At 47.6% G+C, this 288,358-nt stretch overlaps 4 protein-coding genes across 11 annotated transcripts; 2 read left to right on the forward strand and 2 right to left on the reverse strand.

Moving 5' to 3' along the window:
- Positions 1-257: 257 nt before the first annotated feature.
- Positions 258-160,340, forward strand: LOC139229270 (forkhead-associated domain-containing protein 1-like). The gene is made up of 31 exons (XM_070860929.1): positions 258-287; positions 12,775-12,885; positions 15,662-15,868; positions 19,807-20,074; positions 23,163-23,251; positions 23,690-23,923; positions 29,209-29,332; positions 30,793-30,923; positions 31,625-31,702; positions 34,881-34,985; positions 36,587-36,694; positions 38,580-38,666; positions 52,770-52,913; positions 57,909-58,101; positions 59,013-59,083; positions 60,384-60,521; positions 64,211-64,315; positions 67,560-67,649; positions 69,331-69,568; positions 70,634-70,763; positions 76,416-76,522; positions 79,708-79,867; positions 83,501-83,627; positions 109,956-110,094; positions 117,417-117,553; positions 126,317-126,412; positions 132,987-133,207; positions 138,862-139,027; positions 151,302-151,382; positions 153,620-153,760; positions 160,254-160,340. The coding sequence occupies exons 2-31, from the start codon at positions 12,790-12,792 to the stop codon at positions 160,284-160,286; spliced, it is 4,044 nt and encodes a 1,347-aa protein (XP_070717030.1). The 5' UTR covers positions 258-287; positions 12,775-12,789; the 3' UTR covers positions 160,287-160,340.
- Positions 160,341-189,601: 29,261 nt separating this feature from the next.
- efhd2 (EF-hand domain family, member D2) lies at positions 189,602-216,542 on the forward strand. Of its 2 annotated transcripts, none has more exons than XM_070860930.1 (4): positions 189,602-189,932; positions 209,647-209,794; positions 212,434-212,568; positions 214,138-216,542. In XM_070860930.1, exons 1-4 carry the CDS (start codon positions 189,646-189,648, stop codon positions 214,267-214,269), a joined length of 702 nt encoding a protein of 233 aa, XP_070717031.1. In that variant the 5' UTR covers positions 189,602-189,645; the 3' UTR covers positions 214,270-216,542. The 2 variants fall into 2 exon arrangements, with proteins under 2 accessions (XP_070717031.1, XP_070717032.1); XM_070860931.1 differs by lacking the exon at positions 189,602-189,932 and adding an exon at positions 193,460-193,583.
- Positions 216,543-222,121: 5,579 nt separating this feature from the next.
- On the reverse strand, positions 222,122-248,440 carry LOC139228818 (uncharacterized). 5 transcript variants are annotated; one of them, XM_070860224.1, is made up of 10 exons: positions 248,358-248,419; positions 246,739-246,799; positions 245,506-245,626; positions 244,885-244,985; positions 244,422-244,558; positions 236,739-236,889; positions 235,088-235,141; positions 233,157-233,296; positions 222,912-223,065; positions 222,122-222,249 (listed from the first exon to the last, which is right to left on the reverse strand). In XM_070860224.1, exons 5-10 carry the CDS (start codon positions 244,545-244,547, stop codon positions 222,224-222,226), a joined length of 651 nt encoding a protein of 216 aa, XP_070716325.1. In that variant the 5' UTR covers positions 244,548-244,558; positions 244,885-244,985; positions 245,506-245,626; positions 246,739-246,799; positions 248,358-248,419; the 3' UTR covers positions 222,122-222,223. The 5 variants fall into 5 exon arrangements, with proteins under 5 accessions (XP_070716325.1, XP_070716323.1, XP_070716324.1 ...); XM_070860222.1 differs by lacking the exon at positions 246,739-246,799 and having other exon boundaries at positions 248,358-248,434; XM_070860223.1 differs by lacking the exons at positions 246,739-246,799; positions 248,358-248,419 and adding an exon at positions 245,752-245,924.
- Positions 248,441-262,366: 13,926 nt separating this feature from the next.
- On the reverse strand, positions 262,367-279,933 carry LOC139229273 (zinc-binding protein A33-like). 3 transcript variants are annotated; one of them, XM_070860933.1, is made up of 8 exons: positions 279,866-279,895; positions 279,620-279,740; positions 278,294-278,430; positions 275,513-275,663; positions 270,597-270,650; positions 268,754-268,893; positions 264,612-264,765; positions 262,367-262,946 (listed from the first exon to the last, which is right to left on the reverse strand). In XM_070860933.1, the coding sequence occupies exons 3-8, from the start codon at positions 278,417-278,419 to the stop codon at positions 262,381-262,383; spliced, it is 1,191 nt and encodes a 396-aa protein (XP_070717034.1). In that variant the 5' UTR covers positions 278,420-278,430; positions 279,620-279,740; positions 279,866-279,895; the 3' UTR covers positions 262,367-262,380. The 3 variants fall into 3 exon arrangements, with proteins under 3 accessions (XP_070717034.1, XP_070717033.1, XP_070717035.1); XM_070860932.1 differs by lacking the exon at positions 279,620-279,740 and having other exon boundaries at positions 279,866-279,933; XM_070860934.1 differs by lacking the exons at positions 270,597-270,650; positions 279,620-279,740 and having other exon boundaries at positions 279,866-279,933.
- Between the last annotated feature and the right edge of the window lie 8,425 nt (positions 279,934-288,358).

Genomic DNA, 288,358 nt, shown 5'->3' on the forward strand with positions numbered 1-288,358 from the left:
GTGAAGAGGGGGGCTTTGCCGTGTTTGTGCCAACTTCTTGCGCAGAGCGGCGGGGTACCTGAGCGGGAGCAGACCGAGGCCCGAGAGTGAGGATAACAGACCGCAGCATACAGCCAGTGTGATCTCCTGGACTTGTTACGATCGCCTGGTTGGGTCGGAGAGGAATTTTGCCAGATATTTTTCCCTAATTGGCCTGGGTTTTTAAATCTGGTTTTTTCCCCTCTCCCAGGAGATCGCACGGCTCGGGGTGAGGAGAACTCTGCAGTGTGACATCACAGGTAAGGCAGGTAAGTGATTGTGGGCTAAGTTTTTCTTTTAAATTAACACGTAGCATATAACTAAATTCTAAAAACTAACCTTTATTTGTTTAACTCATTTAATTAAACTATATAAGGTTGATTAACGCTAAACTAATTAATTAAATAAAATAATGGGAAAACAGGAGATGTGTTGCTGCTGCAATATGTGGGAGCTTCTGGACGTTTTGGTCCAGGACGACTATATCTGCGGTAAGTCTCTGCAGCTTGACTAACTTCGGCTCCGAGTTGAGGAGCTGGAGTCCAAGCTATAGACATTGCGAGACATCAGGGAGGGAGAAAGTTACCTGGACCTTTTGCTCCAGGAGGCAGCCACACCCTCTAGATTAAATACTTTAGAATTGACACGTGGTCAGGGACAGGAGGGTGTGACTGCGAGTGAGGCAGGTACGGAGATCCAGGAGGTAGTATTGCAGGAGCCTCAGTCCCTGCACTTGTCCAATAGATTTGAGGTTTTTGCAACCCTTGTGGACAAGTGTGCAGACTGCGGGGTGGATGAGCAGACTGACCAAGGTACCGTGGTGCAGAAAGCCATTCAAGTGGGGGGAGTAAAGGGGCAGGTGGTTGTAGTAGGGGACAGTATAGTTTGGGGGATAGATAGGGTTCTCTAGATGAGAGTGTGCGTCCCAAAGTGTTGCCCACCCGGTGCCAGGGTAAAGGACATCTCCTCCAGGCTGGAGAAGAACTTGGAGTGGGAGGTGGAGGATCCAGTTGTCGTGGTACACGTAGGTACCAATGACATTGGTAGGACTAAGAAAGAGGTTCTACTGAGAGTTTGAACAGCTAGGGACTAAATTGAAAAGCAAAACCACAAAAGTAATCTCTGCATTTTTACCTGAGCCACGAGCAAATTGGCATAGGGTCAATAGAATCAGGGAGATGAATATGTGGCTCAGAGATTGGTGTGGGAGAAGTGGGTTTCAATTTGTGGGGCACTGGCACTAATACTCAGGAAAGAGAGAGCTGTTCCGTGGGGACAGACTACACCTGAACTATGCTGAGACCAGAGTTCTAGTGAATCGAATAATTAAGGAGTGAGACAGGGCTTTAAACTAAATAGTGGGGGGCGGAGAGAGGTGGGTCCCAGTGGAGAGAGAACTAGAATGCTAAAGAGAAAAGAAAAGGAAACAATGCAGGAAAGTGATTGTGATAAGGATAACCAGATTATGTCAGGAAGGGACAGAGCATACAAACAAAAGAGTGCACTAACAAATAGGGTCCAGGTAAGAAAAAATAGCGATAAGAAATAGGGCTACAGTATAAAATAATATGTCTAATAATGTTAAGACAAATTTAAAAGCACGAAGCATCTGTAATAAGGTAGATGAATTAACAGCACAAATAGATGTAAACGGATACGATATAGTTGCAATTATGGCGACATGGTTGCAGGGTGACCAGGGTTGGGAACTGAATAGCCAAGGATATTCGATATTTAGGAAGGACAAGCAAAAAGGAAGAGGAGTTGGTGTGGCGTTAGTAAAGGATGAAATCAGAGCAATAGTGAGAGGATATTGGCTCAGAAAATCAAGATGTCGAAACAGTCTGGGTGGAGCTAAGGAGCACCAAGGGACAGAAAACATTGGTAGGAGTTGTCTATAGGCTTCCAAACAGTAGTGGTAATGTAGGGGACAGCATCAAACAGGAAATTAGGGATGCATGTAGCAAGGGTACTACAGTAATCCGTATGGTGGATGTAGAGAGGATGTTTTCACTGATAGGGGAGACTAGAACTAGAGGGTATAATCTTAGAATAAGGGGCTGTCCATTTAAAACTGAGATGAGGAGAAATTTCTTTGAGGGTTGTGGATCTGTGGAATTCGCTGCCTCAGAGAGCTGTGAAAGCTGGGACATTGAATAAATTTGACAGAAATAGACAGTTTCTTAACCGAAAAGGGAATATGTGGTTATGGGGAGCGGGCAGGGAAGTGGACCTGAGTCCATGATCGGATCAGCCATGATTATATTAAATGGCAGAGCAGGCTCGAGGGGCCGTATGGCCTACTCCTGCTTCTATTTCTTATGTTCTTAAAGGATATACTTGCCATAGAGGGAGTGCAGCGAAGGTTCATCAGACTGATTCCTGGGACGGCAGGACTGTTGTATGAGGAGAGATTGGGTCGGCTAGGCCTGTATTCACTCTAGTTTAGAAGAATGAGAGGGGATCTCATTGAAACGTATAAAATTCTGACGGGGTTGGATAGACTGGATGCGGGGAGGATGTTTCCCCGGGCTGGGAGGTCTAAAACAAAGGGTCACAGTCTCAGGATATGGGGTAGGAAATTTGGGATCGAGATGAGGAGAAATTTCTTCAGAGGGTGGTGAACCTGTGGAATTCTCTGCCACAGAAGGCTGTGGAGGCCAAGTCACTGAATATATTTAAGAGGAAGATAGATAGATTTCAAGAAACAAAAGGCATCAAGGGGTATGGGGAAAAAGCGGGAATATGGTGTTGAGATAGAGGATCAGCCATGATCATATTGAATGGCGGTGCAGACTTGAATGGCCTACTACTGTTCCTATTTTCTATGTTTCTATGTTTTTGTAACTGATACAATTAGGTGCGATTGTGTGATCAGACAGTCCTGGAGAGCGGAGCTTGGGAATGTTGCAGGCACCAGGCCCAGCGATTACTGGAGATCGCTTACTCCTGGGAGGGTCGGATTGTGGAACCGTCCCACAATTTCTTCCAGTTAAATGTTGGGAAGTCTGAAGCCATTGTCTTTGGCCCACCCCCGACCACAAACTCTGTACCTGTGCCACCATTACTATCCCCTGCCCCGACCACTGTCAAGGACTGAACCAGATTATTGGCAACCTCGGTATCTTCTTTGGCCTCAAGCTGAGCTTCCGACCCCATATCGTCTCCATCACAGAGACCGTGTGTTTCCACCTCTCTAACACCACCTGGTTTCACTCTGCCTACCTGCCGCTCAAACTCTCCATACGTTTGTCACCTCCAGGCGACACATTCCAACACTCTCCTGGCCGGCCTCCCACCCTCCACAAATGTCCGCTCATCCAAAACTCTGTTCCTCCCCCCTGCCCATCAGCCTCATCCTCACTGATATGCGCTGTCCCCTGTTCCATTAACTCCTCAAATTAAAAATTCTCTCTTTTTCTATTCGTTCATGAGATATGGGTGTCGCTGGCAAGGCCAGCATTTATTGCCCTTGAGAAGATGATGGTGAGCCACCTTCTTGAACTCCTGCAGTTCATGTGGTGAAGGTACTCCCACAGTGCTGTTAGGGAGGGAGTTCCAGGATTTTGACACAGCGACGATGGAGGAACGGCGATTTGCTTACAAATCAGGATGGTGTGAGACTTGGAGGGGAATGTGGAGGTGGTGTTCCCATGTGCCTGCTGCCTTTGTCCTTCATGATGGTAGTGGTCGCGGGTTTGGGAGGTGCTGCCGAAGAAGCCTTGGTGAGTTGCTGCAGTGCATCTTGTAGCTGGTGTACACTGCAGCCACAGTACACTGGTGGTGGAGGGAGTGAATGTTTAAGGTGGTGGATGAGGTGCCAATCAAGTGGGCTGCTTTGTGTCTCGGATGGTGTTGAGCTTATTGAGAGTTGTTGGAACTGCACTCATCCAGGTAGTATTCCATCACACTCCTGGCTTGTGCCTTGTAGATGGTGGAAAGGCTTTGGGGAGTCAGGAGGTGAGACACTTGCCGCAGGATAGAAACATAGAAAATAGGTGCGGGAGTAGGCCATTCGGCCCTTCGAGCCTGCACTGCCATTCAATGAGTTCATGGCTGAACATGCAACTTCAATACCCCATTCCTGCTTTCTCGCCATACCCCTTGATCCTCCTAGTAGTAAGGACTACATCTAACTCCTTTTTGAATATATTTAGTGAATTGGCCTCAACAACTTTCTGTGATAGAGAATTCCACAGGTTCACCAATCTCTGGGTGAAAAAGTTTCTCCTCATCTCGGTCCTAAATGGCTTACCCCTTATCCTTAGACTGTGACCTCTGGTTCTGGACTTCCCCAACATTGGGAACATTCTTCCTGCATCTAACCTGTCTAAACCCGTCAGAATTTTAAACGTTTCTATGAGATCCCCTCTCATTCTTCTGAACTCGTGAATACAAGCCCAGTTGATCCAGTCTTTCTTGATATGTCAGTCCCACCATCCCGGGAATCAGTCTGGTGAACCTTCGCTGCACTCCCTCAATACCCAGCCTCTGACCTCTTGTTATCACAGTATTTATGTGGCTGGTCCAGTTAAATTTCTGGTCAATGGTGACCCCCAAGATGTTGATGATGGGGGATTCGGCGATGGTAATGCCATTGAATGTTATGGGAGTGGTTAGACTCTCGCTTGTTGGAGATAGTCATTGCCTGGCACTTGTGTGGTGTAAATGTTACTTGCCGCTTATCAGCCCAAGCCTGAATGTTGTCCAGGTCTTGCTGCATGCGGGCATGGACTGCTCCATTATCTGAGGAGTTGCGAATGGAACTGAACATTGCAGTCATCAGTGAACATCCCCACTTCTGACCTTATAATGGAAGGAAGGTCATTGATGAAGCAACTGAAGATGGTTCGGCCTAGGACACTGCCCTGAGGTACTCCTGCAGCAATGTCCTGGGGCTGTGATGATTGAACTCCAACCACCACAACCATCTTCCTTTGTGCTAAGTATGACTCCAGCCAGAGGAGAGTTTTCCCCGATTCCCATTGACTTCAGTTTTACTGGGGCTCCTTGATGCCACACTTGGTCAAATGCTGCCTTGACGTCAGTCACTCTCCCCTCTCCTCTGGAATTCAGCTCTTTTGTCTATGTTTGGACTAAGTCTGTAATTAAGTCTGGAGCCGAGTGGTCCTGGCGGAACCCAAACTGGGTATCAATGAGCAAGTTACTAGTGTGTAAATGCTGCTTGATAGTACTGTTAACACCTTCCATCACTTTGCTAATGATTTGAGAGTAGACTGATGGGGCGGTAATTGACTGGATTGGATTTGTCCTGCTCTTTGTGGACAGGACATACCTGGGCAGTTTTCCACATTGTTTGGTAGATGCCAGGATTGTAGCTGTACTCCAACAGCTTGGCTAGAGGCGCGGCTATTTCTGGTGCACAAGTCTTCAGCACAACTGCCAGAATGTTGTCGGGGTCCATAGCCTTTGCTGTATCCAATGCATTCAGCCATTTCTTTATATAACGTGGAGTGAATCGAATTGACTGAAGACTGGCTTCTGTGATGGTGGGGACCTCGGGAGGAGGCTGATATGGATCATCCACTTGGCACTTCTGGCTGAAGATGGTTGTAAACACTTCAGCCTTTTCCTTTGCACTCACGTGCTGGGCTCCACCAATGATGGAGCCGCCTCCTCCTCCTGTTAATTTTTAATGGTCCACCACTATTCATGACTGGATGTGGCAGCACTACAGAGCTTTAATCTGATCCATTGGCTGTGGGATGGCTTAGCCTTGCCTTTAGCATGCTGCTTCTGCTTTTTAGCATGCATGTAGTCCTGTGTTGCAGCTACCTGCTGCTGCTTGATGGCCCACAGTGCCTCATGGATGCCCAGTTTTGAGTTACAAGATCTATTCTGAATCTATCCCATTTAGCACGGTGGTAGTGCCACACAACACAATGGAGGGTGTCCTCAGTGTGAAGACAGAACTTTGTCGCCACAATGACTCTGCGGTGGTCACTGCTACTAGTGCCACTGGGCAGGTCACATTGCCCACATGCCCGACACGAGACTCCCAAAGCAAGCGCTCTACTCAGAACTCCTTCATGGCAAACGAGCCAAAGGTGGGCAGAGGGAACGTTACAAGGGCGCCCTCAAAGCCTCCCTGATATCGCCGAGAGCATGCAGAAATCGAGCGCAGGCAGCGGAAAGAGTGTGCGACCACCCTTGCCCTCAACGACTATTTGTCCCACCTGTGACAGGGACTGAAGTGCTTTGGGACGATTAAAGGAACTGTATAAATGCAAGGTAAGAAAAAGAAGCAAAAGGGAAGGAAAACTGATTTCTATTTTCAGGAGGAAAGGTCTCATGGTACCGGTTATATGTAAACCAGTAAATATCTTGTTTACCCACCAGAGGGTTCATCCCCACCCCTGGAGTCCCAAGGGTTCCCATAATCCCTTGGGAGCACCTGTACTTAAGGAGGTCTCACAGGTTGGAGAGGCACTCTGGAGACTTGCAATAAAAGATTAAGGTCACACTTTACTTTTGAGCTCGCCGTATCTGGTCAGACTCTTTATTCAATACTTAACAGTACCAGAGTTGCATTTTAGCACTTTCAGAAAGCCCATTCAAAAACTGGATGGCTGGGCCCAAACGGGACAGATCTGTGCACCAAAACAGGCTGCAAATCTTCACCTGACCCTCAGCTGCTGCTGCCTAGGTGAGCACTAGAGGGCAACAGAGAGCAGATTGGAATGGCATTTTCTCCTGCCCTTCGCGAAGCATTCTCTGCCTCTGCAGGGTTGATTTTAAAAATATATATATTCTCCCTTTTCCTGGAGGTGTTGACTCTTGATGGGGTTTGGGTTCCGCGAGTGAAAGCTGACCTCTGGCACCACACCCAAGTGGCCATTCTTGTGTCAGCCAAGTGAGATTCAGCGGGCTATTCAATTGTGGAGGGCATCGCAGCCAAGCCTCATCATATATTCAGCAGACCACCCGCACACTTTACAGCAGGAGTGACTGGAAGGTTGGAGGTCAATCATCTCAGCCCCAGGACATCGCTGCAGGAGTTCCTCAGGGCAGTGTCCTAGGCCCAACCATCTTCATCAATGACCAATATGGTCAGAAGTGGGGATGTTTGCTGATAATTGCACAGTGTTCAGTTCCATTTGCAACTCCTCAGATAATGAAGTAGTCCATGTCCACATGCTGCAAGACCTTATCGACAGCAGGCTTGGGCTGATACGTGGCAAGTAACATTCATGCCACACAAGTGCCAGGCAATGACTATCCCCAACAAGAGAGAGTCCCCACTGTCAACATCCTGAGGGTCACCATTGACCAGAAATTTATCTGGACCAGCCACATAAATACTGTGGCTACAAGAGAAGGTCAGAGGCTGGGTATTCTGTAGTGAGTGTCTTGTCTCCTGACTCCCCAAAGCCTTTCCACCATCTGCAAGGCACAAGTCAGGAGTGTGATGGAATACTCTCCATTTGCCTGGCTGAGTGCAGCTCCAACAACACTCAAGAAGCTCGACACCATCCAGGACAAAGCAGCCCGCTTGATTGACACCCCATCCACCACCTTAAACATTCACTCCCTTCACCACTGGCGCACTGTGGCTGCAGTGTGCACCATCTACAAGATGCACTGCAGCAACTCACTAAGGCTTCTTCGACACCTCCCAAACTCGCAACCTCTACCACCTAGAAGGACAAGGGTAGCAGACACATGGGAGTACCATCACCTCCAAGTGACACACCATCCTAACTTGGAAATATATTGCCATTCCTTCATTGTCGTTGGGTCAAAATCCTGGAACTCCCTCCCTAACAGCACTGTGGGAGTACCTTCACCACACGGACTGCAGTGGTTCAAGAAGGCGGCTCACCACCATCTTTTCAAAGGCAGTTAGGGATGGGCAATAAATGCTTGCCTTGCCAGCGACGCCCACATCCCGTGAATGAATAAAAAAAGGATAATAAATGATTAGGTAGAGTACATGGGTTGAAGGGCCTTTTCATACTCTGGGCTTTCATATGGCTCTCCATCCCTCTCCCCCCTTTTGCTCTCCCTTTATGTCTATTTCCCTCTTTCTCCCTCTTTCCCCCTACTTCGCTCCCCTCTATCTATCTAGGTCTCTCTCCATCTCGCTTTCTCTTCCCCTCCCCTCTATCCAGTTCTCTCCCTAGTTTCTATCCATTTCTCCATCTTGCCATCATCCTTTTCCCCTCTCCTTGTTATCTCCTCTCCTGCTCCCCCGCTAAATCCCTCCCCTTCCTAGTCACCCTTCCACACCTCCCCCCACCACTTCCTCACCCTTCATGCTCCTGTCACTTGGTCATCCCTACCCATTCCATTCTCCCTCTCGCTCACTCCCTCCACACCTCATCCCTCCCCAGCCTACAATCTCTCTTCCCCATCTTTCTCCCTCTCTCGCCATCCTTCCCTCCCAACTCTATTTCCCTCTTCCCACTCTCCCACTACTATTTCCCCATCCCTCCACTCCTCCACCCCTCCACCCCTTTCCTTCTATCTCCCCCTCCCCTTACTCCTATCCCTCTCTCTCTTCCCTCCCGCCCCCCATTCATCCCTCCCCCTCTCTCCACCTTCCGCTCTCCCTTCTTCTCGCTCTCCCTCCCTCCACTCTATCCCTTTTCTGCTCTCTTCCCATCCCTCCCCATTCTCTCCTCCTCCCCCCATCCCCCATCTTTTTTTATTCCTAGCGTTCCCTCCCTTTATTTCTTCCCCCTCTTTTCTTCTTCATCTCTTTCTTAGCTATGTTTCTCCTCTCCTGTCACTCCTGCCTGGGGGCGGAGCTGTTGTTTCCATGGAACCGGCGGTCCGCTGCTTCAACACACGGGAGAGACGGACAGAGCCCTGGGATCGGGCCTGCGCTAACTGAGACTCGGAAAAAGGGTGCGACAGTCGGTGGAGTGGGTCCCGCGGTCCCTAAGTGAGTGCGAGGAGGGCCCGCAGCTCTGCAACATCCCTGGTCAGTTACATTGTGTCCCACGGGTCAGTTACATTGTGTCCCGCGGGTTAGTTACATTGTGTCCCACGGGTCAGTTACATTGTGTCCCGCAGGTTAGTTACATTGTGTCCCGCGGGTTAGTTGTGCCCAGCGGCTCGGGCACTGGTTACGAGGGTCATTTACCCGGCAATCCATGTGCAGATTCCATTCTTTCTGACTCATTGACTGGGGTCAGCAAATGTAACCCCTCCCAGGGAGCCGGACACCAGGACAGCAATGGGGGATCTTTGCCTGGCCTCCGTACCTGGGTTGGAAGGGGAAGGGGAAGGGGAGGGATAGTGAATCAACCAGGGTTCTTCTGATTCTCCAGTGATTCCTGCAAGGACAGGATATAGGGCTCATCTGTGACGCCTTCAACAGTTGGATATCCTATTGAGCCTTGCATAGGACCAGTACAGACCCAATCCACGTCTGGACTGGGGTCAAACAGGGCTGCGTCATCGCCCCAACCCTCTTCTCAATCTTCCTTGCTGCCATGCTCCACCTCACAGTCAACAAGCTCCTCGCTGGAGTGGAACTAAACTACCGAACCAATGGGAACCTGTTCAACCTTCGCCATCTCCAGGCCAGGTCCAAGACCACCCCAACCTCTGTCGTCGAGCTAGAGTAGCAGACGACGCCTGCGTCTGCGCACTTAGAGGCTGAACTCCAGGACATAGTTGACATACTTACTGAGGCGTACGAAAGCATGGGCCTTACGTTAAACATCCGTAAGGCAAGGGTCCTCCACCAGCCTGTCCTCACCGCACAGCACTGCCACCCCCCCCCCCCCCCACCCCCCCGTCATCAAGATCCACGGCACAGCCCTGGACACCGTGGACCATTTCCCATAACTCGGGAGCCTCTTATCAACAAGAGCAGGCATTGACGATGAGATTCAACACCGCCTCTAGTGCGCCAGTGCAGCCTTCGGCCATCTGAGGAAAAGAGTGTTTGAAGACCAGGCCCTCAAAACTGCCATCAAGCTCATGGTCTACAGGGCTGTAGTAATACCCGCCCTCCTGTATGGCTCAGAGACATGGACCATGTACAGTAGACACCTCAAGTCGCTGGAGAGATACCACCAATGATGACTCCGCAAGTTCCTACAAATCCCCTGGGAGGACAGCAGATGCACCAACATCCCCAGCATTGAAGCACTGACCACACTTGATCAGCTCCGCTGGGCAGGCCACATTGTTCGCATGCCAGACACCCAAAGCAAGTGCTCTACTCTGAACTCCTTCACGGCAAATGAGCCAAAGATGGGCAGAGGAAACATTCCCAGGACACCCTCAAAGCCTGAGAGTGCAACATCCCCACTGACACCTAGGGCAGTCTCTGGCCAGGGACTCCTAAGTGGAGGAAGTGCATCCGGGAGGGCACTGAGCACCTCGAGTCTCATCGCCGAGAGCATGCAGAAATCAAGCGCAGGCAGCGGAAAGAGCGTGCGGCAAACCAGTCCCACCCACCCTTTCCCTCAACGACTATCTGTCCCACCTGTGACAGAGTCTGTGCTTCTTGTATTAGGCTGTTCAACCACCTAAGAACTCTTTTTTTTTAAAGAGTGGAAGCAAGTCCTCCTCTATTCCGAGGGACTGCCTATGATGATGACATAGGATATATGACACACAAACAGGCCATTTGGCCCAACCAGTCCAAGCTGAAGTTTTTGCTCCACTCGAGCCTCCTCCTGTCTTTCCTCATCTAACTCTATCAGCATAACCCTCTATTCTCTTCTCCCTCATATGCTTGTCTAGCCTCCCCTTAAATGCATCGATACTATTCACTTCAACCACTCCCTGTGGTAGTGAGTTCCACATTCTCACCACTCCCTGGGTAAAGAAGTTTCTTCTGAATTCCCGATTGGATTTCTTGGTGACGATCTTATAGTGATGGCCTCTAGTTATGCTCTTCTCCACAGGTGAAAACATTCTCTCTCTCCAGTCTATCAAAACCTTTCATTCATTTTAAAGACCTCTATTAGGCCACCCCTCAGCCTTTTTTCAAGAAAAAGGAGACCCAGCCTGTTCATCCTTTCCTGATATGTACACCCTCGCATTTCTGGTATCATCCTTGTAAATCTTCTCTGCACCCTCTCCAGTGACTCTATTTCCTTTTTATAATATGGCGACCAGAACTGTACACAGTACTCTAAGTGTGGTCTAATCAAGGTTCGATACAGGTTTAGCAAAACTTATCTACTTTTCAATTCTTTACCTCTAGAAATAAACCCTAGTGCCTGGTTTGCTTTTTTTATGGCCTTGCTAACCTGCGTCGCTACTGTTAGTGATTTGTGTATTTGTACTCTGAGATCTCTTTGTTTCTAGACTCTCACCCTCCAAGTATTAAGTGACCTCCCTATTCTTCCTACCAAAATGTAATACCTCACATTTATTTGTTGAACTTCATTTGCCAATTATATGCCCATTCTACAAGTTTATTAATGTCCTCCTGTAATTTGTTACAGTCCTCCTCAGTATTGACTATCCTCCCAACTTGGTGTCATCCGCAAATTTAGAAATTGTATTTTTGATTCCAAAGTCTAAATCATTAATATAAATTGTGAACAACAGTGGTCCCAGCACTGATCCTTGTGGAACACCACTACCCACCTTTTGCCACTGTGAACCTTTCACTCCCACTCTCTGCTTTCTGTCTTGAAGCCAGCTAGCTATCCATTCTGTTACTTGTTTCCTAACTTTGCATTCTCTGACCTTGTTCATCAGTCTATTATGGGGTACTTTTATTGAAGGCTTTTTGAAAATCTAGATAAATTACATCTACTGCATTACCATTGTCTACTCCCTCTGTTACCTCGTCAGAAAATTCAATGAGGTTGTCAAGCAGGACTTCCCCTTTTTGAAATCCATGCTGACCATTCATTTATTATTTTTGGTTTCTAGATGTTCTTCTATTTTCTCCTTTAGTAGGGATTCCATTATTTTTCCTACCACCGATGTTAAGCTGACTGGTCTATAATTCCCTGAACATGTTCTATCCCCCTTATGTATAGGTATAACGTTAGCTACCCTCTGGCACTACACTTTTTTCTAACAAATTATTAAATATGTGCAGCACTGTGATGCCTCGGCTATATCTTCTCTAGATCCTTTTAAAATGCGCGGATGCAATCCATCCGGATCAGGGGTTTTATCCTCTTTGAGTTTGATTAGTTTGTTTTAATATATCCACTCTTTTTATTTTAAATGCACGTATCTCATTACTAACCTCATCATCCAAAGTCATGTCCACCTGATTCTATCTCCTGGATAAATACTGAAGCAAAATAAAAATTTAATATTTCTGCAATCTCTCTATCGTTACCTGTGGTATTATCCTGTCTATCCCTTAATGGCCTTGCTGTCTGGGCTCCTACATGAAGACTAGGGCGAGGTACCAGTTACACCCCTCCCCCAGCACCACAAGGGGAAAACACCAAAAAGAATCTGTTGCTATTTTAATTGTACAAAAAAAACTAGAGTGTAAGGTGTACCAATCCTTTTATTTGTTTGCAGGATGTTGGTGGTTTTGACAATCACATTTATTGCCCATCCCGAAATGCCTTGAGAAGATGGTGGTTGGCCTTCATGATCAATTCGTTTTTAACAATGACTGACATGTGCTAAGCCTATTCAAAGGGCATTAAGAGTTTATTTCTGGTGCCGGCCCACTAGTTGCCATATTTGCTATGGTGGTCCCATAAGGACAACGCTACCATACCCTGCCGCCTGCTTTGGAATAGCAGCTCTTTTCAGCATTGTCAACGTTTCTGTCTGATTTATTCACAGATAGCAGGCAGCAGCATGAAGGGTTATTTAAAAAGTTCCAATGGGATCTACATACTTAAAGCCAAGACAACGTACATTGGCCGTCACGAGGAGTCCGACCTGTGTTTGCAGGTGAGGAGCGGTGGGCACTGATTCACTGTGTGAGGTCTCTGAGGGGCGAGCAGCTGGGTGGGCTCACTTTCAACACCAGGCGGCATTTTCAAAATCCAGAGGGTTAAGTGGGGAGGTGGCACGGAGCTGCGCCAGGTGACCTGCATGATGGTGGCACGGAGCTGCTCCAGGTGACCTGCGTGATGGTGGCACGGAGCTGCGCCAGGTGACCTGCGTAATGGTAGCATGGAGCTGCACCAGGTGACCTGCGTGATGGTGGGACGGAGCTATGCCAGGTGACCTGGGTGATGTCTCCTGGGACAGGATGTGAGGTTGCAAGGCTTCGTGATGTGTGTCTTAACATTGGCCAACCACACAGGAATTTTGAAGTCTCCACTATATAATCGTCTCGCTATTTGATCTTGGGCAAAACAGGGGCAGTAAAAGTGTTTTTCAGCGATTTGGGGCTGAGAGTAAGGCACTTGGGAACTCATTGTTCCATCTGATTCACAATACATGGCTCGGTGATATTGATCCATTCTGCAGCTATCTTCGGGCATCTCAATGAGTAAGGTTATGGATATGTTGTCTTTGGTACACAGAGAGTTGTGGCAACATTGACTCGGGCCCACCCTCTTTCCCAGCTTTCATGGCCCTGCCCATTCCCATGATGTCTGCCTTGGCTCCAGTACTGCTTTCTTCCCAACCCACAGTACCTCTAGGAAGAGATAATAAAAGAGAAAGGGGGAAGAGAAGAGGAGAAAGGCAGAGCCTGAGTGAACCAGAAAATAGAGCAGAGAATGAAGGAAAGGTAAACAACAACAACTTGTATTTATATAACACCTTTAATGTAATGAAACATCACAGGAGTATTATGTGATAAAAAATTGACATTGAGCCACATAAGTAGAAATTAGAGCAGGTGATCAAAAGTTTGGTCAACGAGGTAGGTTTTAAGGAGTGTATTGAAGGAGGAAAGAGAGGTAGAGAGGTTTAGGCAGGGAGTTCCAGAGCTTGGGGCCTAGGCAATAGAAGGCATGGCCACCAATGGTTGAGTGATTATAACCAGGGATGCTAAGGAGGGCAGAATTAGAGGAGCGCAGACATCTCGTGTGGGGCTGGAGGAGATTAGAGATAAGGAGGGGCGAGGGATGAAAATAAGGATGAGAAGTTTGAAATCGAGGCATGCTTAACTGGAGGCCGATGTACGTCAGCGAGCACAAGGGTAATGGGTGAGCGGGAATTGGTGCGTGTTAGGACACGGGGCAGCCGAGTTTTGGATGACCTCTAGTTTATGTATGGTTGAATGTGGGAGGCCAGCCAGAAGTGTGTTGGAATTGTCGAGTCTGGAGGCAACAAAGGCATGGATGAAGGCTTCAGCAAAGGATGAGGTTGAGGCAAGGGCGGAGACGGGCCACGTTACGAAAATGGAAATAGGCGGTTTTAGTTATGCTGCAGATATGTGGTCGAAAGCTCATTTCGGACAAATATGACACCGAGGTTGTGAAGAGAAAAAGAGTGAACCAGAAACGGGGAGCATGAAGTAGAAAAGGAGAAAGAGAGAGGAAAGGTGTAAACCAGAAATGGAGGGTGTACAGACCAGGGAAGAAGAAAAAGAGCACAAACAAAGCAGGGGAACTTGGGCAAAGGGTTATCGGCTGCTCTGTAGCTGTACGGCAGTAGGCAAGGGGATGGTGTTGGTTTTGGACAAGTCTCGACCATTTATGGATCCTCTTGCATGACCAGCGTTACAATGCTTGTCCTTTGGTGCCATCATTACTTTGCGGATTTCTTCGATCAGAAGGTTATGGGTTCAAGCCCAGCCCTGGGACTTGAGACATAATCTAGGCTGGCACTCTAACGCTGCATTGTTGTAGATGTCCATCGGATGAAACCCTCTCCCATGGTGCTATTTGAAGGAGCAGGGAGTTCTAGGGCTGGATTTTCAGCTTTGCTCATTTCGGGACGGTAATGGCAGCGGGGCGGTAAAGTTTGCGCCTGGGAATATTTTGCGCCTCAGTCAGCATAATTGGGCAGAATGGCCCTGAGTGTGGGGTGGGATGCAAAGGGAGGCGTTGCACACCTCTCTCAGGGCGCTAGGCCGGCTGAGCATGCGAAAATCCTGAGCTAGACAGTCGGCCTGGGAGTGCTCCGAGATCGGAGGAGGGAAAAAAAACCCCACCAAGAACATTCCCAATACATAGCCCATGCCACCACAACATAAACTGCAAAATAAAAAAGAAAAAACAATGACACTTCCCCGAGGTGGACATTACTTACCTCAGTGCAGCCGGTATAGGTCGGAACGCCCACTTGCACAGGCGGTCACAGCAGGGCGCGCTACGCAGTGCTACGGGTCGGGCAGGACTCAAAGATCAAGCCGGTGTCACAACCACGGGTGTTGCACATTGGCTCACCTCTTTCGGGCGCTGCTGCTCTGCGCCCCGCTGAAACCGGCCCTGAAAACCCTGGCGGGGCGCACGAAGCTAGCCGCCCGACCGCCCAGAAGAGCTCACCGCTGCCATTGCCGCTCCTCCGAGGTGTAAACCGAGACGGACAGGATCAGAAAATCCAGCCCCTAGTGCCTTGGCCAACATTCCTCCCTCAACCCATACAACTAAAATCCAATTAACTGGTCGTTCATTAAGGGATGTTGCTGTGTGCAGAGCGACTGCCCATTTTACCGGCAAAACACCAGTTACTGCGCTTCAGAGTAATTCAATGCTTTGCGATATTTTGGCATGAAAGACCCCAAATAAAGGGACTTACATTTTAACATTGAATCTCTTTCTCTCAGACTGGCGGGATTGAAGGCCGTCACGCTCTGATCGAGCTGAGCGACTCCGAGAACTGTTTTGTCCTTCAGGACCTGAACTCCTCCAACGGAACCTTTGTCAACGACTGTCGTATCCAGAATGCAGCAGTGCGGCTGGCACCGGGGGACCTGCTCCAGTTTGGGTTTGGGGGCGACACCTACGAGCTGGTGGTCGAGACCGTTCCTTCGGTGAGTGTGATGCCCAGAGAGAGAGAAGCCACCCGTGCTTATGGAATGGCAGCATGAACATTCTCCTGAAGGGGCTGACTCACCTTGGGGTGTGGGCCATGGTTCAGCTGGGTAGCACACTCGCCTCAGAAGGTTGTGAGTTCAAGTCCCACTTCGTGGACGTGAGCACAAATTCCAAGATAATTCTCCCAGTGCAGTACTGAGGGAGTGCTGCATTGTCAGAGGTGCTGCCTTTCAGTTGAGATGTCAAACCAAGGCCCCGTCTGCTCTCTCAGGTGGGCGTAAAGGGTCCAATGGCATTGTTTCAAAGAAGAGCAGGGGAGTTCTCCCCGATGTCCTGGCCAATATTTATCCTTCAACCAACATCACTGGAACAGATTATCTGGACATCCCCTTGCTGTTTTGAGGGAGCTTGCTGTGTGCAAAATAGCTGCGGCATTTCCTATATTACAACAGTGACTACACTTCTACAAAAGCACTTCATTCGCTGTAAAGCGCTTGGGACGTCCTGACATCATGTAAGACGCTGTATAAATGTGAGTTTTTCTTTCTTTTGGGATACTGTTCCTCTCCACTGTGGCCACCCTTCATGTGTGAGCCTAGACAGTAAGTGTCATCAGATATCTGACTCTGCAAGGGGGACAGCACTGCCAAGCCTGTATTTAACCACCGTTCACATGCACACGTTCCGGCCTGGGATAGTGATCAGGATCAGCAATCCTGATTCATTTTCTCCTTCTTAACCACAAATGTTGAGGCAATTGTAATTCCCTAAATGCTGCCCCAACGGAGAGATCAGCCAGCTAGCTCCGCACAGAACCGGGTTCGAACCCTGAAACCTTCCTGGGACTCAGTACCACACAGGGTGCCGCATTTATCCATCGAACCATTGTGGTGCTATGGTTGTTTTTGGTCGTTTTCATAGTCAAGCTAATATTTACAAAAATGTCTGCAGGAGCTGGGAGGGAACTGAAGACTTGCAACAAAAGTCTAAATGACCTTTTTTAAAAAAAACTTTTTTGTTTTAATATTAACGGCCAGATAATTTTTCTCTCCTTTTATCCCATCTTCTTTCACCAGCCTCCCCCTCCCTCTCTGGGGTACGCAGTTGCTGAGTGGGCAGTTCAGTTAGATCCCAAGCCATCACCGGTGCTGCTCTTGGCCTGGTCACCAGGTGGCATATGAGATTAGCCCGCTAAGGATACCCGCTCCAGTTTTTATACACACACCTCTCGCCCTGTGGAAGAGTCCAGGCACCGCTCAGCAGCTCCTCTGTCAGGCCCCGGGATTGGCATGTAGCAGAATGTGTGGTCCACCACTCCCTGGCATCATTTCTATTGGGCACCCATTCATTACTAACAGTCGTAGTAAAACTAACAATTTTTGGGAACCGCATTTAAGTCTGGAAAGGGCATCACCAAACTTGATCAAAGTAGGAGAGAAGATGAGGTAGAGCAAGAAGTAGTCATTAGATTGTGTAGAATGGGCCTATACTCTCTGGAGTTTAGAAGAATGAGAGGTGGTCTCATTGAAACATATACGGTCTGTAAAGGCTTGACTGGGTAGATTCTGGTGGGCCGTTTCCCCGGGCTGGAGAGTCTAGAACTAGGGGGCACGACCGTCTTCAGCTGCTTCATCAATGACCTTCCCTCTGTCATAACGTCACAAGTAGCGATGTTCGCTGATTACTGCACAGCGTTCAGTTCCATTCATAACTACTCAGAAAATGAAGCAGTCCATGCTCGCATGCAAAAAGACCTGGACAACATTCAGGCTTGGGCTGATAATCGGCAAGTAACATTTGCACCACACAAGTGCCAGGCAATGACCATCTCCAACAAGCGAGAGTCTAACCACCATTCCTTGACATTCAATGGCATTACCATTGCCGAATCCCCCACAATCTACAGCCTAGAGATCACCATTGACCAGACACTTAACTGGGCCAGCCAAATAAATACTGTGGCAACAAGGGCGGGTCAGAGGCTGGGTATCTGCGGTGAGGGGGGCAGCCATTTAAGGAGGAGGAGGAATTTCTTCACTCAGTGGGTTGTGAATCTTTGGAATTCTCTACCCCAGAGCACTGTGGATGATCAGTCACTGAGTATGTTCAAGGCTGCGATCACTAGATTTTTGGACTCTAAGGGAACCAAGGCATATGGCGATTGGTTGGGAAAGTAGAGTTGAGGTCAAAGATCAGCCATGATATTGAATGGCGCAGCAGGCTCGAGGGGCCATGTCACCTATTTCCTGCTCCTATTTCTTATGTTATCTTAAGTTCTTATGATGCCAATCTGAGCTTTTATAAACAGACCAGGAAGATCTCTGTTTCAATCCCTGGTCGGTGCTGTTAGCTGCTCTCAGCCAGGGCAGTGCTAGGTTTGTTACAGTTGGCCTCAGCACCTTTTTGAGGTGAGAAGTTGAAAAGTGCCCTGGGTTCCTACTCCTAATTTAAAAAATGCTGTAATGGCCCCCATGTTTGAATAGCCTGCCGCTGTTCATCATCAAAGGTTCACACATGGAGAATGGTAAGTTGGGCGAGATACCAGAGGGCTGCTGGTGCCTGTGAAACTGTATCCCATCGAGACTGAGCATCTTCAGGAGGAGGGTGGACATTTCCACAGAAATCATAGCCTTGTAGTGAAGACTGCCTGCACAGAGAGACAGTGCACTTACAATATCATTACGGATGAGGAAAGTTATTCGACCCATTTTAGTTTATCACAGAACCATGGAGGTTTACAGCACAGAAGGAGGCCATTCGGCCCGTTGTGTCTGTGCTGGCTCTTTGCTAGAGCAACCCGAGACTAATCCCACTGCCCTGCTTCAAATTTTTAATCCATGTTTTTCAATAAAAAATGCAATGCTCTCTGCCTCAACCATTCCCCATGACAAAGCATTCCATTCTCCCATTATCCTCTGCATAAAGACAATTCAATCTATTCTCCTCTTTCTTTCTTAGAGACCATTTTAAATCGACTATCCCTCGTCACTGAGACCCCAGCCAGAGGAAATAGTCTTTTCCTATTCAATCTATCATAACCCTTCATATCTTTTTAAAAACTTCACTTAAAGCTTCTCATAGCCTCCTCGGCTGCAGTAGAAATAGTCCCAGTATATTAAGTCCCTTTTCATGACTGTAGTTTCCCATCCCTAACATTATGTCCAACTGTACACAATACTCTGAGTTTTATTACTGTTTCTTTGTTCTTGTACTCTGACCCAAAATATCGTAGGCTTTTGTAAGGCTTTATCTACCTGCACCTACACTTTCAGAGATTTATGTATTTGAAGCCCGAGGTCGCTTTGTTCCTCCACACCCTTCAACGATCTTGTCTATCCCTGTACGATCAGCTTTCAGCCACCTCCTTCCAAAATGTGAAAAGCCCGAAGGTTAGCCAAGTCTTTCCTGATGATGCATGTTGTGTACGCGTAAATAACTGACAAACTGAGCCAGGAGAAATGTAACTTAACTTAACTGTGCTTTTATACATCCCAAAGTGGTGTCCCTGAACCAGCATGATTACAGCAACTGTGAATAGCTCCCGCAGGGTCCTAATGCCCATCCTGTGAGCTGCAACAAACAAATGCAAACAACACAACAATGCACACTGCTAACTCGAGGTGTGGAGTCATGTGGCTCTTCTCTGTCCTGCCTCCAACACATGAATGTCTCCTTTGTGTCTCAGTAACCACAGTGGGACACCGTACTCCCAGTGTGTTCTGACCGGGGCACTCTACTCTGATTTATACCCGACTGTTCTGTTTACACAATTCAAGTTTTAATGGCTTTGTTGATTGCTGCGCGATATTGGTTGGACAGGTCGAGGCAAGTGTTTAAAGGCTGATTAAAAAAAAAAAAAAAATGCCAACACCCCTTGTTGTTCTGATGAAAGGTTTACAAGTCCAAATGAATGTTTTCTTTGCCCCACCCTCAGGTGTTTTGCCGTCCAGTGAGTCAGCGGTGGCTGTGGCCTGGACACCTGCAGCTCATCGAGGATCCCAAGCCCTGCACCTCCCCAGCCTCCCAGCTTCCCTCGCTCTCCACGCTCAGCTCCACAAGCGCGCCCAGCGGATGGATTCAAGGCAGCAGTGCCACTGTCCCCCACCCGCCCCTGAGGAAGCGGGCGGCGAGTGCGGGCAGCAGGCGGGTGACTGGCAGCTACTCCACCGACATCAGCAGCAGCCCCCCTGCTGTGAGACGAGGTACCACGACTGATTTAAAATGGGCACTGCAGCCGCTGCAATCGGGTCATGTCGTCATCTCTTCTTGGGCAGTCCCTCGGAGTCGAGGATGACTTGCTTCCACACTAACATGAGTTCTGAGGTGACTGTTGAAACCAAAGCGGGATGTCCAGTCTCTGTCACAGGAGGGGCAGACGGGTGGGTGGGGTGCTTGATTTGTCGCACGCTGTTTGTACTTGGCTTCCGCGTGCTCCCGGCGAAGAGACTCAAAGTGTTCTGTCATCATCTATTGGGAACAAAGGTTACGTGAGCGCTGCCCTAGGGCTGCAGTGTACTCCAGGGCTCAGTGCAAGGCCCACTTTTGATCTTGGTAGCTATAGATGTTAGAAATATCCAGAGACCTGTGCAGACACTGTGTCACCAGGGCTCACGAGGCAGCAGATGTTGCATTTGCTGCAAAGCGAGTTTTTTTTTTTAGGGAGGCAGTTCCGCAGCTGTAGTACTGAATCTCTGGGCAGACCGTTTCTAACCATTCCAGAAAAACTGATCCTTCCCACTCCCCGCCCCACACTCTCCCAACAAGGCACCTTTTAATTTGGAGACTGCGTTAATGGATCATCCTCTGTTCCTGCCTTTGGTCTGAATGGATTGTTCCCGGATGATACCAGACAGCGCGTGCCAAAAATGAGAGTTGTGAACCTTGTCTTTTATGCAGCTGGATGTGCACGGGCTTCCGAGCGTGTGGTTATTTTTCTGTTCTTGCTGGAGTTGAGGAATCTGCAAGATAAAGGGGGCAGATTCAACAGCATCTGACCCCTAGCATATCATAGACCTGCCTTTTCACACAGCTATGTCCTCTGAGTGTGTTTCGCAGTCGGCTAGCAGGGATTTAACTCTGCGTTGTTAGCTGCAACTGTTCTGTATGAATACAAGAACATTAGAATTAGGAGTAGGCGTAGACCATAAGGCCCTTTTGAGCCTGCTCCACCATTCAATAAAATCCTGGCTGATCTTCGACCTCAACTCCACTTTCCCGCCCGATCCCCATATCCCTTGATTCCCCTAGAGTCTAAATATCTATCGATCTCAGCCTTGAATATACTCAACGACTCAGCATCCACAGCCCTCTGGGGTCGAGAATTCCAAAGATTCACAACCCTCCTGAGTAAAGAAATTCTTCCTCACCTCGGTCTTAAATAGCCGACCCCTTATCCTGAGTCTATGCCACCTAGTTTTAGACTCACCAGCCGGGGGAAACAACCTCTCATCATCTCTCCTGTCAATCCCCCTCAGAATCTTATGTTTCAACGAGATCACCTCTTATTCTTTTAAACTCCAGAGCGCACAGGCCCAATCTACTCAATCTCTCCTCATAGGACAACCCTCTCGTCCCGGGGATCAATCTAGTGAACCTTCGTTGCACCGCCTCTAAGGCATGTACGTCCTTTCTCAGATAAGGAATGTTTTCCTCCACTAGCTAATTTTAAGCAAAAATAAATGACATGCGAGTGTAATGCAGTGTTTGATGGGTTGGGATATTTTGCCTGTGCTTCTCCCTCAGCCAGTCAACACCACCAAGACAAATCAATTGCTCACTCATCTCTCTGAAGTTTGTGGGATCTTGCTGTGGGCAAAATGACTGCTGGGTTTGCCTACACAACAGGCACTGCGCTTAACTAAAAGAAGTCTGTAAAACATTTTGAGAGGTTTCAACAAATGTGATGAGGCGCTATGATTATTATAGAATTTACCTCTAAATATAAATCAAATATATAAATACCCTCCGAAACATAGATATTGCGGCACAGATAGAGACATTCAGCCCATCAGGCTGGTGCTAGCTCTTCAACTGGAACTCCCTAGTGCTTCACGTACAATTAATTACTTTGAACTGCAGTCACTGTTGTTATATACTAGAACACAGCAGCCATTTTGCACACAGCAGTGTCCCACCCACATGCTGCAATGAGATAAATGACCTTCCATCAACATCACCAAAACAGATGGAGAAATGTTGGTTAGGAAAGGAGAATTTCCTATTTAACATTCACAGGGCCTTAATCTAACATATCACTCATAGGATAGCAACTCTGAACAAGCAGCACTCCTCTAGTACTGCACGAGAGTGTTGGCCTTGGTTATATACTCAAATCCTGGAATAGGGCTTAAAACCAGAGGCAAGACATGCTACCAGTGAGGCAAGTGGATACTTTGATAAGCGCATTGCATCTTCCCCATTGAACTGAAACCCTCCTCTCTTCTGACATTGGAATTCTCCATGTCCCTTGCTCTCTGTACTTCTTGAACAATGACCCCCTCATTCCCTCTGATCTTGTAATGCTGGACCCCTCCTTTTCTGACGGTGTCAGCTGTGACTCAGTGGGTAGCACACTCACCTCTGAGTCAGAAGGTTGTGGGTTCAAGTCTCATTCCAGGAACTTGAGCACATAAATCTAGGCTGACAGTCCAGTGCAGTGCTGAGGGAGGTGCTGTCTTTTGGGTCAGACGTTAAATCGAGGCCCCGTCTGCCCACTCAGATGGATGTAAAAGATCCCATGGCACTATTTTGAAGAAAAGCAGGGGAGTTATCCCCGCTGTCCTGGCCAATATTTATCCCTCAATCAACATAACAAAACCAGATTATCTGGTCATTATCACATTGCTGTTTGTGGGAGCTTGCTGTGCGCAAGTTGGCTGCTGCGTTTCCCACATTACAACAGTGACTACACTCCAAAAGTACTTCATTGGCTGAGATGTCCGGTGGTCATAAAAGGCGCTATATAAATCCAAGTCTTTTTTTTCTTTATCTCTCGTTCCACCATTGTCAGCCGCTATGTCCCAGCCGTGGAAACTCTTCCTCCTCCACCAGGTCACCTTCCTCCCTGCGTTCTTACACCTTCTCAAAAGCCTCCTCTTCGAATCTGCCCTTCGTTTCCTATCAAAGCCTCTCCATTTTCGTCCCTCCCTCCCATGCTCAATGTCCACCATATCCCTTTTCCCCTTATTGTGAAGTGATGTAAGGTGTCTTTGTGCAAGTAAAGGAGCACGATAAAACTGCTGCTGCTGTTGGTGGTGGTGCTGTCGATGATGTTTTTACTCTCGTTACCAGGGGCCTGGACGAACACCCCGGGTCGATCTGTGGGGAATGGGGCCCCCATATCCTCCTCTCAAACCCTGGAACTGCTCTTACAGGAGAAGGTGAGACCTGTGCCATTCCTGCCCAAACACCAGTACTCTCCGTCCAATCTGTCTATCAAAGTGACACGGTTCATGAATCATTGGTTCAAGTTCTTCCTCCTTACTGGCTCAGTGTGTTGTTCTCCATTCTCCATTCCAATTGTTTTTCTTTCTACATTTGTTACTTTGGGATGTCCTGAGGTTGTGAAAGGCTCTCTACATCAAAGTCCTTCTTTCTGTCATTTCTCTCTCTCTCTCTCTCTCTCTCTCTCTCTCTCTCTCTCTCTCTCTCTCTCTCTCTCTCTCCTTTTCTATCTCTTTTTCTCTCTCCTATCTACCTAACTACCTCAGGACAGACCAGAGGTCAAACCTTGGATGTAACTGTTCCAGTTGACCCAGTAGTGTCAGGGCATTCCAGTGCAGTAACAGTCTGTGTTATGTGCACATTCTCAATGGCAGGACCAGCGAATACTGAGAATGGGGGATGAGATCAGCCGCCTCTGCGTTTTCGAAAGCGAGTCCAAGCACAAAGATGCCATCCTTGCCAGCCTGCGTGCTGAAATCGCTGCCTTGAAGCACCAATCCGCCCACATGGATCCCACCCAGAGCGACCTGGAAATCACGCAGCAATTACTGGCATTAGGGTGCGACATTGATGCTAAAAAGGAGCAAATTGAGATGCTGAAAGATCAGGTAGGCCATTTGGGCTGTTGACCATGAATAGCATTGGTGTGCGGTGCATTTACAGTGAATCAACGCTCCTGCAACGGGAACAAAACTACCGTCACTGGTGATTTTGAGTGGCGGGTGTCAACATTACCCAGGGGTTTGTTTTGACACCATATTTAACTTGTCCAAGTGCAGATTTTAAATTCCTGTAGTGACCTTAGATCTCTCTCTGGGGACCAGAAGCAGCACCTGGAATAAAATTCAAAGCAAGTAATAAACTGAAATGCTCATATTGAGGTTGACAAAATCTCCCCGGTCTTCACTGTCCCAGATCTAGCAGTTCGAATGTTAATAATTCACATCTGCAGCCTCCAAAGCTGCTGGATGTGTCCTTGTCCCAATTCGATATACATGCACAGACACAGCGGCCGTTGGCTGGCGCTCAGGCGCAGCTCCCCTGGTTGAATGATCTCTCCCTGGCTCAGCGCTGCTGAGGACAATTGTCTGAGCTGCTGCCCAGGGGGAAGAGCAGCATAGACCAGTGGTCGTGGCTGGTACCTCCTGGTCTGCAGGACTCATCCGTTCACTGAGGAGAATTTCTTTCACTCAGAGTGGTGAACCTGTGAAATTCTCTACCACAGAAGGCTGTGGAGGCCAAGTCACTGAATATATTTAAGAGTGATTTGGATAGTTTTCTAGAAACAAAAGGCATCATGGGGTATGGGGAGAAAGCGGGAATATGGTTATTATGCTCATAATAAAGGATGAGACTGAGTACTGTATGCAATGAGTAAGTGTGACCTTAGCTCCTTTAATTAGACTCCAGAGTGCAGGTACAGTGTGGGAGGCCTGCTTATATACAGTGTCCCAAGGGATGCTGGGATCCCTTGGGACTCCAACAGGTGGGCCCTCTGGTGATGGTGTGATACAGGTTGCCAAGGGTTAAATACATAACATCACTCCCTCGTAAAGTCAATAGTACACTTATTTACAGGGTGAGACGATCTGGGGCTTTTCGCTCCCTTGTCGATTGTCTCGGTACAAATGCAGGTGTGGGTGAGTTGGTTGGTTGGTTCTTTGCTGGGCAGCTGGCCTTGCCCGGCTGCTGGGAATGGTGAGTTCTGCTTTGTGGTCAACTGTGATGTTCGTTGTTGTGTGTGTGTTTGTGTTGGAGTGTCGAAGTTGGTGGTGTCCTCTTCGGGTTGCTTGTAGCTGTTAGTGAACCGCAATTTGGTTTGGTCCAAATGCTTTCTGCACATTAGTCCATTGGCCAATTTGACCTGAAACACCCTACTCCCTTCTTTGGCTATGACAGTGCCAGCAAGCCATTTTGGACCATATCCATAATTGAGTACAAACACAGGATCATTGACCTCAATATTGTGTGACTAGTTTGTGCGATCATGATACGTGCTTTGTTGATGCCGCCTGCCCTTGACGTGATCATGGAGGTCAGGGTGGACAAGAGAGAGCCTTGTTTTGAGCACCCTTTACATGAGCAGCTCAGCTGGGGGAACCCCGGTGAGTAAGTGGGGTCTGGTGCGGTAGCTGAGCAGGAGTCAGGTCTGCAGGGAGCCTTCCGACATGCGTTTCAAGCTTTGCTTGATAGTTTGAACTGCCCGTTCTGCCTGGCCGTTGGATGCAGGCTTGAACGGGGCAGATGTGACGTGCTTGATCCCATTGCGGGTCATGAATTCCTTGAATTCAGCGCTGGTGAAACATGGCCCATTGTCGCTGACTAGGACATCAGGCAGGCCGTGTGAGCAAACATAGCTCGTAGGCTTGCAATGGTGGTGGTGGATGTGTTTACAGACAGAACATTTTGCCAAGAAATGGGCCCGCATAGTCAACATGGATCCTGGACCACGGTTTGGAGGGCCACAACCACAAACTTAGCAGTGCCTCTCTGGGTGCATTGCTCAATTGAGAGCAAATGTTGCACTGGCGCACGCATGACTCTAAATCTGAGTTGATGTCGGGCCACCACACATGGGATCTGGCTATGGCTTTCATCATTACAATGCCTGGGTGGGTGCTGTGTAGGTCACGTATGAACATTTCTCTGCCTTGGGCAAGACCACACGATTACCCCACAAAAGACAGTCTGCGTGTAAGGACATTTCATCTTTGCGCCTGTGGAACGGCTTAATCTCTTCCTGCATCTCTGCTGGGATGCTGGACCAGCTCCCATGGAGGACACAGTTTTTTTTACCAGGGATAGTAAAGGATCCTGGCTGGTCCAGGTCCTGATCTGGCGGTTTGTAACGGGTGACTTTTTGCTTTCGAATGCATCCATCACCATGAACAAGTCTGCAGGCTGTGCCATTTCCACCCCGGTGGTGGGCAATGGTAGCCGACTGAGAGCATCAGGGCAGTTCTCTGTGCCCGGTCTGTGGCGGATTACATAGTTGTATGCTGACAGCGTGAGCTGGTGTTAATCCCTTTGCTCTCTGAGAATAATTATATGAGAGCGGCTTATGGTCAGTTTCTAGCTCAAACTTGAGACCAAACAAATACTGGTGCATTTTTTTCACCCCGTAAATGCATGCCAGAGCTTTTTCAATCATGCTGTAGGCCCTTTTGGCCTTGGACAGACTCCTGGACGCATAGGTGACCGGTTGCAAAATTCCCGATTCATTAGCCTGACACCGGACCCCATATGACGACACATTGCAAGCTAGCACTAATCATTTACATGGGTTATACAGAACAAGCAGTTTGTTTGAACATAAGAGATTTCTGGCTTTCTCCAAGGCAGCCTCTTGTGAATTCCCCCATACCCAGTCGTCTCCCTTGCACAGTAGCACATGTAGGGATTCTAGCAAGGTGCTTAACCTGGATTGGAAATTACCGAAATAGTTGAGGAGTCCCAGGAATGACCGCAGCTCCGTCACGTCCTGTGGTCTCAGCGCGTTCTTGATGGCTTCCGTCTTGACGTCGGTGGGTCTGATGCCATCTGCTGTGATTCTTCTTCCCAAGAACTCGACCTCTGGCACCAGGAAAACACATTTTGAGCGTTTCAACCTGAGTCCCACGCGATCTAACTGACTTAGAACCTCTTCCAGATTCTTCAAGTGTTCGATGGTGTCCCGACCTGTGACCAATATGACGTCCTGGAAAACCATGGTACGTGGAACCAACTTTAGCAGGCTCTCCATGTTCCATTGGAAAATTGCCGCGGCTGAACGAATCCCGAACGGGCATCTGTTCTAGATGAACAGACCTTTGTGCGTGTTGATGCAGGTGAGACCTTTCGAAGATTCCTCCAGCTCTTGCATCATGTAGGCCGAGATCAGGTCCAACTTGGTGAATGTCTTTCCTCCAGCCAGGGTCACAAATAGGTCGTCTGCCTTGGGTAGCGGGTACTGGTCCTGTATCGAAAAACTTTACTTTATAAACCCCACAAATTCTGACCGTGCTGTCACCTTTGAGTACCGGGACAATCGGACTGGGCCACTCGTTGAATTCCACCGGCGTGATGATGTCTTCTTGCTGCAGCCTGTCTAGCTCGATCTCCACTTTCTCTCGCATTATGTATTGCACCGCGCATGCCTTGTGGTGGATGGGTCGTGTACCGGGAACCAAGTGGATCTGCACTTTCGCCCCCGAGAAACTTCCAATGCTTGGCTTGAGCAATGATGGAAATCTGCTCCGAACCTGGGACACGAGACGTCGTCGATGGACGAAAGCGCTCGGATGTCGTCCCAGTTCCAGCGGATTTTTCCCAGCAAGCTTCTGCCGAACAGTGTGGGGCCATCCCCTGGCACGGTCCATAGTGGGAGTTTGTGCACAGCTCGATCATAGGAGACTTTGACTTCTGTGCTGCCAATTACAGGGATCAGCTCTTTGGTGTAAGTTCTTAGCTTGGTGTGAATGGGGCTGAACTTGGACCTGTGTGCCTTGTTGCACCACAGCCTGTCGAAGGCCTTTTTGCTCATTATGGACTGACTCGCACCCGTGTCCAGTTCCATGGATACTGGAATTCCGTTCAGTTCAACTTTTAACATAATTGGTGGACATTTTGTGGTGAAGGTGTGTACCCCGTACACTTCTGCCTCCTCGGTTCGAGTCTCTAGTTCAGCCTGATCCACCATGGATCGATCTTCCTCTGCAACATGGTGGTTTGCAGCTCGCCTGCGCATTCGCTGGAGGTGCCCCATTGTTCTGCAGCCGTTGCACGCATAGTGTTTGAAGTGGCATTGATGGGCTCGATGATCACCTCCACAACACCAACAAGGTGTTAACTGCTTCACATTAACGATTGATGGCGGACTCTGGGTCATCTGAGGTCGAGCAGCAGCCAGCATGTACGTTCTGCCATGTATATTCCTGCTCGAAAACAACATTACTTTGTGTACAGTACTAGCTGAAACCTCTTTATGCTGCGAAATTTGTTTGGTGTTATCGTTGGTGGACATAAATGCCTGGGCTATCGTTATGGCTTTGCTCAGATTCGGTGTTTCAACAGTCAATAGTTTGCGAAGGATTACCTCATGGCCAATGCCAAGCACAAAAAAGTCTCTTAGCATTTGTTCAAGTAATCCATTAAATTCGCAATGTCCTGCAAGGCGCCTTAGTTCGGCGACGTAGCTCGCCACTTCCTGGCCCTCCAACCATTGACATGTGTAGAACCGATCCCATCCTTTGGATTTAAGTGCTCCCGGACCAGCGTACACAATTCTTCATAGGATTTAGTTGTTGGTTTTACTGGAGCTAGAAGATTCTTCATGAGGCCATAGGTTGTTGCCCCACAGATGGTTCGTTTGGCAGTGTTCTTGTCCCCTTCCAGCTCGTTGGCCATGAAGTATTGGTCGAGTCGCTCCACGAAGGCCTCCCAATCGTCCCCTTCTGAGAACTTCTCCAGGATACCAACAGTTCTTTGCATTTTCGCGCAGTTGTTCGTTACCTCGTCGCCAATTATTATGTTCATAATAGAGGATGAGACTGAGTACTGTATGCAATGAGTAAGTGTGACCTTAGCTCCTTTAATTAGACTCCAGAGTGCAGGTACAGTGTGGGAGGCCTGCTTATATACAGTGCTCCGAAGGGATGCTGGGATACCTTGGGACTCCAACAGGTGGGCCCTCTGGTGGTGATGTGATACAGGTTGCCAAGGGTTACATACATAACAATGGTGTTGAGATTGAGGATCAGCCATGATCATATTGAATGGTGGTGCAGACTCGAAGAGCTGAATGGCCTACTCCTGCGCCTATATTCCATGTTTCTATGTAATCCTGAGCTGTGAGGGTGGGTGCTGACCAAGGGAGACCAATAATCACGTTCCCGCTTTGCCTCCCTTGTCAAAGATCACAAAGCTTCAGAAGGGTTCCAGTGAAGTCATGCGGCACTCGCTGACAGAGAGAGATCTGGAGATCACTAAACTGAAGAGCGAAACTGAAAAGCTGAAGAAAGACAATAATATTATCACAGGTAGGACAGCAACTTTGCCCACGGGAAAACATACTGAATCCGGTAATACACCGGGTCAGTGAGGGTCATACACCGGGTCAGCAATGAACGAGTAATAAATTACTGCCCTGATTTTAACTCTGGCCAGTTTGCAGTGGGGGAATTTTGGTGTCTTCAAAAATCACCTGCTGCTCCAGAATGTTAACTCCAGGGGGCCGAAATTGCCCCTTCGGATAACTCCTCTGGCCACCTGAAAATGGCAGCCACTGTCTCTGTGGAGGGGCCGCCATTCTGAAAATTGCCCTTCCTCGGGTTTGGAGCGGTGTCCGGGACGGCTCGGCCCGTTTTCCCACCCCGGCATGCGCGTGCCAATCCCTTACTGACTGGCGAGGATCCCTTCGCGAAGTTGCCCCTTCCCTGGAATTGCCCCGCGGGAGTGGTGCCGCCGTTGATTGGTGTCGGTACCTGTTCTGTGGTTTGGTGGCACTTAAAGGGGAGGTGTGGCTGCCGACAATGCCAACTTATTTTTTTTGTCAGCTGACTGCTAGGTTGGGCCGACAATTATGTCCCCGATTTTGGCCGGGCCGCCAACAGGCAGCCTGGCACCCCCTCTTGACTGCCAGGCTGCTGGCCCAGATGAAACCCTCCCTGGTGGCTCAGTGCTTCCAACTAAAGTGGCTGCAGAGTTCGCAGCAGCCTGCCCCTTTAACTGAAGGGGAGGGACGTTGTGACGCGCCAGCGTGATGACATCATCAGCCACAACACATCCAAAACGGTAGGTGCTCCTCGTTTCGGGCGGTGGGCAATTTCGGCCCCCAATGCTGCTGACCGATTTCCCTCCCATTCCGGCTAAGAGGTTAGCGGGAAGCAGCGGAAAAACACGGGGCCCGAAGGCCATCCAGCGACAACGGGTCAGTGGTGGGATTGGCTGCTGGGTCTTCCATCACGGGAAGCCCACAGGAGGGGGGCGTGGGGCTGGGGGGCAGGTGAGACGGTGGGGCAAGGGTGAGCTAAACTTTCCTGATAGAGCCTGATCCACTTCACCACTGGGTGGTCCCTGGCTGGAAACTCACTGCCACTTCGCCCTCGCGCCGTGGAGAAAAATGTGCCAGCGGCTCCCGCTGGTGTCATCCGGACCCGATATAAACATGTTAAGAAGCACCCCACTGGTTTTGGGCAGGCGCCTTGTCGCTGACTGAGGAGAGCGGGTGAAAGCCGGAGCCTGGCGGCTTCGGGCGGGTAAGCTACTTGGCTGAATTTTAACTGCCCACCTGCCCAGGTTCCATAGAGCGAATAGAGTTAAAACTACCCCTGGGTCAAAGACCGGTGAGCAATAGGCCAAGTCGGTGTGACAGACGGATCAGTGACAGGTGGGTACGTCGCCAGGCCTGTGACAAACGGGCGGTAGGCTGCATTAGTCGCGGCGGGCGGGAAAGTCCTCCTCCAACGTGCCCTGATGATTTTGTGCTGATCCTGGACAGGGCTGGTGAGCAGCTTGCAGCACGAGATCACTGCCAAGGAGCAACAACTGCTGCGGGCGAGCGCGGAGGGAGAGAGACTGAGGAAAGAGATGAGAGAGAAGGATAGTCAGCTGGCAGCCATGTCGGCCAAGGTAGGCACCGGGGGAGGGAGGAAAGGGGGAGACCCTGATGGATCATCGGAACAGGAGGCCATTCAGCCCCTCGAGCCTCGTCCGCCATTCAATCAGATCATGGCTGACATGCGACCCAACTCCATACACCTGCCTTTGGCCCACATCCCTCATACCTTTGGTTAACAAAAATCTATCAATCTCCAATTTAAAATTAAAACCTGAACTAGCATCAATTGGCATTTGCGGAGAGAGTTCCAAACTTCACCCACCCATTGCGTATAGAAGTGTTTCCCAACAGCACTCTTGAAAGGCCTGGCTCTAATTTTTAGACGATGCCTAGAAAAAGGGTAAAAGGTAAAAGTGGAGTTGAGGTCAAAGATTAGCCATGGTCTTTATGAATGGCGGAGCAGGCTCGAGGGGCTGAATGGCCTACTCCTGCTCCTATTTTGTATGTTATGTTGTATAAAGCACAGAGGCCAATTATAGCTTGGCTTCACTGTGATCAGCCCAGCCCCAGGACTGAATCATGGCCCATCCTGTCCTGCAAGGCTCAGCCACACTCTGGATAAATGAGTTGAAGCTTCGGGAAAGCACTGGCATCATCAGCGTTGGCCTGAACATGTGCGGCTGTCTTTTCTGGAGAACATGAGCTTGTCTTGAGCCAATCCCTTTCAGCTCTTTTGTGTTGAGTCTCTAAATCAAACCCTTTTCTGGTTCAGTTTTCTAGAATGAGAGAGAGCACGACTCACCAGGAGGAGCTGGTGAGCAAAGAGAAGGAACTGGTGACCAACAGGCATGTGAGTGAATTATCGCCATCTGATTCGAGTTATTGGGTTATTTGGTCTGCCCCTCCTGATTTTTCTGCCCTCCTGTCTTGACGATGCAGCCTCGCATTGTAACAAGCACATGCTAAAATCTTCCCTCTGCCATTTTAACATGAGCCATCGCCCAAGAACAGTGCCAATTGTAATTTGTGGATCTAATCTCTAATAATAGAGTTTTATTCCACTGGAGTACTGAATGGGCCCCGATAAGATGATCTGCTGACACCAAGCGTCACTGTTGGTCATACTGTTTTGAGGTAAGTGAAGGAAAGGCTATTCGACCAGGAAGAGAGAAGTTGAAGGAGCTGGTTGACCTGTAGTGCTCCTCGTGGCCTATTCAAATGCGAGGTTGTAGGAGAGCTGAGCACAGGTCGGCTGCCTGTGTTCTGCAGCAGGCTAGTACACGCGGGACAAATCAGACTTGGGTTTAACTTGGGCTAGAGGGAGGGAGGAACTTAATACAATCACTATCACTAAAGAAGTAGTACTTGGCAAAATAATGGGACTAAAGGTGGACAAGTCCCCTGGACCTGGTGGCTTGCATCCTAGGGTCCTAAAAGAAATGGCTGCAGAGATAGTGGATGCGTTGGTTGTAATTTACCAAAATTCCCTGGATTCTGGGGAAGTCCCAGCGGGTTGGAAAACTGCAAATAAAACGCCTCTATTTAAAAAAGGAGGCAGACAGAAAGCAGAAAACTATAGACCGGTTAGCCTAACTTCTGTCGTTGGGAAAATGCTGGAGTCCATTATTAAGGAAGCAGTAGCAGGACATTTGGAAAAGCATAATTCAATCAAGCAGAGTCAGCATGGTTTTAGGAAAGGGAAATCGTGTTTGACAAAATTGCTGAAGTTCTTTGAGGATGTAATGAGCAGGGTGGATAAGTGGAAACCAGTGGATGTGGTGTATTTGGATTTCCAGAAGGCATTCGATAAGGTGCCACATAAAAAGTTACTGCACAAGATAAAAACTCACGGGGTTGGGGGCAATTTATTAGCATGGATAGAGGATTGGCTAACTAACAGAAAACAGAGAGTCGGGATAAATAGGTCATTTTCCGGATTGGCAATCAGTAATTAGTGGGGTGACGCAGGGATCGGTGCTGGAGCCTCAACTATTTACAATCGATATTAATGACTTGGATGAAGGGACCGAGTGTAATATAGCCAAGTTTGCTGATGACACAAAGATGGGTGGGAAAGCAAATTGTGAAGAGGACACAAAAAATCTGCAGAGGGATATAGACAGGCTAAGTGAGTGGGCAAAAATTTGGCAGATGGAATACAATGTGGGAAAATATGAGGTTATCCACTTTGGCAGAAAAAATAGAAAAACAAATTATTATTTAAATGGAGAAATATTGCAAAGTGCTGCAGTACAGAGGGACCTGGGGATCCTTATGCATGAATCTCTCAAAGTTAGAATGTACAGCAAGTAATCAGGAAGGCAAATGGAATGTTGGTCTTTATTGCAAGGGGGATAGAGTATAAAAGCAGAGAAGTCTTGCTACAACTGTATAGGGTGCACCTAGAGTACTGTGTACAGTTTTGGTCTCCGTATTTAAGGAAAGATATACTTGCATTGGAGGCTGTTCAGAGAAGGTTCACTAGGTTGATTCCGGAGATGAAGGGGGGTTGACTTATGAGGATAGGTTGAGTAGGTTGGGTCTATAGGTATTGGAGTTCAGAAGAATGAGAGGTGATCTTATCAAAACATATAAGATAATGAGGGGGGCTCGACAAAGTGGATGCAGAGAGGATATTTCCACTCATAGGGGAAACTAAAACTAGGGGGCATAGTATCAGAATAAGGGGCTGCCCATTTAAAACTGAGATGAGGAAGAATTTCTACTGAGGGTTGTAAATCTATGGAATTCTCTGCCGCAGAAAGCTGTGGAGGCTGGGTCATTGAATATATTTTAAGGCGGAGATGGACAGATTTTTGAGTGATAAGGGAATAAAGGGTTATGGGAAGTGGAGCTGAATCCATGATCAGATCAGCCACGATTTTATTAATTGGCAGAGCAGGCTCGAGGGATCAAATGGCCTACTCCTGCTCCTATTTCTTATGTTCTTATTAAGGGAAACCAGTTTCTCTTCGCAAGCTCGTGCAAATGGGTCAGGCTCCCACCAGTGGCAGCTGATGTTTAGGAGGTTAGCACTTTATCAAGGAGCTGAATAACAACAACAATTACAAGTATTTATATAGCGCCTTTAATGTAGTGAAACATCCCAAGGCGCTTCATAGGAGTATTATGAGATTTTTTTAAATTTGGCACCGAGCTGCATAAGTAGAAATTAGTGCAGGTGACCAAAAGCTTGGTCAGAGAGGTATGTTTTAAGGGGTATCCTGAAGAAGGAAAGAGAGTTAGAGAGGCGTAGAGGTTTAGGCAGGGAGTTCCAGAGCTTTAACCTAGGTAACAAAGGGGACCACCACCAATGGTTGAGTGATTATAATCAGAGATGCTCAAGAGGGCAGAATTATAGGAGCGCAGACATCTCTGGGGTTGTGGGGCTGGAGGAGATTACAGAAATAGGGAGGGGCGAGACCATGGAGGGATTTGAAATTAAGGATGAGAATTTTGAAATCGAGGCATTGCTTAACTGGAAGGCAATGTAGATCAACGAGCACAGGGGTGATGGGTGAGCAGGACTTGGTGCGAGTCAGGACACGGGCAGCTGAGTTTTGGATCACTCTGCGAAGCACCTTGGGATGGTTCACTACGTTCACTAGTTTACGTAGGGTAGAATGTGGGAGAAATAGGGTAGAATCAATCTCTGGTTGGGAATGGGATCATTAGTTGTAGGTCAGATATGGACTATGGGGCTCAAATACTCCATGGGGGGAGGGGGTGGCGGGGGGGAGGGGTGCGGAAATGCTGGCTGTGGGTGGGTGAAGGGATAGCGGGGTTGAATGGTGGAGATGTGAAAATGGATGAATGTTCTCGAGCTTTCTGGAGTATTTATTACAGAACTTTCTCCTCAGGAGTTCAAATGTTTGCGGTGGAGTCCATGATAGGGAGATTGTACACCGTCTGTGGGAGGAGTGGTTTTGGCAGAGCCAAAAGACCTTTTCTCAGCCTCAGCTTTCTGATATTCTATGGAATGAAATAAGGCGGGAGAATATAACTGGAGCTTTTTGTGTTTGTGTCAGAATGTGAAAGAACTGGGGAGCCGAGTGAAGGAGCTGGAGTCTCAGATCAAGCGGTTCCGCAGTCAGGAGGAGGACATGAAGACCAGTGTGACTGAGGAGAGGCGGGTAGGCACCAAGGACTCAATGTATGCCACTCCTTTCCCAAAGGCGCTGCCTGGTGCTGGGGTACAGTTCCACAGGCGTTGGTTGCCCTCCAATATCCCCTAGCCAAATGCGCATTCTTCCCGTGTTACCCTAAACAGCAAGTGTCATCGGGATATTCGACTGTGGAAGTCATGACTCTGGAGGTCTTAGTTGGCAATCCTGATTCCACCCTTACCCAAGGTCCACACATGCACATCTGTACTTTTCAGGGAGTGTTACTGGACAGCAGTCTGGAGCAGGAATTCTGACCAATTTCCACCGCCTCAGCCCTATTTAGCCCAGGAGTGCTGAGGCCAATTGTAAAACCCCAAATGATAGTTTGGCTGAAGTCAGTTAACTCCGCACAGCCCAGGGGTCGAACCTGGGACTTTCCTGGGCCAGTTACTCAGGGATGGAAACTCAGTTGGAGGCTATTTAGGGCATCAATGGTGGTGGGGCGGTAAATTTTGCCCCGGGGAATAGTTTGCGTCTGCAGCCACAAAATTAATCAGCTGGGCCCTGAGTGTGGAGTGGAGCACGAAGGGAGGTATTGCACACCTCTCTTGGGGCGCTAGGCCGGCTGAGCAACTGAAAATCCCCAGCTAAATAGCCGGCCTCGGAGCGCCCTAAGAGAGGCTACCCATGGAAAAAAAAACACCAAAAACACCCATTCCCAGTACCTTGCTCACCCCAAATAAACATAAATCGCAAAAAGACAAACCGCCACACTTGCCTAATGTATTCATTCCTTCCCTCACAGCCGCCGGAACAGCTCAGACCGCCCGCTTTCCCAGGCGGTTCCATTAGGGGGTGCTGTAGGGCCAGCGGCAAACAAAAATCCTTGCGATGTCAAACCCGGGGGAGTTACCGACCCGACACCCCTGGGCGGTACTGGTCAGCGCTGTCGGCACTGGAACACTGAATGTGCCGAGCGGCACAAATGCCAGCGCTCGCGGCTCCAAACCCCTTTAGCTCCCCTGTTCCGACCCTTTCCAGGGGTGCCGAGCTGAGGAATTTCTACTCCATGGACTGTGAAGCCTGAAGCTCCGAACCTTGAAGAAATGCAGGGATGCAGCACAATGTGACTCACCCACAAGTGAGCCATCATCATCGATGGTAAAATATGTCACAGGTGGGTGCACAGTTGCAGAATCCGAGCTGACTATGTTGACTTTCCAATGACCTGACCTTTGGAGGTGTCGTTAAACTGAGGCCCTGTCTGCTCTCTCAGGTGGATGTAAAAGATCCCATGGCACTATTTCGAAGAAGAGCAGGGGAGTTATCCCGCTGTCCTGGCCAATATTTATCCCTCAATCAACATAACAAGAAAACAGATTATCTGGTCATTATCACATTGCTGTTTGTGGGAGCTTACTTGTGTGCAAATTGGCTGCCGCGTTTCCCACATTACAACAATGACTACACTCCAAAAGTACTTCATTGGCTGTAAACCTCGTTTGAGACGTCCGGTGGTCATGAAAGGCGCTATATAAATCCAAGTCTTTCTTACATCTTCTATTCCTGGTCCTACTTTCCTGGCTTATTTTGAACTCGGTTACTGAAGCAGGGTTGTTTTGTTTCAGGCCCAGGAGAGGCTCCAGGACGAGTTGGAGAGGACCAGGCTGCTGCTGCAGGAGATGGGCCGAAGGGAGCGGCGGGTGAGAGTGGACCTGGAGCAGGCCCAGGCTAAGGCAAGAGAGCATGCTGACGTGTTTACGCCGAGACTTACCAGCTCAGATTCACACCTGAAACACATGGAACTGGCCCAGCGCCTGGGGAAGGCTGGAGTGGGAGCAGCTTCAAGACCTGCGCCATAGGATTGACCAATGTCATCCAGGGCCAAAAGGACCCGAGTGCAGCCCATGTGCCAACTTGGCTCAGTTGGTGGTTCTGGGTCCAAAGGAGCGCTATGTCCCAAGCATGAGTTGAATGATCAGCTCGCTTGACTTACTTTCCAGTCATTTTTTACTCTATGCTCTCCTGGCCGGCTTTCCACCCTCCATAAACTTAAGCTGGTCCAAAACTCTGCTGCCCATTTCCTAACTCGCACCAAGTCCCGTCACCCATCACCCCTATGCTCGCTGACCTACATTGGCTCCCGGTCCGGCAACACTTCGATTTTAAAATTCTCATCCTTGTGTTCAAATGCCTCCATGGCCTCACCCCTCCCTACCTCTCTAACCTTCTCCAGCCCTATTACCAACAATAACAACTTGCATTTATATAGCGCCTTTGACGTAGAAAAATGTCCCAACAACCCGCCGAGATCTCTGCACGCCTCCAATTCTGGTCTCTTATGCATTCCTGATTTTAATCGCTCCACCATTGGTGGCCTTGCCTTCATCTGCCCAGGCCCCAAGCTCTAGAATTCTCTCCCTAAACCTCTCCGTATCACTCCCTCTCTCTCCTCCTTTAAGATTCTCCTGACAACCGACCTCTTTGACCAAGCTTTTGCTCACCTGTTCGAATACTTCTTTGTGGCTCGATGTCAAATTTGTCTGATAACGTTCCTGTGAAGCGTTTTGGGACATTTTTATTACGTTAAAGATGCTATATAAATGCAAATTCTTGTCATTTTTTTATACATCGGGACTTGAGCACATAATCAAGGCTGCAGCACAGTACTGAGGTGGCGTTGCATTGTTGGAGGTGGCATCTTCAAATGAGACATTAACCAAGGGGTTGTCCTCATGGTCCCTATAGGTTCCATGTCAGTCTCCCCCTTATCGGCAGATATGTATCTGCACTCAACAGGACACATGGCTGGTCTATTTGGACCTTGGCTAATGGGACAAAGTGATTGATGTGGGTCAGGGACTGTTGGGACAAAATGATTGACATGGGTCAGGGACTGGTGGGACAAAGTGATTGATGTGGGTCAGGGTCTCTTGTCACCCTATGAATGAGGTTGCCTGTCATTGGGCAGCAAACTTATGGCATGACTAGATGATGCGACCCAATGAATCACATCACTGGGAAAGAAAGAGTTTGCATTTATATAATGCGTTATTACATCTCCCAGGATGTCCCGAAGTATTTTGCATCCAATGAATTATTTTTATAGTTCAGTCCCTGTTGTTAAATGGGACAATGTGGCAGCCAGTTTGCACACAATGAGCACCATTCTGAATATTTTGGTGATGATGGTTGAAGGAGGAATGTTTGTCAGGACACCAGGACATCTCTCTGCTCCTCTTCAAATATTGTCATGTATCTTTACGTGAATCAGCATTACAGGAGATGGGGCCTCAGTTTGGTGTTTAGCTGAAGGATGGCACCTCCAACAATGCAGCACTCCCTCAGTACGTCACTGGAGTGTCAGCTTAGATTTTGAGCTCAAGTTGCGGAGTGGGGCTTGAACTTCACAATCTTCTAACTCAAGGCCACAGTGCTACCAACTGAGCGAAACTGACACTTGAAGTAGAGCTTTCAGCAGTGCAGTACTGTACTTTGTAATTTAACCTAGTGAGGAATGTGCTTGTAACATGGTGAGATCTGCTTGACAATTCAACTGTAATAATGAACTTAAGTACATCTCCCAACATCATCCTAAAACGTCCTGTTGTACTTACGCAGCTGGAGCGATTCCGAAGTCAAATCATGCAGACCACGTACTCTGCTCCCGGAGTTCGACCCCCTAAAGAGGCTGTTTCAGATCAGCAGGTGGGTCCCTGTTATAGTAACAATGAGTCCAGTAACTTGGTGCTGTACAAGGGCCGGAGGAAAGATCAAACCACAGTAAGCGTGGCGACCCAGTCCAATAATTTGAGGGACACGTATCTGTCCAACCCACCAGCGATCACTCAACACCCTGTTCACACTGAGAATCCACTCGCACTCACTCTGGTTGGTTGTGCTGAATATCCCTTGTTTATACTGAGTGGCAGATTCAACAACACCAGGCCAGCTACACACATGTAGTGACTGCAGTTATAAATACACAGAGCTGCAATGTGTCCACATCACGTTGCTGGCCTGTATTGTACTAAGCCTGCCCGAAGCCAGAGTGAAATGGTGACCCTGATAGCAAGTGCAGCCATTAGCCTTTGCCTGCAGTGGCACCTTATGTTTTACACCACTTCGTTTGTCCTGTTCCTCCAAGGGTTCGGCTGGTTAAGGGAATGAGCAGCTGAACCATACAGCCTTGGAAGCTCCCAAGTTGGATTCCTGCTCTGCGCTGAGGTGCCGGGAGGGAATGCTGTAATTTACCTCCGGTTAGGACTGGAGAAATCAGCGAGGGTTCCGGCTCCGTGGCTCGGTGGGTAGCACTCTCGCCTCTGAGTCAGAAGGTTGTGGATTCACGTCCCACTCCAGGGACTTGAGCACAAAATCTAGGCTGACGCTCCAGTGCAGTACTGAGGGAGTGCTGCACTGTCGGAGGTGCCGCCTTTCAGATAAGACATTAAACTGAGGCCCCATCTGCCCCCTCGGGTTGACGTAAAAGATCCCATGGCCCTATTGGAAGAAGAGCAGGGGAGTTATCCCCGGTGTCCTGGCCAATATTTATCCCTCAACCAACATCACTAAAACAGATTATCTGGTCATTATCTCATTGCTCTTTGTGGGAGCTTGCTGTGCACAAATTACTGCCGCGTCTCCTACATTACAATAATGACTACACTTCAAAAATACTTTATTGGCTGGATAGTGCTTTAGGGTGTCCTGAAGTTATGAAAAGTGTTATATAAATGTAAGTTTTCCTCAGTGATCATTACCCACTGACCCCCTTCTGGAAATTCTGGATGCTATCCGGCTTTGCCGTGATGCTGTGCATGGGTGAAAAGATTGCCAACACTGACTGTCCAGGTTCGAGCATGATGAGTGGTCACTTGGGTGAAGTAGTGCCCCATCAAGAGTCAACCCCTTCAGGAGAGGAGGCATGGAAATTGAAATTAAGAAAGCAAAAAAAATGAAATCAAAATACATAAAGAAATTGGAGTAAAAATACTTCCCTGAGCAGTAATTTTTCCACAAGCTGGATAATCCCCACGATTACTTTACTGAGGCAGTTTAAGGAATGTGAGACAGAGTTGTTCATTGACCAACCTGCTGATGTATGTAGCCATCACACAAGTTTAATCTTTGTTTTCTTCCAGTAAATGTCTGATTAATGATGAGTAAATTGTATTTTTGAATTAAATAACATTTGACACTTGCATACTTTGGGGATATATTTGCTTCACAATAGGCACAGTAGTGTAGTGTATCTGCTTCATGGGTTCTTTGTTTAAGAATTCACAGCTACACATTTGCTGTAAAGAACTGGTTTATTAGCAAAGGTTTAACAATCAACTGAACACGACCAGTTTATCTACCAGGCTCACAACTGCACACCTCATCGTGGAGAACCTGAACTCAATCTATTAACTGGGGTTTTATTGAGACTTGTGAACATCACATGATTGGCTAAGCCACTCTGGAACAGCTCCACAAGCCAGTGAGCATGCTCACAGGTACATACATTACACGTGGGAACTTGATCTTTCAGTGAGCCTACATAATAAAAATCACTGCACTTCAAAGTAACTCACTGTGTGTACAATGTCCTTACTATACAGTACAAATGCACACGAGCCCATACTAGAGAGAAGGTCACTCTGTGACCAGTAACCTTTGTTTGCCAGCACTGAAGTGATGAAGGTGGGTGGAGCTTCCCCTTTTATACCTAAAAGTCCAAGTTCACCACCTAGTGGTCAGTGTTCTCACAGTGTACAACTTGGGTCAGTTTATACATGGATTACAATGACATTTGAATACATGACATCACCTCCTGCTCCCCCCGCCCCCAAAGTCTTATTGGGACCACTGGTTAAGTCTCTCTCTGGTGGTTTACACTCCTCTTGTAGAGTGCCTGAGTTTGGGGCTCCGGTTGTTGGGCGCTGGCCTGAGTGTCTGCTGTTTGCGGTGCCTCAGGCCTGTCTGGACTACCCACAGTAACTGGGCTCTCCTCCACTTGGTTCCGGTTTTCGGTCACCTGTGGTGGAGTGAACTCTACATTGTGTTCTTCCTCTGCTTCTTCTGTGGGGTTGCTGAACCTCCTCTTTTTTTGATCCACGTGTTTGCGGCAGATTTGTCCATTGGTAAGTTTAACTACCAGAATCCTATTCCCCTCTTTGGCAATCACAGTGCCTGCGAGCCATTTGGGCCCTGCAGCGTAGTTGAGGACAAAGACAGGGTAATTGATATCAATACATCGCGCCCTTGCATTCCCGTCATGGTAGTCACATTGTGACCGGCGCCTGCTCTCAACAATTTCTTTCATGGTGGGGTGTATGAGGGATAACCTGGTTTTCATTAGCAGCTCTGCGGATGGAACCCCTGTGAGCGAGTGTGGTTGGGATCTATTGGCCAACAGGAGGCGTGATAAGTGGCTTTGTAGGGAACCCCCTTGGATTCTGAGCAAAACCCTGTTTGATTATCTGCACTGCTCGTTCCGCCTGGCCATTTGAGGCCGGCTTGAACGGTGCCATTCTGACGTGGTTGACACCATTTCCTGCCATGACGTCCTGGAACGCAATGCTTGTAAAACACGGGCCATTGTCACTGACCAAGATGTCCGGTCGACCATGGGTGGCGAACATTGCCCATAGACTTTCTACCGTGGCAGAGGATGTGCTTGAATTGAGAATGTCACACTCGATCCATTTGGAGAGGGCGTCTACTACTACCAAAAACATTTTTCCCATGAGAGGACCTGCATAGTCCACATGGATGCATGACCATGGCTTGGCAGGCCAGGACCAGGGGCTAAAGGGGGCTTCCCTGGGCGCATTGCCCAGCTGGGCACACGTGTTGCACCTGCGAACACAAAGTTCCAGATCTGCATCTATTCCTGGCCACCAAACGTGTGACCTGGCAATTGCCTTCATCATGGCAATGCCTGGGTGCTCATTGTGGAGTTCTCGGATGAATGCCTCTCTGCCCATCTGGGGCATGACTACTCGGTTTCCCAATAGTAGGCAATCGGCCTGAATCGAGAGTTCATCCTTGCGCCTGTGAAATGGTTTAAATTCCTCCGGGCATGTCCCATACGTGGCTGCCCAGTCCCCGTTCAGGACACATTTCTTGACTAAAGACAGTGGCGGATCTCTACATGTCCAGACTTTGATCTGACGGGCTGTCACGGGTGAACCTTCGCTTTCGGAAGCTTCAACTGGCATGACCATCTCAGCAGCATGCTCGGTTGCCCCCTCAGTGGTGGCTAGTGGGAGCCTGCTGAGTGCATCGGCGCAGTTTTCAGTGCCCGGTCTGTGCCGAATTGTATAGTCATAGGCGGCTAACGTGAGTGGACACCTCTGTATGCGGGCTGACGCATTTGCATTTATGGTCTTGGTGTTGGCCAAAAGGGACGTTAGGGGTTTGTGATCTGTCTCCAGCTCAAATTTCCTGCCAAACAGGTACTGGTGCATTTTTTTTTACAGCATATACACATGCAAGCGCTTCCTTTTCTACCATCCCGTAGCCCCTTTCTGCCTGGGACAGACTTCTGGAGGCATAAGCTACCGGCTGTAACTGACCCTTGGCATTAACATGCTGCAACACACACCCGACCCCATAGGACGATGCATCGCATGTTAAAACAAGTTTTTTACATGGGTCATATAGCGTTAACAGATTGTGTGCTCTATCAAAAGCCCTTTCCTGGCTGTCCCCCCAGACCCATTCGCGACCTTCACGTAGGAGCACGTGTAGCGGCTCTAGCAGCGTGCTCAATTTGGGAAGAAAGTTACCAAAATAGTTCAGGAGCCCCAGGAACGAACGCAGCTCCGTCGTGTTACAGGGTCTGGGTGCTCTCTGGATCGCTTCTGTTTTGGACGCAGTAGGTCTGATCCCGTCTGCTGCTACCCTCATCCCCAGGAATTCTACCTCTGGAGCTAGGAAGACGCACTTCGCCTTTTTCAGTCGCAGCCCTACCCGGTCCAGTCTGTGTAGTACCTCCTCCAGGTTGTGGAGATATTCTTCAGTATCGCAACCCGTGATGAGGATGTCGTCTTGAAAAACCACCGTCCTTGCAATCGATTTGAGGAGACTTTCCATGTTTCATTGAAAGATCGCGGCGGCCGAGCGAATCCCGAACGGACATCTGTTGTACTCAAACAACCCCTTGTGTGTCATGATGGTGGTCAGCTTCTTTGACTCACTCGCCAGCTCCTGGGTCATGTAAGCTGAGGTCAGGTCCAATTTTGAAAAAAGTTTGCCACTGGATAACGTTGCAAAGAGGTCCTCCGCTCTCGGTAGCGGGTACTGGTCTTGGCGTGACACCCGATTGATGGTGGCCTTGTAATCATCACATATCCTGACCGACCCATCCGCCTTGAGCACCGGCACAATCGGGCTCGCCCAGTCACTGAATTCGACTGGCGAGATGATGCCTTCCCTCAGCAGGCGGTCCAATTCGCCTTCTATCTTTTCCCGCATCACGTACGGCATCGCTCTGGCCTTGTGGTGTACTGGTCTGGCGTCCGGGTTTATGTGAATCACTACCTTGGTCCCCATGAAAGTGCCAATGCCGGGTTGAAATAGTGAGTCAAATTTGTCCAGGACCTGTGAGCATGATATTCGCTCCACAGAAGAAATTGCATTGACATCGCCCCATTTCCAGTTCATGACAGCAAACCAACTCCTCCCCAGCAGTGCGGGACCATCCCCCGGGACAAACCAGAGTGGCAACCTGTTCTCCGAATCTTTGTGGGTCACGACTACCGTGGCGCTGCCTAGCACAGGAATGATCTCCTTTGTATATGTCCGTAGCTGTCCGTCAATCGGCAATAATTTTGGCCTCCTGGCCTTGGACGCCCACAACTTGTTGAACTGTTTGACTGTTTGATACTCATCAGGGACTGGCTGGCCCCCGTATCTAGCTCCATTGATACTGGGATGCCATTGAGGAGCACTTTCATCATTATCGGTGGCGTCCTGGTGTATGAACTGTAGATGTGCTCCACATGAACTCGCTGAACTTCAGCTTCCAGCGATTTCCCCCAGTGTCCATTTGGCCTCGTAGGGCTTACATCGGGCCCGTCCTCCTCGCACATCAACTTGGCTGCAGGCTTCCTGCACACACACGCCAAGTTACCGCTGACGTTGCAATTTCTGCAGGTATATTGCTGACTCCTGCAAGCTCTGGCTGTGTGTTTGCCTCCACACCTCCAACATGAGCCGTTGTTGGAAACAAAAGGTCCATTACCAGTCGATCGTCTCTGACTGTCTCTGTAACTGTCCTTAAACGCACCATTGACAGATGTTGATGACCCCATTACTGGCCGCATTGTCCCTTGCGATGGCATGAATCGCCGTTCAGCTAGCCATTGTCTCTGTTGAATTCCCCCTTTGGGTTCGACTACATGCTCGGGCATGTCTGATTGCCCCTGTCTGCCTGGAGAACTGTGTGCCGCGTTAACAATGTTGACTCCCTGTCCATTTGCTGCATTTAAACCAAGATTTTTGTCAAACATCATTCTGGTCTCTTCCTCCCCTGAGATAAATGTCTGGGCCATCAAAGCCGCCGTTTCTAGGGTCAAGTCTTTGGTCTCAATCAGTTTCCTGAAAACCCCAGTGTGCCCGGTGCCCTCAATAAAAAAAAGTCTCGCAGCATCTCCGCTCTGCATGCATCTGGGAACTTACATAGGCTCGCCAGTTGCCGGAGGTCTGCCACGAAATCTGGAACGCTTTGCCCGTTTCGCCGCTGGTGTGTGTAAAACCGGTGTCTCGCCACGTGCATGCTGTTCGTCGGTTTAAAGTGTTCCCTGATCAACTTACTGAGCTCTTCGAACGTCTTGTCCGCCGGCTTCTCTGGCGCGAGAAGGTCCTTCATCAGGGAGTACGTCCTGGATCCACAAACCGTCAGGAGATGAGCCCTGCGTTTGTCGGCCGAATCCTGTCCCAACCATTCCTTAGTGACAAAACTTTGCTGTAGTCTCTCAATAAAATCGTCCCAATCATCACCAACACAGTACCTGTCGTCTGTGCTGCTAGTGGCCATGCCCGCGTGGTTTAAATCCCAGTTTCTCGTCGCCAATAATATGTCCTTACTATACAGTACAAATGCACACGAGGCCCATACTAGAGAGAAGGTCACTCTGTGACCAGTAACCTTTATTTGCCAGCATTGAAATGATGAAGGTGGGTGGAGCTTCCCCTTTTATACCTGAAAGTCCAGGTTAGGAGTGTCTCCCACAAGTTCACCACCTAGTGGTCAGTGTTCGCACGGTGTACAACTTAGGTCAGTTTATACATGGATTACAATGACAGTATGTGTGTGTAGCATTTTAAAATAAGAACATAAGAAATAGGAGCAGGTGTAGGCCATACGGCCCTTCGAGCCTGCTCTGCCATTCAATAGCATCCTGGCTGATCTTTGACCTCAACTCCACTTTCCCACCCAATCCCCATATCCCTTGATTCCCCTAGAGTCCAAAAATCTATCTATCGCAGTATTGAATATACTCAACGACTCGGCATTCACAGCCCTCTGGGGTCGAGAATTCCAAAGATTCACAACACTGAGTGAAGAAATTCCTCCTCATCTCAGTCCTAAATGGCCGACCCCTTTTCCTGAGACTGCACACCGTGGATCGTCTCCAGCCTGGGGAAGCGATCTCTCAGCATTTACCCTGTCAAGCCCCCTCAGAATCTTATCTCCTTCAATGAGGTCACCTCTCATTCTTCTAAACTCCAGAGAGTATAGGCCCAATCTACTCAATCTCGCCTCATAGGACGACCCTCTCATCCCAGGAATCAATCTAGTTTCTGAGAGAAATCATGAGGCTTTATATAAATACTTTATTTCCTCTTGCTGTCAGTAACAGGAATTGCGCCAGTAATTTCCTAAAGATCAGTTCCCAATTGTAGATATAGCAGTGTTGGTGTGTTCTGGTGTCTTTGCTTCCTCTGTTCCCGCCTTCTCTCCGTTCCTTTGTTGCTGTTCCCACTCCTGTTCCTTGCTTTGTGCTGATACCATTTCGGATTCTGAGTTTCAACACGTCCCAAAGTTAGCATGGCACTTGCCCAAAAACTGCAACGGAACCAGCGTGGGCGAGTCAGATAGAGAAGAGTTGGAACTGGTCACAAAATATCAGATGCAGGAAAAATAGCAAGATTGGAAATATCGTTCAGATTTATGAAGAAAGTATACGTCAGATTTCAACAATAAATGGCATATTTTGCTGAGGAGTTTCCGTACAGGGGCATTGTATGGCCTTTGTGAGTGGTATTCCTTTGTGTGGTGGCAGAGATGGAGGGTCCAATACTTTGTTGATGAAAGAGCTTGAATGGAGAGGGTGGTTAAACCTGCTACTTGCAATACATTTTAGCGACGGGTCAAAGGGTGCCCTCCTATTTGCGAGAGTTGCTGGAGTGTGTCGGCCACGACAGAACTCTTCCAATACAACATACAACAACAACAACTTGTATTTATATAGCGCCTTTAACTTAGTGAAACATCCCAAGGGGCTTCACAGGAGTATTATGAGATTAAAAATTTGACACCAAGCCGCACAAGTAGAAATTAGCACAGGTGACCAAAAGCTTGGTCGAAGAGATATGTTTTAAGGAGCGTCTTGAAGGAGGAAAGAGAGATGGAGAGGTTTAGGCAGGGAGTTCCAGAGCCTGGGGCCTAGGCATCAAAAGGCACGGCCACCAATGGTTGAGCAATTGTAATCGGGGATGTTCAAGAGGGCAGAATTAGAGGAGCGCAGACATCTCGGAGGGGGGAGTTGTGGGGCTGGAGGGGATTACAGAGATAGGGAAGGGCGAGGCCATGGAGGGATTTGAAAATGAGGATGGGAATTTTGAAATCGAGGCTTAACCGGGAGCCAATGTAGGTCAGCGAGCACAGGGAGTGATGGGCGAGCGGGACTTGGTGTGACTTAGGACACGGGCAGCCGAGTTCAAGAGATCAAGGCTGTCCATCCTGAAGAAGGGCCCCACACAGAGTGTCGCGGTCCATTCTGTTGCCTAGATGCCGATGGACCTGCTCTATATTTCCAGCATTTTGGTTTAACCTTTGCTTTTGATGATGTTCATTTGAAAGTGGGAGAATTCCCTTTGATCTGACTCAATTTAAAAATAAAAATCTTTCACTGCATGTATTCCCAGTTCAAGAATGCTGGCTAAAATCCGACTCGCTGTCCTTGCCAACAGAGCCTAGGCTGGCCTGAGGAGGGGGCATTAGAGTGGTTCGGGGCGGGGGGGGGGGTGGGTTAGCGGCGGGGGTCATGCGAGGGGGTAGGTTTGGAAGAGGTGTTGGGGGGGATCGGGGGTTGGGAAAGGGGTTTTGGAGGAGGGGGTCGGATTGTGGGGGGTAGTTGGAGGAGGGTTAGGGGGAGGAGGGTTGGGGGGGTGGTGGTTGGAGGGGAGGGTTGAGAGAGGAGGTTGGGGCAGGGGAGGTTGGAGGAGGGGAGGGGGGGTTGAAGGAGTGGTATTGGGGGTGGGGGGTTGGCGGAGGTGGTATGTGAAAGGGGGTTGGAGGGAGGATTGGAGAAGGGGGACAGGGGGTTAGAAGAGGTGGTTGGGGGAGGGATGGGTTGGAGGAGGGGGCTGGCGTTGGGGGTGGTTGGAGGAGGGGTTCGCTCCCTCCAATGTCCCCCCCCTCCTCTAGTATCCCACACTGTTTCAGGGGAAGTCTCTGCTCTGTTCCTGTATTGCTGGGCTGAGATTGGAAACGGACGCGTGATAGGGTTGTGTGCACAGAACCTTACCGATCGTTCGGTGGTGCGTACATTCCCGTCACTATATCCTGTGCGTCACTGGTATCGGAACACACATTTTAAAGTTAGCTGAAAAAAGATTCTGGCATGCTGTTTTTTTCTCATTTTTCTTCTGTCCCCTCCTGAAAGAACTGATTCCTTCCACAGGCACAAGCCGCCCTCGCCAAATCACCAACTGTCCACCTGTGAGTCCTTGTGAGGGGTTTAACAGCAGTATATTTAACCATGGGAGGCATCGCACCCAAGCCAGATCCTGACACGCACGCATGCACACACACACACACACATATGTAAACTTTACTAGTGGGTAAGACTTGCCACCAGGGGGCGCACCTGTTGGAGACCCAAGGGTCACCTGCACACCCCGGGCAAGCAGGTATAAAAGGCTGCTTCCTCACTTTGGAGTTCCATTAAAGAGACCAAGGTCACAATAGTTTGAGCTTACAATACACAGTCTTGTGGAGTTATTCTGAACATAACAATTGGCGACGAGTAACAGATCACGAACTTTCACGTGGTTATAGCTGTTGTTGGTATTCTTGAGAGATTTGTTGAAGGTGATGATTGGGAAGCCTTCATTGAGCATCTTGACCAGTACCTCGTGGCCAACGAGCTGGATACGGAATATACCGCAGTCAAGCGCAGAGCGATTCTCTTCACCGTTTGTGAGTCCACTATATATGGCCTCATCAAAAATCTGCTAGCACCGATGAAACCAACGGACAAGACATATGCAGAGTTGTGCATGCTGGTCCGGGAACACCTCAAACCGAAGGAGAGCATCTTAATGGCCAGTATCGCTTTTACACACACCATCGCTCCGAGGGCCAGAACGTGTCGCCAACCTAAGACACGTTGCGGGACCGTGCGTATTTGCTGGATTTTTGGGGGAAATGTTGCGGGACTTTTTCGTGCTTGGAATTGGCCATGAGGTCATTCTTCGTAAACTGCTGTCTGCTGAATCCCTAGATCTGAGCAAGGCCATCGTGATAGCCCAGCCTTTCATGTCCACGAATGATAACACTAAACAGATATCTTTGCAGCATCAAAGCTCACCGGCAAGATAACGCCTTCAGCAGGTAGAACTGTACATGACGGGGCCTGCACTCCTGCAGAGGCCAGACCTAGGATGACTCAGAGCCGGCTGTGGGGCGTGAATGCGAATCCATTAACACCACGTTGGCGCTGCAGGGGTATTCATCGGGCCCATGAATGTCGATTCAAGCACTACGGGTGCAAGGGCTGTGGAACAATGTGGCACCTCCAGCAAATGTACTGCGACTCACCACGTGGCAGAGTCGACAGAAGATGACCGATTCGGAGTGGATCACACCGAATGAATAAGAGAGGCAACTCAACCCGAGGTTGAGAGTAAGTGTATGGGATACACACCTTCACCACCAAAAGTCCTCCGATAATGTTGAAAGTCAAATTAAATGGCATTCCAGTTTCTATGGAATTGACTCAACCCCGTGTGCAGTCAATTATAAGCCAGAAGGCTTTTGCGAAACTGTGGGGCAACAAGGCACAAAGACCAAAACAAGTCCGATTCACACCAAGCTGCGCACTTGCACCAAAGAGCTCATACCAGTCATTGGCAGTGAAGGTATCGAACGATGGAGCTGTGCATGATTTACCACTATGGATTGTACCAGGTGATGGCCCAACGCTGTTCAGCAGAAGCTGGCTAGGAAAGAGCCGATGGAACTTGGACGATGTCAAAGTAATGTCTTCAGTGGATGACGCCTCGTGCACCCAGTGCTAAACAAATTCCCGTCGTTATTTGAGCCAGACATCGGCAACTTCACAGGTGCCAAAGTGCAGATCCATCTAGTTCCTGATGCACGGCCCGTTCATCACAAGGCCCGAGCGGTTCCATATATGATGCAAGAGAAAGTCGAGATCGAGCTGGACAGACTTCAACGAGAGGGAATCATATCGCCAGTATAGTTAAACGAGTGGGCCAGTCCAATTGTTCGTGTTGAAAAACGATGGGATGGTTAGAATCTGCGGGGACTACAAGGTAATGATCAACTGAGTCTTGTTGCAGGACCAGTACCCACTACCCAAAGCGGATGACCTGTTCGCAACACTAGCAGGGGTGGGGAAGTCATTCACCAAGCTGGATCTAACCTCTGCTTACATGACAGGAGCTGGCTGAACCTTCGAAAAAATTGACGTGCATCAACATGCACAAAGGACTGTTCATATACCACAAATGCCCTTTTGGGATTTGCTCAGCTGCAGCCATCTTCCAGAGGAACATGGAGAGTCTGCTGAAATCGCTTTCGCGCACCGTGGTGTTTCAAGACGACATTCTGATCACTGGTCGCAACACCACCGAACACTTGCACAACCTGGAAGAGGTTCTAAAGTGACTGGACAGAGTGAGACTCGGGCTGAAACGCTCCAAGTGTGTTTTCCTGGTGCCAGAGGTCGAATTTTTGGGGTGAAAGATTGCGGCGGACAGCATCAGACCCACGGACTCCAAGACGAGGCCATCAAGAATACACCCAGACCACAGAATGTGACGGAGCTGCGTTTGTTTCTGGGATTCCTCAACTATTTTGGTAACTTTCTACTGGGGTTGAGCACTTTGCTGGAACCTTTGCATTTTTGCTATGCAAGGGTGACGACTGGGTTTGGGGTAAATCTCAAGAGACAGCCTTTAATAAGGCCAGAAACCTGCTATGTTCTAACAAGTTACTTGTATTGTCTGACCGTGTAAACGTTTAGTACTAGCTTGTGATGCATCTTCGTAAGGGGTCAGTTGTGTGTTACAGCAAGCCAATGTATCAGGCAAACTGCAACCGGTTACATATGCGTCCAGAAGTTTATCTAAGGCTGAAAGAGCCTATAGTATGGTTGAGAAAGAAGCATTAACATGCGTATACGGGGTTAAGAAAATTCACCAATACCTATTTGGACTCCGGTTTGAGCTCGAAACCGACCACAAACCGCTCATTTCGCCATTCTCAGAAAGCAAAGGTATGTCCTGCATCCAAAGATGGGCAATAACATTATCTGCGTATGACTATGTAATCTGCCACAGACCAGGCATTGAAAACTCTGCTGATGCCCTCAGTCAGCTACCATTGCCCACCACCGGGGTGGAAATGGTGCAACCTGCAGACTTGCTCCTTGTAATGGATGTTTTTGAGAGCGAGGGCTCGCCAGATCAGGACCTGAACTAGTCAGGACCCGGTGCTATCACTAGTAAAAAGCTGCGTCCTTAATGGAAATTGGTCTGCCATTCCCAGCGAAATGCAAGACGAAATTAAGCCGTTTTACCGACGCAAGGATGAAATGTCCATCCATTTGAATTGTCTCCTATGGGGGAATCGCGTGGTTTTGCCAAAAAAAGGCAGGGAAACGTTTATACGCAATCTGCACAGTACCCACCCAGGCATAGTCATTATGAAAGCTATCGCCAGATCGCACGTTTGGTGGCCCGGCATCGACTCGGAATTGGAGTCATGCGTACACCAATGTAACACTTGCTCACAGTTGAGCAATGCACCAAGGGAGGCCCCACTGAGTCTGTGGCATGGCCCTCCAAACCGTGGTCCAGGGTCCACGTAGATTCCGCTGGCCCCTTTCTAGGAAAGATCTTCCTAGTAGCAGTGGATGCTTACTCTAAATGGATTGAATATATAATAATGTCATCATGTACATCCACTGCCACCATTGAAAGCCTCCGGGCCATGTTCGCCACCCATGGTTTGCCCGATGTCCCTGTTGGTGACAATGGACCATGTTTCACCAGCTCGGAATTCAACGAGTTCATGACCCACAATGGCATCAAGCATGTCAGGTTTGCCCCATTTAAACCCGCATCCAATGGTCAAGTGGAACAGGCAGTCCAAACTATCAGCAGAGCTTGAAACGCGTGACGGACGATTCCCTGCAAACCCGGTTATCTCGGATTCTGCTCCGCTACCGGACGTGACCCCACTCGCTTACTGGTGCTCCCCCGGCAGAATTGTTAATGAAGAGAGCACTCAAAACCAGGCTCTCCTTAGTCCACCCGGATCTCAATGATCATGTAGAAACCCGGCGTCACTGGCATAAAGTGTACCATGTGGTTGTATCACGTGACATTGAGGTTAATGACCCCGTGTTTGTTCTTAATTACGGTCATGGTCCCAAATGCATTGCTGGCACTGTTTTAGCCGAGGAGGGGAATAGAGTGTTTGTTGTCAAACTTCTGAATGGACAAACATGCAGAAAGCACTTGGATCAGACCAAACTGCAATTCACTGACAACCAAGAACAGTGTGAAGAGGACATTACCATCACTGATCCACCAACACTCACCCAACCAGCAATCGACCTCGCGGTCAACCACGAGGATGAACCCACCATGTCCGACAGTCCGATCAGACCAGCCACACCGCAGTGCAGCAATGATCCGACCGACTCACCCAGGCCAGGACTTCAACTCAGGCAATCACCCCGGGAACGCAGAACCCTGGATCACCTCAACTTGTAAATAACTTGTATCTAAGACTTTTGGGGGGAGTGATGTCATGTATGTAAACTTTACTAGCGGGTAAGACTTGCCATCAGGGGCCGCACCTGATGGAGACCCAAGGGTCACCTGCACACCCTGGGCAAGCAGGTATAAAAGACAGTCTACCATGCTGCTTCCTCACTCTGGAGTTACATTAAAGAGACCAAGGTCACAACAGTTTGAGCTTACAGTACACAGTTTTGTGGAGTTATTCTGAACACACACACACCACACACCACATACACACTTCCAGCTGTGGGTCACTGGATAGGAAACATGAGCAAGACCCCTGGATTTTCCCCCCTCCCTAACCCAGGAGTCCTGGCTGAGGTCCGATAACTTTGTGCAAAGCAAGCCTGGGACCTTCTGGTCTCTATAGCTCAGGAGCACAATCAGCAATGCAAATACACACTGAGCCAGGGAGACATGAACCCTTTGACCTTTGAATGAATGTATATATAGCCCAAGTCTTTCGCCACCCTGTACTATAGCTCCCTGACGGACAGTACCAATCAGCTCTCAATGAATCTCGTTCTCTGTCGGCAGGTAATTGAGCAGATGAAGCAGATTATTGCCGAGCGGGCAGAGTTCCAGGAGAAACTGCAGGAGGAGCGGGATTTGAAAGTCTTGGAGCAGGAGGAGCGGTGCACCAGGGCGGAGGGACTGAGGAGAGCACTGGAAGCGAGCGAGGTAACTGCGTCACAAACACCGGTGTCTGCGCCTCAATTATCCTGCAGCAAGCTGTTGACCGCTCCAAGGGGTTGCTTGATTGGGAACCACAGGATTGCAAGTCAGAAACTCCTGACCTGGATGAGCTGAGCCTTCGCACCTGAAGGAATCTTTGTACAGATTGCACAGCTTACATAAGAACTTAAAAAATAGGAACAGGAGTAGGCCACATGGCCCCTCGAGCCTGCTCCGCCATTTAATACGAACATGGCTGATCCGATCATGGACTCGGGTCCACTTCCCTGCCCGCTCCCCATAACCCCTTATTCCTATTGGTTAAGAAACTGTCTATCTCTGTCTTAAATATAGTCAATGTCCCAGCTTCCACAGCTCTCTGAGGCAGCGAATTCCACAGATTTACAACCCTCTGAGAGAAGAAATTTCTCCTCCTCAGTTTTTAATGGGCGGCCCCTTATTCTAAGATTAAGCCCCCTAGTTCTAGTCTCCCTTATCAGTGGAAACATCCTGTCTGCATCCACCTTGTCAAGCCCCCTCAAAATCTTATACGTTTCGATAAGATCACCTCTCATTCTTCTGAATTCCAATGAGTAGAGGCTCAACCTTTCCTCATAAGTCAACCCCCTCATCTCCGGAATCAACCTAGTGAACCTTCTCTGATCTGCCTCCAAAGCAAGTATATCCTTTCTTATGTATGGAAACCAAAACTGTAGCAATAAACCAAAATTGGCCTCACCAATACCCTGTATAACTGTAGCAAGACTTCCCTGCTTTTATACTCCATCCCCTTTGCAATAAAGGCCAAGATTCCATTGGCCTTCCTGATCACTTGCTGTACCTGCATTCTAACCTTTTGTGTTTCATGCACCAGGACCCCCAGGTCCCGCTGTACTGCAGCACTTTGAAATTTTTCTCCATTTAAATAATAACTTGCTCTTCAATTTTTGTTCTGCCAAAGTGCATAACCTCACACTTTCCAACATTATATTTCATCTGCCCAATTTTTGCCCGCTCACTTAGCCTGTCTATGTCCTGTTGCAGGTTTTTTATGTCCTCCTCACACATTGCTTTTCCTCCCATCTTTGTATCATCAGCAAACTTGGCTACGTTACACTCGGTCCCTTCATCCAAGTCGTTAATATAGATTGTAAATAGTTGGGGTCCCAGCACTGATCCCTGCGGTACCTTTTTATGTGGCACCTTGTCAAATGCCTTCTGGAAGTCCAAATACACCACATCCACTGGTTCCCCTTTATCCACCCTGTTCGTTATATCCTGAAAGAGCTCCAGCAAATTTGTCAAACATGACTTCCCCTTCATAACTCATGATTCTGCCTGACTGAATTATACTTTTCCAAATTTCCTGCTACTGCTTCTTTAATAATGGACTCCAATTTTTTCCCAACCACAGATGTTAGGCTAACTGGTCTATAGTTTCCTGCTTTTTGTCTGCCTCTTTTTTAAAATAGGGACATTATATTTGCAGTTTTCCAATCTGCTGGGACCTCCCCAGAATCCAGGGAATTTTGGTAAATTACAACCAATGCATCCACTATCCCTGCCGCTACTTCTCTTAAGACCCTAGGATGCAAGCCATCAGGTCCAGGGGATTTATCTGCCTTTAGTCCCATTATCTTACTGAGTACCACCTGCTTAGTGATTGTGATTGTGTTACGTTCCTCCCCACTTATAGCTCCTTGACTATCCACTGCTGGGATATTTTTAGTGTCCTCCAACGTAAAGACTGATACAAAATATTTATTCAGAGTTTCTGCCATCTCTATGTTCCCCATTACTAATTCCCCGGTCTCTTCCTCTTAAGGGACCAACTATTACTTTAGCCACTCTTTTCCTTTTTATATACCTGTAGAAACTCTTGCTATCTGTTTTTATATTTTGTGCTAGTTTACTTTCATAGTCTATTTTCCCTTAATCATTTTTCTTAGTCATTCTTTGGCTTTGATCATTGGTGCCCCTCAAAGACCCTTGTGACATTTGAGGGTGATGATTCTATGCTGGGGATCGCTCCACTAGCACTGGATGCCCTCTGAGGTCTCGCCCTTGAGTCCATTCTTCATGTGTGAGCCCTTTCAATGGGTATTGACAGGACCATCAAACGAGATGGGCATCACCATCGAGGTCCAACGTCCATACATAGGAACAGGAGGAGGCCATTCAGCCCCTCGAGCCTGTTCCGCCATTCAATTTAATCATGGCTGTCTGTATCTCAATTCAATCTACCCCCCTTGGTTCCATATCCCTTAATACCCTTACCTATCAAAAATCCATCAATCTCCGTTTTGAAATTCTCAATTAAAGCCCCAGCCCCATATCAACAGCTCTTTGAGGGGAGAGAGTTCCAGACTTCCAGTACCCTTTTTGTATGGAGAAGTGATTCCTGTCATCACCCTGGATGTGCTAGCTCTAATTTTAAGATTATGCCACACACATTCTGATTCTCCCACTCGAGGAAATAGTGGCCCAGAAATCCCGGCTTCTCCTTCCCACGGGCGTTCGAATGGATTTTAGAAAAAAGGTGTGCATCTACCTGAAGCTGCTGCGGCCATGCGAGATCCCGGTCCTGAGGCCTCTCCTGACTGCGCGTCGCAGCGTGTGCACATCGGGACGTGCGCAGCGCTGGAGCTGGAGTCACATGGCTCTGGGCAGCCAATCAGGTGTAGTATATTCTCATTCATAATAATGGGAACTCCGTAAGTTGGAGTTCCCATTATTATGAATGGGAACCCCCCCCCCCCCCCAACACTAATAACCAATAATAAAAGATAGAAAAAATGTACAACATATTTTTATTAATTTAAATTAGTTATTTATGTATTTTAAAAAATATATATATTTTTCCAATTTAAAAAAAAAAGTTTTTAAAATTAGGTTTAAAATAAACTTACCGTGGTGGGGAGGGTTTTTAACAATAATGTGTTTTAAAAATGTTATTTTACAATGTTTTTGCGTGCATTAAAACTCTTACACCTGTAACAGTATGCTATGTGCCTGCTTTTATCAGGCGCAAGAGTTTTGAGAACATTTGCTGGGCAAGATATACGTAAATTCAGCAATCTTGCCCGTGCAAATGTCCTCGCTCCCGATATGCACGAGATCTGTCAAGCCAGAAACTTGACAGATCGGAAAAGCTGGTTTTCAGCGCATGCGCGTTGTGTGCTGAAAAACAGCTTTTGCAATGCCTTCCCGGGTCCATAGATGCTCCATACGGATCCGGGGAGGCCGGGATTTTCAGGCCAGTATCTCGCTCTCAACCCTGTTCATACACGGAAGAGTGAGCAGGAGGAAGGACCTTGGCTAGGTTTCCATCCCCTCAATCAGTTTTAGCTCCTCTACTGCTGGCTTGACCGAAACCAGCTGCTTCCACACAGACCCGGGGTTGAATTCAAGGTTCTTCTGGTCTGCACGGGTTCAGTGCCGCACTGAGCCTATCGGACAGCAGTTAATAATGCTCCCCCTGTGCCTCCCATTGCCGCGCATCACCTCCAGCTGGTAGGCCGAATGGGCGGCCTACACCCAGACATCACTAAAGCTGATCTGTAATTGGCTGCTGGAAAATAGGCGTCACTTGCAACCGGGGCGGTTACTCGCGCTGAGTTTCTCTCCTCGCTGTGACAGCACAGCCCAGATCGTTAGCAACCAAACTGGGAGCGCAAAACCATCAATTGGCACTGGCGGAAGTTAGTTCCAAACTTCTACCACCCATTGTGTGCAGAAGTGTTTCTTAATTTCACTCCTGAACGGTCTAGCTCTAATTTTTAGACTATGTCCCCTAGTCCTAGAATCCCCAACCAGCGAGAATGGTTTCTCTATCTACCCTATCTTGAAAACTCCAATCAGTCACCCTTTAACCTTCTAAATTCTAGGGAATACAACCCTAGTTTGTGTAATCTCTCCTCGAAATTTGGAGTCTGGGAATCATTCTGGTAAACCGATGCTGTGCTCCCTCCAAGGCCAATGTATCCTCCCGAACGTGTGGTGCCCGGAACTGCTCACAGCGCTCCAGGTGTGTTCTAACCAGGGCTTTGTACCGCTGCAGCATAACTTCTACCCCCTTGTATTCTAATCCTCTAGATATAAAGGCCAGCATTCCATTAGCCTTTTGATTATTTTCTGTACCTATTCATGACATTTTAATGATTTATGTACCGGGACCCCCAAGTCTCTTTAGACCTCCACTGTTGTTAGCTTTTCACCATTTAGAAAGTACCATTCTCTATCCTTTTTAGGTCCAAAGTAGATGACCTCACCTTTGCCTACATTGACATCCAGTTTTGCCCATTCATTTAATCTACCAATATCCCTGTTATATATGCAGATTCTAGATATACTCTCTGTGTAGTCACTGTAAAGTGGCATAAGATGGAGACTTGTTTACCTGATGTACTATCGGTAAGTTTTACACTGTGTATATACTGTGCTGGCACCACTAGAGGGTGCAACTGGTGGAGACTGGGGTTTCCTGCCCTGGTGGCAGGGGCTGTATAAAAGGGGAGCCACCATGCGGCTGCCTCACTCTGGAGTTACGAATAAAGGACCAAGGTCACTACAGTTTGAGTACAACACATTGCCTCGTGGAGTCATTCATAAGTACATCACAGACATAATCCCTTTGTAATTTTATGCTTCCATCTCCACTGCCTACCTTTCTTCAAGCGATAGCCTCAATTCCACATGGGCTTGACCACAAGGGTTAGGTTCCGAGATTGTGACGTCACAGCCTGTGACTGAGCAGCAGCTGCTGTTGGATGAAGCGCAGACATTATTTTCTGGCGAGCATGGTTTTTTGATCGTCCCGTTAACAACATGTCTGCACTGTGCTGGTGAACAGCCTGAAACCAGTGAGTATCAGGCCGTCTGTCACAGGCATTCCGTCGTATCTCCCCACACCTTTACGCCTGAGCTGATTCTACCGGCCACAGAGGCTGGAGTTGTGTTTGCAATCTCTCTCACGTAGGCTGCGATTGTATTTATCACCAGGCTCGGCTGCAGACTGGCGCCGTGAGCTCTGTGAAGGAAGAGCTGGCGACGCTCCAAGAACTCTCCGTTGACCAGGCTCTTCTGTGGGTTCAGAAAGCCACCACTGGCATCTTAAGCAGCGTGTTGTCGTGGCAACAGCAGTCGGAGCAGAGCCTATTGGATGCTGGGATAGATGCATCGAGCTGTGAAGGAGGTGATGATGTCATTCACTAACACTGTAGGGCGGACTGGGTGGCACAGGGCATCAGACACTGGCATTTCACCCCTGGGCCTGGAGTTCAACCCCAACCCTGCTCCCAGCAGGCATGGGCGCTCAGCGCTAAAGCGCCTCTCATTCAGCACTAAATTGGCAGCCTCACTCGGAGTAGGCTGGTGCAGGAATTGGAAAAGTGTCACTCCGGTGTAATGGGGTTGCCCTTCTCTGAGGGTAGGGCTGAGATATATCGATGGGACCGTGTCGAGAGAGCTTCACTCCGCATCCAACCTGTGCTGCAGCTGACCTGGGAGTGCTTGATGGGGCAGACGGTGGAGCTAAAAGTTAAGAATAAGGGCCACTAGACTAATCCCAACCCTAAAGCAGCTTAGTTATCAAGATAGGCAGAAGTTAGAGCTGGGACTCTACCTTAGAGCAGTGTAGACAGGCAGGATCTGATTGAGGTTTATAAGATAATGAAGGGAATAGACAGTGTTCCAGCTGACCGTTTATTTCAATTAAATAGATTAGGCAGGACCAGGGGTCACAAATGTAAGTTGTATAAACCCAGATCTAGGTTAGATGTCAGGAGCTGATTCTTTTCCCAGAGAATAATAGAGCTCTGGAAATTTCAATCGCCTAGATGGGTCAGAGAGATTTCTTTTCCCCAATTGACCTGGGTTTTTAATCTGTTGTTTTGCTTCTCCCAGGAGATCACATGGTTTCGGGTTGGGTGGAGTGTATATGTTGTGATACACAAGGTATCGCAATTGTGTGGGATAGACTTGATGGACCAGATGGTCTTTGCCTGTCCGTCGTTGTTCGTACGCTCGAATGTTCGAATGAATCGGTGCTTAGAATGGGGACGGTGCGTTGACGATGATAACCCCTCTCATTCTGTTCCTGTGCAGGAATCGGTGGACACATTCAGCGGCTGCAGGAGAAACTACACACGGCAGAGGAACAGATAAAGACATTGCAGGTACAGTGAGGGGATTGTGCAAGAATAGGCCAACCCTCAGTCAGCAACTGGTAACACACCAATATTCACAACCAGGAACCAACACACACACACACCCACACAGCAACCAGGGACCAATACATGCACACACACAGGAACCAGGGACCAATACACGCACACATCGCAGTTGGGTTTATATAGGATATTGTCCTATAGGATATCCCTATTTCCCTAATAAAGTTTGAGGACAAGGAAACATTGAAACTCTGTTATTAAAGCTTTGTTAAATCAAGTCAATGAGATAATAAAACAGACCCCTTACATGCAGTGTATATGAGAGATAGGTTCCAATTATAATTCCCATACCAGGGACTCCCTTCAGGAGATGGAAAGCGTGTCATCAATACCTGACTGATGTGAGCCTCAGGTCCCCCAGGAGCCCCAGCGCCTGCACCTTTTTATCGGCATAATTACATCCTAAATGATTACCACTTTATCAACACATTCTTACTTCAACCAGCCTGCCCAACAAAATCTGTTTACTCACTAATGAGTTGCTGTGGATATCAGTTAAGGCCTTGCTATTTATCTCCTTCCAGTACATCCATAACATAAGCCGATCCATCCCATGAACGTCCATACGTAGCCATTGCAGAATAAGCACTGATGTGAATATATATATTTTATATTAAAGAAATATTATGGCTATTTAATCAAGTACATCTATTCTTGCGCATGCAGCCAGGAACCAATACACGCACGGATCCTTTGTCCTCAGGATTAACTCGAGGCTGGAAGAAAAATTAGAGTCCCTGACTGGGCTTGCCAACTCTGGTTGGCCATATTCCTGGAGGTTCCATCACATGACCTCCCTCCTCCAACAGCCCCACCCGGTCAAACAGCCTTTTTCCCCCATCTCCAATATTTTTATAACCAATAAATGGAAGTGTGCACAGAAAATGAAAAAAAAACACAATTCTTTTTAATGCCCCAAGGAATTTTCTCGCAGATTGCTCTCAGTGGTGTCCTGGAGATTAATGCTTAATTCCTGGAGACTCCAGCTCGAACCTGGAGGGTTGGCGACCAATGTTCCCTGTAAGCTGCGCTTTGTGTCACACGGCCTGTTTCTCTTAAAGCGTGGACCCTTTAAATGCCTGCGCATGCGCGGCTTTCACAACGTAACAGCCAGTGAGTGGCCTGCACGGGACTGTTCAGATTACTGCGCAGCCGTGCGTGCGTGCACACCTTAGCGGGAACAGTGTTGCCAACCTAACCCCTGACTCTTGCCCTGTGCAACCTAATGGATTAACATATCCCACAGGAACTGATGGATCAGGCGCGGAACTCCTGGGATTGCGAGAGGCAGGAGCAGCTGAATGAGCTGAGGGCTGAGTGCGAGCGACAGATGGAGGAGGGGATTAAACATTCGCAGACAGAGGTTCGGGAGCAGCATGACCGGGTAAGGGGTCACCAGCCTGAATTTTATTCCCAGTGCTGGAATACGTCTGCATGGCTCCAGGATAATATTCTGCTTGTCCCTGTGCTATCCCATTTTAAACTTGACATTTCTTCACTCAGGGTGGTGAATCTTTGCAATTTTCTACCCCAGAGGGCTTTGGATGCTCAGTCGTTGAGTATATTCAAGGCTGGGATCAATTCTGGGGAGGTCCCAGCAGATTGGAAAACTGCAAATGTAACGCCCCTATTTAAAAAAGAAGGCAGACAAAAAGCAGGAAACTATAGACCAGTTAGCCCAACATCTGTGGTTGGAAAAATGTTGGAGTCCATTATTAAAGAAGCAGTAGCAGGACATTTGGAAAAGCATAATTTGAGCAGGCAGAGTCAGCATGGATTTATGAAGGGGAAGTCATGTTTGACAAATTTGCTGGAATTCTTTGAGGATGTAACGAACAGGGTGGATAAAGGGGAACCAGTAGATGTGGTGTATTTGGATTTCCAGAAGGCATTTGACAAGGTGCCACATAAAAGTTCACGGGTTTGGGGGTACTATATTAGCATGGATAGAGAATTGGCTGACTAACAGAAAACAGAGAGTCGGGATAAATGGTTCATTCTCTGGTTGGCAATCAGTAACTAGTGGGGTGCCGCAGGGATCAGTGCTGGGACCGCAACTATTTACAATCTATATTAACAACTTGGAAGAAGGAACCGAGTGTAGCGTAGCCAAGTTTGCTGACGATACAAAGATGGGAGGAAAAGCAATGTGTGAAGAGGACATAAAATCTGCAAAAGGACATAGATAGGCTAAGTGAGTGGGTAAAAATTTGGCAGATGGAGTATAATGTTGGAAAGTGTGAGGTCATGCACTTTGGCAGAAAAAATCAAAGAGCAAGTTATTATTTAAATGGAGAAAGATTGCAAAGTGCTGCAATACAGCGGGACCTGGGGATACTTGTGCATGAAACACAAAAGGATAGTATGCAGGTACAGCAAGTGATCAGGAAAGGCCAATGGAATCTTGGCTTTTATTGCAAAGGGGATGGAGTATAAAAGCAGGGAAGTCTTGCTACAGTTATACAGGGTATTGGTGAGGCCACACCTGGAATACTGAGTACAGTTTTGGTTTCCATATTTATGAAAGGATATATTTGCTTTGGAGGCAGTTCAGAGAAGGTTCACTGGGTTGATTCCGGAGATGAGGGGGTTGACTTATGAGGAAAGGTTGAGTAGGTTGGGTCTCTACTCATTGGAATTCAGAAGAATGAGAGGTGATCATATCGAAATGTATAAGGTTATGAGGGAGCTTGATAAGATGGATGCAGAGGGGATGTTTCCACTGATAAGGGAGATTAGAACTAGGGGGGCAAAATCTTAGAATAAGGGGCCGCCCATTTAAAACTCAGATGAGGAGAAATTTCTTCTCTGAGGGTTGTAAATCTGTGGAATTCGCTGCCTCAGAGAGCTGTGGAAGCTGGGTCATTGAATAAATTTAAGACAGAGATAGACAGTTTCTTAACCGATAAGGGAATAAGGGGTTATGGGGAGCGGGCAGGGAAGTGGACCTGAGGCCGTGATCGTATTAAGCTTGATGGGCTGGATGGCCTACTCCTGCTCCTATTTCTTACATTCTTATGATAGGTTTTTGGGCACTAAGGGAATCAAGGGATGTGTGGATCAGGGGGGAAAGTGGAGTTGAGGTCGAAGATCAGCCATGATCTTATTGAATGACAAAGCAGGCTCGAAGGGCCGTATGACCTACTCCTGCTCCTAATTCTTAAATTCTTATTAAACCAATTATTGTGTTTATTTTGTCTCAAGATTTAGGCAACATTTATTGCCGTGGTTGGCGGTTAGGTCACGCCAGGACATTAAGCGTCAACCACAGTGTGGTCTGGAGGCCAGGCAGGGTAGAGGTGGCAACGTCAGTGAACTGGTTGGGTTTTCACGGCAATCTTGCAACTTTCATCGTTGTTTTATTGACTTTGACTGCACAAGTTGCCGTGGTGGTATTTGAATTTGTGACCTCTGGGATACCACACTGACACCCTAAATGTCGTGAAAGCATTGAATGTTGCTGGGGTACCCTCTGGCAATTTTTTCCACAGATGAGCAACAGCAGGCTATTCACCTGTGATGGCATCGCAGCAAAGCCTGACCCGGGTCTTGGCCAATCCTCACCTGATTCGACCTTTGGATGTAAATGGACTGTGACCAGGAGCGGATAGGATACCCTGGCTGATGACAACTGTGATTTACAGAACGTATTGGTACTGTCACCCGGACTAATTAAAGCTGAATTTAAAAATGCACAACAAATCATTCAAACACCAATGGGATTCATAGCTGCCTCTGTGCAAGAGCACTGTGAGAGGGAGGGGCCCAGGGATACCAAGCTGCTTCTGCGGGCTGGAAGGGCAAAGCCAACAGTTCAGGACCGAACGCACCCTCGGGTGAAGGTTCTTTGGGCCCAAGTTTCCACACGATAACTTGCGCCTAAAACGGTGCCTAAAAAAAAACGCGCTATTCTCGAGCGCCCTGCAGCTCCTTGTCTGCCTGGCGCGGCGCCCAGGGGGGCGGAGCCTACACTCGTGCCGATTTTGTAAGTGGGAGGGGGCGGGTACCATTTAAATTCATTTTTTTCCTGCCGGCAACGGTGCGCGTTGGAGCGTTTGCGCACGCGCAGTGTGAAGGAAACATTGGCACTCGGCCATTTTTGTAGTTCTTTGTAGCTGTTTAATTTTTGAAAATTTTTTAATAAAAGCACATTGCCATCAGCACATCAGCACTGAGGCTTCTTGCAGCAGTGAGAAGGTGCAGGAAGCCTCAGAAAGTTGAGGCAGCCGTTTCCCCCCCCTCCCCCCCCCCCGCGGGAACGAACGGAACGGCTCCCCCCCCCACACCCCCCCCCCCCCCGCGGGAACGAACGGAACAGCTCCCCCCCCCCCGCGGGAACGAACGGAACGGCTCCCCCCCCCACACCCCCCCCCCCGCGGGAACGAACGGAACAGCTCCCCCCCCCCCGCGGGAACGAACGGAACGGCTCCCCCCCCCACACCCCCCCCCCCGCGGGAACGAACGGAACAGCTCCCCCCCCCACACCCCCCCCCCCGCGGGAACGAACGGAACGGCTCCCCCCCCCACACCCCCCCCCCCGCGTGAACGAACGGAACGGCTCCCTCCCCCTCCCCCCCCCCGCAGGAACGAACGATGGCTGAAGCACTTTCACACAGGTAGGAAGATGGTTTATTTAATCTTTTCTTTGCTTATAAATGTTTATTCAGATTGGATTTATTTGTAGAATTTAATGAGTTCCCTTCCCCCCCCACCTCCCCCCCACCTCGTTCTGGACGCCTAATTTGTAACCTGCGCCTGATTTTTTAATGTGTAGAACAGGTTTTTTTCAGTTCTACAAAAATCTTCACTTGCTCCATTCTAAGTTAGTTTGGAGTACGTTTTCACTGTGGAAACTTTGAAATCAGGCGTCAGTGTCCGGACACGCCCCCTTTTGAAGAAAAAATGTGGAGAATTGCGATTTCTAAGATAGTCCATTCTCCACCAGTTGCTCCTAAAAATCAGGCGCAAATCATGTGGAAACTTGGGCCCTTTAAGTGAGAGGTGGCGTGAATGTGCACAAAGGTACGAGTGTGCGAGTGTGAAACTAATGGACTGTGCTGTGTCCCACAGCAGTTAGCTGAGGCGGTGACTCTGGAGAAAGAGAGGGGAATGGAAATGGCCGAGGAGGAGAGGAGGAGGCACAAGGAGACTGAGCTACGTCTCAAAGAGCTGAGTGAGGTGAGAGGCAACAACCACAGCACCAGGGGCCTGATTGGCAGCAGTGCACGGGGGTAAGAGCTGCAGCTGGAACCTGGCAACGCACCCGTGCATGGGAACCAAGGCTGCAGTATGGCAGCGGGGCAGGGGGATTCTGTGATCTTTGGCAGCAATTCATGCGGGGTGGGAGTCATAAGAACGTAAGAAATAGGAGCAGGAATAGGCCATTTGGCCCCTCGAGCCTGCTCTGCCATTTAATAAGATCATGACTGATCTGATCATGGACTCAACTCCACTTCCCTTCCCTTCCCGCTCCCCATAACCCTTTATTCCCTTATCGCTCAAAAATCTGTCTCTCTCCGCATTAAAGATATTCAATGACCCAGCCTCCACAGCTCTCTGGGGCAGAGAATTCCACAGATTTATGACCCTCAGAGAAGAAATTCCTCCTCATTTCAGTTTTAAATGGGCGGCCCCTTATTCTGAGACTGTCCCCTAGTTTTAGTTTCCCCAAATATCCTCTCTGCATCTACCTTGCAGAGCCCCCTCATTATCTTATATGTTTCAATAAGATCACCTCTCATTCTTCTGAACAATGAGTATAGGCCCAACCTACTCACCCTATCTTCATAAGTCAACCCTATCCTCTCCGGAATCAATCTAGTGGACCTTTTCTTAACAGCCTCCAATGCAAGTATATCCTTCCTTAAATACGGAGACCAAAACTGTATGCAGTACTCCAGATGTGGCCTCACCAATACCCTGTACAGTTGTAGCAGGACTTCCCTGCTTTTATACTCTATCTCCCTTGCAATAAAGGCTAACATTCCATTTGCCTTCCTGATTACTTGCTGTACCTGCATACTAACTTTTTGTGTTTCATGCACAAGGACCCCCAGGTCCCTCTGTGCTGCAGCATTTTGTAATTTTTCTCCGTTTAAATCATTATTTGCTTTTTTATTTTTCCTGCCAAAGTGGATAACCTCACACTTTCCCACATTATACTCCATCAGCCAAATTTTTGTACACTCACTTAGCCTGTCTATATCCCTTTGCAGATTTATTGTGGCCTCCTCACAACTTGCCTTCCCACCCATCTTTATATCATCAGCAAACTCGGTCCCTTCATCCAAGTCATTAATATAGATTGTAAATAGTTGAGGCCCCAGCACCGACCCCTTTGGCACCCCACTAGTTACTGTCTGCCAACTGGAAAATGACCCATTTATCCCGACTCTCTGTTTTCTGTTAGTTAGCCAATCTGCTATCCATGCTAATATATTACCCCCAACCCCATGAACTTTTATCTTGTGCAGTAACCTTTTATGTGGCACTTTATCGAATGCCTTCTGGAAATCCAAATACACCACATCAACTGGTTTCCCCTTATCCACCCTGCTCATTACATCCTCAAAGAATGCCAGCAAATTTGTCAAACATGACTTCCCCTTCATAAATCCATGCTGACTCTGTTTAATTGAATTATGCTTTTCCAAATGTCCTGTTAGTGCTTCCTTAATAATGGACTCCAGCATTTTCCCAACGACACATGTTCGGCTAACTGGTCTATAGTTTCCTGCTTTTTGCCTGCCTCCTTTTTTAAATAGGAGCATTACATTTACAGTTTTCCAATCTGCTGGGACCTCTCCAGAATTCAGGGAATTTTGGTAAATTACAACCAGTGCATCCACTATCTCTGCAGCCACTTTTTTTAAGACCCGAGGATGCAAGCCATCGGATCCAGGGGACTTGTCCACCTTTAGTCCCATTATTTTACTGAGTACTTCTTCTTTAGTGATAGTGATTGTTTTAATTTCCTCCCTCCCTTGATTATCCATTATTGCGATGTTTTTAGTGTCATCTACCGTGAAGACTGATACAAAATATTTGTTCAACGTCTCTGCCATTTCCCTGTTCATCATTATTAATTCCCCAACCTCATCCTTTAAGGGACCAACATTTACTTTAACCACTTTTTTCCTTTTCATGTACCTGTGGAAACTCTTACTATCTGTTTTTATATTTCTTGCTAGTTTACTTTCATAATCTATCTTTCCTTTCTGTATTTTTTTTTAGTCATTCTTTGCTGGTTTTTAAAAGTTTCCCAATCCTCTGGCCACCCACTATTTTCAATTTGATGCCATCTTTTATTTTTTTAGTTAGCCATGGATGGCTATCCCTTCTCTTAAATTCTTTCCTTCTCATTGGAATATATTTTTGTTGAGAGTTATGAAATATCTCTTTAATGTCCTCCATTGCTCATCAACCGTCCCACACTTTAATCTATTTTCCCAGTCCACTTTAGCTAACTCTGCCTTCATACCTTTGTAGTCTCCTTTATTTAAGCTTTACGGTTCTGTGATCTTTGGCAGCAGGTGAGTATACAGGTACAGCAAGTGATCAGGAAGGCAAATGGAATGTTGGCCTTTGTTGCAAGGGGGATAGAGTATAAAAGCAAAGTAGTCCTGCTACAACTGTACAGGGTATTGGTGAGGCCACACCTAGAGTACTGCGTACAGTTTTGGTCTCCGTATTTAAGGAAGGATATACTTGCATAGGAGGCTGTTCAGAGAAGGTTCACAGGTTGATTCCAGAGATGAAGGGGTTGACTTATGAGGATGATTTGGGCCTATACTCATTGGAGTTCAGCAGAATGAGAGGTAATCTTATCGAATCATGTAAGATAATGAGGGTCTCGACAAGGTGGATGCAGAGAGGATATTTCCACTCATCGGGGAAACTAAACTTGGGGATGTAGTTTCAGAATAAGGGCCCCCCATTTAAAATTGAGATGAGGAGAAATGTCTTTAAGGGTTGTAAATCGGTGGAATTCTCTATCCCAGAGAGTTGTGGAGGCTGGGTTATTGCATATATTTAAGGTGGAGATCAACAGATTTTTGAACAATAAGGAAGTAAAGGGTTATGGGGAGCGGGCAGGGAAGTGGAGCTGAGTCCATGATCAGATCAGCCATGGTCTTATTAAATGGCTCGAGGGGCCAAATGGCCTATTCCTGCTCCCATTTCTTATGTTCTTAATGCATGCGGAGGGATTCTGTGGTGTGTTGCAGCAATGCATGGGGTGGGGGGAGTGGGGGACTGCGGTCTGCGGCAGCAGTACATGGGGACTAGGGCTGGGGCGTGGTTTTTGGAGACCTTCTGAGAGCAGCCTGTGGGGTTTCGCCCTCCCAAGCTCGACACTGCTGAGCCGCTGGACTCTCTGATTGCAATCGGCGATACCACCTCTCCTGTGTGTCCTTGTTCGCAGAGTGCAAAGGTGAAATGTCAAGAGGCAGAGGCTTTGAAATTGCAGCTCAACAACACGTGCCAATCGCTCGAGGACGCGAGAAAGGCCGAGGTAGGCAATTGTCTCACGTGAGAAGCGGCGACACTTTCCGAGAGGTGTTTAAAATAATAAACAGGATAGAAGCGCTGAATCTAAAACACTACTTGAAGCAAACCACAAGCGTAAGACGGGGATGGGGTGAGGGTCATAGTGTCAAACCAACGGAGGGGGATTTAGGATTGGTGTCGGGAAGGTTTTCTGCAAACAAAGAGGAATCCACATCTGGATTTTTTATAAATTCATTCACAGGATGTGGGCGTCGCTGGCAAGGCCGGCATTTATTGCCCATCCCTAGCTGCCCATGCAAAGGTGGTGGTGAGCCGCCGCCTTGAACCGCTGCAGTCCGTGTGGTGAAGGTACTCCCACAGTGCTGTTGGGGAGGGAGTTCCAGGATTTTGACCCAGCGACGATGAAGGAATGGTGATATATTTTCAAGTCAGGATGGTGTGTAACTTGGAGGGGAACTTGGAGGTGATGGTGCTCCCATGCGCCTGCCGCCCTTGTCCTTCTAGGTGGTCGAGGTCGCGAGTTTGGGAGGTGATGCCAAGGAAGCCTTGGCGAGTTGTGATGTGCTTACGTTGGATTACACGGGGATATATGGCACAGAAACAGGCCATTCAGCCCAACCAGTCCATGTCGGTGTTTATGCTCCACTCGAGCCTCCTCCCGTCTTTCCTTATCTAAATCCATCAGCATAACCCTCTATTCTCTTCTAACTCATATGCTTATCTAGCCTCCCCTTAAACCATCCCCTGTGGTAGCGAGTTCCACATTCTCACCAAGTTTCTTCTGAATTCCCTATTTGATTTCTTGGTGACTATCTTATATTGATGGCCTCTAGTTGTAGTACCCAGCTGTCACCCTGACTAAGGGCAGCTAAGTACCGCACCACATGGTGTGTCTATCCGTTTGGCGCCCAGGGTGCTGACTTCTGTCCTCCTTCGTGCTTTGTTTGTGTTCTGCCTCTATGAGACGCTAAACCGGGGCTCCCTCTGCCCTCTCAGGTGGACGTAAAAGATCCCATGGCACTATTTTGAAGAAGAGCAGATGTCCTGCCCAATATTTATCCCTCAATCAACATAACAAAAACAGATTATCTGGTCATTATCGCATTGCTCTTTGTGGGAGCTTGCTGTGCGCAAATTGGCTGCTGCGTTTCCCACGTTACAACAGTGACTACACTCCAAAAAGTACTTAATTGGCTGTAAAGTGTTTTGAGACGAACAGTGGTCATGAAAGGCGCTATATAAATGCAAGTCTTTTTCCTCTCCGTATCTATTTGCTGAGGGATGTTTCCCTTCATTTAACAAATTCCCATTCGAAGTGCTGGGTGGTTTGGTATACCCAATCCTTGGATGGACGATACCTGGATCTCGCAGCTCCCCCCGATCCCCACACAGCAGCTCCTCACTCTTGGGATTGATCGAGAGAGAGGGGACATGCGCCCAAAGCTACTGAAGACTGAGCGGGAGCACATAAACTGGCGGAGAAGCGCCCACTCCTCAGGGTTGCAGTTCCTAAAGCAGTGGACGGGGCCACTAGGAACAGAACATGCCTGCCAACTGTCCAGTGCACTGACCCGTCTCTCTCACTGCAGTCTGCTCGAGTATTGTCTCTCTCTCTCTCGCTCTCCTTCCTCCAGTTCTGTGCAATATCTCCTTGCTGTGACCTCTCTCTCTCCCTCTCTCCCCAGGTCGGTCTGCGAGCAGAGCTTGCGGCCCAGAAGCGATGTCAGAAAGCAGAGGTCGAGGGCCTCGAGGTTCAGATGGCACTCGAGAGGCGCGGCCACCTGAATGAGCTCGCGGAATTCAAGGAGCAGATCCGGCAGCACTCTCGGACAATCGTGGCTCTGGAGGAGAGGCTGCTCACGGTTACTAAACAGCAGCAGGTGGCAGAGGAGGAAAGAGGGGTCATATCGCGCAAACTGAGGGGTAATTGTGCATTATAGACAGGATTGTGTGGGGTAATTGTATATTAGAGACAGGATTCTATGGGGTAATTGTATATTAGAGACAGGATTCTATGGGGTAATTGTACATTATAGACTGGATTCTGAGGGGTAATTGTACATTATAGACAGGAGCCTGAGGGGTAATTGTACATTATAGACGGGAGCCTGAGGGATAATTGTACATTATAGACAGGAGCCTGAGGGATAATTGTACATTATAGACGGGAGCCTGAGGGGTAATTGTACATTATAGACAGGAGCCTGAGGGATAATTGTACATTATAGACGGGAGCCTGAGGGATAATTGTACATTATAGACAGGATTCTGAGGGGTAATTGTACATTATAGACAGGAGCCTGAGGGATAATTGTACATTATAGACGGGAGCCTGAGGGATAATTGTACATTATAGACAGGATTCTGAGGGGTAATTGTACATTATAGACCGGATTCTCAGGGGTAATTGTACATTATAGACGGGAGCCTGAGGGGTAATTGTACATTATAGACAGGATTCTCAGGGGTAATTGTACATTATAGACAGGAGCCTGAGGGGTAATTGTACATTATAGACAGGATCCTGTGGCCAAAGTGAGGGGTCATTAGAATCGACACTTCCTAACCTCACGCCTGTAACCATGTAATCTGCTGGGAGAGGCAAAAAAACCCCACAAAAGCCCAAGGCCAATAAGGAAAAAGTTACTCTGTAAAATTCCTCTCCGACCTCGTGAAGGTGATCAAAGCCAGTCCCGGAGATCACACTAACCCTGTCTATGTTCAATGTTAATCCACTTACCTTTTGTATATTGCGATCTGTCACTGACATGAGCCGGTCCAGCTCCCTCTGGAAAGCCCGCAGAGAGTAGCGCCCGCCGCACAAGCCGGCAATCGCTGCTAATTCCCTCAGAATAAATCTCGTGCTGCTGGGTCTCGCACAGCCCGCTGCCCCGAGCAGGAGTGCTGTGTCTGGTGGGGGGCAGGGGAACGGCATGTCAATCCCCCCACTGCCAGCTGATGATGCTTCTTTCCGTTTTCCTTTTTCAGATGCGAGGAAGGAGCTGGAAGAGCGGGAGAGGAATCGCAGTGTAAGGCGGCCTGTTCAGGCACCGCCACCAGTGATGGCTCCAATCGCACCCGACACACATGTCCATGAACAGACCTGCGCCGTACTCCAGTGAGTGGCTTACTGACTCGGATTGACCGAGATAGGCATTGTCCTGAGAGTTATTTCCCGGGGGCAGGGGTACAGCTCATGTCCCTTAATTAAATGGCGATTACACACCTTTTCCCTACATTGTGCCGCATTTAGGAGATTGTTGTAGTTCTGTCTTTTACCCCATCGCCTCTGAGTCAGAAGGTTGGGTGTTCAAGTCCCACTCCTTGAGGACAAAAATCTAGGCTGACACTCCAGTGCAGTGCTGAGGGAGCGTTGCACTGTTGGAGGTGCCGTCTTACGGATGAGACATTAAACCGAGGCCCCATCTGCTCTCTCAGGTGGACGTAAAAGATCCCATGGCACTATTTCGAAGAAGTACAGGGGAGTTATCCCTCAATCAACATTATTAAAAAACAGATTATCTGCTCTTTATCGCATTGCTGTTTGTGGGAGCTTGCTGTGCGCAAATTGGCTGCCGCGTTTCCTAGATTACAGCAGTGACTATACTCCAAAAGTACTTCATTGGCTGTAAAGCGCTTTGAGACGTCCACTGGTCGTGAAAGGCGCTATAGAAATGCAGGTCTATCGTTGTGTCGGCAACAAATTGGGAAAAATAATTTATCTTGGATGGGTCACAGACATTTTAAATATTGAAATAAAGTAGTTATAAGTTACAGCTGACTCTTAATTTTTATCCCATTTAATCTACAAATATTGATCAGTCCCAGCTCCACAAATATTGATGATCAGTCACTTCTGTACAAGAGCAACTGGTGGCAGCTGCTGTTGGAACAGTGTTTGCATTCTGCCACTGGAGGGCACTGTTGCAGTTTGCAAATAGCTCACGGCACTAAATAAGCAGCTGTAGCAATGGTGGGAGGGAACAGGAGAAATGTGGGAGGGGAGCGGGGAGAAGAGAACATAAGAAATAGGAGCAGGGATAGACCACTCGGTCCTTTGAGCCTGCTCCACCATTCAATAAGATCATGGCTGATCTTCTACAGTCTAAGGATGACACTAAGCTGGGTGGCGGTGTGAGCTGTGAGCAGGAAGCTAAGAGGCTGCAGGGTGACTGGGACAAGTTAGGTGAATGGGCAAATGCATGGCAGATGCAGTATAATGTGGAGGTTATCCATTTTGGGGGCAAAAACATAAAGGCAGAATATTATCTGAATGGTGGCAGATTAGGAAAAGGGGAGGTGCAACAAGACCTGGGTGTCATGGTACATCAGTCATTGAAAGTTGGCATGCAGGTACAGCAGGCGGTGAAGAAGGCAAATGGCATGTTGGCCTTCATAGCTAGGGGATTTGAGTATAGGTGCAGGGAGGTCTTACTGCAGTTGTACAGGGCCTTGGTGAGGCCTCACCTGGAATATTGTGTTCAGTTTTGCTCTCCTAATCTGAGGAAGGACGTTCTTGCTATTGAGGGAGTGCAGCGAAGGTTCACCAGACTGATTCCCGGGATGGCAGGACTGACATATAGAAACATAGAAACATAGAAAATAGGTGCAGGAGTAGGCCATTCGGCCCTTCGAGCCTGCACCGCCATTCAATAAGATCATGGCTGATCATTCCTTCAGTACCCTTTCCCGCTTTCTCTCCATACCCTTGATCCCCTTAACCGTAAGGGCCATATCTAACTCCCTCTTGAATATATCCAATGAACTGGCATCAACAACTCTCTGCAGCAGGGAATTCCACAGGTCAACAACTCTCTGAGTGAAGAAGTTTCTCCTCATCTCAGTCCTAAATGGCTTACCCCTTATCCTAAGACTATGTCCCCTGGTTTTAGACTTCCCCAACATCGGGAACATTCTTCCTGCATCTAACCTGTCCTGTCCCGTCAGAATCTTATATGTTTCTATGAGATCCCCTCTCATCCTTCTAAACGCCAGTGAATAAAGGCCCAGTTGATCCAGTCTCTCCTTATATGACAGCCCAGCCATCCCTGGAATCAGTCTGAGGAGAGACTGGTTTGACTGGGCCTGTATTCACTGGAGTTTAGAAGAATGAGAGGGGATCTCAGAAACGCACAAAATTCTGATGGGACTGGACAGGTTAGATGCAGGAAGAATGTTCCTGATGTTGAAGTCCAGAACCAGGGGTCACAGTCCAAGGATAAGGAGTAAGCCATTTAGGACCGAGATGAGGAGAAACTTCTTCACTCAGAGAGTTGTTAACCTGTGGAATTCTCTACCATAGAGAGTTGTTGATGCCAGTTCATTGGATATATTCAAGAGGGAGTTGGATATGGCCCTTACTGCTAAAGGGATCAAGGGTTATGGAGAGAAAGCAGGAAAGGGGTACTGAGGTGAATGATCAACCATGATCTTATTGAATGGTGGTGCAGGCTCGAAGGGCCGAATGGCCTACTCCTGCACCTATTTTTCTATGTTTCCAAGTAACTCTACCTTTCCGCACTCTCCCCATATCCCTTAATTCCCTTAATATCCAAAACTGTATCGATCTCTGTCTTGAATATACTCAACGACTGAGCCTCCACAGGCCTCTGGGGTAGAGAATTCCAAAGATTCACCATCCTTTGAGTGGAGAAATTTCTCCCCACCTCTTTCGTAAATGGCCGACCCCTTATACTGAGACTGTGACCCCTGGTTCTAGACACCCCAGCCAGAGGAAACATCCTCCCTGCACTTACTCTGTCAAGCCCCTTAAGAATTTGATATGTTTCAATGAGATCATCTCTCATTCTTATAAACTCTAGGGACTATAGGCCTAGTCTATTCAATCGCTTCTCGTAGGACAATCCACCCATCCCAGGACAATGGGTGTTGGTTTGGGTGGTTGCTGGGGAGAGAGCACGACAAATACGGGGATGGGGAGAGAGAGAGAGAAATGTAGGGGTGGGAGGATGAGCCATAAAATGTGGCCAAGTTCTTCCCAATCTTTCTGTAAACTGAAGATATTTCAAAATGGAAACCGAGCAGAGGCATTGGAAACAGTGAGCAGGTCAATCAGCATCTGAAAGAGAAAAGACAGTATAATGTATTTGCTTCAGGGGTTCTTTGCTTAAGAATTCATAGCAACACATTGCTATTAAGAACTAGTTGGTTTATTAGCAAAGGTTTAACAATCACATGACACATTACAGTTCATCCACCAGGCTCACAACCACCTGCCTCATCATGGATCCCCTGAATCCAACTGGCTGGGGTTTTATTGAGTCTTGTGAACATCATGTGACTGGCTAAGCCACTCCAACTCAACAGCTCTACCAACCTGTGAGCATACTCACAGTTGCATACATTACAGACAGGTTATCACTGCAGGTGAGGCTCTTTATCAAACTGGCAGGGTTAGGCTGGACCAATCCTTTTATAGAACAGGCCAGGACATGCCCAAGGGAACAAAGAGATGAGAGGATGGTGTTGGATAGAAACGTATTGATCGAGTAATGGAGGGAGCTTGATTCTGTATCTGTGCATGACCTGGAAGTGATTGATGGATGAGTCATTCAGATGAGGCGTTAAATTGAGACCCCGTCTGCTCTCTCAGGTGGACAAAAAATTTCCCACTGCACTATTTTGAAGAAGAGCAGGAGAGTTATCCCCAATGTCCTGCCCAATATTTAACATCACTAAAGCAGATTGTCTGGTCATTATCACATTGCTGTTAGTGGAAACCCTTAAAGCCTCCCTGATAAAGTGCAACATCCCCACTGACACCTGGGAGTCCCTGGCCAAAGACCGCCCTGAGGGGAGGGCGCTGAGCACCTCGAGTCTTATCGCCGAGTGCATGCAAAAATCAAGCGCAGACAGCGAAAGGGACGTGCGGCAAACCTGTCCCACCCGCCCTTTCCCTCAATGACTGTCTGTCCCACCTGTGACTGGGACTGTGGTTCTCGTATTAGACTGTTCAGCCACCTAAGGACTCATTCTAAGAGTGGAAGCAAGTCTTCCTTGATTCTGAGGGACTGCCTATGATGATAATGTTAGTGGGACCTTGCTGTGTGTAAATTGGCTGCTTCGTTTCCTACATTACAACAGTGATGTCACTTCAAAAGTACTTCATTGGCTGTAAAGTGATTTAGGACATCCTGAGGTTGTGAAAGGCGCTATATAAATGTAAGTCTTGACGGGATAGTGTAGAGGGAGCTTCGCAGTGCTACACCTGACCAGGATGGCCTGCTGCTAACACTGGGTCCCTGATATGGAAAGTGTCCCGTTTCCGAGATTTGTGTCTTGAAACCCGGTGGGAACAGAAACTCCTGCTGCTGTTGTATTGCTGCTACAGCAGACCTCATTGTAACCAATGGCCGCAGAAAGCCGAGCCATGTCGTTAGAAGTGGGCCGCGAGCAGTATTGTTTGAAGCCCTCCTGAGCAGCCAAAGGGTAAACAATTTGCTAATTGGGTGCTTATTGGCAGGACGCGGCTGAAAATGTGTCACTGTAAGTGTGTAAAGTGTTTGGTTTTAGTAATAGCTCTGTATAATTCAGCACGGAAACCGTGGTGAACTGGTTTGTTTAATTCCTTCAGATACTTGAGCCCAGAACAAAGGGAGGAAGCAGAGATGACAACTTGTTCCTTCAGGCATCTCCCAGAGTTTATTTCTGGGGGGAGAAGGGACTGCACTGCCTGGATTCCACTTCTCTGTCCAGTGTCGTGCTGTAACTGGGCTTGGCACCAATCTGTGGGCACTCACTGGAGTTCGGGAAGTATACCTAACGCTAGGTTTCTGTAGCTAACCGATCTAGGAGCACCTTCAGGAGTAAAAGAGCCGTTCTCTCATTTTATCATTGGTGTTATATATACAGACTATAGATATACTCTCTGTGTAGTCACTGTATAGTTGCATAAGATGGAAACTTGTTTACCTGATGTACTATCAATCAGGTTTACACTGTCTTTATACATGCTGGCACCACTAGAGGGTGCAACTGGTGGAGACAGGGTTTTCCTGCCTTGGTGGCAGGGGCTGTATAAAAGGGGAGCCACCATGCGGCTGCCTCACTCTGGAGTTACGAATAAAGAACCAAGGTCACTACAGTTTGAGTACAACACATTGCCTCGTGGAGTCATTCATAAGTACACTACAGACACAATAACTGAAGCGTGCACCAGCAGTATTCTGTACTGTTCGCGTTTCCAGGAAACCTCTCTGGATGATTCCTACTGGAACAAAAATGGAGTCTGCAGAGACTGTGTCCTGCGTGAGGTGATCAGGATTATCATCTCTCAATGGATATCTCTTTGTTCATGTTTTCTCCAGACTGGGCTCTGGGTCTGTACAGGTGAGCTGGGCTCTGGGTCTGTACAGGTGAGCGACACTCGGTCTGTACAGGTGAGCTGGGCTCTGGGTCTGTACAGGTGAGCTGGGCTCTGGGTCTGTACAGGTGAACGATAATCTCGTTCTGTACAGCCTGCGGTATCCAATGCTACTGGTGGTGGCCATTGTCGTCAGCACAATGGGTAAAGAATTCACCTGTTCAGGAGGTACCACATACTGCTGGTGCTGCCCCAGGGATTGAGGCAGTCAGCAGTACTGATGCAATAGAAACGCAGCATTTGGAAGATTCGTTTCAAAGTATAGCCTTACATGAGTGATGGTTCAGTATCATTTTTATTGGGATTCAGCTCGGTTTCTATCTGCTATCTGGATCATATCTTTCCATTTATGTTTTAATCGATGTTTTCTGCTCTTGTGCCCCACAGGAAGGAGTTAGCAGAGTCTCGGATGCAAGTACTGGCACAACAAGATGTTATCCTGGGATTGAGGAGGGATCTGGCTGGGGCAAATGCCAGAATGTCAGACCTGGCAGGTAGGTTACCTTTGCTCCGAATGGCTTCCACTGGATGCTTGTATATTGGTTGATGAAAGGATGTTTGTTGCTTCACATTGGCTAACACTGTCCAACAGACTCGTAGGAACAGGAGCAGGCCATTCAGCCCATCGAGCCTGGTGCTGGAGCTCCCACAAGCTGTCAGGTTCTCACTCGGGCTTAAACCATTGCAGATAACGTTTGTACCACTCGAGTGCCAGGCAATGACCATCTCCAATAAGAGAGAGTTTAACCACATCTTCTTGACATTCAATGATGTTACCATTGCCGAATCCGCCATCAACATCCTGGGGGTCACCATTGACCAGAACCTCAACTGGACCAGCCACATAAATACTGTGGCTACTAGAGCAGGTCAGAGGCTGGGTAATCTGCAGCGAGTGTCTCACCTCCTGACTCCCCAAAGCCTTTCCACCATTTACAAGGCACAAGTCAGGAGTGTGATGGAATACTCTCCACTTGCCTGGCTGAGTGCAGCTCCAACAACACTCGAGAAGCTTGATATCATCCAGGACAAAGCAGCCCACTTGAACTGGCACCCCATCAACCACCTTAAACATTCACTCCCTTCACTACTGACACACCGTGGCTGCAGTGTGCACCATCTACAAGATGCACTGCAGCAACTCCCCAAGGCTTCTTCGACAGCACCTCGCAAACCCACGATTCCTACCACCTAGAAGGACAAGGGCAGCAGGTGCATGGGAACACCACCACCTCCACGTTCCCCTCCAAGTCACACACCAACCTGACTTGGAAATATATCGCTGTTCCTTCATCGTTGCTGGGTTTAAATCCTGGAACTCCCTCCCTAAGTGGGAGCACCTTTACCACATGGACTATTGATGGTGTTTTCATGTACCGACTGCCCTTGTCATACACCATCCTGACGTCGACATATATCGTGGTTCCTTCATCGCCACTGGGTCTTTGATCCTGGAACTTCCTCCCCAACAGCATAGTGGGAGCACCTTCACCACACGGACTGCAGCGGTTCAAGAAGGCAGCTCACCACCACCTTCTCATGGGCAGCTAGGGATGGGCAATAAATGCTAGCCTTGCCAGTGATGCCTATAACTGGGAATTAATTTTTTTAAATCTCAGAGCAAGAATTGAGGAAGAACTCTTTTCTTGTAATCTCTCTCCTCTTGCTTTGTCCCCTTGTGCTTTCTTCTTCCGTGCTCTCCCTCTGCTCTCGTAGTTTCTCATACAAATCATAGACATTTACAGCACGGAAGGAGGCCATTCGGCCCATCGTGTCTGCGCCGGCCGACAAAGACCTATCCAGCCTAATCCCACTTTCCAGCTCTTGGTCCGTAGCCTTGTAGGTTACGGCACTTCAAGTGCACATCCAAGTACTTTTTAAATGCTATGAGGGTTTCTGCCTCTACCCACCCTTTCAGGTAGTGAGTTCCAGACCCACACCATCCTCTGGGTGAAAACATTTCCCCTCAAACCCCCTCTAAACCTCCTACCAATTACTTTAAATCTATGGCCCCTGGTTATTGACCCCTCTGCTAAGGGAAATGGGTCCATCCTATCCACTCTATCTCGGCCCCAAAAATAAGAATAAGAATAACTCTCCTTTGTTCTCTCTCAGTCCAGCTGCTGACAGATCGGCCTATTTCCAGAAATTTTTGTTTCTATTTCAGGATTTGCCATCTTTTATAATCTAAATCTTATTTTGACTATAAATAAATGTGTTTAAAAAGGTTAAACTCTTTTATTAACACATTCCAGTTACTCCTCCGTGGAGGGTTCCGCTGCTGATTTAATGCGCGAGTTTATCTCTAAGCTTTTGCAGTGCTTAAATTCCCATTTACCACGGGTATTGTGTGACGTGGTTTACATCTTCAGGAGACGCAGAGCAAACATCTGAGACATCCATTAATGCTGCGGCACAAATCAATCTGATCGCGGAGTGTGAGTCACTGTAAACATAGCCAGTAGGCAGATAAACACAGGATCCAACACCTACAATGTTGTATATAAACTGGGTGTCCGATTGCAGGGACTATTTATATACAGGAGGTTCTTTTCTGCTCATTTTTTTTTCTCCCTGATCTCAATCGACATCTCCACCCCCCCACCCCCCCACCTAAAATTAACTCACTCTTGCTTGAGTGGGGCTCTGTGGACACTGGCAACCCTGAAGTACCATGGGCAGCATCACAGCCACGTACACGCGTGCACACACATGTACAGGGCAGCCAATTTGTGCACAGCAAGCTCCCACAAACTGCAATGTAATAATGACCAGATAATCTGTTTTCGTGATGTTGGTTCAGGAATTGGCCAGAACACAGGGGCGAACTCCCCAGCTCTTCTTCAAAATCACTGAGTCCACCTCCGAGGGCAGACGAGGCCTCGGTTTAACGTCTCAGCCAAAAGACGGCACCTCCGACAGTGCAGCACTCCCTCAGCATTACACCGGAGTGTCCGCCTAGATTCTTGTGCGAAAGGCTCTGAGCCCACAACCTTCTGACTCCGAGGCGAGTGTGCTACCATTGGGTACATACTGCATGGCAGCCCCGACCTGCAAGGACCATCAGCAGGTCAGGGTCAAAGGAGCATACCACTTCAAGCGCGTGCTGGAGAGCAACGGCTGTGAAGAGGGCGACTGGATTGGACGTCAAGTCCAGGTTGCTGATTGGAGCATGGGCAGGTACAGCAGGAGCGGCGAGTGATTGTAGAGCAATGTGATCGGGGCCCAGGAGAGGCGTGAGTTGGGGGCCCAGAAGAGGCGAGGGCCCAGGGGCAGCACAGGCCAGCCCACACTGCGATATGTGTGCGCACTAGGTCCGTGCAGCAGAGCTGGTCTCCAGTCGTCTTGGTTAATCCTTGCCACTGGACCAAGACCTAGCTCTGTCAAACCCGTGTGGTGGCTGGTGTGCAACGTCCACCACACATTAAAAAAATCCACGCACAGGCACCTTCCACCCTTCAGGATGTATTTTGAGACCTAGAATATTCGGTCCCTCATTGTAACACCTGTGAACTCATCCCTTTTTGGCGTGGAAGCAAATCATCCTCGATTCGAGGGACCGCCGATGATATATTGTAACGCTCTAATGTCTCAAAAGCTATTCGTGCTATTTTTTTCCCCCCCAAAATTTGTAAATTTGATTAAGACCAGGTTGCTCAGTGTTGTGTTTTGTACACAGGGGAGCTGAGTGAGAAACAGAAGGTGGAGCTGGAGCAGAAACGTGCGCAGGTTCGCAGTCAGGCGCTGGAGATAAACGCTCTGCGGCAACAGCTGGCCAAGATGTCCCAGCTGGTGGACATGAAGAACGAAGAATCCCAAAGCAGGAACGCCGAGCTGAGGTATGCGAACAACTGAGTGACCATATAAGGAATTTGACGGTGTGCTCTCCTTTGTGGCTTGTGGGGGCTGTGACATCTGCTTCGTACAGTGACAGGCCGCATGCCCTTGAGTGACTGGGCTTGACCAGCTCCGTGCCTGCCCATCGGGCAGAGCAGTCCATCTGGGAGGTGGCCAGGGACTGACAATCATGCACACTCTGTATGGCTTAGTTAGCAAATGCACTGCCGAGTGTGGTACTGAGCCATTGGGGAGGTCCCAGGTTCCATTCTGATTAGTCATTTGGTGATCGGATCAGACTCTGCTCTGACAGCTCTGGAGAGGTGCTGGAGGGACGGCTGTCCCATAGCAAGGGTCGGTGCAGTTGTGGTGACCCTGACCCAGCTGGGTTTAGCTAGCTCAGCAGTGCAGGAATGGAACCCGCCACTCTCTGGTGCACGGTACACAAGGCAGTGTCTTTAGCCGCTGGGCCACCAGGGAGCTTGCATGGTGCCGTTAATGGCCATGCGTTGACTAGGGTTTCTCAGCCTGCGTGACTGGGATGATTCAGCTGCTCTTTTGGCTGAGCTGAGTGTATGGAGAGCTGGAGATTGAGCTGTTAGTAACGGAGCGTGGGAACTATGCAAACTGTGGGGAAGGCTAGAGAGAGTTACATGGCATCGCAACTGGTAACTATAAGGTACAAGACTAAACTTAAACTGCTTCACCCTAACATACACACATGCATACATACACACATACATACACACATACATACACACATACATACACACATACATACACACATACATACACACACACATACATACACACACACTTACACACACACTTACACACACACTTACACACACACATTCACACACACATACACACACACATACACACACACACACACACACACACACATACATACATACATACATACATACACATACCATATATATATATATAAAATCCCTTAAAGTATGACTTTAACACTTTGTTACAGATACAAAACACTTTTAATCAAGGGTACAAAAAAATGAGAGCCAGTTTTCTGGCCTTAGGAAGGAGACAACAATTTGTAAGCAGCTACTCAGACATAGAATCATAGAATGGTTACAACACAGGAGGCCATTCGGCCCGATGAGCCCGTGTCAGCTCTCTGCAAGAGCACTTCAGCTAGTCTGTCCACCCCCACCCCCCCCTGCCATTTCCCTGTAACCCTGCAGTTTTTTTCCTTCAGGTACTTATCGAATTCCCTTTTGAAAGCCACAATTGAATCTGCCTTCACCACCCTTTCAGGCAGTGCATTCCAGATCCTAACCACTCGCTGCGTAAAAATGTTTTTCCTCATGTCGCCTTTGGTTCTTCTGCCAATCACCTTAAATCTGTGTCTTCTGGTTCTCGACCCTTCTGCCAATGGGAACAGTTTCTCTCTATCTACTCTGTCTAGACCCTTCAGGATTTTGAACACCTCTATCGAATATAACCTCTGCTCTAAAGAGAACAACCCCAGCTTCTCCAGTCTATCCATGTATCTGAAGTCTCTCATCCCTGGAACCATTCTTGAAAATCTTTTCTGCACCCTCTCTAAGGCCTTCACAACCTTCCTAAAGTGCGGTGCCCAGTGTTTTATGCAAGTTCATCATAACTTCCTTGTTTTTGAACTCTATGCCTCTATTTATGAAGCCCAGGAGCCCGAGTGCTTTTTTTCACCGCTTTCTTAACCTGCCCTGCCATTTTCAATGGTTTGTGCACATATACCCCTAGGTCTCTCTGTTCCTGCACCCCCTTTCTCATTTGGGCTAAAATTTTGTCTTGCCGGGTCCGTACGGAATATGTACGGACCCGGCGAGAACTCTCAAAAGCTGGTTTTCGGCGGGCAATGCACATGCGCAAAAGCCGGCTTTTCCGAACTGTCAATTATCTTGACACCTCTGCATCCCCGCAGCCAGGACATTCACGCGGGCGGGATTGGGCTATTTGCCCAACTCTTGCCCAGCGAATATCCTCAAAACCCTTGTGCCTGGTAAAAGCAGGCACATAGCCGACTTTTACCAGTGTAAGAGTTTTAAAACATATAAAAATAAAATTTAAATACACATTTTTATGTTTAAAAACCGTGTCCACTAAGGTAAGTTTATTTTAAACCCTATTCAAACACAAAAAAAAATTTTTTTTTTCTAAAACGTTAACTTTAATTTCAAATAATTTTAAATATGTGAGGTGTTTTTTAAATTTTCTACGTTGTGTTTGGGTGTTTTTTTTTTCTCGATAGCAATAAGAACTCGGAGATACGGAGTTCCCATTGCTATCAATGAGAATACTGTACTGTGATTGGTTGTCCAGTCACATGTGACTCCAGCTTCTACGTGTGAACCATGGGCGCGCTCTGATGCGCGGGAAGAGAAGGCCTCCCACTGCAATTTAAGGACCACCAGGTACTTTTGCAATAAAGTATCGGGTTGGAGGCGTTCATCTGAAGGAAGCCTTCAACCCGAATTTTAAGGCCCATTGACCTCCAAAATGACTATTTAAGCCAACTCAACATTGTGGCCTCGAGGTTACACACAGCTTTGCTTAGCAACAGAATAATACATTGTGCGTTGCACGGTGTTTACTAACCAGTTTATCATCCGACTTACCATGAGCACCGCCACAGGTGATATGCTAATCCTTTACATCATTTCAGAAGTTCATAACATAAGAATTAGGAGCAGGAGTAGGCCATTCGGCCCATCGAGCCTGCACCGCCATTCAATAAAATCGTGGCTGATCTTCTACCTCAACTCCACTTTCCTGCACTATCTCCATATCTCTTGATGCCCTTAATATCCAAAAATCTATCGATCTCTGTCTTGAATATACTCAACGACTGAGCACCCACAGCCCTCTCTGGAAGAGAATTCCAAAGATTCACCACCCTCTTGAGTGAGGAAATATCTCCTCATCTCAGTCCTAAATGGCCGACTCCATATTCTGAGACTGTGACCCCTGGTTCTAGGCTCCCCAGCCCGTGGGAAACATCTTCCCTGTGTCACAGATAAGCCTACGATTGACAAAGTCTGTTTCATATTCTTCGAGGTTCAGTTAGTGTGATGTTCTAGTAATTGTTTGTAATTTAATGATTTAATGTAATTCTGTTGCATTATATTCCAAAATCCTTTGGGGAGTGAATGTTACACTATTACCCATCATCCATTGGGGAGTGAATGTTACACTATTACCCATCATCCATTGGGGAGTGAATGTTACACTATTACCCATCATCCATTGGGGAGTGAATGTTACACTATTACCCATCATCCATTGGGGAGTGAATGTTACACTATTACCCACCATCCATTTCTGAAGCTTGTTACATGATTGCCCAATATAACTTTCAGAAGCTCTTTATTTCAGCAGCGAGTTTCGAACTGCTGTGGGATTGGATCCGGAGTGAGTAGATATATGCAGCCTCCATGTATGAACATATGGAAATGACACAGGAAGAAGACCATTGGTCCATCTGGCCTGTCCTGTATAGTTGCGATGCCCAGTGCATCACAATGTAGGCACTTGCCACCCCACCCGGAACCACATGTCAGTAGTTTTCAGTTACCCCATCTACTGTTCCAGTTCCTTATGCCTGCGTTTGTCACAATTGTTTGCAGGGTCTGTAAGGAGAAGCTGGAGCAGCAGAAAGTGGCACGGAAGGAGAAGGAGATGCAGTGCGAGAAACTACAGCACGAGCTCAGTGACCGAGATAGCCAGCAACACCAGCTCTCTGCGCAAAGTGAGGTATCGTTGGGTTCACTCTATGCTAGTTGAGAAGTCACTCACCTTCCCGATGTTACTCCAAAGCAGTCATTATCAACAGGGTTCACCCATAGATCGATGGGTAAAAGCATTGCCCAGTGTGGACTGAACCATACACATCTTGAAGGTCCCTGGTCTGCCCCCGAGTTAGCTGACCCAAACTGGGAGGGGCAGTTGGGGTACAGTTGTCATGCACGCCCCTGAGCTAGGTCGAAGTTATCGGCTGCGATTCCTGCTCCCGATCATGATCTGGTAAGTCCCTGCTGGAAAGTAAGCATAAGGTCAGGTTCAGCTGTGATGCTCCTTATGGTTGATTAGCCCGCCAAAACTTACTATCTAAGGACATGCGTGAGGCCATCTGGGTGAGGTGTAGTGGCCTGCCAGTGCCTGTGAAACCATACCCGACAAGGGGTCCACATCTTAAGCAGAGGAGGGGGCAGCACCATAGACTAGTGCAGCACAAAAAGAGGTAGTTTGGCCCATCGACTCTGAGCCGGTTCTTTCGGAGTGCAATCCAGTTAGTCCCACTCCCCCCCCCCCCCCCACTTCCGCTCTTTCCCCATATCCCTGGAATCTCCTCTTCAAATATTTATCCAGTTCCCTTTTGAAGTCTACTATTGAATCTGTATCCAATAAATAAACAGGAAAGAAGGTCGTGGGGTTACAGCTGCACTCCAGGAACTGAGCACATGGAACATTTCACCGAGGGAGTGCTGCGCTGTCTTTCCGATGAGACAATAAACTGAACTCCTGTCTGCATCTTCAGATGGGTATTAAAGATCCCATGGCAGTATTCTGGGCAACTAGGGATAGGCACCTTTGCCAGCATCACCCACATCCCAAAAGCAAATTTAAAAACTATTGCTATCTCAACCAACAGCGCCCCAAAAAATAGTGTCGCTGTTAACCACTTTTCAATCACGTTTGGAGAAATCCTGAGGGTGTCGGGTAGTGAGGATAGAGTTGTTGGGGAATGTTCCTGGCTTTAACTGACCCCACGACTCATCTGTGCTTGAAAGAAAAAACAAGTATTTCATTTATAAGAGTGCCTTTCATGACTTTGGGATGTCCCAAAGCACTTTACAGGCACTATGGGAGTGTAGTCACTCTTGTAATGCCGGAAACGCAGCAGCCAATGTGCGCACAGCAATGTGATAATGACCAGATAATCTGTCATTTTTTAGTGATGTTGATTGAGGGATAAATAACAGCCAGGACACCAGGTAAACTCCCCTGCTCTTCTTCGAAATTGTGCCGTGTGATCTTTTACTCCCTCAGTACTGCACTGGAGTGTCAGCCTAGATTTTTGTCTTCCAGTCTCTGGAGTGGGCCTTGAAGCCACAACCTTCTGACTCGAGGATGAGAGTGCTACTGACTGAGCCACAGCTGACACAGCTTGGTGGCATTACCATTGTGAATACCCCATCCTTTATACACTCAGTCACTCAGCACATGTGCAGTACCTCACGCAGCATGACGCACATAATGGTCGAGCATGTGAGATTAATGCAGCAAGTGGAGAGTTCTATAAGTGAAGGGGGGAATTGGTATCAGTATTACAGGCCAGACGCCACTGAGCAAGGAATCCTGAAGATCTGCAACCCTCCAAGCTTAGACTGAAGCTGATTTTCTTCATCTCTTCTGTGTATCTCGTGAAAACTCTGATCGGTCCAGAGTGTGAGAACTGGCTTAGCTTTAGGAAAAGATTGTTTCCTTGTGTGGGGAGTTTTTTTTCTTATCAAATGAATGGATGTTGGTGCTGGGAGTGAAATGCGTTTTACGTTTTTGGCACCCAGTGTCAGCATCGAGCAGCACCTCCAGCTGTAACACTGGTCAGGTGCAGAGTGAAGCTCCTCATCTCCCAGCCTCCGCAGAGCGCCATTACTGCACCAAGGTGGCATTTTGCATTCCCCACGCCAGCTGTTGCTTTGTGAGTGGGATTGCCGCGTTTGGGGCCAGTTTTGTGCTGCAGATCAAGCCCGCTAAGAAGCGGATAGAGACAAGGACCAAACTCCCTTCACTCAGTGTCCTTACAGCCAGCATCACAAGAGAATTTCATCGCATCAGTCTGGGCTGGATTAGAAATCCGATCCCAGAGATAAAGGGGAGGTCATTTTTGTTATCTGCAGACTATAGATATACTCTCTCTGTAGTCACTGTCTAGTTGCATAAGATGGAGACTTGTTACCTGAAGTACTGTCAATAAGGTTTACACTGTGTATATACTATGCTATACTAGAGGGTGCAACTGGTGGAGACCGGGGTTTCCTGCCATGGTGGCAGAGGCTGTCCACTGGAGGGCACTGCGGTGGGAGACCTGAGGGTCACCTGCATAGGTGTGCAGGGCCCAGTATAAAAGGCTGCTCATCATGCTTGTGCCTCACTCGAGTTATGAATAAAGGACCAAGGTCACTACAGTTTGAGTACAACACAGTGCCTCATGGAGTCATTCCTAAGTGCATTACAGGCATAACAATTTTAACCCAACTCGTTGGGTAGGAAAGCCATGGAATCGGGTGGAACGTTATATTTACACCCAATATTACTCTCCATTGACTTCAAATAGAGTGTAAAATCAACATTACACCCAATCCAGTCAGTTCCCCCAACGGGCAGGTTTGATTAAAATGACCCCCAAATAGGTCAGTATCTAAACATTACCCCGTCTCACCCACCCCTGATTTGAGATGTAATTACCTTTCATAAGTTAATTGCAGCGTGTTAATCGTCCCTTGCCATTCAACAGCACTATCATCGCCGAATCCCCCACCATCAACATCCAGGGGGTCACCATTGACCAGAAACTTATCTGGACCAGCCACATAAATACTGTGGCAACAAGAGCAGGTCAGAGGCTGGGTATTCTGCAGTGACTGACACCCCCAAGCCTTTTCACCATCTGCAAGGCACAAGTCAGGAGGGTGATGGAATTGTGACCACTTGCCTGGATGAGTGCAGCTCCAACAGCTCTCAAGAAGCTCAACACCTTCCAGAGCAAAGCAGCCTTTTGATTGGCACCCCATCCGCCACCTTCAGCATTCACTCCCTCTACCACCGGCATACAGTGGCTGCAGTGTGCACTATCTACAAGATGCACTGCTGCAACTCACCAAGGCTTCTTTGGCAGCACCTCCCAAACCTGTGACCTCTACCATCTAGAAGGACAAAGGCAACAGACGCATGGGACCACCATCACCTACAAGTTCCCCTCCAAGTTGCACACCATCCTGACTTGGAAGTATATTGCCATTCCTTCATCGTCACTGGGTCAAAATCCTGGGAACTCCCTCCCAAAAACACTGTGGGAGTACCTTCACCACACGGACTGCAGAGGTTCAAGAAGGTGGCTCACCACCACCTTCTCAAGGGGCAATTAGGATAGGCAATAAATGCCGGCCTTGCCAGCGACGCCCACGTCCCAGGAACAAATAAATAATTTAAAATATTTGCAGCAGCTGTTTCTCGTGATCCCACGTACAGAGCAAAGGCCTAGTGGGGTTAAGGGACATACCGTGCCAAGAAAAGATTTCTGCATTTTTCTGCAGAATGATCAAAACCTCCTGAGCAGAATACCAAGAGTTTGGAGATTCCCATCTTGCCCAGTGCTTGAAATTCTAGCCATGTATGTGCTTTTCTCCAGTGAGGCACATCAGAGCAGCTCTGCCCAGCCATTCCACTCGCGATTCAGCGGCGAAGGGACTGTGGCAAGTTGCTGCAGCTGTGTGCGGCCTACAGCTGTTGTGTGACCACTTATTTCTTTTCCTAAATTGTGAAATTTTGCAATAAACAAATAGCACTGAAGCCCCTGGGAATTATAAATGGAAAATGCTAGAAACACATAGTTGGTCCACTGGTGTATTGTTGGTTGGAGAACCTTTACTGGAATTTGATGGAGGGCCTTTGTCCAAATCATTGACCTGTTGTTTCTCTTTCAAACACTGTGTAGTTCTAGAACTTTCTGTTTTTGTGCACTTTTCTTGTCCAAGGACGCAGAGCGTTCCGTGGCACAGTGCTGCTGAGATCAAACAGAGACTTCAACAACAATAACAACAACTTGTATTTATATAGCACCTTTAACAGTGAAACGTCCCAAGATGCTTCGCAGGAGTATTGAGAGACACAAATTTGATTCTGAGCCACATAAGAAATTACAGCAGATGACGAGGTAGGTTTTAAGGAGCGTCTTAAAGGAGGAAAGCGAGGCGGAGAGGTTTAGGGAGGGAGTTCTCGAGTTTAGGGCCCAGGCAGCTGAAGGTACGGCCGCCAATGGTTGAGCAATTAGAATCAGGGATGCTCAAGAGAGCAGGATTTGAGGAGTGCAGATGTGGGGGGGTGGGATGGTGAGGCTGAAGGAGAATACGGAGATAGGGAGGGGGGGGATGGTGAGGCTGAAGGCGAATATGGAGATAGGGAGGGGCGAGGCCATGAAGGGATTTATAAACAAGGATGAGAATTTTGAAATCGAGGCTTGAAATTTTGAGCCTGCACAGAGTAGAGCTGCTAACCTCCCAGGATTGCGGTGACGTCTCCAGGAATGAAAGATTAATGTCCAGAACACTGCTACGAGTGACCCAGAAGAAAAATCATAGGGGCCATAAGAAAATTGTGTTTTTAAAATTTTATTTGAATATTTTTGTTCACTAATTATAAAAACATTGGATATGAGGAAAAAAGGCTGTCCGCCTGACTGTCAAGAATCATCCAATGAGGTCATGAAGAGTCTATTCATTTTCCAATTGGCGTGAGAAGGTAGTGCATCGCCATGACGGACATGTCGGGGGACCAATGATGGGGGCGGGACTGGTAGAGGCAGGAGGTTGTGTGATGACACCTCCAGGAATATGGCCTACCCAAGTTGGCAATGCTGGCAGAGAGAAATAAATAACTGGAGGTGCTGGAAATACACGGCAGGTCTGTTGGCATCTGGAAAGTGAGAAAAGTCCAGTTAACATTTCAAATGGAGACCTAATAGAGAATTATCCCTCCAGTGAAGGTCTCCGTCTAAAACGCTTGCCTCTCTTCACTTTCCAGATGCTGACAGACATACTTGGGTGTTTTCAGTAGTTTCTAACTTTATTTCCTGCGGTGCTGTTGCCTCTTGTGATTTAAGAATCTCATTCAAATTTAATTTGGTTGGAAAATCACTGAGGGGAAAATATCCCTGGAAACCCTTGTGATAATTTTAAAACATACACCTTGTTTGAGTACTTTTCATTTTAACATTTCTACTTCAAACTGAAACTGTGGTATCTCAGTGCCTGCTCTCCATCCGATCCCCAGGTGCCGAGGTTGGAAGTGAGTGGAATGTAAAATATTTGAAGTGGTTCTTTTCTGTAACTCTACAGCAGGAAGATTGCTGACAACACGCTCCGTTAATATCGCGCCTTTCACGATCTCCGGACGTCCCAAAGCACTTTACAGACAATGAAGTATTTTTGAAGTGTAGTCACTATTAAATTGTGGGAAACGCAGCAGCCAATTTGCACACAGCAAGCTCCCACAAACAGCAATGATGACCAGGTAATCTGTTTTTAGTGATGCTGATTGAGGGATGAATATTGGCCAGGAAATCGGGGATAACTCCCCTGCTCTTCTTCGAAATGGGATGCCTTGGGATCTTTTACCTCCACCTGAGAGGGTAGACGGGGCCCCAATTTAATGTTTCATCTGCAAGACGGCACCTCTGACAGTGCAGCACTCCCTCAGTACTGCACTGGAGTGTCAGCTTGGATTCTGTGCTCAAGTCTCCAGAGTGGGACTTGAACCCACAACCTTCTGGCTCAAGGCGAGAGTGTCTATCACAGAGCCACAACTGACACCTATGCTGTTCTCATTGCACTGTAAGCAGAAATAATATCATTTGCATATCTAGATTTGGATTTTACCATAAAAATGTAATAATTTCCCTCCTTCATGCGAAGCTTCACTTGGTTTCACTGCATTGATTGAGGAATTTCCCCCCAATAGCTGTCCTTTGGTTTATCCAGAAGCTGGAGGTTTCTTGTGGCTGAGTGTGTTGAGAGGAGAGAGAATGAGAGAGCGCAGAGTCTGTTGTGGATCGGGGCAGTTAGTGGCCAAGACTGTCTAAGAATTGATAGGATCTTGGAGCCGCTGGACAGAAATAGCCTTTGGCACTGTTTGGGAGTCTCATCGTTCACTTCCTTCACATTACTGAGATACCTAAAAGATCAGCCCTTTGCTATTTGTAACACCAGCGGCAGTCGGATTTACACACACGCGCTGGTCATTGTTTGAGATCTTCATTTTTCATTATTCTTCCATCTATGCCGCCTCCCCCACAACACAACCCCAAAAGATACTGACGAACTCGGGTATGATGGCTGAGACTATGGTACATAAGAACATAAGAAATAGGAGCAGGAGTAGGCCACCTGGCCCCTCGAGCCTGCTCCGCCATTTAATACGATCATGGCTGATCTGATCTTTGCCTCAACTCCACTTCCCTGCCCGCTCCCCTTAACCCTTCATTCCCCTATCGTTCAAAAATCTGTCTATCTCCACCTTAAATGTATTCAAAGACCCAGCCTCCACAGCTCTCTGGGCTAGAGAATTCCAAAGATTCACGTCCCTCTGAGAAGAAATTCCTCCTCATTTCCGTTCTAAATGGGCTACCCTTTATTCTGAGACTATGCCCCCAAGTTCTAGATTCCCTCACGAGAGGAAACATTCTCTCTGCATCTACTCTGTTAAGCCCCCTCGGTATCTTGTATGTTTCAATAAGACAGGCACGCTCCCCGGGAGACCGGGCCACGCTCCCCGCGAGACTGGGCTGCGGTCCCTCAGACGCTGTTGGGGGTCTGGTATCCTAGCTGTCTGGATGAGTGCAGCTCCAACAACACTCAAGAAGTTCTATACCATCCAGGACAAAGCAGCCACCTGATTGGCACCCCATCCACCACCTTTAACATTCACTCCCTCCACCACCGGCGCACCGTGGCTGCAGTGTGCACCATCTACAAGATGCATTGCAGCAACTCGCCAAGGCTTCTTCAACAGCACCTCCCAAACCCGCGACCTCTACCACCTACAAGGACAAGGGCAACAGACGTATCAGAACACCATCACCTACAAGTTCCCCTCCAAGTCACACACCATCCTGGCGGAAATGTCACCGCCCCCCCCCCCCAAAAAAAATGAGGGCAATGTTGCGATTGTCGCCGACCGAGTGGTGAGTGCTTTCCGCACCGTCACTGTCCCTTTGAGGCGGTAATGGCTTTTTTTTTTAAAAAGGGGCAATTTGGGCCCCTGAGTTTGATCAGATTATTCGTCTGTAAAGGGTGTTATAACTGAGAATGACCTTTTAACAACAATTTATATTTATATAGTGCCATTAACATAGTAAAACGTCCCAAGGCGTATCAGACACAGAATTTGACACCGAGCCACATAAGGAGAAATTAGGGCAGGTGACCCAAGGCTTGGTCAGAAGTAGGTTTTAAGGAGCGTCTTAAAGGTAGTAGAGAGGCGGAGAGATTTATGTAGGTAATTCCAGAGCTTGGGGCCTAGGCAACAAAAGGCCACGGCCACCAATGGTTGAGCGATTATAATCAGGGTGCTCAAGAGGATAGAATTAGAGGAGCGCAGACATCTCGGGGGAGGGGTTGTGGGGCTGGAGGAGATTACAGAGATAGGGAGGGGTGAGGCCATGCAGAGATTTGAAAACCAGGATGAGAATTTGGAAATCGAGGCGTTGCTTAACTGGGAGCCAATGTAAGTTGGTGAGCACAGGGACGATGGGTGAGCAGGACTTGGTGCGAGTTAGGACACGGGCAGCCGAGCTTTGGATGCCCTCAAGTTTACATAGGATAGAATGTGGGAGGCCCACACAACATGCACACACTGAGCAGTCACTGGATGGCAACCGGGAGCCGGAACCCTGGTGGACCTTTTCCTCCTCCCCAGCCCAGGAGCACTGAGACAGGGGGCACCCCTACAGCTGCTCAGGCTCAGTAAAACAAACACAGATCTGGCACATTCGTAGGCTCTGTAGAACCACGATGGCAGTGCATTTGCCCAACACACCATAAGGAGTACGATCATTTTTTTTTTCAATCTCTTGTTTTTTCTGCTTCTCATTAGTCCCAGCACATCCCCTGCTGCAATTCAGTCATTATCCCATCCCACAGAATTGACTTCACCACATGTCAGCCCAGCTGAATTATCAATCTGCCAAGCCCCATGTTACCAACTTAGATCAACAGGGCACACTCTCGTCTTTGAGTCAGAACACCAGGACATGAGCACATAGTTCAGGCTGTCAGTTCAATGCAGTTCTGAGGCAGTGCTGCATTGTTGGAGGAGCCATCCTTTGATGACGTGTTAAGCCAAGGCCGCGTTTGATGGTTCAGGTGAACATTAAACGCCATCAGCAGGAAGTTCTAGTGTCCTGGCCAACATTGTCTATAAACCAGCATTATCAAACAATAGATTTGTTGGTCAATCACCTTAATGTTGTTTGTGAGACATCGCTGGACACAAAATGGCTGCTCTGTTTGTCCACATAACAGTGAATGTTCTTCAAAGGAATTAATTGTATATGAAGTGTCTTGGGACATATCTGAGAGATGTGATAAGGTGCTGTACAAACAGATCTTTTTGTTTTTTTCTTGGGTCAGTCGTGGCTCAGCTGGTAGCACTCTCGCCTCTGAGTCAGGAGGTTATGGGTTGTGGGTTCAAGTCCTACACCAGGGACTTGAGCACAAAAAAGTTGAGGCTGACACTCCAGTGCAGTGCTGAGGGAATGCTGCACTGTCGGAGGTGCCGTCTTTCGGATGAGACATTAAACCGAGGCGCTCTCAAGTAGATATAAATGATCCCATGGCACTAATTTGAAGAAGAGCAGGGGAGTTATCCCTGGTGTCCTGGCCAATATGTATACCTCAATCAACATAACAAAAAAAACCCAGATTATCTGGTCAATATCACATTGCTGTTTGTGGGAGCTTGCTGTGTGCAGATTGGCTGCCGGATTTCCCACATTACAACAGTGACTATATTCCAGAAGTACTTCGTTGGCTGTAAAGCGTTTGAGATGTCCGGTGGTCGTGAAAGGCGCTATGTAAATCCAAGTCTGCCTTTTCTTATGTGATGTGGTAGGGTAGAGAGACCCAAATCCAACCACTTTCCTCACCGTCCCCTTATCTGCTCAAGGAGAGCTGGCTTGGCCATGGGAACAGTCTATTGCATTGGGCACGAGAGAAGATATCTGGAGAGTATTTGAAACATAATAATCAATAGTAATGATTCGAGCTTGCCTCAGATTGGGAAAGGAATTCTGTTTTAGTCAACTGGCCTGTAGTTCTTAAACATTATATTGATTACACGCTTAATGGCTCAAATTTCTGTCTTTTGACCTCGGACTGTTTATCACAGTTCAGGGCCTCGATCCCAAAATGACAGCTGAATGATTCCTCTCAGAACCTTCCTGATAAAAAATTGATTCTTGGGAACAAATAATTAAGGAAAAGGCTTTTACTCTTGGCTTTTGGCCAGGGCACTCACTCCAGAGCCTCAGAATTTCTAAAACCATGCGATGGTAAGTGTAGAGGATTAGTTTTATTGAGCTAGATCAGCCATTTGTCAAAAGAAAGTTGACATGCCAGCACTTTTCTTTCATTTGCCTTCAACTATGCATTTAAGAGGAGGCTAGACAAGCATTTATCAGGGAGGCTTTGAGGGTGTCCTTGAAACGTTTCCTCTGCCCATCTGGGCCTCGCTTGCCGGGTAGGAGTTCCGAGCAGCGCACTTGCTTTAGGAGTCTCGTGTCGGGCATGCGGACGATGTGGCGTACCCAACGGAGCTGGTCAAGTGTGGTCAATGCTTCGATGCTGGGGATGTTGGCCTGATCGAGAACACTGACATTGGTGCGTCTGTCCTCCCAGTGGATTTGCAGGATCTTGCGGAGGCAGTGCTGGTGGTACTTCTCCAGCACTTTGAGGTGTCTACTGTATATGGTCCACGTCTCTGAGCAATATAGCAGGGCGGGTATCACTACTGCCCTATAGACCATAAGCTTGGTGCCAGATTTGAGGTCCTGGTCTTCAAACACTCTCTTCCTCAGACAACCGAAGGTTGCGCTGGCACATGATGGAGAAGGGAATAGAGGGTTATGCGAACAGATTTAGATGAGGAGGAGGCTTGAGTGGAGCGTAAACACCGGCATGGACTGGTTGGGCCAAATGGCCTGTTTCTGTGCCATATGTCCCATGTAATCCTTTGTAACTTCATTGCGAGATGACTTTGTCGAGTGTCTGTAAATATATTATGGGTTTGAAGTTGCCAGGCAACAGATAGAGGGAAAGCTGATTCATTGGCCACCTCGTGGACCAAACACCAACAATCGCATCCAGGACTTGAAGCAAGCCTCACACCTTCAGTAGACGCTATACTCTGAATTTATATCGCAGTGTGAATATTCCTTTCAGGCATTATTTCTCAAGATGGATCCTTGACCAGGGTTTCAAAACTGTGGAATTCCTTACCTCGCTCATTCTTTCCTTCCTTTGGAATCTATATAGCTTTTAACATCTAAGCTGTGCATCACCTGACCTCTGCTTCTCGGTTTACCTCTCCTTTGGTTCTCTTTTCAAACCTAGGCCTAGACCTCGGTCTCGGCAGCGCCCGTTTATCGGGCGGTACTCTGACTACTATGGCCTCAATATGGCGGGCACAAAGCGCGCGCAGATTTCCGGCTGGAAGTGCGCCGCCGCCATATTGGGTAAGGACAAACAAGAGGCATCATTAACCCACACCTCACGCAGGCGTTGGGCCTTTTGTATATGCAAATAAGTGGGCTAACGCCTAATTTGAAGTTCCCTCTTCACACTTGGTTTGCCCTGAGGCAGTTCCCACCATCGCGGGCTGCACTCAGAGAAACACACCCCAGGGATTGCCTGCAACAGCGAAGGTAATTAGCTTATCTGAATGCAACTACTCATACTCCTCCCGACCCCAGATTTAACCCGCCGTCCCGATTGCCACCTCATGACCCCCAATCCTCCTCCTTGGCATTCTCGCCCAACCCCCGATCACAGCAGCGGCCCGATATTACCCAACTCATCGCCGACGGGCTCCGATGTTACGTTGGCTCCGTTATAATGAGACCTGAGGCCCAATCACTATGGAGCCTCGAGCCTCACCATTCTGGTGCAGGGAATGCACCCGCATGGCCTAATTTCTGGGCCCTGGTGTCCTTCTTTGGCCCCTTGCCCAGGTTTCCCAATCAAACACTGCACCAATGACTTTTACGTTCAATGGTGAGACCTATCCTTCCATTTTTTTAGGTAAAACAACGGTCAAAGGAATGGGGAAGATCAACTAAAATTGGTTAATTGAACTTCCACCGTCAATGCAGTACTCCCTGACACTTGGGCTTTGACCTATGAACTTCAGCACCTGAGCCAATCCCACGAGTTCAGCTCTCCCCAAAGTTCATCCCTCACTTATGGTGAGCACAAAAATTCCATTCCCCCGTTAAAAAAATATTTATTTATTCTATGCAGTAGTGACCGAGCTCGTATGAAAGCTGAGCTTAAATCTGTCTGACTTAAACAGGAGCAGTGGGACGTATCAATGTTTAAATGAGGCTGTGTGACCTTTTCATGACTAATCGTTACTGCGGTACATTGACACAACTCCTGTTAGCGAGATGTGCAGCATTTATAACCACATGAAATATTATCCCCTGCTGCAATATTTTCATAATGGCTGGCACGTTACCGGGTTTGTCCGCGTGTGTCCAACGTGTTCACGCCTCTCGGGTGTGGGTGTCACTTGTACTCTGCAGCTTTAACACTAATACGAAGCGCGTTGCAGTACAGATATACTTCATGAACAAAGAGCTGTTTACAAGTCTTCCACCCTCACTATAACTGGCAACCACTAATTCATATGTACGCTGTGGCTGAATCGTCCTGGCAGACTGCTTCATGCTACAAGTCCAACACTATTAATCCTCTGCTTAAAATTCAACATATAAGACCATAAGAAATAGGAGCAGGAGTAGACCATACGGCCCCTCGAGCCTGCTCCGCCATTCAATAAGATCATGGCTGATCATCGGCCTCAACTCCACTTTCCCGCCCGATCTCCATATCCCTTGATTCCCCTAGTCTCCATCTAGCTCAGCCTTGAATATATTCAGAGACTCCGTAGAAAAGAGAATGTCACTTTAATTCCGATCCAGGAATAAGTAATAATGAAGCATATGAAGGCTGCAGAAACTAATCTCAGCATATTTCTCCCCTCGGGCAGATCATGATGGGTGAGTCAATTTCTAAAAAGACGTAATAAAGGCCTCAGTAAGACCGAGAGTGACTTGGTTGGATGATTCCTGCTGTTGCGTTAATGATAGTGTCTAGATTGATACATGCGAGAGAGCAGGACTGCATTTTAACAGCTTCTGAATAAGAAACTGTGAAACACATGTTGGAAGGCAGAGATTCTGCTTGTAGTCACGGTGCAGTGCTCCCCCATGGTTGAGCAATAACACAATGGCAGAGGGTTGAACAGAGTCCCTTGTAAGGCTCAAGCAAAACACTGCGGAGGCAACAAAAACAGCAAATGCTGGAAATACGCAGCAGGCCAGGCAGCATCTGTGGAGAAAGAAACCGAGTTAACGTTTCAGGTTTGTGATCGACCTATTTCTCTCTTCACAGATGCTGCCTGACCTCCTGAGTGTTTCCAGCATTTTCTGTTTCCATCCCATGTAAGGCTTGTTTGCTGTCTGCTTTTATCTTTAATAAGGCCGAGAGAGCAGTGTATCTGTCCATCTCTCCACGGCTGCGTCTGTCCCTGTAACCTCCCACCCTCCTAGTCAACTGTTCGTTCAGTAACAGTAAACATTCCAAGTTAAAATCGAGATCGTGGAGGCAGGAAACACTGTTGCTGCACTGCTGGGTGAACCTTGGCCTGGTGTCGGTGTTACATATGTAAACTTGTATTTACTCTGCACAGCCACCAGAGAGCTCATCCCCTGGATCCCATAATTCCTTGGGAGCACAGGCATTTAAGGAGGTCTCACAGGTTGGAGAGGCACTGTGGAGACCTGCAATAAAAGACTACGGTCACACTTTACTTTGAGCTCTCAGTGTTCAGTCTGAATCTTTCTCCATAAATAACAACTGGCGACAAGATACAAATAGCGAACCTAAAGATGCAGAGAACAGTGGGCATCCTGGAGAAATTCTCAGGGGGAGATGATTGGGAAAATTTTGTGGAGCGACTTGACCAATACTTCATAGCCAACGAGCTAGATGGGGAAGAGAACGCTGCCAAACGAAGGGCATTCCTTCTCACCGTCTGTGGGGCACCAACGTATGGCCTCATGAAGAATCTGCTCACTCTAGCGAAACCCACGGAGAAATCGTACGACGATTTGTGCACACTGATCTGAGAGCATTTGAACCCAAAGGAAAGTGTTCTGATGGCGAGGTACCGGTTCTACACCAACAAAAGGTCTGAAGGCCAGGAAGTGGCGAGTTATGTCGTCGAGCTAAGACGCCTTGCAGGACATTGCAAATTTGAAAGACATTTGGAGAACATGCTCAGACTTTTTCGTTCTTGGCATTGGCCACGAAACCATACTTTGCAAAATTTTGACTGTAGAGACCCCAACCTTGAGTAAGGCCACAGCAATAGCCCAGGCGTTCATTGCCACCAGTGACAATACGAAGCAAATCTCTCAGCACACAAGTGCTGCTACAAGTACTGTGAACAAAGTGATGTTGTTTTCAAATCGTCACGTACAGGGTAGGTCACACATACCTGCAGCTGCACGTCTGCAGATGTCTCAGTGTCCACTATCAAGGGTGATGAATGCAAGGCCATTAACACCTTGTTGGCGCTGCGGGGGTGATCATCGTTTCCATTCATGCCGATTCAAAGGGATGTGGAATAATGGGACACGTCCAACGAGTGTGCAGGCGAGCTGTCAATCCTGTTAAACCTGCAAACCATCATGTTGCAGAGGAGGACAGATCCACGGAGGATCACGACGAACCAGACCCTCAGACCGAGGAGGCAAAGGTATATGGGGTGCACACATTCACCACGAATTGTCCTCCGATAATGTTGAATATTGAACTAAATGGACTCCTGGTGTCAATGGAGCTGGACACAGGTGCGAGCCAGTCCATCATGGGCAAAAAGACTTTCGAAAGGTTGTGGTGCAACAAGGCCTCGAGGCCAGTCTTGACTCCAGTTCGCACGAAACTAGGAACTTACACAAAAAAGTGCTACCGTAAAGGTCTCCTATGATGGAGCGGTGCACAAGCTACCACTCTGAGTGGTACCAGGCGATGGTCCCACGCTGCTTGGCAGGAGCTGGCTAGGAAAGATACACTGGAACTGGGACGACCTCCGAGTGCTATTGCCCGCTGATGACACTTCGAGTGCCCAGGTCTTAAACAAATTTTCTTCGCTGTTCGAACCAGGCATCGGGAAATTCCAAGGAGCAAAAGTGCAGATCCACCTAATTCCGGGGGCGCGGCCCATCCATCACAAGGCGAGAGTAGTACCGGAAATGATGAGAGAAAGGGTAGAGATCGAGCTAGACCGGCTGCAACGAGAGGCCATCATTTTACCGATCGAGTTCAACGAGTGGGCCAGTCCTATCATCCCAGTCCTCTAGGGAGACGGCACCGTCAGAATCTGTGGTGATTACAAAGTAACTATCAATTGTTTCTCCTTGCAGGACCAATACCCACTACCAAAGGCCGATGACCTCTTTGCAACGCTGACGGGAGGAAAGACGTTCTGACTTCAGCCTACATGACGCAGGAGCTGGAGGAATCATTGAATGCCCTCACCTGCATCAACACGCACAAAGGTCTTTTTGTTTTTCGCAGACGCCCGTTTGGAATCCGATCAGCGGCGGCGATATTCCAGAGAACCATGGAAAGCTTACTGAAGTCGGTCCCGCACACCGTGGTCTTCCAGGATGACATCTTGGTCACAGGTCACAGTCGAGCATCTGCAGCACCTGGAGAAGGTTCTTAGTCGACTCAACTGCGTGGGGCTCAGGTTAAAATGCTCGAAGTGCGTTTTCCTGGTGCCTGAAGTGGAGTTCTTGGGGAGGAGGATTGCGGAGGACGGCATCAGGCCCACCAACGCGAAGACGGAGGCAATCGAGAACGCACCGAGTCCACAAAATGTGACGGAGCTGCGGTCGTTTCTGGGACTCTTGAACTACTTTGGTAACTTCTTACCAGGTCTTAACACACTGTTAGAACCACTACATGTCTTACTACGAAAAGGGGAGGAATGGGTTTGGGGCAAAAGCCAAGAAAATGCCTTTGTAAAAGCGAGAAAATTGTTATGCTCAAACAAATTGCTTGTGTTGTATGATCCATTTAAGCGTTTGGTACTAGCATGTGATGTGTCGTCATATGGTGTCGGGTGTGTATTACAACAAGCTAATGATTTTGGGAAACTGCAACCGGTTGCTTATGCATCCAGGAATCTGTCTAAGGCTGAGAGAGCCTACAGCATGATTGAGAACGAAGCGTTAGCGTGTGTCTATGGGGTAAAGAAAATGCATCAATACCTGTTTGGGCTAAAATTCGAATTGGAAACTGACCATAAGCCACTTATATTCCTGTTTTCCGAGAGTAAAGGGATAAATACCAACATATCGGCCTGCATCCAGGCGCTCATGTTGTCCGCATACAACGAAGCCATCTGCCACAGGCCAGGCACAGAAAACTGCGCCGATGCTCTCAGTAGGCTGCCATTGCCCACCACGGGGGTGGAAATGGCGCAGCCTGTAGATTTAGCCATGGTTATGGAAGCATTTGAGAGTGAGCAATCACCCATCACTGCCCGGCAGATCAAAACCTGGACAAGCCAGGACCCCTTATTATGTCTAGTCAAAAGCTGTGTGCTTCACGGAAGCTGGTCCAGAGTCCCAGTGGAAATGCAGGAAGAGATAAAGCCATTCCAGCTGCGCAAAGATGAAATGTCTATACAGGCAGAGTGCCTTCTGTGGGGCAATCGAGTAGTGGTCCCCAAGAAGGGCAGAGACACCTTCATCAATGACCTCCACAGTACCCACCCAGGCATCGTAATGATGAAAGCGATAGCCAGATCCCACGTGTGGTGGCCCGGTATTGATCCGGACTTCGAGTCCTGCGTTCACAGATGTAATACATTCTCACAGTTAAGCAATGTGCCCAGGGAGACGCCGCTAAGTTTATGGTCTTGACCCTCCAAACCGTGGTCTAGGGTACACGTCGACTATGCAGGCCCATTCTTGGGTAAAATGTTCCTTGTCCTTGTGGTTGTAGACGCGTATTCCAAGTGGATTGAATGTGAGATAATGTCCGCATGTCCGCTGCCACCACTGAAAGCCTGCGGGCCATGTTTGCCACTTGCAGCTTACCCGATGTCCTGGTGAGCGACAACGGGCCATGTTTTACCAGTGCCGAGTTCAAAGAATTCATGACCCGTAACGGGATCAAACATGTCACTTCTGCCCCATTTAAACCAGCGTCCAATGTTCAGGCAGAGAGAGCAGTGCAAGCCATCAAGCAAGGCTTGAAGAGGGTAACTGAAGGCTCACTGCAGACTCGCCTATCCCGAGTCCTGCTTAGCTACCGCACGAGACTCCACTGGCTCACCGGGACCCCACCTGCTGAACTGCTCATGAATAGAGCATTTAAGACAAGACTCTCGTTAGTTCCCCCTGATCTACATGAACAGGTAGAGAGCAGGCGGCTTCAAAAAAGTGCATACCATGATAGCACAAATGTGTCACACGAGATTGAAATCAATGATCCTGTATTTGTATTGAATTATGGACAAGGTCCCAAGTGGCTTCCCGGCACTATCGTGGCCAAAGAGGGGAGCAGGGTGTTTCGGGTCAAACTTTCAAATGGACTCATTCACTGGAAACACTTGGACCAATTCAAACTCAGATTTACGGACTATCCTAAGCAACCCACCTTAGACCCTACCTTTTTTGATCTCCCAACATACACACTATGGCAACCGGCACCATGGTTGACCACGAAGCAGAACCCATCATCCACAGCAGCCCAGCAGGGCCCAACACACCAGGCAGCACAGCAAGGTCAGCTGCACAGCAGCCCAGCGAGGGCCCAACAAATGATTCAACAATACCAGCTTTCACACCGAGACGATCAACCAGGGCAAGAAGGGCCCCAGATCGACTCACATTGTAAATAGTTATATATGTAAACTTGTATTTACTCTGTACAGCCACCAGAGGGCTCAACCCCTGGAGTCCCAAGGGATCCCATAATCCCTTGGGAGCACAGGTATTTAAGTTGGCCTCACAAGTTGGAGAGGCACTCTGGAGACGTACAATAAAAGACTACGGTCACACTTTACTTTGAGCTCACAGTGTTCAGTCTGACTCTTTCTCCATACATAACAGTCGGGATTATATGTGTCGCACTATTGCAAGCACCGATTTGGTGTGAAAGTCCCAGTGTGACGTGGACATGAATGTGGGTCAGGACTGTCGCAAGTTCCAGAATCGAATCTGTGGTCAAATCTTTTGAAACCTGAAGCCCTACATAAGATAATAACATAAGAAATAAGAACAGGAGTAGGCCATCCAGCCCCTTGAGCCTGCTCCGCCATTCAATAAGATCATGGCTGATCTGATCATGGACTCAGCTCCACTTCCCTGCTCAGTCCCCATAACCCCTTATTCCCTTATCCTTTAAGAAACTGTCTATCTCTGTCTTAAATTTATTCAATGTCCCAGTATCCACAGCTCTCTGAGGCAGTGAATTCCACAGATTTACAACCTTCTGAGAGAAGAAATTTATAGCCACAAATAAAATAAATAAAATTCCATGGTCTCCGAACAGTCAGTCATAGCCCTTTCCTTCAACATAGAAATTCAGGTGCTATACGGCCTCCAATATGGCGGGCAGGAAGCGCACACTCATTATGAGCCAGAAGTGCATCACCCGCCATATTGGTAAAGGCCAAAGACATCATTGTGCGACATTCATGCCTGAAACAGGGGTTAGGCCCTTTGCATATACAAATAAGGGGTCTAATGTCTGTCCGAGGCCCCCGTCAGGATAACAGTGACAACACTTCAAAAGTAATTAATTGGCTGTGAAACGCTTCGAGACATCTTGAGTTGGTGATCATCATCATCATCATAGGCAGTCCCTTGGAATCTAGGAAGACTTGCTTCCACACTTAGCATGAGTTCTTAGGTGGCTGTACAGTCCAATACGAGAACCACAGTATCTGTCACAGGTGGGACAAACAGTCGTCGCGGGAAGGGGTGGGTGGGACTGGTTTGCCGCACGCTCTTTCCACTGCCTGTGCTTGATTTCTGCATGCTCTCGGCGACGAGACTCAAGGTGGACCACTTCCCTTATCTCAGGAGCCTCCTATCAACAAGAACATCCAACACCGCTTCCAGTGCACCAGTGCAGCCTTCGGCTGCCTGAGGAAAAGAGTGTTTGAAGACCAGGCCCTCAAAACTGCCACCAAGCTCATGGTCTACAAAGCTGTAGTAATACCCGCCCTCCTGTATGGCTCAGAAACATGGACCATGTACAGCAGACACCTCAAATCGCTGGAGAAATACCACCAACGATGTCTCCGCAAGATCCTACAAATCCCCTGGGAGGACAGACGCACCAACATTAGCGTCCTCAACCAGGCCAACTCCCCAGCATTGAAGCACTGACCACACTTGATCAGCTCCACTGGGCAGGCCACATAGTTCGCATGTCAGACACGGGACTCCCAAAGCAAGCGCTCTACTCAGAACTCCTTCACGGCAAACGAGCCAAAGGGGGGCAGAGGAAACGTTACAAGGACACCCTCAAAGCCTCCCTGATAAAGTGCAACATCCCCACTGACACCTGCGAATCCCTGGCCAAAGACCGTCTTAAGTGGAGGAAGTACATCCGGGAGGGCGCTGAGCACCTTGAGGTGATGAACTGCCCTATATTAATGCAAGTTCTTTCTATGAATCCAGGGAATTTGCCTCTACTACCCCACTCAGATCCATTCCACATGTTGATCACTCTGTATGAAGATCTTCTTAACACCAGTCCATATCTGTCTTTTGCTAGCTAAACTGTTGTTAGTTTGAACTTGTACTCCCTTTTCCTACTGCTATGGTTCAGCTGTTGAGGTGTGCTGAACTTTGACCTTTCACCTCAGGTTCACAATAGATTCTACTCTCGATAAATACATTTAATTCCTAGAAACTATGCCTAGCTCCCAGGAACCATACTTGGCTCCCGGCAACTACACTTAATTCCTGGTCTCTACAATTTATTTCCTGAATGCATTGAAGCCCTATTTTCACAAAGTAGCAGATGTTCCTATCCACATAGCAACCAGTTTACATGGGTGCCACAAATATCAGTAATAATGGAATCCCTACTAAAGGAGAAAATAGAAGAACATCTAGAAGCCAAAAATATAATAATGAATAGTCAGTATAGATTTCAAAAAGGAAAGTCTTGCTTGACTAACCTCTGAATTCCTAAGAGGTAGCAGAGAGAGTAGACAAGGGTTATGCAGTAGGTGTAATTTATCTAAATTTTCAAAAGGCCTTTGATAAGGTACCCCATAATGGACTGATGAACAAGGTCAGAGAATGTGGGGTTAGGGGAGAAGTAGCAGATTAGATACCTAGCTGGCTTCAAGACAGAAAGCAGAGAGTATGGGTAAAGGGTAGCAGCTATTCACAGTGGCAGAAGGTGGGTAGTGGTGTTCCACAAGGATCAGTGCTGGGACCACTGTTGTTCACAATTTATATTAACGATTTAGACTTTGGAATCAAAAACTCAATTTCTAAATTTGCGGATGACACTAAATTAGGGGGATAGTCAATACTGAGGAGGACCGCAACAAATTACAGGAGGACATTAATAAACTTGCAGAATGGGCATATAATTGGCAAATTAATTTCAACACAGATAAATGTGAGGTAGTACATTTTGGTAGGAAGAATAGGGAGGTCACTTATTTCTTGGAGGGTGTGAGTCTGGGTGGGATAGAGGAACAAAGGGATCTCGCAGTACAAATACACAAGTCACTAAAAGTTGCGACACAGGTTAGCAAAGCCATTAAAAAAAAGCAAACCAGGCACAAGGGTTTATTTTTAGAGGGATAGAATTGAAAAATAGTGAGGCTATGCTAAACTTGTATCGAACCTTGGTTAGACCACTTGGAGCACTGTTGACAATTCTGGTTGTCATATTATAGAAAGGACATAGAGACACTGGAGAGGGTGCAGAGAAAATTTGCAAGGATGATACCAGAAATGCAAGGATATACCTATCGGGACAAGATGAACAGGCTGGGTCTCTTTTTGCATGAGAAAAGAAGGCTGAGGGGTGACCTAATAGAGGTTTTTTAAATTATGAAGGGTTTTGATACAGTAGTTACAAAGAGAGTGTTTCCACTTGTGGGAAAGAGCATAACTAGAGGCCATCAATATAAGATAGTCACCAAGAAATCCAATAGGGAATTCAAAAGAAACTTCTTTACCCAGGGAGTGGTGAGAATGTGGAACTCGCTACCACAGGGAATGGTTGGAGCGAATAGTATAGATGCATTTAAGGGGCGGCTAGACATGCATATGAGGGAGAAGGGAATAGAGGCTTATGCTGATAGATTTAGATGAGGAAAGACAGGAAGAGGCTCGAGTGGAGCATACATGGACTGGTTGGGCCGAATGGCCTGTTTCTGTGCTGTATATCCTATGTAATAACCTTTGAGCTGTACCACTTGTTAACTCACGCCACTAAAATGCATGCCTTCATCACAACCAAAACAGATCAAGAAAGAAGTTGCATTTATATAGTGCCTTTCACGACGTCCCAAAGCGTTTCACAGGCAATTTAGGTTTTCTGGTCACTCATCTCATTGCTGTTTCTGGGATCTTACAACACTCATTTGCCTACGTAATAATAATCACTGCATTTGCCTACGTAATAATAATCACTGCATTTGCCTACGTAATAATAATCACTGTTTTGAAGCAGTTTATGGTGTGTGAAGCACCTTGACATGTTTTTGACTCATGGTAAAGTCCTTATCTCTCTAGTCTTGTCTCTCTCTCGTGCTGGCTCATATTTCTGCCTCTCTAGACCTACCTCTCTAGCTCTGCATCACTAGGCCTGTCTCTTTAGTCCTCCCTGATAGAATCGGAACTGAGCAAATTGGAAAATCAATTTGGAACATTAACAGCTGAGCATGTTGAGAGTTTACACTGGCGCCGCTGATGTGGGTGAAAGCATTGCTTTTACTAAGCTACACATTTTAACAATTCTCATCCTTGTTTTTAAATCCCTCCATGGCCTCGCCCCTCCCTATCTCTGTAACCTACACCATCCCTACAAGCCTCCAAGATCTCTGCGCTCCCCCACTTTTGGTCTCTTGCACATCCCTGATTTTCATCACTCCACCATTTGCGGCCATGCCTTCAGCTGCCAAGGCCCTAAGCTCTGAAACTCCCTCCCTAAACCTCGCCACCTCTCTACCCCTCTCTTCTCCTTTAAGACGCTCCTTAAAACCTTCCTCTTTGACCAAGCTAGTCCCAACATGTGTCAGATTTTTTCGGATTACGCTCCTGCGAAGCGCCTTGGGACATTTCACTATGTTGAAGGTGCTCTATAAATGCAAGTTTTGTGCGGATCCCCTACAGGACTCTGCAGCAGCTGGAGAGAAAGTTAGGAAGGGGGTGGGGTGGGGTGGTGAGCATTAATGTTGCTTGTTTGGTGCACTGAACTGCTAGAGTTTATCCATTTGCGAATCTCTCTCCTGTGCAGTGGCAGGTATTCCATCATTGAAATGAAAGTGCCAGTCTCATAACATGTGCCAGCGCACAAGGGAGGGAAAAAAAAATCCTGCAGTGCCGAGGCAATTAATCGCCTTGTGCAAACATACGTGGGTAACGACTCGACAGCGCCAGGCTGTCGCGGCAGAGCTTGAATTAACGCGCAAACCGCACGTCCGTGCACCTTCCGCGTTAATTCAAGTTCTGTCGCGCTCTGAGAGAACCGCTGGCCGTCCTTTCCATTCTGTGGCTCGGTTCTGAATTAAATCATCCCGCGCACCCAGAGGCTTTTCGCAGATAAGCGGCAAGGACAATTCGACTCTGGTTGTACACGATTAATGGAGAGACAGAGCGGCGTCCTTCAGTGCTCTGGGGCCGGTGCTGTCCCCACTGATAAATTGAACCAATTACCAGCTGGGAGTCTTAAGTGTACAGAGAAGCAGCCCTACTCTATAAATACAGAGATTATCAGACAGGAAAAGGGCCCTTTCCTCCTGTATTCGATTATAGCCTTGTGGCTCTTTGTAAATCTGGCTAATTGCTTGCACGGAGATTCATGCTGCATTGCCCTGCTGGAACTAGTATTTCTCCCCCCCCCCCCCCCATAGGTTTGAGCGATGTGCATCATCCCTTGTGTTAACCCTGCCTTCGTTTGTCTGTAAACTCTTTCCCGACCCTGCTTTTATTTTTCTTCCCTTTCAATTTGTAATCCGGTGTGTGAAGGATTTGGTGAATCAAGCTTCACAAAGGCCCAGGGAGCCACCTGCCCGAGCAGCTAATGGTCCCCACTGTGTGTGGGACATGCTGAGAGTGCGTTATTAACCCGAGGACTGCAGTAAACGCCATGTAGAAACAGAGAGTTACGTCACCGGGAATAGCCTTGCAGTCCCATTAACCCTCAATGGTGCTGTGCAGTGATCAGCTTTCGACCGTCACAATTTTTAAAATTTTTATTCGTTCATGGGATGTGGGCAAGGCCAGTATTTATTGGCCATCCCTAATTGCACTCGAGAGGATGGTGGTGAGCCGACTTCTTAAACCGTTGTCCTTTGTAGCGGTTTGGTACAACTGAGCGGCTCGCTGGGCCATTTCAGAGGGCAGTGAAGAGTCAACCACATTGCTGTGGGTCTGGACTCACATATAAGCCAGAGCGGGTAAGGACGGGTCGTGAACCAGGTGGGTTTTTACGACAATCCGGTAGTTTCATGGTCAGCATTACTGACACACTAGCTTTTTATTCCAGATTTATTTAATTAACTGAATTTAATTCCCCAGCTGCCATTTGAACCCACATCTCTGAGTCATTAGTCCAGACCTCTGGATTACTAGTGCAGCATAATAACCACTCTGCTATCATTCCCAGCGATACAGTGATCGGAAATCAGGAAATCACTACGTCGCTCGTGTGGCGTGAGAGCCTCTGAGGGACTGTAATTGTAAATTAATTTTTGAAGTATGTTTTCCCGCCATCCATTTTCCTCTCCTTTCCTAAAAGGCGCCGACACTTCCTGGAGTACAGTTTCATGGTCACTCTCCAGTAACTCACCCAAGTGTCTGTTACTTGTGTACGAACCTAGATAGTAGCTCTGTCCGCTAACCCACGCTCCCTTCAAACAGTGTACCCACTGGGAGCGTGGAATCGGTGAACTTGCATCTAGCGAGTGTTGCCAGCTATTCGACCTGTGAAGCCTCACCTTATCCGCACCTCATGCGTAATCATGTGTACATCTCATAGAGTCCTGCAGCACAGAAACAGGCCATTCGGCCCAACTGGTCTATGCCGGCATTTATACGCCGCATGAGCCATTTTCATCGGGACTACAGTCAAGAGCAGGAACCCTGGCACATTTCCCCCCCTCTCCAGCAGCGCTGAACACCCCTAGCGGCAGCGTAACTGAGATCAGCTCAACGAGCACAGACCAGGGATGGAAGCTGAGACATTTTGATGCGTTAAGCCCAGTTGCACACTGCCTGCAACACCTAAGTCGCCACAGTATCTGTCAGACTAATGTTGGCATTGTTCTGTTTGACTGGAATGCTTAAGGCACTGGTATGGTTGATGATCCTGCTTGTTTAATGTCTGTCAATCAGCTGTACATGGCATCAGTGCGATGAGCTCACTGCCCTTTCACTTCAGCCCAAACTGCTGGGAGATTGAAAATCATGCAAAAGAAGGTGGCCCATGCCATGGACTGTACCCAACCTAATTAATTACATAGAATTTTACAGCACAGAAACAGGCCATTCGGCCCAACAGGTCTGTGCGGCACCCGAGCCTCCTCCCACTTTACTTCATCTCACCCTAAAAACAAAACTTTCTATTCCTGTCTTCCTCAGGTACTCAGCTAGCTTTCCCTTAAAGGCATCGATGCTAATCGCCTCAACCACTCTGTGTGGTAGCGAGTTCCACATTCCATTATCAAGATTTTTTTTCCTGATAATTTCCTCAATTATTGAGACATGCGCAGCAGCGAAAGTTAGGACAAATAGGCACCGACTCTGCCCCCACCGACCCCCCCCCTCCTCAGCGCAATTGCCACTAACCCTTTTCTGCGCATTGGTCCTCCTCTTCCCCCTCCCGGAACCGGCCAGGAACACCAGGTTGCAGCCTCGAGGCCCGAACAGCCCCGAGCCTCCAATCAGGCAGCGGCCGGCCAGGACCAGTTCGAGCAGCAGTTTGAGTGAAAAGTGCGGTCGGCGGGGCGGCAGGGAACAAGAGAAGCGGGTCGTCGGGAAGAGAGAGAGAGAAGCAGGTCGGTGGGGAGCGAGAGAAGCGAGTTGACGGGGAGAGAAAGAATCGGGTCACTGGGGAGAGAGAGAGCCTTGGGGGGAGGGAGGACTGGTGAAGAGAGACGGATCACACTCTTGCAACCCCCTGGTGCGTGCAAGCTCGGTGCATGTGTTACAAGGAACATCGTTGGGGTGGATGAAATCCAGAAGTCACGACACTGTCACTATTCACTTCATACTCAATAAAACTGTTAACAATCTGCACACAATGCCCCATCTATGGGGGTGGGGGGGCACGGGGGTAAAGTCTTGGGTAAGGGACTTTGGCTGGGGGAGGGATGCACTTGTGCTGGGGTAAGGGACTTCGGCTGGAACTTGGTGGCTTTTGGGGAGACCTGTCCTCTGTGGCTTCTGAAGTCAAAATGGATCGAATTACAAATTGGAAAGTCAGTCAGAACTTGGGCTGGGCGATTCCAGTTACACATTCCAGAGAACTTCAGGGTGTGGCTTATCCTGTAAGGGGGCCAATCAGCAATAGCTCTTGTGATAATGGAGAGCCAATCAGAGAAACGGCTGTCTTTCAGTTAGTGCAAATAAACGCATCCATAAATAATCTCTGATCTCCGCAGGGAATCGCCCAAAGCTCCAGACTATTCATCCATCCTCACACTTCCACTTTTCAACCCCGGCTTGCTGCCCTCTATAAGCGGCATTCTCGTCCCCCGCCCTCCCATCGTTTCCCGTGGAATTTATGGTCAATTCAACCTATCCCTATTATTTCCAATTGCAATGATCTAGTTATGGTGAACGTTGGAGGCTCCCAATATATCTAATGAGGAGCTAATCAACTCCGCATCAAGCGATGGGAGTCGGTTCCCCGTTCACTGCCCCGGGTGGAAACGCTGGCCTGACACATTAAGCTCTGGGAACGGTTTCCTCATTTCATTAATTGCAGTGAAGTTATAAACTTACGTTGATGATTTTCACTACAAATAGCAGTGGGAGGAAATCATCTCACTTGTTCTTTATTCACAAGTAAATCGTTGATTTAACACCGCCTAATTGATTCCACTTAGTGTTTTCAATACCTCATTCAGAAAGGCTTGTGTCGGCAGAGTGGTGATTGGTATAATTAATCTTTAATGGCCTCGGTAGATGTGTTTTTGTGACCTTCCAGAAGCAAACTTGTAGCTGCCAGTCACAGATATATTTTCCCTGGTGAGTCACACTCTGTCAGCATGTTCTAGTCGAGATAGGACTGTGTGCATCAATTTGTTCCTCAGTGACACATACAATGAGGAGAGGGAGAGAGTTTCCACCAAAACGTCACATTATGCCAATCAAAATTTTAGTCTTATGCTGCTTTGCAAAGAAAGATGCAAATCCCCTGCCCCTTCCATTATCTACAACACAATCATAGAAACATAGAAAATAGGTGCAGGAGTAGGCCATTCAATGAGTTCATGGCTGAACATGCAACTTCAGTACCCCATTCCTGCTTTCTCGCCATACCCCTTGATCCCCCTAGTAGTAAGGACTACATCTAACTCTTTTTTTTTTGTGTCGATCTGATTATCCGACCAACTTTTTCCAAGAATTACCCTGAAAAGTAAAACAAATATAAATGCGACGGGTTAAGAATGAAATCCCGTTGTCAAGTGGTGCGCTCTCAAGTCTCTTTCTGTTCCTTTCTGTTGTTTCGAGCAGTATTTCACAATTCAGTGCTCCAACTAAAGTGTTGATCTTTCTGTTCAAATATATCATTGCAGGATAAAGTGAACTCTGAACTGGTGATGCTCGCGGCACAGTGTAAAGGTCACCGACACGAGGAGATTATTCAGCGACAGCGCGAAGCACTGTCTGAGTTACGAACCAGGATAAAGGCTTTGGAACAGACTCGCACTCCCAGTAAGAGTTTGTCAGTTTTTATTGAAGCTCTTTCCTCACCTACCGGCATCCATCAGCTACATCAGCCAGCAGGGCCGCCCCAATCTGTGTGAGAATACCACCGCAGGTCAGGGCTATAAATAGAGCTGGAGCGCCGGGCCCTAGAACATCGTAGGCGAAAGTGCGGCGAATGAGGGTACGGGGCCTAGAAGAGCCGAGGGCCCGGAGCAGCACGGGCCAGCCCACACTGCGATATGTGTGCGCACTAGGTCCGTGCAGCAGAGCAGGTCTCCAGATACCCTGGTTAACCCTTGCCACTGGATAAAGGCCTAGCTCTGTCGAGCCCATGTCATCATCATTGGCAGTCCCTCGGAATCGAGGAAGACTTGCTTCCACTCCCTAACTGAGTTCTTTGATGGCTGAACAGTCTGATACGAGGGCCACAGACCCTGTTACAGGTGGGTAAGACATTCGTCGAAGGAAGGGGTCGGTGGGGCTGGTTTGCCGCGCGCTCCTTCCGCTGCCTGCGCTTGGCCTCTTCACGCTCTTTGCGTTGAGACTCAAAGAGCTCAACGCTCTCCCGGATGCACTTTCTCCACCTCAGGCGGTCTGCGGCCAGGGTCTCCCAGGTGTCAGTGGGGATGTCGCACTTTACCAGGGAGGCTTTGAGGGTGTCCTTATAACGTTTCCGCTGTCCTCCTTTGGCTCGTTTACCACGAAGGAGCTCCGCATAAAGCATTTGCTTAGGGAGTCTCGTATCTGGCATGTGTACTATGTGGCCTGCCCAGCGAAGCTGATTGAGTGTGGTCAGTGCTTCAATATTGGGAATGTTAGCCTGGTCGAGGACACTGATGTTGGTGCGCCTGTCCTCCCAGGGGATTTTCAGGGTCTTGCGGAGACATCGTTGGTGATATATCTCCAGCGACTTGAGGTGCCTTCTATACATCGTCCATACCTTAGATCCATACAGGAGGGCGGGTATTATTACAGCCCTGTAGACCATGAGCTTGGTGGTAGATTTGAGGGCCTGGTCTTCAAACACACTTTTCCTCAGATGGCCAAAGGCTGCACTGGCGCACTGGAGGCAGTGTTGAATCTCTGCATCAATGTCTGCCTTTGTTGATAAGAGGCTCCCGAGATATGGGAAATGGTCCACGTTGTCGAGGGCCGAGTTGTGAATCGTGATGATTGGAGGGCAGTGCTGTGCGGCGGTGACAGACTGGTGGAGGACCTTTGTCTTACGGATGTTACGCGTAAGTCCCATGCTTTCATATGCCTCAGTGAATACATTGACTATATCCTGGAGTTCAGCCTCTGAATGTGCACAGTCGCAGGCGTCGTCCGCATACTGCAGCTCAACGACAGAGGTTGGGGTGATTTTGGACCTGGCCCAGAGGCGGCATAGGTTAAACAGCTTCCCACTGGTTCTGTAGTTTCCACTCCAGCGGGGAGCTTGTTGATTGTGAGGTGGAGCATGGCCGCGAGGAAGATTGAGAAGAGGGTTGGAGCGATGACGCAGCCCTGTTTGACCCCGATCCAGACGTGGATTGGGTCTGTAATGGATCCGTCGGTAAGGATCACGGCCTGCAAGTCATCGAGCCCATGTGGTGACTGATGTGCAACATTCACTACACATTTAAAAAATCCACGCACAGGCATCTTCCACCCCTCAATTGGAGTTCAGGACTGGAATATCGGGTCAGTCATTGAAACACCTGTGAACTCATGTGGAAGCAAGTCATCCTCATTCGAGGGACCACCTATGATGTATGTAACAGCAACCTGCAGCATCCCTGCAGTTACTGCTCCCACCGCCCACACTAGGTCTTGCCCATTCCCTGTTCTCGCAGGTCTCCTCCCAGGTCCTGTCCCAGACCACACTCCCCTCCTGGGCAGGACAGCCTGGTCCCAGACTACCCTTCATAGTGTCAGCTGTGGCTCAGTGGGTAGCACTCTCACCTCTGAGTCAGAAGGTTGTGGGATCACAGTCCCACTCCAGAGACTTGGGCACAAAAAAATCTAGGCTGACGCTCCAGTGCAGTGCTGAGGGAGTGCTGCACTGTCGGAGGTGCCGTCTTTCGGATGAGACATTAAACCGAGGCCCTGTCTGCCCCCTCAAGTGGACGTAAAAGATCCCCTGACACTATTTCAAAGAAGAGCAGGGGAGTTATCCCCGGTGTCCTGGTCAATATTTATCCCTCAATAAAGATTACAAAAAAACAGATTATCTGGTCATTATCACATTGCTGTTTGTGGGAGCTTGCTGTGCGCAAATTGGCAGCCGCGTTTCCCACATTACAACAGTGACTACACTCCAAAAGTACTTCATTGGCTGTAAAGTGCTTTGAGATGTCCGGTGGTCGTGAAAGGCGCTATATAAATGCAAGTCTTTCTTCTTTCTTTCCCTCCTGGGCAGTTCAGACTGTTTCCAGACTACCCTTCCCTCCTGGGCTGGTTGCCCCCAGTGTACCCTTCCCTCCTGGATACCCCATCCTACAGAGCCACCGGAGCCAGGCTGCACAAGAGTTTGGGACATGTGGAACTGCTTGTCATTTCCTTTGCTCCCTGCCTGAATTCAGTAGCACCCAATAAAAGAAGGACTTGTATTTACATAGCAGCTTTTACCACCTTGGCAAGTCCCAGCCGCTTTACAGCCAATGAAGTACTTATTGGAGTGTAGTCACTGTTGTAATGGTGGTGGGCTAAGATCAAGGACGCAGTACGTCAAACACGGGCTCCACAGGGTGTCAAGCACGAGTTCAAACTCACAAGCCAACACAGCATGCCACCAATGTCAACGCCCCCGACCCTGCCCACCTGGCCACTTCCCTCCCCTTTTTTAGGGCAATATCTCCATAGTGAAAACTTGAAATATTAAAAAAACCCACAATTTTGCATCACTCACAGATGATCTTTCTGAGCGGCAATTACATTTTATTTTAAAAGCTGTTTTCAGCTGGACAGGCGTTGGGTGAGAGGTGTAAAGCCTAGCCCATGATCTGATGGAGCAGGCTCGAGGGGCTGCATGGCCTACTCCTGTTCCTATGTCTCTTTCAGCCTTGCGATTTCCTAGGTTTCTAAAGTAAAGCTCCCTCTGCTGTGTCCCAAAGATGAGACTCGGCTCCAACCACGGCACCCATCGAAGCCTTGGAGGAGCCAGCACCATAAGGGGAGAGGAGGAGAAAGTGGGGCGAAACATGAATTGATTAAATGATGGCAAGGTAACGCGAGGCTGAAATTGCCCTCCGACCAAGAGAGGGCGCACTTACGGATCTTGAAGATTTTTCTCTGGCCCAATCCATGGGGGGGAGGGATAACAACAGGGAAGGCATTAGGGGCAGTGTCTAGGACATCACAGCCATCTTCTCTGAATGGCACAGCTTGTGACCAGGAACTTGCATGTACGGAGCTGCGGACATGGATCTATGTTCGAGTACTGAGCAGCCCTGTGCAATTGCTCAACGTAGTCGTTGTAATCCAAGCCGACCACCTCTCCCACATTCAGCACCAGGCCTATTGGCCAACTCCACTATATGTAAACAGTCCTATCACTTTGCTATCCCTGCAGAGAAAAAGAGCCAGTATCCCTTCAGGTTTAATAGTGGGCTTTCACCATTGCCTTGCATGCTGGGATGGTCCTGCCTCCATTGCTGCTTTGTCTTGTTTTCTAGGGAAAAGAGAGAAAAGACATTCATAAATTTGCCATCAGATATACTCAGAAACCAGCATTTTTATTGCCCGTGGGACTTTTTATGTAAAATTGTGGTATTCAAGTCCCATGTGATAACTGTAGAAATTGACGGGACTTTACACTGCGAGAAATCACTTGTCCTGTGAATGGTGCTGGGTTGTCCTCTATGGCCAGCGTGTCACTGTCACTTTTCACCACATTTATGTTTTCAGTTTGCCGCCTGGAATGTGTGCAATGTTAGCAGCTCTAGGTACGACTGAGTGGCGTAATGCATTGAGACACCTGTGGGCCCATATTATTGGGGGCAGTGTAGAGGGGACTTTACTCTGTATCTAACCTGTGCTGCACCTGCCCTGGGAGTGTTTGATGGGACAGTGTAGAGGGAGCTTTACTCTGTATCTAACCCGTGCTGTACCTGCCCTGGGAGTGTTTGATGGGACAGTGTAGAGGGAGCTTTACTCTGTCTCTAACCCCGTGCTGTACCTGCCCTGGGAGTGTTTGATGGGACAGTGCAGAGGGAGCTTTACTCTCTATCTAACCCGTGCTGTACCTGCCCTGGACCTGTTTGATGGGACAGTGTAGAGGGAGTTTTACTCGGTATCTAACCGGTGCTTTGTAAGCAAAAGAAAACCGTGTGCGTCACTGGATTTCCCTCGAGTCACACTTTCGGAAGCACAGGCAGGTGAATAATCCAGAGCCCAGGCAGCGCTGAGGCAGAGGTTTTTAATAGGACCCTTTCACCACTTTCCGCAGCCTGCAACTCTTTACCGATCCTTTCAAACAAGTTCTGACACCTGACTGTATCGTTTCTCTGAGCCTGCCGATGATTTACCCGGGGCTCCTGAACTTGTCAGTGCTGCCCTGATGTTAATAAACAGGCCTCAGTTAGCAGAGACCACATCACCCGCTGAACAGCGCAGCCACATCGATCCAGTCAGCAGTAACTTCAAACCACTTACCGCTGTTTCTGTTGGAAGTAAACGTCTCGGCTGACGGCTGCACGGTTCCCTCTTTCTATGGCCCCTCTGCTAGGCTGCTGGTAACTCTTCTCCCTTTACCCAACCACCCTTTATCGTGACTGTAATGTATTTGCTTCATGGGTTCTTTGTTTAAGAATACATAGCAACACTTTGCTATTAAGAACTAGTTGGTTTATTAACAAAGGTTTAACAATCACACAACACATTACAGTTCATCCACCAGGCTCACAACCACCTGCCTCATCGTGGATCACCTGAACCCAACTGACTGGGGTTTTATTGAGTCTTGTGAACATCACATAACTGGCTAAGCCACTCACAATACAACAGCTCTACAACTATTTTTGTAAAACATACAAGTGCCTCCTTATGAAAGGGGCACTAAACCGACAAATAAACAAATTAAACTTTTGCCGTTAAATAAATCAAATTAAAATTTGGTTGCCGGGAGTGGTGATGCACTCCAGTCCCTCTGGCACCCACCTCTCGCGGGCAACAGCTCTACAAATCTGTGAGCATACTCACCGGTGCATACATTACAGTGACCATCTATTTTCTTTTCTCCTCTTCCCAAGCCGTCGCCCCCTTGCTTGCGCTACAGTTCCACGGACTCTGGCTGCCCTCTGGCACCGCACTCATGTGGTCCTTTGTCTCATGGGAGCCGAGACCATGACTTTCACTGGCTCTTTAACTTGGGAGACTTCACTGCTGAGCCCAGTCTTTCACCGTACACCCATTGCCAATATCGAGTGGAAACCCTGTCTGGTTTCTTACCCCAACCTCTTCCCCCCCACCCCGGAACTGCTGAGACTAAATGCTGCTTGCTGACTGTCGCCCAAGCTGAGGTCAGCTGACCCAGCATGGATCAGGGACCAAACCCGGGAGCCGCCCAGTCTCCATGGCTCAGTTAGTCACTGGATAGATCTGTGGCGTCATCAGGGGGAGGTTCTATTTGTTTATAATAGATGGTGCCAAGCGTTTTGAAGTAATTCCCCAGCCAAGTAACTCATTTGGAAAATTCTCGGTTTTCAAACCCTGAGGTTCTTAAGTACAAAACATGAAAAGCTGTAGCTTAACTATAATTTGTTTTCTTAATACAAGAGGATTTGAGTATAAGACTAAAGTTGTCTTAGTGCAATTATATAAGGCTCTGGTGAGACCGCACCTGGAGTATTGTGTACAGTTTTGGTCTCCTTGCCTAAGGAAGGAGTGCAATGAAGGTTCGCCAGACTAATTCCTGGGATGGGGGGGGGGGGGATTGCCCTATGAGGAGAGATTAAGTAGACTAGGCCTATATTCTCTAGAGTTTAGAAGAATGAGAGGTGATCTCATTGAAACATACAACATTCTTAAAGAGTTTGGCAGGGTAGATGCAGGGAGGATGTTTCCCCTGGCTGGGGTGTCTAGAACCAGGGGCCAGTCACAGAACAAGAGGTCGGCCATTTAGGACTGAGATGAGGAGAAATTTCTTCACTCAGAGGGTGGTGAACCTTTGGAATTCTTTACCCCAGAGGGTTGTGGAAGCTCAGTCGTTGAGTACATTGAAGACAGAGATCGATAGATTTTTGGATATTAAAGGGAATCAAGGGATATGGGAATAGTGCAGGAAAGTATTGAGGTAGAAGATCAGCCATGATCTTATTGAATGGTGGAGCAGGTTCGCGGGGCCGAATGTCCTACTCCTGCTCCTAATTCTTATGTTCTTATGAAATTATTGAGGAATGAGAATTTTCTCTCACTGTCTGTCTCTTTCTTTTTCATTCTCTATTTCTTTCTGTCAGCCTCTGTCTCTATCTGTTTGTCTCTTGCTTTCTCTTCTATGCCTTTATCACTCTAAATATGTGTTTCTCTCTGTCGCTAGAAACATAGAAAATAGGTGCAGGAGTAGGCCATTCGGCCCTTCGAGCCTGCACCGCCATTCAATGAGTTCATGGCTGAACATGCAACTTCAGTACCCCATTCCTGCATTCTCGCCATACCCCCTGATCCCCCTAATAGTAAGGACTACATCTAACTCCTTTTTGAATATATTTAGTGAATTGGCCTCAACAACTTTCTGTGGTTGTTTCTCTCTGTCTCTAAATATGTGTCTCTCTCCAGCTCTGCCAGAGGCAGAGAGGAATGAAAAATTCTCCTTATTTTCTTTATTTTAGATGCTCCCTCCATAATTGTAGGGAACAAAGTCAAATTTAAGCTACATTTGTCTCTCTCTGTCTATCTTTCTGTATGTCTCTCTCTCTCTCTCTCTCTGCTGTTTTCTCCTCTCCCCATATATCTGTATCTTGCTCTGTGCCTGCATCACTCCCTGTTGTGCGTTCTCTTTTTCCTCTCTCTCTCTTCTTGTTGTGCTCTCTCGCTCTGTCCTTCACTCTCTCTCTCGACCTTCCCTCTCTGTCTGTCTGTCTCACTCTCTTTTTGCAGCGTGACCGCATGAAAGGACAATTCTGGTTTTGCATTCCAACAAGGGATATTTCTAACTTCCCTTTCTCTGGCTAGAGGCACTCAATTCGAATTCCATTTTCTGCAGAAATGCCTGATGGTGCTCTGCGAGGGAAGGTGTAAGGGCTTGTTTGAATTCTTGACCGAAATTTTAATTTTATTGCGGGGGAAGAGAAACAAATCTGTGAAAGCTTTGTTCTTTTAAATTTATTTTAAACCTTTGGCCTTGGCAGGGACCAGCCAGGAGCAGGCCTTGCAGAACGTGAGGATTCTGAAGAGGGAACTGGCGGACTTGCAGAGCCAGCAAGCGCTCGGTGATGGTGAATCCCTCGGCAGCCCCTTGCGGAGGAGTAATGACGAAGCCACAATGGTAATGCTTGCAAATGTTTGCAGTTTACGGCATTGAGAGATTGCCACGCAGCTCCCTTGTGTCCCAGGCTCTTCATTCAACAGATCTCATTAACTGCACATCATAAGTGCAGTCATTTACTTAATACATTTTCCTTAGAGATGCTAAATCATAGCAAAGGGAGCTGCAAAGTAGCAGAAAGGAAATTTAAACCAGAAGTGAGAGATCAGGAAAATTCCTGCAAAAAGAAACAGAAAATGCTTCAAATAATATTTCAACAACAACAACTTGTATTTATATAGTGCCTTTAATATAGTGAAATGTCACAAGGCGCTTCACAGGAGTATTATAAGACAAGAACATTTGACACCAAGCCATATAAGGAGAAATTAGGTCAGGTGACCAAAAGCTTGGTCAAAGAGGTAGGCTTTAAGGAGGTGTCTTAAAGGAGGAATATAAGAAATAGGAGCAGGTTAGGCCATTTAGCCCCTCAAGCCCACTCCTCCATTTAATAAGATCATGGCTGATCTGATCTTGCACTCAGCTCCACTTACCTGCCCGCTCCCCATAACCCTTCACTCCCTTATCGTTCAAAAATCTGTCTATCTCCTCCTTAAATATATTCAATGACCTAGCCTCCACAGCTCTCTGGGGCAGAGAATTCCACAGATTTATGACTGAGAGAAGAAATTCCTCCTCATCTCACTTCTAAATGGGCAACCCTTTATTCTGAAACTATGCCCCCTAGTTCTAGATTCCCCCACGAGGGGAAACAGCCTCTCTGCATCTACCTTGTCTAGCCCTCTCAGTAACTTATAAGTTGCAATAAGATCACCTTTCATTCTTCTAAACACCAATGAGTATAGGCCCAACCTGCTCAACTTTTCTTCATAAGCCCTTCATCTCAGGAATCAACCTAATGAACCTTCTCTGAACTATCTCCAATGCAAGTATATCCCTCCTTAAATAAGGAGACCAAAACTGTACGTAGTACTCCAGGTGTGGCCTCACCAGTACCCTGTACAGTTGTAGCTGCTTTTATACTCCATCCCCCTTGCAATAAAGGCCAATATTCCATTTGCCTTCCTGAATACTTGCTGTACCTGCATACTAACTTTTTGTGTTTCATGGACAAGGACCCCCAGGTCCCTCTGTACTGCAACATTTTGTAGTCTCTCTCCATTTAAAAATAATTAGCTTTTTTATTTTTCCTGTCAAAGTGGATAACCTCACACTTTCCCACATTATACTCCATCTGCTAAATGTTTGCCCACTCACTTAGCATGTCTAGATACCTTTGCAGATTTATTGTGGCCTCGTCACAACTTGCCTTCCCACCCATCTTTGTATCATCAGCAAACTTGGCTACATTACACTCAGTCACTTCATCCAAGTCATTAATATAGATTGTAAATAGCTGAGGTCCCAGCATTGATCCCTCTGGCACCCCACTTGTTTGCGTTTTCCAACAGGGAAATGGCCCGTTTATCCCGATTTTCTGTTTTCTGTAAGTTAGCTAATCCTCTATCCATGCTAATATATTGCCACCAACCCCGTGAACTTTTATCTTGTGCAGTAACCTTTTAAAGACAACTTACCAAATGCCTTCTGGAAATCCAAATACACCACATCCACTTGTTCTCCCTTATCCACCCTGCTCGTTACATCCTCAAAGAACTCCAGCAAATTTGTCAAACATGATTTCCCTTTCATAAAACCATGCTGACTCTGTTTAATTGAATTATGCTTTTCTAAAGGTCCTGCTACTGCTTCCTTAATAATGGACTCCAGCATTTTCCCAACGACAGATGTTAGGCTAACGTCTATAGTTTCCTGCTTTTTGTCTGCCTCCTTTTTTAAATAGGGGCATTTCTAATCTACTGGGACCTCTCCAGACTCCAGGGAATTTTGGTAGATTGCAACCAATGTATCCACTATCTCTGCAGCCACTTCTTTTAACTTTTGCTATTAGTGATAGTGATTGTTTTAAGTTACCCCCTCCCTATAGCCCCTTGATTATCTATTATTGGGATGTTTTTAGTATCTTCTACCGTGAAGACCGATACAAAGGGGTAAACCATTTAGGACCGAGATGAGGAGAAACTTCTTCACCCAGAGAGTGGTGAACCTGTGGAATTCTCTACCACAGAAGGTTGTTGAGGCCAATTCACTAAATATATTCAAAAAGGAGTTAGATGTAGTCCTTACTACTAGGGGGATCAAGGGGTATGGCGAGAAAGCAGGAATGGGGTACTAAAGTTGCATGTTCAGCCATGAACTCATTGAATGGCGGTGCATGCTTGAAGGGCCAAATAGCCTACTCCACCTATTTTCTATGTTTCTAAAATATTTGTTCAAAGTCTCTGCCATTTCCCTGTTCCCTATTATTAATTCCCCAGTCTCATCCTCCAAGCAACCAATGTTTACTTTAGCTACTCTCTTCCTTTTTATATACCTGTAGAAGCTCTTACTGTCTGTTTTTATATTCCTTGCTAGTTTACTCTCATAATCCATCTTCTCTCTCTCTATTATTTTTTAGTCATCCTTTGCTGGTTTTTAAAAGTTTCTCAATCCTCTGGTCTCCCACTAATCTTGGCCACTTTGTATGCCATTGTTTTCAATTTGATACCATCCTTTACTTCCTTAGTTAGCCACGAATCATTCTCCCTCCTCTTAAAGTTTTTCCTTCTCATTGGAATATATTTTTGTTCAGAGTTATGGAATATCTCCTTAAATGTCTGCCACTGCTCATCAACCATCTTACACTTCAATCTATTTTCCCAGTCCACTTTAGCCAACTCTGCCTTCATACCTTTGTAATCGCCTTTATTTAAGATCAGGACACTGGTTTGAGACCCAACTTTCTCACCCTCCAACTGAATTTGAAACTCAACCATGCTATGATCACTCTTTCCTAGAGCGGTAGAAAGGCGAAGAGGTTTAGGCAGGGAATTCCAGAGCATGGGGCCGAGGCAACAGAAGGCACAGCCACCAATGGTTGAGCGATTATAATCAGAGATGCTCAAGAGGGCAGAATTTGAGGAGCGCAGATATCTCCGGGTGGGAGGGTTATGGGGCTGAAGGAGATTACAGAGATAGGGAGGGGTGAGGCCATGGAGGGATTTGAAAACTAGGATGAGAATTTTAAAATCGAGGCGTTGCTTAACCGGGAGCCAATGTAGGTCAGTGAGCACAGGGGTGATGGGTGAGCGGGACTTGTGCGAGTTAGGACACAGGCAGCCAAAACTTCATCAGAACTTGTTCTACATTTGAAACAGTAACCTGTCTTTTCTCTTTTCTGATTCTAATGGAAACATTGTGCATTTCCAGCATTTTCTGATTTTAGTTTAAATGGCCATTCACCTGACCAGTATTTATTGATGGTGCCATGTGCAAAATGGCTACCAAGTATTCTACATAACAACAATCTCTGCAGTATGTGAAGCACTTTAAGACACTTCTGAGAAACACGATATAAATAAAAGTCTTTCTTTCTAAATAGAGCTCACAGCTTTGATTGCTCTTACCCAGCCTTCCTTAAACCCATTACAACTGGCAACTTTTCCATTCTAAGTTTTCTCTTTTCAATCTTCTCGTGTGTTACTGCTGCTGGATTTTCTTTATCGCTCCCATTTAGGCGGCCGGTTTTTGCCGTGTTGCTGATCACTGCATGACCACAAGGGAGCAGGATTTACAAGGTGATGCCAGGGCAGCTGACAGGGAATTGAGAGCTTTGATGACATTATACATTCAGTCTCACAGATAGATAATACACAGGGAGGCACATTATAGTTTTATATTTAGGAAGATATTAGATCACATGCAATTAAAATCCCAGCAAAGATACAAAATTGGCTTTACGTCTGGTATATCGGAACTGGTGTCTGTATCAAATGGTAAGTGGGATTAAAAGATTAAGGGGATTACAGGAAATGTCAAAGTTAATAAATTTACAGGCACTTCATTTTACACTAATAGGGTCAATTCTTAGTTAATTAGCTATCTACCTAATACTTGGGTGTATTTTTGTCCACAATATCCTGGAGCATTCCATGCTGCTCTTTTCATATCTTCGCACTTCCCGAGTAGAACAGTGTGAAGCAGGGAAAAGATTCCCGGGCTGATTAACAGTCTGATAGGCTGTGACCTGAATGCTCTTTCCATGGGCGTAACCATCTTTACACCAGCCGATCGGATGGTTCAGCCTCTATGGTGGGAGGGGTTAATGGGCTCCCATAAACTCCATGGTGAGGGGGAAGGGGCCACCCACACCCACCGGACAGGGGTATCCCACTGGATGCCAACCCAGAACCCTGGGCTTCACTCACCGGGACTGTCTGGAGCGGGGTTCAACCTCGGCACCTTCTGACTCCGAATAGGGGAATGCTACCACTGCACCAATCAGTCAGAGGCCGACAGCTTTCCTCGTGGGTCCACACACTACATCATCATAGGCAGTCCCTCGGAATCGAGAAAGACTTGCTTCCACTCTAAAAATGAGTCCTTAGGTGGCTGAACAGTCCAATACGAGAAACACAGTTCCTGTCTCAGGTGGGACAAATAGTCGTTGAGGGAAAGGGTGGGTGGGACTGGTTTGCCGCACGCTCCTTCCGCTGCCTGCGCTTGGCTTCTGCATGCTCTCGGCGACAAGACTCGAGATGCCCAGCGCCCTCCCGGGTGCACTTCCTCCACTTAGGGCGGTCTTTGGCCAGGGACTCCCAGGTGTCGGTGGGGATGTCGCACTTTATCAGGGAGGCTTTGAGGGTGTCCCTGTAACGTTTCCTCTGCCCATCTTTGGGCTCGTTTGCCGTGAAGGAGTTCCGAGTGGTGCAGTGGTAGCGCTCTAATCAGTTAGAGATTGACAACTTTCCCCGTGGGTCAACACACTGCATAGTGCGGCACTGGGTCCGACACACCAGAAAGCCCCAGTTTCAATCCCCAGCCTGTGCTGAGTGAGCGGACCTCAGCCAGCAGTATTGGGAGAACTACAATCGGCCTTATTGGGCCAGGCTGATTGCTATCCAGCGACCCCTCCCGTAAAAAGAAAGACATGCTACAAAGCGCTTTACAGTCAATGAAGTACTTTTGAAGTGTAATCACTGCTGTAATGTAGGAAACACTGCACCCAATTTGCACACAGCAAGCTCCCACAAACAGCAATGTGATAATGACCAGTTAATCTGTTTTTTGTTTGTTATAGAAACATAGAAAACATAGAAAATAGGTGCAGGAGTAGGCCATTCGGCCCTTCAAGCTGCACCACCATTTAATATGATCATGGCTGATCATGCAACTTCAGGACCCCATTCTGCTTTCTCTCCATACCCCTTGATCCCTTTAGCCGTAAGGGTCACATCTAACTCCCTTTTGAATATATCTAACGAACTGGCCTCAACAACTTTCTGTGGTAGAGAATTCCACAGGTTAACAACTCTCTGAGTGAAGAAGTTTCTCCTCATCTCGGTTCTAAATGGCTTACCCCTTATCCTAAGACTATGTCCACTGGTTGTGGACTTCCCCAACATCGGGAACATTCTTCCTGCATCTAACCTGTCCAGTCCCATCAGAATTTTATATGTTTCTATGAGATCCCTTCTCATTCTTTTAAATTCCAGTGAATATAAACCTAGTCGATCCAGTCTTTCTTCATATGTCAGTTCTGCCATCCCGGGAATCAGTCTGGTGAACCTTCGCTTCACTCCCTCAATAGCAAGAGTGTCCTTCCACAGATTAGGAGACCAAAACTGTACATAATATGTTAATTGAGGGATACTGCCCTGCTCTTCTTCGAAATAGTGCTATGGGATCTTTTACGTCCACCTGAGAGAGCAGACAAGGCCTCACTGTATTGTCTCATCTGAAAGACGGCACCTCCAACAGTGCAGCACTCCCTCAGCACTGCACTGGAGTGTCAGCCTAGATATTTTTGTGCTCAAGACTCTGGAGTGGGGCTTGAACCCATATCCTTCTGACTCAGGCAAGGGTGCTACCTACTGAGCCACAGCTGACACACAAAGTGTGAGGACACAATCAGCTTGACCACATGGTATTGACCACAATAGAGCACCTTATCATTGCAAACCGTGCAAAATCTCGCACTTCATTTACAATGGCAGTTGCTGTATAGGTTGTCGGAAATCTGGAACGCTCTACCTGAAAAGGTGATTCCATAAATAATTTTAAAAGGCTGTTAGCCAGGTACTTGAGGATGAGGAATTTACAGGGTTTTAGGACAGAAAGCAGGGATGTGAGATGAAGCATGACTCTCTTTCACAGGAACTTCGGGCCAAATGGCCTCCTTCTGTGCTGTAAGGGTCTATGATTCTATTCTATGAACTCAGCGGCCATTTTGCAAACCGTGCAAAATACCACCGACAGCCGTGAGCAGCTTATCTGTTTTGGTGGGGCTGATTGAGGGAGAAATATGGTCTCATCACATAGCGGCCTGGATTCTTTAACATCCTGAATTGCTGGAGTGGGTCACTGGCACCACCGTTTAACGCCTGAACTGACAGGCAGGCAGCACTTCCAACAGTGCAGCACTCTCTCCGAGCTGCATTGAAGAGTCAGCCCGGATACCTGCCCGGCTGCTGGGGTGCGCCGATGAACCCACAGCCTTCTAATTCCGAGACCAAACTGCTGCCCACTGGCACTCACTATCCAAACTCACACACAAGTTCGAACGTTGTACCTTGGATGAGATGCCAGGGGGCTGCCAGTAACTTCGAGGCTTCAGCAGAGGGGTGGGGGGGGGGGGGAAAGAGAAAGTTGGAGGGAGGGGAAAATCAAGTCCCGGACCGCGCACACAGTTACCCCGCTGTGAGCTACCGCCTGCCAGTGCCTCTGTGGGTCAGCTCACTGGAGATGATGCTCGTCTGTTGAAGTGCTCTTCAGAGGCATGAAGTGTCTATTCACAGAATTGCTGTAATTGTTCAATCAAAACACTGCATTTTTTTCCCTGCATTATTTTATGTTTAATAGCTTGTTAAATGACTAGCACTTTGCTGTTTCCTGCACTCAGCTCCTTAATAATTCATGCTGTGGAATTAGGTGATGACTCTTTTGTTTAATTCTCTCCAGAACAGAAATTATAATTTTCAATCAGTTCTGCTTCTTTGATCCTCCCATCATGCCCTGCACACGATGACTCATCAGTGCCTGTGGAATCAGAGAAAGAAAGACTTGCATTTATATAGCGCCTTTCATGACCACCGGACGTCTCAAAGCGCTTTACAGCCAATGAAGTACTTTTTGGAGTGTAGTCACTGTTGTAATGTGGGAAACGCGGCAGCCAACTTGCGCACAGCAAGCTCCCACAAACAGCAGTGTGATAATAACCAGAGCCCAGCAGTCAGTCTGTGGTGCCTCGTCCAATCTCCATGCGTGAGCTGCTACAGTGAGCGTCCGCGGGCTGTTCGGGCATGGGGAGCATCTCAGCCAAGCTCAACGCCTACCTCACCTGATGCTCACAGGAAGGTCCAGTCCACTGGATGACAAGCGGGAACCTTCCTGACCCAGGCCTCCCGACGGCAGTTGTAGACCTCTCTCACCACCACAGGGGAGGTCAGTTGACTCAGCGCAGACCAGATACTGAATCTGGGACCCGAGACCTTCTGTTCTGTGTGGCCCAGCAACAGGCTGGCCACTGCATTTAACGTTTGAACGAGTGGGTGTTCTCTGATTGTTGAACATTTGATGGAGGCCTGACAAGTGTGTGCTGATGCAAATTTTGGCTGCATGACTGCAAATAGAAAGTGGTCATGTTGCAGAACTCGTGTTTGAGCTGCTTGAAGTAGCATTGCTTTATGTTACAATGTACTCCTTTTTGTGATACAACTGAACAATTTGTGAGTCCTTACTCGAGAGTTTGGGTTGAACCCTTTTTTTTCTATGAGTAAAGAAGAATCCATTGACAGAGTGTATTGCATCTGAGTGCTTTAGGTGAGGGAGTAGATTGTACAGTTTTGTGGCCCTGGCAAAGAGTTAAAGCGCCTTTCACAACCTCAGGATGTCCCAAAGCGTTTTTAAAAACCAATGAAGTACTTTTGAAGTCTAGTCACTGTTGTAATGTAGGAAACGCAGCAGGCAATTTGCACACTGCAAGCTCCCACAAACAGTGATGTGCTAATGACCAGATCATCTGGCTTTAGTTGTTGGTTGATGGATAAATGTTGGCCAGGGTACTGGGGATAACTCACCTGCTCTTCTTCAAAATAGTGCCATGGGATCTTTTACATCCACCTGAGAGAGCAGATGGGGCCTTGGCTTAATGTCGCGTCCAAAAGACGGCACCTCCCTCAGTACTACACTGGAGTGTCAGTCTCCATTATGTGCTCACGTCCAGGGATCTTTTACATCCATCTGAGAGAGCAGACGGGACCTCGGTTTTAATGACTCATCCGAAAGACGGCACCTCCGACAGTGCAGCACTCCCTCAGCAGTGCACTGGAGTGTCAGCCTAGCCTTTTTTTTTGTGCTCAGGTCCCTGGAGTGGGACTTGAACCCACAACCTTCTGACTCAGAGGCGAGAGTGCTCCCTACTGAGACACAGCTGACACTTCAGGAGGGACTTCTTTACCCAGAGAGTGGTGAGAATGTGGAGCTCGCTGCCACAGGGAATGGTTGAGGTGAATAGCATGGATGCTGATAGGGTTCGATGACGTAGGGTGGGAGAAGGGCTCGTGTGGAGCATAAACACCGGCATTGAGCAGTTGGGCTGGATGTTGTGTGTAATTCTGTGTAAAATGCTCAGTTGTGTTAGCGTCCTTTCTCTTTCTATTGCAGAAGCAAAGAAGTGACTCTGTTGCCATTTCCGAAGCTTCCATCGATAGATCAGCACGGTTGGAAATGTCCGAGGCCCTAGACCTCAGTGAGAGGACGGTAGGTAGACACCAGCGCAGAAAGAAAGTTTTAATATTTACTCTTCAGAGTACATCAGTGGCCATGACTATTATTCCTTCAATCATCGGAGCCAGTGCCCACCAAGTAAGAGGAATTGGAAATTTCTATGGAAAAAAATATCAGTGAATATCCAATGTTCCTATTGTTGATACTTTCTTACAAGGGACGAGAAAAATGCCATCAAAATATTTTTTATATTCAAATAATTTCTCTCTGGAATGAGAAAAGGCTTTTCATTCAGCCCACCTCTTTCTGCAGACTATAATGTACAATCTGCCCCATCATAGACTCTCCCCAGCTGCTTCATTATCTATGTGACCCACAAAGATACTCAAACAAAACTCCAAAATATCTATCCCATTCTCGGCCATCGCTGTTCAACCCTGGCCAGTTGTTTCCCATTAAACGCAGTAACTTGATCCCAGCCTCACATGAATTATTGATCGATTCGCAGGAGTACTTGGTCATATTCAGCTGTATTTAGCCATATATCCTTCAGATTGGGAGTAGCTCTATACTTGCCTCAATAGTGAGGCACCTTACTGTTATCATGATGAGTCGGAATACAGGAACAGCAGTAGGCCAGTCAGCCCCTCGAGCCTGCTCCACCATCCTATTAGATCGTGGCTGATGTGTATCTCAACTTTGATCCATATCCCTTGATGCTCTTACCTAACAAAAATCTCTCAACCTCAGTCTTGAAAATTTTAATTAACCCAGCATCAACAGCCCTTTGCGAGAGAGAATTCAAGGTTTCTGTCATGTATCTTACATTATTATATATAACTGTATCCCAACATACTATACATGACTGTAATAAGATATGACCTGTAACCACCAGCATACCTTACCACCAGGGGTGCACTTGCAAGAGACAGGTATATAAGGACAGGTCTCAGGCAAGTGCAGCATTCCAGAGCTGTGAAATAAAGGTGCAGGTCCAGAGTGACCTTGACTTTACTACATGCCTCATGTGAATCTGTACTGAGGGGACAGGACTTTACAGTGGCGACAGGTTACGGGATTACAGAATCCACAGAATGGCGAACAACGGATCAGATGAAAAGTACAATGCGGGAGACAATTGGGAGGACTTTATTGAAAGGCTCCAGCAAAGCTTTGTAACCAAAGACTGGTTAGGCGACGATAAGGCAGACAAGAGAAGAGCCCATCTCTTGACCAGCTGTGGCTCGAAAACATACGCTTTAATGAAGGATCTGTTGGCACCTGAGAAACCAGCAAGCAAGTCGTTTGAAGAATTGAGCACACTGATAAGAGGCCACCTGAAGCTAGCGAGCAGCCTACACATGGCCAGACAAGGTTCTACAACTACAGACGCTGTGTGGGCCAGAGCATACCCGACTTCGTGGCGGAACTTCGGAGGTTGGCTAGTTTATCTGAGTTCCCCGATGAACTGAGGAGAGAAATGCTGAGAGACTTTTTCATTGAAGGAATAGGCCAGGCAGGCATATTCCGAAAGCTCATAGAGACCAAGAACCTGACCTTAGAGGCAGCAGCACTGGTTGCACAGACATTCTTGGTAGGGGAAGAAGAAACGAGGTTGATTTACAATGCAGGTACGACAACTAACGAAATAATGGAACAAGGAGTTCACAGCATTAGAAAAGCTGCTACCCCCACACACAGACAAAACCGGCAGAACAGGCTTTCGACAAGCAAGCAGTGGCAACAGAAGCCATCAAGGGCCACAGGAACGGCCGTTCACACCTCATCAACCCACAATGCGAGCAATCAACTACAAACTGAGAGAAGCTCAAGAGAGATCAGCCAGACGCAGCTCATTCTTTGCAAGCAGTGTGTGCTGGAGGTGTGGGGGTGGGCACTCATTAAGGGAATGTCGATTTCAGCAGGCTGTTTGCAGGAACTGTGAATATACAGGGCATTTGGCCCGCATGTGCAAAAAAAACGGCAGCTCGGCTGGTATACGAATCGGATGGGTCGGAAAGCGGACCAGAAGACGGTGGGGACAGTACCTGGGACACCGATGTACAGCGGGTCAACACGATCAATGGCTGCTGCTCCTATGACAGGATGCCTCCTATAATGATGAGGGTCCTACTCAACGGGACATCTGTCAACATGGAGCTGGATACAGGAACGAGTCAATCTCTCATGGGCGCTCAACAATTTGAACAACTGTGGCCGCATAAAAGAGACACACCAAAACTCACAAGGGTCGACACCAAACTAAGGACCTATACCAAAGAAATCGCACCAGTCCTCAGCAGCGCCATGCTCTCTGTCACACACAAAGGGACAGTGAACCGACTTCCCCTGTGGATTGTCCCCGGAGACCCCCCAGCACTGAAGCTGGCTGGCAAAACTAAACTGGAAATGGGATGATGTCCATGCCATGTCATTAGAGGAACGGACCTCCTGCTCAACAGTTATAAAGTGATTTGAACATCTCTTTCAGCCAGGTGTGGGCACTTTCAAAGGGGCCAAAGTCAAAATCTACATCACACAGGATGCTAGACCGGTCCATCACAAGGCCAGAGCTGTACCCTATGTGATGAGGGAAAAGATTGAACACGAACTAGACAGGCTTCTGCGGAAAGGCATTATATCACCTGTGGAATTTAGCGACTGGGCAAGTCCCATCGTCCCAGTCATGAAGCCTGATGGATCCGTACGAATCTGTGGGGACTACAAATTTACCATAAGCAGTCTCCCTACAGGACCAGTACCCGCTGCCCAGAGCGGAGGACTTATTTGCCACATTGGCTGGAGGTAAACTTTTCTCAAAATTAGACCTCACATCTGCGTATATGACGCAAGAATTGACCGAGGAATCCGAGCTACTCACCACCATCAGCACACATCGAGGCCTTTTCATGTACAATCGATGCCCATTCGGCATCAGGTCGGCAGCTGCCATATTCCAGCGCAACATGGAGAGTCTGCTCAAGTCCATCCCGGGGACGGTTGTTTTTCAAGACGACATACTTATCACGGGCAGGGACACCGACTCCCATCTCCGTAATTTGGAGGAAGTACTAAAGCGGTTGGATCGGGTAGGCCTACGAGTCAAGAAATCCAAGTGCCTGTTTCTCGCACCCGAGGTTGAATTTTTGGGCAGATGGATTGCCGCTGATGGAATCCGCCCAACAGAGTCCAAAACAGAAGCAATTCGCCTGGCACCCAGGCCCCGGAATGTCTCAGAACTGCGTGCCTTTCTCGGGCTACTCAATTACTTTGGGAACTTTATGCAGAACTTAAGCACGCTGCTGGAGCCTCTCCACGTGCTACTCAGGAAGGGGTGCGATTGGTTTTGGGGGGACGCCCAGGAACGCGCCTTCAATAAGGCACGCAACCTTCTGTGTTCCAACAGTGTTTTGACTTTCTTTGACCCAGGTAAAAAGCTAGTTCTCACATGCGATGCGTCAGCGTATGGGGTCGGGTGCGTTTTGCTACATGTCAATAGTGCGGGCAAATTACAACCCATAGCCTATGCCTCCAGGTCACTTTCGCGGGCGGAGCGCAGGTACGGAATGGTAGAGAAGGAGGCGCTCGCGTGCGTGTACGATGTCAAAAAGATGCACCAATAGCTTTTCAGGGCCAAGTTCGCGTTAGAAACCGACCACAAGCCCCTCACGTCCCTCCTATCCAAGAGCAAGGCAATAAACGCCAATGCATCGGCGCGAATTCAACGGTGGGCACTCATGCTGGCGTCCCACGACTATACCATAAGGCACAGACCAGGCACAGACAACTGTGCCGACGCGCTCAGCAGGCTACCCCTGGCGACCACGGAAGGGTCTGACGAACAGGACTGTGAGATAGTCATGGCAATCGATGCCTTTGAGTCCACAGGTTCGCCCATGACGGCTTGCCAAATCAGAGCCTAATAAAAAGATGTGTGCTAAACATTTACTGGGCAGATGCCTGCCCCGAGGAATTAAAACCCTTTCACAGGCGTACGCATGAGCTATCACTACAAGCAGACTGCCTGATGTGGGGCAGCCGAGTAGTCATGCCTCTGCGAGGCAGAGAGGCATTTGTCTGGGAGCTCCACCGCGAGCACCCGGGGATCGTTCTCATGAAGGCCATAGCCGGATCCCACGTCTGGTGGCCTGGTATTGACGCGGACTTGGAGCTCTGCGTCCGAAGGTGCACCATTTGTGCCCAATTCAGCAATGCCCCCAGGGAGGCTCCACTGAGCCCCTGGCCCTGGCCTACCAAACCGTGGTCGCGAGCGCACATAGACTATGCGGGCCCATTCATGGGCAAAATGTTCCTCATAGTTGTAGATGCATTTTCAAAGTGGATCGAATGCACCATTTTAAACTTGAGCACAACCTCCACCACTGTGGAGAGCCTCGCAACCATGTTTGCAACGCACGGAATCCCTGACATATTGGTCAGTGACAATGGTCCGTGCTTCACCAGCGCAGAATTCCAAGACTTTATAATTGACCACGGCATAAATCACGTCAAGACGGCACCGTTCAATCCGGCCTCCAACGGCCAGGTGGAGAGAGCAGTGCAAATCATTAAACAAGGCATGCTTAAAATCCAAGGTCCCACACTGCAGAGTCGCCTGTCGCGACTGCTGTTGGCATACAGATCTCGTCCGCACTCACTGACTGGGATTCCCCCCCGCGCAACTGTTGATGAAAAGGACTTTAAAAACAAGGCTCTCATTAATCCTCCCAGACATGCATAAAATCGTTGAAGCAAAGCGCCGTAAGCTGACTGAGTACCATGACAGAAATTCGAGGGGGAGATGGAATGAGATAGGGGTCAAAGTGTTTGTACTAAACTATGGCAGGGGTCCCAAATGGCTTGCAGGGACAGTAACAGGCAAGGAAGGAAACAGGCTACTGGTAGTACAAATGGACAATGGCAAAACCTGCCGGAGGCATGTAGACTGTCAAAAGCAGATTTACCAATAGCACTGCGGAACCAGAGGCAGACTACAATGTGGAACTCACACCACACCTGGTGGACAGACAGAGGGAACAACCTGAGGAAAGGGCAATCCCAACAGACAGCCCAGGCGAGTCAACAACAATCACACCAATCGAAACAGACAGCCCAGGCGAGATACCAGCAACCACACCCAAAGAAAAACAGACACCAAGGCAAACAACTGAACCACAACTCAGACGCTCCACGCGAGAGCGTAGACCACCTGAGAGACTGAACCTATAAAGACAATAAGACCTTGGGGGAGGGTGATGTCATGTATCTTACATTATTATATATAACTGTATCCCAACATGCTATACATGACTGTAATAAGATATGACCTGTAACCACCAGCATACCTTACCACTGGGGGTGCACTTGCAAGGGACAGGTATATAAGGACAGGTCTCGGGCAAGTGCAGCATTCCAGAGCTGTGAAATAAAAGGTGCAGGTCCAGGGTGACCTTGACTTCACTACATGCCTCGAGTGAATCTGTACTGAGGGGACAGGACTTTACAGTTTCCTCTACCCTTTGTGTGAAAAAAGTGTGAAAAAATAGCCTAGCTCTAATTTTAAGATTGTGCCCTCTTGTTCTGGAATCTCCCATCAGGGGAAATAGCTTCTCTGTATCGAATCCCTTCATAACTTTCAACAGCTCAAATTAAATCACCGCTCAAAACGTGTGGGAACACATGCCAAGTTTAAACAACCTGTCCTCATAATTGAACTCTTTAAGATCTGGTATCATTCAACAATAACAACAACAACAACTTGTATTTATATAGCGCCTTTAATGTAGTGAAACATCCCAAGGCGCTTCACAGGAGCATCATGAGATAACAAATTTGACATCGAGCCGCATAAGGAGAAATTAGGACAGGTGACCAAAAGCTTCGTCAAAGAAGTAGGTTTTAAGGAGCGTTTTGAAGGAGTAAAGAGAGGTAGAGAGGCGGAGAGGTTTAGGCAGGGAGTTCCAGAGCTTGGGGCCGAGGTAACAGATGGCATGGCCACCAATGGTTGAGCGATTATAATCAGGGATGGGGGTGGGGTTATGGGGCTGGAGGAGATTACAGAGATAGGGAGGGGCGAGACCATGCAATGATTTGAAAACAAGGATGAGAATTTTGAATCGAGGTGTTGATTAACCAGGAGCCAATGTAGGTCAGCAAGCACAGGGGTAACAGGTGAGCGGGACTTGGTGAATCATTCTGGTGAATCTTTGGAAAGATATGGGAGTCAAGGGTTATGGCAGGGAAGTGGAGTTGAGGCCAAGATCAGATCAGCCATGATCTTATTGAATGGTGGAGCAGGCTCGAGGGGCCAAATGGCCTACTACTGCTCCTATTTCTAATGATCTTATCAATGCTGTACCTACTCCAAGGCCAGTACATCCAAACTGGACATAGTACTCCTAGATGGGGGTCTGACCCAGGCGCTATACAACGGAAGCTTCACTTCCTCCTCTTTGTATTCCAATCCCCTTGAGATCAAGGCCAACACCCAGTCAACCTTTTTGATTACTTCTTGAACCTGTGCACTAGCTTTTAGTGATGTGCGTACCTGGACAGCCAAACCTCCAGTTTAACCATTTGTTCACCCTTCCTCTTTCCCACCGTGCAGTATCTGGACTTGGTGAAGGCTCTCTCCAGCCTGCTCAATGTGAAGGAGCTGTCGGGCTCACTGTCACTGAAGCATGTTCCACGGGATGAGAGGGAGAAGCTCGGGAAAGCACGGCAAAGGAATGCGGAGCTGCTGAATAGCCGAATCGCTCAGCTGAAGAGTCAGCTGGAGAGGAAAGATGGATTGCTGGGCGGATATGAGAAAGACCTGGAACAGCTCAGGTAGGGGGAAGAGTCCAAGGGAATGCTTTCTTCTCTGCTCTGCTTCCATCGTTTGAATGTCTCCCTTGTGGCTTGGCAACCAGAACTCGACACATGGCTAAAGGTGCGATCTGATCAGAGCATGTAAAGTTTCACCACTACCTCCTCACACTTGTATTCAACTATTTTAGGATATGTCAGCTGTGGCTCAGTGGGTAGCACACTCGTCTCTAAGTCAGTAGGTTGTGGGTTCAAGTCCCACCTCAGGGATTAGAAACATAGAAAATAGGTGCAGGAGTAGGCCATTCGAGCCTGCACTGCCATTCAATGAGTTCATGGCTGAACATGCAACTTCAGTACCCCATTCCTGCTTTCTCGCCGGAGACGGGAGCAGCCGCTTCCAGCAGTTTGTTGCTTTTCCTGCACGGCTTGTGGGCCAACAGGAGCAGGTGTGCGTCCCTCGTCCCCCTGAGCAAACCTGCCGCGATCTGCCTCCCTCCCCGTGATCTCTAGACAACCCCCCCCCTCCATGTTAATTTCGGCACCTTCGCGTTTCTTGGCATTTCCAGATTTCCCGGCTGCTAACAGACGGCCTCCCAGGCCCCCTCTCAAACGCCCTCCCCCGCTCTCCCACTCCCTCCTCTCCCCTATCCCCTCTCCCACTCTCTCCCCCCCCCCCCCGCCTCTCCCACGCCCTCCCCATCTCCCTCTCCCAGGCCTCCCCTACCCCCAGGCCCACACCCTCCCCCCATCTCCGTCTCCCTAAATATCGAGGCCTATATCTAGAACTTGACTCTCATTATAGCCCGAGTGTTCTAACAGACAGAACCCAGCCATTTTGTACAGTTTCTCTTGTGATAATCAGCAGATCAGGATATGTGAACATTTGGGATTGGCTGGTGCACTGGGTTAGACACTGTCACCGGGACCTGAGCCCAAAGTGTGGACTGGTGGGTTGAAAGTCTCATTAGTTAGCTGGCTGTACAGGTTCTCTTTTCAACTGTGGTTTGGAGCCACTCTGAACTCCACTTCTTACTTTTGCAACCATAGTGCTTGCATTACTTCCCATGGATAGTTAATGCGTTAATAATAAGCATCCCAGAGCCAACTTGACCAGGTGCCATTGAATTTTAATCTTTTAGGAAAGGCAGTGCTATGCCGTAGTCACTTGCCAAGAATTCTGTCGTCTGTCTTCTCCTCCTGTTCTACACTCCAAGTCACCTTGCTTTGAGCAATTCTTGTGTCACTTAGTGTGAGAGAACAGGGTAGATCTCCCTCTTTGTTGCCCCTGGGGAAAGCTGAATTTCCAGACACAGTGAAGGGGAAATGGGGGACAGATACCCGTTGGCCTCGGGTCCCGCCAACCTCACAACTTGGGTCCAGGACATCTGGTGGTGCCAAAAATGGGCAGCACTGAACCAGCACCTGGATTAGACCTAGGCCCAGTGTTGACATGCAGGAGGTGGGACTGAGTGTTCCTGCACTCCCACCCTCCCCACCCCACGTTCCTGAGTCCGCCCATGGGGCACCCAAACAGAGGGCACTCCCAAAAAAAGTTGGTGGTCCTGCTGCCACCAGGACCCGCCGTAGATCAGAGGATCTGATGGGAGGTCCCTTGGGCATCCCAAAGATGGAGCCTTGCTGAAAATAAGTCCTCTATGTTTGCCAGGACAATCTTTGGGCATCAGGGTCTTCTGGCTATTGCCCTCCATCCTGGAAAATAGAACATGAGCTGGCCATTCAGCCCCTCGAGCCTGTTCCGCCATGCAATTAGATCATGGCTGAACTGTATTTTTACTCCATCTACCTGCTTCGGTTGCATAAACCTTAATTGGCCTTTGAGTGTCCTTGGGCTAGGAAAGGGGAAACTAAGGCTCCTGCCCCTTATCACCATCCTGTGTGAGTGCATGTCAGGTGAGAGCAGTAAGATGAGGCTATTCCAAGCATTAGTCCTGCTCTATCCAGAATCCAGTCTGATTATTCCATCACGGTCTTCCCTCCCTCCCCCTGTTGGTCCTCTACTTTAGGAAATATTATGTTCCTTCTCCTGGAAAAATTATTATTAAGTTGTGTTGTAAATATTCCTATCAGACTCAATCTCCAAATTAAACAAGTATTGAATCCAACTCCTTTTAAAGGTTTCAGTTTGTCTCGGTTCAACTGCCTTCCTTCTGAGAAAAAGTTTTGCTTAATCTCTCACCTGGATCAGGCTATGCTGTGACAGCCACCATGGTCAAATTGCCTGCTGATACCCCGGCCTTGATTATTTTTTAATTCATTTCACGGGATGTGGGCATCGCTAGCACGGCCAGCATTTATTGCCCATCCCTATTTGCCCCTGAGAAGGTGGTAGTGAGCCGCCATGTCAGAGGGCAGTTAAGAGTCAACCACATGGCTTTAGATCTGGAGTCACATGTAGGCCAGACCGGGTAAGGATGGCAGATATCCTTCCCTAAAAGGACATAAGTGAACCAGTTGGGTTTTTATGACAACCTGGTAGTGTCATGGTCACCATTACTGATACTAGCTTTTTATTGCACATTTATTTAAATTCCCCAGCTGCCATGGTGGGATTTGAACTCATGTTTCCACATCATTAGTTTGGGCCTCTGGATTACTAGTCCAGTAACATGGCAACTATGCTACCATTTCCCTAATCTTTTGGTCCATTTGCTGGCTCCACATTCTGGCAAGGCAGGACTTTCATCCACCTCAGAGAAAGTACCCCAACCAGTGCCCAATGCCCACCCTCGAGGTCATTTACATTTTGGAGGCGGGCTCCTCATGCGAAAATAGGGGAGGCCTTGCGCCAGCAGGAGGCTTGTTTCAGTGGGGGACTTGCCATAATCTCTGTGCTGTCTACAAATGTGGCATTGTTTTCAAATTATCTTTACCTGTCTCACCTGAAGGTGGAACTCTCTGAGCTCTAGCACCGGCCCTGGTTGAGAAAAATAAACTCAGCTTCTCTGGTGACCTCTGAACTCTGCATGCCTGGGCCGAAACCATGTCCACCCACATACAGGCAGGTGCTGTCTGCACAGCCAACGGGAAATGAGGGAGGAGGCAAGCAGAGGGACAGAACAGCTCCCCCTATGCCCCCCACCCCGAGCGCCATCCCACCCCAGGACAACTGAAAAATCAGCACGAGGGGGCTGGAAAATCGTGGCCTTGCTGTCTAGGCTCACACATTAAGAATGAGGGTCGCTGATAACTGTGGAACCTGATCTCCAGCAAGGAGTCAAGAGAGGAGAAAATTATTCTCTAAGAAGTGGAACTGCTTGGCCCAGGGACCGGCAATTGGTTCTAATATATCTAGGAGACTGAGTCGTCGGAAGGAATTGAGGGAAGAGGGAATTTTATTGCTAATAATGATCAATGAAAATGACTCTGTTCACAGCGGTATGGAAATGATCCTTGCTGTCACCAGTGACCAGTAATGTCTGTGCTTTGATGCCCTGTTTTGATTTAGTATCGGAGCGGATGGATGAATTTCACTTTATTCTGTGATTATAGCTGTCGTTTTCATACTTTGAAACCATGTTTTTGTGTCTGTGGCTGCAGCAGCGACACTTAATCTGCCTGCCTCGGGATGTGGCGCGGAGAGTGTCACATACTCGAGGGGTTTTGATTGAATCGTGAACCACAAGAGCTGTGTCTTCAGAATAGGACAGCATGCTATGGCCTTCAACGATTTATAAAAACTTAGCTCCCCCGAAGACCGAAGGGTTGAAACTGGATGTGGTGGTGGTGCAAAACAGGCAGAGTGGCATTTACTGACCCTTGCACAACCTGCTTGCTGTTCAGCTCTATACAAGTCAGTGGGACTAAATCTCGGGCGGCGGGCGTGATGGGTAACCGAGGCGATGCCGCCTGTTCTGTGTCTCCACCCATGGCCAGGTTCACCCGCTGAGGGGGTAAATGTACTGAGCCGTCTGATACTGAGCCCCACAGACTGGAACAGTCTCGGCCAGTTCCCCATTAGGGTTGAGTTCGCTCATCTCAGCTTGGAGTAGCAATAAGAACATAAGAAATAGGAGCAGGAGTAGGCCACCCAGCCCCTTGAGCCTGCTCCGCCATTTAATACGATCATGGCCGATCCGATCGTGGCCTCAGCTCCACTTCCCTGCCCGTTCCCCATAACCCATTATCCCCTTATCGGTTAAGAAACTGTCTATCTCTGTCTTAAATTTATTCAATGACCCAGCTTCCACAGCTCTCTGAGGCAGCGAATTCCACAGATTTACAATCCTCAGAGAAGAAATTCCTCCTCATCTCAGTTTTAAATGGGCAGCCCCTTATTCTAAGATTATGCCCCCTAGTTCTAGTCTCCCCTATTAGTGGAAGCATCCTCTCTGCATCCACCTCGTCAAGCCCCCCTCATAATCTTTTATGTTTCGATAAGATCACCTCTCTTCTGAATTCCAATGAGTAGAGGCCCAACCTTCTCAACCTTTCCTCATAAGTCAACCCCCTCATCTCTAGAATCAACCTTGTGAACCTTCTCTGAACTGCCTCCAAAGCAAGTATATCCTTTCGTAAATAGGCCCACAGTTGATGCCCTCAGTGTCCCTGGGTAAAATCAGCCAGCGTTCCTGCTCCTGATCAGCCCCCAGTTCCCCCTGGAAAGGGGGTGTTGGGTGATGACAGGACAAAGCCCACACGTGCCGGCTCCCTGCAGTCCGATGGGCCGCCGACACTCATTGTCTTGGTTCATGCATGAAGAAAGGTCACTTTGGTGAGGTATGGAAGGTGCTTGTGGAGCCCCTGGCACAGAGGGCAGCATTTAGGCCTCAGAGACAGAAGGTTGTGAGTTCAAGCTCCACTCCAGGGACAAAACCTAGGCTGACACTGCAGTGCAGTACTGAGGGAGTGCTGCATTGTTTAAAGGGGAAAAAAAACAATCCCAGCAGTGTTGAAAACACACAACGATGGTTTAAATTCCACGAGCTTCAGTCGTGTGGTCCAGGACACCACCTGAACCCCTTGACTGCCTCAGTGCCTTGATGCACACTCCCAGCCCTGTGTCCTTTACATTAAAAAAAAGTTTTCATTTGTTTACTGTGTTGAAAGAAAGACTTGCATTTATATAGCGCCTTTCACGACCACCAGATACCTCAAAGCGCTTTACAGCCAATGAAGTACATTTGGAGTGTAGTCACTGTTGCAATGTGGGAAACACAGCAGCCAACTTGCACACAGCAAGTTCCCACAAACAGCAATGTGATAATGACCAGATAATCTGTTTTTGTTAATGTTGAGTGAGGGATAGATATTGGCCAGAACACCGGGGATAATTCCCCTGCTCTTCTTTGAAATAGTGCCATGGGATCTTTTACATCCACCCAAGAGAGCAGACAGGACCTTGGTTTAACATCTCATCTGATAGATGGCACCTCCGACAATGCAGCACTCCTTCAGTACTGCACTGGAGTGTCAGCCTAGATTTTTGTGCTCAAGTCCCTGGAGTGGGCCTTGAACCCACAACCTTCTGATTCAGAGACAAGAGTGCTACCCACTGAGCCACAGCTGATACTGAAGTGGACGCTTAATCCTTCATCTGTGTTTTCCAATTTAAAAAAAAAGGAAAGCTTCCTCAAAAGAGCAGCAGTGGCCACTTTGAACGCTAAAAGCTTCAGATCCCTTTAATTTCTCTCCTGTCTTTTTGCTGTCAGCAGACGGTCGCAGGTCACGCTACACAAACAACAGGCCGATGTGGAGAGCTTACAGGAGCAGTTGCAGAGACAGATGGAGGAGAACAGCATGGTCCGAGAGTCCATGGAGCGTACGCAGTCACAATTTGACCAAGAAAAGAGACTAAACAAAGCCATCAAGCAGCGCAAGGTAAGAGGACACAAAATGGCCGTGTCCGTGGAACAACATTATCAAGGTGCGATCAGTCCAACGCTGGGGTTGCATCGCGTTGCCTGCTTTTGAGAAAGAGATTTCCCTCGGCGTTAAACCAGAAATTGCAGCAACTGCACAGCAGGTCGGTCAGCGCCCGAAAGAGAAAAGACATGTTAGTGTTTCAGGTCAGACCCGACAGCAGAACTCAGATTTCTCTCCTCGCCGGTTCTCACCGTGAGACTGAAATGAGCACCTGCCCTGGCCCGAGATGGTGATCCCACATCCCGAGAGCATGGACAAACATTTTTCCAAATTTCTCCCCCACCTCTCCCGAAGGTGCTGACTGTTCCTGGGGTATGGACTCCACAGGTGCTTCCTTCTTTCCTTCATTACAACAGGGCTTGCACTGCAAAAGTACTTACATAGAACGTAGGCCATTTGGCCCCTCGTGCCTGCTCCACCAGTCAATAAAATCGTGGCTGATCTGATCATGGCCTCAATTCCACTTCCCTGCCCGCTCCCCATAATCCTCGATTCCCTTATCATTCAAAAATCTGTCTATCTCCACCTTAAATATATTCAATGACCCAGCCTCCATAGCTCTCTGGGGCAGAAAATTCCAAAGATTTACGACCTTCTGAGAGAAGAAACTCCTCCTCATCTCCATTTTAAATGGGCTACCCCTTATTCTGAAATAATGCCCCCTAGTTCTAGATTCCCCCACAAGGAGAAATATCCTCTCTGCATCTACCCTGTCAAGCCCCCTCAGAATCCTTTACGTGTCGATAAGATCCCCTCTCGTTCTTCTAAACTCCAAGAAGTATAGGCCCAACCTGCTCAACCTTTCTTCATAAGACAACCCCTTCATCTCTGGAATCAATCTCATGAACCTTCTCTGAACTGCCTCCAATGCAAGTATATCCCTCCTTGGGATTCCCAGGTGCCGGTAGGGATGTTGCACTTTATCAAGGAGGCTTTGAGGGTGTCCTTGCAACGTTTCCTCTGTCCACCTGGGGCTCGCTTGCCGTGTAAGAGTTTCGAGTAGAGCTCTTGCTTAGGGAGTCTCGTGTCGGGCATGCGGACGATGTGGCCCGCCCATCGGAGCTGGTCGCGCGTGGTCAGTGCTTCGATGCTGGGGATGTTGGCATGAGCGAGAACACGGACGTTGGTGCGTCGATCCTCCCGGTGGATTTGCAGGATCTTGCGGAGGCAGCGTTGGTGATATTGCTCCAGCGCTTTGAGTTGTCTGCTGTATATGGTTCACGCCCCTGAGCACCTCGAGTCTCGTTGCCGAGAGCATCAGAAATCAAGCGCAGACAGCGGAAGGAGCGAGCGGCAATCCAGACTCCCCACCCACCCTTTCCTGTGACCACTGTCTGTCCCACCTGTGACAGAGACTGTAATTCTCGTATTGGACTGTACAGCCACCTGAGAATTCACTTTTAGAGTGAGTGGAAACAAGTCTTCCTCGATTTCGAGGGACTGCCTATGATGATGAGGATGACCCCTCCTTAAATGCAGAGACCAAAGCTGTACGCAGTACTCTAGGTGTGGTCTCGCCAATGCCCTGTTCAGTTGTAGCAGGACTTCCCTGCTTTTATACTCCATCCCTCTTGTAATAAAGGCCAACATTCCATTTGCCTTCCTGATTACTTGTTGTACCTGCATCCTAACTTTTTGTGTTTCATGTACAAAGACCCCCCAGGTCCCTCTGTACTGCAGCAATTTGTAATTTCTCTCCATTTAAATAATAATTTGCTTTATTATTTTTCCTATCAAAGTGGATAACCTCACATTTTCCTACATTATACTCCATCTGCCAAATGTTTGCCCACTCACTTAGCCTATCTATATCCCTTTGCAGACTCTTTGCATCCTCCTCACAACTTGCTTTCCCACCTATCTTTGTATCATCAACAAATTTGGCTACATTACACTCGGTCCCTTCATCCAAATCATTAATAGATTGTAAATAGTTGAGGTTCCAGCACTGATCCTTGTGACACCCCACTAGTTACAGTTTGCCAACCTGAAAATGACCCATTTATCCCAACTCTCCATTTTCTGTTAGTTCTGTTAGTTAACCAATCCTCTATAAAAGCAGGGTAGTCCTGCTACAACTGAACAGGGCGTTGGTGAGACCACACCTGGAGTACTGCGTACAGCTTTGGTCTCTGCATTTAAGGAGGGGTCATCCTCATCATCATAGGCTAATATATTACCCCCAATCCTGTGAGCTTTTATCTTGTGCAGTAACCTTTTATGTGGCACCTTATCAAATGCCTTCTGGAAATCCAAATACACGACATCTACTGGTTTCCCCTAATCCACCCTGCTCGTTACGTCCTCAAAGAACTCCAACAAATTTGTCAAACATGATTTCCCTTTCGTAAAACCATGCTGACTCTGCCTGAATGTATTATGATTTCCTAAATGTCCTGCTACTACTTCTTAATAATGGACTCCAGCATTTTCTCAGTGACAGATCTGTATAGACAGTAACTGGTCTATAGTTTCCTGCTTTCTGTCTCCCTCCTTTCTTAAATAGGGGCGTTCTACTTGCGGTTCACAATTCGCTGGGATCTCTCCAGAATCTAAGGAATTTTGGTTGATTACAACTAATGCATCCATTGGCTGAAAACGGTTTGGGACGTCCTGAGGTTGTGAACGGTGCTCTATAAATACATGTTTTCCTTTTACCTCGCCTAAGTGGCTGCTCAGTATGTGTGGGTCTGGACTGTCAGCTTTGGTGAACTATTCAATCTTGGGAGGCAGAACAGCAAAGTTTAATCCTGTCCTTCGCAGCAGCCAGGACTGTTAATGTCCCCTTCTGAGCCAAGGGCGCCAAAGACCAATTGAAGCTCCCTCACTGACTCCTTTGCTGGTATCAGCTGACTCGATACAGACCAGGGATCAAACCTGGAAATTCTGCTTCAGCCAGCACTGCAGCAGCCAGAGTCATTGCTGACAATCGCAGAAACCGAGTCCAAAGAAATCATTTATTCGAAGGCCCTCAAACGTCCCAGTTCTGTGAACGATCAGATTTACTGCGCTGTGGCAGTACCTTCAGCAGCCCCCCATTCGCTCCCTCAAACAGGAGATTCCGAGGTCTGAGAGAGCAGACGATTTCCTTTGCCTCTGCCAAGAGCTGAGCTTTTATTTAGCAAAAGCAAAAATTGAAGTAGACTAACGATTCTCGTCTCAGGAGGTCCATGCAAAACCCTCCCATTAAAGTAACTGCAGCCGAATTGAAAGCCTAGTTGACCCTGGAGACTGAAGGCCTGTTGGCTTTAGCTGGATATATGTACTCTGAGCTTAGTAACAAACCTGGGAGACTCTCAAATCAATAGTTAAGGAAACAAAGCAGCGTTGAAGTAAATGCTGCCCATGCGGTGATTCACAGCTCTTCAGACAGCTGAGAATGTGCGATTCATTAGCAGCACTCCAAGGATTCACCCTGACTGGACAGGGCCGATAATGGAGCCTGTGGGCTGTTCCACCTGCATACTAACGAGTTGACCTCGCTGGATAAAACCCAGTCTCTCACCATGTGCCAGGGCTGCATTGTTGGATACTCGCAGCCTGCAGAGTCCACTCTGGGCAGGATCGCCCAGTTAGATAGAAAAGAAAGAAAGATTTGGAATTATATAGCAACCACCGGACGTCTCAAAGCGCTTTACAGCCAATGAAGTACTTTCGGAGTGTAGTCATTGTTCTAATGTGGGAAACGCGGCAGCCAATTTGCATACAGCAAGCTCCCACAAACAGCAATGTGATAATGACCAGATAATCTGTTTTTGTTATGTTGAGTGAGGGATAGATATTGGCTCTGGACACCAGGGGTAACTCCCCTGCTCTTCTTCGAAATAGTGTCATGGGATCTTTTACATTCACCTGAGAGAGTAGATGGGACCTCGGTTCAACGTCTCATCCAAAAGATGGCACCTCCAACAGTCCAGCACTCCCTCAGTACTGCATGGAGTGTCGGCCGAGATTGATGTGTTTAGGTTCCTGGAGTGGGACTTGAACCCACAACCTTCTGACTCCGAGGCGAGTGTGCTGCCCACTGAGCCGCAGCTGAAACTTAGAGAGTGCCCTATGGCCCGTCGCCCCCTCTGACAGGGTTGGCTTTGTTAGGGGCGGACGGATTTTCCAACTAAGGTTGGGACCTGCCGTAATTCACGTCCCAGCCTTTTTCAAAGCCATTCCACTGAAGTCCCAGCAGAATGGCCGAAGGAATTTGGCCCTAGTATCTATAACAACAACAACTTGAATTTATATAGTGCTTTTAACACAGTAAAACATCCCAAAGTGCTTCATTGGTGCGATTATGAAACAAAATTTGACACCGAACCACATAAGGAGATATTAGGACAGGTGACCAAAAGCTTGGTCAAAGAGGTAGGTTTTAAGTAGCATTTTAAAGGAGGAGAGAGAGAGATGGAGAGGTTGAGGAAGGGAGTTCCAGAACTTGGGGCCTAGACATCTGGAGGCACGGCCACCAACACTGGAACGATTAAAATTGAGGATGTGCAAGAAGCCAGAATTGGTGGAGGGTTGTGGGGCTGGTGGGAGGTTACAGGGATAGAGAGGGAAGAGGCCATAGAGGGATTTGGAAACAATGGTGAGAATTTTAAAATTGACTGGAAGCCAATGTAGGTCAGCGAGCACAGGGGTGATGGGTGAACGGGACTTGGTGCAAGTTAGGACACGGGCAGCATTGATGAGCTCATTTATAAAGAGGATAAAACAAGTTAATGTATCGTCTGAACAGAGTTCTGACATCACTATCCGTTCTGAAGAAGGGGCCATATCCAAAATGTCTATACACCCTCTCAGATGCCGATTGATCTGCTTTCATTTCAGATTTCCAACATCTGAGGTTTCTTTTCAGTTGAAAGTCCGCCGTCTGCTGGCTGTAAGGGCCCGATGTCAAATGAGTTGGGCGGTCTCAACCTATTCCGAGCAGGCACAGGCCCACAGCAGAAAGCTACCCCTTATTTGGTATTACATTGTAAATATTGACACAGGTTTCCATGTGAATGGGATGCTATTGTATCCATTTTTCATGGGACCTTTTCTGAGATTTTTGAGAATTAAAAAAGAAACATGCATACTTCCTGCACTGATTCAGGTGATCAGATAGAGCTGGCTGCTCAGGTTTCCGAGGGTCTAGCTTTCTCTGTGCTGTTATTTAGTGCACGGGTTAGCAACTCTGCGTTAAGTTCCTGCCTGAATTATTTCATCAAAATAATTGACCCATTGATTTAAAATGAGTTAAATACCATGCTAACAATAGCACAGACCAGAATTTAGCGCAGATCTGTGAACTGATACGTTAGGAAATTAAGTCCCAAGAAGTTTTTAAGAAACACAAATTCCGGACCAGGGAGATTTCTTTTAACTGCTTGAATAGCGAGGGTGCTTCACAGCTTTCCAGGTGTATGCAGTCTCTCTCTTGAGAAGCAGTATGAAAAGACTGAACCTAATTTCCACCCCGCGTGTATAATGTTATGTAGTTGCTGTTATGTATACAATAAAGGTACAACTAAGTACTGTTTAACTGAACAAGGTACAACCTTTATTACAGCTCAAAGTGCCTGACTCACAAAATGGCTGGCCTTTTATACCAGAGCAGCACCATGGGCGTGCTGCTCAGAGGCCTCCGACAATGACACCATCTGGTGGCTACAAACAGCGTGTACATATATTATTCACAAATAGCCAGCTTGCCCCAATGACTATCTGCGGAGAGGCAGCACCCAGTGAACCACACAGACCAGGAAGGCCTCAGATTCTAGGTCTGTGATCTCAGGCAGGGCATCAGTAGAGGCTACAATTCATACAATCATAGAATAGCACAGCACAGAAGGAGGCCATCGGCCCACTGAGTCTGAGCAATCCAAATAGTCCCACTCACCCCCTCTTTCCCCAAATCCCTGAAATGTTTTCTCCTTCAAGTGAATGGTTCTACATATTTGGAAAATACCTCATAATTCACAAGTGCCAAAGGGCTTCCTGATGAGTGGAATAAAAAAATCTTTCATTCCTCGTGCAGGTTTTGCAAACATAACAGGAAAAGGTTGGACATATACACCAGTTATAAATTCATTAAAATGCTGAAACAGTAGAAATACAAATTAGTTAAGGCACTTATGATACAATGAGAGAAGAAAGAATGTTGCTATGTGGTGCAATTTTGGGTGAAAATAAAATCATTAGCTGTGATATAAATAGAATATACATCACACTACGAAAGACTGTAATGATTTTTGTCTCTATGAGTGAGATGACTGTCATCATTTATGAGTTAAGGACCTCACGGCAGGTACAGCCTCGATACGAGGAACCGCCGAAGAGAAGAAGAGAGACTGGGAAGTGTTTGCATTCAGAGGGACCTGGGTGTCCTTGTACATGAATCACAGAAAGTTAACATGCAGGTACAGCAAGCAATTAGGAAAGCAAATGGTTAGTTAGCTTTTTGTTACAAAAGAGATTAGAGTATAAGAGTAAAGAAGACTTACCACAATTATACAGGGCATTGGTGAGGCCACAACTGGAGTACTGCATACAATCTGGTGCACCGATGAGTTTTTAGCTGGTACTCACTGCTGGAACTCTTGGTCCAGTGAGTCGATCCATTTTCAGGACTTTGAATTTTTTTCACAGTCCTGCAGGAAATGGATCATAATGGGGGCGGGCCTTAGACTCAAAGCCAGGCCGACTGGCTGAAAATGGGTCGGAAGGCCCAGCTGCCGCTGTGTGTGTGCGTCACCACTCTCTCTCCCCTCCGTTAAAGGGGAGAGGTTCTGACTATTTTTGAAACTTTGGCCACTGGGCCATCAGGGAGGGTATTGGCCAGGTCAGCGGCCTGGCACCCAAGAGGAGGTGCCAGGATGCCCGTTGGCGGCCCGGCTGAACCCGGGGCCAGTATTTTGCCGGCCGATCGGCAAGTCGGCCGGTAAAATCCTTGAACTGCGGCCGAGGCAGTGGGGCCTCCCCTTTAAGGGCCGCCTTGCTTCCGGGCCCGCAGAGGTGCACCAACAGGGAAACCTATTGGGAGCACCGCGCGGCAGGGGATCCACGGAGTGAGGTGAAAATCGCTGGGTAAGTATTTTTCTAGTTTTATTAATTGTATTGGTGGTGATACCACTTGGGCGGTATGGGGTCCAGGTCGAAAAATCCCCGACCTGAATTTTGATTGGGGCGGCCTGTTGAGCCCAACGCGGCGGCCATTCGATTTTTAGGAATGGCTGCCGCAAACGGGCACTAACAGGTCTCTTTGGAACCCTGAATTTCAGCCTCCTGGTCTCCTTACCCAAAGAAAAACATGCTTGCCTCAGAGGGAGTGCAACAAAGGTTCACGAGTAGACTGGTTCCTCGGATGAGGGGATTGCCCTGTGAGGAGAGATTGAGTACATGAGGTCTATATTTCCTAGAGTTTAGAAGAATGAGAGGTGATCTAATTGAAACATATAAAATTCTTAAGGGGCTTGACAGGATTAATGCTGAGAAAATGTTTCCCCTGCTGAGGAATCTAGAACACGGGGTCACAGTCTCAGAATAAGGGGTCGGCCATTTGGGACTGAGATGAGGAGAAATTTCTTCACTCAAAGGGTTGTGAATCTTTGGAATTCTCTATCCCAGAGAGCTGTGGTTGCTCAGTCATTGAGTATATACAAGACAGAGGTCGACACATTTTTGGGAATTAAGGGATAAGGGGATAGTGTGGGAAGGTGGAGTTGAGGTAGAAGATTAGCCATGATCTTGTTGAATGGCTGAGCCGGCTCGAAGGGCCAAATGCCTACTCCAGCTCCTATTTCTTATGTTCTTTTCTTATCCATTCCCATTTGAAGGCTACTATTGAATCTGCATCCATTACCCTATCAGGCAGTGCATTCCAGATCCTAACCACCCGTTGCATAAAAAAGTTTTTCCTCGTGTCGCCTCTGGTTCTTTTGCTAATTGCCTTAAATCTGTGTCCTCTGGTTATCAACCCTTCAGCTGTTGGAAACAGTTTCCCTTTATTTGCTCTATCTAAACCCTTCATGATTTTAAACACCTCAATCAAATCTCCTCTTAGCTTTCTCTGCTCTAAGGAGAACAACCCCCGCTTCTGCGGTCTATCCTAGCAACTGTAATCCCTCATCCCTGGAACCATTCTCGTAAATCTCTTCCGTACCCTCTCCAAAGCCTTCATACCCTTCCTAAAGTGGAGTACCCATAATTGGACATTGTACTCCAGCTGGGGCTGAACTAGTGTTTTATAAAGGTTTAGCATAACGTCCTAGATTTTTGTACTCTGTGCCTCTATTTATAAAGCCCGGGATCCCATAATATTGGCCTCCATAATACTGGTGCTAGGTAGATGGAAACAAATTGGATGGCCATTGCGGTGAGGATAGAATGAGGCTCCTACAGTAGAATTGCCTGCTGTTTCACTGCCCAGGTTCACACAGGAAGAATGACCATTTGGGTGAGGGCCCAGAAAGTGCCGAGCTCCTACGCAACTGTACCCCGGACAAGGTACAGCACCGACAGGAGAGAAAGTGGTCATTAATTTAGATCAGATTTCCTTCGGCAGCTTGGGATGTGAGCTGTTTTATTCACTTGTTTTTGGGATAAGAGAAATTCTAAGCATAAATAAATAAGAACTGCAACAGCAAAGCTCACGTACCAAAGAAGCAAGGTATTCCTGCTATTCATGTCACTGCCATAGAAAGCAGGAAGTTCTCTGTTTCAATCACATTCAGGTACTGCTTCACATGTAGATTCAATTATTTATGTACAAATGTGGAGGCACTTTTGTTAAAGTAGTTATAACCAAACCCCTTAACACACTTCATCCCTGGGTTTTGCTGCATTAAAAATTGTGGTTAAGAGTCAGTCAAAGTTATAGGCAGTCCCTCGAATCGAGGATGACTTGCTTCCATGCCAAAAAAGGATGAGTTCACAGGTGTTTCAGTGAAGGACCCGAACTACATCCTCAAGAGTGGAAGATACCTGTGCGTGGATTCTTTTAACGTGTGGTGGTCGTTGCACACCAGCCACCACACGGGCTTGACAGAGCTAGGTCTTGGTCCAGTGGCATGGAGGTTAAGAAATGTGGCTACAATAGACTCTAATTTGCCGTTAGCACATACTGCCGTACTGTCACTCATTAGAAGCTGATTAGAAACTGCACTCCCATCCCACATATCTGGGAACCTGCGAGTTATTGGGTGTCGGAGTGTGGCCCTCAATGCCCTGCTTTTCTTGGACTAGTCTTCTCTCTTGAAGGCATTGACTCTCACTGGGATGTGGTTTCAAGGCAGCTCGCCCAAATAGACATTCTTCACACAAAGCGGTGAGTGCTATTCAACCATCCAGGGCATCACAGCTGAGCGTCTCCCCTCCCCCCACATACACACACGGTCACTTTCCAGCTAGCTCAGCACAGTCTGGATGTGGCAACTGGCGACTTGGTTGATGTATTTGGCTCGGTACCAATCCCAGGACAGTGTGGGAGCTGGAGCTGGGATCTCGTACAACTCACCCGGTTGTTTGCTCCTGGCTGACCTCTGTAACTGCAGGCAATGACCTCGGGAGTTCATTTATATCTCAACTGTACTGAAGTTACAAAAGAAATGTCAGAATATCGTATCTCCGCAGAATTTAATTCACAGGCGCATACTGTGAAGCTCCTCCCCTCAATAATTCAGCCATTAGATGCAGCACGTGGATTGGTACCAAACCATACAGAGCAGGGTGCCAGGTTCGATCCCCAGTCCCTATTGAGTTAACAGATTCTAGTCGGGGCAGCAGGTAAGGCTAGAATTAGCTCCGTGGTTCAAGGCTATGGAGATGAAGGAAAATCAGCTCAGGTTTCTTCGGATCCCTCTCCATTGCCTCTTGCTAGAAAGTGTCTTTGTGTAGATACCAAGTGAGGACAGAATTAGACTGAGGTCTGATTAACAACAATTGGTATTTATATAGCACCTTTAACATAGTAAAATGTCCCAAGGCACTTCACAAGAGAGTTAAAAAACAAAATTTGACACTGAGTCACATAAGGAGATATGAGGGCAGATCACCAAATGCTTGGTTAAAGAGGTAGGTTTTAAGGAGCTTCTTAAAGGAGGAAAGAAAGGTAGAGAGGCAGAGGGAATTCCAGAGCTTAGGGTCTTGGTAGCTGAAGCCAATGGTGGAGCAACTAAAATCAGGAATGCTCAAGAGGCCAGAATTCGAGGAGCGCAGAGATCTTGGAGTATTACAGGGTTGGAAGAGGGTACAGAAATAGGGAGGGGCGAGGCTATGGAGGGATTTGAAAACAAGGATGAGAATTTTTAAATCGAGGCGTTGTATTACCGGGAGCCAATGTAGGTCAGTGAGCACAGGGGTGATGGGTGAGCGGGAATTGGTGCGAGTTAGGACATGGGCAGCATTGTGTTGGATGACTTCAAGATTACGTAGGGTAGAATGTGGGAGGCCAGCCAGGAGTGCATTGGCATGGTCAAGTCTAGAGGTAACAAAGGCATGGTGAGGGTTTCAGCAGCAGATGAGCTGTTGCAGGGGCAGTTGGGCGATGTTCCGGAGGTGCAAATAGACAGTCTTGGTGATGGCGTCGATATGTGGTCGGAAGCTCATTTTGTGGTAAAATATGATGCCAAGGTTGCGAACAGCCTGGTTCAGCCTCAAATAGTTGCCAGAGAAAGGGCTGGAGTCTGTGGCCAGGGAACGGAATTTGTGTCAGGGACCGAAAACAATGGTTTCGGTCTTCCCAATATTTAGTTGGAGGAAATTTCTGCTCATCCAGTACTGGAAGTAGGGCAAGCAGTTTGACAATTTAGAGACAGTGGAGGGGTCGAGAGCGCTGGTGGTGAGGCAGAGCTGGGTGCCATCAGTGTACGTGTGGAAATTGCCGCTGTGTTTTCGGATGATGTCACCGAGGGGCAGCATGTAGATGAGAAATAGGAGAGGGCCAAGGATAGATCCTTGAGGGACTCCAGAGGTAACGGTACGGGAGTGGGAAGAGAAGCCATTGCAGATGATTCTCTGGCTACAATTAGATAGATAAGAATGGAAGCAGGAGAGTGCAGTCCCACCCAGCTGAATGACGGTGGAGAGGTGTTGAAGGAGGATAGAATGGTCAACTGTGTCAAAGGCTGCAGACAAGTCGAAAAGGACGAGGAGGGATAGTTTACTTTTATCACAGTCACATGGGATGTCACTTGTGACTTTGGTGACAGCCGTTTCGATATTGTGGCAGGGGTGGAAACCTGTTGGAGGGATTGAAACATGGAGTTCCGGGAAAGATGGGCACGGATTTGGAAGGCGACAACACGTTCAAGGATCCTGCAAATAACACATAGTACACACACACCCACACACACTGGGTTGGAGTTTCCGTTAGGTTGCACTGGTGGTTTTTCCAACAGAATTCTCCTGCACCGCAACACTGGACACCACACCCCCCCCAGATGGAATTACTCACCATGGCAAGTTTCCGCTCATTGCGCCTGTTATGTATGTAACCTTGTATAAACCTTGTACAGCCACCAGAGGGCTCATCCCCCGGAGTCCCAAGGGATCCCACAATCCCTTGGGAGCACAGGCACTTAAGGAGGCGTCACAGACTGGAGAGGCACTCTGGAGACCTGCAATAAAAGACTAAGGTCACACTTCTCTTTGAGCTCACAGTATCCAGTCAGGCTCTTTATTCATATATAACAGCACCCATTTGAGGGCCTTCGAGAAGGTTCTTAAAATGAAGCTGTTTTTCTTGGGCGCAAGGACACTAATAGGCATGATTAAAAAGCTTATAAATAGTAAAAGATATAACGTAATAAGAAACTGCCTTCTGACCAGTGAAACTAGTAAATGGTTCTGTGTAGCTTTTTAAAGTAATTTTCAGTTATTTAAAATTGGGTTACTCACAGAAGGTGGATGAGATACTCTAATTAAAGATGCTTATTTTTTATGAAAAATCCATTTTTAGCTGTATTAATTACAAACTGCCACCAAGGTTAACACTCTCAAATATAGCAAGGAATGTTGGTTACTGCAAAATAAATAAAAATAAACAACGACGTTCTAAAACGCTGCCCGATTGCGCTGGTTCACGGAAGGTTTTACGTCCGGCGATATACAAATGAGTTTGAGTGGAAACTTGAACAGAAATTTTCAATTCGGAAAATTGGCGCAATTTTGGACACAGTTTGCGCCCGGATCACCGACTGCACCCAAAGCAGAAACTCTACCTCACTGACATTATTTCTTCTGTTTGATGCAGACTTTCCACTTGCAACAGTTGGAGAGAAGGGCTACAAAATCCCCGTCTCACAGCTGTGTGAAGGAAGACATTCATGGCAAGGTAAGAGCATTGGGCCAAGGCAGTCAACCCGCAGTTATAGAAACATAGAAATTTACAGCGCAGAAGGAGGTCTTTTCGGCTCATCGTGTCCACGTCAGCCGACAAAGAGCCGCACGGCCCTCGGTCAGCAGCCCTGAAGGTTACATATAAACCTATGAACAATGAACAATGGCGGAAAGGGAAAGAGCACCCAGCCCAACCAGTCCACCCCACACAATTGCGACACCCCTTACACTGAAACAACTGGAGCCATGTCTGTGCTTGTTGCTGAGGGGGTGATTTTAACCGAACCCACCCAGCGAAAGGTAAAATCGGGTGGGGTGTAAAGCAGGAGGCCGATCTGATTGCTCAGTTTCCCCGCTGGGTGGGTTAGGTTACAATTATCCCCCTGAAAGTCAAATGTCAAGATCGGTAGCCAGTAGATGGGGTGCACTTATGGGTAAGAGAGTCAGGCACTGCATTATATTTGATGTTCTTAGTGTAAAGACTAGCCCCACCCTATCTTTGTAACCTCCTCCAGCCTTCAAGATCTCTGTGCTCCTCCAATTCTGGCCTCAGGTGCATCCCTGATTTTCATCTCTCCATTAGTGGTTGTGCCTTCACTGCCTGGGCATTAAGCTCTGAAATTCCCTCCATAAACCTCTCTGCCTTTCTACTTCTCTCTTTGATATCAGCCACATAAGGCGATATTAGGACAAGTGACCAAAAGCTTGGCCAAAGAGGAAGTTTTAAGGAGCTTCTTAAAGGAGGAGCGAGAGGTGGAGAGGCAAAGAGGTTTAGGAAGGGAATTACAGAGCTTAGGGCCGAGAAAGCAGTTGGACCTGTTTTTTTCCTTTATTCTATTGGAAGGTGTTTGGCCTCCTCTTCGCAACTGGGCACAGTGAGAGGATTGGAATTGTAGTGTGTGTAGGCCCCTTTAGTAATGACTCCACGAGGCAGGGTATGGTGCTTAAACTCTGCTGACCTGCAGTCTTTTATTCCAGCTCCTGAGTGAGAACAACAAGCTGTGAGTTCCCTTTTATACTGGGTTTCCTGCCGTGTGCAGGCAACCCTTGGGTCTCCAGCAACCGCACCCTCTAGTGTACTGGTAAGGTGTGTACAGTACAAGGGTACATTCAATGTTGCATACAGTGTTACAGACATCACACAGTAAACAGGCAAGCATACACAACAGGAATCAGCTTACTATGCGGGGAAGCACAGACATGGACCCATGTCCCATCACACCCTGCTGCAGCATTCCTGAGAGTGCCCACAAGCCAGCACTCAACAAAGAGTGAGCAACTGGATTAAGCACATTAATGGGCAGAGGGTTAGAAACTGGTCTTTCGCCTTTGGGACCTGGCTTCAAATGCAGCTCAGACTGATGGGTTGAAAGTATCATTTTCTTGGTGGAAAGGCTCCGATATGAAATGAATTTAGACCGTCTCAATCAAGTTTGGAGGGCCATAGGACAAAATGCCTTAATTCAACACAATTACCAGCAGTCTTATTCAGACAGGTAACAGGATGTGGGCAATGGAAAAATGTCTTCTGGGGTTGAGGGCGCCACTCAGCACGTGCACCGTGCAGCAAGCCCAAGTGGCCATTCTCCATGTGTGCGCGGCTAGATAGTGAGCGACAGAAGGCTGTTTGTGGAGGTTATCGTGCCCGAGCCTGTACCCATTCATGCCCAGTACCACTCCACGCACACACATACGCATCGACGCATCCGTGCACTTTCCAAGCAGGACGCTCAGGAATGTGGAGCTGATTTTTTTTTCCCCCTCCCTAGACAAAGGCCAGTTGTAGTTCCCAGCTGCCGCCCTGACTAAGGTCAGCTAAGTACTGCACCACATGATGTATCTATCCGTTTGGAGCCCAGGGTGCTGACCTCTGTCCTCCTTCGTGCTTTGTTTGTGTTCTGCCTCTACGAGATGTTAAGCCGGGGCCCCGTCTGCCCTCTCAGGTGGACGTAAAAGATCCCATGGCACTATTTCTAAGAAAATCAGGGGCGTTATCTCCGGTGCCCTGGCCAATATTTATCCCTCAATCAACATAACAAAAACAGATTATCTGGTCATTATCACATTGCTGTTTGTGGGAGCTTGCTGTGCGCAAATTGGCTGCCGCGTTTCCCACATTACATCAGTGACTTCACCCCAAAAGTACTTAATTGGCTGTAAAGCTCTTTGAGATGTCCGGTGGTCGTGAAAGGCGCTATATAAATGTAAGTCTTTTTTTCTTTCTGCCTCTAGGCCGAGGCTCGAAAGAATGCAATGCAGGAGAAGCTGAAGAAGAAGGATTATGAGATCGAACTTCTGAAGAGGGAGCTCAGGAAGCAGGACCAGGAGCTGTGTGACACCACCACTCAGCTCGTCAACCTCCAGAACACTGTGGTACGCACACATCTTGCACCAGATTTACAGACAGCCCAGTGCAGGTTTTAATGCTCACGTGTAATCTGTGTGCATCGGTCACCAAAATGGCACTTTTCACGAGGTCTTAAGTTCTTTTTAAAAACTTTTCCTGGGATCTGGGTTGAAAGGAAGCTTGGACTGAAAGGATTGAAGCCTCCTCTCCCTGCTGGTTGTTGGGGAGTCCTGTGTAAAATTGGTTTGGGGTTGCCTTTATCCAGTAACTGAGCTCAAAGCTGAGGCACATTTTTGGGAGCAGGGTAGAGGGAGTTTTATGTTCCATCTAACTGTGCTGTGCCTTTCCTGGGAGTGCTTGAGGCTGACACTGGATGCCTGAGGTGGAAGGTTCCAGTCCCCTCGCCTTGATCAGCATATCATTCAAGTCAAAAACATAGAAACATAGAAATTAGGTGCAGTAGGCCATTCGGCCCTTCGAGCCTGCACCACCATTCAATAAGATCATGGCTGATCATTCCCTCAGTAACCCTTTCCTGCTTTCTCTCCATACCCCTTGGTCCCCTTAGCCATAAGGGCCATATCTAACACCCTCTTGAATATATCCAATGAACTGGCATCAACAACTCTCTGCGGCAGAGAATTCCATAGGTTAACAACTCTCTGAGTGAAGCAGTTTCTCCTCATCTCAGTCCTAAATGGCCTACCCCTTATCCTAAGACTATGTCCCCTGGTTCTGGACTTCCCCAACATCGGGAACATTTCTCCCGTATCTAACCTGTCCAGTCCCGTCAGAATCTTACACGTTTCTGAGATCCCCTCTCATCCTTCTAAACTCCAGTGAATAAAGGCCCAGTTGATCCAGTCTCTCCTCATATGACAGTCCAGCCATCCCTGGAATTAGTCTGGTGAACCTTCGCTGCACTCCCACAATAGCAAGAACGTCCTTCCACAGATTAGGAGACCAAAACTGAACACAATATTCCAGGTGAGGCCTCACTAAGGCCCTGTACAACTGCAGTAAGACCTCCCTGCTCCTATACTCAAATCCCCTAGCTAAGAAGGCCAGCATACCATTTGCCGCCTTCACCGCCTGTTGTGCCTGCATGCCAACTTTCAATGACTGATGAACCATGACACCCAGGTTTCCTAATCTGCTGCCATTCAGATAATATTCTGCCTTCGTGTTTTTGCCCCCAAAATGGATAACCTCACATTTATCCACATTATACTGCATCTGCCATGCATTTGCCCACTCACTTAACCTGTCCAAGTCACCCTGCAGCCTTTTAGCGCCCCCTCACAGCTCACACCGCCACCCAGTTTAGTGTCATCTGCAAACTTGGAGATATTACACTCAATTCCTTCATCCAAATCGTTAATGTATATTGTAAAGAGCTGGGGTCCCAGCACTGAGCCCTGCGGCACTCCACTAGTCACTGCCTGCCATTCTGAAAAGGGCCCGTTTATCCCGACTCTCTGCTTCCTGTCTGCCAACCAGTTCTCTATCCACGTCAGTACATTACCCCTAATACCATACGCTTTGACTTTGCACACCAATCTCTTGTGTGGGACCTTGTCAAAAGCCTTTTGAAAGTCCAAATACACCACATCCACTGGTTCTCCCTTGTCCACTCTGCTAGTTACATCCTCAAAAAATTCCAGAAGATTCGTCAATGATTTCCCTTTCATTAATCCATGCTGACTTGGACCGATCCTGTCACTGCTTTCCAAATGCACTGCTATTTCATCCTTAATGATTGATTCCAACATTTTCCCCACTACTGATGTCAGGCTAACCGGTCTATAATTACCCGTTTTCTCCCTCCCTCCTTTTTTAAAAAGTGGTGTTACATTAGCTACCCTCCAGTCCATAGGAACTGATCCAGAGTTGATAGACTGTTAGAAAATGATCACCAATGCATCCACTATTTCTAGGGCCACTTCCTTAAGTACTCTGGGATGCAGACTATCAGGCCCTGGGGATTTATCAGCCTTCAATCCCATCAATTTCCCTAACACAATTTCCCGCCTAATAAGGATATCCTTCAGGTCCTCCTTCTCACTAGACCCACTGTCCCCTAGTACATTCGGAAGATTATTCGTGTCTTCCTTCGTGAAGACAGAACCAAAGTATTTGTTCAGTTGGTCTGCCATTTCTTTGTTCCCCATTATAAATTCACCTGAATCCGACTGCAAGGGACCTACATTTGTCTTCACTAAGCTTTTTCTCTTCACATATTTATAGAAGCTTTTGCAGTCAGTTTTTATGACCCCGGCAAGCTTCCTCTCGCACTCTATCTTCCCCCTCTTAATTAAACCCTTAGTCCTCCTCTGTTGAATTCTAAATTTCTCCCAGTCCTCAAGTTTGTCACTTTTTCTAGCCAATTTATATGCCTCTTCCTTGGTTTTAACACTATCCTTAATTTCCCTTGTTAGCCACGGTTGAGCCACCTTCCCCATTTTATTTTTTACTCCAGACAGGGATGTATAATTGCTGAAGTTCATCCATGTGATCTTTAAATGTTTGCCATTGCTTATCCACCGTCAACCCTTTACGCATCCTTTGCCATGTTTTAGTACTCATAACATCAGGAGCAATAACTTGGAGGAGTTACTGCACCCAATATGGTAAACTACAGTCAGTATCACAAGGCATTGGCTGAGAGGAATTAATGAGCCCAGTACTGTCGAGGAGCTGAATAAATAAGTAGACTTGAAATAATGAGATAATTTGAGCACTTTGATCATATTTCAACTGATGTTAATCCAGCTCCCTCACACTATCGGGCTCAATATCAGCAGCCTGTGTTACTGACGTGTCCCTATTGATATTAGTCCAGCCCTTTTCCTCTTGTGACTTCCTCTTGATGGTGTCATCAGCACTTGATGTTAAACGGCTAACATTTTTTTTTAAATCAACAAAAACTACAAAAATCAACTGATTATTAAAGTTAATCCTAATTACTTGGAAACAATTAGATTTTTAACGTGAATCCTGAGGCTGGGGCTCAGCCTTTGGGACCAAACCTTTATGATCATTTACAATGGGAGGAAGAGCCATGTTATGACAGTTAGGTATTAAGAAAGACTTGCATTTATATAGCGCATTTCACAACTACCAGACATCTCAAAGCACTTTACAGTCAATGGAGTACATTTGAAGTGTAGTCACTGTTGTAATGTGGGAAACATGGCAGCTAACTTGCGTGCAGCAAACTCCCACAAACAGCAATGTGATAATGACTAGATAATCTCTTTTTGTTATGTTGATTGAGGGATAAATATTGGCCAGGACACCGGGCATAACTCCCCTGCTCTTCTTCGAAATAGTACCATGGCATCTTTTATGTCCAATTGAGGGATCAGATGGAACCTCAGTTTAACGTCTCATCTGAAAGACGGCACCTCTGACAGTGCAGCACTGCACTGGAGTGTCAGCCTAGATTATTTTGTGCTGAAGTCCCTGGAGTGGGACTTGAACCCACAACCTTTTGACTCAGGCTACCCACTGAGCCACATCTGGCATTAAGAGGAATATCAACATTTGGGAACAGTGTTAACACTTCCTCAGCACCAATCCCCAGAATGCTCTGCAGCAAAGGAAAACACGGCAATAGCCAAAACATGAAGCTAACAATCCCACTGCTGTCCAGGAGAAGACATCACCTTTGACCATCAATTGGAATGTTTCATCTCCATAAAACAAACAAAATAAAGCCCATCCCCTTGCTCCTAACTCGTTATTTTTCAGTAAATTTTAATGAGCATCTCCCAATGTTTGAGGAGCGTCCCATTGATATCTTTGGCGGGAGAGGGGGAATTAGGATGAGGATGGGGAGTGTTGTACCGCAGCCTCACAACCTGGTTCTGGACTGCACCTCCAGTTGGCCTTAAAGTAGTGAGTTTTTGCTCCCTCTGCCAAAGGCGCCGTCGCTCATTGGGATTCAGGATCTACAGGCACCAACCACCCTCTGGTACCATGGAGGGGGAAATGCAGGGGTTACTGGATAAAGCAAGAACCCTGGCTGGGTGTTTCTTTCCCTGCTTGGTCGAGGGGCACTGAGCTCAGAGCTTGGAAAAGAAATTGGACTCCAGAATGCACTTCTTAACCCAACAGGTGGCAAATGTCTGTAAATGTGCCAGGCAGAGTCATAAAGACACAGGCAAAATGCAGTTGCTTACTAAGCCGAGAGAGTTCAAATCTTAGAGCAATGAGCTTCAATTGGCTCAATGTCCTCTCCTCGCCCGTGATTGTTCTGACTTTCCTGTGTTCACTACAGAGCAAGTGCATTGTTCTGGACATTTCTGCATCTCGTAAAGTGTTGCAGTCTGACAGGAGATTAGATCAAAAGGCAGTTGCGACATAGGCTGCAAACTGAGTGGGATGAATGGAGCTGGGATATTGAGCTCGACAGAGAAGTTACATTCCTAACACAGAAATGACTGCCCGTGGAATGAAGGAGGTGATGGGCTGCACTGGCAACATTCCTCATGAATCCAGGTCTCTGTCACAGACACTTGCCTCGCTTAGTTACTTGCCTCGCTTAGTTACTTGCCTCGGTTAGTTACTTGACTCGGTTAGTTACTTGCTGCAATTACTGGCAGAGTTTGTAACTTGCCGCGGATGTGTCATGGTGGGGATATTCAGAGGGAGATCCAAAAATGACGGACAGGAAAAGTGTAAAGCGCTTTGAGACGTCTGGTGGTCGTGAAAGGCGCTATATAAATTCAAGTATTTCTTTCACTGGTCCACTCACCTTGTACTGCACAGTTGTGCATCACAATACAGACACTCCCCACCCACCCGGAACCATGTAATCTCCTGGGAGAGGCAAAACGACAGATAAAAACCCAGGCCAATTAGCAGGGGCAGAAAATGGAAAATTCCTCTCCGACCCCCTTAGGCAAACGAAACTAGTCCAGGAGATCACATTGACCCTGACTTACATAACAATATGCCTACCTCTTGTACTAGGTGATCTCTCCCCCGCCAGAAACAAGTCCAGCTCTCGCTTGAAGGTTATACAGAGAATCAGTGTTCACTGCAGGAACCGGTCACTGTTCCAGAGGTCCACTATTCTCGGAGAAAAGAACCGGCTAAAACCCAACCAATTCTGCCGGGATAAATTTGAAAATGTGACCCCCTGCACCTCCCTAACCTATTTAGTTGAAATAATTGGTTGTCATACACACAATCTACTCTTCATTATTTTGTTAGCCTCGATCGAATCACTCTTAAGTCTGTGCTTCTCAAGTGTAGAGATCCAGTTTGTTGAGCTTATCTGAGTAACTAAGGTGTTTTAAACTGGGAATCAATCTTGTGGCCCTCCTTTGCACCTTTTTCAAAGCCTCCATAACCCCCGCCATGTGAGGAGACTAAAACTGGGCACAGTATTCTAACTGAGAGCTAGCCAAGGTCTTGGACAAGGGCAAAATGGTATGCTTTATTTTGTAATGAACTGTCCTGTGAATACACCCTGGAACCCTGTTTGCTTTAGCTAAAGCTTCACAGCATTGGTCGTGGACCTTTAGAGATGGAAGCATTAGAACTCTTTCTTTCACGTCTGGCTTTAATTCTTTCCTTGTAGGGTGGTGTACGTATGTTTAGCATTTGACCTGCCCACATGCACGACCCTATTATTAAACATAATTTTCCAACATAGGCCCATTCCGCCAGCCTGTCTAGATTTGCTTGTCACACATACTCTACAGTCCTAACTCTCACATATATCTTGATATCGTCTGCAAACTTGCGGATCATTCCCACAAAACCCGCATCCAAATCATCAATGAAAATAGTAAATAGCAAACCGATCCCTGCGAAACGCAACTGGTAACTGGTCTCCAAGCAGATCCAAATCCACTGACAACCATTTTCTGCCTCAGGGCACTCAGCCAATTATTAATCCACTGCAGCAGAAAATAGTTGGCAAAGGCCCCATCCATTGTGAAAAGTCATAAGTCAAAAGGAATCCAGGTTCATTCCAGGCCTGTGCTGAACCACCAGATCTCAGATGGGGCAGCAGTGGGAGTTCTACAATTGGCTTCAGCTGCCTATGGCTATGGAGGGAAAACCATCCTGGGTTCCCACTCCCGCTTGCTATCCAGTGACTCCCCTACTGGACATCGGGGGAGGACAGAATCAGGATTTAACCCCCCCCCCCCCAACCCCCGTCAAATAACCCACCAACACCGACTGTCTAGGCTCAAATAATGGCCACTTGGGTGAACTGCTGAAGGTCTGCTGCACTCCCAAACTGTACCCCAGCGCGAGTTAGCAACTTCAGGAGAGATGGGGGGGAATAAAACATAATTTTAAATATATTTTAAAAAAGCACAGGGTTATATTGGATCAGGTGCGAGTTTACCCACAGTCACATTGTGTTTTCAAGGGTCTGTAAAGTGTATCTTGTAACTGTAACCATTCACAATGGCAGTCGATTCCAGTCGATTGTGTGATCCTGCCTCTGTCAATATTTGGTAACATGGAGCCTGATGCAATGGTTTTCTTTCCCAGGAGATGAATCAGAAGCAGCTCCCAGAGGAGTGAGGGATGGATCAATCCAGGATATGCTGAAGCCTCCTCACACACTTGCAGCGCACCCTCGGCCAGTTCATTGCTGGGGAATCCCTTTCTAGTTTTAGAAAGCCCCAAATTTCCGGTGTTTCTTTAATTTGACGTCATATTGAGTCTTGTCGAATTCCTCTTCAAAAGAAAGACTTGCATTTATGTAGCGCCTTTCACGACCTCAGGACATCCCAACACACTTTATAGCCAGTGAAGTATTTGTTGAAGTGTAGTCACTGTTGTAATGTAAAGCACTCTTTTATATAGTGTATTCTTAATTGAATGGTGCCCTAATTCAAATTATGAGATATTTAAAAAAATGTTTAAATGACTGTCTACTGCTGAGAATTCAGACAGTATTCCCGGCCTCAATGTCCCACTTAAAGTATAAAAAAGTCTGGATCCAAGTCTTTGGCGACAGATACCTGACTTTTTCCTATCTCCCTAAAGTGTCCATTGGAAGAGCTGGAAACATAAACGTGCAGCCTCTTGGCTCTCCAGCAGGGTGAGCAGCATGCTGGTAAATGTGCAAAGGGAGCGAATGGGACTCCAGAGGCCAGCAATGCCTTTCTCTCCTGGCCCCAGCATCAATATAAGAGTGCCTGTATTTATGTTGCCAGATACATTGCTCGTTGCAGCCCACTCTTATTTTGTCAGTCAGTCAGTTATTCAGTAACCACTAAGTACAAACACAGTGTGTGTTCCTCTAGCGAGGCGCAGGCTTAACATGGGGATTAATTGCCTGTGACCTCAGTACAACTGAGTTGGGAGGGTGGGCCATTGGGGGGAGAGTTAGCGCGTCCAGCTTTCCAAGCTGCTTTAGCAAGTTCCTGCCTCCAGGCGAGCAACATCCAGCTTGCGTCGATGCGTCATTAGGGCGAGCCTCGATCAGATGAAGCAAACTTTTGTTTTAAGACCGCGGAGAGCGGATTACAATCAGGGATGTGAACCGACGATGCTCGCCGCGCACACAGCGCTCCCTAATTATGTTGGCAGTCAGAGACCGAGCTCATTCTCCAGTGGCTCGCACAGAAAGTTACGCTGAATGGTCGGCTTTGCAGGGCATGTTGCTTTTTGCATGCACGCCGCGCACTTTTGATGAAAGTGGTGCTGTGTTGGAGCAGCAGCGCACATCGGGAGGGACTTGAGAGTTCTCACCTTCCCCCTGAATTCCTGACCTCGGTCACTTTGCTGTGGGGCGGGGAGCGCGATAGGCAGGCTCTTGCTCACACGGAATGAGGGATGTCAGGGGCAGATTCGGCGCAAACTCAGGCCTAGAAGTGCAGCTCCTCCCTCAACAGGGGAGAAAAAATAGTTAACAAATATTTTTTGACTATTTTAAATTAAATAACAAATTATTTTTATTAGCCTGTAAATGAAAACCAGGGCCCAAAATTCCCCCCAAATTCCAACTTTGAAGATAAACGCTTAAAGTCCCCAACTATCCTGGGAGAGTTGGAGACGAGTTCACTGGTTGCCCGTGTTAGTGACATCATAAACATGGTCATGGAACTTTCCTCTGGTCGGACTTTCTCCTGAAATTGTAAACATTTTATGAATGAACTGGAGGAAAATGTCGTGAATGTACTTGTGTTTACAACGCCCACAACACAGTGACCAGGGCAGTTCCTCCTTTCAAACATCGGATAGTCCAATTCTCAGGGTAGCTGTGGACAGGGTTGGGTGGTAAAGCCCATCATCTCTCCCATAGTGAGTTCTCCCATCGCAAGAATCCTCCTCAACCGTCTTCTCCCTGTGACTGAAGAGGTCCTCCCAGAGTCGCAATGCGGATTTCGTCCACCAAGGGGTACAACGGACATGATCTTCACCGCACGACAACTACAGGAGAAGTGCAGGGAACAGCACCAACCCTTGTACATGGTCTTCTTTGACCACGCACAGGCTTTTGACACTGACAGCCACGGGGGACTATGGAGCGTCCTCCGTTTCAGCTGCCCCCAAAAGTTTGTCACCATCTTCCACCTGCTCCACAACGACATGCGATGTGATCCTGACCAACGAATCCACCAGAGACCCAATCTACGTCCATACCGGAGTCAAGCAGGTCTGCATCATCACGCCAATGCTTTTCTCGATCTTCCTCGCTGCAATGCTCCATCTCGCGCTCATCAAGCTCCCCGCAGGAGTGCAACTAAACTATAGAACCAATGGGAATCTGTTCAACCTTCGTCGCCTCCAGGCTAGATCCAAGGTCGTCCCATCCTCTGTCAGCGAACTACAGCATGCGGACAACGCTTGCGTCTGCGCATATTCAGAGGCTGAATTCCAAGCCATCGTCAACATCTTCATTGAGGCGTACGAAAGCATGGGCCTTACATTAGACATCCATAAGACAAAGGTCCTCCACCAACCTGACCCCGCCACACAGCACACCCCCCAGTCATTAAAATCCACGGTGCGGCCTTGGACAATGTGGACCATTTTCCATACCTCGGGAGCCTACTATCAGCAAGGGCAGACATCGGTGACGAGGTCCAACACGGCCTCCAGTGTGCCAGCACAGCCTTCGGTCGCCTGAGGAAGAGAATGTTCGAAGACCAGGACCTCAAATCTGGCACCAAGCTTATGGTCTACAGGGCTGTAGTGGTACCCGCCCTCCTATATGGCTCAGAGATGTGGACCATATACAGTAGACACCTCTAAGTGCTGCTGGAGAAATACCACCAACGCTGGCTCCGCAAGATCCTGCAAATCCATTGAGAGGATAGACGCACCAACGTCAGTGTTCTTGATCAGGCCAACATCCGCAGCATCGAAGCACTGACTACACTTGACCAGCTCCGCTGAGCAGGCCACATTGTCAGCATGCCCGACACAAGACTCCCAAAGCAAGCGCTCTACTCGGAACTCTTACATGGCACGCGAGCCCCATCTGGGCAGAGGAAACATTTCAAGGACACCCTCAAAGCCTCCTTGATAAAATGCAACATCCCCACCGACACTTGGGCGTCCCTGGCCCAAGACTGCCCTAAGTGGAGGAAGAGCATCCGGGAGGGCGCTGAGCACCTCGAGTCTCGTCGCCAAGAGCATGCGGAGGACAAGCGCAGGCAGCGGAAGGAGCGTGCGGCAAACCAGTCCCACCCATCCTTTCCGCCAACGACTTCTGTCCCACCTGTGACAGAGACTATAATTCCCGTATTGGACTGGACAATCACCTGAGAACTCACTTTTGGAGAGGAAGCAATTTTTCCTCGATTGCCCATGATGATGATGAGTGAGTTCACCATTCCACCCCCCCCCCCCACAGTGAGTTCACCATCCCCCCCCCACAGTGAGTTCACCACCCCCCCCCCACAGTGAGTTCACCATCCCCCCCCCCAGTGAGTTCACCACCACTGCCCCTCCCCCCCACAGTGAGTTCACCATCCCCACCCCACAGTGAGTTCACCATCTCCCCCCCCCACAGTGAGTTCACCATCCCCCCCCCCACAGTGAGTTCACCACAACCCCCCCACAGTGAGTTCCATCCCCTCCCCACAGTGAGTTCACCATCCCCCCCCCTCCACAATGAGTTCCCTATTCCCCTCTCCCCCCCCCCACAGTGAGTTCACCATCCCCCATCCCCCCCACAGTGAGTTCACCATCCCCCCCTCCACAGTGAGTTCCCTTTCCCCTCCCCCCGCCACAGTGAGTTCACCCCCCCTCTCCCACAGTGAGTTCACCATCCCCCCCTCCACAGTGAGTTCCCTATTCCCTCCCCCCCCCAGTCAGTTCACAAGCACCCCCCCACAGTGAGTTCACCAGCCTCCCTGCCCCCCCATAGGGAGTTCCCTATTCTCCTTCCCCCCCCCCCCCTACAGTGAGTTCCTGACCTGCCTTGGGAAGGAGGTGCTGAATGGAGGCCAGGCACAGTTTGGTAGATGGGGGAATATTTAAGTTGCTTCACACTGTACTTCTTGCTGGGACCTCAATGTGAATGATCATAGAGCAGCTCTGTTATGTCCTTGGATTGTCCTAAACCGCTTCACAGCTAATAAGTACTCCTGAAGTGTAGTCAGTACTGTTATGTAGGAAGTGCAACAGCCAACCTTCATATAACAGGGTCCCACAAACAGCAATGAGAGGAACGACCAGAGGCCAAGGATTGTTACCTGACTGCCATAAATGGGGCAAAGCATGTGAGATAGGAAGAAAATGTGAACAACCCCCGAGCACTGCTGATGTTACGGGGGAATTACTCAGCCCAAATGAACTCACTCAGTGCTGAAATGCGTCTGGGATACTGACTGCATCTTTGCAGTTTCTAATTCAGCTTCATCACACTGACAAGTTGAGTAACTCCTTCCAGCTGATACCACAATAAATTCAGAATTACTCGTTGCTTTAAACAAAGCCCTTAATTCTTACGTCCACATTAATAATAGAAACTGCCTTTGTCAACGTCACACTGCAGTTAAAACAGGCCCCAGTGGAGATGCTGCAGGCCACGACTTGTGAGAGTGTGCGAGAGGGTATTGGTTATAGTTCTGTTGCGGTTGTTACGTTCTACAAACTTAAAAATAATGTTGGAGAGGAAAAGACTGAGGTCAGAGAGACGGAGTGCATGCGAGAGGGAGAGTGCCTTTCTGCAGGTTACATAGAAACATAGAAAATAGGTGCAGGAGTAGGCCATTTGGCCCTTCTAGCCTGCACCGCCATTCAGTGAGTTCATGGCTGAACATGCAACTTCAGTACCCCATTCCTGCTTTCTCGCCATACCCCTTGATCCCCCTAGTAGTAAGGACTTCATCTAATTCCTTTTTGAATATATTTAGTGAATTGGCCTCAACAACTTTCTGTGGTAGAGAATTCCACAGGTTCACCACTCTCTGGGTGAAGAAGTTTCTCCTCATCTCGGTCCTAAATGGCTTACCCCTTATCCTTAGACTGACCCCTGGTTCTGGACTTCCCCAACATTGGGAACATTCTTCCTGCATCTAACCTGTCGAAACCCATCAGAATTTTAAATGTTTCTATGAGGTTCCCTCTCATTCTTCTGAACTCCAGTGAATACAAGCCTAGTTGATCCAGTCTTTCTTGATAGGTCAGTCCCGCCATCCCGGGAATCAGTCTGGTGAACCTTCGCTGCACTCCCTCAATAGCAAGAATGTCCTTCCTCAGGTTAGGAGACCAAAACTGTACACAATACTCCAGGTGTGGCCTCACCAAGGCCTTGTACAACTGTAGCAACACCTCCCTGCCCCTGTACTCAAATCCCCTCACTGTGAAGGCCAACATGCCATTTGCTTTCTTAACCTGCCTGCTGTACCTGCATGCCAACCTTCAATGACTGATGTACCATGACACCCAGGTCTCGTTACACCTCCCCTTTTCCTAATCTGTCACCATTCAGATAATAGTCTGTCTCTCTGTTTTTACCACCAAAGTGGATAACCTCACATTTATCCACATTATACTTCATCTGCCATGCATTTGCCCACTCACCTAACCTATCCAAGTTGCTCTGCAGCCTCATAGCATCCTCCTCGCAGCTCACACTGCCACCCAACTTTGTGTCATCCGCAAATTTGGAGATATTACATTTAATCCCCTCGCCTAAATCATTAATGTACAATGTAAACAGCTGGGGCCCCAGCACAGAACCTTGCGGTACCCCACTAGTCACTGCCTGCCATTCTGAAAAGTACCCATTTACTCCTACTCTTTGCTTCCTGTCTGACAGCCAGTTCTCAATCCATGTCAGCACACTACCCCCAATCCCATGTGCTTTAACTTTGCACATTAATCTCTTGTGTGGGACCTTGTCGAAAGCCTTCTGAAAGTCCAAATATACCACATCAACTGGTTCTCCCTTGTCCACTCTACTGGAAACATCCTCAAAAAATTCCAGAAGATTTGTCAAGCATGATTTCCCTTTCACAACTCCATGCTGACTTGGACCTATCATGTCACCTCTTTCCAAATGCGCTGCTATGACATCCTTAATAATTGATTCCATCATTTTACCCACTACCGATGTCAGGCTGACCGGTTTACAATTCACTGTTTTCTCTCTCCCTCCTTTTTTAAAAAGTGGGGTTACATTGGCTACCCTCCACTCTATAGGAACTGATCCAGAGTCAATGGAATGTTGGAAAATGACTGTCAATGCATCCGCTATTTCCAAGGCCACCTTTTTAAGTACTCTGGGATGCAGTCCATCAGGCCCTGGAGATTTATCGGCCTTCAATCCCATCAATTTCCCCAACACAATTTCCCAACTAATAAGGATTTCCCTCAGTTCCTCCTCCTTACTAGACCCTCTGACCCCTTTTATATCCGGAAGGTTGTTTGTGTCCTCCTTAGTGAATACCGAACCAAAGTACTTGTTCAATTGGTCCGCCATTTCTTTGTTCCCCGTTATGACTTCCCCTGATTCTGACTGCAGGGAACCTACGTTTGTCTTTACTAAACTTTTTCTCTTTACATATCTATAGAAACTTTTGCAATCCGTCTTAATGTTCCCTGCAAGCTTCTTCTCGTACTCCATTTTCCCTGCCCTAATCAAACCCTTTGTCCTCCTCTGCTGAGTTCTAAATTTCTCCCAGTCCCCGGGTTCGCTGCTATTTCTGGCCAATTTGTATGCCACTTTCTTGGCTTTAATACTATCTCTGATTTCCCTTGATAGCCACGGTTGAGCCACCTTCCCTTTTTTATTTTTACGCCAGACAGGAATGTACAATTGTTGTAGTTCATCCATGCGGTCTCTAAATGTCTGCCATTGCCAATCCACAGTCAACCCCTTAAGTATCATTCGCCAATCTATCCTAGCCAATTCACGCCTCATACCTTCAAAGTTACCCTTCTTTAAGTTCTGGACCATGGTCTCTGAATTAACTGTTTCATTCTCCATCCTAATGAAGAATTCCACCATATTATGGTCACTCTTCCCCAAGGGGCCTCGCACAACGAGATTGCTAATTAATCCTCTCTCATTACCCAACACCCAGTCTAAGATGGCCTCCCCCCTAGTTGGTTCCTCGACATATTGGTCTCGAAAACCATCCCTTATGCACTCCAGGAAATCCTCCTCCACCGTATTGCTTCCAGTTTGGTTAGCCCAATCTATGTCCATATTAAAGTCACTCGTTATAACTGCTGCACCCTTATTGCATGCACCCCTAATTTCCTGTTTGATGCCCTCCCCAACATCACTACTACTGTTTGGAGGTCTGTACACAACTCCCACTAATGTTTTTTGCCCTTTGGTGTTCTGCAGCTCTACCCATATAGATTCCACATCATCCAAGCTAATGTCCTTCCTAACTATTGCATTAATCTCCTCTTTAACCAGCAATGCTACCCCACCTCCTTTTCCTTTTATTCCATCCTTCCTGAATGCTGAATACCCCTGGATGCTGAGTTCCCAGCCATGATCATCCTGGAGCCACGTCTCTGTAATCCCAATCACATCATATTTGTTAACATCTATTTGCACAGTTAATTCATCCAATTTTTTACGGATACTCCTTGCATTAAGACACAAAGCCTTCAGGCTTGTTTTTTTAACACCCTTTGTCCTTTTAGAATTTTGCTGTACAGTGGCCCTTTTTGTTCTTTGCCTTGGATTTCTTTGCCCTCCACTTTTCCTCATCTCCTTTCTGTCTTTTGCTTTTGTCTCCTTTTTGTTTCCCTCTGTCTCCCTGCATTGGTTCCCATCCCCCTGCCATATTAGTTTAACTCCTCCCCAACAGCACTAGCAAACACTCCCCCTAGGACATTGGTTCCGGTCTTGCGTGCAGACCATCCGGTTTGTACTGGTCCCACCTCCCCCAGAACCAGTTCCAATGCCCCAGGAATTTGAATCCCTCCCTGCTGCACCACTGCTCAAGCCACGTATTCATCTGAGCTATCCTGCGATTCCTACTCTGACTAGCACGTGGCACTGGTAGCAATCCCGAGATTACTACTTTTGAGGTCCTACTTTTTAATTTAGCTCCTAGCTCCTTAAATTCGTTTCGTAGGACCTCATCCCTTTTTTTTAAACCTATGTCGTTGGTACCAATGTGCACCACGACAACTGGCTGTTCTCCCTCCCTTTTTAGAATGTCCTGCACCCGCTCCGAGACATCCTTGACCCTTGCACCAGGGAGGCAACATACCATCCTGGAGTCTCAGTTGTGGCTGCAGAAACGCCTATCTATTCCCCTTACAATTGAATCCCCTATCACTATCGCTCTCCCACTCTTTTTCCTGCACTCCTGTGCAACAGAGCCAGTCACGGTGCCATGAACTTGGCTGCTGCTGCCCTCCCCTGATGAGTCATCCCTCCCCAACAGTACTCAAAGCAGTGTATCTGTTTTGCAGGGGAATGACCACAGGGGACCCCTGCACTACCTTCCTTGCACTGCTCTTCCTGCTGGTCTTCCATTCCCTAGCTGGCTGTGGATCCTTTACCTGCGGTACGACCAACTTGCTACATGTGCTACTCACGTCATTCTCAGCATCGTGGATGCTCCAGAGTGAATCTACCCTCAGCTCCAACTCTGCATCGCGGTCCGTCAGGAGCTGGAGGCGGATACACTTCCCGCACACGTAGTCGTCAGGGACACCGGAGTCGTCCCTGAGTTCCCACATGGTACAGGAGGAGCATAACACGTGACCGAGCTCTCCTGCCATGACTTAACTCTTAGATCGGCAACAACAATGCTAAAGTTTACTCACTGTTATAGAAGAGAAAAAAGAAAAACTACTCACCAATCACCAGCCAATCACTTACCCCCTTGGCTGTGACGTCACCTTTCTGTTTCTTTCTACTACTTTTTTGCCTTCTTCCTGTAGCTGCACAAGTACGCCTTTTATAGGCCTCTCCACGCACCCCCTCGACATTGCTCCCGACTGCCGCCGACGCTGGGCCCCGGACTCCCTGCTGTGCCTTTTATAGGCCTCTCCACACACCACCTCGATGCTGCTCCCGACTGCCGCCGACGCTGGGCCCCAAACCAGTTAATGTTAGTTCACTTTCCAAAGACACACCGATGGAATTTTGAAGCCAACTAAATGGAAGAGCGTGTCAGAGGCCTTGATTTGCACGGCAGGGGTTGTGAGAACGGGCGGGGTGGTGGTGGGGAGCCCAGTAGCTGGCGACACACACACACACACACACACACACACACTCACACACACACAGAGGTCGGAGACGTGGAGGCCTTGCTGATCTTAACAGCAGGACCTCATTTAAATAAAACTTTCCGATTCCCACCTGGCACCCAGACAAATCCATTACCTGGCCAGGAGCGGAAATGTGGCCACATCAGGATACAGCCAGGGACCTCTGAGATGACCGCCAGCAATCCGTGTGAGGAAGGGTTCCAGAACAAATTGGCAGAGGGTTCCCTCGTGATTGGAAGGAGGCTGGGCTGGGTAGGCCTAAGGACTCCTTGAGGAGCCTGAGATGGAGCACTCCCACTCCTCCTAGCCAACAAGGAGTTCGAAGAGAAATCAAGACAGAGATCGATAGATTTTTGGATATGGAGATAGTGCAGGAAAGTGGAGTTGAGGTAGAAGATCAGCCATGATCTCATTGAATGGCAGAGCAGGCTCGAGGGGCCGAATGAGCTACTCCTGCTCCTAATTCTTATGTTCTTATGTAGAAGGACATTTTTAAAACTTAACTGGCCAGTCGGCTTCTCCCGCTGTGGTTCTGTTGCCGGGCAACAGACAGTGCAGGAGTCCTCCTGGCTTGGCCTTAAATATTACATTGCAGAGATATCATTGGGTCGTGTCTTGACTTTTACCTCGTAATTAGGCTCCGCTTTTCGTGGGAGCCTCGACGATGGTCTGAATCTCCGCCGTGTCATGTATCTTACATTATTATATATAACTGTATCCTAACATGCTATACATGACTGTAATAAGATATGACCTGTAACCACCAGCATACCTTACCACCAGGGGTGCACTTGCAAGAGAGAGGTATATAAGGAGAGGTCTCAGGCAAGTGCAGCACTCCAGAGCTGTGAAATAAAGGTGCAGGTCCAGAGTGACCTTGACTTCACTACATGCCTCGTGTGAATCTGTACTGAGGGGACAGGACTTTACACGCCGTTAATATGATGGTGGCTGGGAAAACAGTGGGTTGGAGGCAGCATTTTGATCTTCAAGATTTTAATCCCTCAGCTGTCCGTATCCTGCCTGCCTGGGGAGTGAGGGATTAAAATCAAGGCCAGAGTGTGCTTCCTCATTCTATTTTTTTTTAAAGCAGAAGTAAATTTAACTTTGAAAGCAAACAAAGCCTTTTTGAGGGAAACAGATACAAAAGAAAGTAGAAGAGGGAGGGAGGAGGACGACAGGTCAAAGGTGAGGGGGAAGTGGATGAAGAGTTGAGGTGAAAGACAGCGGAACAAGGGGGAGGGGAGGATACAGGTGTTGAGCTGGTTTAAAAGGAAGTATAATTTTTTTTTTAAATAGCAAGTCATGCTGGAAGTAGAACAGCAATTAAAAAAAGCTAATTGACCTCAGAATGCAGCTAGGAGAAATTACCTTCGAATTATCCTCAGAACTTGTCTATTTAAAGTAATAAGACGTTATGGCCTTAAGTGGACAGGCCACATTGCACACAGCTCCCCTTTAATAATAGAATAATATATTGTACATGACACGATGTAACAAAACGGCAAGTCGCCTAACGGCATGAGCAACGCCATGGGGGATCTGCGAGTATTTTCTGAAACAATGTAAAGAGATAAAAACGTTAGGCATAATTTTCTGGAAATGTTTAACTTTTAGATGGGGTAAATGTTTGAAGTACGCGACAGGCCTGTCAGCACCTATAAAAGAGAAGGCAGGTTAGCGTTTCACAAACCTCAACCTTGGACTACATTTTTCAGGGGAAGGAACTGCTCCTTATAGTACCAGATCAACAGGTGGGGAGAAAGATCAAATAATATTGGCTCTGATTTCAATCGCTCCACCATTGGTGGCCGTGCCTTCTGTTGCCTAGGCCCTAAGCTCTATAATTCCCTCATTAAACTTCACCGCCTCTCTAATGCTCTCCTCTAAGACACTCCTTAAAACCTACCTCTTTGTCCAAGCTTTTGGTCTTCTGCCCTAATATCTCCTTATGTGGTTCGGTGTCAAACTTTTGTTGTTAATCACTCCTGTAAAGCCTCTTGGGACGTTTTACTACCTTAAAGCTGCTATATAAATGCAAGTTTTTTTTGTTGGATGAAGTGGGCTTGATTGGTTGAAAGTCCCCTTCTTGCTCTGTTTTTTTTTAAATGTTCTTATTGTTTCTACTCCATCACAAAGACTACCTGCTTCTCACCCGCCTCCGCCCCACCTCAGCCCATCTGCTGAAACCCTCATTCATGCCATTTATTACCTCTAGACGCGACTACTCCAAAGCTCTCCTGGTCAGCTTTCCATCCTCCATAAACTGCCTGTATCTTATCCCGCACCAAGTCCTACTCACTCATCAGCCATCAGCCCTGTCCTTGCTGACTTATTTTAGATCCCTGTCCACCAATGCCTCAAATCCTTCATGCACCACCCCCACCCACTGTTGCAACCTTCTTCAACCATAGAAACATAGAAAATAGGTGCAGGAGTTGGCCATTCGGCCCTTCGAGCCTGCATCGCCAATCAATAAGATCATGGCTGATCATTCCCTCATAACCCCTTTCCTGCTTTCTCTCCATACCCCTTGATCCCTTTAGCCATAAGGGCCATATCTAACTCCCTCTTGAATATATGCAATGAACTGGCATCAATAGCTCTCTGTGGTAGGGAATTCCACAGGTTAACAACTCTCTGAGTGAAGAAGTTTCTCCTCATCTCAGTCCTAAATGGCCTATCACTTATCCTAAGACTGTGTCCCCTGGTACTGGACTTCCCCAACATCGGGAACATTCTTCCCGCATCTAACCTGTCCAGTCCCGTCAGAATCTTATAAGTTTCTATGAAATCCCCTCTCATCCTTCTAAACTCCAGTGTATAAAGGTCTAGTTGATCCAGTCTCTCCTCATATGTCAGTCCTGCCATCCCAGGAATCAGTCTGGTGAATCTTCGCTGCACTTCCTCAATAGCAAGAACGTCCTTCCTCAGATTAGGAGACCAAAACTGAACACAATATTCCAGGTAAGGCCTCACCAAGGCCTTGTACAACTGCAGTAAGACCTCCCTGCTCCTATACTCAAATCCTCTAGCTATGAAGGCCAACATGCAATTTGCCTTCTTCACAGCCTGCTGTACCTGCATGCCAACTTTCAATGACTGATGAACCATGACACCCAGGTCCCGTTGCACCTCCTCCTTTCCTAATCTGCCACCATTCAGATAATATTCTGCCTTCGTGTTTTTGCCCCCAAAGTGGATAATCTCACATTTATCCACATTATACTGCATCTGCCATGCATTTGTCCACTCACCTAACCTGTACAAGTCACCCTGCAGCCTTTTAGCGTCCTCCTCACTGTTCACACCGTCACCCAGTTTAGTGTCATCTGCAAACTTGGAGATATTACACTCAATTCCTTCATCCAAATCATTAATATATATTGTAAATAGCTGGGGTCCCAGCACTGAGCCCTGCGGAACTCCACGAGTCACTGCCTGCCATTCTGAAAAGGACCCATTTATCCCGACTCTCTGCTTCCTGTCTGCCAACTAGTTCTCTATCCACGTCAGTACATTACCCCCAATACCAAGTGCTTTGATTTTGCACACCAATCTCTTGTGTGGGACCTGGTCAAAAGCCTTTTGAAAGTCCAAATACACCACATCCACTGGTTCTCCCTTGTCCACTCTACTAGTTACATCCTCAAAAAATTCCAGAAGATATGTCAAGCATGATTTCCCTTTCATAAATCCATGCTGACTTGGACCGATCCTGTCATTGCTTTCCAAATGCGCTGCTATTTCATCTTTAATAATTGATTCCAACATTTTCCCCACTACTGATGTCAGGCTAACCAGTCTATAATTACCTGTTTTCTCTCTCCCTCCTTTTTGAAACAGTGGTGTTACATTAGCTACCCTCCAGTCCATAGGAACTGATCCAGAGTTGATAGACTGTTGGAAAATGATCACCAATGCATCCACTATTTCTATGGCCACTTCTTTAAGTACTCTGGGATGCAGACTATCAGGCCCCAGGAATTTATCGGCCTTCAATCCCATCAATTTCCCTAACACAATTTCCCGCTTTATAAGGATATCCTTCAGTTCCTCCTTCTCACTAGACCCTCGGTCCCCTAGTATTTCTGGAAGGTTATTTGTGTCTCTCTTTGTGAAAACAGGACTAAAGTATTTGTTTAACTGGTCTGCCACTTCTTCGTTCCCCATTATAAATTCACCTGAATCTGACTGCAAGGGACCCAGGTTTGTTTTCACTAATCTATTTCTCTTCACATATCTATAGAAGCTTTTCCAGTCAGTTTTTATGTTCCCAACAAGCTTCCTCTCATACTCTATTTTCCCCCACCTAATTAAATCCTTTGTCCTCCTCTGCTGTATTACAAAATTCTCCCAGTCCTCAGGTTTGCTGCTTTTTCTGGCCAATTTATATGCCTCTTCCTTGGATTTAACACTATCTTTAATTTCCCTTGTTAGCCACCTTCCCTGTTTTATTTTTACTCCAGACAGGGATATACAATTGTTGAAGTTCATCCATGTGATCTTTAAATGTTTTCCATTGCCTATCCACCGTCAACCCTTTAAGTATCACTCGCCAGTCTATTCTAGCCAATTCACGTCTCATACCATCGAAGTTACCTTTCCCCAAGTTCAGGACCTTAGTCTCTGAATTAACTGTGTCACTCTCCATCTTAATAAAGAATTCTACCATATTATGGTCACTCTTCCCCAAGGGGCCTCGCACAACAAGATTGTTAATTAGTCTTTTCTCATTACACATCACCCAGTCTAGGATGGCCAGCCCTCTAGTTGGTTCCTCGACATATTGGTCTAAAAAACCATCCCTAATACACTCCAGGAAATCCTCCTCCACTGCATTGCTACCAGTTTGGTTAGCCCAGTCAATATGTAGAGTAAAGTCACCCATGATAACTGCTGTATCTTTATTGCATGCATCCCTAATTTCTTGTTTGATGCTGTCCCCATCCTCATTACTACTGTTTTGTGGTCTATACACAACTCCCACTAGCATTTTCTGCACTTTGGTATTCCATAGCTCCATCCATACAGATTTCACATCATCCAAGCTAATGTCCTTCCTTACTATTGCATTAATTTCCTCTTTAACCAGCAATGCCACCCCACCTCCTTTTCCTTTCTGTCTATCCTTCTTAAATGTTGACTACCCCTGGATGTTGAGTTCCCAGCCTTGGTCACCCTGGAGCCATGTCTCCATGATGCCAATGACATCATATCCATTAACTGCTATCTGCGCAGTTAATTCATCCACCTTATTCTGAATACTCCTCGCATTGAGGCACAGAGCCTTCAGGCTTGTCTTTTTAACACCCTTTGCCTCTTTAGGATTTTGCTGGCCCTTCTTGCTTTTTGCCTTGGGTTTCCCTGCCCTCCACTTTTACTTTTCTTCTTTCTATCTTTTGCTTCTGCCCTCATTTTACTTCCCTCTGTCTCCCTGCATAGGTTCCCATCCCCCTGCCATATTAGTTTAACCCCTCCCCAACAGCACTAGCAAACCCTCTGAGAACTCTGCGTTTCTCCTTCTCTATTCACCTCACCATTGGCAGACATGCCTTCAGCTGCCCAGGCCTTACGCTCAAATTCCTTCCCTAAACTTCTCCGCCTCCCTATCTTCCTTGAAGACCTTCCTTAAAACCCACCTCTTTGACCAAGCTTACATCTGTTGCTTTGGCTCAGTTGTTGCTTTTGCCTGATGACCCTTCTGTGCAGCACCGTGGGACATGTTTCTACATTGAAGATGCTAAATAAATGCAAGTTATTGTTTCAGGTAGAGACCATTTTTCAAAGATAGCGAAGGGTCTACACTCAAAATGTTAAGGTGTATTTTCTCTTTCCAGATGCTGACAGGCCTGCTGTGCACGTTCTGTTTTTATTTTGGATTTTCAGCATTCATGGTTTTCTCTTTATCTTTACGCCCTTGTACCAGGAACCCAATCAGCTGAAATATTCACAACACTGAAGGTTGCTCACTCCCACTTCTATTCCATTACTTTTCCTGCTGGCTTGTGTTGTAAACGGCTGTCTTGCTCTTTTCGCTTCGCTGCTTTAAACGTCGAATTACACACACACTCAGTTGTAGTAAAGACAGGATTGGGTCTTTTATTTAAACATTCATACTAAACAAACCCAGTATGGAAGTTACTGAGATACTTCACAAAGGCAGTTTGCTTCGATTTCCGTGGCTGCTTGTGACACACCTTCCGAGATTCCAGTGTGTGGTGTCTAATGTCAAACTCTCATCTTTATACTGAAAAAGCCTTTGAACTCATTTCTTTGCATAGTACATTTAGACAATTAACTTGCAGATGATGTAGAATTGTCCTGAAATCACGGCTATCTGCTTTCTGAATTACTATTCTGAACTGCTGAGTTACCAGATCGTTTCCTCACATAGTAACAAATGGTACATTCAAATAATTAACATACAGACGATGTGACTTATTGTACACAAACCAGGTGATCGGCATGCATTGATAGTATTGATGATACATACAAATAATTAACATATAGATGTCATCAAATCTTAACATCGTTTAGTCATGAATCACTATTATTCCCACCATAGCAAGGTACTCAAATATTTAACATCCAGACAATGACCAGTCACTCATTTCATTGGCTGAAAGGCACACATTGTCTAACAGTTTCTTTCGATCCACTTCCAATCTTCCTGTTTTTTTAATCCAAACTTCAATCTTCCGACCGCATGCTGAAGCAAAAGAGTTCAGAAATGCGAGACTGTGCTCCCACAACTTGCTTTCAAAGAGCTGATCTGTTGCAGAAAATCACAGGGAATGATTTAAAAAAAAATAACTTCCCCAAGGTCTTGTACAATCAGAAAAAACTGCAAAGACAGCTTATTCTAATGCGAGGGGACAGAGTCAAACTCCCTGTACATTCCCTCACAACCAGTCCCATCTCTGCACTGCTGCCTCCCTTTGAGGCTCCCACTGTTTCTCTTCTTTGGGCTGCTATGTTTTTTCTCAAGACCTTTGCCACTGTGCCACATAAAACACCATCCACCCTCACAGCAAAGAAGGAAAGAACGCATTTATATGGCATCTTTCCCGACCTCAGGATTTCCCAAATCACTTTATAGCCAATGAAGTACTTTTGAAGTGTAGTCACTGTTGAAATATAGGAAACGCGGCAACCAATTTGCGCACAGCAAACTCCCACAAACAGCAATGTGATGATGACCAAATAATCTGTTTTTAGATGTTGGGTGAGGGATTAATATTGGCCAGATCACCGGGGAGAACTCCCTTGTTCTTTGAAATAGTGCCGGGGCCATATTGCGTCCACTTGAGAGGGCAGATGTCACCTCGGTTTAACGTCTCATCTGAAAGACAGCACCTCTGACAGTGCAACATTCCCTCAGTACTGCACTGGGAGTGTCCACGACAACATTACTGACACTGAAAATCTATCACAGCTATTTTGCGCAACATTAATCCCAAACTTCTCGGATAGATCAAATGTGCTGGTGAGCCATACGGACAGGGAAAGCTCATGGGGAGATGATGCTGATTGTCAAAGCGTGACCTCATTCCACCAGCTTGCTGTAATCACACCATTAAATAATCATCAGATATTACTAACAAGCACCTCATTACAGACAGACTGAGTTATTGAATCCTTCAGCTAATGATCCCCAGCTACCACACACTGGAAGCATGAAGCTGAACTGCAGGTCTAAGCACCCTCCTTTCTTATGTTAAATTGATTTTGTACTAATTATTTTTTTAAATGATGTAAACTGAATTTTGACACCACTTTTCTAGGAAGGTTTCTGGGGTGCTTTGCAGTCTCTATAAAGCTAACCTGGAGTGATGGCCTTTTCCACATTCCTATATCGATGATCAGGAAGCCTCCTGCCGCGACTGTTGAGTGGCTCCATTTCAATTTGTTAAGCATTTTAACAGGCATAGGAGTAGGCTGCAGGCTTTTGCATTTTACCCCTGCTCCACCTTCCCTCCTGGCTCCATGAGTTGGGGGTGGGGGAAGGGGGTACGATCCCATAGACATCAGTAGCCCTCCTGTACTTTTTGCCCAGTGAGCGTTCTTAGTGTGTGAGCCAAGACAGTGATCATCAAGCAGGCTAATCCTATCACAACCAAGCTCCCGATGTCCGCACACATGCACTTTCCAGCAGGGTTGACTGGATACCGATCGGAAACAAAAACTTTGGCTCTTTTTTAATTTCTTTCCCAAGCCCAGAGTGACTCGACCAATTGTACAATGCCGAGACTTGCACTGGGTTCCAGGTAGCTGCGAGATGTCCGTTTGGCTGCTGCACTCAGAATTTCCACAGGGTTCTCCCAATCTATTGCAAAAACTTTGGTGGAATCCTCAAATAAATGGCTAAACCGGCTATTTGTGCTGTTTCCTGGGATTTCTGATTGGGGGAACCCCCCCCTGGAAATCCCCCCTCATGCGTTTTTATATCAGAACTAAAAGTTTGAGTCATTGGAGATTCCAGTTGGGTTTAAATAGTTTTTTAACATTTCCTATTATAATATATATTTCCCCTTCTTGGCTCTCTTTGTGCCACCCATTAATCCTTACAACACTTTTGCATTGGGGTACTGATCCTGGTTACCAAGAGCACCCGCTCCTGATTCCACCCTCAGCTGTCTGCCATTTTGTGCAATATCACCATGATAACACGATTGCACCCGTGAGACTGACGTCCAATTTCCCCAGGCCTGACAAATCTGGAAAAGAGTTTGGTCTTCACCACTTCTCAGGGGGATATGAGGTCGGAGTGCAGCTTCAGTGCCAATCTCTGCTTTGCTAGTCATGAAAATCTGTCTAAAAGCTCGATAAGCCGATATCGACACATCATAAAACAAAGCAATAAACACAAATTGTCCAATTTAGATTTTAGAAATCCTTCACACAGAATCTGGGCTGTCTAACCCTAAAACCCTAAAATAACTGTTCTCTTCCTGTAAACTCCCCTCCATCTGCACTTTTACCATGCAGAAATGGTGATACAGATTCGACCTCCAAAGTCCGGAGTTCCGCAATCCAGAATGTTCCGGAATCCGGACACAGGGCCGATCCGTGGCGAGGTAGTCCGGAAACCGTAAAATGTTCCGATATCCGGACTCCCCCCACATCGGCGAACCGACCTCGCCCCGGCCCGACTTCAACCTGGTCCCCCTCCCTCCCCTTTACCTCGGCTGCCCGACCCCACCTACCTCGGGCCAGACAAGGAATTCCTCCACATTGGCGGGCCCGCCTGAACACTTCCTCGGCGGCGGGGCCCAACCGAACACTTCCTCGGCGGCGGGGCCCCACCCGAACTCTTCCTCGGCGGTGGGGCCCCACCCGAACTCTTCCTCGGCGGTGGGGCCTCGCCCGAACACTTGCTAGGAGGCAGGCCCTGTCCGATCAGGTACTCGGCGGCGGGGCCCAACCGAACACTTCCTCGGCGGTGGGGCCTCGTCCGAACACTTCCTCGGCGGTGGGGCCCAACCGAACACTTCCTCGGCGGCGGGGCCCACTCGAACACTTCCTCGGCGGCGGGGCCCACTCGAACACTTCCTCGGCGGCGGGGCCCCGCCCAAACTCTTCCTAGGCGGCAGGCCCTGCCCGAACTCTTCCTCGGCGGTGGGGCCCCGCCCGAACACTTCCTCAGCGGTGGGGCCCCAACTGAACACTTCCTAGGCGGCAGGCCCCGTCCGAACTCTTCCTCGGCGGCAGGCCCCGCCCGAACTCTTCCTCGGCGGTGGGGCCCCGCCCGAACACTTTTCGACGGCGGGCCCCACCCGAACACTTCCTCGCCGGCTTGGCCCCGTCCGACGACCTCATCGACCCGAACGGCTCCTCGGCGTGTCTCCCCGCTACCTTTCTGACATTCTGAAATCAGGAAATACCCAAACCTGGGCTTGGGTGTTTCCGGATTCGTGACGTCAGAAAGACGTTCCAAAGTCCGGAAAAACATGAAAACCGGCTCGGCCTCGGTCCCAAGGTTACGGGATTGGGGAGGTCGAACCTGTACCAGTATCTTTATGTAGGATGTACTGTTAAACTGAACCGTTGTTGATTAAGCTGATTTTTCAAATATTTTCTATGAGATTTTTAATTAAATAAAGCTGTGGCTTGTTGACTGTTCCTATTGTACTTTATGTGCTAAAGTCTCTTGCAGTCAGGCAGCAAAAGCACTAAAGTACGGGTTAGGTGTTCAATATAAACTCCATCTACATTGATACAGCGCAAGTTATAAACCCGCTTGGAAAATGTCCAAGTTTATTTTGAAATAACAATTGCAATCAGTAACTTGTCTGAGCAAGTGGCACAAGGGAGGGGCTAAGTTATTGAACTCAAATATAAACATCCCTTGGATTGGTTTGAATATATATTTGGAGTTCGGCAGATGGTTATTTAAAGTATTTCTCAGCCTGGCTGGATCCAATTGGGGAGTCCTTCTAGAGCCTGTGGAGAAAGTTAGGCCAGAGATCTTCCATGAACAGTTGGGAATATTATGACCATTATCGTTTAATGTTTCATTTGTTACTCAAGGATATATTTTGGTTAAAGCCCAAGTCATAGTCGAGTGAAGTGTTATTCTGCTACCTTCCAAAGTCAAGGAAGAACACATGAGATATGTGATGAAACCAGGAAGACGAAACATAATGGAGAGTTGTCTGTTCGGTCCCTGGGCACGCTACAAAGGGACTTAGATTCTTCGGCAAGTGAAAGCTGGAGGATTTGGAGAGAGGCTTACCTGTGGGAATGGTCTGAGACAGTGAACCAATTATCCAGGGTAAAAAAAGGATATCAAAATCATAACAGTCCCACCAAGTACTCCCAGGACAGGTACAGCAAGGGTTAGCAATGCTCCCTTGACACCGCCCCAAACAATGAGAATGAATTTCTATGAGCGTTCTGCCTCTCACTCGGTGCAACTTTGGCGGCTGAGTTGTGGAATTGCTGGAAAATCGGCATAAACCGTCATGGCAGTTGACACGGTGGAAATTCACTGTAACCTCCGCCTCGGAGGATTGACACCTCTTGCTTTCCACTTTATGGACACTTGTTACAGCCAGAATTTGGTATATCTGTAAATAGCCCCATCACTGAGACCATGTGTCTGGTCCAAATAAAGTGTAACATCCCCACCGGCACCTGGGAGTCCCTGGCCCAAGACCGCCCTAAGTGGAGGAAGAGTATCCGGGAGGACGCTGAGCACCTCGAGTCTCGTTGCCGAGAGCATGCGGAGGACAAGCGCAGGCAGTGGAAGGACCGTGCGGCAAACCAGACTCCCCACCCACCCTTTCCTTCAACGACAGTCTGCCCCACCTGTGACAGAGACTAATTCCCACATTGGACTGTACAGTCACCTGAGAACTCACTTTTAGAGTGGAAGCAAGTCTTCCTCGATTCCGAGGGACTGCCTATGATGATGATGATGGTGGTCCGAAGTTTTACAATGTTTGAATTCAATAGGGCACCTGTTTAAAAACATTCTAGAATTAGTTTTATTGAATGTATTAAACTCTCTCTGGTTCTATAAAACTGTTCTGTGGTTTCGAATTGTCCCCTGAAGGTCATTGCTGCGTCACTGCACAGAACCAATGAGTTCCTGGACGGCAGGCTGAACTCTGCTTCTCAGGAAGTGATGCAATTTTCTCTCTCTCAGTACTTTTTTTTGAATGTGAGCCACAAGAATCCAGAGTAAAGCTCTCCTGGCGGACCTTATACGGGCAATGAGTTGGCTGAGCAAGAGGGAGGAGGATCAATCGGTCTTTTACCATCAGCTCTGAGTCATCAGGCAGGCGGAGAAAGGCAGACTCAGAGCTTGCTTCAGCAATTACCAAGGACGACACAATTCCCCACAGCATCAGCAAACTTTAAAAAAAACCTGTACAGAGGGAGATTTTCAGTAACATTGCTTCGGCCACTGTGTACTGGACTTCTCGTCATACCTTGGTTAGATCACACTTAGAGACCTGTGCACAGTTGGGGCTGGATTTTTGGCTTTGGTGATTATAGGACGGTAATGGTAACGGGCGATAAAGTTTGCGCCCGGGAACAGTTTGTGCCTCAGTCATCAAAATTGGGCAGCTGGGCTCTAAGTCCCTTAGGGCACAGCGCTAAGGGAGGCGTTGTACACCTCTCTTGGGCGTTACAGTGGGAAACTCCCGAGCTAAAGAGCCGGGCCAGGAGCACTCCGAGAGACGCATGGGGAGAAAAAAAAACCTGAAAAAACCCCACAAAAACACTCCCAAAACATTGCCCACTCCACCACAACATAAATCGTAAAAAATATTAAAAGAAAAAAACAATCACACTTACCTTAGGACTGCATTACTTACCTCTCCACGATTTCCCAGGCGTTCACTGCGGGGCGCGCTGCGGGACGCACTGCGGGCCAGGCGGGAGTCAAAAACCACGCCGGTGTCGCAACCAGGGGCATTGCACACCGGCGCAACTCTTCCGGGCGGTGCTGCTCCGTGCCACCGCAAAACCTGACCTGAGGATCGCCGCGGGGCGCTGGAGGCTGACCCGGAAAACCTCACCACCGCCATTGCCGCTGCTCCGGGGCAAAAAGACGGAGCCCAAAGGACCAGAAGATCTGCCCCATGGAGTTATGTGCAGAGTTCTGGTCTCTATATTACAATGAGGATATAGGAGCCCCGGAGAATGTGCAAAAAAGATTCACAAGGGTGATAGGAGAACTGAGAGGATACAACTATTGGGAAAGGCTGAACAGACTGGGACTCTTGTCTCTAAACAAGAGAAGGCTGAGAGGTGGCCTGATCAATGGTCCCTGTAAGGACAAAAGGTCCCGTGTAGGCCGCTCACTGGCTTTTCCATTGTAAATGCCACACATGCAGAAGTTTAAAGGGACCGCGCATTAAGGGAAACAGGCTGCGCAGAACAAAGCGCAACTTACAGGGAACACTGGATCTGATAGCGGTCTATAAAATTATGAAGGAGTTTGATAGGGTAGACGTAGAGAAGATGTTTCCACTTGTGGGGGGTGGGGGAGTCTAAAACCAGGGGTTATAAGTATAAGATAACTGCCGATAAATCCAATAAGGAATTCAGAAGAAACTAATTTTCCCAGAGAGTGGTGAGTATGTGAAATTCGCTACCACATGGAGTGGTTGAGGCGAATAGCATAGATGCATTGAAGGGAAAGCTAGATCAGTGTCATGTAACCAGACATGTTTACTGCTTGTACTATTACATATTATGTGCCACCAGAGGGCACTACCATGGGAAGCTTGTAGACCAGCTGTATGGTCACTAAGGTGTGCCACCTGAGAGCACTGCAGTGGGAAACTTGTAGGTTATCTGTACAGGTGTGCCAGGCCTAGTATAAAAGGTAGGCCACCATGTGTGATGATCACTCTGGAGTTATATTAAATGGACTAAGGTCACTACAGTTCAAGTGCAGTACTTTGCCTCGTGGCGTCTTTATCAGAGCATCTAAAGACATAACAATTGGCGATGAGATTACGGATTTTCACGCGAAAAAGGCTAATCTTGGTACGTTGCAGCAGTTCACCAATGGTGATGATTGGGACGCCTTTGCGGAGAGGCTTGACCATTTCTTCACAGCAAATGACCTGGCAGGCAATGATCTGGCCACACTGGCTGATAAGCGCAGAGCTATCCTGCTCACCAGATGTGGGCCCACCGTCTGTGGCCTCGTCAGGGACTTGCTGGCACCAGTGAAGACAACAACCAAGACGTACGAGGAGCTTGTAATGCAGATCCAAGAACAACTCAAGCCCAAAGAGAGCATCCTCACAGCCAGACACCGGTTTTACACGCACCGTCGGCCCGAAGGCCAGGAAATCGGGAAATATGCTGCAGACCTCAGGAGGCTGGCGGCGCCGTGTGATTTCAATAAACACCTCAGCGAAGCGCTACGGGATATCTTTGTCATCTGAATCAACCACGAGGGCCTTCTTCACAGGCTACTATCTGCAGATAGTAGCTACTATCTGCAGATAGTAGCTAGTCACACTGCAGCAAGCCATCACCATGAGCCAGGCATTCATGATCTCAACCTGCAGCTGTAGGCAGATGACTCTTCCTCAGGACTCAAACCCGGCAAGTACTGTACACAGACTGGTGCCTTTTAGAGGCTGGACTGTAGAATGTGAATCTCCTCAGGAGAGAGAGAACAGGCCCCCCGAGTCCCTTAACTCTGAGTCCGCCGAGGGGGGCTAATCGGTTAGCACCATGCTGGCATTGCGGAGGAAATCACCGGGCTCACCAGTGCCGTTTTAAGAACTATGTGTGCAAAGGGTGCAGCACAAAGGGCCACCTCCAGCGAATGTGTAAAAGAAATAGGACTCACCGTGTTGATGAAGAGGCTGCAGAGGGCCATGAATCCAGCGCGGATTATGAAGAAGTGGTCAGAGAGGCAGCTCAGACCCACGATGAGGTGTACGGGATGTTTACCTGCACCACAGAATGTTCCTCGTTGAGAATGGAAGTCGAGATAAACGGCGCTCCAGTCTTCATGGAGGTGGACAAGGGGGCGAGCAAGTCAGTATGAATGAAGAAGCCTTTGAAAGGCTATGGGACAATCAAGCTGAATGACCCAAGTTGGTCCTGGTTCAGGCAAAGCTGCGCACCTACAACAATGAACTTATCCCAGTCGTTGGTAGTGCGGATGTAAAGGTACTCCATGATGGCGCAGTGCACAAGTTACCTCTGTGGATTGTTGCAGGTGATGGACCAACGCTACTCGGCAGAAGGGGATGGAGAAGATCCATTGGAGCTGGGAAGATTTCATCCCTCCAGCGATCGACGTTCCCCGCGCTCAGAGACAAAGCAAGCCCCCACCTGAGGTTGGATCCGGCACCAGAGAGCAGACCAGCACAGCACCCGAGGCACAGACCGCTCAGCATGACTACGTGGAGATGATCCAGCTGAGACAACCTGAACGCACCTTTCAGGCTCCAGTGGCAGGACTCCGGAGGAAGAAAATAGGATCCAAAGGCGACTTCCCAGCTTCGGTGGCAGAACCCGGGGAGAAGAGGATCACCGCAGTCGACATCGTGGATGGAGGAAAGATGCCGCCCAATCCACAAGGTGAAGCGCTGAAGGAAAAGATGGCGGCAGCCAGACCATGGGGTGCAGCGCTGATGGAGCAACAAGTGGCACCAAGCGAAGAAGAGGATTGGGGTAAAGATAGCAAGGCTTTCTTAAAGGAGGCCAGCAATCCACCACACTTAAAGGGACAGTTCTCAATCAATGTAACGGCAACTGTGAGTTAAATGTAAAGCTTGTAATTAATGATCAGAGTTTCATACATGTAATAAGCAAAGAAAAGTCGTGCGATTGCGATCAGAGCTACAGTTTATCTACAATGAGTAATGAAATGTTGTGCGATGCAGGATTTCAGCTGTATTCAGATAATATAGCGGACAAACACCCATCGGGAGCACACAGGTCCAGCGGGCTACCCAATGTTGTAGCCTGCGTCCCTGGGACCAGAATGATGCACCACGGAGTGTGGCCACAAGCAGCTAATATAGACAAGCTGCAGAGCAAGCGATCTCAGGAGGGCAACGGCACCGGTATCAATACCCTGCCCCTGATCGCCTCCACCTCTCAAGCACCCGATGGCACCAACCACCACGAGCCTGAAAGAGCAAACTGCGCTAAGGTGCAGCCCCCAGACCCCGTCGCCACCAAGGCTACACGCGGGAAGCCTCCTTGATAAAGTGCAACATCCCCACCGACACCTGGGAGTCCCTGGCCAAAGACCACCCTAAGTGCATCCGGGAGGGCGCTGAGCACCTCGAGTCTCATCGCTGAGAGCATACAGAAACCAAATGCAGGCAACGGAAGAGCGTGTGGCAAACCAATCCCATCCACTCCTTCCCTCAACGACTGTCTGTCCCACCTGTGACAGAGACTGTGGTTCTCATATTGGACTGTACAATCACCTAAGAACTAATTTTTAGAGTGAAAGCAAGTCTTCCTTGACTCCAAGGGACTGCCTATGATGATGATTATAGATGTCACCACATTGAGCTGATTTAAATAGACATGCTAACCACCTGTCCAGGTACCAACAACCCAGTGCAACGGGTGGTTACCTGTTGTGCTGATGTGACTAGTGCCCCCCAAATTATTTTGTTCCCCTGAAGGCTGCTGTCTTGAGCTGGGGTACAGTTCCATGGGCACTGGACTCCCTCAGGTACCTTACCCAAGGACCATCTCTTGCATGTGGAACAGTGAGTGTCGGCAGGCCATGAGGAGCATCACAGGGGAGCCTGATGTTGCGATCACCCAACATCGTTACGTGCATTTCTCAGCAGGTGTTGCTGGATAGCGACCAGGATAAAGAACCCTGACTAATTATCTTCACCCGACCCCCATCTATCCCAGAGGCCAACTATACCATCCCTACCACCAGTCCAGCCGACATCAGCAAATCAGGGACCCGCTGGTTAGCTTGACGCAGTTTTATTTCAGGAATTTAAACAGCACAGTGCTCTTACAGCCAAGGAAAGCCACAATTAAACTTATCCGTTCAGCACATTTATGAACAAGTGATTCACTGCCTTGTGGTACAAAGATTTGCAAATTCATTTATTTTTAATCAGCAAATTGTGATCCAGGCAGAAAATATCTTTGCATAACTGTTCGTCGTTTATCGTCGTGCAGTTATATTAGGATTGTGTGGTAGTAAAATTCCAGGTTTTCACAGACGCAAATGCAAATGGCTGCAGGTTTTTTTGTCAGGCAGAAACATAAAAGTGTCCCATTGGACAGTGGGTGGATGAGGGTCCCATTGGACATTGGGTGGGAGAGGGGAGAGGGTCCCATTGGACATTGGGTGGGAGGGGGTCCCATTGGACATTGGGTGGGAGAGGGTCCCATTAGACATTGGGTGGGAGGGGGTCCCATTGGACAGTGAGTGGGAGAGGGTCCCATTAGACAGTGGGTGGGAGGGGGTCCCATTGGACATTGGGTGGGAGGGGGTCCCATTGGACAGTGGGTGGGAGGGAGTCCCATTGGACATTGGGTGGGAGGGGGTCCCATTGGACAGTGGGTGGGAGAGGGTCCCATTGGACAGTGGGTGGGAGAAAGTCCCATTGGACATTGGGTGGGAGAGGATCCCATCGGACGGTGGGTGGGGGAGACTCCGTCAGACAGTGGGTGGGAGAGGGTGATTTATCCCTCCTCTTGTCAATCTCAATCGGGTTTTGACCCTTCATTGAAGCTAATATTTAGAAAAGTTTCTCTACGGCTCAACTCGACAACATTCATACATGTAGTGCACCCTTTCCTTCGCTAAACTGCAGAGGGGTGTCTTTGTTTGATGTAGAATGGTCCTATTGATAGGGAGTGGATACTCCCCCTGATGGCTTCCTGGTATTTTGTGATGTGATGCAGTGTCTGCCTTGCCCCTTCCATATTAGGGGCTTTCAGATGCCTCCTTTGTCTTGCGATGATGGGATTTTAAGCTCCGTTTAATTCTCCAGCTGCTTTGTTTCTCTCTCTTTCAGCCCCTTCCCACAGTTTCTGATAATCTTCTTTAGTATTTCTTATCCTGCCAGAGTGCCCCACTTTGAACCGACCGATATCCTGATTAAGTGTTTCCATCTGGAATACCTTTATCAGTAAACATGTTAAAGTTCAACTCTTTTCCTGTTTGGTTTGTTAGCTGTTTGTAATGATTGGCTCTTTTTATTGCTGTAAAACTTTTATGATGAAAGTTTTAATAACTTTAACATCACTCTGCGATAGCCACAAAGACTTCTCCCCTCCAAGAGCACAAATTGTCCCAATTCCACAATGTATAGTACAAAAGGGCATTGGTCCTTGTCGCCTATTATGATTGATTTTGTGGTTCGATGGTTGCACTTTGAGCATCTTGAAGGGAAGGCATTTCCCTGGAGTTGCTGGGATGAATAGAGGAGCTATTTCAGGCAGCACGAGGTCTGCTGCCTTGAAGTGGAATCTGGGTCGTGTTGCAAAACTGCAGGCGGACAGGACATGTGCTGAAGTGCAGGTCTACCTGTGGAACTATGACAGGGATAGCAATATTTTTCATCGTGTTAAATGAGCTTGTTGGGTGCTCAGGATTTTCAGAATCATTTTTCCATTGTAATTTTTGTAAGTCTGAACTCGACCAAATGATTTGGGGGGGATTTTTAAAGACTGCAGGTTGGCCAGTTGATATTTTAAGGGGAATTTTTAACTTTATGTTTTGCATCATTTGGTACAGTTTTCAGTTTTAAGGAGTAGGATTCACCAGGGAGATTTAAGGGGGCTGTGCTTGCGTGAGTTTGGTGCTTGGAGCCGAGCGGTTAATGATAGGTGGAGTGGTGTTTTTTGTGGTTTACCTGTCAGCACAGTACCACCTATGGCAGTGCCATGAAATGAAGACCGACCTGTGGTGCTGAGCTGTCCTGGAAACTGTATCCATGCTGTGCAGTCACCCTTGGTGGCTTTTATCTCGAGAACCCCAGGGAAATAAATTCAATTTCTGCATTCCTGCCAATTTTCCATCCATTAAAGTTAATTGGGCACAAAAAAGCATTAAATTGGCAATCCCACTCAGAAAGGCCATAGGATCACTGGTGTGGGGAGGTGATAAAATGGTGAGTAGTGGGCAGCACTTTTCTGAAGTTATGGTTGAGATGTGTTCTTGTGGCGGGAGGGGTGGGGGCGGTGTGGCGGGGGCGGTGCAGAGGGAGCTTTACTCTGTATCTAACCCCATGCTGTACCTGCCCTGGGAGTGTTTGATGGGACAGTGTAGAGGGAGCTTTACTCTGTGTCTAAGCTGTGGGATGCCTAAAAGTGGATGCTTGTGAATTTAACCCCTCTGTCTCTGAAAAGGTACGGTTATTGAATGGTCTGAATGGCTGCTGTTTAAACCCTGAAATATTTACAGGTAATTCTCAGCAACTCCTTGCATCAGCTGCTCCTCAATGACTGAACCCAACTAATGGCAATACTAAGCTCAATGCATGAGAGAAGCCTGACCACTGACCCGCAGGATGAGAACCCCTCGCCCCGTCCCTCCCAATCATCAACATAGGCGGTCCCTCGAACGAGGATTACTTGCTTCCACGAGTTCACAGGTGTTTCAATGAAGGACCCGATGTTCCAGTCCTGAACTCCAATTGAGGGGGTGGAAGATGCCTGTGCGTGGATTTTTTTAACATATGGTGACCGTTGCACATCAGCCACCATATGGGCTTGACAGAGCTAGGTCTTGGTCCAGTGGCAAGAATTACCCAAGACTAACTGGAGACCTGCTCTGCTGCACAGACCTAGTGTGCACACATATCGCAGTGTGGGCTGACCCATGCTGCCCCTGGGCCCCCGGCTCTTTTGGGCCCCATACCTTCATCTGTTGCACCTCCGCCACGATCCCTCACCGCTCCTCCGCCGTAAACATTCATTGCATCTCGCCACAAACACTCGCCGCTCATCTGTCCCGACCTTCCCACTCCTCTGTACTGGGGCCCGCCCGATGTTCTTGCTCACGCTCCAAAACGGCGACCAGGGTTTTGATGACATCACCCAGTCGCCCATCTCAAAATTGTCGCACACTTGGAGCAGCTGGCGCTGGAGGTTGAAGTGGTACGCTGCTCCAGCTCTTATACTTGGTGACCTGTGGAGCTGTTCTCTCGCAGGTCGGGGATTCACGATGTTCCAGGGCTCGCTGCTCCAGCTCTTTTATATCCCGATCTGCAGAGCTGTCCCTCCCGATATCCCTGTCCTGTAACACTGCCTCGCCCGTCCTCAGTGGCATGGCTGCCCTGTGCCCACCTCACCTGATGGGCATGCCAGTCAGTCCCACTGCATTCTCCGGAATGAGTGGTCGGACCGGGTGTACAACTGGCCATGCGATAGCGCCTGTTTCACACCCAGTGGCGCAATCGGCCCCTGCACAGGTTCCCGTCCGGCCAGAGCCATTGGGCGAGATTTTGCTCCGAGCGGGCGGGAGGTGGCGTCCAATGGGCGGTGAGGAGAGGCTGGCTTCAGTGTCGGCGGGCGTGGCGTCAGGGAAATGGGCGTGGCTTCCCAGGAGTGGGCGGGGTTTCCGAGACATGGGCGGGGTTAAAAAGCACGCAGCAGCTCGAAATCGGCGAGCAGGATTGGTTGGAGGGTGGGTGGGGTTAGAATGGGCGCGTCCTCCGCTGGGCGGGGCTGTCCTGAGGGGCGTGTCCGGGCGCCAGTCGGTGTGCGGCCGGTCAGTGAGTGCGGAGCGGCCGCGATCTCTGGGATGGCCTCGGACGAACTGGCCTCGAAGCTGCAGCGGCGCCTGGACATCGGGGACGGGCGGTCGGAGCCTGAGCCTGAGTCCGGGTCGGGGCACGAGCTGGTGGCCGAGGAGAAGCAGGCGACCGCAGCGGCGGACACCGAGCTCTCGGCCAAGCTGCTCCGCCGCGGGGAGCTGAACGACGGGTCGACGGATCCGCAGCAGCCCAGCCTCCGGCTCTTCAACCCCAACACCGAGTTCAAGGAGTTCTCCCGCAAGCAGATCCGAGACATGGAGGGCATGTTCCGGCGGTGAGTGAGCGGGGCGGGGGGGGTGAGGGAGAGAGGCACCCCGGGGAGGGGGGAGTGAGGGAGAGGGACCCCAGGGAGTGAAGGAGGGAGAGAGGGCCGGGGGAGGTGAGGGAGAGAGGGAGACCCCGGGGGCAGAGAGTGAGCGGGGAGCCGGGGAAGGGGTGTGACCCCTTGGCGGGGCGGGGGGAGAGAAGGACCCCCAGGGAGTGAGGGAGACCCGAAGGGGTGAGGGAGACCCGAGGGGGGGAGTGAGTGGGAGACCCGGGGATGGTGGAGAGTGAGACCCAGGGAGGGGAGTGAGCGAGCGGGGAACCGTGGGGTGTGGGGGGTGGGGTGGGCCCCAGAGGGAGGGAGACCGGGTGGCCCCGGGGGGATGGGGGTGAGATGGAACCCTCCCCGTAATCACTACACGGGAAACCCCCTCCCCCGGTAATTACTGACTGATCCGGGGAACCCCTGTGAATATCGATACAGGCAGATAGCCCCCACCTGTAAATACAGTCTGGGGATTTCTCTCAACCATTGACACCCGCCCAGTAACATGATGACATCCCGGGGAGCCCAACCTTAAACACCAACATACCCCAGGCTCTCCCTCCGTGTAAATACCTGCACCCTCCAGGGTCAACACTGCCAGTAATTCCCCCTATAGACATTGGCACCCCTGGGGCCTCCAGTGTTAGCTGCGCGCGAATGATAGTCAGCTACCCGAAGGGAACCAGTGCTGTAAATGCAAACACGTTGATCGGTGTTCAGTCACAGAAATCGCCTGTCAGTAAATATAGAAATCTGACACCGATCAAAATCTCAGAACCTCCAGAATCCCTTCTGGGGCGATCGAAGGTTTGGGGGATCCCTCTTTGCAAACCTATGCTGCCGATGGGTTCAGTGACCAATGCTGGGTCCTCGTGCTCCACAGGTCGTCGCAGTGTCATTACTAAAAGTGTAATTATTAGCAAAGGAAAATTACCATTCATTCAATGTCTCCTTTCCGCAGTACTATTCTGAGAAATTATGCTTTGTTTCTCGTGGGGCTGCTTTACCCATGTGAGTTAGGACAGTGTTGCTGTTGGTAGGATTTCAGCATTTGGTGGATATCTGAAATAATCATTCACTCCTGCAAAACGGGAACACACTGCTGCCCAAATTATGGACAGTGTTTGTGGAAACTGCCGTGTTGTCGGCATGAGAGGCTCCCTCCTGCAGCATTCACTTGGCCAGCTATCCCCACTGTCCATTTGAACGATGAGCAACACTTAACAGTGTAATTCTCGGTTGTGCCCTTCCAAACTTGGGTTGTGTCGAGAGAGAGTATTTTGAGCTCTATATCACGAGGGTAAAGCGCTAACGGTTACAGGTCTGTTACTGGCACTGGGTACAAGAGGTACTGAAAAAAGTGTGTCCTACATGGAATAGGCTCAACTTTATCTCAGTGGTAGCCCTCTTGCCTCTGAACCAAAAGGTTGTGGGTTGAAGCTCTGGAACTCCCTCCCTAAATCTCTCTGCCTCGCCTCCTTTAAGATGTTCCTTAAAACCTGCCACTTTGACCTAGCTTTTGGTCATCTGACCTAATATCTCCTTGTGTGGCTTGGTGTCAAATGTGGTTTTGTAACACTCCTGAGAAGCGCCTTGAGATGTTTTACTGCATTAAAGGCGCTATATAAATGCAAGTTGAAGTTGAGCATATATTCCAAGCTGACACTTCAGTGCAGTACTGAGGGAGTGCTGCACTGGGTGCCGTCTTTCAAATGAGACGTTAAACTGAGGCCCCGTCTTCGTGCTCACGTGGCTGTTAAAGATGCCATGGCACTGTTTGAAGAAGAGCAGGAAGAGGATTCAACCCGCGGTATGGCCAATATTTAATGGTAAATAGACGCAGTGACAAGACTGATGTAGATCACTTAACAGTAGGCAACCTGCTGTGTGTGTGTGTGATATAATGTACAGGAGCACATTATAAAGGGTGCAGTTCAGTACATCAAATTAAACTCGCGGGGAGAAGCAGCCTTTGAAATGTTGCAGATTGTTTGAAGTGCTGATTGAGATTTGTATTTGGTGTAAATACAAGACGCAGCTTTAAAGGCTGCCAGATTTTCCCAGTTGTGTGAAATTAATTATTTAGCAGCGAGAGTTTCAGCAGCCGGGCTGTTAAATGAACATTCTTCAAAGTCATCTTCCTCGGTCCCCAATTAACCATGGAGGTTAGTTCAGAAATATGCAGTTTGTGTAGCTGAATTGAGGGAGCTCCAGGTTTTTTGATGTATCGGGATGTTTCTGCACAGAATCCAGTTCACAACTTCAGACCTGTTGGAGTTTGGACACTTGCATCAACCTGTCCCCTCAGCCCTTTGCCTTCTGTATCTGATACAGCTGCAAATGTTTGCTGCATGTGCTGTGTGACAAACAATAAAAGCCGCACACCTTTATCGCCCCACTGCATGGTGTTAATCGGGGACCCGTGTAGAAGCGTTCACAGTCTGAACTCATTTTGAGGTTCAGATTTTAATTATGTAGGGTTCAATCTGAGCAACTACTTCAGAACAATTCTAGGAGCTGTGGGGAGAATGGTAATGAAGGGGAGAGGTGGCATCATGGGACTCTGGAGAGAGGACAGGTGCGGAATAAGGAAAGGATGGCACACGGAGGCCAGGTATCAAATAAGGGAACAGACTGACAAAGGGAGGCCAGGCACAGGATAAGAGGAGAGGGTGGTGTGTGTAGGGAGGGTTTGGGAGAGTGCGGAGGGAAGGAGTGGGGTTTGGGAGTTTGGGGAGGGCGGAGGGAGGGTTTGGGGAGGGCGGAGGGTTTGGGGGGAGTGCAGAGGGTTTGGGGGAGGGAGGAGTGCGGGTTTGTGAGGGAGGGTTTGCGAGAGGGCAGAGTGCAGAGGGAGGGTTTGGGAGAGTGGAGTGCAGAGGGAAGATGTGGAGTTGCCTTCCAGTGACCCCTGCTGGGAAGCGTGTGTGTGTGGACATTGCGTGAGGGCAAGATTGCCTTCCGCTGGGATTTTCTTCAGTTGACTAGCCTGCTGATTCACGCTTTGTAGGATCACTTTGAGGTACTGAAGGACAGGCAGCACCCGAGGAACTCGTACGCCAGTGAGATTCAGCACAGTCAGGAGAGGAAAAGAATTTGAGCTCCCTGAAGCATTGCAGTCTTTTACATAGATTACATGGAATTTACAGCACAAAAACAGGCCATTCGGCCCAACTGGTCTATGCTGGTGTTTCTGCTCCACAAGAGCCTCCTCCCAACCTTCCTCATCTAACCCTATCAGCGTATTCTTCCTCCCTCGTGTCTTTATCTAGTTTCCCCTTAAATGCAACTGAAATTTGCTTCAACTATTCCTTATGGTACCGGGTTCCACATTCTCACCACTCTCTGGGTAACGAAGTTACTCCTGAATTCCTTATTGGATTTATTAGTGACTATCTTTTATATTTATGGCCCTTGTTTCTGGTCTTGCCTGCAAGTGAAATTATCTTCTCTACGCCTACCCTATCAAACACTTTTGTAATCTTAACCTCTATCTGGTCACCTCTCAGTTCTTCTCTTTTCTAGGGAAATGAACGTTTTTGGAGACTACATTCAGTGGGTGCCTGGAGATTTCAAGCACTGCGTTGGAAGAGACAGCAGAGCGAGCAGAGATCTGCAGTGAGTTATGGCTCGGATTAAGACTCTGCCTCAACCTGTCTGTTCGTACAGCTCAGTGCTTCTGCCCGCAGAGGCAGACAGTTGGGAATATTTACCATCTCTTTACAATCTCCCACACTAATAGAGTTATCAGCTCAAACTGCATGGCAGTACACAGCTGCTGTGAGTGGAATACTTTCTGCACCCTGTGTGAAATTACTGTGCAGCTTAAATTCTAAACTCCCACTTCCTGATATTGGCCCAAGCAGAGTCAAAGGAAATGGACTTGGATCAGGCGAGTGTTTGCAATCTGATTAAACCACCCCTGCGCCTGGGTGAAGCGGAACACACAAGTGGGCCAAATTGTCGAGCCTGGTACTGTATGGTTCATGCGTGTCTGTGTCTATGTTTGCTGCACGTAGACAATACACAGAACTCTTGCTCAGTTGCCCGTGTTTTGTCTTGGGGAGGGTTTCCAGATCGCAATCAATTCTTTCCTTGAACGTTGCGTTTTTTTTTTAAAAGCAGTATTTCCTTTTTGATTTGTCTTCAGCTCTCTGCCCTTTACTTTCTGACTCTTGTTGGGTTATGGATTCCAAGACCGCTGGCAGTTCTGTGATTCTTCATCCACTTTTGGAAGTCTAACCAGTGAAATATTCGACTGCAGTTGGCATCGCCAAGTCTGATGCTGCTTTCGTCCAGTGTACAATCTGCAGCAAGGATCACTGTGCGAGGCCGGAGCCTTGGACTAAAGTGGCCGGGTCATTGGAGGGAGCAGCGTGCAGCGGCCCGGCCCAGAAATCGGCGCGGTCGCAGACTGCAAGACCATCAGCAGGCTGGGGCCATTAGAGATAGCAGCGTGCAGCGGCATACCACTGCAGGGAGCAGCGTGTACTGCTGCAGGAGGGCAACGGCTGACTGCAGTGCGGGCAGGTACAGCAGAAGCGGCGAGGTCGGGGCGAAGGAGCAGCAAGAGCTCGTAGAGGGATGTGATCGGGGCCCGGGGTGGCGTGAGTTTGGGGCCCAGAAGAGGCGAGGGCCCAGGGGCAGCATGGGCCAGCCCACACTGCGATATATGTGCACACTAAGTCTGTGCAGCAGAGCTGGTCTCCAGTCGTCTTGGTTAATCCTTGCCACTGGACCAAGACCTAGCTCTGTCAAGCCCGTGTGGTGGCTGGTGTGCAACTGTCACCACACGTTAAAAAAAAATCCATGCCCTTCAAGATGTAGTTCGGGATCCAGAATATTAGGTCCTTCATTGAAACACTTGTGAACTCATCTCTTTTCAGCGTGGAAGCAAGTCACCCTCGTTTCGAGGGACCGCCTATGATGACACTTTGTAGCGAGGATCACTGAGTAGAGAACAGGAGCAGGGTTACAGCTCCCTCCCCCACGCTCCACCCATCCCAGACCTTTCCACGTCCAGGGGCATTGAGATCAATAGTAGCTCCTAACTCCACACAAAACAGGAGTCAGACCTGGGGCCTTCTGCGTGACTCGGTAACGCATCAGGCAATGCCTTTATCAGTTGGGAGCTGTTAGTTTGAACCCCGCTGACGGGTTTCTGGGTAACTGCAGTCTCCCTGGTCTGACTGACTCTGCCGTTTCATGCTCCTTCAGTGTGACATCGAAAGCGGTACTAACTTTGAGGTAATGAAGTGAAACATCAGGATTGCTGTAATAACCCGGCAGAGCTGGAATACGCACAATCCAAACCGGCACGCCCCGGGGATCAAAGCTGGGCCTTGCAGGACCATGGCTCTGTTCCACGCGGGGGAGGACACACACCAACTGAGCTACAGGGGGCAGCAGGGGCTTTTCCCAAGGGGGGAGTGGGGCCTTATCCCACCGGGGGGGAGGGGCCTTTTCCCATAGGGTTGGGGAGGACAAGTGGGGTGGGGGCTTTTCCCACAGGGTTGAGGGGAGACGAATTAGGGCTTTATCCACAGGGAGGAGCGGGTGCTTTGAGTCTAAGTTCAGCCTTGTTTTGTTTCACAGCCGATGCCAATCCACATTCACAGGCACGTTGACACATATTCGTTTCCCAAACCTTAAATTCCTCTCCTCGAAGAGCAGGCATTTGGTGTCGGAGATACCAGAGAAAGACTGATTCTCTTTATCCAAAGTCATTCAAGGGTGTTTCCCGACACTCCAGGCCTGTCATATGTATGGAACCTGTGTGGGTACTGGGTTAAATATTTGCAAATAAGTTTGGTGTAGTCATAATTTCAAAGTCACCTTTGGTCTCCTTGGAGTGTTGACCTGCAGCAGTTACATTGAATTTACAGCACAGACAGGCTGGTCGACCCAATTGGTCTATGTCGGAGTTTATGCTCCACACGAGCCTCCTCCCTCCCTAATTCATCTCACCCCATCAGCATATCTGTCTATTCCTTTCTCCTTCAGGTTTATCCAGCTTCCACTTAAATGCATCTGTTATTCGCCTCAACCACTCCCTGTGGCAGCAAGTTCCACATTCTCGCCACTCGCTGGGTAAAGGAGTTTCTCCTGAATTCCTTATTAGTGACTTTTTTTTATATGACCCCTAGTTTTGGACTCCCCAACAAGTGCAACTATCTTCTCTCTGTCTACCCTATCAAACCCTTTTGTAATTTTAGGCCTCAATTAGGTCACCCCTCAGCATTCTCTTCAAGTTAAACTTTTTTGCACCTTTTCCAGTGCCTCTATATCCCTTTATATAATATGGAGACCAGAACTGTGCACAGTACCCTAAGCATGCACAGTACCCTGAGTATTCAATGAGCCTGCACTATCCCAGTTTTGAGTGAGGACACTGCTGTGATGCTTCCCAAAGTTGAATAGCTCACTAACACTCCCAAAAGAAGAATAGCTGCTTAAGTGAGGGACCAGGGTACTACCCCAGGCTGGGAGATTCCCCCTGGCAAATCGTCTCCTTTGAGAGATGGGAGATTTTTTTTTTTTTTTTTTTTAAATAGTAATTCCTGGGAATGTTTGTTACAGGTTGATCGCTCGTAACATTAAACTCGGAGAAAAGTATTAATTTGGCGTGGCTGGTATATTTCGCTTTCACTATTACCTGCAAGACTTGCTTGCTGAAATCTCTCTGCCTGAAATATGTCCCTTTGGTGCCTTGGACCAAGTAACCAGCTGAAAACAAGTTCAATGGCCATTAGCATCCCACCCTCCCTATGCTGCACCATGGAGACACAGCATTCAGCTGTCTCGCCGGAGGTGATTTGTAAGTGAGAGGTGAACATTTTGTGGGAGGAGGGGAACAGCCAGAAATCGTGGTCCATCTCGGAATCAGGGAAAGGGTGATGGGCCTGCAGGCAGAGTTTCAGGAGCTCGGGAGGAAATTGTAAAGAGCAGGACCTCAATGGTAATACTCTCTGCATTACTCCCAGCACCACGTGCTAGTGAGTATAGGAATAGTAGAATAAGACGAGTTGTGTGGCTGGAGAAATGGCACAAGAGAGAGCACTTCAGATTCCTGGGGCATCAGAGCAGGAGGGACATGTTCAAGGTGGGCGGCTTGCACCTCAACAGAGCCGGGATCAATGTGCACGTTGGCAGGTTAACGAGTGCTGTGTGGGAGGGTTTAAACTAATTTGGCAGGGGGTGGGCACCAAGATTAGAGAGGAGAAAAACAAGGTGCACAGAGGCAAATGGCACTAGAGTAAAGAAGAGTTCAGAAACGAGGGATCCTATTTCGAGGAGGAAGCCTCAGTTTCAAAATTCTCATCCTTGTTTACAAATCCCTCCATGGCCTCGCCCCTCCCTATCGCTGTAATCTCCTTCAGCCTCACAATCCCCCGAGGTGTCTGTGCTCCTCAAATTCTGCCCTCTTGAGCATCCCTGATTATAACTGCTCAACCATTGGTGGCCGAGCCTTCAACTGCCTAGACCCTAAGCTCTGGAACTCCCTCCCTTTAGACACTCCTTCAAACCTACCTCTTTGACCAAGCTTTTGGTCACCTGCCCTAATTTTTCCTTATGTGGCTCAGTGTCAAATTTATTTGTTTTGTCTTAAAACACTCCTGTGAAGCGCTTTCGGACGTTTTACTATATTAAAGGCGCTATATAAGTACAAGTTGTTGTTGAATCAGACATGGGCAAATGCGAGGCAAACTGGGTTTGGAGTGCATGTGTGCAAATGCACGGAGCGTGGTAAAAAAGGTTGGTGAGCTGCAGGTACAAGTTGCCACATGGGACTATGATATATTGGCAATAACAGACCTGGCTGAAAGAAGGGAACTTGGTATTCCTGGTTACGGGATATTCAGAAAAGATAAGGAAAGTATAAAAGGGGAGATGGCAGTATTGATCAAAGAAACTATTACAGCGCTGGAGAGGGACGATGTATGTGAGGGGGTCAAAGGCAGAATCTATCTGGTTAGAATTAACGAGCAATAGAGGAGCGATTACACTGTTGGGGCCACCAAATAATGGGAAGGAGATAGAGAAACAAATTTGCAGACAAATTACAGAAAGATGCAAGAACTCCAGAGTAATGCTAATGGGGGACTTTAATTATCCTAATATGGACTGGGAAAGTAACAGTGTTACAGGGCAAAGAGGGGGAGGAATTCCTGAAATGTGTACAAGAGAACTTTCTTGATCAGTATGTTTCCAGCCCAATGGCTTGCAGGTACAGCAGGCGGTGAAGAAGGCAAATGGTATGTTGGCCTTCATAGCAAGGAGATTTGAGTACAGGAGCAGGGATGTCTTACTGCAGTTGTACAGGGCCTTCGTGAGGCCCCACCTGGAATATTGTGTTCAGTTTTGGTCTCCTAATCTGAGGAAGGATGTTCTTGCTATTGAGGGAATGCAGCGGAGGTTCACAAGACTGATTCCCGGGATAGCAGGACTGACATGAGGAGAGACTGGATCGACTGGGCCTGTATTCACTGGAGTTTAGAAGGATGAGAGGGGATCTCATAGAAACATATAAAATTCTGACGGGACTGGACCGGTTAGATGCAGGAAGAACATTCCCGATGTTGGGGAAGTCCAGAACCAGGAGACATAGTCTTAGGATAAGGGGTAAGCCATTTAGGACAGAGATGAGGAGGAACTTCTTCACTCAGAGTTGTTAACCTATGGAATTCCCTGCTGCAGAGAGTTGTTGATGCCAGTCATTGGATATATTCAAGAGGGAGTTAGATATGGCCCTTGCGGCTAAAGGGATCAAAGGGTATGGAGAGAAAGCAGGAACGAGGTACTGAAGGAATGATCAGCCATGATCTTATTGAATGGTGGTGCAGGCTCGAAGGGCCGGATGGCCTACTCCTGCACCTATTTTCTATGTTACTGTGTTTCGAATGAGGAAGGAACAGTGCTGGATCTAGTTCTGGGGAATGTAGTGGGGCAAGTTTCAGTGGGAGAGCATTTGGGAAACAGTGATCGTGTATCGTCGGGTTTAGAATAGCTATGGAAAAGGACAACGGAAAATCTAAAATACTTAACTGGAGGAGGATGAACTTCAGTGAGTTGAAAAGGGATCTGGCGCCGGTGAACTGGAATCAAAAATTGGTAGGCAAAACAGTAATTGAACAATGGGAGTCCATCACAGAGGAGATGGTTTGGGTACGGAGCAGACACATTGCCACCAGGGGGAAAGGAAGAGTACCAAAGCAAGAACTCCCTGGATGACTAAAGATAGAGGTTAAAATGAGGCAGAAAAAGGAGACTTATGACAAATGCAAGGTTCATGATACAGTAGGGAACCAAGCTGAATACAGAGAGTACAGAGCAGAACTAAAAAAGGGAATAAGAGGGGTAAAGAGAGAGTATGATAGAACAGCGGCTAACATAAAAGGGAACCCTGAAGTCTTTTATAAACACATCAATTATAAAAGGTTAGTCAAAGGAAGGATGGGGTTGATTAAAGACCAAAAAGCAGATATTCTTGTGGGTCAGAGGGCATGGCTGAGGTACTAAATGAGTACTTTGCATCTGTTCACCAAAACAGATGCTGCCAGTGCAGCAGTAAAGGAGGAGGCAGTAACGATATTGGACAGGATAAATATAGATAAAGAGGAGATACTTAAAGGGTTGGCAGGCCTCAAAGTAGTAAAGTCACGTGGTCCGGATGGGATGCAGCCTAGGTTACTGAGGGCTGTAAGGGTTGAAATTGCAGAGGCTCTGACCACAATCTTCCAATCCTCCTTAGTTACGGCGATGGTGCCAAAGGACTGAAGGATTGCAGATGTTACACTTTTGTTTTTTTATATAAAGGGGAGAGGGATAAATCTGGCAACTACAGGCCAGTGAGCTTAACGTTAGTGGTGGGAAACTTTTACAGATGATAATCCAGGAGAAAATTAATTGGCATTTGTTTAAAAAAAAAAAGAGCTAATAAATGAAAGTCAGCACAGATTTGTTGACTAACCTGATTGAATTCTTTGATGAGGATAGTGTGGTTGCTGTTGTCTGTATGGACTTTGAAAAGACGTTTGACAAAGTACCACATAATCAAATTTGCTAACAAGTCTATTATGAGCCCATGAGATTAAAGGAACGGTGGCTGCAAGGATATGAAATTAGCTAAGAGACAGAAAGCAGGGAGTAGTGGTGAACGGTTGTTTTTCCGACTGAATTCTCTATTGGATTTGTTAGTGACAATCTTAATTTAGTACGTATTATAGTCTCCTTTCTACTAGTGGTGCACTGGCAGCAATATTCTAGTTCACCTTATTTACATTTTTATTCATGTAAATTAAATTTGAATGTGCTGAGAACATCTGGGCTGTGAATTAACTTGGTAATAAGCTGAACAGAATAAACTGGGGCAACATTGCCCTTCACAGTGAGTGAGTGAGTGAGGAGCCCAGCGAGGGACACTCACCAATTGCAGTTCGAGTGCCCAGACTGATTCCCGGGATGGCGGGACTGACATATCAAGAAAGACTGGATCAACTGGGCTTGTATTCACTGGAGTTCAGAAGAATGAGAGGGGATCTCATAGAAACGTTTAAAATTCTGACGGATTTAGACAGGTTAGATGCAGGAAGAATGTTCCCAATGTTGGGGAAGTCCAAAACCAGGGGTCACAGTCTAAGGATAAGGGGGAAGCCATTTAGGACCGAGATGAGGAGAAACTTCTTTACCCAGAGAGTGGTGAACCTGTGGAATTCTCTACCACAGAAAGTTGTTGAGGCCAATTCACTAAATATATTCAAAAAGGAGTTAGATGTAGTCCTTACTACTAGGGGATCAAGGGGTATGGTGAGAAAGCAGGAATGGGGTACTGAAGTTGCATGTTCAGCCATGAACTCATGGAATGGCAGTGCAGGCTCGAAGGGCCGAATGGCCGCCTCCTGCACCTATTTTCTATGTTTCTATGCCCCTACTGTGTGGGCCACAGTAAAAGAAAGACTTGCATTTATATAGTGCCTTTCACGACCACCGGACGTCCCAAAGCGCTTTATAGCCAATGAAGTATTTTTTGGAGTGTAGTCACTGTTGTAATGTGGGAAACGCGGCAACTAATTTGCGGACAGCAAGCTCCCACAAACAGCAATGTGATAATGACCAGGTAATCTGTTTTTTTTTTGTTATGTTGATTGAGGAATAAATATTGGCCAAGATACCGGGGATAACTCCCCTGCTCTTCTTCAAAATAGTGCCGTGGGATCTTTTATGTCCACTTGAGAGAGTAGACCGTGGTTTAACGTTTCATCCAAAAGACGGCACCTCTGACAATGCAGCGCTCCCTCAGCACTGCACTGGAGTGTCAGTTGAGATTCATGTGCACGAGTCCCTGGAGTGGGACTTGAACCCACAACCTTCTGACTCGGAGGCAAGAGTGCTGCCCACTGAGCCACGGCTGTAGTAAAGTGTCCCCTCTGCGTGTCTGGGAGTGATGGGCACGGAGCAGGCACAAATAGAGCTTGTAGGAATACTGATGGGGGCGGGGGGAGAAATCCTTGGAACTGAAAATAGTCTCCATGCGGTTGCTTCGCAGTGACGTGTTTTGTCAGGAACTAGAGAATTGCAGAGCAGCTACTGAATACTGTTGAGCAATCGCTTTGCCCGGTGAAAGCAGAAAGGGAGAAGTGAGCATATTCCGATTTCCACACCCTCCCACCCCCGCCCACCAGGTTTTCTCCCCTCCTCCCTGAAAGCGGCCACTCTTCGAAGCGTACCATGGGAGCAGCCTGCTACCTCAGTCAGGTGGCTATTAATGCATCAGCACACATGGTGAGAATCTGTGGGCTATTCCACCACAAGGGCATCACAACTAGCCTGATCCAGTCCTCTGTGTTTTCTACCTCTCTCATTCTCTTTATCGCTTTATCTTTCATTCTCATTCTCCATCTATCCTTCTCTTTCTCTCTCTATCTTTCTTTCTCTGTTTCTCTCTCCCTCACATACACTGTTGTGGTTTCTAGCGGGGGTCAGGAGTAGAAATGTGGCCCCCCCCCCCCCCCCCCCACAGCTGTGCCGAGGCTGGTTGGAGTTTCCCTGTCTCTGCCCCTCCTGCAATCTGCTATCTCAGTGCTGACTGCAGATCCAACCCAGCTGTCCAAAGATAAAACTAAATCCACAGTCAGCACTATTGCTTCATTGGGGTGAGGCAGGGCTGCTAATGGCGCTCACTCACTCTTCTGGCCACATTTATAATGTGAACGCTGTGATTGAGCTGAAAGCCTGGCCTTGGTTACTGGGCCTTGTTCACAGCCTCTGTGCTGTCTTGATTCTTCTGAGTTTCCATTTTGCAGTGGGATTGAAATTCTCCCGAGACGGACGGCTGCTAATGTCTCCTTTTACGGTGGCCTCCCAATTGCCTCGCTTGCTGTATGTTAATCATTTGGGTGACGGGCGAGTAGCGTCCTTGTGAGCGATGTACGATGTGCCCAGTAACACCTCTCTTTCTCTTTCCCCCCCCCCCCCCCCCCCCACCCCAACTATGCACTCCCCACGGGCTGTAAGTGACATTTTGTAACTCGTGCACCGCCCTCTGCCATGTTGATGGGTCTCGGTGCTTTTGGGTCAGGGAGCGGGCAAAATCAGCCACGGTGCTGCCGCTGATTACTGTCCAATGTGCGTATTTTGGGAAAGGGAAGTAGGGAGTCATTTTTTAGGCAGAGGGTTGTTCGGACATGGAATGCCCAACCAGAAACAGTGGGGCAAGCAGAATCCCCAGTAGTTTTTACAAGGGAAGTGGGATAAATATTTGGCACAGAAGCATTTCAAAGACTACGGGGCGAAAGCAGAGGACTGGGATTAGGTGGAGAACTCTCGCAGAGAACCAGCGCAGGCACGACGGGCCAAATGGCCTCCGTCTGTGCAGTAAAGCTCTCCTAAGTGAGGACTGGTTCAAGATCCACGGCGGAGGAGATTCCGACAGTCGCCCATGGAGAATAACCATTTGGGCAAGGTACCAGAGATGGGCGGTGTCTGTGGATCTCACCCCCCGACAAGGATCAGTGCCCTCCAACAAGAGAGGAGGAGATTGGAAAATTAAAAATTAAAGGTCGCTAGAAATTAGCTAAAAGATGCTCGGTCTCCCAATCGAACTGAGCCCGGAACTGCCAGGGCATCTTAACTATTCTTAGTGGCCAAGAACGGAAAATCCCAAATCATTCCTGCCATCACCAGACAAATGAGCCAAAGGTGGGCAGAAGAAACGTTACAAGGACACCCTCAAAGCCTCCCTGATAAAGTGTAATATCCTCACCGACACCTGGGAGTCCCTGGCCGAAGACTGCCCTAGGTGGAGGAAGTGCATCTGGGAGGGCGCTGAGCACCTCTAGTCTCATCGCCGAGAGCATGCAAAAATCAAGCGCAGGCAGCGGAAGGAGCGTGCGGCAAACCAGACTCCCACCCACCCTTTCCCTCAATGACTATCTGTTCCACCTGTGACAGAGACTGTGATTCTCGTATTGGACTGTACAGCCACCTAAGGACTAATTTTAAGAGTGGAAGCAAGTCTTCCTCGATTCCGAGGGACTGCCTATGATGATGAAAATTCCTCACCTTCCCTCAGTCTTTGAGGTTACATTCTCCTTTAAGCAGCTTAGTGTGTTAGAAATTTCTGGCTTGCAAGATTACCAGAGTTATTTTTTTGTCTGTCTCTCCCTGTGGACGTTTCAGGAAAGTAAATGGTTGGTTTACTGGGGATGTCATTGCCCATCAACCCCTTCTGGTTATTGGCAGGAGGCACCAGGCACCCAGCAATGTCCTGTTAGATTTTCCTGGTGAGAGACAGTCTCTGTGGCTACTGTGCTGAGAATTCACTGTTTAAACACGCTCCTCGACAGCTCGCTCAGTCGATGAATGAACACAAGATAAGAATCGAAGTATTCGGTCTTTGCCAGGCTGGAGGCCTGAGGAGGTGTAGAAACACGACAGAGACCCTCTCCCCGCTCTCGCGGTCTGAGCCCACCCCCCCCAGCCGTCAGCCGCCCTCCGGTGCCTCAGGCGAGAGTGCCCGTTCTCCACCTGTCGGCCGAGACGGGGAGAATCAGCAGGCTATTCAACCACATGAGGCATCACGGATCCGGTCCCTGCCCGATGTGCATGTCCCGTCAGCCGGGGAAGCGGGGTGACAAACTGGTGCGCAAACCCTGACCGACTGTCTACCTGCTCCACTCTGGAGTGCTGAGGCCGATTGAAGCCTGGCCCTGCTGAGATCAGTTGACTCCCGGGACAGGTTTGAACCTGGGGAACTTCCAGTCTGTGAGACTCAGTACCGCAAATGGCCGTGCATTTGACCATTGGGGATTCGGGAGTGGGGTGCGGAAGGCTGGTACTCCCCTTTAATGCTGAGGGTACACGATGGGCCAATCTTGCAGCAACCTGGAATAATCTGAGTTTTGCCTGTTAAATTCGAGCCTAGTCAGAGGTGGGCTGGACAAAAATTGATCAAGAAAACCCCAAACGACAATCTATTTAAAATAAGCTTCCTGCTCAACACACTCTATTATTTATGACTGAGACAGGCTGTGAATCGTGTGTGAAGCTATTAAAATGCAGGTGGCTGAGACCTGTGAAATATAGAGGGAGGCCTCCTTGTTACACCTCCCATGAGTGCCCTCTTCCCATTCCCAGTGTGAGGTCTGTCCGGCAAGGACATTCCCTTACCCCCCATGTGAAGCCTGTCCAGCGAGGTCCCCCCTTCAGTGCGATGCCAGAGTTTGGGATGAGGCCGGGGTCTCGCCTCCACAATTCCAGCTCGATCTCCCACTGCCCCTGTCATTATCTCTGGATTTTCCATACCCAGCAGAGCAGGTCTCCAGTCATCTTTGGTAACCCTTGCCACTGGACCAAGACCTAGCTCTGTCAAGCCCGTGTGGTGGCTGGTGTGCAATGGCCACCACACGTTAAAACAATCCAAGCACAGGCATCTTCCACACTTCAGGATGTAGTTTAGGACCTGTGAAACATCTGTGAACTCACACCTTTTTGGCGTGGAAGCAAGTCTTCCTCGTTTCGAGGGACTGCCTATGATGATGACTCCACATGATGATGACTCCACTAAAGCACAGCCGAGAGTCACAGCCAGGCACCCAGAGCGAGGAGCATTTTCAGTGAGGAGGGGGTGCCCAATGCTTCCGATCAGGACCGCCATTCTGACACAGACATAGCCCCCTCCCAACATCTTTTGTGCCGATTTATCCCAGCGGATCCACTTGGGAGCACCGACTCTCGCTGGGGTCCAGCAGTGCCGGGCAGCTCATTGGTACCTTGCTCCATACAGCCCATTCTTCCCGCGTGATCCTCGAGAGTAAATGTCGACTGTCTGTTCGACCGTGGAACGAATCTCAACCCTAGCTCGATCCAGTCCACAAAAGACACCACCAAAGTCGGCCCCACCCTAAATCTCGGAATGGTCTCTTTGGCCTGCGGCCCATACTTTTCACCTCGGAGGCATCTGCCATGATTGTGACAATTTTAGAACAGGCAGTGGGCTGCACTCTGGGCCCAGCTCCTGATCGTGCAGATGGGCCCATTCCCCTCCATCATCATAGGCAATCCCTCGGATTCGAGAAAGAGTTGCTTCCACTCTCAAAGTGAGTTCTCAGGTGACTGTACAGTCCAATATGGGAATTACAGTCTCTGTCACAGGCGGGACAGACAGTGGTTGGAGGAAAGTGTGGGTAGGGAGTCTGGTTTGCCGCACGTTTCTTCCGCTGCCTGCGCTTGGTTTCTGCATGCTCTCGGCGACGAGACTCGAGGTGCTCAGCGCCCTCCCGGATGCTCTTCCTCCACTTAGGGCGGTCTTGGGCCAGGGATTCCCAGGTGCCGGTGGGGATGTTGCATTTTATCAAGGTGGCTCAAGGTAGCTTTCCCCTCACTCTGCTGGGGGGGAGTGACTTCACACTGGCCAATCAGCGGCTCAGGGTAAAGGTTGCAGTCGGATCCCAGGAGCAGACAGCTCTGTTTCTATGGCGATATCATGGACACTGGGCCCATTGGCTCAGGCTTTTCATGCAGAGCTGCTGGTAGGCCTGCCGGGGAAGAGTTAAAATCCAGTTTTTAAAAGAAGAGACTTTGGTGTTGGGAAACTAAAGATGAATCGGAAATTTTGTAATGTGAAAAGAGGAACGGGGAAGTGTTCACCTTTTTAAAGATTCCTCTTCCCCTTTTCAACAGCGAAGTGACAATCACATGATGTGCAGCACTTCCTCTCAAGGCCTGGGTTTGTTGTTTGTGAGGGCTGGGGTCAGTTTACTGTCGATCGCTGCTGGGATGTTCATCATTGGCAGTCCCTGGGAATCGAGGAAGACTTGCTTCCACTGTTAAAATGCGTCCTTAGGTGGCTGAACAGTCCAATATGAGAACCGCAGACTCTGTCACAGGTGGGACAGATAGTCGTTGAAGGAAAGGGTGGGTGGGACTGGTTTGCCGCACGCTCTTTCCACTGCCTGCGCTTGTTTTCTGCATGCTCTCGGCGACGAGACTCGAGTTGCTCAGCGCCCTCCACTTCCTGCTCTTCCTCCACTTAGGGCGGTCTTTGGCCAGGGGCTCCCAGGTGTCGGTGGGGATGTTGCACTTTATCAGGGAGGCTTTGAGGATGTCCATGTAACATTTCCGCTGCCCTCCTTTGGCTCGTTTGCCGTGTAGGAGTTCCGAGTAGAGCGCTTACTTTGGGAGTTTCGTGTCTGGCGTGCGGACAATGTGGCCTGCCCAGCGGAGCTGATCGAAGGTGGTCAGTGCTGCGATGCTGGAGATGTTGGCCTGGTCGAGGACGCTAATGTTGGTGTGTCTGTCCTCCCAGGGGATTTGTAGGATCTTGCGGAGTCATCATTGGGCTGTTCACAGTTACCATGATGCCTTTTTGGGTAACGAGCTTTTCCGCTCCCTGGGAATTCCCCCTCTTTGCTGGGGAGGGAGGTTCTGTGAATGATGGCCTTCCTTTAGAATCCAATATAATGGGCCATTCTACATTTGTGAACCTAACCAGTGAGTGTCAGTCGCCTATTCAACTAGAGGAGCATCACTGCCCATTTTCTCCCTCCTATTCTGCCGGTGCTAATGGGGGATGGGTTCCACAGATGTTGCCGGTCCGACAGGACTTCCCCCCCCCCCCCCCCCCCCCCCCCCCCCAAGTGGCCATTATTCATGTGTTAGCCTATACAGTGAGGGCCAGTGTTGAGAGTCCATTCCCACGTGAGCCCGATCCCGTCCTTACCCAGTCTCCACACGCTTTTGTGACGGGAGTCACTGGGAGACAGAGGGTGAGGGCTGTCTCTGAACACCATTAAGAAGCAGAGGTATCTGGTCAGTGCCTCTGCCTCCCTGCTCATGTCTCTCGCTCTCTCCCCCTCCCTCTCCTGTATTGGTGGAGATAGTCTACATTTTGATTCATTTCTAATTCGGTAACCGTCCCAATTCCTACAAGTGCCACAGAGACTGTCAGTGAGGAGATGGGTTGTGTCAGTCTCTGTATCCGTGTGTGTCAATCTCTCTCCCAAATCTATCTTTCTCTCGCTCTCTTTTCTCTCTTTCTAGCTTTCTCTTTCTTCCCCCTCTCCTTTCCCCTGTCTCTTGCTCTATCTGTCTTCCCCTCTCTAGGTTAGTTGGTCTTTCTCCTTCCTCTCCTCAATCTAAGGCAGATCCACTTTCTCCCTCCACCAACAGACCTTGAATTTCCAATCTCTTACATGGAATGCACCGCCCACCCCCAAGAGGCCTCGTCTCTTTTCCCCATTCCAGAACCAGGCACCAAACGTGCCTGAGGCAGTTGGGACAGGTCTGTTCATTGTGAATGCACGGTGTTGCTCAGACCTATACTTTCCACAAACAACTAAACCAGAGATTAGATGAGACATGCCTGAACCAGAATGGCCCTGTACACTGGAATGTGCAGTGAGCAGGACAGAACAGCTACCTGGGAGGGAGGAGTATGATGTGTGGTGTGTGTGTGTACACCCTTATGTGGATTCAGTGTGTGCATGCATGTGTATGTGTAAATTCAGTGTGTGTGACTGTGTGTGTGTGTATTAACACTGTATTATGTGTGCACACTAGGTCCGTGCAGCAGGGCTGGTCTCCAGTCGTCTTGGGTAATCCTTGCCACTGGACCAAGACCTAGCTCTGTGAAGCCCGTGTGGTGGCTGGTGTGCAACGGCCACCACATGTTTAAAAAAAATCCACGCACAGGCATCTTCCACCCTTGAGGATGTAGTTCGGGTCCTTCATTGAAACACCTGTGAACTCATCCTTTTTTGGCGTGGAAGCAAGTCATCCTCGTTTCGAGGGACCGCAGATGGTGTGTGTGTATTAATATTCTGCTGCACAGGATTTCTGGCAGTGTTTGTGCAGCTGAGCCATGCAAACTGGAAGGCTGCAGGTTCAATCCCTAATCTGTGCTCAGTCAGCTGATCTAGGGCAGGATGACCCCACTCCTGACTCCCGGGGCCCCCGCTGCAAAGCGTGCCCGTGTGAGAGCCATGGCTGAGGAGGTTTGGCTCGAGTGTGATTCCTCCTCTGTGGAACAGCCCGCCTGCACTCACTGTCTGGCACAGGTACTTTGGGAAGGTACCGGAAGGTGTCTGAACCTTTGTAACTGTACGCCAGCATGGAGTCAATTCCTGGGTTGGGGGGGGGGGCGAAGGCTAAAGGGAATTGTCCGTGCAGTGTGTGTGGTCACTGCGTCGGTCACTGTGGTCCCAGCTCAGCTGCCAGTGGCTGTGCTGTTAAAGAAGGAACTTGCATTTATATAGCGCTTTTCACAACCTCCGGATGTCCCAAAGTGCTTCATAAGTACTTTAAGCCAATTAAGTACTTTTTGGAGTGTAGTCCTGTTGTAATAGGAAACACGGCAACCAATTTGCGCACAGCAACGTGATAATGACCAGATAATCAATTTTTAGTTATGTTGGTTAAGGGATAAATATTGGCCAGGACAACTGGGGATAACTCCCCTGCTCTTCTTCGAAACAGTGCCATGGAATCTTTTACATCCACCTGAGAGAGCACCTCCGGCAGTGCAGCGCTCCCTCAGCACTGCACTGGAGTGTTGGCCTGGATTTTGGTGCTCAGGTTTACTTTCTTGACCTTTTATGGTGAGAGGGTGCTGAGCAGTGGACTCGAGGCCTTCCAGACAGGAGGGAAAAGCGAGGCCACCACACATTTTGGATGGGGAAAATGGGCCAATTATTAAGTATAGCCATTTATTTCCTGTCGAGTGGTGTAAGTGCCAGTAAACCCACAGCTGGCATTAGGCATCTGTTGATATGTGAGGTACTTGTTCCACCAGTTTCTATTGTAATCGCGATGTGCAACTCAATTATCACGGAGTGGTTGAAGCAAATAGTATTCATGCATTTAAGGCAAGTGCATGAGGGAGAAAGGAATCTACTGTTCCGCTGATAGGGTGATCGAGCGCAATCACCGACATGGATCTGTTGGGGCCGAATGGCCTGTTTCTGTGTAAGCTTCAGCACAGAAAAAGCCACTGGGAGGAAGAGGCCGCCCCACAACCCTCCCCCTCGCCGCCCTCCCCCTCCCCCGCCCCCCCCCCCTCTGTCCCGTTGCTCTCTTTCCCCCCCCCCCCCCCCCACCGCCCCGCCCCTCCCTCCCCTCCTCCGCTCCCCCCCGCCCTGTGCTTGGGCCTTCGGCCTTTGATGTGGTTTGTCTTTTACTCCCGCAGGTACGATGCCGGGAAGGACGGATTCATCGACCTGATGGAGCTGAAACTGATGATGGAGAAGCTGGAGGCTCCGCAGACTCACCTCGGACTGAAGAACATGATCAAGGAGGTGGACGAGGACTTTGACGGAAAGCTCAGCTTCCGAGAGGTAATGGGGGCTGTGGTTTGGGAACCAAGGGGGTTCACGCAGTCTAACCCACGTGTCAGAGTGTGCATAATAAGGATAAAAGCAAATGTAAATTACTGAGCCTGTGACAGGACAATGTTTTCTCCGGGTGAGTTACAGCGTTCGTGCCTGATGTACAATCCAGAATCTGAGCTTCAGCCGTCCTGGTCTAATCCTGGACTATGTGTGATGTACAGGCCCCGGTTACTGGGTTAGTTGGTGTATAGTGTACGGGCCCCGGTTAGTTAGTGTATGGTGTTATAGGCCCTGGTTACTGGGTTAGTTGGTGTGATGTACAAGGCACCGGTTACTGGGTTCGTTGGTATATCGTGAACAACAACAATTGCATTTATATAGCACTTTCAATGTAGGAAAACATCCCAAGATGCTTCCGAGAGGCTGAGCCAAAGAAGGAGAGATTATAACACATGACCAATGCTTGGCCAAAGATGTTGGGGTTTATAGAATGATGGGGAGGTGGAAAGATTGGAGCTTCAGAAGGGAATTCCAGAGAGCCACAAATTATTCGGTTGGTCGATGTATTACTTCTCTTTATTCCTGTTAAAGGGGCGGGGCCGCCTTTCAGGAGTTTTTCTAACATAACACAAGAATTAGGAGCAGGAGTAGGCCACTTGTCTCTTCGGGCCAAATCCGCCAATAAGATCATGGCTGATCTTCTACCTCAACTCCACCTTCCCGCACGATCCCTTTTGTATCCAAAAATCTATCGATACGTGTCAGCGACTCAACGACTGAGCATCCACAGCTCTTTGGGGCAGAGAATTCCAAAGATATTCACCTGAGTGAAGAAATTCCTCCTCATCTCAGTCCTAAATGACCGACCCCTTATTCTGAGACTGATCCCTGATTCTAGAGTCCCCAGCCAGAGGCAACGTCCTCTTTGCATCTACCCTGTCAAGCCCTGTAAGAATTTTATGTTTCAATAGGATCATTTTTTTTCTTCATTCTTGGATGTGAGCATTGCTGGCAAGACCGGCCTTTATTGGCCATGCCTTGTTGCCCTCGAAGGTGGTGGTGAGCTGCCTTGAACCATTGCAGTCTGTGTGGTGAAGGTATTCCTACAGTGCTGTTACAGAGCGAGTTCCAGGATTGAATTTGCAGCACAGAAGCAGGCCGTTGGGTCCAATTGGTCTGTGCCGGGGTTTATGCTCCACACGAGCCTCCTTAACCTTATTTCATCACTCCCTAGCAACGTATGTGCTGTTTATCCAGCTTCCCCTTAAATGCTTCTATGCTTATCGCTTCAACCACTGCTATTTTGTGATGGCAGAGTCACTGGAACAGCTCTTTCAGTAAACTGGTTCTGGATTCGGGGCAAGCACGAACCATGTGATTTAAAAAAATGGAAGTATTTGAATATTGGTAAAGTTTTCTGCATGGCGGCATTATTTTATTCATTGTAATAGTGTCCCTTTAAGTTGCACCTTCTCCTCACCCCCCCCCCCCCCCCCGTCCCCCCCATTGCTCATACACACAACCCCTTCATATACTCATCTACTGGATCCCTGGCCTGTGCTGAGTAAGCTGCTGTCGGCTGGGGTGGCATTGGCGGGGTGGGTCTACAGCTGACCTCCCTGCCCCTGGCTGTCTGGGCTTGCGGGCGAAGAATGGCCACTCTGGTGCGGCAGTGGGCAGGAGGCAGTCACCGAGAGAATCAAAACCAAAACGGATTCAGGATCTGCAGGAGAGGAATTGGAGAAAACTGCAGGAAATACCTGGGGAGCCGACCGAACGCGGTGGGGGGAGGGAAGGGAGCCGACCGAACAACGAGGGGGGGGGAGGGAGCCGTTCCAGACGGCGGGAGGGAAGGAGACAGAAGGCTGTAGGAAGCCTCAGAAATTGAGGAGCCATTTCCCGACGGCAAATGGGGGAGGTCGTCGGGAAACGGCTGCCTCAACTTTGAGGCTTCCTGATCCCTTCTCACTGCTACAAGAAGCCTCAGTGCTGATGGCAATGTACTTTTATTAAAAAATGTTCAAAAACTAAACAGCTACAAAGAACTACAAAAATGGCCGACTGCCAATGTTTTTTTCACACTGCGCGAACGCTCCAACGCGCACGCGCAGCGTTGCCGGCAGGAAAAAAACTAATTTAAATAGTACCCGCCCCCCTCCCACTTACAAAATCGGTGCGAGTGTAGGCTCCGCCCCCCTGGGCGCCGCGCCAAGCAGACCAGGAGCTGCAAAGCGCTCCAGAATCGCTCGGTTTTTTTTCCGCCGCCGTTTTAGGCGTGAAAAACGGGCGCCCAGCTTGGAGGGGCGCCCGTTTTTTATCATGTGGAAACTTGGGCCCCTGGTGGGTATTGCTGCACACAGCAATCTTCTGATCACAATCCAGTCACCTCGGCTGGATGATACGTGGGGGGAGGTAGGGTGTGATGTCCCCGCACCCCCCCCCCCCCCCTGTCAAATGGCATTTCCCTGCTCACTGTATAGGAGCTGAAGGGAAACTGATTTATAGACCAATGAGGTCTTGTCTTGTCGCCTCTACCTGCGCTGGTGAACACTAAAGCATGGACTCAACCCCTGGGTCTGGATTACCAGCCGCTCCGCTCTCTGCTCCCTAACGCTGACCCTTCTGCTCCTGTGCTTCCTCTCTAGTTCCTGCTGATTTTTCGTAAGGCGGCTGCAGGAGAGCTGGCTGAAGACAGTGGTTTGCACGTTCTGGCCCAGTTGTCGGAGATCGATGTCTCCACGGAGGGAGTGAAAGGAGCCAAAACCTTCTTTGAAGCCAAAGTAAGTGTCGGCTGCAATGTGACGCGTGTGTTGGTTGTCGCCGATTTTTCTGCCTGTGTCAGTTTTGTTTGTGAGAGTTTCAGGGCTTGTATTGGATTACATTGAATTTACAGCACAGAACCAGGCCTTTGGGTCCAAGTGGTCCATGCCGGGGTTTATGCTCCACACGAGCCTCCTTAACTTTATTTCCTCTCTCCCTAGCAACATATGTGCTGTTTATCCAGCTTCCCCTTAAATGCTTCTATGCTTATCGCTTCAACCGCTGTGTGTCAGCGAGTTCCCCATTGCTCACAACCTCCGTGTGTTGAATTCTGGAATGTAGCAATAGTTACCCTTGGTGTGAATTTGCCAATCAATGGGAAATATGTCCTCAGTTCTGGATATGTCCCTCTATTTTCCCCGATCCAAATCCCAGAATTATACCTGATCTTCGAACCTTCTCCCCCCACCCCACCCTTGTGCATTGTTTCACCTCTTTGGTTTAACCCATGGTTTATGTAGCTCCTTCTACACTTTCCCACATTACAACAGTGACTGCACTCCAAAAGTACTTCATTGGCTGTAAAGCGCTTTTGAGACGTCTGGTGGTCGTGAAAGGCGCTATATAAATGCAAGTCTTTTTTTACATCAAGGTGAGGATCGCTAATGCTGTGGAATAGAACAGTTTCCCGGGGCAGGTACAACGCAGATTAGCTATAGATTAAAGCTCCCTCTACACTGCCCCATCAAACACTCCCAGGGCAGGTACAGCACAGGTTAGATACAGAGTAAAGCTCCCTCTACACTGTCCCATCAAATGCTCCCAGGACAGGTACAGCACGGGTTAGATACGGAGTAAAGCTCCCTCTACACTGTCCCATCAAATGCTCCCAGGGCAGGTACAGCACGGGGTTAGATACGGAGTAAAGCTGCCCCAACAAAGAATCTTAGCCCAAACTCAACCCCCCCCCCCCTCCCCCCTCAGCATGATATTCTTCTGTTTCCTCCACAAGCTGGTCCCATTGCCTAAGAAAGTCCAGCATGACAAATGGCCATTCAGCCCATCCGGCCCACTCCATCCAGACTGTTAATGTCTCCCTAGCCCTCAATACCTCGTAATAGATAATGGATCCAGCACCCAGAGTTTCCCCCAATCAATCCCCATGTCTGGCAGCTCTGTGAGGAAGGTGGGGTGGAGAAATCATCTTTTATTAAGGCTCGTAAATTTGTAACTCTGACTTCGAGTCCTGTGCTTATTGTGACCAGTTTGAAGGATGTGTTGATGGGGTTAGACGAGGAGGGATGGGAGGCTCGTGTGGAGCATAAACACCACACAGACCGGTTGGGCCGAAATGGCCTGTTTCTGTGCTGTATATTTGATGTTATTTCTATGTAAATAGCTTGTTTATTTGCACCGTTAGCTGGTTTAGTCGTGGATCGGGTCTCCCTTCAGTCGTTGTGAAGTTGACTGTTGAAGTGCCAGCTGTGGTCAGTGTTTCCCTGGGCTGTGTTCACTGCGAGCCTGCTCCGGACATGGCTGACGCTCCCGAGTGTTTGATCTGACGATGAAATGAAACGTTTCCTCTGCAGGTTCGGGCGATCAACGACTCGAACCGATTTGAGCAGGAGATCAAGGAGGAGCAGGAGGAGAAGAAGAAACAGGCCGAGACGAAGAAACAGAAGCAGGCGGCCTTCAAGGAGTTGCAATCAGCGTTCAAGTAAAGCTCACAGTCCTGTCGGGGGTGGGGGGCGTTGGGGGGTGTGTCCAAGCTTCTGGCTTCTCATCCTGCCAGATCTTCGCAAAGACACAGGTGACCGACTACTTTTTTTTTTTAAAAGGATGGGGGCGGGGGGGCGGATTATTGAGCAGCAGGAGCGCACCTTGGATAACACGACACGATTACTAACTCGGGGAGGACATGAGAGTTCGGAGCAGAGGTAGGCCGTTCAGCCCCTTGCGCCTGCTCCTCCATTCAATGAGGGATGTCTCCGTCACTTCCAGGTATGCCCTCAACCAAGTATTTCACTCCCAGATCTGCTCCTTGTGACGACACGAGGCCTGTGGAGCGCGGGTGGTGTCACGTGAGACAATCCCGACCCACCGCAGTATTGCAATGCCTGAAGATCTCGCCCTCTTGCTTTGTTCCTGTTCGTTGGCTTTGACAGCATATTTCCCGGGTGCAGGGGAACCAGGCGATGGGATCCACGTGCATTGAACTCCCATTGCCCAGTTCACATTTTAAAAGGGACATTCGGCTCAGTGGTGCCAGCCTTGGCGGTGCGGACATTTTCTCCGATGTTGCCCCTTCTACAGTCAGGTCTATGAAAAAGGTTGATCCAGAAACTGAGCCAGGCGGACTTCTCCCTCTCCCTCCCCCTCCCCCCCCACCCCCCGGCCTTGGGCTGAGACACCCCTCTAAAAGGGGTGGGGAGGGGGCTGTTTGCAGTGTTGCTTTTCCAACCAGATCTGGCCATTGTTTTTTTTTAAGTCAGTTTAAATGGCTGCCTCGTCCCAGAATGCATTTCCTCATTGGTCATGTGATGGATCAAGCCAGTCGTGACTCCTCTACAGTCAAGGCCATGATTTTAACGATGTTTAATCGGGCTTGATTTAACAGTGCACCTCTTGCAAAATATATATTTTTAAATTGTTTGAGGGGGTGGGGTTGAGAGAGGGTAAAAGTTAAATTATTGGCAGCAAGTTCCAGCACAGATACGACAGGCCGAATGGCGGCCTCCTATGCCATAAACTTGTGTGATTCAACTTAGAGTTTAATTTTTTATATAAAGGGTCCCTTTTTAAAACACCCGTTCAAAGATTTATTGTGTGAACAGCACTTAGATTTTACCTCCTCAATCAAGGTGGGGACTTTTATTTGTGTTGCGCTTGTGGGGGAGGGGAGGGGTTCCATGGTTCCCTGAAGTTCAGTAGTTGGGTCTGTCCAATCGGATTGCGGCATGCTTTAAAGGGCTGTGCTCCTTCATGCGACTGTAGTGTGGTGTTGTGGTGCTTGTCTCGAGTGCAAACATGTCTTAATCGCGTCTGTGTGTGGTATCCTTTCCTGTGCACATTTAATGCAACAGCTTCCTGTTCCAATAACCTCACCCATTCCGAGCAGGAGGTGAGGGTGGGAAGCTTTAGTCCTTAAAACTGTTCAAACCAAAATTAATTTTTTACCTCTGGCATCTAACCATCCGAATTCAGTAGCATATTTAACACTTTAAATGATTTGTGTCTGGTGCAGAGCTGGGGTAACTTTGGGAAGATGCACCAATTGCGCACTGGCTCTACTGAGCCACGTTGTAACGGTTGATTCACTTTACTGTCGTAACACGCCGGGCGCTTTGCCGTCCGTGTTCCCGCTAATTCTTCTTTGGGTGCATGGCCCCTTTAACGGGCTGGGCGGCCCACTCAAATTTCCATTTAAAAGCCGCTGAGCAGCCTGCGCGGGATCTCCAGACCGCTGTGCGGCTTAATAGAAATTGTCGCCACCTTGGCTGGGATGGGCTGGTGAGTAGGCCGGGCCCAACTCACTTCAGCCTCTTGACTGGGTGGTGGGGGGATGGGAGGGCAGAGCAGCTGAGCATCAAGCACAGTGTCTGACTGTAGCCATGGTTACCCACCACTGCCGCTCCCCTGGGGTTCGATGCCAGGCCGGGCATGGGGGAGGGGCTCGTGGGGGGGGGGGGTGTGGTCTGACGTTTGCTACTGATGTAAGTTTATTGAGAACCTCGATGACTAACTTACTGTCCCTTCACTCCAGGCCGGCAGGAACAGGAATTCTATTTCAAAATAAATTAGATAATTTAGTGTTGTGATTTAAATTTCTGGATATCCCAATTTAAAATAAATGGCCAATGACAGCCTTGCCCTGTGAGCCAGTCTCTGGATCTGAAGGTGGACAGTGAAATCAGCAGTCCTTAATGTAGAGTCTTCACTCTGGATATTTCTCTGTTATCATACGGGTGTTCTGAGGGTTGATAAACGCACGGGTCTGGGGGGTGGGGTGGGGTGGGGAGGGGGCTTCTGTTTCTAGGGGATATTGGTTGGGGGGCGCGTGGGCAGGGAGAGAAGGTGCCTACCTGGTTGCTTTGAGTTATTTTAATTGCTCTCTAAAGATTATCACTGTGATGAGCTGTGTTCTGACGAGCTGTGCAATATATAAACCCAGTGGGTCAGGGCAGCTTGCAATCTGCTGTCTTCCTTCAAGCTCTGATGAACTGCGGAGTGACTGCTTAACTTCAGTTCTTCCTTTGCTCAACTTCCTTCTGCCCACCACTCATTCCCTCTCCCTCCCTCCCTCCCTATCCCAGCAACACCCTGCAACACAGAACCTGTTAAAGGGCCAATGCACTGAGTTAATGGTGTCTAATATTTTAGGTCAAGGCCCCTCCCACCCTCCCTCACTCTGCCCTGACCTCCTTGATCAGAATGTGGGACCGACCATTGTCTTTTGTACATAATGCTGTTTTTGCAACATGACCAACTGCAGATGGACCAATGAGGGAGGGAGCAGCACTCAGTAACGATGGACCCTGTGGGTATCCCACCCTCCTGCCTCCTGAGAGCCTGTGACCAGGATCTCTGCGCCTCCGGGTCAGATAAGGGTAGGCGGGGGGAGAAATCAGCTGTTGATACAATCACACAGCTCGGCGGGAGGCCATTCGGCCCATCGTGTCCATGCCGGCTCTTTGAAAGAGCAATCCAATTAGTCCTATTGCTATGGATTGCGACGGCAAAAATCCTGGGTGTGTTTAAATGTCAAAACACAATAGAAGTGCCTTTTGGGAAGAAACATTTGATTATGAAGCTCGGGTGCAGTTGTGACACGAGGCCCGACTCTTGAACAGAGGCTCAGAAAGGAATAATTTCATTGCACCAAATCAAAAATAAAACCAGTTACCGTCTCGTTCAACTTCTTAAAAATTAATCTAAAATTAAACTGGCCCACTTACCAAAAATAAAAATAAAATTCAATGGCTGAGATGTTCATGGTTTGAGGGGAGCATTTAATGTTCAACATTCCCTGTTCCCTCCCTTCTGATATCCAGGATCCTGAACACCCATTCGGTGAACAACTGGGACATCTTTGGAATAACCCTCCTTGTAAAGCTCGGAGTTTGTTCAGAGGGCACTATTCCGATACACGTGGTTTATTTTCTTAACCTGTGGTGTAAGGCATCCGGGAAAAGGAAGCGGATGTGGGCGGGTGGAAAGGTAGGTGGAGAATTGAAGTGTCTGACAGTAAATACACAGCTGGGGGTGGGACTGCCACACGCACGCACACACACTCTGAATTGAACAATAAGACAAAATACTACAGATGCTGGCAATCTGAAACCAAGAAAAGTCTGGAAACTTGCAACAGGTCTGAGAGCTTATGCACTTAAAGGATGAAATATTAATGCTTTGGGTATAACCCCTTTGTCAGAACAGGGTCAATGCCAGTCAGGGTTCCTGCACCTAGTGACCCTTGCTGTTATGTCTGTGCCTGTGACCTTCAGGTGAGCTCAGCTATGGTTTTAGTCAAGTCCTGACATACAAAGTGACGTCGTTATGGCCCCATGACGTAATATTGGTTTTGGGGGGTGGGGTCATGACCCCCTGACCCTCAGGGCAGGATATAGGCAACTTTGTATCCCACAAGACCTTCTATTTAAACTGTTCTACATTCCTTTGCATGGCTAATCTTGGGGCGGGTATGGCTTATTCCTGTCTGTTGGCTGTGTGGTGTCAATCTGTTGTTTTGAACTCTGTCGCCATGTCTGTGATGTCCGTTCTTCTAGTTTTAAAGGCACTGAAGACAATCAGCTAAATTACTCTTTCATATTCACTGGCGAGCAGCTCACTGCTTCCTGGGGTTTGCAAGCTGGGGTCGGGGGCACCGGATTTGTGTCGCTTTGAGTTCAGGCATCCGCTTCTAGCGGCACCGAGACTGTCTCTTCTGTGGAGACGGTCTGTGTTCCTTAGCTGCCACAAACAACAACAGCAACTTGTATTTATATAGCGCCTGTAACGTCCCAAGGCACTTCACATCCACCCTCACTGCTGCCTGCAGAGCAGCAACTGAGAACACGGGGGGGAAGGACTGGGCACTCCACGGCCTTTGCACTGCTCCGAACCGGTCTCGGGGAAGCACTCGAGTCCCTCTGTTGCTGGGGTAGGGGCCTGGCCTGGCTTGCCCTGTGACACCGGGTCACTCCCTGGGTAGCGCCTGGAACTCCCTGGGCAACACATGGGCAAGGCCCACTGCCTTTCAGAGCCTAGGTTCAGCTGGAACAGGCTCGGACACATCCCTCCCTCTCCAGCCTTCAATATTGCTCCGTCGCCGCTCACTGCGCTGTATTCTGTGCCCCGTTGTCTGAATGCCACGGCTGTGAACAGCGGAGTTGGACGTGTTCGGAGCCGCGGCTGGGTCTGTCCACAGCCAGTGCCGAGCGAGAGGATGGTGCGCTTTGTCAGCACCGCGACACCATCCCTCTCGCTTCTTGCCCGCAATCGGAGTTTGTCGTCGCACGATTCGCTTTCACTGCATCTGAAATATGGGAACAGGGGTGTAGTCAGGCTCTCTGTGCGAGTCTAAACTCTGTGCATGTGTGTGCCTGACTGTTGTCTGTTTCTGACTGTGTGCATGTGTCCGTCAGTCCAACTCTCTGCCATGTCTGTCTGTCTGTTTTTCACTCTTTGATTTGGAAGAATCCAAGTTTGCCCTGTGAGATTTTGCTTGTGTTCTGTCTTGGAATTATGAGCTGAATAGTTATCCCAGAGGAGCCAATGGGTGTGGGATAATAACCAGGAATTGCTCAAGTCTGAAATCAGAAGGGGGCTCCTGTTTTGGGGGGGGGGGGGGGGGGGAAAGAGAGAGAAAAGAGAGAGAGAGACTCAGTAACAGGAGCCATAGAGAAAACTGCAGCTCACTGAATTACTCTAGCACCAATGAATCTGTATAAAATTTACATAATTCATGTTGCTGCCATCTCTTGTACATTTCTCCTGTGTGTATACTGAAAAATGATGTATTTTCTATAATGTCCTATCGCTGTTGAAAGTTTCTCCGATTGAGGAAACAGAAGTTGTGTGAAAAACTATTTTTGATTTTCTTACCAAAAAAGAATTCTAATTATACATATATGTTCTAATAAATAAAATGCATCTCAAATTTTGATGTTTTTTTTCATTCTTTGTGTGAAATAGTTACAGGTGGGGATGGGTGGGGTGGGGGGGGGGGGAGATTCCAGTTGAATAACTGGACGACGTAAGGTTTCTCATGAGGAGTGGGCACTGGGGCAAGGCACTGGGAGGTACCCATCGAACTCTTCTCCAGCCCCACCCACCCAACCAATGAGAATTGGCAGCTTTGGGAAGGGAAACAATTGGGAAGAAGACGCAATAATTCCCAGCCGGCATGGGTTCTGGGCCAGTGTTCCTACCGAGTGCCCAACAGGATTGCCAGGCGGTGCTAACACAGTGGATGGTGGCGAGCTCGGCCTGTGGGGTGGGAAGCTACTAGTTCAGGGCGGTTACCTCGAGCACGGTCCGTGCTTTGCCAGCCCTCGGGAGGAGGTGAAGAGTTGTTCCACAGAGGCCGACTACTGGTGACCAAGTGACTGCTGAGCGCTCCATGGTTTCCCGTTCCGGAGAGGAGTTCAATGGACGAAGCGAGCAGAGCCCTTCCTCCCCCCTCTCTCTGTGACCCGACAGCAGTCACCACCCCGCAGACTGAGGAAGCCGGCCTTGTCAGTGAGCAGAGCTGCTGAGTGGCGAGGTTACCACAGAACTATAGAGATGAGCTGATGGACATTTACCCAGTAAGTTGTCCTGGATAACCCTTGCCACTGGACCAAGACTTAGCTCTGTCAAGCCCGTGTGGTGGCTAGTGTGCAGCGACCACCCTACGTTAAAAAAAATCCACGCACAAGCATCTTACACCCTTCACAATGTAGGTCCTGGAATATTAGGTCCTTCATTGAAACACCTGTGAACGCATCCTTTTTTTTTGCCATGGAAGCAAGTCATCCTTGTTTCAAGGGACTGACTATAATGATGAATACAGTCCAACTGTTCCTTACAGTATTTTACAGATATTTAGCTGCCATCTGGGCATGTCCCAGGGCCTGAAGAGAATTTGATTGGCTCAGCAAGTGGTTTGACAATTAACAATCCCACCCTGTAGTTCCACACCTATCAGGTATTTCCACTTCAAAGTCAGCCTGTTTATCCTGGAAAGTTCGACTACCTTTAACTCCCTAAAGATGTCCAACAGCCAGCTCTCCATATTGTTAGATGGTGTTTAAAGCTCCCTCTACACTGCTCTATCAAGCACTCCTAGATCAGACACAGCACAGGTTACCTCATCAGCCCCAAGAGAATGCGGCACCCCCCCTGCCACAGGTTGACATTTCCCATTCCCCAAACCAGATAGCCGGATTGTTCAGTGACCCTGCCAATTCAACAACTGCTTACATTTATATAGCGAATTTCATGTAGCAAAGCAGCCCAAGGTGCTTAAGAGGGATATCAATAAAAACATGTTTGACACAGCCACAGAAGGAGGTATTAGGACAAATGACTAAGGTAGATGTCACAGGGGTAGGTTTTAAGGAAAGAGAGGCGGGGAAGTTTAGGGAGGGAATTCCAGAGCCTTGGGCCAAGGCAGCTGAAAGCACAGCCGCCAATGTTGGAGCGATTAAATTCGGGGATGCGCAAGAGGCCAAAATTTGAGCAGTGAGGAGATCTTGAACGCTTGTCGGACTGGAGGGGTGAGGCCATGGAGGGATTTGAGGGATTGTCGGACTGGGAGCCAGTATAGGTCAGGGAGCCAGTATGGGTCAACAGAGGTGATGGGTGAACGAGACTTCGAGCGAGTTAGGACACGGGCAGTATCTTAATTCGATACTGAAGTAGGGGCATTTCTGTGCTGTGGTTCCAAGCCCAGTAGGAACTGTATTGAGACTGTTCAAACACATTTCATGTGGGATCCTCACCTCCAGAAAAGAGAGGACAGCCTTTTTCAGTCTGGACAGGATGTGAATCCACATCCCAGATGTGACTGGTCGGTATACGAACCCAGACCCCAACCCTAATATAATAATTAGATTGTGAAGGACCTGTTATGCTCGAAGTCCTTGGTGCTCCAATGCATCAGAGTTACATAGAAACATAGAAAATAGGTGCAGGAGTAGGCCCTTCGAGCCTGCACCACCACTCAATAAGATCATGGCTGATCATTCCCTCAGTACCCCTTTCCCGCTTTCTCTCCATACCCCTTGATCCCTTTAGCCGTAAGGGCCATATCTAACTCACTCTTGAATATATCCAATGAACTAGCATCAACGACTCTCTGCGGTAGGGAATCCCACAGGTTAACAACTCTGAGTGAAGAAGTTTCTCCTCATCTCAGTCCTAAATGGCCTACCCCTTATTCTAAGACTGTGTCCCCTGGTTCTGGACTTCCCCAACATCGGGAACATTCTTCCCGCATCTAACCTGTCCTGTCAGAATCTTATACGTTTCTAGTTAGTTGTAAACTGTTCACAGACAGTGAAGTAAATACTCAAACAACAGATGTACCAATTAATCATTAGAATTTTTAATTCATAACAAAGAAAAGTCGGCATTACACTAGGTTTCAAAAGTGGTTCGGCTGCCATTTCTTCTGCCACTTGCTTCTCTCTTTCAGCATAGCTGCATTGGCTCAAACTCTAAAGAAAGAAAGAGAACGAGTTAAGATACGTTTTCTAACGTGCTGAGGAAGGTCCCAGTAAGGGCTCAGTTGGTTAAGGCGGTGAGTGATTGAGCCACATGAACCAGGAAGGCCTCAGTTGAATCACTGACCTGAAGTGAGTTAGCTGCTCTCAGTTGAGAGCATCTGCAGTGTTATATATGTAAACCTGTAAATACCTTGTTTAACCACCAGAGGACTCATCCCCTGGAGTCCCAAGGGATCCCACAATCCCTTGGGAGCACCTGTACATAAAGAGGCCTCACAGACTGGAGAGAGACTCTGGAGACCTGTAATAAAGGACTACAGTGACACCTTACTTTGAGCTCAGTATCTGCTCAGACTCTTTATTCAATACATAACAACTGGGGGGGGGGGGGGAGGGATCAGGCAGAGTTCCTGCTCCTGCCCAAGATCCAATGACCTCTGCTGGAGGTGCGCAAGAGGATGTTGGGTGAGGACCAGGTTGGGCCCAGCAGTGGTGCCTGTTGCAGTTGAATAGCCTGCTGAATAGTCAATGCCTGGGCTCATATGAAGTGTAGTCGCTCGTTTGAGGTACGGAGGGCCAATGGGACCAAATAGAATCAAAGGCCAAGGTGGGGGAAGGAAAGAAATGTAAGCAGGTTAATTAAAGACTTTTACCCTCCAGTCTTGCACTCGGGAGAGATTTGCAAAGGTCGACACAGTGCTCTTCGAGAGCTTTGTAGAAAAGATAACACGGGCGTTGCCCTTTGCTCATCACGTCTATTAAAAATTCAGTTGTGCGTTTGTGCAGCTCCTCATTTATGTTTAAGTGCTGAAAGTACATAGAAACAATGGTCAATTAAAGCACAACATTGTTACTGAGGGAAACCCCAGATATTTTTGGCATACCACATAAAGTCATCGATATGCAGTCTCTCAGCAACCTTCGTCTCAGGAACTGCAACGCAGCAACTGGAAGGAATGGTTTAGTCCTAGGCTCTTATACCAGGTTCATTTACTGTTGTGTATAGAGGCTAATTTGTCTTTCGCCGACTGTCATAAAGGCCCTGGGCTGGTAGTTTGAACAGCCACAGTATGTTTCTGTATAATCTGTGGCAATACCAGGTATCAACTGGACGAATCTCAGGAAGCGGAGAGCACAGAAAGACCTGGAGAAAATCCAAACAGAAAATTGTTGGAAACCCCACAGTGAGTCAATCAGCATTTGTGAAGAGAACGGGTAAGTTATCACATCAGGCACGCAGCCCTTCATCAGAATTGTAACATAAACCATGGACACGCATTTTAATAGATCCAGAACAACGGGGTGGGAGAAAGAAGCATCAGTGAGGTCTGCTGGCCTTGAAAACAGAAGCAAAGCAGGCCTACACTAAGGGTGCACCCCCCCCCCCCCGCCACCCAATACTATGTTCTGACTAAGGGTCTCCACCCTCAGCATCAACCTACCTCCCTCTTCCGAGATGGTGACGGACCAATCCCACATTGTCAGTAAAGAAAATGGAGCCTATTGTTATGGTCTAAAGTTATTACATTCATTGTTCGGACCAGAGGGCTGCGGAGTGCCCAAGAGAAAGACAAGAGGCTGTCCCAGCTCCCACTGAGCTTCATTGGAACACATTAGAAGGCTAAAGACAGAGAGTAGGTGGAACAAGGAATTGAAGTGGCAGCTACAGGGAAATCAAGATCTCGTGCACAGAATGGAGGCAAAATAGTCTCCCCAATCTAGATATCGAAAAAACATGTAATGATCATCAAGGGACAACTCCAGGGCCTTTCCACGGCCCATTCTATCCTACAATAGCCATGCTTCACATGGCTAAATGTACATGTGTGTCCAAGTAATGGAGTATTAGCCAACAACACTGGAACTCACTCAATCACTCTGCTTCTAAAAACAAATTGAAAAACCTGGGTGAAAAGTTAAGAACATGGAGTAGGAGAGAAGATTAAGCAGGTTAAGAAGCAGCAGTTAGCTTGGGCTTTAATGACCTGTAGATTGTAGGATGAAGCAAAGGTTGGGAGAGAGGGGTTGAGGAACCCCAACCAAGAATGAGAGCAGCACATGAGGCAATGAATCTTAATAATGTATAAGGATGATGATAAAAATATTTTAGTAACAGGAAAAGGTCTTTGGGCCTAACAGGTCCTTTGGAGAGATCAACCCCATCCACCTACCTCCCTGTCATATCCTTCAATTCCTTCTCTCTCTGGACGGTCTGCACCTGGGCAGGACCGGAACCAATGTCCTAGGGGGAGTGTTTGCTAGTGCTGTTGGGGAGGAGTTAAACTAATATGGCAGAGGGATGGGAACCAATGCAGGGTGACAGAGGGAAACAAAATGGAGACAAAAGCAAAAGACAGAAAGGAGATGAGTAAAAGTGGAGGGCAGAGAAATCCAAGGCAAAAAACAAAAAGGGCCACTGTACAGCAAAATTCTAAAGGGTCAAAGTGTAATAAAAAGGCAAGCATGAAAGCTCGGTGCCTCAATGCAAGGAGTATTCGGAACCCAGGAGAGGGCTCTGAGCTAGTTAGAGTGGGTGAGAGCTCAGATGAACAGGACCCCAAGAAAGAATGCAAAAGGCAGGAGGCAACAGAGCAAAGTAGCACTGGGGTAAGTGTAAACCACAAGGTGATAGGAAGGGACAATATGTATGAATATAAAAGGGGCTGCAAGAGGGGACAAAACTAAAAATCATGGTTTAAAAACTAGTATTAAAACACTCTACCTAAACGCACGCAGCATTCGAAATAAAGTAAATGAGTTAGCGGCACAAATCATTACAAATGGGTATGATTTGGTGGCCATTACAGAAACGTGGTTGCAGGGGGGCCAAGACTGGGAATTAAACATACAGGGGTATCTGACAATTTGGAAAGATAGACAAGAAGGGAAAGGAGGTGGGGTAGCTCTGTTAATAAAGGATGATATCAGGGCAGTTGTGAGAGACGATATTGGCTCTAATGAACAAAATATTGAATCATTGTGGGTGGAGATTAGAGATAGTAAGGAGAAAAAGTCACTGGTGGGCGTAGTTTATAGGCCCCCAAATAATAACTTCACGGTGGGGCAGGCAATAATCAAGGGAATAATGGAGGCATGTGAAAAAGGAACGGCAGTAAGCATGGGGGATTTTAACCTACATATCGATTGGTCAAATCAAATCGCACGGGGTAGCCTTGAGGAGGAATTCATAGAATGCATACGGGATTGTTTCTTAGAACAGTATGTCACAGAACCTACAAGGGAGCAAGCTATCTTAGATCTGGTCCTGTGTAATGAGACAGGAATAATAAACGATCTCCTAGTAAAAGATTCTCTCGGAATGAGTGATCACAGTATGGTTGAATTTGCAATACAGATTGAGGATGAGGAAGTAGTGTCTCAAACGAGCGTACTATGCTTCAACAAAGGGGACTACAGTAAGATGAGGGCAGAGTTGGCTAAAGTAGATTGGAAACACAGACTAAACAGTGGCACAATTGAGGAACAGTGGAGGACTTTTAAGGAGCTCTTTCATAGTGTTCAACAAAAATATATTCCAGTGAAAAAGAAGGGCGGTAAGAGAAGGGATAACCAGCCGTGGATAACCAAGAAAATAAAGGAGAGTATCAAATTAAAAACCAATGCGTATAAGGTGGCCAAGGTTAGTGGGAAACTAGAAAATTGGGAAAATTTTAAACGACAGCAAAGAATGGCTAAGAAAGCAGTAAAGAAAGGAAAGATAGATTATGAAAGTAAACTTGCGCAAAACATAAAAACAGATAGTAAAAGCTTTTACAGATATATAAAACGGGTAAAGAGTGACCAAAGTAAATGTTGGTCCCTTAGAAGATGAGAAGGGGGATTTAATAATGGGAAATGTGGAAATGGCTGAGACCGTAAACAATTATTTTGCTTCGGTCTTCACAGTGGAAGACACAAAAACCATGCCAAAAATTGCTGGTCATGGGAATGTGGGAAGGGAGGACCTTGAGATAATCACTATCACTAGGGGTTAATGCTGGATAGGCTAATGGGACTCAAGGTAGACAAGTCCCCTGGTCCGGATGAAATGAATCCCAGGGTATTAAAAGAGATGGCGGAAGTTATAGCAGATGCATTCGTTATAATCTACCAAAATTCTCTGGACTCTGGGGAGGTACCAGCGGATTGAAAAGCAGCTAATGTAACGCCTCTGTTTAAAAAAGGGGGCAGACAAAAGGCAGGTAACTATAGGCCTGTTAGTTTAACATCTGTAGTGGGGAAAATGCTTGAAGCTATCATTAAGGAAGAAATAACGGGACATCTAGATTGGAATAGTGCAATCAAGCAGACGCAACATGGATTCATGAAGGGGAAATCATGTTTAACTAACTTACTGGAATTCTTTGAGGATATAATGAGCATGGTGGATAGAGGTGTACCGATGGATCTGGTGTATTTAGATTTCCAAAAGGCATTCGATAAGGTGCCACACAAAAGGTTGCTGCAGAAGATAAAGGTACGCGGAGTCAGAGGAAATGTATTAGCATGGATAGAGAATTGGCTGGCTAACAGAAAGCAGAGAGTCGGGATAAATGGGTCCTTTTCGGGTTGGAAATCGGTGGTTAGTGGTGCGCCACAGGGATCGGTACTGGGACCACAACTGTTTACAATATACATAGATGACCTGGAAGAGGGGATAGATTGTAGTGTAACAAAATTTGCAGATGACACAAAGATTAGTGGGAAAGCGGGTTGTGTAGAGGACACAGAGAGGCTGCAAAGAGATTTAGATAGGTTAAGCGAATGGGCTAAGGTTTGGCAGATGGAATACAATGTCTGAAAATGTGAGGTCATCCACCTTGGAAAAAAAAACAGTAAAAAGGGAATATTATTTGAATGGGGAGAAATTACAACATGCTGCAGTGCAGAGGGACCTGGGGGTCCTTGTGCATGAAACTCTTTTTCAGTTTACCTGAAAAACATAAACATTAAACCGTGCCACCCGACCTGGGTGACACAGCAGACATTTTCAAGGCCCCTTTTTTTCCTTTTTTTTTTGGGCCGCTAAATCACATTTTTCCAAGTGCCCCCTATGAAAGGGAAGGGGGACACTAAAAGCACCCCAAAAGTTAGTTTGCAGGTGCAGCAGGTAATCAGGAAGGCGAATGGAATGTTAGCCTTCATTGCGAGAGGGATGGAGTACAAAAGCAGGGAGGTCCTGCTGCAACTGTATAGGGTATTAGTGAGGCCGCACCTGGAGTACTGCGTGCAGTTTTGGTCACCTTACTGAAGGAAGGATAGACTAGCTTTGGAGGGGGTACAGAGACGATTCACTAGGCTGATTCCGGAGATGAGAGGGTTACCTTATGATGATAGATTGAGCAGACTGGGTCTTTACTTGTTGGAGTTCAGAAGGATGTGGGGTGATCTTATGGAAACATTTAAAATAATGAAGGGGATAGACAAGATAGAGGCAGAGAGGTTGTTTCCATTGGTCGGGGAGACTAGAACTAGGGGGCACAGCCTCAAAATACGGGGGAGCCAATTTAAAACCGAGTTGAGAAGTAATTTCTTCTCCCAGAGGGTTGTGAATCTGTGGAATTTTCTGCCCAAGGAAGCAGTTGAGGCTAGCTCATTGAATGTATTCAAATCACAGATAGATAGATTTTTAACCAATAAGGGAATTAAGGGTTACGGGGAGCGGGCGGGTAAGTGGAGCTGAGTCCACGGCCAGATCAGCCATGATCTTGTTGAATGGCGGAGCAGGCTCGAGGGGCTAGATGGCCTACTCCTGTTCCTAATTCTTATGTTCTTATGTTCTTATGTTAATCTAAATCAATTAAAAAGTCTAAAGAACTAAACTGTTGTTCTGTATGCAACGCCTTGTAACCAGCATTCAACCGCCACCAGAGGGCGCATCTGTTGGAGTTCCAAGGGATCCCAGCATCCCTTGGGAGCACTGCATATAAGCAGGTCTCCCATGCCGTGCCAGCACACTGGAGTCAGAATAAAGAGACTAAGGTCACACTTACTGAAGTCTACAGTACTCAGTCACATTGCTTTATTTGAGACATAATAACTGTAAACTAAATTTAATTACATTTAAATACAAATTTAATCACATTTAATTAAATAGAACAAGTTCATATAGGGATGACAATGCAGGTGGTGTGCCACAACTGCAGCATATGGGAGTTTGTGGAGAGCATTGTGATCCTAGACAACCATGTTTGCAGTAAGTGCCTGCATCTTGAGGAACTTTAGCTCAGAGTTATTGAGCTGGAGACCGAGGTACAGACATTGAGAGTTACCTGGGCACTTTGAACCAGGAGGCAGTCACACCCCTTAGGTTAGGTAGTGGTACAGGTCTGGTTAGTGGTCAGGGACTGGAGGGTGTGACTGTGGCTCAGGCAGGTAAGGGGACCTCAGGTGCAGTGCTGGAGGAGCCTGAGCCTTTTTGCCCTTATCCAACGGGTATGAGGTTTCTGCTGCCTGTGTGGATGAGGGAAAAGTCTGTAGGATGGATGAGCAGGCTGACCATGGTGCAGGAGGCCATTCAAGTGGGGGGAGTGAAAGGGAATGTAGTTGTGGTAGGGGACAGCATAGTCAGAAGGAGAGATACGGCTCTCTGCAGCTGCGACCGGGATTTCCGAAGGTTGTGATGCCTACCCAGTGCCAGGGTTAAAGCCATCTCCTCGCGGCTGAAGTAAAACTTGGAGTGGGAAGGGAGGATCCAGTCGTCGTGGTCCACATAAGGACCAACAACATAGATAGAATTAGGAATGAGAGTTTGAAGAGTTGTGGTCTAAGTTAAAAAGCAGAACCTCAAAGGTAATAATCTCTGGGGTTTTGCTTCATGGGTCACTAGCACCAGAACTGGGGAAAGTCTGTGGAACTGTTCCACTGGGGCGGGCTCCACTTGAACTGGGCTAGAACCAGTGTCTTGACAAATCGAAAAACTAGGGCAGTAGACAAAGCTTTAAACTAATGTAGGAGTGGTGGGAGGATTCAGGAAAGAGTAAATTTAAAAGCAGCAAGAGAAATGTCAAGGCTCTAGAGCAGAGCAGAGTTTTGGGTCAAAATAAGGAGAGTGGGTCAGGAAGGGACAGAGAGAGTAACAAAGGTAATAGGGCATCGCTGACTAAGGTGACATCAGGGAAAAATAGAAAAAATTAAAAGCTAAATGCACTATATCTGAATGCACGAAGTATTCGCAACAAAATAGATGAATTAGTAGCGCATATAGAAATGAATAGGTTTGATCCAGTAGCCATTACGGAGATGTGGTTGCAAAGTGATCAAGGTTGGGTACTAAATATTCCAGGATACTTAACTTTTAGAAGAGATAGGCAAAATGGAAAAGGAGGAGGGGTAGCCCTGATAATAAAGGATGGGATAAAGGACAGTAGAGAGAAAGGATCTTAGCTCAGAAAATCAAGCAGTTCAATCAGTTTGGGTGGAGTAAAGAAACAGCAAGGGGCAGAAAACATTGGTGGGAGTTGTTTATAGGCTCCCAAACAGTAGTGGTAATGTCAGGCAGAGTATAAATCAGGAAATTAGAGGTGTATGTAACAAGGGTAATACAGAAATCATGGGGGACATTAATCTACATATAGACTGGGCAAACCAAATTTGCAGTAATTGTGTGGAGGACAAATTCATGGAATGAACACAAGATGGTTTTATAGATCAGTATGTTGAGGAACCAACTAGGGAACAGGCTATTTTAGATCTAATATTGTGCAATGAGAAAGGGTTAATTAATAACCCTACGGGGGACAACGGATATGATCTTTGCAGCACGACAGCTGCAGGAAAAATGCAGGGAGCAGCTCCAGCCCTTATACATGGCCTTTTTTGATCTTACAAAGGCCTTTGACACTGTCAACCGTGAGGGCTTATGGAGCATCCTCCTCCGTTTTGGATGCCCCCCAAAGTTTGTCAATATCCTTTGCCTGCTCCACGACGACATGCAGGCCGTGATTCTTAGCACGTCTGGACCGGGGTCAAACAGGGCTGCGTCATCGCTCCAACCCTCTTCTCAATCTTCCTCGCTGCCATGCTCCACCTCACTGTCAACAAGCTCCCCACTGGAGTGGAACTAAATTACAGAACCAGTGAGAAGCTGTTTAACCTACGCAGCCTCCAGGCCAGGTCCAAGATCACCCCAACCTCTGTCGTTGAGCTACAGTACGTGGACGACGCCTGCAACTGCGCACATTCTGAGGCCGAACTCCAGGATATAGTCAATGTATTCACCAAGGCATATGAAAGCATAGGCCTTACTCTTAACATCCGTAAGACAAAGGTCCTCCACCAGCCTGTCCTCGCCGCACAGCACTGCCCCCCCAGTCAAGATTCATGGTGCGGCCCTTGACAACGTGGACCACTTCCCATACCTCGGGAGCCTCTTATCAACAAAGGCAGACATTGATGCGGAGATTCAACATCACCTCCGGTGCACCAGTGCAGCCTTTGGCCACCTGAGGAAAAGAGTGTTCGAAGACCAGGCCCTCAAATCTACCACCAAGCTCATGGTCTACAGGGCTGTAGTAATACCCGCCCTCTTGTACAGATCAGAGGCATGGACGACGTACAGTAGACACCTCAAGTCGCTGGAGATATACACCAACGATGTCGCCGCAAGATCCTGCAAATCCCCTGGGAGGACAGGTGCACCAACATCAGTGTATTCGCCCAGGCCAACATCCCCAGCATTGAAACACTGACCACACTCGATCAGCTTCGCTGGGCAGGCCACATATTTCGCATGCCAGAACCGAGACTCTCTAAGCAATTGCTCTATGTGGAGCTCCTTCACAGCAAACGAGCCAAAGGTGGGCAACGGAAACGTTACAAGGACACCCTCAAAGCCTCCCTGGTAAAGTGACACCTGGGAGTCCCTGGTCGAAGACCGCCCTAGGTGGGGAAAGTGCATCCGGGAGGGCATTGAGCTCTTCGAATTTCAATGCTGCAAGCATGAAGAGGTCAGGCACAGGCAGCAGAAGGAGCATGCGGCAAATCACCCCCACCCACCCGCCTCCCCTTCCCCCGATGAATGTCTGTCCCACCTGTGACAGGGTCTGTGGCTTTCGTACTGGCCTGTTCAGCCACCAAAGAACTCACTTTAGAAGTGGAAGCAATTAAGAAAGCAAATAGTATGTTCGCTTTTATTACAAGATTTGAGTATAAGAGTAAAGACGTCTTACTGCAATTATGTAGGGCCCTGGTGAGACCACACCGTTTTGGTCTCCTTACCTAAGGAAGGATATCCTTGCCATAGATAGAGTGCAACAAAGGTTCACCAGATTGATTCCTGGGATGGGGGGATTGTCCTATGAGGAGAGATTGAATAGACTCATCATCATCATCATAGGCAGTCCCTCAGAATCGAGGAAGACTTGCTTCCACTTAAAATGAGTCCTTAAGTGGCTGAACAGTCACCAAGAGCCATATTCCGTGTCACAGGTGGGACAGATAGTCGTTGAGGGTGAGGGAGGGTGGGACAGGTTTGCCGCACGCTCTTTCCGCTGCCTGCGCTTGATTTCTGCTTGCTCTCGGCAATGAGACTCGAGGTGCTCAGCGCCCTCCCGATTGCACTTCCTCCACTTAGGGTGCTCTTTGGCCAGGGACTCCCAGGTGTCGGTGGGGATGTTGTACTTTATCAGAGAGACTTTGAGGGTGTCCTTTTAACGTTTCCTCTGCCCACCCTTTGACTCGTTTGCCGTGAAGGAGTTCCGAGTAGAGCTCTTGCTTTGGGAGTCTCGTGTCTGGCATGTGGGCAATGTGACCTGCCCAGCAGAGCTGATCAAATGTGGTCAGTGCTTTAATGATGGGGATGTTGGCCTGGTCGAGGACGCTAATGTTGGTGCGTCTGTCCTCCCAGGGGATTTGTAGGATCTTGCGGCAACATCGTTGGTGGTATTTCTCCAGCAACTTGAAGTGTCTACTATACATGGTCCACGTCTGAGCCATACAGGAGGGCGGGTATTACTACAGCTCGGTAGACCATGAGCTTGGTGGCAGATTTGAGGGTTTGGTCTTCGAACACTCTTTTCCTCAGGCGGCCGAAAGCTGCACTGGTGCACCGGAGGCGGTGTTGAATCTCGTCATCAATGTCTGCTCTTGTTGATAAGAGGCTCTCGAGGTATCGGAAATGGTCCACATTGTCCAGGGCCGCGCCGCGGATCTTAATGACTGGAGGGCAGTGCTGTGCGGCGGAAACAGACTGGTGGAGGACCTTTGTCTTATGGATTAGGCCTATATTCTCTAGAGTTTAGAACAATGAGAGGTGATCTCATAGAAACATACAAAATTCTTACAAGGCTTGACAGGGTAGATTCAGGGAGGATGTTTCCTCTGGTTAGGGAGTCTAAAACCAGGGGATGGCCATTTAGGACTGAGATTAGGAGAAACATCTTCACTCAGAAGGTGGTGATTCCCTGGAATTCTCTACCCTAGAGGGCTGTGGAGGCTCAGTCTTTGAGTATAATCAAGACAGAGATCGATAGATTTTTGGATATTAAGGGAATCCAGGGTTATGAGGATAATGCAGGAAAGTGGAGTTGAGGTAGAAGATCAGCCGTGATCTCACTCAATGGCGGAGCAGGCTCGAGAGGCTGAATGGCCTACTCCTGCTCCTAATTCTTATGTTCTTATGTCTTATTTGAATCCTTCATCATAATGAACTAACTGACTGGACGGATGGTGTTGTTCCTCTTCACAATCCTGAAAATTTTAACAAGATTATCTCAAAAAGAGTGCTTCCAACTGGCTCAGCCTTTCCTCAAAGTCGATATTCTAATACCCACTGAAGATGGTTCCAAATGGATTTCTGTGGTTGGGAATAGTCAGGTAGCCAGGCCTTCTGCTGCTCATGAAGTGGCTTCAAGTTCGAAAACGAAATAGAACAAAAAAGAAGAAGAAATAATTCTCACCTTATCTTTTTCTGCTGGATTGAAGACATGCTGATTGGCCAAAGCCTCAACAAGTAGTTGCAGAGTAAGGTCGCTGAGTGTGGCCTCATTGGAGAGGTACACAAAGTCCTTCTTCAGCTTTGTCTTAGCTAGCTCAGACCCTGTGGGGGAAAGCAGAAGGTCTACAATTTAAGGACGTGTTAACTTTGGTGGTATAATATTATTCTGCGTTAAACCATAAAAAGAGGAAGGGTATTAATGGAACAAAACATTCCCCCACACAAATTACTACACAAGACCGGATTTGCATTCCTATATCCAGTCTCTCCAGAATGTTCCAAAGCACCTCACACATAACAAATTACTTTAAAATACAGTGAATATTTTTATATCGGCAAATGCCGCAGCATTCAGCAAGATTTCACAGACAGCAATGAGATAAACGACTGGTTAATTTTATGGGGTCTACATGAGGGAGGGATATTGACCAGGACAACGGGAGACTTCCCTGCTCTTCTTCAGACAGTGCGATGGAATCTTTAACATCCACCAAACCGGCAGAGGAACCGTAGTTTAATATCTCATCTGAAAGATGGATCCTCTGATGACATCCCCTCAGAACTCTACTAGTGTTGACCTATAATGAGGAAAACAAACTAATGCCGTCCTGAACCGCGGACTTGCTTGAACCTTCCCACATACCCTCCAAGTCACTGGAATATAATTTTAATGCATTTCCTCAAAAGCCTAAGTGAAGAGAGAAGGGGGAAGGGGGAAGGCCCTTTATGGAGGACACCACCAATCCTCAGAAAAGCAGAAAAGACGACAAGATGAATCGAGCAGTAGTGGGTTTGGTTAAGGCCAAGCTTGAGTTTTAAAGTCTAGTAGATTGTAAAGAGATTGGGAAGAGTGAGAGAGAATTTCCATATTTTTTAGATCTGGGGAAGGAAAGAATGGGAGGCATTGGTGAGTCTTGTTTTTGGCATAGCTGTTGAGGCTGCATCATTGAATATATTTAAGGTAGAGATACAGATTTTTGAACAATAGGGGAAGTCAAGGGTTTTGGGGAGCAGGCAGGGAAGTGGAGCTGAGGCCAAGATCAGAATGCCATGATCTTATTGAATGGTGGAGCAGGCTCTAGGAGCCAAATGGCCTACTCCTGTTCCTATTTCTTAAGTTCTTATCGTAAGAATGAAGGACAATGTTGAACAAAAGCTGGACTAAAAGCAGACCACAGCAAGGTCTGTTTTTGAACTGACGATGTAATAAGCTATTTTCCATTGATCATCGTCATCATAGGCGGTCCCTCGTATCGAGGATGACTTGCTTCCACGCCAAAAAGGGATGAGTTCACAGGTGTTTCAATGAAGGACCTAATATTCCAGGTCCTGAACTACATCTTAAAGGGTGGAAGATGCCTGTGCGTGGATTTTTTTAACTTGTGGTGGCCGTTGCACACCAGCCACCACACGGGCTTCACAGAGCTAGGTCTTGGTCCAGTGGCAAGGGTTAACCAGGACGACTGGAGACCAGCTCTGCTGCACGGACCTAGTGCGCACACATATCGCAGTGTGGGCTGGCCCGTGCTGCCCCTGGGCCCATATTCAGCCTTTAGATGAAGTACGTGGGTGAAGTTTAGTTTTATAGATGCATGCAAATAAAACCATTACATAGCAGCAAAAGGTTGTGACTGTTAAGGGATGAGTGGGACATTTCGGACAGTCAGATTTACATCGAATGACCGTCTTGTTAATGAAGCATCCGTATCTGATCAAAATACCGCAACAGCACTTCTAAAGGGCACAAATTCAAAGGCACACACATATTCCGAACACTCTGTATCCTAAATGCTAGCTATTCGAAGTCAATTACTAAGTCAATGATGTCAGCAGGCTGGCTGCTTTTTCTGTTGTTGAAGTAAACATGATTTCACCCATGTGAAGGAAATGCACCTTGAGGCCCTGAGAGCAGGATCGGAGATGCAGCGGTTCCATCAACCACATAACCTAAAAATACAACCAGACACAGGAATCAATGACTGGAAAAAGCTGCAGATGTTAAACATTTATAAAAGAAAGCAGACATACATCATTGATTGTGAAAGGAAAAAAAGGAACTTACAATCATACAGCACCATTCACTTCCTTCAAGACATCCCAAACTACTTCACAACTAATGAAATACATTTGAAGTGTAGTCACTGTTGGTGTTTAGGAAAACAGGGCAGCCAATTTATGCAGAGCAAGATCCCACAAACAGCAATGAGAATAATGTCTAGATTATCTGTTTAAGTGGTGTTGGTTGAGGCCTGGGCCCCTTCTTCAAATTGAGACTTGATTTAAACTTTCATCTGAAAGACGGCACCTCCAACAATGCATCACTCCCTCAATACCGTAGTGAAGATCAGCCTAGATTATATACTGAAATCCCTGGATTGGGCCTTAAACCCACAACTTGCTGACTCGGAGGTGGGAATAATACCACTTAATTCTGCTGAAACTCCTACAAATAATACTACAGCTGAGGTTTGAGATTACACTGAATCAGAGACAGTTAACCCACCATTGACTAACCCACTATCTGCTGAGACAACACTCTTGGAAAAATACTCCCTGATCTCAGTATTGTCGAGCAGGAAGATCCGAAATTTAACCGCTGGTCTGTGCTCTGTTAGTGGATCTCAGATACAGCCACACAAGTTCGAGGCGACATAGCTACAACTGGATGGGAAATAACAGCTTGGGTTCCCACTCCAGTGACTCCTGCTGGAAAGAACAAGTGTGGAGATTGAGTGAGGACAGGGCTTGATGCTTTCTCACTGTCCATGCTCGCACACTGTTGTGTCAGCTGTGGCTCAGTGGGTAGCACACTTGCCTTGGACTCAGAAGGTTGTGGGTTCAAATCCCACTCCAGGGACTGGAGCTCACAATCTAGGCTGAAACTCCAATACAGTGCTGAGGGAGTGCTGCACTGTCGGAGGTGCCGTCTTCCATATCAGACATTAAGCCAACACCCTATCTGCTCTCTCAGTTGGAGGTAAAAGATTCCATGGCACTATTTTGAATCTACATAACCAAAAAAAACAGTTTATCTGGTCATTATCACATTGCTGTTTGTGGGAGCTTGCTGTGTGCAAATTGGCTGCTGTGTTTCCTACATTACAACAGTGACTACATTGTACATTCATTGGCTTTGAGACGTCTGGTGGTTGTGAAAGGTGCTATATAAATGCAAGTCTTTCTTTCTCACACATGTGGAATTGTACCTCAACTTGAATCAACACCTTCAGGAGAGGGAATTGGAGGAACAAAAATGATTGGGAATGTGCCCATTTTATCTGAACTTCAGCTACATGGCAGAGTGTGTTAGGCTGTAACACATCATGTAGTGGCTTACAGTTCTATATGTCTATCCTAACTAACCAAGAAAATGCTTCACAGCAATGCTCATTCGATCAACTCTAGTGTTTATTGTCTTTGAAGCCTTTAACCCACAATCCCCTGGATCCACCACTGATATCACATAGTACATGGAGCCAGTTGTCCACATCATTCTGATCCCCACCTCCCCTCTCTAATAACGTAACCCTGTCTGTCTTCTTACCTCCCTGTTTGGATGGAAGCTGATCATAGGCAGGCTTGTTTATTGCTTCAAATGCACAATAAAATAATTCAATGACAGTTGGTCCTTTCTTTTCAATATCATCCAAGAAATTAGAGATACGTGAAATGAGAGTCTTCCTGTCATTCCTGTACTGTAAAAGAAACAGGTAAATCAGTAAGCAACCAAGAGAAAATCATTAATAATTGACTGAGTAAGAATTTATTTGATCCTATATTCTATTGGAAAAACAATTTTCAAACTTTATTTGAGGTTTGACAATGTTATACTCATGTTATCTATTCCAGTGAGTAACTTTACAGTTAACAATACATAGTAAAACATCCCAATGCTGCACAGGAGCATTATCGAACCAAAATTTAACACCTCGCCACATAAGGAGATACTGTATTGAGAGAGGTGACCAAAAGTTTGGTCAAAGAGGTAGGTTTTAAGGAGTGCCCTAAAGGAGGAATGAGAGGTAGAGAGGTAGAGTAGTTAAGGGAGGGAATTTCAGAGCTTAGGGCCCAGGCAACATAAGGCACGGCCGTCAAATGGTGGAGCGATTGTTATGTATGTAATAATTCGGTAGACTGATTACTGTAAACTAACACAGGTACGAACCTGGCTCTGCTTTATTCGGGCCCAAAGTGATTACATTACATGATGGCTTGCCTTTTATACCTGGGCCGCACACATGTGCGTACAGACCAATGACCTCCGACAGTCGCGCCACCTGGTGGTTAGTAACCCCAACCATACATACATGACAATATCCCCCTTTAAGATATTAGTAACAGTGTTTTTACAAATTGAGATATGTGAAGAGGAAAAGATTAGTGAAGACAAACGTAGGTCCCTTGCAGTCAGATTCAGGTGAATTTATAATGGGGAACAAGGAAATGGCAAACCAAATACTTTGGTTCTGTCTTCACGAAGGAAGACACAAATAACCTTCCGGAAGTACTAGGGGACCGAGGGTCTAGTGCAGCAAAGGTTCACCAGACTGATTCCCGGAATGGCTGGACTGACATATGAGGAGAGACTGGAGTGACTGGGCCTTTATTCATTGGAGTTTAGAAGGATGAGAGGGGATTTCATAGAAACATATAAAATTCTGGCGGGACTGGACAGGTTAGATGCAGAAAGAATGTTCCCGATGTTGGGGAAGTCCAGAACCAGGGGACACAGTCTAAGGATAAGGGGTAGGCCATTTAGGATTGAGATGAGGAGAAACTTCTTCACTCAGAGAGTTGTTAACCTGTGGAATTCCCTACCGCAGAGAGTTGTTGATGCCAATTCATTGGATATATTCAAGAGGGAGTTAGATATGGCCCTTACAGCTAAAGGGATCAAGGGGTATGGAGAGAAAGCAAGAAAGAGGTACAGAGGTGAATGATCAGCCATGATCTTATTGAATGGTGGTACAGGCTCGAAGGCCTGTACCACTATTTTCCTGCACTATTTTCTATGTTTCTATGTTTCCATGAGACGGTCCGGGCTTTCCGCTCCCAAGTTGATCATCTCAGTTCAGCCTTGGGCGAGCATTCTGAGTCTGTTATGACTGGGGTCTGGGGAGCCAATCTGATGGGAGTGGCAATGACTATGTCAGGGATTGAAAGTCCAGATTCATTGATGACAGCGGAGTCCTCTGATGACTGAGGGGAGGTTGGTCACTGATTGTGTCTTCCTCAGACTGTTCCGGTTCATCCATGTGCCGCAGCTTTATCTGATCAACATGTTTCCTGCACGTTTGCCCACTCTTGAGCTTGACGATAAACACTCTGTTATCCTCCTTGGCTGTAATAGTACCGGCGACCCATTTGGGACCTTGACCATAATTTAGTACGTACACAGAAATGTCGCGTGACACAGCAGCACGATCATGATACCACTGCTGACTTTGACGTCTGTATTCAACATGATCATTCAAGTCAGGGTGGACGAGAGAGAGCCTGGTTATGAGACCTCTCCATCAATAGTTCAGCAGGTGGGACCCCGGTAAGCGTGTGTGGTCTTGTCCTGTAACTAAGCAATATGTGTGACAAGCAAGTCTGCAGTGAACCTTGAGTTACACCTTTCATACTCTGCTTGATGGTTTGGACAGCACACTCTGCTTGACCATTAGATGCGGGTTTGAATGGTGCTGACCTCACATGTTTGTTACCATTGAGTTTCATGAACTCTTGAAATTCCAGACTAGTGAAGCAAGGTCTGTTGTCGCTAACAACAATGTCAGGCAGACCATGAGTGGCACACATGACACGAAGGCTCTCAATGGTAGCTGTGGATGTACTGGATGACATGATTATACACTCTATCCACTTGGAATATGCATCCACCACAACTAAAAACAACTTTCCAGGAAGGGACCTGCAAAGTCGATGTGGATCCTGGACCATGGATTAGATGGCCATGACCACAGACACAGCGATGATTCTGCTGGTGCTTTACTTAGCTGTATGCAAGTGTTGCACTGATGCACACATGATTCCAGATCAGAGTCAATTCCAGGCCACCATACATGAGACCTGGCAATGGCTTTCATCATAACAATACCAGGATGAGTGCTATGTAGATCATGTACAAATTTCTCTCTGCCTTTCTTAGGCATAACAACATGGTTACCCCACAGTAAACAATCTGACTGAATGGATAGTTCGTCTTTGCAATGGTTGTAAGGTTTGGTCTCATCACCCATTTGCTTGGGTATGGCAGACCAATCACCACTAAGGACACAACGTTTCACAACCGATAATAATATCGGGTCCTGGCTGGTCCAGGTAACTTGCTGAGCCGTGACAGGGGTTCCTTCACTTTCAAAAGCATCCATGACTAACAGTAGGTCTGCAGGTTGTGGCATCTCCACCTCCGGTGTGGGCAACGGCAGCCGGCTCAGTGCATCGGCACAATTCTCGGTGCCAGGTGAATGGTGAATGACATAATCATCAGCAGATAATGTCAGCACCCACCTCTGGATGCGGGACGAGGCATTGGTATTGATACCTTTGTTTTCCAAAAACAATGAAATGAGTGGCTTGTGATCTATTTCCAGTTCAAACCGAAGACCAAACAGGTACTGATGCATCTTTTTAACCCCATACACACAGGCTAATGTTTATTTTTCTACCGTGCTGCAGGCTCTTACCACCTTTGACCAACTTTTAGAAGCATACTCAACAGGTTGTAGTTTACCCGACTCATTAGCTTGTTGGAGCACGCAACCAACTCCATATAACGAAGCATCACAAGCCACTACTAGACTCTTACATGTATCATAATGTACCAGCAGCTTGTTAGAGCAAAGCAGATTGGTAGCTTTCTCAAAAGCTCTGTCTTGAGACGCACCCCAAACCCAGTTGTCGCCTTTTCTTAGCAGCATGTGCAGTGGCTCTAATAAAGTGCTCAATCTAGATAGGAAATTACCAAAGTAGTTAAATAGACCAAGGAACGAACGCAGCTCCATCACATTCTGAAGCTTATTTTTGATGGCCTTGGAATTCGACTTCTAGTGCCATGAAGACGCACTTTGAACGTTTCAGTCTGAGTCCCACTTTGTCCAGACGATGTAGAACCTCTTCCAGGTTGTTCAGATGTTGGGCGGTGTCACGACCTGTGACCAGGATGTCATCTTGCAACACGATGGTTTAAGGGACGGACTTCAGTAGGCTCTCCATGTTCCTCTGAAATATGGCTGCAGCCGAGTGAATTCCGAAAGGACATCTGTTGTAGATAAACAGTCCTTTATGAGTGTTGATGTACATAAGTTCCTTCGACATCTCGACCAGTTCCTGTGTCATGTTGGCCAACATCAGATCCAATTTAGTGAACGACTTCCCCCCGGCAAACAGGTCATCAGCTTTCGGTAACAAGTATTAATCCTGTTTCGAAACTCGTAGTCTCCACAAATCCTGACAGTGCCATCATTCTTCAACACAGGAACAATGGGGTTGGCCCATTCATTAAATTCGACCGGTGATATGACCCCTTCACGCTGAAGTCTGTCCAGTTCAATTTTGACCATCTCCCTCATCATGTATGGAACCGCCCGAGCTTTATGATGGATGGGTCTTGCATCCGAGTCCTCGTGGATCTGCACCTTGGCTCCTGTGAATTTGCCAATGCCTGGTTCAAACAGCGACGGGAACTTGCTCAGCACTTGAGCACATGGAGTATCATCCTCCGACGACAACGCTTTAATATCGTTCCAATTCCATTTGATTTTTTCTAGCCAATTCCTGCCGAACAACGTTGGACCATTGCCTGGAACAATCCATAACGGTATATCATGAACCGCATCATCATACAACACCTTGACTACTGCACTGCCAATCACCGTTATGAGTTCTTTAGTGTACGTGCGCAATTTGGCATTGACTGGACTCAGCTTAGGCCTCACAGCCTTAGTGTCCCACAGCTTGTTGAATGTCCTCTGGCTCATTATTGATTGACTCACACGCGTGTCCGGCACACAGTTAAGTTTCACATTAATCATTATCAGTTGGCTCTTTGTTAGGAACAAATACAGTCCATATACTTCCTCCTCTGGTATCTTGGATTGGATATCCAGATCCGCGCTATACTGGTCATCATCCTCCATGTGGTGTGTTGCAGCACGCTTGCTCAGTTGCGGACACATGCGCTGGAGATGCCCCAGTCTCGAACAGCCTTTACAACTGTACTGTTTAAACTGGCACTGATGAGGCCGATGATTGCCCCCACAACGTCAACATGGTGAAATCGGATTCATTCCCGTTGGCGGACTTTGGGCAGCCACAGATTTCGCATACACAGTCGAATAGGCCCTGCCATACGCAGCTCTGTCAAACGACAATACAGTCTTGTTTACAGTACTTGCCGAGTTCTGATTTTTCGATGATATCTGCTTTAAGTTTTTGTACGTCGTCATGCATGCCTGGGCAATCGTGATGGCCTTGCTCAAATCCAGCGTCTCCGCCACCAGTAGCTTACGCAGGATCACCTCGTGGTTGATGCCGATTACAAAGAAGTCCCGCAGCATGTCTCCCAACGCATTTTCGAACTTACACCGTCCAGCTAGACGTCTTAGCTTGGCAACAAATTCTGACACATCCTGGCCCTGAGAACAAACATGCTTGTAGAATCGATATCGTGAGATGATGATGCCTTCTTTTCATTTGAGATGGTCACGTACCAGAGCACACAATTCCTCATAGTCCTTATCTGTTAGACTTGCAGATGAGAGAAGATTCTTTATGAGTTCATAGATTTTCGGACCACAAACCGTGAGGCAGACCGCTCTGCGCCTAACTGTGTCACTGGGTTCCTCCATTTTGTTGGCCACGAAGTACTGGTCCAAGTGAGCTACAAAAGCTGTCCAATCCTCTCCCTCTGCGAATCTCTCCAGAATTCCAATTGTGCTCATTTTTGCATGCGAAGGTTCTTAAGTTACCTCGTCGCCAAATGTAATAACTTGATAGACTGAATACTGTAAACTAACACAGGTATGAACCTGGCTCTGCTTTATTTGGGCCCAAAGTGATTACATTACATGATGGCTTGCCTTTTATACCTCCGACAGTCGCGCCACCTGGTGGCTAGTAACCCCAAGCATACATACATGACAGTGATGAAAATCATGGATGCGCAAGAGGCCAGCATTGGAAGCGTGCAGATATCTTGGAGCATGAGAGGCCATGGAGGGATTTGAAAACAAGGATGTGAATTTTTTTTAAAAATCGAGGTGTTGCAGGATCAGGAGCCAATGTAGGTCAGCGAGCACAGGGGTGAAGGGTGAGCGGGACTTGGTGCGAGTTAGGACACGGGCAGCAGAGTTTTGGATAAGCTCGAGGTTATGGAGAATGCAAGGTGGCAGGCCGGCCAGGAGAACATTGGAATAGCCGAGTCTAGAGGTAGCAAAGGCACGATGAAAGTGCGATCTTCAAATAACTGCATGGAAAACGTTCTTTCTGGGTGGGGGTGAGGAGGTGGGCCAGAGCTGTGCACCATTTCATCAAGGTGACAAAAAAGGACGTCCATTTAATTGCACCTTTCACGGCCTTGGGTTGTCCCAAAGCACTTTACCGCCAATAGAGTACTAATGAAATGTATTCACTGATGTAAAGTAGGAAATACAGCAGCCAATTTGTGCACAGCTAGGTCCCACAAACAGCATCGTGAACAAATAATCTCTTTTCAGTAATGTTGGTTGAAGGATAAATATTGGCCAGGACACCAGAGAGCACTCCCCTGCTCTTCTTTAAAATAGTGCCCTGGGATCTTTTATGCCCACCTGAGAGGGCCTCAGCTTAATGTCTCATCTGAAAGACGACACTTCTGACAGTGCAATGCTCCCACAGTACTGCACTGGAGTGTCAGCCTAGATTATAGCCTTAAGTATTTTTTTCTGTTTCTTTTCCTTTCTTTCCCATGGCAACTGTTGATGATTCTGTCATCTCCATTTACACCCTATCTAGACTCATCTTTTGTTTCTTAACTTGTCCCATTACCATCTCCTTTTGCCTTGCACCATCATCCCTTTTGTCTCTTAATCTCTTCTGCCTTCCACCCTATCACAGGCCTTCGCTTTTGTTCTTTCCTCCCCTCCCCCCTTTCCCTGATCCAACACTTGCTTAAAAACTTGTTACATCTCTAACTTTTTCTACTTCTGATAAGAACATAAGAAATAGGAGCAGGAGTAGGCCATTTGATCCCTCGAGCCTGCTCCACCATTTAATAAGATCGTGGCTGATCTGATCATGGACTCAGCTCCACTTCCCTGCTCGCTCCCCATAACCTTTTATTCCCTTATCGCTCAAAAATCTGATGAAGGGTCATCGACCTGAAACATTAACTGTTTCTCTCCACAGATGCTGTCTGACCTGCTGAGTATTTCCAGCATTTTCTGCTTTTATAGGCTCAAGTCTCTGGAGCTGGACTTGAACCCACAACCTTCTGACTCAGAAGCGAGAATGCTACAGCTGACACCCTGACAAACTACACAAGTGACATGGTGAAGTATCCAAACTCTCTGTAGAAGAACAGTCAAAGAGGAGAAAAGGCCATCCTTCTCCCCCTGTCTCAAATGAATGTCATTCATACAGTCAGGGTCTCCACTACCAATAAGAATTGCCCTACGTAAACGTGAAGTCACCCAAAACTCGACAGCCCATGCCCTAACTCGCACCAAGTCCCGTTCACCCATCATCCCTGTGCTCGCTGATCTACATTGGCTCCCGGTTAAGCAATGCCTCGATTTCAAAATTCTCATCCTTGTTTACAAATCCCTCCATGGCCTCGCCCCTCCCTATCTCTATAATCTCCTCCAGCCCCACAACTCCCCCCCCCCAAGATATCTGCGCTCCTCTAATTCTGCCATCTTGAGCATCCCTGATTATAATCACTCAACCATCGGTGGCCGTGCCTTCAGTTGCCTAGGACCTAAGCTCCACAATTCCCTCCCTAACCCTCTCCGCCTCTCTACCTCTCTTTGCTCCTTTAAGACGCTCCTTAAAACCTACATCTTTGACCAAGCTTTTGGTCACCTGCCCTAATTCCTTCTTGTGTGGCTTGGTGTCAAATTTACTTGTTTTGTCTTATAACACTGCTGGGAAGCACCTTGGGACGTTTTACCACATTAAAGGCACCATATAAATACAAGTAGTTGTTGTTGTAATGTATCAGAGAGAGAGCAAGAGGAATCTTTACCTTGCTAAATTCAATTTTATTTATCATCTCCTTTTGAAAGAGTTCATTCACCACAACTTCCAGATCACTGCTAGACATCCCATTTCTGTTGGTTAAATGCAGCCGGTCCTTTCGAAGATCTTCCATGTCTCAGGTTCCTTTAAAAAATATTTTAAAAATATAGGTGAAGTCCCGGAGCCATCATGAATGCAAGAATGTTCAGGGAGATGAAGAGGCCGACTGCTGCATTCCAGTAAACTGGAGACCAAGGAGACCATTTACATGCAATGAAACCAAGTATCAGGGAAGGTGTGTAACAGGACAAGCGGATATTTACACTATTGTCCAAAACTCAAAATAACCCCCAAGGGAAGAGAAAATATCCGTGCCGAATGTCATGGATTTGCGAGGATATTCTCTCAGGCTCAATGTAACTGGTCAGTCCTGTGTGAGGACCTTGTATTTCCTATGATCAGGAGCGTACCTTTAATGTCTGAGGATCTTTGTTGTGTGTGCTAGATTCTGTGATCTTGCACATATTGCCAGCTGCAGTCTTCGGTATGACAGAAGGCAGCTTTGAAAGCACTTCAGTGAGACAAAAATAAGTATAAATTAACAAACTGGTTTAGTTTACATGAATTATATTGATGAACAGACTACAATCTCTGCAGCAACATTTATCAACTCCCTACCTCTCGGTATCATAAAAGTTATAAACAATGCATTCCTGCCCACCTTTCCAGGTAAAAACTCATATTTTGAGCTATCTGGCCCTAAGCTAACTGCTCTGTTACAAGTTCTACAACCTTCCTACCTCAGCTGAGAGAGAGATAGCTCATTAATACTTTCAGTTCGCCACCCATTGTCCAGTAGCTACAGACTTTGTTATATCAGAAAAGATGTTGTATATATGACAGCTGACCCATTGTAAGATGAATCTAACCTTTACAGCAAAGCCATTACATCAATTACAAAAACCCTTCCATCTAATAGTCCAAAAATATTATAGTGTCTGCTTCTTCTTTTAGATAATGAGCACCTCGTCCATCACCAAGGTTATTTACTTCGACTTTCAAAATGTAACCACCCTCCATCCCTATCTCACCTCCGTCAGTGCCGAGTTTATTATCTGTGCCTGCCCTTTCCAGGCTCGACTTCTCCAACACAATCCACACTGGCCTCTCACTTTGGGCTCGAAATATTAAACTCCGGTGTTTTACCTTGAACTGTAGAGAGACATGTTTTATCAGGACAGATAAACTTTTCGTATTCTTGGCTTTTTTCCACACCCTTACTCCCGGTCCCAGCATAAGTATGGAGAGGTCCAAACCAGCTGATACTTCCTCCTTACCTTAAAGTGCAATAAGACTCTTGTTTCAAGCTGGTAACCAAAACTGTTTCACTGATAATTAGCTGGTTGAAATTACTTTTACTTTATAACAAAACTTCCGTGCACCAACGCAACTTCCTGTAGACACACCTATCATTGAGGCAGATTGCCAAAGGCTACAACGTAATCAGCATCTACACAAAAACAAACAAGGCAGGAGCACAGAAATGTGTTCATTAAATGTTGATTGCATCATTCAATGAAAATGGCAGAGTTACAAACACGTGGTTTTACTAACCATTTGTGAATTTTGTATTATTGCGTCGTGTGTTCAATTCACCAGGGGTAGAAGAGAGGGAGTAAAAAAATGCTTTTCCCTGTCTTCTATTCTTGTGAATCATAATAAGACGGTTATGTCTTTGGCTGTAGATGAGCACTGTGAGATGACCGTTGCTCTATCTTGTCCATCCTTCTAACCCTCCATCAGTTTTCTTACCATGATTCTGGAGCTGATCGTCTTCTATCCCCGTTCCTAATCCTTTTATAAACCCTGCCATAGCATCTGTTCCCCACCAGTAATCTTATCTATAATTCTATTACCCTCTGACTGTAATGTATGCATTGTGAGGATGCTCACTGGTTTGTAGAGCTGTTGAGTTGTGTGTTGCTTAGCCAGTCACGTGATGTTCACAAGACTCAATAAAACCCCAGCCAGTTGGGTTCAGGGGCTCCACGATGAGGCAGGTGGTTGTGATGCTGGTGGATGAACCTGTAATGTGTCATGTGATTGTTAAACCTTTTGCTAATAAACCAGCCAGTTCTTAATAGCAATATGTTGCTATGAATTCTTAAGCAAAGAACCCCTGAAGCAAATACATGACACTGACTAAAAAAAATGTTGCCTAAGTTCCTTTCCTTCTTTTGGTGCCCTTAACTTTAAACTGCATCCCCCTAGTCCTCGAATCCTGTGCCGACAGAAGAACTTTTATCGATCCAAATTCTCCATACCTGTGAAAATCGTAAAGACGTCAATCAAGAATCACCAACAACCCTGCCTCGCCTCGCACAACTGAAGTAAAAGCAGAAAATGCGAAAAACACTCATCAGGTCAAGTCTGTGGAGATAGCAACAGAGTTAATGTTTCATGTCGGTGATGGCACCCCCCTCCCCCCCCGGTCTTCTCCGGAAAGCAAGGTCCCGGGGCGTGCGGTCTCTCCCCTAACTCAGCAGAGAGATGAGGAAACAATTACAGCGTGTCCATTCCAGAGACTTCAGATATTAGCCTTGCATTAATGAGGTACTGTGCCTGATTTATGTCAGCAGGGGATCCAGTCATAGTGATCTGGTATCCCGTTGAGCTTGAGACGGAGCCTTGTAGTTTTCCTCTCGATGTTCTCCTGTGATTACACATTTCCTGCAAAATGGAGGCCAAAACTGGGCAAAGTATGAAACATGATCACGAAGGCCAGAAAGCCACTTCAACATGATCACCGTAGATTTATAAGTCACACCCATAAGTAATGAAGACTAATATAAATAAGAAAGGACGTGCAATAATAAAGCACCTTTCACAACTTCAGACACCCCAATGTGCTCCGCTGCCGATGAAGTACTTTTGAAGTGTTGTAATGTAAGAAAATGTGGCAGCTATTTGCACACAGCATGATCCACTGCAAGAATGCTACCACAAAGCAAAATCTGACACCTAAGTATCAGCTGTGGCTCAGTGGGTAGCACTCTTGCCTTTGAGTCAGAAGGTCATGGGTTCAAGTCCCATTGCAGAGACATGAGCACAAAAATCTAGGCTGACACTCCAGTGCAGTGCTGAGGGCGTGCACAATCCACGCCCACAAATCCACACTGGCCTCCAGAGCTCCACACTCCACAAATTCCAGTTTGTCCAGATCTCTGCTGCCAGCATCGCATTCTGTACCAAATCCTGCTCACCCGTCACCCCCATCCTTGCTGACCATGTCTTAGTTTACAAAGCTCTGCATTGCTTCACTCCAATCTGCCTTCGCTACCCTCTCCTCTATCCCAACACATCCTTCTGCATCTTCTGCTCTCCTAACTGCCCTACTGCGTGTGTCCCAGCCTCCCTACGTCCCCATTGGTGGCAAGGCCTTCAGTGTCACGCCCCTGCGCTCTGGAATCCTCTTCCTAAATCCCTGTATCTTGGAATAATTGTCCTCTTCCTCAAAAACCTCAACCGAATCAATTGATTCTTTGGTCACCTCCCCCTCACGCTTCTCCTAACTCCTGCTCAGTGTCTGACCCCACTGGGGGTTCCAATATATCCCAGTATGCTGTATGAGCATGGATTGCCGTTATTCCCATCTTTTCACAATCTACAGGTTTTGCATACCCAAGCTTTAGCATCACCTAACCGCTGCTTTCTGATTTATCTCATCTTTCCTCCTACTCTTTTCAACCCTCGGTGTTGCTCTGAGCAATGGGCTCTCACTTTGGGCTCGAAAAATTAAACTCCATTGATGTAGCTTGAACTGTAGAGAGACATGTTTTACCGGGACAGATAAACTTTTCTTATTCTTGGCTTTTTCCACACCCTTACTCCCGATCCCAGCATAAGTATGGAGAGATTAAATCAACAGATACTTCCTCCTTACCTTATAGTACGATAAGCTTTTTTAAAGCTGGTAACCAAAACTTTCGCTGCTTCGTGATGAAATTATTTTTTACGTATGACGAAACTTCCGTTCCCCACGCAACTTCTTGTAGACACACGTCCGTGAGGCAGATTGCCAAAGGCTGCAATGTAATCAGCGTCTGCACCAAAATAAACAAGGCAGGAACAAGAAAATGTGTTCATTAAATGTTGAGATTGCATCATTCAATGAAAATGGCAGAGTTCCAAACACAACTTGTTTTACTAATCATTTGTGAATTTTTATTATTACATTTGTGTGTTCAATTCACCAGGGATAGAAGGGAGGGAGTAAAAAAATGCTTTTCCTTGTCTTCTATTCCTGTGAATCATAATAAGACAGTTATGTTTTTGGCTGTAGATGAGCACTGTGAGATGACCATTGCTCTATCTTGTCCATCCTTCTAACCCATCATCAGTTTTCTTACCATGATTCTGGAGCTGATCGTCTTCTATCCCCGTTCCTAATCCTTTTATAAACCCTGCCATTGCATTTGTTCCCCACCAGTAATCTTATCCATAATTCTATTACCCTCTGACTGTAATGTATGCATTGTGAGGATGCTCATGGGTTTGTAGAGCTGTTGAGTTGTGAGTTGTTTAGCCAGCCACGTGATGTTCACAAGACTCAATAAAACCCCAGCCAGTTGGATTCAGCGGATCCATAACAAGGCAGGTGGTTGTGAGCCTGGTGGATGAACTTGTAATGTGTCATGTGATTGTTAAACCTTTTCTAATAAACCAACCAGTTCTTAATAGCAATATGTTGCTATGAATTCTTAAGCAAAGAATTCCTGAAGCAAATATATTACACTGAATAAAAAAAATGTTGAGGGAGTGCTGCACTGTCGGAGGTGCTGTCTTTTGGATGAGATGCAAAACCGAGGCCCTGTCTGCTCTCTCAGGTGGACATAAAGGATCCCATAGCACTATGGTATCCTGGCCAATATTTATCCCTCAATCAACATCATTAAAAAAAGATTATCTGGTCATTAACACATTTCTGTTTGTGGGTGCTTGCTGTGCGCAAATTGGCTGCCGCATTTCCTACATTACAACAGAGGCTTCAAAAGTACTTCATTGGCTTTGGGACAACATGAAAGGCGCTATATAAATGCAAGTCTGTCTTTTTTCCTTTAACATAATAGTGAAAAATCAAAAAAAAAAAGAATTGGAGAATCGCAAGTGTTGGTAACACTATGATGCACTGCCAGTATAACAGTTCTCGCTCTGTCCTCCCTCCCACCTAGAATAAAGACCATGACACTTGGACATCTGCTGTGCTCATAGGAAACCACAAGACAACATATAGCTGAGACCAGCAGATCCCTGGTCAGTGTTAACTTTGCTGAGCTCAGACAAGTAAGGGCGCTTTTGACGGTTTCAAGTATCGGAGGGGTTGACGGAGAAACGTGAACAAGCGTCCTGATCCTGACTTCTAACCTGCGACTTCTGCTAGATGTGCCCTTGTGCGAAGACTGAGTGTGGATAGGATCAGACTCATCCACGACATCCCCTCCACAATGTCGAATACCTTACTAACATTCCTAGGCTCACGGGGAAAGAATGGCCACTTAGGCAAGGTGGCAAAGCACCACCAGCAAACGTGGGCCTGCGGCCTGGCAAGAATAAACACTCCTGGGCACCAGCTCAAGGTTTATCACTGTGCCACGTGGTGAGACATTGATCCATCACATCAGACGTTAGATGAATTTGTGCAAATGTATCAACTGAACAGGAAGTGAACCTTTGTGAGCCACGCTTCCTTTTTGCTGGCAATAATGGCAAAATGGCCACAGAGGGGAAACTGTTGTGTATGTATATACCCTGTACACTCAATGTACAGTTACATAAGACCAATGAATGTATCTTCACACTGTATACAATATGCCTGTACCACCAGAGGGTGTAACTGGTGGAGACCTAGAGGTCACCTGTACACTGCAGATAACCAGGTATAAAAGGGAGCTCACCTTACTGTAACCTCACTCAGGAGCTGCAATAAATGGACTAAGGTCACAACAGTTCAAGTGCAATACCTTGCCTCGTGGAGTCATTACTAGAGTGCTTACAGACACTACAGAAACCATTAGAGAGATCAGATCAGGGAGAATGGGCTGGTGTTTCTGTGAAATCATTTGTAAAAGGGAAAGAGGCCATTTTGAAAAGGTCACTCGATTGTGCCAATTATTTGCTGTCGGCTGCCACAAGGTAATCCATCTTATCTTACATATAAAGAGCAGGAGGAGACCAAGTCCAGTCAGACCTATCTGATTAAGTATTTATTTTATTCGATGTGATTTACAATATTGGCCACACATAATTCATGAAAACCACATCCAAGATCTTCACTGAATTAATGTTGGCATACCCGAGCGACAAGGAGGAAGAATATCGCTGCCGCCATGGGATAGTATCAAACACCCAGTGGGCAGAACGCAGCCAAGAGCAGAGGAAGCCGGGAGGTGACACCTTACCTGAAGACTTCTCCCAATGGCCAAAGGAAGAGCGCTGGATGCACCACAAAGAGCCACATCAGCCACAGTGCCAGGAGGTACCCCTCGTCCCACTCCTTTCCCATGCCTTGCACGGTGCCCTCTATACCTGCAGAGCAACATGGCACAATTTAATCACACTGGGCAAGTTGGCAGAGCACATCTAGCTGAACAAACTGGGTCTGTTGTCAATCTGCTGACCCTACTTTGGCACGTGCCGCACTCGGGGGGGCGGGGGGGGGGGGAGGGGGATTAACCACGGGGCGGATGGGGCTGCAGCCCCAGGGTCACCAAAGAACATAGACCCACCAAATAAATGTAGGGAACAAAAATATAAGGCCTCCCAAATAGGCTGAATAAAATAGCCAATGAGAGGAAAATCAAAACCAAGGAAAACATTGTTTATTGGTCTAACATGTACATACCTATTTTTGCAGAGACAAGATCTTTACCGTTTATCTGTGTTATTATTTAACTGTGTTATCAGAACCAGAATATATATCTACTTTGTACAGAATATATGCTTTCATTGTTGAATATACCGGCCTTTGTTTTCATGATCAGAATCATGTACGTAATGTAATGAACATGAACAGACGTAACTATAGGCTCATTTGGATCAGTTTGCCACAGGCCCATCAGGTCCTTAATCCAGCCCTGGCCAAACTACTATCCGAGATCTATCTTTCCCCATACGGCTACCCTATATACCTGAGATTTATCTTCCCCATACGACTATCCTATATACCTCTATAAGGTCCCCTCTCATTTGCCTCCTTTCAAGGTAGAAGAGTCTGAGTTTCTCCAGGTTTTGCTCATAACTCAGTCCCTCGGACACGGTGAATCGGCCTCGTGGTCCTTCTCTGCACTGCCTCCAGGTCTTGAATATCTCCCTTGCTTCTTACTGAATCAATGAATTGAACGTGAAAATGGGGTGGCAATGGTGACCTGAGCAGTTTTTCCGTATTTCAGACAACCACTGCAATGAAGTTTGTGAGCCATCTGTCCTTGTTACAATTGCCTTTGCTGCACATTATTGTTGTGCCAACTCATGCCCTGAAAAGCAAAGGTGAATCATTCGTCGGTTCAGGAGAAAGCATTGCAATACTACTAAAGCACCACAAGGTGGCGAAGAACACCAGCTTTTGGTTTAAGGCCGATCTTCATTTTCATTTTTTTCCCAGTTTCCCAAGCAATTTTAAGTTACTTGTTTGAAAAATATAGAATGGGGAATTGAGTGTTACATTTTTCATTTGAAAATAACGGGAAAATGTTCAATGTTACCAAAGAAATTAGTTATACTGTGAGTAGCCATTAATCTGATGAATACAAAGCAGTTCTATACAATTATACAATACTTACCTAAACAGCAACTCTAGACACTTACACAGTGAGCAACCCTATAACACTGAATAAAGCTTTGGATACTGACACTGATTCATGACCTGCCCACAATATCAGTTGTGTCTGTATGAGTTCCTAGTTACTGAGCAGTTTAAGTCAGAATCACTGTAACTCTTTAGTATATTTGGTTATGATTAAGGCACTGCGAAATGCTTCTTTACCACTGAATAAGGAATTGTTGAGAAAAACTGGTTTCGTCCATGGCCTGACTGACTGCATAGTCATGAGGTGAGAGTTAGACAGAATATGATGGCCCGAGCTTGATTCCCAGTCTGACCTCAGGAGGGTGCTGATAGAAGCCTTAATGCCACTAGGTTTGGGAGGGGGGTGGAAAGTCATCCAGGATTCCTGCTCTTGGTCATTCTCACATTTATCCACATTATACTTCATCTGCCATGCATTTGCTCACTCTCCTAACCTATCCAAGTCACTCTGCAGCCTCATAGCATCCTCCTCGCAGCTCACACTGCCACCTAACTTAATGTCATCCGCAAATTTGGAAATATTACATTTAATCCCCTCGTCTAAATCATTAATGTACAATGTAAACAGCTGGGTACCCCACTAGTCACTGCCTGCCATTCTGAAAAGTACCCATTTACTCCTACTCTTTGCTTCCTGTCTGCCAACTAATTCTCAATCCACGTCAGCACACTACCCCCAATCTCATGTGCTTTAACTTTGCACATTAATCTCTTATGTGGGACCTTGTCGAAAGCCTTCTGAAAGTCCAAATACACCACATCAACTGGTTCTCCCTTGTCCACTCTACTAGAAATTAGGGCAGGCGATCAAAAGCTTGGTCAAAGATGTAGGTGTGAGAGCGTCTTGAAGGAGGAGAGACGGAGAGGTTTAGGCAGGGAGTTCCAAGCTTAGGTCCTAGGCAACAGAAGGTTGAATGATTATAATCAGGGATGCTCAAGAGGTCAGAATTAGAGGGGTGCAGATGTCTTGGGGAGGGGAGGGAGGGAGGGGGGGGAGGATGTTGTGGGGCTGGAGGAGATTACAGAGATAGGGAGGAGCGAGGCCATGGAGGGATTTGAAAACAAGGATGAGAATTTTGAAATCGAGGCATTGCTTAACCGGGAGCCAATGTAGGTCAGCGAGCACAGGGGTGATGGGTGAGTGGGACTTGGTGCGAGTCAGGGCACTGGAGCAGAGTTTTGGATCACCTGTAGTTTACGTAGGGTAGAATGTGGGAGGCCAGCCAGGAGTGTGTTGGAATAGTCAAGTCTAGGAGGTAACAAAGGCATAGATGAGGGCTTCAGCAGCGGATGAGTTGAGGCAAGGGCGGAGACGGGTGATGTTACCGAGGTGGAAATAGGGAGTCTTAGTTATGCTGCAGATATGTGGTCGAAAGCTCATTTCAGGGTCAAATATGACACCAAGGTTTCGGACAGTCTGGTTCAGCCTCAGACAGAAGTTGGGGAGAGGGATGAAGTCAGTGGCTAGGGAACGGAGTTTGTGGCGGGGACCGAAAACAATGGCTTCGGTTTTTCCAATATTCATTGGAGAAAATTTCTGCACTTCTAGAGCTGGGTGTCGGACAAGCAGTCTGACAATTTAGAGACCGAGGAGGGGTCGAGAAACGTGGTAGTGAGGTAGAGCTGGGAGTCATTTGCATACATGTGGAAAATGACACTGTGTTTCCGGATGATGTCACCAAGGGGCAACATGTAGATGAGAAATAGAAGTGGGCCAAAGTTAGATCCTTGGGGGACACCAGAGGTAACAATGCAGGAGCAGGAAGAGAAGCCATTGCAGGAGATTCTCTGGCTACGATGAGATGGATCAGAATGGAACCAGGCGAGTGCAGTCCCACCCAGTTGGACGACAGTGGAGAGGCATTGGAGAAGGATGGAGTGGTCAACTGTGTCAAAGGCTGCAGACAAGTCAAGGACGAGGAGGAATAGTTTACATTTATCACAGTCACAAAGGGTGTCATTTGTGACTTTGATGAGATCCGTTTCGGTACAGTGGCAAGGTCGTAAACCTGATTGGAGAGATTCAAACATGGAGTTGGGAGAAAGATGGGCTCGGATTTCGGATCGTTAACACGTTCAAGGACTTGAGAGGACAGGGAGGTTGGAGATGGGCCGGTAGCTTGCAAGGACAGACGGGTCGAGGGTTGTTTTTTTGAGGAGAGGGGTGATGACGGCAGATGAGAGGGGGACAGTACCTGAGGAGAGAGAACCGTTAACAATGTCAGCTAACATGGGAGCCAGAAATGAAAGTTGGGTGGTCAGCAGTTTGGTGGGAACAGGGTCAAGGGAGCAGGAACTGGGTCACATGGACAGGATCTAGGAAAGGTCATGGGGGGAGATCGGAGAGAAACTGGAGACAGATGTGAGGTCAGGGATAGGGCAGGGGGGGCGGCCTTAGAGGAAGTTTGGCCCAATGGGCTAGTGGAAGGAAGGGAAGAGGCAGAGGCGGCTGCATGAATGGTCTCAATCTTAGAGACAAAGAACTCCATGAGCACTTCACACTTATTGTCGGAGGCGAGTGTGGAGACTGGGGGAAGGGTTCTAAAAAGACAGATAGCAGTAGAGAATAGAACCTGGGTTTATCTTCACTTTCCAGAATGATTCTGGAATAGTGAGCAATTTTGGCAGATGAGAGCAGGACCCGATCTGGCGGTGAATGGCTAAACTAGTTGTCTGTCATATTCATTCAGGTCTGTGTCCCTTGGACTTAAGGGAGTGAAGATCAGGGCTATACTAGGGGAATGGCCATGGTGAGAGAGAGTCATTGTTTTAACAGGGACTAGGGCATCAAAAGTGGTGGTGAGGATGTGATTGAGTCGCTGCAGAAATGTCATAGTGAATGGAGGGCCAAAGGCTGGACAGTTGGGAGTTGATAAGTGCAGTTGTAAGAGAGTCGGGAGAAAGTTTGTTCCAAGGATGGACACAGAGGTAGGGTTGGGGGTGGAAGGGGGATATGGGTGGAGAGCAATACGAGGAAGTGGTCAGAGATGGCCTTATCTACGATTGACATGATGTTAGAGCTGCATGACGGGCCAACCTGCTCTGATGAAAGATCCTGTCTGAAGCATTAATCCCTGTCCCTCGATCAAATACTTCGTGTTGTGTTCCTAACACAGATGAGACTGCACACAGGGAGCTTAAAGTAACAGTGACCTCGGTCTTTATTAAGACACTCCAGAGTGAGTAACAGGCCTTAGGGGACGGCTTTTATATAGTGCTCCCAAGGGATGCTGGGATCCCTGGTGGCGGAACATGGGAGCGCATGCTTTACAGATACACAACACTTTGCATTTACTCAAAGCTGATGTTGGTGGGCGCCTGAGAGTGTAGAGAGAGGGAAAGATGTGGCAGCAGTGTGAAAGAGGCAAATGTTTTACCCAACTGGTAACAGATTTGGGGAATAAGCCATCAGGAAAGGGCATTAAAACAAACAGAGGCAACTAGATGTGCTTCTAAAATTAAGTATTTGAGGGATATGGTGAGAAGGAAGGGTAGGTGCAGTTGAGATGAATCAGTGAAAGAATGTCCTGTGCCGATCCCAAATAATTATTTAATGGTGGCTGCAGAGCTGTATCTGTTTCAAAATGTTTGTCTTAAATGAAACTTAGATGGACTGAGGGACTATCTTCAAAAAGTCTAATTTAACCAATGGAGTTAGGATGCTTGACCTGGATTAGTGGTGAATGAACATCCAATACAAGACAAAGATAAATACTTCTGTCTCTCTTGATAGCCTTTTACCTCCAGCTGAGAGAAATAATAGAATCATAGACCCTTCAAACTGGAGGGGAGAAAATGGGAGAATGGGAAGGAGATGATGGTAGGGAGGAGGTAAACAGATAAGATCGGAAGGGAAGAAACAGTTGGGAAGGGCAGTGGAAAATAGAGCTTGGCCAATTACAGGAGCAGTGGGAGAGTGTAAACCAGCATGGTCCTATTTCTGAGTGGGATACTTGAGTGTGTAGTAGGAGATTCCTCCTTCCCCGCCACCACCCTCCCGTGGGAGAATGATGTGTGGTTTGATAGCCGCTTCCTCCAGCCAGGAGAATTGACAGTAGAATTGCCGACATCTCACAGCTCCAAGTTGGTTCGGGATGGTGGGAGGAGAAATGGTGATGGGGGGGTGTTGGGGAAGCGGGTGACTGGGGGGTGGGAGGGCAATGAGGATGAGGGGGGGGTGATGAGGAGGGGTCCCCATGGCTCTATTGTCAGCACCTAGAATCATAGACGTACACACCATAGAAGGAGGCCCTTCGGCCCATCGTGCCTGTGCTGGTTCTGTGAAAGAGCTCTCTCATTAGTCTCAGTCCCCTCCTCTTACCCCAGAGCCCTGAGAATGTCTCCCATCCAATTCCCTTTTGAAAGTTACAATTGAATCTGCTTCCACTGCCCTTTCAGGCTGGGCATTCCAGATCACCATAACTCGCTGTGTAAAAATCTTTCCCGTCTTTTATCCTCTGGATTTTTTTTGCCAGTTGCTAATTATCTTCAGAACATAGTTTCAATCCAAGGAGTAAATGAACACAATCCTACATTCGTTGAAGCAGAAGATAACTTATTTTCATGATTTTGAGTTTAAGCAGCAAGAGAGCATCTCCGAAATGAAGGTGAATTCGCAGTGGGCCGATGTGGGCTATGCCTGTATGGGTAGTGTGTTATGCACCCCATGTCTGGCTAACAGAACTCTATCCCTGTGCATTTTCAGCAGCTTGGCTTGCTGTTTATTAAGCATCGTCATCAATGTGCTTGTGCCCTGCGATAGTTTTGCTTCCTCCTTAAACTCTTTTTGTCTTCACAGGAACAGTCGAATCAATCGCAGAACCTCATCGCCTCTGAATTTTCTACATTGTGCAATATTTTGGATGAAAAGGAACGGAACGTGGTTGAAGAACTGAATGAGGAAAAGGATGATATTTTCCTCAGAATGGAGACACATCTCTGAGACATCCGAGACCATTCACGATAAGCTTTCCTTGTTGTAGACAAATGACCTGCACTTGGGGATGGAAAGTACAATTTTGAAATTATCAGATGATACGAAACTTGGGAAAGTAGTGAATAGTGAGGGGGATGGTAACAGGCTTCAGGAGGACATAGGCAGAATGATGAAATGGGCACACGTGGCATACAATTTAATGCAGATGAGTGTGGACTTTGGGGGGAACAACATGGAGAGGCAGTGTAATCTAAATGGTTTTATTTTGAGGGTTATGCAAGGACTGAAGGAACTGGGGTGCAGGTTTGCAAATACTTGAAGGTGACAGGGAAAGTTGGTAAGACAGTCAAGAAAGCTTGTGGCATCCTTGGCTTTGTAAATGAGGGCATTGAATTCAAAAACAAGTCAGGCTAAACATTTACAAATCACTGTTTAGGCCTCAGCTGGAGTATTGTGTGGAATTCTGGGAACCACACTTGAGGAAGGATGTCAAGGCCTTGGAGAGGGTAAGATGGAGGTTTATTAGGATGAGAGTAGGAATGAGGGACTTCAGTAAAGTGGAGAGATAGCAGAAGCTGGGATTGTTCTCCTTGGAGCAGGAAAAGTCAGGGGGACACCTAATGGAGATATTCAAAATTCTGAGGCGTTTTGATTGAGCAAACGGGGAGAAGCTGTCTCTTCTGGCAACCGGGTCAGCAGCCAGAGGTCACAGATTTAAAATAATTGGTAAGAGAATGAGAGGGGAAATGTGAAGATATATATTTTAAAAAGGGTTAAGGTTTGGAACCCAAAAGGCTGGTGGAATCAGATTCCACAGGGACTTTCAAAAGGCAATTGGACATGTAGTTGAAGAGGACTAATTTGCAGGGTTACGGGGAAAGGATTGGGTGTGGGAATAAATTGGACAGCTCTTTCACAGGATGAACAGCTTTAATCTCCAGGTGTCTTTGACATCCAGGCCCACATTATATCCTTGCTTTCTACTTTGCTTTGCCTTAATACTTTTTTCTTTCATTTATATATTTTTTTACATTCATTTGACAGGGATGTAGAAATCTGGATCTCTCTCTCCCTCAAAAGACTGAATGCTAGGATCAAACAATTCAACATTTTCAAAACTCAGATGGGTAGATTGTTGTTGGTCAAGGGCATCAAGGTATATGGAGCAAAAGTGGGTGAATGCAGCTGAGGTACAGATCAGCCATGATCTAACTGAATGGTGGAACAGGCTCCTCCTGTCCCTGTGCACCATCCTCTGCAGTCAGCCATGTTTATAATATTCCCACAACACTGGAGTTCCCGAGTGCGACAGTAGCCTCGTGTTTCGGAATTGCTGATTCCGAATGCATTCAGCATTCACATCTATACAGCTTACTGAAATGTTCCCAGCTTTTGGCCCCTAGTTTACCCTCGTTAATGTCCCGGTTCTTGCATCTCACCTACCTGCGGTCTAGATTCCACTCTTTAATCAATGTCACGTGGATCACCTTTCCTCCTGGCCTTCTTCCTATCCAATGTAAATAATACTTGCAGCTACTGCAATGTTCCTGACCAGCTTAATTGTTATTATTTGGTCATCTCTCTCCTTTTTTTGTCACATGAACAGCGCCCTTTACTTTTCAAAGTCCCAGTTTTATTTTCGCAGCAGATTTACAGGCAGTTATTCATGTGCGCGCTTTCTTTGCCAACATCTTTCTCACCAAAAACAGAAAGTATAACAAAGGAATTGCCTTGATTTTCTAGGCCATCCTTGCATGGGAGGGTTCAGAGCCCTTACATGATTTCTTACATTGTCATTTAGTCCTCCCTACTCCTCCAGCACCTTTTGTTATTTATCTTCAATGTGCACAGATCTATCCCTGGGTAACCAACTCATCATCATTACCACCCACCTCCCTACAGCCAGAATCTCCCTGCACCTCACCAACTGCATCTTTGTCCTAACCATGTTCTCTGGCCTCTGAAATACTTCTTCCGCCATGACTTGGTTTTCTGGATTAAGAGTTAGTGCTTGTTCTAATTGAATGGTGGAACAGGCTCGAGGGCTGAATGGCCTACTCCTGTTCCTATGTGCCGATATCTCACATTGTTGTGGCTTTCTCAGCATCTTTACAAATGTTCTTCCTGTCGTCAGTGCATTCTCTATTATCTTATGTGCTCGGTTTCCTCCGGCACTTATTTCTGTTTCCTGCTGCCCTTGTACCTGTTGCAAAAATCGCTGCCACAGCTCCCCAGTGACTCACCCTCAATATTGAGTACCAGCCCATCCACTTCACTAAACTCTAACTCAATTAGTCCAATACTATCCACTGGCTTTTGCTAATTAGCTTTCCAACCGTTTCCTTCCATTAGTTCCCGTCTGCTCCTCTCAAAGGCCCAAACCTTTTCCTTCAGGTTTTGTGCAGCTGAGATCAGCGAGTTGCTCCACACTTTACTATTGACTCTCCAGCTCTTTCATGCTGAAAAGTCGAGCCTTGTTTAGTCTGTTTGAGCACTGCCAGTGGTCTGCTGTGCGTTAACATTTGTGTTTCTGTCTATTTCAGAAGAGTACGCCCGAGGAGCAGAGGTACGACACGCTCTCCAAAAATAACTGAACAACATTATAAAGTAGCACATTGAAGTGCTGGTTTTATTTTTTGTTCAATATCTCATATTTGCATTATTAGTGAAGACGACCATCAGCCAAACAGAAGGGAAGGCAGCCTGTCTCTGGCAGCATTTAAAGGACCCACCCAGTATAGAGTGTGGAGACTTGTAATGGACATTCTCAACCCTAGTACCTTTCCTGTTTTCTGACTTAACCCGTAAAATCCTCAATAAGCGGGCATGTCTTAAGAATACCAGACACGAGTACAAGAATGTAAATATAATCCACACCCACTTCAAATAAGAAAATAAATGAAATGGCTGCATTTAATGTCTGATTCATGAGTTATAATGCGATAATCAAGTAATAATCAAAACTATTTTTGAAGCAATCAGCCATTATAAATCATTCATTCGTTCAAAAAAAAAAGTGATCTAAGTCATTAACCTGTTATAGTGGCTTCTATCATGGCTGAAAACTGGAAGATTAACGAGCAATGATAGTCACAACTGATTTGAACAAATCACTTTATATCACCTCCTGACTCCCCAAAGCCTCTCCATCACCTACAAGGCACAAGTCAGTCAGGAGGGTGATGGAATACTCTCCACTTTCCTGGATGAGTGCAGCTCCAACAACACTCGAGAAGCTCGACACCATCCAGCACAAAGCAGCCCGCTTGATTGGCACCTCATCCACCACCTTAAACATTCACTCCCTCCACCACCAGCAAACTTGTGTCTGCACTGTGTTACCATTTACAATATGCACTGCAGCAACTCGTCAAGGCTTCTTCGACAGCACCTCCAAAACCCAAGGACTCTACCACTGAGCAGGACAAGGGCAGCAGGCGCGTGGGAGCACCATCACCTCCAAGTTCCCTTCCAAGTTACACACCATCCTGACTTGGAAATATATCAGCTGTTCCTTCATCGTCGCTGGGTCAAAATCCTGGAACTCCCAAACAGCACTGTGGGAGCACCTTCACCTCACGGACTGCAGCGGTTCAAGGCGGCGGCTCACCACCACCTTCTCAAGGGCATTTAGGGATGGACAATAAATGCCGGCCTTGCTCCACCACATCCCAGGAACAAATGAAAAAAAATACAGAAGGAACTTTCAACATGAAATGTTCGCACTTCGATGTAAAACGATGAAGGAACAGCCCTTGAAGGGAGCGGAATGCGAGGATGGTGGGTAATATTTGTGAACAAAATGAAGTAAATCAGAAAGTAATGGTTAAGTGATGTCAGGAATGTGTTTTTTTTAATCTGTAGATTTTAGAAAGAAGCAGCAACAGAAAAAAATAAAATGAATTTTGCCCGATTTCTGAGCGGCCTCCAGCGGGTGTTTGAAGAGCAGCTGGTTCGGCCGCTCAACGCACCCTCACTCCGTCCATTTTTACCTCAGATTTGCAATCAGGGGCCTCTGTACGTCACGGGACCCCGGTTTGATGAGGTTTCCCCCCTGAAACAGACGGGCGTTCCCGCTGTCCATCTCAGGACCTGACCCAAGGTGGCGATGGCTGAAGCGCCAGTGTAAAGTTTAGTGCCATTTCCAGGTGGCTATCACTCCGCTTACACCCGGGCAGGGGCTCTTAAAATCAGCCCCGTTAGTTCAGGATAGGAGCAGGAGGAGGCCATTCAGCCCCTGGAGCCTGTCCCGCCATTCAATTAGATCTGTGACCTAACTCCATCTCGCTGCCTTTGCCCCATATCGCTTAATACCTTTGGTTAACAAACAGCTACCAATTTCAGGTTTAACATTAACAGTTGACCCAGCATCAATTGCAGTTTGTGGAAGAAAATTCCAAACGTCTACCACCCTTTCTGTCACTCCTGAAAGACCTGGCTATAATTTTTAGACTATGCCCCGTAGTCCGAAACTCCCCAATCAGTGGAAATAGTTTTTCTCTATCTAGCCTATCCGTTCGCTTAATATATTGAAAACTTCGATCAAATCACCTCTTAACCGTCTAAATCGTAGAGATGGGTAAAGTAAGGGTCCATAGGCCGGAGCAAGGTGCAAATTTAAAAAAAACGTTTAGTTCATGTTTCTGGGATATAATTAAGCATCAAATCGCTTTGCTTTTAATAAATGACGCTTCTATTTACAGTTTAATAATAGCGCTTGGCAGCAGAGGTGTTGCACTGATTTATCTCAAACACCGCCATGTAGCGCCACCTTCCGCCCGTGGAGCAACATTACAGGCAGGAAGATCACCGGGTTCCTGCAGTTCACAGCTCATTCCACCCAGTGAGTTCCTCTCTACAATTCACCATCAATTTGTTTCGTCTCCCCGCTCCCCCTGCTCTCTCCCCCTCCCCCCCCCCGCGCTCTCTCTCTCCCCCTCCCCCCCCCCCCCGCGCTCTCTCTCTCCCCCTCCCCCCCCCGCGCTCTCTCTCTCCCCCTCCCCCCCCCGCGCTCTCTCTCTCCCCCTCCCCCCCCGCGCTCTCTCTCTCCCCCTCCCCCCCCCCGCACTCTCTCTCTCCCCCTCGCCCCCCCATGCTCACTATCCGCACCGCCTGTGACTGAGACCAACGTCCATCAGTTTTCAGCTGGCAGCAGGCAGGATGAAATTATGGGATGGATCTGTTAATGATCTTTAACCCGCTGATTTTCAGCGGTGCGGAGTTTTTCCCGCCGTCATTCAGTCCCGGACTGAAGATGGGAAAGATTTTCTCAGTGAAAGTGTGGGTGAAAGTGTAGAGATGGGAGTTGTTGTCCGCGTTGTAAAATGACACCTGTCCACCCTCACAGTCCAGGAACACCCCGATCTTCCGCGGCTTCACACTCGGGGTGAGTGGGATCAGTGAGGGGGAGTTGAAGGCAAAATATCCACTTGTGGGGGAGAGCCACACAATCCAGTATCCGGTCTCGGGGCTCCGGCCGATTATCCCTTTCCTCCCGGCAGACTCTCGGGTCACTCCCACATCCCACTCAGTCTTGTCCCCCACCTCCACCTCCCAGTAGTGTCTCCCTGATGTGAATCCCACCGATCCCAGGACAAAGGTGAAGCGATCAAACCTCTCCGGGGTGTCCGGGAGAGGCTGCCAATTGTCTCCGTGTCTCACACTGGTCCGGTCCCCAGACAGGATGAGCTTGGGATGGGCTGTGTTCGGATCCAGAGTCAGAGAGGCTGGAGCTGGGGGGGGGGGGAAAGTTAAAATAACACGGTCAGTGATTCCGTTTCTTGCTGTGATTTATTCAAACACTTTCCTGTTTAAAGTGCCCACTCGGGTTCTGGGTTGTAATCATGGAATCTGTGGCCACTCCAGGGTTTATGTCCTGGGAGTCGATTTATGGAGTATCCCCCCCCCCCCACCCCCACCCCGACCCCCCGCCAACCCCCGACCCCCCCCACCTCCCCGAGAAAAATTACAAAGTGCTGCAGTACAGAGGGAGCTGGACTCTGTAAGAAACACAAACCGTTTGTATGCAGGTACAGCAAGTAAGCAGGAAGGCAAATGGAATGTTGGCCTTTATTGCAAGGGGGATAGAGTATAAAAGCGGGAAGTCCTGCTACAACTGTACAGGGTATTGGTGAGGCCACACCTGGAGTACTGCGTACGGTTTGGTCTCCGTATTTAAGGGGGGCTATACTTGCATTGGAGGCAGTTCAAAGAAGGTTCATTCGGTTGATTCCTGAGATGCAGGGATTGACTTATGAAGCTAGGTTGAGTAGGTTGGGCCTATGTTCATTGGAGTTCAGAAGAACGAGAGGTGATCTTATCGAAACATAGCGATAGCGAGGGGAGGGAGATAAAGAGGGGAGAATGAGTAGGGGGAGAGAGCGGGTGCAGAGGAGAGAGTGGGTATACGGGGAGTGGAGGAGAGTGCGGGGGGAGGGGAGAGAGAGGAGGGGAGAGAGAACCGGGGGGGGGGGGGGGCAGGAGAGAGAGCAGGGGAGGAGGAGGGGGAGGGGAGAGAGAGCAGGGGGAGGGGAGAGAGAGTGGGTGGCTGGGGAGAGGGGAGGTAGAGAGAGCGGTGGAGGGGGAGGGAGAGCAGGGGGTGGGGAGAGAGGGCAGCCTTTATCGGTCTGGACAGGATGTGAATCCCAGATGTGACTGGTCAGTGTACTAACCCAGACCTTAACCCTAACATAATAATCAGATTGTGAAGGACCTGTTCTGCTCTAAGTCCATGGTGGTCCAATGCATCAGAGTTATACTGTTAGTTGTAAATTGTTCATAGACAGTGAGGTAAATACTCAAACAACAGGTGTACCAATTAATCATTAGAATTTTTAACTCATAACGAAGAAAAGTTGGCATTACACTAGGTTTCAAAAGTGGTTCGGTCCCCATTTCCTCTGCCACTTGCTTCTCTCTTTCAGCATAGCTGCATTGGCTCAAACTCGAAAGAGAACGAGTTCAGACACATGTTCTAACGCTCTGAGGGAGGTCCCAGTAAGGGCTCAGCTGGTTAAGGCGGTGAGAGGCTGAGCCACACGCACCAGGAAGGTCTCAGTTGAATCACTGACCTGCTCTCAGTTGAGAGCATCTGCCGGGCTTGCTATTTGTCTCAGTACCCCTGGAATAGGGAAGGAGGAGGGCGATCAGGCAGAGTTCCTGCTCCTGCCCACGATCCAATGATCTTTGCTGGAGGTGCACGAGAGGATGTTGGGTGAGGACCAGGTTGGGCCCAGCAGTGGTGCCTGTTGCAGTTGAATAGTCTGCTGAATAGTCAATGCCTGGGCTCACATGAAGTGTAGTCGCTCCTTTGAGGTACGGAGGGCCAATGGGGCCAAATAGAATCAAAGGCCAAGGTGGGGGAAGGAAAGAATTGTAAGCAGGTTAAAGATTTTTACCCTCCAGTCTTGCACTCGGGAGAGATTTGCAAAGGTCGACACAGTGCTCTTCGAGAGCTTTGTAGAAAAGATAACACGGGCGTTGCCCTTTGCTCATCACGTCTATTAAAAAATCAGTTGTGCGTCTGTGCAGCTCCTCATTTATGTTTAAGTGCTGAAAGTACATAGAAACAATGGTCAATTAAAGCACAACATTGTTACTTGAGGGAAACCCCAGATATTTTTGGCATACCACATAAAGTCATCGATATGCAGTCTCTCAGCAACCTTCGTCTCAGGAACTGCAACGCAGCAACTGGAAGGAATGGTTTAGTCCTAGGCTCTTATACCAGGTTCATTTACTGTTGTGTATAGAGGCTAATTTGTCTTTCACCGACTGTCATAAAGGCCCTGGGCTGGTAGTTTGAACAGCCACAGTATGTTTCTGTATAATCTGTGGCAATACCAGGTACCAACTGGACGAAATCTCATGAAGCGGAGAGCACAGAAAGACCTGGAGAAAATCCAAACAGAAAATTGCTGGAAACCCCACAGTGAGTCAGTCAGCATCTGTGAAGAGAACGGGTAAGTTATCACATCAGGCACGCAGCCCTTCATCAGAATTGTAACATAAACCATGGACACGCATTTTAATAGATCCAGAACAATGGGGTGGGAGAAAGAAGCATCAGTGAGGTCTGCTGGCCTTGAAAACAGAAGCAAAGCAGGCCTACACTAAGGGTACACACCCCCCCGCCACCCAATACTATGTTCTGACTAAGGGTCTCCACCCTCAGCATCAACCCACCTCCCTCTTCCGAGATGGTGACGGACCAATCCCACATTGTCAGTAAAGAAAATGGAGCCTATTGTTATGGTCTGAAGTTATTACATTCATTGTTCGGGCCAGAGGGTTGCAGAGTGCCCAAGAGAAAGACAAGAGGCTGTCCCAGCTCCCACTGAGCTTCATTGGAACACATTAGAAGGCTAAAGACAGAGAGTAGGTGGAACGAGGAATTGAAGTGGCAGCTACAGGGAAATGCAGGAAGGATTCAGGAAAGGATAAATTTAAAAGCAGCAAGAGAAATGTCAAGGCTCTAGAGCAGAGCAGAGTTTTGGGTCAAAATAAGCAGAGTGGGTCAGGAAGCGACAGAGCGAGTAACAAAGGTAATAGGGCATCGCTGACTAAGGTGACATCAGGGAAAAATAGAAAAAGGTCAAAGCACTATATCTGAATGTGTGAAGCATTCGCAACAAAATAGATGAATTAGTAGCGCATATAGAAATGAATAGGTTTGATCCAGTAGCCATTACGGAGATGTGGTTGCAAAGTGATCAAGGTTGGGAAGTAAATATTCCAGGATACTTAACTTTTAGACAAAAGATAGACAAAATGGAAAAGGAGGAGGGGTAGCCCTGATAATAAAGGATGGAATAAAGACAGTGGAGAGAAAGGATCTTAGCTCAGAAAATCAAGCAGTAGAATCAGTTTGGGTGGAGCTGAGAAACAGCAAGGGGCAGAAAACATTGGTGGGAATCGTTTATAGGCCCCCAAACAGTCGTGGTAATGTCAGGCAGAGTATAAATCAGGAAATTAGAGGTGCATGTAACAAGGCTAATGCAGGAATCATGAAGGACTTTAATCTACATATAGACTGGGCAAACCAAATTTGCAGTAATAGTGTGGAGGACAAATTCATGGAATGTACAAATTCATGGAATATACACAAGATGGTTTTCTAGATTAGTTTATTGAGGAACCAAGTAGGGAACAGGCTATTTTCGATCTAGTATTTTGCAATGAGAAAGGGTTAATTAATAACCCTGAAGTAAAGGGGCCTTTAGGGAAGTGACCATAATATGGTAGAATTTTATCTTGAGTTTGAAAGTGATTTAGTTAAATCCAAAACTAGTTTCTTAAATCTAAACAAAGCAAACTATGTAGATATGAGGGGTGAGTTGAGTAAGGTAGATTGGGAAACTACATTAAAAGGTATGAAGGTAGATAAGCAATGGCTAGCATTTAAAGAATTAATACATAATTTACAACAAATATACATTCCTTTAAGGCACAAAAAACCCACAGGAAAAGTGGTCCAACCGTGGCTAACAAGAGAAGTTAAAGCTAGTATTAGATCAAAAAGGCTTAATAATGTTGCCAAAAAGAGCAGTAAGCCTGGGAATAGGAGCATTTCAGAATTCAGCAAAGGAGTACCAAGAAATTGATAAAGAAAGGGAAAATAGAATATGAGAGTAAACAAACGAGACATAAGAACAGATTGTAAAAGCCTCTACAGGTATGTAAAAAGGAAAAGATTAGCAACAGTAAATGTGGGTTCCTTACAGTCTGAGACAGGAGAAACTATAATGAGGAATAAGGATATGGCAGAGAAATTAAACAAATACTTTGTGTCTGTCTTCACAGAAGACACAAAACACCTCCCAGAAATAGTGGAGAACCAAGGGTCTAGCGAGAAAGAGGAACTGAAACTAATTAGTGTTAGGTATGTTTCCACTATATTGTATGTGGAATGAAGACTCCACAAGCCTGAGTACTCTTGCTGACTGGTGTGACCTTAGTCTCTTTATTGTGATCTCAGAGTGCCTGAACAACATCGAAGCTGGCCTTTTATAACCATGTGTTCCAGTGATCCTGGACTCCAACAGTTACGCACTCTGGTGGTGGGCTACCAAAGTTACATATATAACATCACTCCTCCCCCGCGCCCCCCCCCCCCCCCTAAAAGTCTTAGTTGCAGATGTGTTGCAGGTTTAGGTGATCATGGGCTTTCGCTCTGTGGTCGATCGTCTGGTCGATTCCTGGCATGTGAGAGTTGGGAGTCAACTGAATTGCTATCTTCCTTGCATGTTCTTTGTTGTTTGTGATGCCATCTTGTCTGGTCTGTGTGCTTGCTGGACGTTAAGTCATGAGGCAGTTTGCTTAAAATTGCTTTAACAATGTTATTCTATCCCCCTCTTTGGACTGCACGGTGGCGTGACCATGGTTCAGACCGATCTTGATCTCTACCGAAACATCGCATCGAAACATTGAAACATCGAAACATCTAAGTGATACAACCGCGCGATTGTGGTACATGGACTGCCGGTGTCGCCGGGTTTCCATGTGAACGTGCAGTCCTGGTGAACCAGTGAGGTCCTGGCTAGGAGGACTCGCTTGCTGGTTCGTGCTGCTCGCTCTGCTGAACCGTTGGATGCAGCCTTGCATCGAGCGGACCTGGCATACTTGATGCCACTTAGGGTCTTGAATTATCGAACGCTTGCGAGCGTTTGCCTGTTTTTGCGTGGCAATAGCACATGGTTCCCCCCTGGGGTACCCTCCGCTTGGGTGGGCGTAGGATCTTGGCCGTTCCAGATCCTTGTCTGGTGAGCAGTGGCGGGTGACACCACGCTCCCAAACACATTTTTGACCAGGGACGAGTCAGCGGGCAGCGCCATTCCAACCCCGGTGCCTGGTCTGTGGCAGGTAATACTGCTGTCTATCCCTTTGCTCTCTAACAACCGTGCTTTGAGGTCAGATTGTGGTCATATTTGAGTTCAGACCCGTGTCTGAATGGATATGAGTCTAGAACCAGGAGTCACAGTATCAGGGGTTGGCCATTTAGGACTGAGATTAGGAGAAACATCTTCACTCAGAAGGTGGTGATTCCCTGGAATTCTCTACCCTAGAGGGCTGTGGAGGCTCGGTCTTTGAGTATAATCAAGACAGAGATCGATAGATTTTTGGATATTAAGGGAATCCAGGGTTATGAGGACAGTGCAGGAAAGTGGAGTTGAGGTAGAAGATCAGCCGTGATCTCACTCAATGGCGGAGCAGGCTCGAGGGGCTGAATGGCCTACTCCTGCTCCTAATTCTTCTGTTCTTATGTCTTATTTGAACCCTTCATCATAATGAACTAACTCATTGGACGGATGATGTTGTTCCTCTTCACAATCCTGAAAATTTCAACAAGGTTATCTCAAAAAGAGCGCGTCCAACTGGCTCAGCCTTTCCTCAAAGTCGATATTCTAATACCCACTGAAGATGGTTCCAAATGGATTTCTGTGGTTGGGAATAGTCAGGTAGCCAGGCCTTCTGCTGCTCATGAAGTGGCTTCAAGTTCGAAAACGAAATAGAACAAAAAAGAAGAAGAAATAATTCTCACCTTATCTTTTTCTGTTGGATTGAAGACATGCTGATTGGCCAAAGCCTCAACAAGTAGTTGCAGAGTAAGATCGCTGAGTGTGGCCTCATTGGAGAGGTACACAAAGTCCTTCTTCAGCTTTGTCTCAGCTAGCTCAGACCCTGTGGGGGAAAGCAGAAGGTCTTCAATTTAAAGATATGTTAATTTTGGTGGTGTAATATTATTCTGCGTTAAACCATAAAAAGAGGAAGGGTATTAATGGAACAAAACATTCCCCCACACAAATTACTACACAAGACCAGATTTGCATTCTTATATCCAGTCTCTCCAGAATGTTCCAAAGCACCTCACACATAATAAATTACTTTGAAATACAGTGAATATTTTTATATCGGCAAGATTTCACAGACAGCAATGAGATAAACGACTGGTTAATTTTATGGGGTCTACATGAGGGAGGGATATTGACCAGGACAATGGGAGACTTCCCTGCTCTTCTTCAGACAGTGCGATGGAATCTTTAACATCCACCAAACTGGCAGAGGAACCGTAGTTTAATATCTCATCTGAAAGATGGATCCTCTGATGACATCCCCTCAGAACTCTACTAGTGTTGACCTATAATGAGGAAAACAAACTAATGCCATCCTGAACCTCGGACTTTCTTGAACCTTCCCACATACCCTCCAAGTCACTGGAATATAATTTTAAAGCATTTTCTCAAAAGCCTAGGTGAAGAGAGAAGGGGGAAGGGGGAAGGCCCTTTATGGAGGACACCACCAATCCTCAGAAAAGCAGAAGAGAAGACAAGATGTGTTTTTTTAAACTTGTGGTGGCCGTTGCACACCAGCCATCACACGGGCTTGACAGACCTAGGTCTTGGTCCAGTGGCAAGGGTTAACCAAGACGACTGGAGACCAGCTCTGCTGCACGGACCGAGTGCACACACTTATCGCAGTGTGGGCTGGCCCGTGCTGCCCCAGGGCCCGTATTCAGCCTTTAGCTGAAGTACATGGTTGAAGTTTAGTTTTATAGATGCAAGCAACTAAAACCACTACATAGCAGCAAAAGGTTGTGACTGTTAAGGGATGAGTGGGACATTTTGGACAGTCAGGTAAAGACAAAGCTTCTATTTTTGGACACATTCCTACTGACGTTTGTAAGTTTACATCGAATGGCCGTCTTGTTAATGAAGCACCCGTATCTGATCAAAATATCGCAACAGCACTTCTAAAGGGCACAAATTCAAAAGCACACACATATTCCGAACACTATGTATCCTAAATGGCCGCAAGCTCAGCGCCAAGTAGCGGCACTGATGGTAGATGGCCACATAGTTCGCATGCCAGACACGAGACTCCCTAAGCAATATGCAGAGCTCCTTCATGGCAAACGAGCCAAAGGTGGGCAGCGGAAATGTTACACGGACACCCTCAAAGCCTCCCTGGTAAAGTGCAACATCACCACTGACACCTGGGAGTCCCTGGCCAAAGACCGCCCTAGATGGAGAAAGTGCATCTGGGAGGGCGTTGAGCTCTTCGAGTCTCAACGGCAAGAGCATGCAGAAATCAAGCGCAGGCAGCGGAAGGAGCGTGCGGCAAACCAATCCCACCCACCCCTTCCCTCAACGACTATCTGTCCCACCTGTGACCGGGTCTGTGGCTCTCGTATTGGACTGTTCAGCCACCAAAGAACTCATTTTAGGAGTGGAAGCAAGTCTTCCTCGATTCTGCGGGACTGCCTATGATGAGGATCCTAAATGCTACCTATTCGAAGTCAATTGCTAAGTCAATGATGTCAGCAGGCTGGCTGCTTTTTCTGTTGTTGAAGTAAACATGATTTCACCCATGTGAAGGAAATGCACCTTGAGGCCCTGAGAGCAGGATTGGAGATGCAGCGGTTCCATCAACCACATAACCTAAAAATACAACCAGACACAGGAATCAATGACTGGAAAAAGCTGCAGACATTAAACATTTACAAAAGAAAGCAGAGTATGCAATAACAGTAAAACTGAGTGCTGTTTAACTTGGCAAGGTATGACCTTGGCTCTGCTTTATTTAGGCTCAAAGTGCCTGACTCTCAAAATGGCTGGTCTTTCATACCAGAGCAGCACCATGTGCGTGCAGCCCAGTGGTCTCCAACAATGACGCCATCTGGTGGCTACAAACTGAATGTACATACATGACAATACCCCCCTCTGCAATCTCAGCACAGTCTTTTACAGATTGAGACAGTCTGGTGCTTTACGCCTCCAGGTTGACCGTCTCAGTTCAACTCCAGCCTTGGGTGAATGTACGGAGTCTGTTGTGACTGGTGGCTGGTTGGCTGACCTGATGGGGTGGCAGTGGCCATGTCAAGAGTTGCAAGTCCATTTCCATTGAACATGTCAGTGATGGAGATTCCGGGTTCACTGATGACCCTTGTGTCCTCTGAAGACTGCTGGTAGGTTGGTTGGTCGTCAATGGTTTCTTCGTCTGACTGTTCTGGTTCGTCTGTGTGCCGCAGCTTTGTTTGATCCATGTGTTTCCTGCATGTTTGCCCATTTTTGAGCTTACTAACGAATACTCTGTTGCCTTCCTTGTCCATGACAGTACCAGCGATCCATTTGAGACCCTGACCATAGTTCAAAACATATACAGGATAATTTACAGAAATCTCGCGTGATTGTGATACCCTTGTTAACTTTGTCTTCTGTATTCAACATGATTATTCAGATCAGGGTGTATAAGAGATAGCTTGGTCTTAAGATCTCTTTTCATCATGAGTTCAGCAGGAGAGACCCCTGTGAGTGTGAGAGGTCTTGTCCTGTAACTCAGCAGTATGCAAGACAAGCGGGTCTGCAGTGACCCTTGGGTTACTCTCCTCATGCTTTGTTACTAGTTTGTACTGCACGTTCTGCTTGCCTACTGGACGCAGGCTTGAATGGTGCTGACCTTACATGTTTTATGCCGTTAAGTATTACAAACTCCTGACTGGTGAAGCACGACCCATTGTCACTCACCACTATGTCAGGCAGACCATGTGTTGCGAACATGACATTGAGATTCTCAATGGTTGCCGTGGGCGTGCTGGATGACATGATTGTGCATTCTATCCACTTCGAATAGGCATCCACCACCACTAAAAACATCTTGCCCAGGAAGGGACTTGCAAAGTCTACATGGATCCTGGACAATTCCTTCATCTAAATCATTGATATATATTGTAAATAGCTGGGGTCCCAGCACTGAACCCTGTGGCACTCCACTAGTCACTGCCTGCCATTCTGAAAAGGACCCGTTTATCCCAACTCTCTGCTTCCTGTCTGCCAACCAGTGTTCGCTATCCACATCAATACATTACCCCCAATACTATGTGCTTTAATTTTGCACATCAATCTCTTGTGTGGAACCTTGTCAAAAGCCTTTTGAAAGTCCAAATACACCACATCCACGGGTTCTCCCTTGTCCACTCTAATACTTACATCCTCAAAAAATTCTAGAAGTTTTGTCAAGCATGATTTCATAAATCCATGCTGACTTGGACCGATCCCGTCACTGCTTTCCAAATGCGCTGCTATTTCATCTTTAATAATTGATTCCAATATTTTCCCACGACTGATGTCAGGCTAACAGGTCTATAATTCCCCGTTTTCTCTCTCCCTCCTTTTTTAAAAAGCGATATTACATTAGCTACCCTCCAGTCCATAGGAACTGATCCAGAGTCGGTAGACTGTTGGAAAATGATCACCAATGCAGCCACTATTTCTAGTGCCACTTCCTTAAGTACTCTGGGATGCAGACTATCAGGCCTTGGGGATTTATTGGCCTTCAATCCCATCAATTTCCCTAACACAATTTCCTGACTAATAAGGATTTCCTTCAGCTCCTCCTTCTCGCTATACCCTCGGTCCCCTAGTATTTCCAGAACGTTATTTGTGTCTTCCTTCATGAAGACAGAACCAAAGTATTTGTTCAGTCGGTCTACCATTTCTTTGTTCACCATTATAAATTCACCTGATTCTGACTGCAAGGGACCTATGTTTGTCTTCACTAATCTTTTTCTCCACATATCTATAGAAGCTTTTGCAGTCAGCTTTTATGTTCCCAGTAAGCTTCCTCTCATACTCTATTTTCCTCCTCTTAATTAAACCCTTTGTCCTCCTCTGCTGAATTCTAAACTTCTCCCAGTCCTCAGGTTTGTTGCTTTTTCTGGCCAATTTATATGCCTCTTCCTTGGCTTTAACACTATCCTTAATTTCTCTTGTTAGTCACGGTTGAGCCACCTTCCCCGTTTCATTTTTACTCCAGACAGGGATGTACAATTGTTGAAGTTCATCCATGTGATCTTTAAATGTTTGCCATTGCCTATCCACTGTCAACGCTTTAAGTATGATTGTGGCCATTTAAGCAAGTTTAGCCAGCGAAAAGTTACTCCAAACTAACTTAGAACAGAGTAAATGTACACTTTTGTACGCTCTGAAAAACCTTGCGGACACTTTAGAAATTAGGCGCAGGTAGCCAGAGATTGGGGGGGTGGAGGGAAGTTAGAGGATTTTCCAAAGCACTAAACACCTTCACAACAACATTAAAGAAGCATAAGTACATTTAAAGCACTAAGCACTAAACAAAGCAGTACATTTAAAGCACCAAGCACTAAACGAAGCACAAAAAATAATAAGCAATTAATTAATAAAGAATAGAAAGAACCCTGCACTTAAAGCACCAAGACCAAAGTAATAAGCAACCAATCAATAACAAATAAAAAATAGAAGTCCTACCTTTATGTGAAGGGAAGGTGTTTCTGTCAGCCTCTCTCTGTGTTTCTGTCCGTGTTTCTCTCTCCGTCTCTGTCAGTGTCGCTCTGTGTTTCTGACAGTGGAGGGGGAGGAGAGGCTGAATGGGAGGGAGGGGTGGGGGAGGCTGAATGCGGGGGGGGGGGGAGGAGGGGGGTGAACGGAGGCTGAATGCGGAGGGAGGGAAGGCTGAACAAGGGGGAAGAGTCTAAACGCGGCAGCAAGCTGCCGATGACTGAGCCCATTCAGCCAGGGCGAGGGCCGGCGTGCTTCGGGCCCCTCCCACACAGCCTGCAGAATGTCGGGCGCACATGTGCAGAGGTCCCGACACTTTTTTCAGCGCCGGGACCAGGCTCCGCCCACCACATATTCTGCTGCGCTGTTCCAAGGGCCTGGATCGATGGAGAATACGCAGGTAAATAAAGGTGCCGTTTCTGTTCTAAACAGTCAGCGCACCTCAGTGGGTGCAAACTTGGGCCCAAGTTTCCACATGATTTGCGCCTGATTTTTAGGAGCAACTGGTGGAGAATGGACTATCTTAGAAATCGCAATTCTCCACATTTTCTTTTCTGCAGTTCTAGTCAGGTAGAACAGTTCTACTTTGGAATAGAATTTTTTCTTCAAAAGGGGGCGTGTCCGGCCACTGACGCCTGATTTCAAAGTTTCCACAGTGAAAACGTACTCCAAACTAACTTAGAATGGAGCAAGTGAAGATTTTTGTAGAACTGAAAAAACCTGTTCTACACATTAAAAAAATCAGGCGCAGGTTACAAATTAGGTGTCCAGAACGAGGTGGGGGGGGGAGGGGGAGGAAGGGAAGTCATTAAATTCTATAATAAATCCTTATTTATACTTATACAAATATTATATAAATAAATCCAATCTGAATAAACATTTATAAGCAAAGAAAAGATTAAATAAACCATCTTCCTACCTGTGTGAAAGTGCTTCAGGCAGGCCTTTCGGGACCGAAGGCTGAATGGGTCGGCCCGAGACTTCGGGCAGGGCCCGTCCCCAGCACCAGATTTACAGGTAGGTGGCGTTGGGTCGGGTCGGGTCGGGTCGGGGAGGTTCGGTTTGGTTCGGCCGGCGGGAGGGAGGGAGGGAGAGAGAGGGGGGGAGGGAGGGAGAGAGAGAGAGAGAGAGAGAGAGGGGGGGAGAGAGAGGGGGGGAGGGAGGGAGAGAGGGGGAGGTCAGGTCAGATCCAGTCCGGGGGCGGGGGAGCGGGAGTCAGGTCGTGTCCAGTCGGGGGGGGGGGGGGAGCGGGAGCAGGAGCAGGAGCGCGGGTCGGGTCCAGTCGGGGGGGGGGAGCAGAGCGGGAGCGGGAGTCGGTTCGGGTCGGGTCGGGTCGTGGTGGGGGGGGTGCGGGAATCGGGTCGGGTCCAGTCCGGGGGGGGGGGCGGGCAGGGAGCGGGTGTCGGGTCCGGTCCGGAGGCGGTGGGGGGGGGTGCGGTGAAGCAGGAGCTGGCCGTGGGAGTCGTATTCACGCAGCCCCAATGAGGCCATTCGGCCAGGGCTAGGGGCTGCGTGCTTCGGGCCCCTCCCACACAGTTTCGGGCGCCTGGAGCTACTGCACTTGCGTGCCCACTGTAGCGCGCACGTGCAGAGGTCCCGGCACTGTTTACAGTGCAGGGACCTGGCTCCGCCCCCTACAGCTCCTGCTGCACTGCGCCGAGGACCAGAGGACCTGCAGGAAGGTGGAGAATACGGAGGATTTTTTTAGGCGCACTTTGTGGCGTGAAAAACGGGCGTCCAGGTCGGGACTGCGCTGTTCTAGGCGCATGTGGAAACTTGGGCCCTATATGTCTATCCTGACTAACCAAGAAATTGCTTCATCAATGCTCATTCTCATTCAATCAGCTCGTGTTTATTGTCTTTGAAGCCTTTAACCCACAATCCTCTGGATCCACCACTGATATCACGTAGTACATGGAGCCAGTTGTCCACATCATTCTGATCCCCACCTCCCCTCTCTAATAACGTAACCCTGTCTGTCTTCTTACCTCCCTGTTTGGATGGAAGCTGATCATAGGCAGGCTTGTTCATTGCTTTAAATGCACAATAAAATAATTCAATGACAATTGGTCCTTTCTTTTCAATATCATCCAAGAAATTAGATACACGTGAAATGAGAGTCTTCTTGTCATTCCTGTACTGTAAAAGAAACAGGTAAATCAGTAAGCAACCAAGAGAAAATCATTAATAATTGACTGAGTAAGAATTCATTTGATCCTATATTCTATTGGAAAAGCAATTTTCAAACTTTACTTGAGGTTTGACAATGTTATACTCATGTTATCTATTCCAGTGAGTAACTTTACAGTTAACAATACATAGTAAAACATCCCAATGCTTCACAGGAACGTTATCGAACAAAATTTAACACCTAGCCACATAAGGAGATACTGTATTGAGAGGTGTGACCAAAAGTTTGGTCAAAGAGGTAGGTTTTAAGCAGTGTCCTAAAGGAAGAAAGAGAGATAGAGAGGCGGAGTAGTTAAGGGAGGGAATTCCAGAGCTTAGGGCCCAGGCAACAGAAGGCACGGCCGTCAAATGGTGGAGCAATGAAAATCAGGGATGCGCAAGAGGCCAGTTTTGGAAGCGTGCAGATATCTTGGAGCATGAGAGGCCATGGAGGGATTTGAAAACAAGGATGTGGATTTTTTTTTTTTTTTTAAATCGAGGTGTTGCAGGATCAGGAGCCAATGTAGGTCAGCGAGCACAGGGGTGAAGGGTGAGCGGGACTTGGTGCGAGTTAGGACACGGGCAGCAGAGTTTTGGATAAGCTCGAGGTTATGGAGAATGCAAGGTGGCAGGCCGGCCAGGAGAGCATTGGAATAGCCGAGTCTAGAGGTAGCAAAGGCACGATGAAAGTGCGATCTTCAAATAACTGCATGGAAAACATTCTTTCTGGGTGGGGCTGAGGAGGTGGGCCAGAGCCGTGCACCATTTCATCAAGGTGACAAAAAAAGACGTCCATTTAATTGCACCTTTCACGGCCTTGGGTTGTCCCAAAGCATTTTACCGCCAATAGAGTACTAATGAAATGTATTCACTGATGTAAAGTAGGAAATACAGCAGCCAATTTATGCAGAGCCAGGTCCCACAAACAGCATCGTGAACAAATAATCTCTTTTCAGTAATGTTGGTTGAAGGATAAATATTGGCCAGGACACCAGAGAGCACTCCCCTGCTCTTCTTTAAAATAGTGCCCTGGGATCTTTTACGCCCACCTGAGAGGGCCTCAGTTTAATGTCTCATCTGAAAGACGGCACCTCTGACAGTACAACGCTCCCACAGTACTGCACTGGAGTGTCAGCATTCGATAAGGTGCCACACAAAAGGTTACTGCAGAAGATAAAGGTACGCGGGGTCAGTGGAAATGTATTAGCATGGATAGAGAATTGGCTGGCAAACAGAAAGCAGAGAGTCGGGATAAATGGATCCTTTTTGGGTTGGAAATCGGTGGTTAGTGGTGCGCCACAGGGATCGGTGCTGGGACCACAACTGTTTACAATATACATAGATGACCTGGAAGAGGGGATAGAGTGTAGTGTAACAACATTTGCAGATGACACAAAGATTAGTGGGAAAGCGGGTTGTGTAGAGGACACAGAGAGGCTGCAAAGAGATTTAGATAGATTAAGCGAATGGGCTAAGGTTTGGCAGATGGAATACAATGTTGGAAAGTGTGAGGTCATCCACCTTGGGGAAAAAAAACAAAAAAAGGGAATACTATTTGAATGGAGAGAAATTACAACATGCTGCGGTGCAGAGGGACCTGGGGGTCCTAGTGCATGAATCCCAAAAAGTTAGTTTGCAGATGCAGCAGGTAATCAGGAAGGCGAATGGAATGTTGGCCTTTATTGCGAGAGGGATGGAGTACAAAAGCAGGGAGGTCCTTCTGCAACTGTATAGGGTATTGGTGAGGCCGCACCTGGAGTACTGCGTGCAGTTTTGGTCGCCTTACTTAAGGAAGGATATACTGGCTTTGGAGGGGGTACAGAGACGATTCACTCGGTTGATTCCGGAGATGAGGGGGTTACCTTATGATGATTGATTGAGTAGACTGGGTCTTTACTCGTTGAAGTTCAGAAGGATGAGGGGTGATCTTATAGAAACATTTAAAATAATGAAAGGGATAGACAAGATAGAGGCAGAGAGGTTGTTTCCACTGGTCGGGGAGACTATAACTAGGGGGCACAGCCTCAAAATACGGGGAGCCAATTTAAAACCGAGTTGAGAAGAAATTTCTTCTCCCAGAGGGTTGTGAATCTGTGGAATTCTCTGCCCAAGGAAGCAGTTGAGGCTAGCTCATTGAATGTATTCAAGTCACAGATAGATAGATTTTTTAACCAATAAGGGAATTAAGGGTTACGGGGGAGTGGGCGGGTAAGTGGAGCTGAGTCCACGGCCAGATCAGCCATGATCTTGTTGAATGGCGGAGCAGGCTCGAGGGGCTAGATGGCCTACTCCTGTTCCTAATTCTTATGTTCTTATGTTATGTTGCCTAGGCCCCGAGCTCTGGAACTCCCTCCCTGAACCTCTCTGCCTCTCTACCTCTCTTTCCTCCTTTAAGACGCTCCTTAAAACCTACATCTTTGACCAAGCATTTGGTCACTTACCGTAATTTCTTCTTGTGTGGTTTGGTGTCAAATTTATTTGTTTTGTCTTATAACACTGCTGGGAAGCACCTTGGGACGTTTTACCACATTAAAGGCACCATATAAATATAAGTAGTTGTTGTTGTAATGTAGCAGAGAGAGAGCAAGAGAAATCTTTACCTTGCTAAATTCAATTTTATTTATCATCTCCTTTTGAAAGAGTTCATTCACCACAACTTCCAGATCACTGCTAGACATCCCATTTCTGTTGATTAAATGCAGCCGGTCCTTTTGAAGATCTTCCATATCTCAGATCCCTTTAAAAAATATTTTTTAAATATAGGTGAAGTCCCGGAGCCATCATGAATGCAAGAATGTTCAGGGAGATGAAGAGGCCGACTGCTGCATTCCAGTAAACTGGAGGCCAAGGAGACCATTTACATGCAATGAAACCAAGTATCAGGGAAGGTGTGTAACAGGACAAGCGGATATTTACACTATTGTCCAAAACTCAAAATAACCCCCAAGGGAGGAGAAAATATCCGTGCTGAATGTCATGGATTTGTGAGGATATTCTCTCAGGCTCAAGGTAACTGGTCAGTCCTGTGTGAGGACCTTGTATCTCCTATAATCAGGAGCGTACCTTTACTGTCTGAGGATCTTTGTTGTGTGTGCTAGATTCTGTGATCTTGCACATATTGCCAGCTGCAGTCTTCGGTATGACAGAAGGCAGCTTTGAAAGCACTTCAGTGAGACAAGAATTGTTATGTATTGATGTGTGCATCGTCCTGGTACCTTAACCGTAATATAAGCACAATGGTACACCACAGAGGGCGCTTTGGTGGGAAACTTGGAAGTACCTGAAACAGGCAATATAAAAGGCTGACCACCACACCTGAGAGGCTCTCTGGAGCTGAACAATAAAGGACGTAGGTCACAGCAGTTAGATTAACACCAGACGTGTAGAGTCAGTGATTTGTGTGCTACATACACCACAAGAATAAGTATAAATCAACAAACTGGTTTAGTTTACATGAATTATATTGATGAACAGACTACAATCTCTGCAGCAACATTTATCAACTCCCTACCTCTCGGTATCATAAAAGTTATAAACAATGCATTCCTGCCCACCTTTCCAGGTAAAAACTCATATTTTGAGCTATCTGGCCCTAAGCTAACTGCTCTGCTACAAGTTCTACAACCTTCCTACCTCAGCTGAGAGAGAGATAGCTCATTAATACTTTCAGTTCGCCACCAATTGTCCAGTAGCTACAGACTTTCTGTTATATCAGAAAAGATGTTGTATATATGACAGCTGACCCATTGTAAGATGAATCTAACCTTTACAGCAAAGCCATTACATCAATTACAAAAACCCTTCCATCTGAAGATCCCAAAATATTACAGCATCTGCTTCTTCTTTTAGATAATGAGCACCTCGTCCATCACCAAGGTTATTTACTTCGACCTTCAAAATGTAACCACCCTCCATCCCTATCTCACCTCCGTCAGTGCCGAGTTTATTATCTGTGCCTGCCCTTTCCAGGCTCGACTTCTCCAACACAATCCACACTGGCCTCTCACTTTGGGCTCGAAATATTAAACTCCGGTGTTGTACCTTGAACTGTAGAGAGACATGTTTTACCAGGACAGATAAACTTTTCGTATTCTTGGCTTTTTTCCACACCCTTACTCCCGGTCCCAGCATAAGTATGGAGAGGTCCAAACCAGCTGATACTTCCTCCTTACCTTAAAGTGCAATAAGACTCTTGTTTCAAGCTGGTAACCAAAACTGTTTCACTGATAATTAGCTGCTACCTGGTTGAAATTACTTTTACTTTATAACAAAACTTCCGTGCACCAACGCAACTTCCTGTAGACACACCTATCATTGAGGCAGATTGCCAAAGGCTACAACGTAATCAGCATCTACACAAAAACAAACCAGGCAGGAGCACAGAAATGTGTTCATTAAATGTTGATTGCATCATTCAATGAAAATGGCAGAGTTACAAACACGTGGTTTTACTAACCATTTGTGAATTTTGTATTATTGCGTCGTGTGTTCAATTCACCAGGGGTAGAAGAGAGGGAGTAAAAAAATGCTTTTCCCCGTCTTCTATTCCTGTGAATCATAATAAGACGGTTATGTCTTTGGCTGTAGATGAGCACTGTGAGATGACCGTTGCTCTATCTTGTCCATCCTTCTAACCCTCCATCAGTTTTCTTACCATGATTCTGGAGCTGATCGTCTTCTATCCCCGTTCCTAATCCTTTTATAAACCCTGTCATAGCATCTGTTCCCCACCAGTAATCTTATCCATAATTCTATTACCCTCTGACTGTAATGTATGCATTGTGAGGATGCTCACGGGTTTGTAGAGCTGTTGAGTTGTGTGTTGCTTAGCCAGTCACGTGGTGTTCACAAGGCTCAATAAAACCCCAGCCAGTTGGGTTCAGGGGCTCCACGATGAGGCAGGTGGTTGTGATGCTGGTGGATGAACCTGTAATGTGTCATGTGATTGTTAAACCTTTTGCTAATAAACCAGCCAGTTCTTAACAGCAATATGTTGCTATGAATTCTTAAGCAAAGAACCCCTGAAGCAAATACATGACACTGACTAAAAAAAATGTTGCCTAAGTTCCTTTCCTTCTTTTTGTGCCCTTAACTTTAAACTGCATCCCCCTAGTCCTCGAATCCTGTGCCGACAGAAGAACTTTTATGGATCCAAATTCTCCATACCTGTGAAAATCGTAAAGACGTCAATCAAGAATCACCAACAACCCTGCCTCGCCTCGCACAACTAAAGTAAAAGCAGAAAATGCGAAAAACACTCATCAGGTCAAGTCTGTGGAGATAGCAACAGAGTTAATGTTTCATGTCGGTGATGGTACCCCCCTCCCCCCCCGGTCTTCTCCGGAAAGCAAGGTCCCGGGGCGTGCGGTCTCTCCCCTAACTCAGCACAGAGAGATGAGGAAACAATTACAGCGTGTCCATTCCAGAGACTTCAGATATTAGCCTTGCATTAATGAGGTACTGTGCCTGATTTATGTCAGCAGGGGATCCAGTCATAGTGATCTGGTATCCCGTTGAGCTTGAGACGGAGCCTTGTAGTTTTCCTCTCGATGTTCTCCTGTGATTACACATTTCCTGCAAAATGGAGGCCAAAACTGGGCAAAGTATGAAACATGATCACGAAGGCCAGAAAGCCACTTCAACACGATCACCGTAGATTTATAAGTCACACCCATAAGTAATGAAGACTAATATAAATAAGAAAGGACGTGCAATAATAAAGCACCTTTCACAACTTCAGACACCCCAACGTGCTCCGCTGCCGATGAAGTACTTTTGAAGTGTTGTAATGTAAGAAAATGTGGCAGCTATTTGCACACAGCATGATCCACTGCAAGAATGCTACCACAAAGCAAAATCTGACACCTAAGTATCAGCTGTGGCTCAGTGGGTAGCACTCTTGCCTTTGAGTCAGAAGGTCATGGGTTCAAGTCCCATTGCAGAGACATGAGCACAAAAATCTAGGCTGACACTCCAGTGCAGTGCTGAGGGCGTGCTGCACTGTCGGAGGGGCCCTCTTTTGAATGAGATGCAAAAACCGAGGCCCTGTTTGCTCTTTCAAGTGGACATAGCACTATGGTGTCCTGGCCAATATTTATCTCTCAATCAAAATCATTAAACATCATTAAAAAAAGCTTATCTGGTCATTAACACATTTCTGTTTGTGGGTGCTTGCTGTGCGCAAATTGACTGCCGCATTTCCTACATTACAAGAGAGACTTCAAAAGTACTGCATTGGTTTTGGGACGACATGAAAGGCGCTATATAAATGCAAGTCTTTCTTTTTCTCTAACATAATAGTGAAAAATCAAAAAAAAAGAATTGGAGAATCGCAAGTGTTGGTAACACTATGATGCACTGCCAGTATAACAGTTCTCTCTCTGTCCTCCCTCCCACCTAGAATAAAGACCATGACACTTGGACATCTGCTGTGCTCATAGGAAACCACAAGACCATATAGCTGAGACCAGCGGATCCCTGGTCAGTGTTAACTTTGCTGAGCTCAGACAAGTAAGGGCGCTTTTGTCAGTTTCAAGTATCGGGGGATTGACGGGGAAATGTGAACAAGCGTCCTGATCCTGACTTCTAACCTGCGACTCCTGCTAGATATGCCCTTGTGTGAAGACTGAGTGTGGATAGGATCAAGCTCATCCACGACATCCCCTCCACAATGTCGAATACCTTACTGACACTTGACACTCATAGGCTCACGGGGAAAGAATAGCCACTTGGGCAAGGTGGCAAAGCACCACCAGCAAACGTGGGCCTGCGGCCTGGCAAGAATGAACACTCCTGGGCACCAGCTCAAGGTTTATCACTGTGCCACGTGGTGAGACATTGATCCATCACATCAGACGTTAGATGAATTTGTGCAAATGTATCAACTGAACAGGAAGTGAACCTTTGTGAGCCAGGCTTCCTTTTTGCTGGCAATAATGGCAAAATGGCCACAGAAGGGAAACCATTAGAGAGATCAGATCAGGGCGAATGGGCTGGTGTTTCTGTGAAATCATTTGTAAAAGGGAAAGAGGCCATTTTGAAAAGGTCACTCGATTGTGCCAATTATTTGTTGTCGTTGCCACAAGGTAAACCATCTTATCTTACATATAAAGAGCAGGAGGAGACCAAGTCCAGTCAGACCTATCTGATTAAGTATTTATTTTATTCGATGTGATTTACAATATTGGCCACACATAATTCATGAAAACCAAATCCAAGATCTTCACCGAATTAATGTTGGCATACCCGAGCGACAAGGAGGAAGAATACCGCTGCCGCCATGGGATAGCATCAAACACTTAGTGGGCAGAACGCAGCCAAGAGCAGAGGAAGCTGGGAGGTGACATCTTATCTGAAGACTTCTCCCAAAGGCCAAAGGAAGAGCGCTGGCTGCACCATAAAGAGCCACATCAGCCACAGTGCCAGGAGGCGCCACTCATCCCACTCCTTTCCCATGCCTTGCACGGTGCCCTCTATACCTGCAGAGCAACATGGCACAATTTCATCACACTGGGCTGCCATGTATCCTACATGGCTACTGTTGGTACTATCACAAGGTGTGCCACCAGAGGGCACAGCTGTGGGAGACTTGGAGGTTACCTGTACAGGTGTGCCTGGCCTAGTATAACTCTGGAGTTATCAATAAAGGACTAAGGTCACTATAGTTCAAGTACAACACATTGCCTTGTGGAGTCATTACTAGAGCATCTAAGGACACAACAATTGGCAACGAGATTACGAACTTTCACGCGGAAATGGCTACACTTGGTACATTGCCGATGATGATTATTGGGACGCCTTTGTGGAGAGGCTCGAACATTTCTTCACAGCAAACGAGCTGGCAGGAGACAACCCGGCCACACTGGCTGATAAGCGCCGAGCTATCCTGCTAACCAGTTGTGGACCCACTGTCTATGGCCTCGTCAGGGACTTGCTGGCACCAGCAAAGACAATGACCAAGACGTACAAGGAGCTCGTAACCTTTATCCATGAGCAACTCAAGCCCAAGGAGAGCATCCTCACAGCCAGACACCGGTTCTATACCCACCGACGGCCCGAAGGCCAGGAAGTCGCGAAGTACGTCACAGACCTCAGGATGCTGACAGCACCGTGCGAGTTCGGCACCCACCTCAATGAAACGCTGCGGGACATTTTTGTCATTGGAATTGGCCATGAGGGCCTTCTTCACAAGCTACTGTCGGCGGACACCACAGTCACACGGCAGAAGGCCATTTCTGTGAGCCAGTCATTCACGACCTCGACCTGTGGCTCTAGGCAGGTGACTTACCCTCAGGACTGAAACCCGGCAGATACTGTGCACAGAGTGGTGCCGTTTAGAGGCTGGACTGTAGAGCACGAACCCTCTCAGAGAGAACAGGCCCCCGAGTCCCTTAACTTAGAGTCTGCTGAGGGGTGCTAATTGAGTAGCACCATGCTGCCATTGCGGAGGGAATCACAGGGCCCGCTTTAAAGACTATGTATGCAAAGGCTGCAGCACAAAGGGCCACCTCCAGTGAATGTGTAAGAGAAATATGACTCACTGTGTCGATGAAGAGTCTGCAGATGGCCAGGAATCCAGTGCGGATTATGAATCGATAGGCAGAGAGGCAGCCCAGTCCCACGGGGAGGTATATAGCATGTTTACTTGCACCACCGAGTGTTCCCCGCTGAGGATGGAAGTCGAGCTAGAGGGCGTTCCAGTCATCATGGAAGTGGACACGAGGGCGAGCCAGTCAGTGATGAATCAAGAAGCCTTTGAGAGGCTATGGGACAATCAGGCTGAACGACCCAAGTTGTTCCCGATTCAGGCAAAGCTGCGCACCTACACCGATGAAATCATCCCAGTCGTTAGTAGTGTGGATGTTAAGGTACTCCATTTTGGCGCAGTGCACAAGTTACCACTGTGGATTGTTGCAGGTGATGGACCAACGTTGCTCGGCAGAAGGTGGATGGAGAAGATCCATTGGAAGTGGGAAGACTTCACCCCTCCAGTGATCGACGTCCTCTGCACTCAGAGGCAAAGCAAGCCCTCACCTGAGGATGGACCCGGCACCGGAGAGCAGACCAGCACGGCACCCGAGGCATAGACCGCTCAGAACAACTACGTGGAGATGATCCAGCTGAGATGACCCAAATGCGTCTTCCAGGCTCCAGTGGCAGGACTCCGGAGGAAGAAAATCAGATCCAAGGGCGACTTCCCAGCTTCAGAGGCAGAACCCGGGGAGAAGAGGATCATCACAGTCGACATCGTGGATGGAGGAAAGATGGCACTCAAACCACGAGGTGAGGCGCTGAAGACAAAGATGGCCGTGGCCAGACCACAAGGTGCAGCACTGATGGAGCAACACGTGGCACCAAACGGAGAAGCGGATTGGGGCAAAGAAAGCAAGGCTCTCTTAAAGGAGGCCAGCAAACCACCACATTTAAAGGGACAGTTCCACACACTTAAGCAATATAATAGTAATTGTAAGTCAGAGGGAAAAAGCGTAATTGATCATTAAAATGTGCAACTGATAATCTGAATTGTATGTACGCAACCAGCGAGGAAAAGTTGCGCGATTATGTAAAATGTGTAATTGATGATCTGAACTGTGCACAAACAACCAGCGAGAAAAAGTCGCGCGATCGCAATCGGACCCCCAGTGTGTCCAGCATAAGTAATGAAACATAGAAACATAGAAAATAGGTGCAGGAGCAGGCCATTCAGCCCTTCTAGCCTGCACCGCCATTCAATGAGTTCATGGCTGAACATGAAACTTCAGTACCCCCTTCCTGCTTTCTCGCCATAACCCTTGATCCCCCGAGTAGTAAGGACTTCATCTAACTCCCTTTTGAATATATTTAGTGAATTGGCCTCAACTACATTCTGTGGTAGAGAATTCCACAGGTTCACCACTCTCTGGGTGAAGAAGTTTCTCCTCATCTCGGTCCTAAATGGCTTACCCCTTATCCTCAGACTGTGACCCCTGGTTCTGGACTTCCCCAACATTGGGAACATTCTTTCTGCATCTAACCTGTCTAAACCCGTCAGAATTTTAAACGTTTCTATGAGGTCCCCTCTCATTCTTCTGAACTCCAGTGAATACAAGCCCAATTGATCCAATCTTTCTTGATAGGTCAGTCCCGCCATCCCGGGAATCAGTCTGGTGAACCTTCGCTGCACTCCCTCAATAGCAAGAATGTCCTTCCTCAAGTTAGGAGACCAAAACTGTACACAATACTCCAGGTGTGGCCTCACCAAGGCCCTGTACAACTGTAGCAACACCTCCCTGCCCCTGTATTCAAATCCCCTCGCTATGAAGGCCAACATGCCATTTGCTTTCTTAACCGCCTGCTGTACCTGCATGCCAACCTTCAATGACTGATGTACCATGACACCCAGGTCTCGTTGCACCTTCCCTTTTCCTAATCTGTCACCATTCAGATAATAGTCTGTCTCTCTGTTTTTACCACCAAAGTGGATAACCTCACATTTATCCACATTATACTTCATCTGCCATGCATTTGCCCACTCACCTAACCTATCCAAGTCACTCTGCAGCCTAATAGCATCCTCCTCGCAGCTCACACTGCCACCCAACTTAGTATCATCCGCAAATTTGGAGATACTGCATTTAATCCCCTCGTCTAAATCATTAATGTACAATGTAAACAGCTGGGGCCCCAGCACAGAACCTTGCGGCACTCCACTAGTCACTGCCTGCCATTCTGAAAAGTACCCGTTTACTCCTACTCTTTGCTTCCTGTCTGACAACCAGTTCTCAATCCACGTCAGCACACTACCCCCAATCCCATGTGCTTTAACTTTGCACATTAATCTCTTGTGTGGGACCTTGTCGAAAGCCTTCTGAAAGTCCAAATATACCACATCAACTGGTTCTCCTTTGTCCACTTTACTGGAAACATCCTCAAAAAATTCCAGAAGATTTGTCAAGCATGATTTCCCTTTCACAAATCCATGCTGACTTGGACCTATCATGTCACCATTTTCCAGATGCACTGCTATGACATCCTTAATAATTGATTCCATCATTTTACCCACTACTGAGGTCAGGCTGACCGGTCTATAATTCCCTGTTTTCTCTCTCCCTCCTTTTTTAAAAAGTGGGGTTACATTGGCTACCCTCCACTCCATAGGAACTGATCCAGAGTCAATGGAATGTTGGAAAATGACTGTCAATGCATCCGCTATTTCCAAGGCCACCTCCTTAAGTACTCTAGGATGCAGGCCATCAGGCCCTGGGGATTTATCTGCCTTCAATCCCATCAATTTCCCCAACACAATTTCCCGACTAATAAAGATTTCCCTCAGTTCCTCTTCCTTACTAGACCCTCTGACCCCTTTTATATCCGGAAGGTTGTTTGTATCCTCCTTAGTGAATACCGAACCAAAGTACTTGTTCAATTGATCCGCCATTTCTTTGTTCCCCGTTATGACTTCCCCTGATTCTGACTGCAGGGGACCTACGTTTGTCTTCACCAACCTTTTTCTCTTTACATACCTATAGAAACTTTTGCAATCCGCCTTAATGTTCCCTGCAAGCTTCTTCTCGTACTCCATTTTCCCTGTCCTAATCAAACCCTTTGTCCTCCTCTGCTGAGTTCTAAATTTCTCCCAGTCCCCAGGTTCGCTGCTATTTCTGGCCAATTTGTATGCCACTTCCTTGGCTTTAATACTATCCCTGATTTCCCTAGATAGCCACGGTTGAGCCACCTTCCCCTTTTTATTTTTACGCCAGACAGGAATGTACAATTGTTGTACTTCATCCATGCGGTCTCTAAATGTCTGCCATTGCCCATCCACAGTCAACCCCCTAAGTATCATTCGCCAATCTATCGTAGCCAATTCTCGCCTCATACCTTCAAAGTTACCCTTCTTTAAGTTCTGGACCATGGTCTCTGAATTTACTGTTTCATTCTCCATCCTAATGCAGAATTCCACCATATTATGGTCACTCTTCCCCAAGGGGCCTCGCACAATGAGATTGCTAATTAATCCTCTCTCATTACACAACACCCAGTCCAAGATGGCCTCCCCCCTAGTTGGTTCCTCAACATATTGGTCTAGAAAACCATCCCTTATGCACTCCAGGAAATCCTCCTCCACCGTATTGCTTCCAGTTTGGCTAGCCCAATCTATGTGCATATTAAAGTCACCCATTATAACTGCTACACCTTTATTGCATGCACCCCTAATTTCCTGTTTGATGCCCTCCCCAACATCCCTATTACTGTTTGGAGGTCTGTACACAACTCCTACTAACGTTTTTTGCCCTTTGGTGTTCTGCAGCTCTACCCATATAGATTCCACATCATCCAAGCTAATGTCTTTCCTAACTATTGCATTAATCTCCTCTTTAACCAGCAATGCTACCCCACCTCCTTTTCCTTTTATTCTATCCTTCCTGAATGTTGAATACCCCTGAATGTTGAGTTCCCAGCCCTGATCATCCTGGAGCCACGTCTCCGTAATCCCAATCACATCATATTTGTTAACATCTATTTGCACAATTAATTCATCCACCTTATTGCGGATACTCCTTGCATTAAGACACAAAGCCTTCAGGCTTGTTTTATTAACACCCTTTGTCCTTTTAGAATTTTGCTGTACAGTGGCCCTTTTTGTTCTTTGCCTTGGGTTTCTCTGCCCTACACTTTTCCTCATC

Source organism: Pristiophorus japonicus, chromosome 18 (assembly GCF_044704955.1).
Source record: "Pristiophorus japonicus isolate sPriJap1 chromosome 18, sPriJap1.hap1, whole genome shotgun sequence".
Taxonomy (NCBI): domain Eukaryota; kingdom Metazoa; phylum Chordata; class Chondrichthyes; family Pristiophoridae; genus Pristiophorus; species Pristiophorus japonicus.

Bases quoted from the DNA above. Each gene is read 5' to 3' on its own strand.
- LOC139229270 (XM_070860929.1), top strand. From the start codon at position 12,790: ATGAAGGGTTATTTAAAAAGTTCCAATGGGATCTACATACTTAAAGCC. The intron at 15,869-19,806 runs GTGAGTGTGATG...CCCCACCCTCAG, and splicing joins TGGTCGAGACCGTTCCTTCG to GTGTTTTGCCGTCCAGTGAG. The intron at 151,383-153,619 runs GTAAGAGCATTG...TTCTGCCTCTAG, and splicing joins AGGAAGACATTCATGGCAAG to GCCGAGGCTCGAAAGAATGC.
- LOC139229273 (XM_070860932.1), bottom strand. From the start codon at position 278,419: ATGGAAGATCTTCAAAAGGACCGGCTGCATTTAATCAACAGAAATGGG. The intron at 268,894-270,596 runs GTGCATTTCCTT...TTTCCCCCACAG, and splicing joins CCTGCTCTCAGGGCCTCAAG to GGTCTGAGCTAGCTGAGACA. The intron at 264,766-268,753 runs GTGAGAATTATT...ATGTACTTTCAG, and splicing joins ATCCAACAGAAAAAGATAAG to CACTTAAACATAAATGAGGA.
- efhd2 (XM_070860930.1), top strand. From the start codon at position 189,646: ATGGCCTCGGACGAACTGGCCTCGAAGCTGCAGCGGCGCCTGGACATC. The intron at 189,933-209,646 runs GTGAGTGAGCGG...TTACTCCCGCAG, and splicing joins ATGGAGGGCATGTTCCGGCG to GTACGATGCCGGGAAGGACG. The intron at 212,569-214,137 runs GTAAGTGTCGGC...TTTCCTCTGCAG, and splicing joins AAACCTTCTTTGAAGCCAAA to GTTCGGGCGATCAACGACTC.
- LOC139228818 (XM_070860225.1), bottom strand. From the start codon at position 244,547: ATGGAAGATCTTCGAAAGGACCGGCTGCATTTAACCAACAGAAATGGG. The intron at 235,142-236,738 runs GTAAGAAGACAG...TTGTATTTTTAG, and splicing joins GCTTCCATCCAAACAGGGAG to GTTATGTGGTTGATGGAACC. The intron at 223,066-233,156 runs GTGAGAATTATT...ATGTACTTTCAG, and splicing joins ATCCAGCAGAAAAAGATAAG to CACTTAAACATAAATGAGGA.